The 258,303-nt window shown below is 43.5% G+C and overlaps 5 protein-coding genes across 10 annotated transcripts; all 5 read right to left on the bottom strand.

The window, feature by feature from the left end:
* Window positions 1-18,968: 18,968 nt before the first annotated feature.
* Window positions 18,969-25,436, bottom strand: LOC311142853 (adapter molecule crk-like). The gene is made up of 3 exons (XM_084178551.1): window positions 24,946-25,436; window positions 23,113-23,720; window positions 18,969-19,990 (listed from the first exon to the last, which is right to left on the bottom strand). The coding sequence occupies exons 1-3, from the start codon at window positions 25,163-25,165 to the stop codon at window positions 19,856-19,858; spliced, it is 963 nt and encodes a 320-aa protein (XP_084034677.1). The 5' UTR covers window positions 25,166-25,436; the 3' UTR covers window positions 18,969-19,855.
* A 38,774-nt stretch (window positions 25,437-64,210) lies between these two features.
* On the bottom strand, window positions 64,211-113,569 carry LOC311142620 (leucine-rich repeat-containing protein 75A-like; the record flags this gene model as incomplete). The annotated part of the gene is made up of 5 exons (XM_084178281.1): window positions 113,447-113,569; window positions 111,689-111,817; window positions 76,754-76,866; window positions 65,099-65,258; window positions 64,211-64,675 (listed from the first exon to the last, which is right to left on the bottom strand). The coding sequence occupies exons 1-5, from the start codon at window positions 113,522-113,524 to the stop codon at window positions 64,211-64,213; spliced, it is 945 nt and encodes a 314-aa protein (XP_084034407.1). The 5' UTR covers window positions 113,525-113,569.
* Window positions 113,570-146,045: 32,476 nt separating this feature from the next.
* Window positions 146,046-176,865, bottom strand: LOC311143189 (polymerase delta-interacting protein 2-like; the record flags this gene model as incomplete). Of its 5 annotated transcripts, none has more annotated exons than XR_014614396.1 (12): window positions 147,310-147,396; window positions 158,652-160,006; window positions 168,531-168,610; window positions 168,884-169,009; window positions 169,503-169,529; window positions 170,272-170,408; window positions 170,553-170,660; window positions 170,752-170,827; window positions 171,446-171,548; window positions 171,848-171,945; window positions 172,189-172,264; window positions 176,677-176,846. XR_014614396.1 is itself a non-coding variant. In XM_084178973.1 (12 exons), the coding sequence occupies 11 exons, from the start codon at window positions 176,844-176,846 to the stop codon at window positions 159,892-159,894; spliced, it is 1,116 nt and encodes a 371-aa protein (XP_084035099.1). In that variant the 3' UTR covers window positions 147,340-147,396. The 5 variants fall into 5 exon arrangements, 4 of the variants coding, with proteins under 4 accessions (XP_084035101.1, XP_084035099.1, XP_084035100.1 ...); XM_084178973.1 differs by having other exon boundaries at window positions 147,340-147,396; window positions 159,892-160,006; XM_084178974.1 differs by lacking the exon at window positions 147,310-147,396 and having other exon boundaries at window positions 158,722-158,742; window positions 159,892-160,006.
* Window positions 176,866-201,399: 24,534 nt separating this feature from the next.
* On the bottom strand, window positions 201,400-213,941 carry LOC311142019 (smoothelin-like protein 2). 2 transcript variants are annotated; one of them, XM_084177564.1, is made up of 13 exons: window positions 213,723-213,926; window positions 212,756-213,619; window positions 206,545-206,620; window positions 206,207-206,383; window positions 205,859-206,053; window positions 205,627-205,698; window positions 204,914-205,273; window positions 204,707-204,772; window positions 203,866-203,911; window positions 203,492-203,722; window positions 202,920-203,034; window positions 202,450-202,601; window positions 201,400-202,275 (listed from the first exon to the last, which is right to left on the bottom strand). In XM_084177564.1, exons 2-13 carry the CDS (start codon window positions 213,296-213,298, stop codon window positions 202,149-202,151), a joined length of 2,160 nt encoding a protein of 719 aa, XP_084033690.1. In that variant the 5' UTR covers window positions 213,299-213,619; window positions 213,723-213,926; the 3' UTR covers window positions 201,400-202,148. The 2 variants fall into 2 exon arrangements, with proteins under 2 accessions (XP_084033690.1, XP_084033691.1); XM_084177565.1 differs by lacking the exon at window positions 204,914-205,273 and having other exon boundaries at window positions 213,723-213,941.
* A 14,183-nt stretch (window positions 213,942-228,124) lies between these two features.
* Window positions 228,125-250,514, bottom strand: LOC311142449 (ceramide synthase-like). The gene is made up of 5 exons (XM_084178097.1): window positions 249,981-250,514; window positions 237,734-237,820; window positions 232,893-233,112; window positions 231,009-231,104; window positions 228,125-229,192 (listed from the first exon to the last, which is right to left on the bottom strand). Exons 1-5 carry the CDS (start codon window positions 250,100-250,102, stop codon window positions 228,845-228,847), a joined length of 873 nt encoding a protein of 290 aa, XP_084034223.1. The 5' UTR covers window positions 250,103-250,514; the 3' UTR covers window positions 228,125-228,844.
* Between the last annotated feature and the right edge of the window lie 7,789 nt (window positions 250,515-258,303).

Raw genomic sequence — 258,303 nt, 5'->3', positions numbered from 1 at the left:
GTTATTATAATCAGATGATTTAAATCAGAGTCGGTCCAGACTACCTCAGACCCAACTCATCAGAATGCCCCCCCCCCCCCATGACCCAACTGGCAATTTAGATCAGTCTGATGTGGTCCTGATGGTGGCAAAAAAAAAGGGCAGTGTGTTCTTTTTTATATATACACTACCAGTCAAAAGTTTTAGAACACCTACTCATTCAAGGGTTTTTCTTTATTTTTAACTATTTTCTACATTGTAGAATAATAGTGAAGACATCATAATTATGAAATAACACATATGGAATCAAGTAGTAACCAAAAAAGTGTTAAACAAATCAAAATATATTTTATATTTGAGATTCTTCAAATAGCCACCCTTTGCCTTGATGACAGCTTTGCACATTCTTGGCATTCTGTCAACCAGCTTCACCTGGTCCTCTGTAGCTCAGCTGGTAGAGCACGGTGCTTGTAACGCCAAGGTAGTGGGTTCGATCCCCGGGACCACCCATACACAAAAAATGTATGCACGCATGACTGTAAGTCGCTTTGGATAAAAGCGTCTGCTAAATGGCATATTATTATTATTATATTACCTGAATTGCTTTTCCAACAGTCTTGAAGGAGTTCCCACATATGCTGTGAACTTGTTGGCTGGTTTTCCTTCACTCTGTGGTCCGACTCATCCCAAACCATCTCAATTTGGTTGAGGTTGGGGGATTGTGGAGGCCAGGTCATCTGATGCAGCACTCCATCACTCTCCTTCTTGGAAAAATAGCCCTTACACAGCCTGGAGGTGTGTTGGGTCATTGTCCTGTTGAAAAACAGATGATAGTCCCACTAAGCCCAAATCAGATGGGATGGCGTATCACTGCAGAAAGCTGTGGTAGCCATGCTGGTTAAGTGTGCCTTGAATTCGGAATAAATCACAGACAGTGTCCCAGCAAAGCACCCCCACACTATAACACCTCCTCCTCCATGCTTTACGGTGGGAACTACACATGCAGAGATCATCCATTCACCCACACCGCGTTTCACAAAGACATGGCGGTTGGAACCAGAAATCTCAAATTTGGACTCCAAACCAAAGGACATATTTCCAACGGTCTAATGTCCATTGATCGTGTTACTTGCCCCAAGCAAGTCTCTTCTTATTATTAGTGTCCTTTAGTAGTGGTTTCTTTGCAGCAATCCAACTATGAAGGCCTGATTCACACAGTCTCCTCTGAACAGTTGATGTTGAGATGTGTCCGTTACATTTATTTGGGCTGCAATTCCTGAGGCTGGTAACTCTAATGAACTTATCCTCTGCAGCAGAGGTAACTCTGGGTCTTCCATTCCTGTGGTGGTCCTCATGAGAGCCAGTTTCATCATAGCGCCTGATGGTTTTTGCGACTGCACTTTAAAAGTTCTTGAATTTGCTTATTTGAGCTGTTCTTGCCATAATATGGACTTGGTCTTTTACCAAATAGGGTTATCTTCTGTATACCACCCCTACCTTGTCACAACACAACTGATTGGCTCAAACACATTAAGAAGGAAAGAAATGCCACAAATTAACTTTTAAGAAAGCACACCTGTCAATTGAAATGCATTCCAGGTGACTACCTCATGAAGCTGGTTGAGAGAATGCCAAGAGTGTGCAAAGCTGTCATCAAGGCAAAGGGTGGCTATTTGAAGAATCTCAAATAGAAAATATATTTTGATTTGTTTAACACTTTTTTGGTTTGTGTTATTTCATACTTTTGATGTCTTCACTATTATTCTACAATGTAGAAAATAGTAAAAAAAAAAAAAAAAAAAAAACTTTAATGAGTAGGTGTTCTAAAACTTTTGACCGGTAGTGTATATATATATATATATATATATATATATATATATATATATATACAGTGAGGGAAAAAAGTATTTGATCCCCTGCTGATTTTGTACGTTTACCCACTGACAAAGACATGATCAGTCTATAATTTTAATGGTAGGTTTATTTGAACAGTGAGAGACAGAATAACAACAACAACATCCAGAAAAACGCATGTCAAAGATGTTATAAATTGATTTGCATTTTAATGAGGGAAATAAGTATTTGACCCCTCTGCAAAACATGACTTAGTACTTGGTGGCAAAACCCTTGTTGGCAATTACAGAGGTCAGACGTTTCTTGATTTTGTCCCACTCCTCTTAATGACTTCTCCAAGTCATTAAGGTTTCGAGGCTGACGTTTGGCAACTCAAACCTTCAGCTCCCTCCACAGATTTTCTATGGGATTAAGGTCTGGAGACTGGCTAGGCCACTCCAGGACCTTAATGTGCTTCTTCTTGAGCCACTCCTTTGTTGCCTTGGCCGTGTGTTTTGGGTCATTGTCATGCTGGAATACCATTCACGACCCATTTTCAATGCCCTGGCTGAGGGAAGGAGGTTCTCACACAAGATTTGATTGTCCTGTCCCTTCAGCAGAAAAACACCCCCAAAGCATAATGTTTCCACCTCCATGTTTGACGGTGGGGATGGTGTTCTTGGGGTCATAAGCAGCATTCCTCCTCCTCCAAACACGGCGAGTTGAGTTGATGCCAAAGAGCTCAATTTTGGTCTCATCTGACCACAACACTTCCACCCAGTTCTCCTCTGAATCATTCAGATGTTCATTGGCAAACTTCAGACGGGCATGTATATGTGCTTTCTTGAGCAGGGGGACCTTGCGGGCGCTGCAGGATTTCAGTCCTTCACGGCGTAATGTGTTACCAATTGTTTTCTTGGTGACTATGGTCCCAGCTGCCTTGAGATCATTGACAAGATCCTCCCGTGTAGTTCTGGGCTGATTCCTCACCGTTTTCATGATCATTGCAACTCCACAAGTTGAGATCTTGCATGGAGCCCCAAGCCGAGGGAGATTGACAGTTATTTTGTGTATCTTCCATTTGCGAATAATCGCACCAACTGTTGTCACCTTCTCACCAAGCTGCTTGGCGATGGTCTTGTAGCCCATTCCAGCCTTGTGTAGGTCTACAATCTTGTCCCTGACATCCTTGGAGAGCTCTTTGGTCTTGGCCATGGTGGAGAGTTTGGAATCTGATTGATTGATTGCTTCTGTGGACAGGTGTCTTTTATACAGGTAACAAACTGAGATTAGGAGCATTCCCTTTAAGAGTGCGTTTTTCTGGATTTTTTTGTTTTTATTCGGTCTCTCACTGTTCAAATAAACCTACCATTAAAATTATAGACTGATCATTTCTTTGTCAGTGGGCAAACGTACAAAATCAGCAGGGGATCAAATAATTTTTTCCCTCACTGTATATATATATATATATATGAAACAAAAATAGAACTGTTTGGCCATAATGACCATTGTTATGTTTGGAGGAAAAAGGGGGTTGCTTGCAAGCCGAAGAACACCATCCCAACCGTGAAGCACGGGGGTGTAAGCATCATGCTGTGGGGGTCCTTTGCTGCAGGAGGGACTGGTGCACTTCACAAAATAGATGGCATCATGTGGAAGGAAAATTATGTGGATATATTGAAGCAACATCTCAAGACATCAGTCAGGAAGTTAAAGCTTGGTCGCAAATGGGTCTTCCAAACGGACAATGACCCCAAGCATACTTCCAAAGTTGTGGCAAAATGGCTTAAGGACAACAAAGTCAAGGTATTGGAGTGGCCATCACAAAGCCCTGACTTCAATCCTATAGAACAGTTATGGGCAGAACTGAAAAAGCGTGTGCAAGGAGGCCTACAAACCTGACTCAGTTACACCAGCTCTGTCAGGAGGAATGGGCCAAAATTCACCCAACTTATTGTGGGAAGCTTGTGGAAGGCTACCCGAAACGCTTAACCCAAGTTTAACAATTTAAAGGCAATGCTACCAAATACTAATTGAGTGTATGTAAACTTCTGACCCACTGGGAATGTGATTAAATAAATAAAAGCTGAAATAAATAATTCTCTCTATTATTCTGACATTTCACATTCTTAAAATTAAGTGGTGTTCCTAACTGACCTAAGACAGGGAATTTGTACTAGGATTAAATGTCAGGAATTGTGAAAAACTGAGTTTACATGTATTTGGCTAAGGTGTATGTAAACTTCCGACTTCAACTGTAGGTGGGAGCAAGTCCATGTAATGGTTTTTAGGTTAGCAGTAAAACCTTGAAATCAGCCCTAGCCTTAACAGGAAGCCAGTGTAAAAAGGCTAGCACTAGAGTAATGTGATAGAATTTTGGGGTTCTAGTCAAGATTCTAGCAGATGTATTCAGCACTAGGTGAAGTTTATTTAGTGTCTTACCCCAGGTAGCCGGAGAGTAGTGCATTGCAGTTGTTTTCGGACAAAACGTTTTTATAGTATAATTTTTGCAATGTGACGAAGATGGAAAAAAGCTGCTGGTGAAATATGTTTGATATGTTCGTCAAAAGAGAGATCAGGGTCCACAGTAACACCGAGGTCCTTCACAGTTTTACTTGAAATGAATGTATGACCATCAAGATTCCTTGTCAGATCCGACAGCAGATCTCTTTGTTTCTTGGGACGTAGAACTAACTCTGTTTTGTCTGGGTTTAAAAGTAAAACATTTGCCGCCATCCACTTCCTTATGTCTGAAACACAGGCTTCCAGGGTAGGCAATTTCGGGGCTTAAAATGTTTAATCGAAATGTAGAGCTGTGTGTCGTCTGCATTGCAGTGAAAGTTGACATTGTGTTTCCAAATGACATCACCAAGAGGTAGCATATACTGTATAGTGAAAACAATAGTGGTCCTAGAACAGAACCTTGAGGAACACCGAAACTTACCATTGATTTGTCTAGGAGGACAAACCATCCACAGAGATTAACTGATATCTTTCCAACAGAGAAGATCTAAACCAGGTGAGAACTTGTCTGCATAGACCAGTTAGGGTTTCCAATCTCTCCAAAAGAATGTGGCGCTAGATGGTGATGAAAGTGGCACTAAGGTCTAGGAGCACAAGGACAGACACAGAGCCTTGGTCTGACGCCATTAAAAGGTCATTTACCACCTTCACGAGTGCGGTCTCAGTACTATGATGGGGTCTAAAACCAGACTGTAGCGTTTCATAAACATTATTTGTCTTCAGGAAGGCTTTTTCAAAAAATGTTGAGAGGAATGGGAGATTCGATATAGGCAGATAGTAGAAAATAAAAAATAATTGGGGTTTGGCTTTTTCAGGAGAGGCTTTATTACTGCCACTTTTAATGAGTTTGGTACACATCCGGAGGATAGGGAGACGTTTATTATGGGCAACATAGGAGGGAAGCAGCTCTTTCAGTAGTTTAGTTGGAATAGGGTCCAGTAGACAGCTGGAAGGTTTAGAGGCCATTACTATTTTCGTGAATGTGTCGAAAGATACAGGATAAAATATGTTTTGTGTCTCCATTGATTCGAGGTCCGGTGCAGACTCAGGACAACAGAGTTTTGGAGAAATATGCATATTCAAAGAGGAGTCCGTAATTTGTTTTCTAATGATGATGATCTTTACGTCAAAGAATTTCATGAATTCATCACTGCTGAAGTGAAGGCCATCCTCACTTGGGGAATGCTGTTTTTAGTTAGCTTTGCGACAGTATCCCACATTTTTTGTGGGGGATTGTTTTTATTCTCCTCAATCAGGTTGGAAAAGTATGCTGATCGAGCAGCAGTGAGGGCTTTCGATATTGCACGGTACGGTCTTTCCAAGCTAGTCGGAAGACTTCCAATTTGGTGGAGTGCCATTTCCGTTCCAATTTCCTGGAAGCTTGCTTCAGGGCTCGGGTATTCTTTCTGTATACCAGGGAGCTAGTTTCTTGTGAAAAATGTGTTTTGTTAGTAGAGGTGCGACTGCATCACAGGAGGTTGGTGGCACCTTAATTGGGGAGGATGGGCTTGTGGTAATGGCTGGAGCGGAATTAGTGGAATGGTATTAAATACATCAAACACGTGTTTGATGCCATTCCATTTGCTCCGTTCCGGCCTTTATTATGAGCCGTCCTCCCCTCAGCAGCCTCCACTGGACTGCATCTAGGGTATTACGCAAGATTACGTTTAGATCCTCGGTTAGGTGGTTAACACATTTTTGTACCCCAACGTCCTTGTGTAGGTGGAGGGAGTCTGGAAGGGCATCTAGGAATCTTTAGGTTGTCCGAGAATTTATAGCGCTGCTTTTGATAATCCTTGGTTGGGGTCTAAGCAAATTATTTGTTGCGATTGCAAACGTAATAAAATGGTGGTCCAATAGTCCAGGATTAGGAGGAAAAACATTTAGATCCACAATATCTATTCTATGGGACAAAATATCCAGGATATGATTGTGGCAATGCGTAGGTCCCGAGACATGTTGGGCACAACCCACTGAGTTGATGATGGCTCCGAAAGCCCAGAAGGCCTGTAAACAGTAGCTATAAATAGTGATTGATAAGGCTGCAAAGATTTCATGACTACAACCTCAAAAGATGAAAAGGCAGTCATAATTTTTTGGGGAAATGTACATTTGCTGTCATAAATGTTAGCAACACCTCTGCCTTTGCGGGATGCACAGGGGATATGGTCACTAGTGTAACCAGGATGAGAGGCCTCATTTAACACAGTAAATCAATCAGGCTTAAGCCATGTTTCAGTCAGGCCAATCACATCAAGTTTATGATCCGTGATTAGTTCATTGACTATGGCTGCCTTGGAAGTGAAGGATCTAACATTAAACACTGCATCTAAGTACTGAGTAAAGGGTCTGAATACTTATGTAAATGTTTTATTTCAGTTATTTATTTTTTATACATTAGCAAAAATAAATAAAAACCAGTTTTTGCTTTGTCATTATGGGGTATTGTGTGTAGATTGATGAGGGGAAAAAACCTATTTAATCCATTTTAGAATAAGGCTGTAACCTAACAAAATGTGCAAAACCTCAAGGGGTCTGAATACTTTCCGAATATAGGCCAGACCTACTGCATTGAATTTACATGTCACAGTGCAAGAAGTTATCAGATCATGAAATGGCAGGTGCGCTCCAAGTCCCTGGGCACGCAGCTCGGAAATCTCCCAATTGATTAGCCTACATTTTTAGGGACAATACAATTGTCCTACATAAGCTACAAAAACACAATGCAATGAAGAATTGTATTATTGTTTTATTATTGTTTTCAAAACTCTAGTCTAGACTAAACTAAAGTGAATATGTCTTGAACACTCAAAAGTTCTGTGTTTTGAATACATGTTTGTTTCATTCTGAAAACACTGCATCTAGCCTAGACCTGATTAGGCAACCTTTTGAATCAGTTATTGAATCAGCAACCTTTTGAAGTAGTTATGGGTCTACTCCAATGGTTTATATATACACTAGATGACTAATAGGGGGCACTGTGTTGAAGCCACCGTGCCTCCATCTTGGCACTCCCTCACCGTTGTAAAAAAAATATTTTGGAAGCTATAGAAATGCATTTATTAATGTCTACATTCGTTTTTGCTACATTTATTCTATTACAGACACCTTAATGCATACTTTTAAATTATGTTATGTGAGCTTTAATACCTTAAACTATCATTTTTAAACATTACTAATGTTACTGTCCCAACTAAAACAAACAAAAATACTTAAATACATGGAATTTTGTCGTTGAAACATTATTATTATTTGAAATACTGTAGAATTCCATTAATTCCTATGAAGGACTGCTCCTACTGGGGCGTGCCAATATGGCCAACCAGTAGCTTCAAAGGCTCTCAATGGCCAATACATAGCATCAGCAATCCAGGGTTTATATAGATAAACAGTATGAAAAAAATGTATGCACTCACTAACTGTAAGTCGCTCTGGATAAGAGCGTCTGCTAAATGACTGAAATGTAAATGTAAATGTCTACTCTCGACAGTTTACAAGGTCCAGAAATGCAATTTGACTGAAATTGAGGGAACGACTAAGAGAGAGCCCACTGATTTAAAGCAACAATATTACTGTAGCCTATAGGCTATGCAGACTATGCTGCAGCAAATGTACCTGTCACAAGAAAAAGGTTACCAGCTGATGATGATACATGCACAGTGACTTGCGTAAGGAGCGATTTCAGTGGCAACAGAAATTGTATTTTAATTTGTACAGTATTATGATATTGAATTTGAATGTAATATTTTTGAATTTGTAATGCACAAATTGAACAATTGAATTCATTAATTGAACTTGTATTTCATTATTTGAAACTGAATTGAATGAATATTGAATTCAGTTTTAAAATTCTATTTCAATTGAATTTAATATTCAAGTTTAAATATTTATATATTCAGTTTCAATATGGTAGATATTGCATTCATTGTCTGTTTATCAAGTTTACAAACTGTCATTTCAAGTTGATCAAAGTTTCATATATTCAACTTCTGAGATTGTTTTAAAATTCAGATTCAAAACCAGACACAACATCCTGGTACTTTGCCAACCAGGAAAAACAGAGGTAAACAGCCTTTCCAATCCCTATTTAATCTTGCTCTTATGACTGACTATGTTCGAACCAGGTCTCCTTAATGTCACAAGACTGTGTTAGCCCACTTAGCTACAGCCCATAGGGATGAGTTCAGGAAGCTAACGGAAGTCTTCAGGTCTCCAGCAAGATTACTCATCAAAGGAGCGTGGTTCATCAAACCACCTCAGTTACATTTCACCCCCCCTTTGACCTCATACTCAGAGATCATGGCACCAATATAACTGACTGGGTTCGAAATCAGGCCTACTGAACAACAACACCTTCTGAGGCAAACAGAAGCAGAAGGATCTGTGCATCCCATTTAATGAGTGTGCAACAGATGTAATTTGGTGATCCATGCATGTGATGAGCAACCTTGCCTGAGACCTGAAGACGTGTTAGTTTGACTGATGGGGTTCTAACCATAGATATGAAACAGTGATATCTCTATGGTTTTAACCCAGGTCTCCTGTGCACCAGACAATGCAACTTTTCAGGTCTCAGACAAGTTACTCATAACACGAGTGTGGTCACCGAACCACCTGTGTTACACTTCACCCCCGCCACCCCTTTGACCTCCTCCTTGAAGAGAACCATCCAAGTCACAGCACCAATGCCTAGGCTTTAGCTCAACAGGCTAAGACAGTCTTAACCCAATCAGTCACATGTTAACCTTACATGTAGTGTACAAAACATTAAGAACGTCTGCTCTTTCCATGACATTGACTGACTAGATGAATCCAGGTGAAAGCTATGATCCCTTATTCATGTCACTTGTTAATCCACTTCAATCAGTGTAGATGAATGGGAGGAGACAGGTTAAAGAAGGACTTTTAAGCCTTGAGACAACTGAGACATGGATTGTGTGTGTGTGCCATTCAGAGGGTGAATGGGCAAGACAAAAGACTGATGTGCCTTTGTTTCAGGAGGGCAGTCACGTGTCTTTGCGAGACAGAGGTTCTCAATTCGAGTCTTGGTCTGAGCTGAATCAGGGGAAGCGGTACTCGTTAAGCAAGCAGCGTATCGTCCTTTACATGAATTTCCTGAACTTATCCCTATAGGCTTTAGCTAAGTGGGCTAACACAGTCTTGTGACATGCATAGTCTAGCTTCAAGCAGGGGTGGGCTGATCCACTTTTAGCCAAGTGGGCCTGTCTAACTTCGTTTTTTGCTCAAAATTATCATTATCTTGCTAATAATGGGGGCCTCAAGGAAAACAATGGGCCAGTGTGGTGGCCTGGAGGAAAGGAATGGGCTGGTGTGTTCAAAATGCCAGGGCCAATTTTTTGTCTTAGTCCGCCCCTGGTTTCAAATCTCCCGCAAGGGTAGTCATTATAAGGTTAACATGTGACTGACTGGGTTAAGACTGTTTTAGCCTGTTGAGCTAAAGCCTAGGCATTGGTCCTGTGACTTGGATGGGTCTCTTTAAGGAGGAGGTCAAAGGGGGATTAAGTGTAACACAGGTGGTTTGGTGACCACGCTCGTTATGAGTAACCACGCTCTTGTTATGAGTTGCATTGTCTGGTGCACAGTAGGCCTGGGTTAGAACCCCATCAGTCAAACTAACACATCTTCATGTCTCAGCCAAGGTTGCTCATCACATAGTCTCGCGAGTGACCTGATCCCGCGAGCTTACATGAATGGTTCGCTACACGCATTAATCAGTCTGGTAATTACAAGGCTACTCATCACATGGATGGATCACCAAACCACCTCTGTGCACTCTCACTAAATGGGATGCACAGATCCTTCTGCTTGCCACAGAAAGTGTTGTTGTTGTGCAGTAGGCCTGATATCGAACCCAGTCAGTTATATTGGTGCCGTGATCTCTGAGTATGAGGTCAAAGGGGGGTGAAATGTAACGGAGTTGGTTCGATGAACCACACTCCTTTGATGAGTAACCTTGCTGGAGACCTGAAGAATTCCGTTAGATTCCTGAACTAATCCCAATGGGCTTCATCTAAGTGGGCTAACACAGTCTTGTGTCATGCAGAAGACCTGGTTCTAACACAGTCAGTCACAAGAGCAAGATGAAATAGGGAGTGGAATGGCTATCCTTAGAAGGGCTATGACAGGGCTATTCGACTATATTCTTATGGGGCCAAATTGCAGTTTTTGTGACACTCCCTTTTAACACAGCCTGTGATCATCATAGAGGGGAATAGAGAGCACATCCATGCGCCAGAGTGTCTTGGCCTTCAGTAATGAGGTCATATTACCTTATAGCCAAAGCGGTTCAAATGCTAGAGCCAAATTCACAGGAGGAAAATAAATTCAACATGCCACATTGGCTTCAGAAACCACCAGAAACTTCTGTTTACCACAGAGAGTGTATGATTCTATCTGTTCTCCTCTACCTTTCCTGGCAAAGAACCATTATGTTGTCTCTGGCTTTGAATTGTAATTTAGAGAACTGAATTTGAAAAGCTAAATATATGAAATTTGATTAACTTGAAATTATGGTTTGTAAACTTGATACACAGACAATGTATGCAATATCTAACATATTGAAACTGAATATATAAATATTGAATTTGAATATTCAATTAAATTGAATTTTATTTTTTAACTGACTGCAATATTAATTCAATTATATTTCAAAACATGAAATACAACTTACATTTATGAATTAAATGATTACATTTGTGCATTGAACAATTAAAATTAAAATCGCTCCATACCTGCGCTCCAACATATGCTTTGGGAACACCCCCACACTCTGTGGTGATTGGCTCGTGATTTGCTAGTGTCAAAGGATGCTTACCGACGAGACCATCAGATTCCCCAGGAGAATTTGAATCAACGGCCTCCCAACCCACTCCCGACATGCACATTTTAATTCACATATAAGCGAAGGTACTTAACTTTTCAGAATTGGCTTAATCCAAATTCAACATTAAGCTTGCAAAAACAAGAGTGCTTTTTTTCACCTCTTGCATGTGAACCATGGGTGGTCAATCTATAATCTATACCATAATCTCAGGTTAACTGTATGCATTCAGTGTGCATTTTACAACTTCACATTTGATTTGTGACCGTCAGCAGAGACATAGATGTTTCCAAAAATACCTGTGAGGTGTTGGATGGAGACAAATAAACAAATGAAGATATCAAATTGTGTCCATTGCTAATAGGTTTTTATTTACTAAGAATATTAACACATTACATGCTACAGAAAATAAAAGGTACAATTTGAATTTCAAATAAAATAGTGTTATAGCACAATTTAAAATCAATATAAATCAGTCATCTGTATTTTCACCTGCTCCGGTCCTCTTCTAACCAATAGGGAAGGCACAAAAGGAAACTCGTGATTGGTGTACGAAAATACAGGACAATGAACACCGTTTGGCATGATTGATGAGGCATTGTAAAAATAAAACATAAAATGATGGCTAACGGGGCCAACATAGCAGATAAGGTGCATAAAGGGGATTCAACGTTGAGGAACTTTAGTGAAAGGACACCATATGGGCGAAAGTTGCTTTACCTGTCTGGCCTATAATCCTCTAGACTAATCAGTAATCATATAATCATGGCCCTCTATGAAATAGAGACAGTCTCTTCTCTTCAAGGAAAGCATGAAAGGGAGTTGGATGACAGACCGGGGTCACTGGATGCAACATGCAAGGACGACAGACACGTGGGGTCAATACTTGCGAACATTTAAAACTTTTTCTCCTTATCAAAATCCGCATCACCCAATTAAAATTGTCAACGTAATAAAACTCTACATTAGCTGTTTCCATTACATAACTTGGCACATTTAGCCCTATGCTAACCTGACCAGGTGGCAGTGATTATTTCCTGTAACAGATTCTGAATCAGCCTATCAAAGATCTTAGACTTTATATCCACCAACCAATAGATGGGTTAGCTTACATCACGAAAAAGATGCACGCGCTTCAGTGGGGCAGAAGGCCCTGTGTTGTTGTGATTCTGGATGGCCAGATAGCTAGCAACAATGACAAGAAACTGCCATGTGGAGAATCGTAAGTGGCTCATTTCATCTGGTTCTTGATACCATGGCTTGTTTTGAGGTGTGTTGACTGATTTAATGTCAATGCTAATATGGCTCAAATTCACTAGCTAGCTAACCAAGAAATATAACAATGTAAGCATTTCACGGTAATGTCTACACCTGTTGTATTCGGCGCATGTGGCAAATAAAATTTGATTTGATGTATTTGAGAGACAAGTGCTCATTGTGCAAATGTATTTATATTTTCAATAAACATTGGAGACTAAACAATCTACGCCAACCCTGTCTGTTTTGCCCCATAGTTGCGCACGCGTCAATTTTGTTGCTAAACAACCATCCCATCTATGGCATTTCTTAAAATATGTCAACTTGGACACTTTTAAATCTCCAAATTCAAGGTTGACTTTTATCCACTTTGTCTGTAAAGTGTGGCGTCCCAATATTGCACGACGCATCTTTGACTAGGCTACTAGCTACTAATGTTAGACAAAATAACAAAGCATGTTTTCGCATGACAAAATCGTTTTGATCCTTTTCACACATACGTGTGCTTTTACTGGGAAAAGATAAAGGTCTAGACAACATTTAAGTTTATCGTACATTGTAAAAAAACTAAAGTTGTTGAGTGTCATGGTCTTGTTAAATAGCTGTCATGTACCCCCATTACAATCGCTGCCAGGTGGCATACACCTCTAAACCGGTTAACTGTGAATTTGCGGAGCACAGTAACAGTGGATTTGAGGCCCCCTCGCATGAAGATATTTTGTTAAGGGAAAAAAAGTTTACTGTTGGTCCTCGATGCTTGATTCAAATAACGCAAAATCACATATGTGATGAAGTGGATTATTCTAATAATGCATATAAAACGTTGTACATTTAAGTGTAGGCCTACATGGCAATGTAACATATGTAGGCCTAATAAACTTGATTATTAGCAGTGTGCTTGTGAATAAAGATGCATCTCATTAAATGTAGGCAATTCTTAATCTTAATTTTCAATGTGTTGGCTGCACTTCCCTTCGCAACACACTAACACAAATGTAATTCTGTTTGAAAGGAAAACTCTCACCTGTGATTCCAACTTGCCACAAAAATGACCAGGAGCCAGGCTCGCTACACTGTGAACTATTTGTCCAGTTGAAATGTAGTGTGTTTTACTAACTTTGATTAGTAAATGGTGCCATTTGACTTCTGTTAAGGACACTCATGGAAAAGTGTTCGATCACATCCTACCAAGTCGACATTTGTAATTGGCTGATGCAGAATTTGTTACCGGACATAAATCACTGCCACCTGGTCAAGTTAGCATAGGGCTAAATGTGCCAGGTTATGTAATGGGAACGGCTAACGTGTATTATCACGTGCAACTACGTCAATTATTTTAATTGGCTGATGCAAATTTTGAGACAGAGAAAAAGTTTAAACTTTCTCTAATGTTCGAAAGTATGGACCCATCAGGACCTGGCTCAACTGGCAACACATTGCATAATGGTGTTGGTGAGAGACGTTTGAGAACAATTGAGAAATGATAACCAAACAGAGTTTTCCCACTGGCAACACATTGCATAATGTTATTGACGGGAGACTTTCGAGAACATTTACGCAATGTTAACGAAACAAACAGTTTCCCCAATGTACAACGACTTCTTACAGTATGATCATATTGGTAAAAGACACCCATCAGCGCCATATCAGAGGGCAATATTAAAAGCAAAATCAACTGGAAAAACAAACAATATTGACAACACAGTTGAAGAAAACTAGAAGGAGAAAATGAAAGGTGCCGAGATCATACAGTGCATTCGGAAACTATTCAGAACCCTTGACTTTTTCCACATTTTGTTACGCCTTATTCCACAATGAATGAAATACATATTCCCATCATCAATCTACACACAATACCCCATAAAGACAAAGCGAAAACAGGTTTTTAGAAATGTTAGCAAATTTATCAAAATAAATTATATTTACATAAGTATTCAGACCCTTTGCTATGAGACTCAGAATCGAGCTCAGGTGCATCCTGTTTCCATTGATCATCCTTGAGATTTTTCTACAGCTTGATTGAAGTCCACCTGTGGTAAATTCAAATCGATTGGACATGATTTGGAAAGGTACACATCTGTCTATATAAGGTCCCACAGTTGACAGTGCATGTCAGAGCAAAAACCAAGCCATGAGGTTGAAGGAATTGCCCGTAGAGCTCCGAGACAGGATTGTGTCGAGGCACAGATCTGGGGAAGGGTACCAAAAAATGTCTGCAGCATTGAAGGTCCCCAAGAACACAGTGGCCTCCATCATTCTTAAAAATTGAATAAGTTTGGAACCACCAAGACTCTTCCTAGAGCTGGCCGCCCGGCCAAACTGAGCAATTGGGGGAGAAGGGCCTTGGTCAGCGAGGTAACCAAGAACCTGAGGAGATGGGTGAACCTTCCAGAAGGCCAACCATCTCTGCAGCACTCCACCAATCAGGCCTTTATGGTAGAGTGGCTAGACGGAAGCCACTCCTCAGCAAAAAGGCACATGACAGCCCGCTTGGAGTTTGCCAAAAGGCACCTAAAGGACTCTGACCATGAGAAACAAGATTCTCTGGTCTGATGAAACCAAGATTGAACTTTGGCCTGAATGCCAAGCGTCACGTCTAGAGGAAACTAGGCACTGCTCATCACCTGGCCAATACCATCCCTACGGTGAAGCATGGTGGTGGCAGCATTATGCTGTGGGGATGTTTTTCAGCAGAAGGACTGGAAGACTAGTCAGGATTGAGGGAAAGAGATCCAAAGTACAGTGATCCTTGATGAAAACCTGCTCCAGAGCGCTCAGGACCTCAGACTGGGGCAAAGGTTCACCTTCCAACAGGACAACGACCCTAAGCACACAGCCAAGACAATGCAGGAGTGGCTTCGGGACAAGTCTCTGAATGTCCTTGAGTGGCCCAGCCAGAGCCCGGACTTGAACACGATAGAAACATCTCGAGAGACCTGAAAATAGCTGTGCAGCAATGCTCCCCATCTAACCTGACAGAGCTTGAGAGGATCTGCAGAGAAGAATGGGAGAAACTCCCCAAATACAGGTGTGCCAAGCTTGTAGGGTCATACCCAAGAAGCCTGAAATCGCTGCCAAAGGTGCTTCAACAAAGTACTGAGTAAAGGGTCTGAACACTTGTATGTAAATGTGATATTTCATTTTCATTTTTTATATATTCGCAAAACAATTTAACCTGTTTTTACTTTATTATGGGGTATTGTGTGTAGATTGATGAGGGGGGAAAAACAATTTAAACAATTTTAGAATAAGGCTGTAACAAAATTAGGAAAAAGTGAAGAGGTCTGAATACTTTCCAAATGCACTGTAAGTCTACAGCACCCTTCCCAATGAAAGTATTGACTTTTAAAAAAAGTAAAAGTTGTGCAATGGGGAACTCTGTCAGGTAGTTTAATGTCACATTTTCAGTTTGAGTTTCAGTCATTCATTTGTGCAAGTCTTTCTTGGTCATTGCTAATTACAGATTGCATAATTTTAAATTCACAAAACACTGCGAAATATTCTTACACGGGCGACAAGGGTTGTTGGGTCTAGCAGTGACCCTGGTCTTGCTCAGTAGGGAGAAAACATTAAAACAGAGTGAAACTAGGAGGTACTACCTGGACTTGACCAATAAGGACACCGATATTTTTTTTCTCTCCCCCCGTTGCAAAACATTTTGCCACATTGTACCCTACTGAACACAACACTGGTGCTTTCTGTAGTAAGTCATAGTTCAATCATCCTCTTGCCGTACTACTCCTAATGTCACGGAACTCATTTTATCACAAACAGAGCATAAAACATTTAAAAATACACATTTTACTGTTCATTGTCTCAAACACAATGCTGCTGCAGTCAACGCAAGTTATGCAGGTTGCCCTCAGTGTTGCTTTCAATAGAGCAACCGTAATGTCTTTGTAAACTTTAACATAGAAAACATCTACACAGGGCTTGTCGTTAATAGTCTCACTCTTACTTAGTGTTATTAAAAAGCCTTGCAGCTTCATTAGACCTGGAAGGAATGGGGGTTCTTACACTCTGGTGAAACTTGTGCATCTAGTAGGCTAATTCCCAGTACATATTTACACAATACCACAGGATATACAGTGGGGGAAAAAAGTATTTAGTCAGCCACCAATTGTGCAAGTTCTCCCACTTAAAAAGATGAGAGAGGCCTGTAATTTTCATCATAGGTACACGTCAACTATGACAGACAAATTGAGAAGAAAAAAATCCAGAAAATCACATTGTAGGATTTTTTATGAATTTATTTGCAAATTATGGTGGAAAATAAGTATTTGGTCACCTACAAACAAGCAAGATTTCTGGCTCTCACAGACCTGTAACTTCTTCTTTAAGAGGCTCCTCTGTCCTCCACTCGTTACCTGTATTAATGGCACCTGTTTGAACTTGTTATCAGTATAAAAGACACCTGTCCACAACCTCAAACAGTCCCACTCCAAACTCCACTATGGCCAAGACCAAAGAGCTGTCAAAGGACACCAGAAACAAAATTGTAGACCTGCACCAGGCTGGGAAGACTGAATCTGCAATAGGTAAGCAGCTTGGTTTGAAGAAATCAACTGTGGGAGCAATTATTAGGAAATGGAAGACATACAAGACCACTGATAATCTCCCTCGATCTGGGGCTCCATGCAAGATCTCACCCCGTGGGGTCAAAATGATCACAAGAACGGTGAGCAAAAATCCCAGAACCACACGGGGGGACCTAGTGAATGACCTGCAGAGAGCTGGGACCAAAGTAACAAAGCCTACCATCAGTAACACACTACGCCGCCAGGGACTCAAATCCTGCAGTGCAAGACGTGTCCCCCTGCTTAAGCCAGTACATGTCCAGGCCCGTCTGAAGTTTGCTAGAGTGCATTTGGATGATCCAGAAGAGGATTGGGAGAATGTCATATGGTCAGATGAAACCAAAATAGAACTTTTTGGTAAAAACTCAACTCGTCGTGTTTGGAGGACAAAGAATGCTGAGTTGCATCCAAAGAACACCATACCTACTGTGAAGCATGGGGGTGGAAACATCATGCTTTGGGGCTGTTTTTCTGCAAAGGGACCAGGACGACTGATTCGTGTAAAGGAAAGAATGAATGGGGCCATGTATCGTGAGATTGAGTGAAAACCTCCTTCCATCAGCAAGGGCATTGAAGATGAAACGTGGCTGGGTCTTTCAGCATGACAATGATCCCAAACACACCGCCCGGGCAACGAAGGAGTGGCTTCGTAAGAAGCATTTCAAGGTCCTGGAGTGGCCTAGCCAGTCTCCAGATCTCAACCTCATAGAAAATCTTTGGAGGGAGTTGAAAGTCCGTGTTGCCCAGCGACAGCCCCAAAACATCACTGCTCTAGAGGAGATCTGCATGGAGGAATGGGCCAAAATACCAGCAACAGTGTGTGAAAACCTTGTGAAGACTTACAGAAAACGTTTGACCTGTGTCATTGCCAACAAAGGGTATATAACAAAGTATTGAGAAACTTTTGTTATTGACCAAATACTTATTTTCCACCATAATTTGCAAATAAATTCATAAAAAATCCTACAATGTGATTTTCTCGATTTTTTTTTTCTCATTTTGTCTGTCATAGTTGACGTGTACCTATGATGAAAATTACAGGCCTCTCTCATCTTTTTAAGTGGGAGAACTTGCACAATTGGTGGCTGACTAAATACTTTTTTTCCCCCACTGTAGTTGAGTGAGTAAGGAAAGAGTGTTTTGCCTATAATTGCTTGTTGACAAAAAAAGAAAACGACATTTCCACAAAGATACTGATGCACTGAGCCTGGCACTTCAGATCAGTTATTTTCATATTTCTGAGAAGAAAAAATCTACATAAATTATAACAATTCAGACATGAGGTAGAGAGGCCAAATCAACAGGCTCTCCCCAAATGACAACGATTGGCCTAAAACGCTCCCATGTGCCTACGATTCGTCCACACACCCACCCATGTTAATATGATTGGCGAGTGACTATGTACGTGCCTTTCACCCACAGTCCTTTAGCAATGTAGTGTAAACAGCATATGAGGACGTTTAGCATCCTGCGGTGTATCTGGCATGTTAGTGGCTTTATGTGTCATAGCTGAGCCCAGAGGGTAGGTACTGGGTGAGAGGCTGACAGATTGGCACCAAGGGAGAGAGTCACCAAGGGAAATGACTAAGGTTGTGTTCAGTCGGGAGGAGAGAGACATTTTGAAACGGTGTGGTACTACCTGAACCTGTCCAATAAGAAATGTTCATTATTGTTTTCTGTTGCTAACATTTTTAAAACACTTCTGACACTGTGCCCTACCAAACACAACCCAGACCTAACTCGGAGCTCCCAGTTGAAACGACGCGAGCAGATATGGCCAAAAAGCCCTTTGTATACGCAAACACATACTGTACTCAGCAGGTGCATCTAGTGTCTTTGGCACGGGGGAGGACCAGGAGGAAATGAATCGGACTATGTTATAAATGAATGAGAGAGGAGGAGGATGGGAGAAGAGGGGACCAGGGCAGACCAAAGTAAGAGGAGAGAGCGTTCAAATATATTCACTTGGTATATTTATATTGTTCTGTCTTTGTCTGGCCATTGTATATCTCACAACAATGAGGTGGACTGGACAAAGGCCCCATACTTTACAGTCCTAAGGAATGTCTCCACTTACTCCCCAGACAAGACACAGTCATCATAGCATTTCGGAAAGACACATATCAGTGATCACACAGGGCGGCGAGGGTCTGATCATGCACAGGGCAAAAAATTACAAAAAAACATTTAACATAATATTTAGCATGTAATGGTGTCATAGTTTCACTACATAAAGAGGACTTGGGGGTTTGTAGTGTGGGGTTTGTAGCAGAGAGGGGCTGGGTAAGGGTCCCTGTGGTGGGTGTCCTGTGGTAGCGCCTATCTGTGGAGTGCAGCAATGGTCGTTTCAGTCGCAGTGAGCGTCTTTCTCCACAAGAGGGAGTCATAATCATGAGTCAGTATCGCCACTTCTCTTCTAGCTCCCAGGTTCACGGTCCTCTACTACAAAAGGGTGGTCCATGAGTCTGAGAAGCCACATATACACACGTGTCTGGTCTGTGTGCGGGCACGTGTGTGTGTGTGTGCGGGCAATTGCGGGTGTAAAGGAGGATTTCTTGAAAAACATGGGAGAGGGGGCGTAAACTCTGCTGTGTGTGTGTGTGTAGTGTATCAGGAAGTGGGGTGGAAGTGTAAACTCTATTCCGTGTTCGTGTGTGTGAGAACTTCATCTAAATAAATTCTCTCTCACACACATTGGCAACAACAGCGGGTGAGTTGCAACTCCTGACCACTGCAGTCCGTATATCATGTGTTCTTTCTATCATAGGTGAAAATCACAGAGGAGGAATGGATTGGACTTTTGTATAGTGAGGAGTGTGTCTGGAAGTGTGTGTGTGTGTGTGTCTCAGCTCTCGTCCTCGGAGTGTTGGTGGTCCAGCAGCCGGACATGCGTAAAGGGAAAGTGGCCACGCTTGCCCTTGCACTCGCCCTCCCACTGGCCGTTCACGTTGATCTTGGTCACTTTCACCATGTCTCCGACCTGCACAAACACACACACACACAAAGGTTAGACTATAGAGATAGATTGGATAGAAACAAGACCTTCAGGGGTCTGCAACGTGTGGCTTTGGAGCCCCTATGGGTCTCAATGATGTTCCATCAATAGTTTTATTAAGTAGCCTAATCAATCAACTATAATAGTAGAATGAATACATCAAATCAACTCTACTCACACTTGAACCACATGATAATTATTTAGCTGAATTAGTTGGCAACAGCCCTTAGCCTGACGACTCACATTAAATTATTCCGCTGCTCTGTCATTCACTACATACTTTAGTCGGCTACTGCAATCATTGGAGTCTTGTGGTGACAAGGGGCGTTGTACAAAACAAAGTAATCAGCAATTGGATTGTTTCTAACCAATCAGAGTATCAAAGCGTATGACTAATTTTTTAACCGCCGCTTTACCCACGTGTGTTCTGGCTCTGGCCCAACCCATCAGTTTCTGGACCAATCTAACGGCCCTGAATTTGTTCACATTTGGTGAAGGGTCGGGGAGGTACTCAGATCAAGACTCATTGTGGAGAAGAAACGAACGTCCGTGGGCATGGCGTAGCGATTGTCCGGAGCGAGGAGTCTGGATAGCCAGGCAATACAGCCCTTATTATTCAACACAATTCTGTTTTGTTTAGTTTTGAAATGCGCCCAGGTGCGCCAACATCTCAAGGTTTTTTGGGGTGGACATTTTGAAAATGTGTGGAAGCAAAGTCTCCTTTCATTTGAGTTCCCAACCCCAGCCTTACCTGACAAGTAGGGATGGGCATTTGAAATAATTTCACCATTCAAATAAAACAAAAATGTGGATATCCGGATAGTCTAAAAACGTGTTTTTATGTAACTTTGTTTGAACATGGACACTTGTTTGCTGCGCAGCTTGCGCGACTCGGAAGAGACAGTGCACGCTGCAGCAGGGTGGGGGGATGGGCAGGGGCCAGTGGTGTGTGAGACACGGGAGGGAGAAAGAGAAAGTAGCAACTGACTCGCACTAGTTGACAAACTTGTAAATGCCATAGGTTATCTCTCATCCCATCTGACAGTGCCTGTCTTTACTGTATTAAATCGATGTAAAGAAGCTAGCTAAGATCGCCAGATATTAGTTAGCTAGGCCAGTTGAGGCTATTTTGCTGCGCTGCCCGTCCAAACCAACTCCATTCAGATTAAACAACAGCCTACCTGTTGGTTGCTCGTTGTAACCTACTTCTCATTTAGCTAATTGAATTCCATAATTTTAATTTAGCATTGATTTGAGACCTCCCACTTCACGTTGCTACACATGGAGCCTCTGACTGTAGTGCCAACAACAAGCTATACAGGTGAAACCTGTGTAGGATATACAGTAAGTCTTTCTATTATGGGTCCCACGTCATAAAAACTACATTTAAAAGTTTGTTTTATTAAACTGAATTTCAAATGTCATGGTATATCTTTGTGTGTAGCAATGTCACAAATTATTTAATTTAATTGAGACAGACTTTTCATTGTTAAAATAGGCCTGTGATTTTCCCCCCCTCAAATGAATACTCTCGCAAGTATTCGAATACTAACGTGCCCATCCATACTGACAAGCACAGTAGCCAAACTCTTTATTTCGTTTCTCTAACCCAGGCCAGAGTCGGGGTCGCTTCCATTTCAAATACACTCAGTTCATGGACAGTTGCAATTGGAAATTGCACTACCGGTACGTCCACTGACTGAACAATATTGGTATGGAATTACCGGAACCCTGATTGACTCCCTAAGCCCTGATCTACACAGCAGCACAGTCCTACTAAGCCTTTACCCTGGGATACACACTGCACGCCCATTAATAATAATAATAATAATAATAATAATAATAAATTATTATTACTATATTATTATTATTATCATCCCACTATAATCTCCATGTTGCTTCATTTTCTGCAGTGCAAAAATGGTCCGAAATGGCACCCTGGCCTATTCCTTACATAGTGCACAACTTTTGACCAAAAGCAGTGCACTAAATAGGGAATAGGCTGTCAAAGGCAAAGGGTGGCTACTTTGAAGAATATAAAATATATTTTGATTTGTTTAACACTTTTTTGGTTACTACATGATTCCATATGTGTTATTTCATCGTTTTGATGTCTTTACTATTATTCTACAATGTAGAAAATAGTAACAATTAAGAAAAACCCTTGAATGAGTAGGTGTGTCCAAACTTTTGACTGGTACTGTACATAATTATGTGGAACTGAACTATACCTTTAATAGGTATTTAATAGGCGTCCGTTGTCTCATTTTGGCCGTTTGTTGCTCTATTTAACTATACAAGGGGAGTAGAAGAGCACGGAAAGCATATTATTTGGTACCTCAGAGAGGGATGAAGGTGAGAGAGAAATAGAAAGAGAGAGAGTGCACTTCTTCATCTCTAATCTGTATTTGATAACCAGGACCATGACCTCTCTGACTCCTGCCCGCCTCAGAGCAGCGGAGGGAGAGAGCGACTATTCTTGTGTATTTTATTCCTTGTGTTACTATTTATATTTTTTAACTGCATTGTTGGGAAGGGCTCGTAAGCAAGCATTTCACGGCCCGTTCTGCAGGTTGGGCAAGGGCATACTGGCCCGGCTCCCCTAGAGGCAGCTGGGGCACTGCTCCGTCCATAGTGTTGCCCCTACTATTTAAAAAAATAAATTTTACTCTGCATCGTTGGGAAGAGCTCGTAAGCAAGCATTTCACGGTTAAGTCTACACCTGTTGTATTCGGCACGTGACAAATAAAATGTTATTCGATTTTATATTTGATTTAAATGTTACATTCAAATGCACACAGGCCCTGACAGTGTAGAAAACCAGAGAGCCCCAGTACTAGCTCTCCTCTCGGTTTGATTTTCTCTATGCATGAACCCATTATGCACGTCATTGTGTGTGTGTGTGTAAGCATGCAAGTGTGTCTGCACATGTGTATGGATGGTCATATGTATACTTACAGGCAAGAGTAAGCAATTACAGCAGCACCCTGGCTCTCCGAGCAGAGAGAACATATAGGGCACATTACATGAAACAGAAAAGAGGGAGAGAGCGTGGGGGGGGGGGGCAGGTTAACAGAGGAAGGCGAAGAAAGGGGGTGAACCAATACCTCCAAGGCGAGGGCTGTCTTGTCATAGGCGTTGGGCACCCTTTTCTGAATGGTGTGAGCGTAGACAGGCCCGTTCTGCAGGTTGGGCAGGGGCGTGTTGACCATGGGCTGGGCATACTGGCCCGGCTCTCCCAGAGGCGGGGGCAGCTGGGGCACTGCTCCGTCCGTAGTGCTGCCCACAACACTGGCCGGTCCTCCCGCACCGCCGGGTCCCCCCGTCACCGAGGAGGTGGGCGAGGCAGGCCGGTACTTCTCCACATAGGGCACGGGGATCATGCCGGCGCGGCCCTCCTGGTTAGCCGCATTCCACCACTGCTCCTCTGGCTTCACCAGCACACGCAGCACGTCACCCTTGCGGAAGGGCAGGTCCTCCTCGTCATTGCCGGGGAAGTCAAAGAGGGCGCGAACAAACTCTGCCTCCTGCGGGGCGCTGCCCGACGCAGTGGGGGGGGCGGTGGCGGCACAGCTCACGAAGCCAGTGTGCTTGGCCTTGCTGATGGGCTCGATCAGCGTGGTGGTGTCCAGGTAGTGGATCTTGTAGAACTCCAGAAGGATGGGCAGGGCGTCAAACTCCTGGTCCCCGATGCGGAACCGCGGGGGGGGCAGACCTGGACGGCGAGAGGATGGAACTCTTTTTTATTTTATTTTACTCTCCTGGAACCCTGAAGCTACTGAAACTGAAAGTGCCTCACAGCTACACATTCTTCTGACAATCAAGACCTAACAAAACAATTAGGCTTAAGCCAAGGACTTAGCTGAAATAGTGTTTAAGCCTCCCATGGCTTCACATACAGCATGTATACGCTCTGTCACAACTTTGGAAGTTTATTAAGAAAAACAATATGTTCCAGAAGATATACTCATTCGATTCAATTCGACAGCTTAGCTAATGGTCACACAATTGCAGAGCCTGCAAGGTAGGACATGTATGGTGAAATTCCCAAAAGGAAGTAGCCTAAACCAATAAAAATAACTGAGCCTATGTGTGTGCGCGCGCGTAAGTAAAACAGGGCAGGACCACAGGCATTCCACACACACCATTCGGAACAGTCATCCTCCAATTGTGACAGCATGTCCATTCATTCACAGGATCAGCCCAATCCAACCCGCTCACTCACCGTCTACCTGGCTCTCAGTATGAAACAATTTATGCACTCACTAACTGTAAATCGCTCTGGATAAGAGCGTCTGCTAAATTACTAAAATGTAAAATGTATATTAAAGACAAAGTACCTAAAGCCTCCAGCTGACAAAACTAAACAAAGACCTTTGAAAACCCACCATTACTACACAGTTACAAAAACCACAGCCAGTTATGTGTGTAGCTAACTAAGCACACTACCAAATCCCTAACTAAATACTGTATTTGCAAATCTTCGTGACTGGTCAAATTTGAACTCATTAGCGTGCCAAGACCACCACCATAAGTTAATTGACACAATCTACATCATGACTGTCAAGTAACACAACTAGGTTGCTTGTCTCTGTGCATAGCTTTAATTTGCCTTCCGTTCCAACATAAGAATAACGTTAGCTTCAGGCCGACCTTAGCAAGCATCAGTAGCTAGCTATCATTCTTGTTAAGTGTTCATAGTGTAATAAAGTTTTCAAACGTAAACTCTCTTTTGTTTAGCAAGCCATCTAACATGACTTATGTCTGGTGTAACCATAGTATCTTTGGTGTAGCTAGTTTCCGGCCAACTAAGTTATCTTAAACGTAGCTAGGTACTGCTAGCTAGCTGGCCGCTAGCACTGGGTCAGTGGCGTTTTCCCACGTTAACTAGCTGGCTTCCTAGCTGCCTCGTTACTAACACGCTAGCTATCTAATCTTACCTGATCCAGATTGCCGGTTGTTGCTGATGCTGTTGATTATATAATGTGATACTTTTGAGTTCTCTGAGACGGATAGCACGTAGTCCCCGGGACTGGTAATAGAGTCCCTGACCAGGAACACGCCATGTCGCTGACCCTCCAAGAGGGAAACCGCCTCCTGTCGACTCAACCTTCCCCAGTACCAGCTATCACGGTCCTCCGCATCAAAATTCCCGGCCATGGCTGCAAATCCACTCCAAGGTTCCAAGGCCTTCCCCTTGCCTCTCCCTGACCACAACTAGGATTCAACTCATACAACTTTGGTTCACTGTAGAACACGCTCCGGGAAAAAAACACGCCATCGATACCGCTTTAAACCGTTAGATTTATATAAATTTACTTAAGAATGAATTGTTGTAACCAGTAATATATAATGTTTTTATCAAGGCGTTTTAAAATAAATCTCTGAAGTCATTTGCAACATGAAACTCAGGGGCTGAAATGGCGGATCTAGGGGTAAAGGTTGACTTCATCCCCCGGATTTAACCGGGCGTAGCTAGCTAGTCATGATGGGGCATGTCCGCTGGAGGCTGCCACTGAGGAATGGAATGTCATGATGGGCATCACATCCATCAATTTTGAGAAGGTCGAGAAATGTTGCTAAGTCAAAGGTTCACCTGCTCTCACTTCAAACTCATCTGGTTGCTTCTTAAATATTACACTACCAGGTTATTTCGCCTGGACCGCAACATTTTGTTCTTGATAAGTAAAAAAAAAAGTGTATGCAGTTTCAACAACTTGACACTAGATGTCACTCAAATGTCACTCCTGAACTCCAAGGCAGGCGTGGTGAGATAACTCCAAGGCAGGTGTGGTGAGATAACTCAGTCCAGTGGAATACGAAGAGCGCTCCGTAAACCACGCCCCAGTGGGCAGAGCTAGGCATGTTGTACTGGGACACGCTTTAATTCAATAAAAAGCCTCTAATTTCACCGTGGGTCCGCCATGGTTCTGTGTAGCTTAGTTATGCTAATATATTTGCAGTTAATTTCGTCTTTGACTTAATAAGTAAATCAGGGAAATAACAACGATCGAGTCCCAGACAGTTCGCAATAGAACATACCAAAGGAGGGCATCGTTTACTACCTAAATTATTGCCATCTAAAGCTCATTTCCTAAATTTCTACACAATCCAATATGTCGTGTCTATTTAGAACAGCAAAAAGTAAGCAAAATTGTCCACAGTCATCAAGCTAGGTATAAGATCATTATTAAATATGTTTAAGTGATTGATAAGACTGAACTAGATCAAAGGTAATTAATAATCACGCCCGACCCCCACCAGTCTAGTACAGAACTCAACTCTCTCCCAACACAATTTCCTTCCCAAGGGAAAGGTTTGGGGGGAAAACTAACAAAAAACGTAATACACCACAAATATACATTAACACACAGAAACAGCAAATCATCCATATACACTGAACAAAAATACAAATGCAACATGTAAGGTGTTGGTCTCATGTTTCATGAGCTGAAATAAGACCCCAGAAATTTAGCATATGCACAGAAAGCGTATTTCTCTAAAATTTTGTGCACAAATTTGTATACATCCCTGTATACATCCTTTTCTATTTTATCCTTTGTCAGGATAATCTATCCACCTGAAAGGTGTGGCATATCAAGAAGCTGATTAAGATCTACTGGATCTCTTGAGCTCAGGAATCTGACCCTGAATGACAGTGGAGAATACGTAGTTAATATTATTACTGCTGCAGATGTATCACCTGAAAAAAACTACTAGACTGAAAGTATTTGCCTTTACGGCTGGGACCGCAAGTTTGTGTCCCAGATTCCTGGTTACCAACAACGACGAGACGACCTACAGAGAGGAGCAAGCTGAAAGTTGGATGTCTCTCATGGCTTCGCTCACCCCTGGAGCGTGGTACACCTGCCAGTACCTGAGCCAGAGAGTCGCTGAGCTGGAGGGGAGAGTATCGGTCTTGCGCCAGATCAAGGAGGACGAGGAACTCCTGGACTCCATGGTTGCACAAACCACCTCCAAAATCGACGACGTCACCTGCCCCTGGCTCGGCACCTCCACTTCTGGGGAGCCTGTAACGGAGAAACTCCATTCGGTTCCCTTAAATGAGCCATGGCCCAGGCTAGGAGCTAAACCGAAGGGCCCGGTCTGTTCCACCCCTTCTGCTCCGCCTCAGGATGCCTGGATTGCTGTCCGGGGAGTAAAGCACTCCAGGAAACGGAATCCATCAAATGTTTCGGAAGTGCTACAATTGGTGAGGAGATTCAAGGTCCTGGAAGACCTGGAAGTGCATTCCAATCATACTGTACAGGGTCCCTCCGCTACATCTCTACTGCTGCCGTCTCACTCTCAGGTGGAAGTGCCCAAGCACACTCATCTGCGCTCCTTGCCTACCGCTAGGTCGTCAGTCTCAGCTGCTAGCCCCCCTCAACCTGCTAGGAGGCAGATCACCCAGGAGAGGCCCCGTCATTTACCCAATAAACCCATCGGTAGTCCTTCCGTTCTCGTGGTGGGTTCATCCATGGTCCGAAACTTTTCAATCCGGAAAGCTGAGACTTTCTGCTACCCTGGCGCTAGGATCCCTGACCTAAATTCCATGCTACCGCTACTTATTAGCAAGCACTCCGCCACTTCAACTATCATTGTCCATGTTGGGTCAAATGACATTAAACTCCAGCAGTCAGAGAAATTGAGAGACGATTTTAAAACATTGATAAATACGCTGCTGGAATCTGGGAAGCAGTGTGTTGTTTCCGGTCCTTTTCCATCCCCACGCTACACGGATATGGTTTTTAGTCGTATACGCCAATTACACACCTGGCTTAAGGGATACTGCTGCACGATGGGAATTCCTTTTGTGGATAACTTTGCAGCTTTTACAGACCGACCAGATCTATTTCTTCGGGACAATTTACATCTTAACAGGTATGGCTCCAGCATCCTCTCCACCAACATGTCTCTTACTCTTGCCTCATGTAGAGCCTTTGATACCTGACGTTGTGTATTTTCGGGGGTTGACTTTTGGGATTGTACGCTCCCCTATCAGACTATGTTCAATGCTCCTCTCCCAGTTTCATTAATTAGTCCCTCAATTGCAAATATGGAACAAACTTCAGCTAACAACCTTTCTGCAATTCCTAGATGATTGTCCAATCACCGTACTGCGAATACTACTTACATGCAGAGAGGTATTGTTAGTAGTAATCTTGTCCCCATAAAATTGAGCTCTGTCAATAGCCCGAAAATGGTTTATTGCTCATTCAGTGCAGCTTCAGGTGCTACCTTGGATACTCCATCTGATATGAATTCCCGTAGCAATGGCATTGGAATAATTCATTTGAATGCTAGAAGCCTGATCCAAAAGTTGGACTTTATTGAAATTGTGGTCTCACAATCAAATGTTGACGTACTGATTGTATCTGAATCGTGGCTGTGTGATTCTGTGCCTGATTCAGATGTTCAGTTGATTGGGTACAATATTTTTAGAGCTGATAGAGTTGGTAGAGGTGGTGGTATCGCAATTTTTGTAAAATGCTGCTTAAATGTTTGTGTCCATATCAACCTCTGTCCCAAAGCAATATGAATGTCTAGTTTTAAATGTAGTACTTGGTAATAATGCTCATTTAACTCTAGCAGGGGTATATCGCCCCCCCTCAGCTCCTCCTTGTACTCTATGCAAATAATCTGATATACTGTCTAACTATGCAAACTCTGAATTACTGATTTTGGGAGATTTTAACCTGGATTGGCTTTCACCAGTATCCGATAAATTAAAATATATTTGTACTGAGCTAAATCTAACTCAGCTGATAACTAAACCAACCCGTCCCAACTTTAAGAATCCAGTAAAATCTACTCTACTAGACATGATTCTAACAAATACCCCCCATAAATACACAGCCAGTGGGGTTTTTTCAAATGATATCAGTGACCACTGCTCTATTGCTTGTATTAGAGATACCAGGCTGAAACACTCTGATCCCTGTATAATCTCTAAGAGAAATTATAAATATTTCTCACAGCAAGCTTTTATCCTTGACTTATATCACGCTGAGCTTTTATCCACTTGCTGCTTTCTGGACCCGGTTTTAGCCCTTGCTTTTTTCTCTTCTATTGTTACCTCTATGTCTGATAAACATGCCCCGCTTAAGAATCACAGAGTAAGAAACCGAACCAGTTCTTGGTTCTCTCCTGAATTGTCAGGTCTTTTTCTGCAAAAGAATCGGGCCTGGGCCTTGGCGAGGAAAACAGGTACTCCAGCTGATTGGCTGTTTTTTAGGCAATTGAGAAATAAATGTACTGCAGCTGTCAAAAAGGCAAAATCAAATTACTTCCTTAATGCTATGACAGATTCTGCAGGAGATCCTGCAAAATTCTGGAAAACCGTTAATTCACTGAAACGGGGGAATTCTGCTGTTTCTCTTCCTAAGCAAATTATCTCAGACTCCTGTATTCTAAGTGAAAAAAATTATATTTGCTTTCAATAAGCATTTAATCTCTGCTGGTTTTTTATTTGAAAAGAAAAGTGGTACTGGCCAGTTAGTTGATTTTCCGTCTTGCTTTTCAACTGTTACTCTGAAAAATGGTAATCCTGTTTTTAGTTTCCAGAAAATAACTGAAGCAGAGGTTCTAGCTGCCCTGTGTGCCATTGATACTAAGAAATCCTTAGGCGCTGACAATTTAGACCCGTACTTACTTAAGTGTGCTGCACCTATCATTGCTGGTTCAGTGACACACATTTTTAATCTAACATTAAGCACAGGAAATATCCCTAAGGTGTGGAAAGCAGCTTTTGTTCTGCCATTACATAAGGGAGGTGACGGTAGTGATTTGGAAAACTATCGACCCATCTCTAGGCTCCCTTGTCTGGCAAAGATCCTAGAATCTATAGTCAACAAACAGTTACAATCTTTTCTTTCTGTTAACAGTATTTTTAGCCCCAATCAATCTGGTTTTAGATCTAAACACAGTACCACATCGGCCACTATGCTTGTTGTAAATGATATTGCAAATGCCTTAGATGATAGAAAGCACTGTGCTTCGTTGTTTGTAGATTTGTCAAAAGCTTTTGACACTGTAGACCATGCTATCCTTTTGAGTAAGCTGTCATCTATAGGACTGGGCACTGATGCCTGTCGATGGTTTTATGACTATCTTAAAGATAGAACTCAGGCCGTCATGGTCGACGGGGTCAAGTCTGACCCCTTACAGTTACTTAAAGGGGTCCCTCAGGGTTCAATAATTGGCCCACTATTGTTCTCACTTTATATAAACAACATTGGTGATGATGTCAGATATTGTAAATTCCATTTATATGCAGATGACACAGTGATGTACTCTATTGCTCCAACAGCGGACCAAGCTTTAATGCAGTTGGAGTCTGATTTTAGGATACTACAGGGGTCTCTTTTACAGCTTAAACTTGTTTTAAACGCTAAGAAAACAAATGTCATGTTTTTTTCTAGGTCTAAACTCTCAATTAGAAACACTTTTGTAATCACTAGCTTGGATGGTACTCAAATCAAACAGGTCTCTGCATATAAATACTTAGGGGTATGGTTAGATGATAGGCTTTCTTTTAAAAAACATGTTACTGAATTGGGAAAAAAAGCTCAAATTCAAGATAGGGTTCCTTTACAGAAACAGGGCTAGTCTGTCCTCCGTAAATAGAAAACAAATTGTGCAGGCTACTTTTATGTCCATTTTAGATTATGGTGATATTATCTATATGCATGCATCGGCAAACACATTAAAACCACTGGATGCTATTTACCATTGTGCACTCAGGTTTATCACGGGTGATAGTTACAAAACTCATCACTGTATCCTATATCAACATGTGGGTTGGGCTTCTCTATCTGTGAGGCGAGAGCAACATGCTCTCTTGTTTATTTATAAAGCACTTCTTTTAAAACTACCTCCATATATATCATCATTAATTTCCACTAGATATACTAATTTTAAAACCAGATCACAGATGTGGATTACATTAGAGACTTCTGTGGTCTTCACAGAGTTGGGTAGGACTGCCTTCAGTTCCTTTGCACCTTATTTATGGAACAAACTGCAGATCCAACTTAAGTTAGACACTCTGGTGTCCCTTGCCCATTTTAAAAATGTTATGGAGGATCAATATGATGTTGTCTGTGATTGTTTCTGTTGAATTGTGTTTTTGTTTTGTATGTTTGAAATGTTCTTGTCTGTATGTCTAAAACTGTACATGTCAACATGTTTACACAGGGCACAGCCGTAAAAGAGATCCAGGTCTCAGTCTGTTTTTCCCTGTTAAAATAAATATTTAAAAAGGCGCGCCTTGTGCTGGGATCAATAAAAGGCCACTCTAAAATGTGCAGTTTTGTCACACAACATAATGCCACAGATGTCTCAAGTTTTGAGGGAGCGTGCAACTGTCATGATGACTGGCAGTACGTCCAACCGGCCTCACAACAGCAGACCACGTGTATCCACGCCAGCTGCCCAGTTTATCCTTAATCTTGTAATAAATCAAATCTAGTGATAAATAACTTGACATTTCTGCCATCCACTGTGACATTGTGGGAGGATAACCAACCTTCCAATTAATGGCAATGAATTTCTTAGCCGCTATAAATGCTTGGTTACACAGTTTCTTCTGATAACAGTCTCCAGTATCAACATTTCCAAGCAAACAAAAACAGGAAGAAGGGAGAATCTGTAGGCATGCTGAGATAAAAGAACATACTCTTTGTCAGAATTCAGCCAGCCTTCACAAGACCATAACATAGGCAAATATGTCCCCTTTTGTGTTTTACACCTCCAGCAGAGGAATTACATTTCTGAGTGCATGTAATTCAGTTTCACTGACATATAGTACGTTCTATGGATGGTCTTAAACTGCAGTAATTTACGTCTGAGATTTTATGAACATGACTGGGCATTCAAACATACAGTATCTGTATCCATTCATCATCAATAGCTTCTACCAGCTCTTCCTCACATTTTTCTTTGACATGTTTTGTGTCATCGGGAAAAGCCTCTATCAACCCTTGATACAGTTTGGAAATCAACTTTGGAGGTTTGTCAGACTGCCTTAAAATAGTTTCAATCTTTGAAGCGTCTGGATCCATCACAGACTGGTCTTCCCTGGCTGCCTGACCCTGCTGAGACCCCTGTCACCATCTGATCCTCCTAAGATGAGGCATGACAAATAATTACCTTGGTGTACATTTATACATTATATTATCCAAGAATAGAATCAATGGTTCAATAATTGAAATAACCATTATTCCAAGATCCCAGACTGTAGCTTTAAATTTAAGCTGCTGTCCGGTAGCTACTGTAGGTCTACCCATCAACTCAAGATGGAACTTTGTATCATTCACTGATATTGTTAATATACTGCAAAAGTCACCTGAGCTCCATAGACTGGTCTTCCTTGGCTGTCTGTCCCTGCTGGGACACCTGTCACCATCTGATCCTGCTGAGACATGATGAGCATAGTGTTGTGTACTGACTGTGCACCATGACAGTGAAGCCTGTAGATATGTTTATTACTGTGTTTGTGTGAAAATTAGGGAATTAGCTAGGGAAACTGACAGATCAATAACGTTACATTGCTATATTGACTAATAAAAATTCACATTGCACTGAAAAAACGTCAGAATATCGGTCTTCAATCATTTGGCTGCTGGTTTCATCGTTTGATTCAGGACTAGTGTGATTGAGGCAAAAAAAATGATAGCTAATGTGAGCGAACTTTTGTCCAGCTCTCTCTCTAACGGTACATCAACTGGCGAAAGCTAGCCAAGTTAATTTACATCTGTTGAAACAGCACAAAACAAAGGCTAAAAAACATTTCCATACAAACAACAGATTTTAGATAGTAATAATAACCACATATCGCTATCTGACATATAGCTAGAGGCTAGAGCTGAACTGGCTGTGGTAAGTTAGCTACTAGCTAGCTCATTTATTCACCTCAGTTGAGAGGGGATGAAACATTAGCTAACGTTACATGTTAGTTACACTAGCTAATAGTTCAGCACTGGAAATAAACACTAGTTTCGTTTTTTTCTGTTAAGTTAAACAGAAGTTACCTTGCCAGCTACATCACTGATGATCACTCTGGATAAGAGCGTCTGCTAAATGACTTAAATGTAAATGTTAAATGATGATCAGTCAACTAAAGAGTAGCCAATTTCTGCTCTGCTTGCTTTTACAACTCAGAGAAAGTGCACAACACACTGACAGCAGCTGCCTTTGTTTAATTCTCCTGTGCTGGTCCAGCCAGCCTTCCAGAAGCTTTGCCTTTCACACAGCCTGTCCGTCCACGCTGCGGTGTCCGCATGGTCCTAAATCCAGCCGGTTGAAAACTATAAACAGCCTACCCGACCGCTTTGAGGCATCGGAATGGTCCTAAAGCACAACCCAGTGTCGCTTTTTGTATCACATTGCAATGATAAAACTGGGAGGGACAAAAGTGCAATTTCATAATGTGGGGGGGACATGACCCCCCCCATCCCCAGTGAAAGTTGCGCCCCTGTTATATCATAAGGCTATTATTCTTATGCTTAAGACATGCAAATGTACAGAAAATATTAACATTCCAGATGTTTTCAGATATAGTTGGTCTGTTACGCCAGCAATGACCATTCTTGTAAAACTACATGAGATCCCACTGAATCAGGAGAACTTGACCTCATAAGAATCAGACTTTCTGGGCTAGAGATACTGAAACTAATTCAATGGGGTAAAATGTACAAGCAGACCAATACGATAGTCACAGATTCTTAACAAATGAACTGTGAATATCGATGCAAACTGACTATTAAATTATACATACTTAAATGGAATAAAAATATTGGTAGTTACATTTGGCATTATGTTTATGCTTAAGCCATGCATCAGCCTATAAACAAGCAAAGCATATGTTCCATTATTTTGGTCAAACTTCGGCATTAGCAAACAAAATTACCTTTCTCAGACAGTGTAGATCCCCTCTACCTGGACGGAAAGACACTTGCAGACAGTGCATTCGGAAAGTATTCAGACCACCTTCCTTTTCCATATTTTGTTATGTTACAGCCTTATTCTAAAATGGATTTAAAAAATAGTAATCTCAATCTACACACATACCCCATAATGACAAAACAGGTTTTTAGAGTTTTTTTCAAATTGATATAAAAAAGAAAAAACAGATATACCTTATTTACATAAGTATTCAGACCCTTTGCTATGATACTCGAAATTGAGCTCAGGTGCATCCTGTTTCCATTGACCAGCTCCGAGACAGAATTGTGTCGAGGCACAGATCTGGGGAAGGGTACCAAAAAATGTCTGCAAAGTACTGAGGAAAGGGTCTGAATACTTATATAAATATGAGGTTTCAGTTTGTTATTTGTAATACATTTGCAAAAAATTCTAAAAACCTTTTTTTGCTTTGTCATTATGGGATATTGTGTGTAAATTGATGAGGGACAAAAAACGATTTAATCAATTTTAGAATAAGGCTGTAACATAACAAAATGTGGAAAAAGTCAAGAGGTCTGAATACTTTCTGAATGCAGTTTATGTAAAAAAAATATATATGTATGTATGTATATATATAAAAGCTGTTCTTCCCCAGCCTCATCAATCGTTAAAATAAACAAAAAATGCTATTCCCCAGCCACATAAAAATAAAATGCTGCTTGTCATGAAGCCAAGTGAAATCAAAAGTCAAAAAAATTACGCACCCTCCTCCATGGGTTGCCTGAAGCACAGATTCAGGATTGTGGCTTCATTAATTACGCATTAAAATAACAATCAGTGCACAACAAAGAGTACTCAGGGCTCACGCAGAAACACAAAACATATTCTGAACAAAAATATTGTCACGACCGTCGGATACAGAGGACCAAGGCGCAGCGTTGAAAGTGAACATACTTATATTTATTAGAGTAATCACACGAACAAAATAACAACTCGATACGTGACGTCCTTAGTGCAAAACACAAACCTACACAGGAACAAGATCCCACAAACACTGTAGAAAAACAGACTGTTTAAATATGGTTCCCAATCAGAGACAACCAGCAACAGCTGACACTCGTTGCCTCTGATTGAGAACCACTCTGGCCAACATAGAAACACAATAACTAGAACTACACCCTAGAAACACAAAACTAGAACAACACAAAGAACACTCACACCCTGGCTCAACATACAAGCGTCCCCAGAGCCAGGGCGTGACAAATATAAACGCAACATGCAAACAATTTCAAAGATTGTACTGAGTTACAGTTGAAAGAAGGAAATCAGTCAATTGAAATAAATTCATTAGGCCCTAATCTATGGATTTCACATGACTGGGCAGGGGTGCAGCCATGGGTGTGCCTGTGAGGGCATAGGCACACCTACTTGGGAGCCAGGCCCAGCCAATCAGAATACGTTTTTCCCCACAAAAGGGCTTTATTACAGACAGAAATAGTCCTGTTGCGTTTATATTTTAATTCAGTATAGATAATGGGACACTGAAGGCCAATCCACACTTGCACTGTGGAACCATCGGTGGCAGCTATCACAGTCATTCTAGAAAAAAGGGGCTATAGAAGAAACTCAGTGTACCCAAGTCATATTTTCACATCTTTATAGGAGACTATAGTGTTACTGAAATATGTTGCTTTAATGTAATCTTACCCATATAGTTAATATTGTTCTACCAGGTGTGGTTCTTTCCCCACACACCCTGCACAGTATGTAGATTTTCTCTGTGGATTGAGGCATATTTACAGTGAGGGAAAAAAGTATTTGATCCCCTGCTGATTATGTACGTTTGCCCACTGACAAAGAAATTATCAGTCTATAATTTTTAATGGTAGGTTTATTTGAACAGTGAGAGACAGAATAACAACAAAAAAATCCAGAAAAACGCATGTAAAAAATGTTATAAATTGATTTGAATTTTAATGAGGGAAATAAGTATTTGACCCCCTCTCAATCAGAAAGATTTCTGGCTCCCAGGTGTCTTTTATACAGGTAACGAACTGAGATTAGGAGCACACTCTTAAAGGGAGTGCTCCTAATCTCAGCGTGTTACTTGTATAAAAGACACCTGTCCACAAAAGCAATCAATCAATCAGATTCCATACTCTCCACCATGGCCAAGACCAAAGAGCTCTCCAAGGATGTCAGGGACAAGATTGTAGACCTACACAAGGCTGGAATGGGCTACAAGACCATCGCCAAGCAGCTTGGTGAGAAGGTGACAACAGTTGGTGCGATTATTCGCAAATGGAAGAAACACAAAATAACTGTCAATCTCCCTTGGCCTGGGGCTCCATGCAAGATCTCACCTCGTGGAGTTGCAATGATCATGAGAACGGTGAGGAATCAGCCCAGAACTACACAGGAGGATCTTGTTAATGATCTCAAGGCAGCTGGGATCATAGTCACCAAGAAAACAATTGGTAACACACTACGCCGTGAAAGACTGAAATCCTGCAGTGCCCGCAAGGTCCCCCTGCTCAAGAAAGCACATATACAGGCCCGTCTGAAGTTTGCCAATGAACATCTGAATGATTCAGAGGAGAACTGGGTGAAAGTGTTGTGGTCAGATGAGACCAAAATCGAGCTCTTTGGCATCAACTCAACTCGCCGTGTTTGGAGGAGGAGGAATGCTGCCTATGACCCCAAGAACACCATCCCCACATCAAACATGGAGGTGGAAACATTATGCTTTGGGGGTGTTTTTCTGTTAAGGGGACAGGACAACTTCACTGCATCAAAGGGACGATGGACGGGGCCATGTACCGTCAAATCTTGGGTGAGAACCTCCTTCCCTCAGCCAGGGCATTGAAAATGGGTCGTGGATGGTATTCCAGCATGACAATGACCCAAAACACACGGCCAAGGCAACAAAGGAGTGGCTCAAGAAGAAGCACATTAAGGTCCTGGAGTGGCCTAGCCAGTCTCCAGACCTTAAACCCATAGAAAATCTGTGGAGGGAGGTGAAGGTTCGAGTTGCCAAACGTCAGCCTCGAAACCTTAATGACTTGGAGAAGATCTGCAAAGAGGAGTGGGACAAAATCCCTCCTGAGATGTGTACAAACCTGGTGGCCAACTACAAGAAACGTCTGACCTCTGTAATTGCAAACAAGGGTTTTGCCACCAAGTACTAAGTCATGTTTTGCAGAGGGGGTCAAATACTTATTTCCCTCATTAAAATGCAAATCAATTTATAACATTTTTGACATGCGTTTTTCTGGATTTTGTTGTTGTTATTCTGTCTCTCACTGTTCAAATAAACCTACCATTAAAATTATAGACTGATCAAGTCTTTGTCAGTGGGCAAACATACAAAATCAGCAGGGGATCAAATACTTTTTTCCCTCACTGTACTGTCACGGTTTCGGCCGAGGCTGCCTCTCTCCCTTGTTCGGGCAGGCTTCGGCGTTCGTTGTCTCCGGAATACTAGCTGCCACCGTTGTATGTTTCATGTTCGTTTGCTTTTGTCTGTTTGTTGTCACACCTGTTCTCGGTTAGCGTAATTAGTGTCCTATAAGTTTCTCGTTGTGTTTGTCTAGTGTTGTGTGTTATTCATTTTGGTCTGTCGTGTGTAGGGCTTCATTTTGTAATTTCGCTCGGTTGAGCTTCCCTCCACTGCGTTGGAGTGTTACGCACCTGTTTTGTGCGCTTTCGTTTTGTTCGCCTTCGCGCGTAATTTCGCCTTCGGGCAAGAGTTGTCTTATTTCCTTGTTGGAGATTACTAAAGTCTGTTGGACTATACTTCGGTGTCCTGCGTTTGATTCCACCACTGCACCCACCTACAGCACGCGTGACAGAATAACACACCTAAGAATGGAATCAGCAGGAGCCGCAGCAGCCCAGGCGACGCTGGAGGACAGGCCACGGCTAGGTGCTGGGGATGGCCTCCTAGGGGAGAGGACGACAGGTCCCGCACTGGGGATTCCTTCCAGGTGAGTAGGCGCCCCACTCACCCAGAGCTCTCTGTTGCACATTTCTGTATGCCTGTGAGTTTTCCACAGGTAGCACCTCATTCCCAGCATAAGGCGCTGGTAGATTCAGGCGCAGCTGGGAATTTTATTGATAAGAAGTTTTGTTTAGCTTTAGGGATTCCCCTTCTTCCTGTTGATGTCCCTTTCCCCGTTCATGCCCTAGATAGCCGTCCGTTGGGTGCGGGCTTGATCAGGGAGGTCACTGCGCCACTTAGGATGTGTGCGCAGGGGGGTCATCAGGAGATGATTCAGCTATTTCTGATTGACTCTCCTGCGTATCCGGTGGTGCTGGGCATGCCCTGGTTGAGTACCCATAACCCATCTATTTCGTGGCAGGAGAGGGCTCTGATGGAGTGGTCTGCCCAGTGTGTGGGTAGATGTTTAGGCGTTTCCGTAGGGGCTACCTCGGTGGAGAGTCCAAACCAGGTGCCCGCATTGCACGTTCCCCCTGAGTATGGGGATTTGGCTATTGCGTTTAGTAAGTCGAGGGCGACGCAGTTGCCGCCCCATAGGCAGGGAGATTGTGCGATAGACCTCCAGGCAGGAGCTGCACTCCCACGGAGCCATGTGCATCCTCTGTCTCAGGAGGAGAAGAAAGCTATGGAGACTTACATAGACGAATCTCTGAGACAAGGATACATACGGCCTTCCACTTCCCCTGCGCCCTCGAGTTTCTTTTTTGTGAAGAAGAAGGATGGTGGTTTGCGCCCGTGCATCGATTACCGTGGTCTCAATCAGATCACGGTGAAGTACAGTTATCCACTCCCGCTGATTGCGACCATGACTGAGTCCTTGCATGGGGCGCGTTTCTTCACTAAATTAGATCTCAGGAGCGCGTACAACTTGTTGCGCATCAGGGAGGCGATGAATGGAAGACAGCCTTTAGTACCACCTCGGGCCATTACGAGTATCTTGTCATGCCATACGGGTTGATGAATGCTCCGTCAGTTTTCCAATCATTCGTGGATGAGATCTTCAGGGACATGCAGGGGCAGGGGGTCGTGGTGTACATAGATGACATTCTCGTGTACTCGCCTACCCGTGTCGAGCATGTGGCCCTGGTGCGCAGAGTGTTGCGGAGGCTGGTGGAGCACGACCTGTATGTTAAGGCAGAGAAGTGTCTGTTTTTCCAGGAGTCGGTCTCCTTTTTGGGGTATCAGTTGTCTGCGTCAGGGGTGAAGATGGAGGTAGACCGGGTGTCAGCCGTGCGTAATTGGCAAACACCAACCACTGTGAAGGAGGTGCAGCAGTTTTTGGGGTTTGCGAATTACTACCGGAGGTTTATCCGGGGTTTTGGACAGGTGGCAGCTCCCATCACGTCTCTCTTGAAGGGGGGCCCGGTGCGTCTGCAGTGGTCTGCCGAGGCGGACAGGGCGTTTGGGAGGCTGAAGGACCTGTTTACCTCGGCTCCAGTGCTGGCGCATCCGGATCCCTCTTTACCATTTCAGGTAGAGGTGGACGCGTCTGAGGCCGGTATTGGAGCCGTGCTTTCACAACGGTCAGGCGCGCCACCTAAACTCCGCCCCTGTGCCTTCTATTCCAAGAAGCTCAGTCCGGCGGAGCGAAACTATGACGTAGGGGACAGGGAGCTGTTAGCCGTGGTACAGGCCCTAAAGGTGTGGAGGCACTGGCTTGAGGGGGCTCAACACCCTTTCCTCATTTTGACGGACCACCGTAACCTGGAGTACATCCGGGCAGCGAGGAGGCTAAACCCTCGGCAGGCTAGATGGAACATGTTTTTGACCCGGTTTACATTTAAGATCACGTACATCCCTGGGTCACAGAACGGTAAGGCAGATGCGCTGTCTCGGCGGTATGACACGGAGGAGAGGTCCGTGGAGCCCACTCCCATACTGCCGGAGTCGTGTCTGGTGGCACCGGTAGTGTGGGAGGTCGATGCTGAGCTCGAGCGGGCCTTACGCACCGACCCTAGTCCACCACAATGCCCGGAGGGTCGGAAGTATGTTCCGCTCGAGGTTCGGGATCGATTGATCTATTGGGCTCACACGTCACCCTTCTCTGGACACCCGGGTATCGGCCGGACAGTGCACTGTCTTAGTGCCAAGTACTGGTGGCCCACGTTGGCAAGGGATGTGAGGGTTTATGTTTCCTCCTGCTCGGTGTGTGCCCAGTGTAAGGCGCCTAGACATCTGCCTAGGGGTAAGTTACTACCCCTGCCCGTTCCACAACGACCATGGTCCCACCTCTCGGTGGATTTCCTTACTGACCTTCCTCCTTCACAGGGGAATACCACTATACTGGTCGTTGTGGACCGGTTTTCTAAGGCCTGTCGTTTGCTCCCCATGCCGGGCCTTCCTACCGCCCTGCAAACTGCCGAAGCCCTATTCACCCATGTGTTCCGGCACTACGGGGTACCCGAGGATATTGTGTCTGATCGAGGTCCCCAATTTACCTCCAGAGTCTGGAGAGCTTTTATGGAGCGGTTGGGGGTCTCGGTGAGCCTCACCTCGGGTTATCACCCGGAGAGTAATGGGCAGGTGGAACGTGTGAACCAGGATGTGGGTAGGTTTCTTAGAACATACTGCCAGGACCGGCCGGAGGAGTGGGCAAGGTACGTTCCCTGGGCCGAAATGGCCCAGAATTCCCTACGCCATTCCTCCACTAACCTAACCCCTTTCCAATGTGTGTTAGGGTACCAGCCGGTTCTGGCACCTTGGCAGCAGAGCCAGATCGAGGCTCCTGCGGTGGATGAGTGGGCGCGGCGCTCGGAGGAGACATGGAACGCTGCACACGTCCACCTGCAGCGGGCCCTCCGACGTCATAAGGCGAGCGCCGATCTCCACCGCAGTGAGGGACCGGTGTACGCACCTGGTGATCGAGTCTGGCTCTCTACCAGAAACCTGCCCCTCCGCCTGCCCTGTCGGAAACTGGGTCGGCGGTTTGTAGGGCCATTTAAAGTCCTGGGAAGGTTGAACGAGGTGTGTTACAAATTACAACTACCTGTTGAATATAAATGTATTAACCCCTCGTTCCATGTGTCCCTTCTCAGGCCGGTGGTAGCTGGCCCACTCCAAGAAAGTGAGATCAGGGAGACTCCTCCGCCCCCATTGGACATCGAGGGGGCACCGGCGTACTCCGTGAGGTCCATCTTGGATTCGAGACGTCGGATGGGGGGTCTCCAGTATCTAGTGGAGTGGGAGGGGTACGGTCCGGAGGAGCGGTGCTGGGTGCCGAGGAGAGACATTTTGGACCCGTCTCTCCTGACGGAATTCCATCGTGGGCACCCGACGCACCCTGCTCCGCGTCCTCCGGGTCGTCCCCGAGGCCGGAGTCGGCGCACGTCTGGAGCCGCGCGTCAAGGGGGGGGTACTGTCACGGTTTCGGCCGAGGCTGCCTCTCTCCCTTGTTCGGGCAGGCTTCGGCGTTCGTTGTCTCCGGAATACTAGCTGCCACCGTTGTATGTTTCATGTTCGTTTACTTTTGTCTGTTTGTTGTCACACCTGTTCTCGGTTAGCGTAATTAGTGTCCTATAAGTTTCTCGTTGTGTTTGTCTAGTGTTGTGTATTATTGATTTTGGTCTGTCGTGTGTAGGGCTTCATTTTGTAATTTCGCTCGGTTGAGCTTCCCTCCACTGCGTTGGAGTGTTACGCACCTGTTTTGTGCGCTTTCGTTTTGTTCGCCTTCGTGCGTAATTTCGCCTTCGGGCAAGAGTTGTCTTATTTCCTTGTTGGAGATTACTAAAGTCTGTTGGACTATACTTCGGTGTCCTGCGTTTGATTCCACCACTGCACCCACCTACAGCACGCGTGACATGTACTGCATTTATAAATGCATTCATCAATAGATAATATAACATACCTGATTCGAACATCAAGTGCAGGGCTATTTCACGGCGTATTTAGTCCAGGTGTTCCATATGTATAGAGAAATACATTTTATCCCCTCATAGAAAGTACTCTGCAAACTGACAATAACAGAAATCAGAAATGTGGCATTCAATAACAGTAACAGGGACCAGTCTAAAACACACGATTACAGGAACAGTAGCCTATACATGAGAATGATCAAAGTCATGTCTCCAATGTCCACCTACTTTGCACACAAACACTCCACATGAATGGTAATCTGGCTGATAGTGGTGTGGGACCTTGAAGGCTCTCCACCTAGGGACTTTGCAGCTTTGCATTTCCATGAACTGCCTAAAAACATAAGCACAGCATTTGCCATGGTTGTTGTTATGATGAGTTTCTGGTATTGAGAAGTTCAGAATGCAAGAGAGTATGTTACACAGAGGAATATTTGATTCAATCATTATTTAATGGTTATAATAATGGATTCACAAACAGTGACTACGTGCTTAGCCTCTTGTCATATGAATGATTTCCATGGAATATCTCTCAGTTTATATACTGTTCTTCCAACCTACTTTTATCTTATCCAGTTGCTAACCATTATTGATTGTCACTCATCTACGACCATATAATTCATTTCCTTGGTGTAGTGTGGCACCCTAGCCAGGCCATTCCATCACGCACCCATCCTAAGATTAGCACCAGTGGCCCCCAATCTATCTTGGCACACTGACCTTCTATTCCTCACTCGTGACACCACTAACACATGGTGTGTCCCTGTTCATTGTCACTCATTCAGCTTAGGAGTTTACACACATTAGTGAATATTGTATCATAAATCATCATATCAATTCCCCATTTTCTTTCTTTTTGTTGTTGCCAGAAGAATTCAATTTCTTAAATCAAACAATTCAAAACATACAAATGAATTCCTAAACTCCTGACATCATCCCATAAAATACATTGATTCATGACAATTTATATTTTACATGGAAATTATAATATATTCAAATGAATATATCCCAATAAAAATAACTTCAGTCTTCTTCATCAATGTTCACTCAGATGAACCCCAAGCTTTTCTTTGGTCACTTGGTGCGCTATCTGATCGACTGAGGTAGTCTTGTTCCACATCTTCAATCCTGTAAACCTTAAATTCCACATTATACAGTTCCAACTTAACATTCCACATTATCAATAAACTCTACACTGGAATAACATGACATAGATGAAGAATTAATACTCTTAATACCTTCCTGTATGTTTTACATTTGACATTTTAGTCATTTAGCAGACGCTCTTATCCAGAGGGACTTACAGTTAGTGAGTGCATACATTTTCATACTGGCCCCCCGTGGGAAAAGAAACCCATAACCCTGGCGTTGCAAGCGCCATGCTCTACCAACTGAGCTACAGTATGTCTCTAATATTTCCCATAGCTTTACTTAAATTCCCAATACCTTACTAATCCTGATGTCAAGCATGTACAACATGATTCTCCCCCTATAATCGCATACATTCCCCCTTATCTACTATAATAGCATCCAATGCTATGCGATTATCACTTGCATAGTTTCCAATGAGTGACATTTCAAACCCAATTGCTTGAAAACTCATGATAGTTACACTCTTCTGATAATATGCATGAGGAGAAATACACAGTATAACACTCTGTATCATTCCCTGTTAAATCAGTACATCCCTGAACTATTTATGATTGAGGAATTCAACCACAAGTCAGATCACATGAAAATAGCATAAACATTCCTATGTCTGAAATACTACAATTCCATGATAGGAACCACTTAAGTACTTGCCTATCAACATAGATATGTACCACGCTAAACATCCCTATCAATAACACCCAATACTTCAAATGTATATAGTAACTAATATGTGAATATGGTAACTAAATAATCAACATATTCCTGATTTCAGTCACAATCCTTACATTTAACTTACATGTTTCAAACAGTACGATTCAATAATGTCTATTCAAAATAAATCATATAAATGTATCCTAAGACATTACCATAATTTATCACTGTTTTAACCCAGAATATCTATATAAGACATTTATCTCAATTGTACAAGCAATACCCTTCATTCTGAAAATATTTATACTAATACATACTACTGATTTGCTTAAATCACTCAGTCATCTTATAAATTATGACCAAAACCAATGACAACTGTCTGCATAACTCACTGTTGTTTAAACAAACTATATAATTTAATAATAATAATGACCAATTATCAAAAAACTTTCCATATTCAACTATCTAGACATGTTCTTCATATCTTCCCAATGCTTCCTACATATGTCAATATAGCCCACTTATCACTACTTTAAACATTTTACCAGCGGAACCAAAAAATAGACTGTAATTTCCCGGACACTGCCCTTTCCTTTATGTCTGCAGTCGCAATGGTTATGGCCTGTTTTGTTACAGTATTTACACGGGGCCTCTCACTCTCTTGCAAAATGACCGGTTTTATCACAGTTGTAACACTTCCTCTCGTCACCTTTCCTATTCTGCCTCCTCACTTGGTAGCCTCCCTCTCTCTTCTTGGCTATCTCTCCCAATGTGGCCATCAAATACTCCGCTCCCTTCCGTTCTTTTCTTGCTAGTTCTCTAAGTTTTCTGACTAGATATAACCTTTCTGCCCTCTGCTATGGGGGAGGCACTGAGACATCAACCTCCACTTCTCTTACTCTCTTTAATAATCAATCTCTATCAACCAACCCATTCGTATTTCTAATTATTCTTTATTGCCACAAGTTAATGTAGTTCAAATTGGACCAACGTTAGTTACCTAGACCCTTCCCCCTCAGGTCATAAAATCCTCCCAGAATCTCACACTATTCTATGACAAGCAGTGTTTTTTACAAACCCCAAGATATCATTATATCAACCGTTTATTCTCCAAACTTCAGATTAATTAATTACACGACTTTAATATCACATTCACACGATGCTATTTCCCAACACACAATCAATATTAGTGCCGAAATTTGTAATGTTAATTCTATCAACATTTGACCTTCCTTATACGTTTTATCGTATATTCCTTCCTTGAAACAATTAATTATCGCGATTTTCGATGGATCATTAGGTCTTATTAGGCCTCACACGTATCCAACCTTATGATTATTAGTTAACACTACCGGTAACCTGGAGTTTGTAAGGCTCCAGTTTCATGAAACGGATAGAGTTATTGCCAATCTACAGTTGTTTATGACTCTCGACTTGTTTAATGTATCTATCACACATGATGATAATTATCTCCCTTCCTGTTTATATTGTAAAGACTGTATCTTGTACAATCTCAATATTAACTAGTTTATATTGGTATTGGCCTATTACCTTGAGTCATTACAGCCCCCCCCCCCCCCCCCCCCCTTTTTATATCCATCTAGAATACTGGCGCGTGGTTTTCTCTAGATAAACGTCTTAAAACGGGCTACCTTGATGTCAATCTTTTTGGATTATCGACGGATTACTACCCTCACTACAGCAGAATTAAACACCTTTTTTTTCTCCTACTGCAGTGTCAAGATATCCATTCCCCTCAAAATCATGAATAAAAATTACTGACCTTATTCTTGCAGCTGGGACTCAATTATTTTCAGATCTCGTCAATGTTTTTGTCGTTCATCAGTTTCATCACCGGCCTGTAATGAACAATAATAATAATGAACCTTAACGTCAAAGGCCAGGACTTAGTCTATACGGATGCTATCATCCGCCCGTGCACGGTTTTTGGTGTCCCCGGAACGACAAAGACGTATTTTGAGATCCGGCTCGAAGGACCAATTGTCACAAGAATTTCTATCTCTAATAGTTAAATTCAACTCAAGCTGTGAATAATTCCCAGAGGTTGTAATGCTCTAGTTAAATAATGAATTAAGCAAGCTCTCCAGTCTGCAAATGGGTCAGTTTATTTTCATCCAGAGAGCGCTCTGGCGCCAAAACCACACACAGCCCTCTTTATAGGCGTCCAAACAAAGGACTTAGCTCCGCCCACCTTTTGGCGGTCTGTAACATTCCACAGTATAGAATGTTTTTATTGCCTTCTAACTCTAACACAGTTCACACAGCTAAACAGTATCAGGGGGTGGAACATGTTTAGTCATTTATTCTACACACACACAAATTCCTCTATCAACATATGCCCTGTTCTATCTCACATCAATAATCGCTTGTTTTCATCTAATTCCTCATAACTACTCCAGAAGAAGATTACATATATTCTTTCAAAAGATTAAAACCTCTCAAATTTCTTTGATTTTACAATGAGTGTTTTTAAATGATTACTCTTTAAACCCCATTCTCTGTATTCTCACAATGAATATTCAACCCCAAAATGTGCTCCGTTTGATCCCATTTCAAATAATCATGGTATCATTAGTGGATGACTTACCCCTTAGATTGTTCCTGTCCCCCTCAAAGTGTGATATTAGAAACTTTCACAAATATAATCACTTACTACGCTTAAAGAATCAATGATATACCAAGCGTCTATTAAAAAGTTTTTTGAGACGTGATCTCCTACGTCTTCCTTCACATTGTCACGCCCTGGCTCTGGGGACTCTAGTATGTTGAGCCAGGGTGTGAGTTTTCATTTGTTTATGTTCTAGTTGTTGTATATCTATGTTGGCCAGGGTGGCTCCCAATCAGAGACGGCTGTAGCTCGTTGTCTCTGATTGGGAGTCATACTTAGGTAGCCGTTAGGCATTCATTATTTGTGGTTTCTTGTTTGTATTTTGGTTTGTGTATGACCATTGACTGTCACGTCATCGTTTTGTTGTTTTGATCGTGTGATCATCAAATTAAATAAATATGTTCACATTCAACGCTGCGCCTTGGTCCTCATCTCTCACCGACGATCGTGACAGAAGAAACCACCATAACAGGACCAAGCAGCGTGAAGAAGAGAGAGGATGGACTTGGGAGCAGTGGAGTAAGAGTCTCGACTGGGCCAAGCCAAGCGAAGAGGAGAGAGGTTGGACTTTGGAGCAGTGGGGTGAGAGTCTGGCGAGAGACATGGAGGCCTGGTCCACGGGGAGAGACGCCCAGAATTTTTTTAGGGGGGGGGCTAACGCCGTGGACGACGGGCCAGCAGGAGACCGCGGCAGAGCGGCCCAGCGGGTTGGCAGAGGAGGCCGCCAGGTTACGGGGGCCACTGGTCGAAGAGGGGGTGGAAGGTGTAGAGGCACGGCGAGAGGTACTGGGGTGTGTTACCAGTCCGGTCCGGCCCATTCCAGATCCCGGCGTAGGACCAGTGGTGTGTGTCCCCAGTACGGTCCGGCCTGTTCCTGCTCCCCGCACCAGGTCAGTGGTGCGCTTCGTCAGCCCGGCTCGGCCCGTTCCTGCTCCCCGCACCAAGTCAGTGGTGCGCTTCGTCAGCCCGGCTCGGCCCGTTCCTGCTCCCCGCACCAAGTCAGTGGTGCGCTTCGTCAGCCCGGCTCGGCCCGTTCCTGCTCCCCGCACCAAGTCAGTGGTGCGCTTCGTCAGCCCGGCTCGGCCCGTTCCTGCTCCCCGCACCAAGTCAGTGGTGCGCTTCGTCAGCCCGGCTCGGCCCGTTCCTGCTCCCCGCACCAAGTCAGTGGTGCGCGTCGTCAGCCCGGCTCGGCCCGTTCCTGCTCCCCGCACCAAGTCAGGGGTGCGCTTCGACAGCCCGGCTCGGCCCGCTCCTGCTCCCCACACCAAGCCAGTGGTGTGCGTCGTCAGTTCGGCACGGCCCGTGCCTGTTCCACCGGTGGCTGGTCCGGCACCGGTCAGATGCTTCACGCCGGAGCTAGAGCAATCCGCTCCACCAGTGTGCAGTCCAGCTCCGGCCAGCGGGGCCAGACCGGACCAGGGGTACCTTGGGGGGTTGGAGAGCGAGTGGGGATCATGCCCGGAGCCGGATCCGCCGCCAAGGCGGAGTGCCCACCCGGTCCCTCCCCTGTGGTATTTGGTTGGCGCGGTCGGAGTCCGCGCCTTTAGGGGGGGGTACTGTCACGCCCTGGCTCTGGGGACTCTAGTATGTTGAGCCAGGGTGTGAGTTTTCATTTGTTTATGTTCTAGTTGTTGTATATCTATGTTGGCCAGGGTGGCTCCCAATCAGAGACGGCTGTAGCTCGTTGTCTCTGATTGGGAGGCATACTTAGGTAGCCGTTAGGCATTCATTATTTGTGGTTTCTTGTTCGTATTTTGGTTTGTGTATGACCATTGACTGTCACGTCATCGTTTTGTTGTTTTGATCGTGTGATCATCAAATTAAATAAATATGTTCACATTCAACGCTGCGCCTTGGTCCTCATCTCTCACCGACGATCATGACACACATACCACGTTTCATTGAGTTGACTACACCTACTCTCTAAACCTATAACCCCTTTTTGGTAATTTAATCATCTCCACTTGTTGCATTGATGTATTCAAACATAAACCTATTGTTTAATAAATACAGAACTTACAAAAAATGTTTTACTATTCCATCAGCCTAATAGTACCAACAACATCCCATTGTTCTACGTACCATAAACATAATATCGTTTTTAGAATTAATGAACTGTCTGCATAACTCACTGTTGTCTAAACAAACTATAGAAATTCATAATAATAATAATAAAAATGGCCAAAGAACGTTCCATATTCAACTATATAGACATGTGCTTCACATCACCCTCTGTGTCCTAAATATTCTGATAAATATAACCCAACTATCACTGCTTACTTTCACCCTCTTACTAAAATCATGGCATTAGTCAATTCTATCCACAAACCACTACTACTTAATAACATATTTTCATAGACCTTACTAGAAAGCATTATGTTAATACCCGTCTACTTAAAACAATCCAATTCAACATCTCACATCTCCCAATAAACCTACTTCCCTTCTTCAATACAGAAAACCCTCTACTATCTCTATTATCCACTACCTCTGACCTTCCATCTAACGGTACTTTAACATATGACAAATTATTCTGAAGTTATAGTCAAAACAAACTAAAACATATATTCACAGTGATGCAACTTTAATTACTATGTTATCCTTTTCCTATAATGTTATCAATTCACCTCGTGATCTAGGTCAAAAGCTTTGCTTCCGTCCCTACCTGGGCTTGAACCAGGGACCCTCTGCACATATCGTCAACATTTACCCTCGAAACACCGTTACTCTTCGCTCCACAAAATCTGCGGTCCTTGCAAATGAAGTTAAACAACTACCTCCATGTCGCAGAGCAAGTTACGTCATCACTAAACGCTACTAGTTTGCACCACCAACTAGCTAGCCATATCCCACCGGTGACACTCATCACCCATTTACTTCCTCCTTTTCCACAGCAACCAGTGATCCGGTTACACCACATGTATCCCATCATGACACTTACAGCTCTCACGTTTCAGCGTGCCCCAGCTGCTAACACCCACAGATCAACACCTAGAAACTCTCCAGACAACAAGTAAAAACCATTCTCAAACAGCGTTCTCCCTTTACCTCTATCGTAGGGTTAAAAACTAATTTAACAACATTAACAATCCTAAATATTTTATCTGTTACAATATTGTGTAAGCAATATTTATGTAGTGACCTCATCTACAAGTTCCTATATTTCTCCTGTTATTAATTATCCATATTATCAATATCCTATCTATGGATTGACATTACGTCACCTCAATCGTTTAATCTATCAAACCCTTAGGTAACGTAAAAAAAAAGGACTACCACGAAATCGTCTCCCTATTTCTGCTAAATAAGTGAGTCTTTCTATTTGAACCAAAACATGCTACGAGCCTTCCATTCTACATCACCCAACCAAATACTTTTGTCATCTCTGTCTAAGCAACATATACCAACAGTTGAATTACACTCAGAAACCCAGATTTGTTTACTCTTTGCCATTACCCCAATGCTATTAAAATGACAGACATCCCACAAATAGCACAATTACAATGGTTTGTCTTCTTACCCTTTGATACAAAATGAAGTTCCTTCAGTTCACCACCTTAGCTCCACAATGATAATTAGTTTAATGGAAACCCTAAATTGGCTTTGTACAATATTATAACTTACGTCTATAAATTCCACTCCTTATGGGCAGTTAATTTCTTAAATCTTATCTCTATCAAAGGATCTAACAACGTCTCAAACTCAGGACACTGACTTTCCTGTCACTGGACCCTCGCCGGTTTTCTAACCTTCAGGAAACCCTGTCAAAGTCAAACCTCTCATTAAAACATATACTTCACCATTACACTCTAAAATAACCTCACGTTCTCCATAGCACTCCTAGATATCATATGATGGGCATTGCTGTACGGAACCACAATATAATGTTCTATCAAAGCTTATTATCCAAACACATCAATTTATCATACACATTCATATAATTGATTATGCACACTTTCAAATTAAAATTACTTTCTGCTCTTTGTTCATAAAATAGCCTGTTGTTCCATATACCTCAATGCCATCTGGTGAACAAAAAATGGTTGCATCGAGTTCACTTAAAAGGTTTCTTCCCATGAATGCCATAGTAGTTGTAGCATTTACTATAAATTAATGTTTAAAATTAATATCCTCCTAATCAATTTGTAATGGGAGAGAGGTATATATATAGGACCAATTTGCGGAGTTCCACTAATTCCGATAGACTTAACCTTCTGATTTTGTAAAGGACACCTTCCATCTTGTTGAATAGATCCCCCGGCTTCTCCTCTCTAGGGTTACTCTGGGAATTAGGGTGCAGTTGGGCAGGAGTCCAATTTCCTCTCTCTATCTCCCCCGATTATTACCATTCCCTTGCTTCAAATAAATATTCCATAATTGTATTTGCTAATCTATTGTTTAAATCGACACTTTGGTTTTGTTTGATTATTGTAAATATCATTTTATATTCCTTTCCCATACGCTCTCTAGTAGATCAAATTTGTTCAATGTTTATTCGTCCTGTATGACCTCTAAACTTCCTTTCTGCCGTATCAAAAGCTCTACTAAACCTTTGTAACCACAATGCCCTGCATTCCTCGCGCCACCGTTTGATCTCAAAATTATCTATTTTAACTATAGGAATAGCCCATGTGGACTGACACTCGTCATTAAGTATATTATGTTGCTCCATTACCAAATTACGTAATATCATACAGTGGGGGGAAAAAGTATTTAGTCAGCCACCAATTGTGCAAGTTCTCCCACTTAAAAAGATGAGAGAGGCCTGTAATTTTCATCATAGGTACACGTCAACTATGACAGACAAAATGAGAAAAAAAAATCCAGAAAATCACATTGTAGGATTTTTAATGAATTTATTTGCAAATTATGGTGGAAAATAAGTATTTGGTCACCTACAAACAAGCAAGATTTCTGGCTCTCACAGACCTGTAACTTCTTCTTTAAGAGGCTCCTCTGTCCTCCACTCGTTACCTGTATTAATGGCACCTGTTTGAACTTGTTATCAGTATAAAAGACACATGTCCACAACCTCAAACAGTCACATTCCAAACTCCACTATGGCCAAGACCAAAGAGCTGTCAAAGGACACCAGAAACAAAATTGTAGACCTGCACCAGGCTGGGAAGACTGAATCTGCAATAGGTAAGCAGCTTGGTTTGAAGAAATCAACTGTGGGAGCAATTATTAGGAAATGGAAGACATACAAGACCACTGATAATCTCCCTTGATCTGGGGCTCCACGCAAGATCTCACCCCGTGGGGTCAAAATGATCACAAGAACGGTGAGCAAAAATCCCAGAACCACACAGGGGGACCTAGTGAATGACCTGCAGAGAGCTGGGACCAAAGTAACAAAGCCTACTATCAGTAACACACTACGCCGCCAGGGACTCAAATCCTGCAGTGACAGATGTGTCCCCCTGCTTAAGCCAGTACATGTCCAGGCCCATCTGAAGTTTGCTAGAGTGCATTTGGATGATCCAGAAAAAGGATTGGGAGAATGTCATATGGTCAGATGAAACCAAAATATAACTTTTTGGTAAAAACTCAACTCGTCGTGTTTGGAGGACAAAGAATGCTGAGTTACATCCAAAGAACACCATACCTACTGTGAAGCATGGGGGTGGAAACATCATGCTTTGGGGCTGTTTTTCTGCAAAGGGACCAGGACGACTGATCCGTGTAAAGGAAAGACTGAATGGGGCCATGTATCGTGAGATTTTGAGTGAAAACCTCCTTCCATCAGCAAGGGCATTGAAGATGAAACGTGGCTGGGTCTTTCAGCATGACAATGGTCCCAAACACACCGCCCGGGCAACGAAGGAGTGGCTTCGTAAGAAGCATTTCAAGGTCCTGGAGTGGCCTAGCCAGTCTCCAGATCTCAACCCCATAGAAAATCTTTGGAGGGAGTTGAAAGTCTGTGTTACCCAGCAACAGCCCCAAAACATCACTGCTCTAGAGGAGATCTGCATGGAGGAATGGGCCAAAATACCAGCAACAGTGTGTGAAAACCTTGTGAAGACTTACAGAAAACATTTGACCTGTGTCATTGCCAACAAAGGGTATATAACAAAGTATTGAGAAACTTTCGTTATTGACCAAATACTTATTTTCCACCATCATTTGCAAACAAATTCATTCAAAATCCTACAATGTGATTTTCTGGATTTTTTTTTCTCATTTTGTCTGTCATAGTTGACATGTACCTATGACGAAAATTACAGGCCTCTCTCATCTTTTTAAGTGGGAGAACTTGCACAATTGGTGGCTGACTAAATACTTTTTTTCCCCACTGTAAATGACTTTTCCTCCGTCCTAATTATATTTACCAGACATTGTGCACACATTAAATTCCATGCTTTATACACCTCTTTCATATAATCTAAATCCCATTTCGGGTTGCATATGGCTGTATTATTAATTATATACTTTCATGCTACTTGTAATTTATCCCTCTTAAAACTATCGTCTTGAAGATAGTCATTATCTGTCCATGCTGATAAATCACCACGATATTGTCCCACATAGAAAAATCCTAATTCACTTAACATCCATTTGCACATTATTTGATTTATATTACTGTTACAAGAGACTTGTTCTAAATACAGATTTGCCTGTAATAATTTTGTCACTTCCTGTCTCTCTCTTCGAGTTAAATGAAGCTCTGATTTACTCTTAATGGTGACCGTTTTTCTCAGATACCGGTCTACTAGTTGGCCATTCATTACTGTTATGAGTTCATGCAATATTAGTAATTAAATACTTAAATAAAATCCTCATTCTGTATTAAAATGTCGTTTGCCAATTTTTTAGACTTTTTTAGACTTTTTTGGTGCTATGATTCCATATGTTACATTGCATTGGCTCCATTTCCTGGCCGTTTTGAGTAATTACCTAGGCACTAAATCTCTCTTCTGTTTATGACAATTTATTACGTCAAAGGTCCGTAACCTGTTCCTTTATACCCAATCTCTTTTATAATGTAATTTTACGTTAATGGAATAATATCCACTCTCTTTATGATGTACTATTACATCAAAGATGCCTTGCGCCCACTCGTTTGTCCTCTGTTGCCTTTACTCAGTACTTTGAACACACCATATTTTGAAACATAGCACCATGTCATTATCTATTTGATATTCTCCTTACAACCCCCTAAATAACTCAATACCACTCATCGTCCCCCTCCAAAATATAGAATTTTAAAAGTTCGTTACAGCTCAGCTTCACCACAGATAAGCAAAATTTGACATAATCAAAAAAATGAAAGTCTGCTTACCTGTTAGTTCGGCTGTAAACTGCATCCTGTTCGTTTAGACGGCAATCTGTTATGATGAGTTTCTGGTATTGAATGCCAGAGAGTATGTTACACAGAGGGATATTTGATTCAATCATTATTTAATGGTTATAATAATGGATTCACAAACAGTGACTACGTGCTTAGCCTCTTGTCATATGAATGATTTCCATGGAATATCTCTCAGTTTATATACTGCTCTTCCAACCTACTTTTATCTTATCCAGTTGCTAACCATTATTGATTGTCACTCATCTATGACCATATCATTCCTTTCCTTGGTGTAGTGTGGCACCCTAGCCAGGCCATTCCTTCATGCACCCATCCTAAGATTAGCACCAGTGGCCCCCAATCTATCTTGGCACACTGACCTTCTATTCCTCACTCGTGACACCACTAACACATGGTGTGTCCCTGTTCATTGTCACTCATTCAGCTTAGGAGTTTACACACATTAATGAATATTGTATCATAAATCATCATATCAGTTGCCTAATGAAGTTGACCATGACCCATAGCTTTGTAAGAACAGCTAAAGACTACTTTGACATACTTTGTTTTGGCTGTCCATGCTTTGCTTTCCCTCTGCTCCCCCCCACGCATAGAGTTTAGGTAGGTTACCTTCTGCTCTTTTGGATACATAACCTTTTCAAACAATATACACAGGTTACTTCAAGAACAAAAGAAAGTGTTAGACATTTTTACAGTAGGATACTTACCACCAACTGCCAGTGGTTACTGTAGCAGATAGGCCCCAACAGGAGATCATTCTCCATGGGCTCCAGCTGTAAAATATACAAATAAATTGTGATTGGTTTCATTTCGATCCAAAGAATTACATTTACCTTACTCGTCCTCATTAGATTTCCCTCCAGATCCTCCCCATCTGGAAGCTGTCTATAAGAGCAGCCTTCCCCGCTCCAGATTGGTTGTACACTCTGAGTAATGTAAACATGTACAGTGGCTTGCGAAAGTATTCACCCCCCTTGGCATTTTTCCTATTTTGTTGCCTTACAACCTGGAATTTAAATGGATTTTTTTGGGGGGGTTGTATCATTTGATTTACACAACATGCCTACCACTTTGAAGATGCAATAAATAAGACAGAAAAACAGAAATAGAGCGTGCATAACTATTCACCCACCCAAAGTCAATACTTTGTAGAGCCACCTTTTGCAGCAATTACAGCTGCAAGTCTCTTGGGGTTTGTCTCTATAAGCTTGGCACATCTAGACACTGGGATTTTTTCCCATTCTTCAAGGCAAAATTGCTACAGCTCCTTCAAGTTGGATGGGTTCCACTGGTGTACAGCAATCTTCAAGTCATACCACAGATTCTCAATTGGATTGAGGTCTGGGCTTTGACTAGGCCATTCCAAGACATTTAAATGTTTCCCCTTAAACCACTCAAGTGTTGCTTTAGCAGTATGCTTAGGGTCATTGTCCTGCTGGAAGGTGAACCTCCGTCCCAGTCTCAAATCTCTGGAGACTGAAACAGGTTTCCTTCAAGAATTTCCCTGTATTTAGCGCCATCCATCATTCCTTAAATTCTGACTAGTTTCCCAGTCCCTGCTGATGAAAAACATCCCCACAGCATGATGCTGCTTCACTGTGGGGATGGTGTTCTCGGGGTGATGAGAAGTGTTGGGTTTGCACCAGACATACCGTTTTCCTTGATGGCCAAAAAGCTCAATTTTAGTCTCATCTGACCAGAGTACCTTCTTCCATATGTTTGGGGAGTCTCCCACGTGCCTTTTGGCGAACACCAAACGTGTTTGCTGATTTTTTTCTTTAAGCAATGGCTTTTTCTGGCCACTCTGTGGAGTGTACGGCTTAAAGTGGTCCTATGGACAGATACTCCAATCTCCGCTGTGGAGCTTTGCAGCTCCTTCAGGGTTATATTTGGTGTCTTTGTTGCATCTCTGATTAATGCCCTCTTTGCCTGGTCCGTGAGTTTTGGTGGGCGGCCCTCTCTTGGCAGGTTTGTTGTGTTGCCATATTCTTTCAATTTTTTAACAATGGATTTAATGGTGCTCCGTGGGATGTTCAAAGTTTCTGGTATTTTTTTATAACCCAACCCTGATCTGTACTTCTCCACAACTTTGTCCCTGACCTGTTTGGAGAGCTCCTTAGTCTTCATGGTGCCGCTTGCTTAGTGGTGTTGCAGACTCTGGGGCCTTTCAGAACAGGTGTATATATACTGAGATCATGTGACAGATCATGTGACATTTAGATTGCACACAGGTGGACTTTATTTAACTAATTATGTGACTTCTGAAGGTAATTGGTTGCACCAGATCTTATTTAGGGGCTTCATAGCAAAGGGTGAATACATATGCACGCACCACTTTTCTGTTATTTATTTTTTAGAATTTTTTGAAACAAGTTATTTTTTTCATTTCACTTCAACAATTTGGACTATTTTGTGTAAGTCCATCTGTCACGATCGTCGTAGGGAATAGACCAAGGCGCAGCGTGATGAACGAACATGGTTAACTTTATTATCTTTAGTGATAATAGACACCAATAAACAAAACAAGAAACGACTCGTGAAGTCCACGGTAAAAATGACCAACACGGAACAAGAACCCACAAACACAAAGGGAAAACAGACAGTTTAAATATGGCTCCCAATCAGAGACAACCAATGACAGCTGACCCTCGTTGCCTCTGATTGGGAGTCACTCTGGCCAACATAGAAATAAACACAACAGAAAGAACACACCCTGGCTCAACATATAGAGTCCCAGAGCCAGGGTGTGACAGTACCCCCCCCTAAAGGCGCGGACTGCGACCGCGCCTCAACTTGAACAAAACAGGGGAGGGCTGGGTGGGCATTCCTCCTCGGCGGTGGTTCTGGCTCCGGCCTTGCCCACCACCCTCCAATAAACCCCCCATAGCGCCCCTGGTCCAGTCTGGCCCCGCTGGCTGGAGCTGAACTGGACGTAGCAGGAGCGGTTAGCTTCAGCTCCGTAGTGGAGCAGTTGACCGGTACCTTACCAGGCACCGGTGACCCAGGCACGGGTTGTGCTGGACTGACGACGCGCAACCCTGGCTTGGTGCGTGGAGGAGGAACGGGCCTTACCAGGCTGACGACGCGCACCCCTGGCTTGGTGCGTGGAGGAGGAACGGGCCTTACCAGGCTGACGACTCGCACCCCTGGCTTAGTGCGAGTAGCAGGAACAGGCCGGGCCGGGCTGGCGACGCGCACCGTAGGCTTGGTGCGTGGAGCAGCAACGGGCCTTACCAGGCTGACGTCTCGCACCCCTGGCTTAGTGCGAGTAGCAGGAACAGGCCGGACCGGGCTGGCGACGCACACCGTAGGCTTGGTGCGAGGAGCAGGGACAGGCCGGACCGGGCTGGCGACGCACACCGTAGGCTTGGTGCGAGGAGCAGGGACAGGCCGGACTGGGCTGGCGACGCACACCGTAGGCTTGGTGCGTGGAGCAGGGACAGGCCGGACTGGGCTGGCGACGCACACCGTAGGCTTGGTGCGTGGAGCAGGGACAGGCCGGACTGGGCTGGCGACGCACACCGTAGGCTTGGTGCGTGGAGCAGGGACAGGCCGGACTGGGCTGGCGACGCACACCGTAGACTTGGTGCGAGGAGCAGGGACAGGCCGGACCGGGCTGGCGACGCACACCGTAGGCTTGGTGCGAGGAGCAGGGACAGGCCGGACCGGGCTGGCGACGCACACCATAGGCTTGGTGCGTGGAGCAGGGACAGGCCGGACCGGGCTGGCGACGCACACCGTAGGCTTGGTGCGAGGAGCAGGGACAGGCCGGACCGGGCTGGCGACGCGCACCGTACACTTGGTGCGAGGGGCCGGAACAGGCCGGACCGTACTGGGGACACACACCACTGGCTCTACCTCGGGATCTGGAACGGGCCGGACCGGACTGGTAACACACCCCAGTACCTCTCGCCGTGCCACTACACCTTCCTTCCCTGCTTTGACCAGTGGCCCCCGTAACCTGGTGGCCTTCTGAATCCGCCCCTTTTCTGCCTCCGTCAGCCCCGTCGTCCATGCCGTGTGACCCCCCCTAAAAAATTTCTGGGGTTGCCTCTCGCCTGTCCGACGTTGACACTGCTGACGCCGCTGCTCCTCTTTCGCCAGGGCCTTAATCCTCGCCCATGGCCCTTTTCCCCCGAGCATGTCCTCCCAGGACCACACTTTGCCCACCTGGGCCATCGCCAACCTCTCCATCTCCTTTCCCGGCGCTTCCTCCCATGTCCAGTCCAAGTTCTTCCCCGGGACACGCTGCTTGGTCCTATCTTGGTGGGTTCTTCTGTCACGATCGTCGTAGGGAATAGACCAAGGCGCAGCGTGATGAACGAACATGGTTAACTTTATTATCTTTAGTGATAATAGACACCAATAAACAAAACAAGAAACGACTCGTGAAGTCCACGGTAACAATGACCAACACGGAACAAGAACCCACAAACACAAAGGGAAAACAGACAGTTTAAATATGGCTCCCAATCAGAGACAACCAATGACAGCTGACCCTCGTTGCCTCTGATTGGTAGTCACTCTGGCCAACATAGAAATAAACACAACAGAAAGAACACACCCTGGCTCAACATATAGAGTCCCAGAGCCAGGGTGTGACACCATCGCATGAAATCCAAATAAAAATCAATTTAAATTACAGGTTGTAATGAAACAAAATAGGAAAAATGCCAAGGGGGATGAATACTTTTGCAAGGCACTGTAAGCATTGATGACCTATACATGAGAGCAGAATCACTTATATATGGTAAAGCAGCTTTCTTCACACTCACATATTGCAGCAAATTGATATCACAGTTATAAGGGGAATCTATCGTGAAGACAGTGACTGGTGGGGCAGTGGAGACAGGAGGGCCGGAGGAGACAGGAGGGCCGGGAGGAAGAGGAGGGCCAGGAGGGAGAAGAGGGACGGGGGAGAGAGGAGGGCTGGTGGGGAGAGGAGGGCCGGTGGGGAGAGGAGGGCGGTTGGGGAGAGGAGGGGCGGTGGAGACATGAGGGCCTGTAGAGACAGGAGGGCCTGTGGAGACAGGAGGGCCAGAGGGGAGAGGAGGTACTGATGAGACAGGAGGTCCAGAGGGGAGAGGAGTCCCAGGAGGTGGACCAGCAGAGGGCAGGAAGCGACGGAGTTTACGAGGGTTCCTCTCCTTTTCCACCTGAAAAGGCACTAGATGGTCCAGGTTTATCTTGGGGAAGAGCTGCCCATCCCTATCCCTCCTGATGTCAACACCGCAGAACCTTGTCGCCGACCTTAAAAATAACATGGTTCCCGTCGGCTAGTTTTCGCTTCCTCGTCATTGGCCAAATTTCTAAGAACAATTGCATTAATCTCCTCCTGCCTCTTCAGGCCTTCAAAGACTGTCTCCTCAGTCAGGATGTCTTCCACCCTGACGCTCACCTATAAAGCAAGGAAAAGTCAAAACAGGCAACAGAAAGGTTTATAGACACTAACAGAAATAGCTGAAATAGGAGTTCAAGATCACTGACTTCCTGAAATGTGCAAGGGACCTCGGTTGGGTACCTCGCCTCTTTCCCAAAGAAGAGGAGGAAGGGATAGTACCCAGTTGTCATCTGCTTCTTGGTCCTCAGCCCAAACATTACGGACTCTAAAATTCAGGCCACCTTTCAGGCTGGTCATCCCCCAGTTTGCAGAGGGTCCTGAAAATACAAGTACAATTGTTGGACATCTGACAGACATGGTAGAGGCCAGATTGTACACCTCAATACTTAAAATGTCTAGCAGTTAGTCACTGTATCCAGTCTTAGTACCTACCTTTGAATGGTTCCATTCAGGCGCTCCATCAACCCATTAGTGTGAGGGTGATATGGCGCACATAAGCTCCGTTGGATGCCAAGTTTGGCACACAATGCATTTTCAGAGAAAGTACAACTATAAAATATATAACATTATTATAACACTCATTCACGTCCCCACCATCTCTTGTCCTTTCCCAAAATAATCATATTTTCATAATCATATCTTAAATTACATGCATGCAGTAATCATGTGATATTCTGAAACGTACGTTATTGGCAGATTCGCGCCCCTGATCCGTAAGGATCCACACTGGAGCACCGAATTTATGAAAGCAGGGGACAATGCACCCTGACACCTCTTCTGCAGACTTCCTTGTCACGGGGAATACCTCACTCCACCTGGTCAAGTAATCCATCATCGTACAGATGTAGGTCTAGTCACCACTGTTGGGTACAAGCGGCCCCACCAGGTCCATTCCCACCAACTCCCAAGGTTCTGAGGTCTGAAAAATACTTTGCCTTTGTTGAGATTTATCACCTTTAAAATTATTGACATTGGGATGATTCATAGACAACTCAAATCATTCTAACTGTGCCTTTAAAAAAAAAAAGACTTTAAAAAGATTTTCACAGATTTATAATTCACTTCCTGAATGGCACAGCCAGAACTGGCCACCACTCAGAGCCTGGTTCCTCTCTTGGTTTCTTCCTAGTTTTCTGCCTTCTAGGCATTCACTCTGCTTCTGCATTGCTTTATCTTAGAGGTTTTAGGCCATGTATCGTGAAAGCATTTTGTGACAACTGCTGATGTAAAAAGGCCTTTGAAACATAGATTTGAATGGAAACCATTGACTTAGGGATTTGTCCTCCATATCCACCAGAGACATTTCCACCTGTACATTAAATGCTATGAGTATTATTATAATCACCCAGTTAAAAAGCACTTTTTGTTTGAGTGATTATCAAGTGTAATGCCATATAAAAGGTTTTGTATCAATGGCTCATACGTTTGGGTAAAAAAAAAAAAGGAAAACTGTCAGAACCAGTCAGTGGTGACCCACTGGGCAGCTGGGGCACTTTTAATTTGAAACCTATGAAACATAGCAAAGTCCCCCTCTGACCTGACCGTTCAAGTACATGACATTGCTGAGTAAGACTTACTGTTATTGGAGTGTAGTCTGCCTTCTGTTTAAGAATACATATTTTCCCCTGGCAGTTAGGACATTGGGCTACCTTAAGAGAAGATGCATACAAGACGTGTGAGAAAATCTGAGAATGTTCATGTGACATTGTTGAAGCCTCCACATTCTCTGTAAGGGCACATCAAAAAAAAAAAAAAAATGCACTTCATAGACCATGAATAACAATTAAAAAGCAGAGTTTCAATGATCATAGAAGTGGGAATAACACCTAACCATTGTGCAACATCTATGGACATCCCTGGCCAGTAGAATCTGTCCCCAATGGCCCTCTGGGTCTTGTGGACTACACAATGAACCCTATGTGGGCTGCTGTGGAAATCCACAAATATTGAATTCACCTCCTCAGGTGTTCTGACCACTTTGGCCAGGTGTGGAGAGTCCTTGACCCGGGTGCACTTATATTGTAGTTCACCATCTGTTGAAATTAGACAATTGATAAGTTGACTTAACACCAGAGGGTAATTTCCACACAAAGTATGTTTATGGGTATTATTGAGCATTGTCACGTTGCTGTGGATTGGTGTGGTGTAGAATCAGGCGCAGGAAGCAGAGGATAAGTCCAACAAGACTTTACTAGAGCACACAAAAATAATCCAAACAGCCCGGAGGCAAAGGGACGCACACAGGCGTAAATAAGCGAGCGCACACACAGGTGCGAAAATACTCTCCTAAACACAAGGAGGAAGCTATGAAAATAGCGTACCGACACGGGTAGCGCAACAACACGACACGAACAATTACACACAACACTAAACTAACAACAAGGAAACTAAATAGGGTGCTAAATGAGACATAACACAAAACAGGTGTGACTAACAGACAAAACCAATCAAACAAGAAACATAGAGCGGTGGCAGCTAGTACTCCGGAGACGACGACCGGCGAAACCTGCCCGAACAAGGAGGAGGAGCTGCCTCGGCCGAAACCGTGACAAGCATGGGTAATAGGGATGCAATTAATCTTATCCTTCATCTCAAAGGTTTTATCCCTCCATGTAATGGCAAACCGTTCTGTTTTAGTTTAATTGTCTGGGTATCTGCCATGGACTTTAAAGTCCATAATTAAGCTATACAGCTCTGGATCCATTGTCTTACCTACTACTGCAACAACTATTAGCCCTTTTATATAATAACCTTTTTTACTAATGACTCAAAGGTGTGTGACTATTAACATAGGCTGCATATCCATTCAATCAATCAATCAATCAATTTTATTTTATATAGCCCTTCTTACATCAGCTAATATCTCGAAGTGCTGTACAGAAACCCAGCCTAAAACCCCAAACAGCTAGTAATGCAGGTGTAGAAGCACGGTGGCTAGGAAAAACTCCCTAGAAAGGCGAAAACCTAGGAAGAAACCTAGAGAGGAACCAGGCTATGAGGGGTGGCCAGTCCTCTTCTGGCTGTGCCGGGTGGAGATTATAACAGAACCATGCCAAGATGTTCAAAAATGTTCATAAGTGACAAGCATGGTCAAATAATAATCAGGAATAAATCTCAGTTGGCTTTTCATAGCCGATCATTAAGAGTTGAAAACAGCAGGTCTGGGACAGGTAGGGGTTCCATAACCGCAGGCAGAACAGTTGAAACTGGAATAGCAGCAAGGCCAGGCGGACTGGGGACAGCAAGGAGTCACCACGGCCGGTAGTCCCGACGTATGGTCCTAGGGCTCAGGTCTCTCAGTTGGCTTTTCATAGCCGATCATTAAGAGTTGAAAACAGCAGGTCTGGGACAGGTAGGGGTTTCGTAGCCGCAGGCAGAACAGTTGAAACTGGAATAGCAGCAAGGCCAGGCGGACTGGGGACAGCAAGGTGTCATCATGCCCGGTAGTCCTGACGTATGGTCCTAGGGCTCAGGTTCTCAGAGAGAAAGAGAGAACGAGAGAATTAGAGAGAGCATACTTAAATTCACACAGGACACTGGATAAGACAGGAGAAGTACTCCAGGTATAACCAACTAACCCCAGCCCCCCGACACATAAACTACTGCAGCATAAATACTGGAGGCTGAGACAGGAGCGGTCCGGAGACACTGTGGCCCCATCCGAAGAAACCCCCGGACAGGGCCAAACAGGAAGGATATAACCCCACCCACTCCGCCAAAGCACAGCCCCCGCACCACTAGAGGGATATCCCCAACCACCAACTTACAATCCTGAGACAAGGCCGAGTATAGCCCACAGAGGTCTCCACCACAGCACAAACCAAGGGGGGGGCGCCAACCCAGACAGGAAGATCACGTCAGTAACTCAACCCACTCAAGTGACGCACCCCTCCCAGGGACGCACCCCTCCCTTCTCCCAAAGTGTGGACTTGCACATGTCTTCTAGTCTCAGGGATTTAACAATGGTGTAAAGTAGCTCAAACCAATGTTTACTGTCACGTTCGTTGATTGAAGGCTCGGACCAAGGTGCAGCGTGGTAGGCAAACATATTAATTTATTAAATGAAACACAGACAAAACAACAAAATACAAACGAACGTAAAGTTCTGCAGGCTACAATGCAACCATACAAAAACAAGATCCCACAAACTAAGGTGGGAAAAAGGCTGCCTAAGTATGATCCCCAATCAGAGACAACGATAGACAGCTGTCTTTGATTGGGAAACATACCCGGCCAACAAAGAAATATAAAAACTAGAATGCCCACCCAAATCACACCCTGACCTAACCAAAATGACAAAAATTTTAAAATGTAAAATGTATGCAGCCATTGATTTCAGGTGGCCTCATCCACACATGGAATGTGTTCCAAATGCCACCCTATTTCCTATACATAGTGCACTAATTTTGACCAGGGCCCATACGGCTCTGGTAAAAAGTAGTGCATTATACAGGGCAAAGATATAGGGAATAAGGTGCACTTTGGGAAACATTCAGCCTGTTGAGCCCCATCCTGCCTTTTGTAAATCATTTCTCCATCCCATTCCTCCAGTTGAGCCCCACCCTGCCTTTTGTAAATCATTTCTCCATCCCATTCCCCCAGTTAAGCAAATGAAGGGGAAAGGCTGTGTATAACTGTAGTAAATTACTTTTCCTGTCAATAACTTTATTTGATCAACTTCCTTTGTGTAGGTGTGTGTCCCTTTTGAAGGATTAATAAAACATTCATTCAGCCAAGAAATCCATCTGTTCATTGATGGAATATTCAATAGACTGAACAGTCATGTACTAATGAGATTAATTAGTTGCATTGCAGTTATGTGTGGTGTTGTTGCCATTCAGCCTCATCTAGCCTTGGTAAGGAATAACTGATAACTGACAAAATACCTCAGCCTTAGGAAATCATTAGGGAAAGAAGTCACACTTCCAGTTTGCACTAATCTTTATTTGACTTGCTGTAACTTTACCAAAATTCCGAAGTTCATTCCCTCCTGATTCCGGGAATCTTCCAACCTGGAAAACCTGGGAATTTTGGAAAAGTTACCAGAATATTGCAATTCTAGAGGTGTTAATAGTACCCATGTACAGGGGGCCTGTTCAGAAGAGCACAATGTTACAGATAGTAATGCATTGTGTAGAAATGATTGTCTGTCATGCAGAATAGGGAATGGTGTCAGCTCTATTCATGACATTTCTATCTGCAACTTTCTGAATGTTTCACCTCACTCAATACGCAGCCCCAAAAAAAATTTCAGGTCTGATTGGTTGACTGAGGGGACCCGTGATCATCAATCTCCCCGCCACTGGGCGCAACGCTCTTTAAATCATTTTGTCCTCTGTCTCCATTAATTGGATCTCTCTTTCACTTACTCTTCGTTGCACTCTTTTCAATCTTGTGCATCCTCATGTTACAGTCCCATAGCTCACCCTCTAACTCCTCTTCCTCAGTCTCGTCCAGTGTCCTCCATCCCTGCCACTCACCAGAGGCCCCAGCTCTAGCCCTGCTTTCCCCTTCGGGTGGCCTGCCGTTATGGTCTTCTCCCTGGGCATGGCCCCCCTGTCCCTGGGCCTCTCCCTGTTCCTGGATGGTGGGCAGCTTGCCCTGCTTGGGGCAGCGCTTCCTCAGGCCCATGAGGAAGGGCTGGGGGAGGGAGAAGATGTCCACGTTGTTGCCCAGGTCCATCCAGGTGAGGGTGGGGAAGCAGCGCGGGTCCTTGAGGGCGTCGGTGAGCTGGCGGAGGACGATGCGCGTCAGCCGGTTGCCGTTGAGCGCCAGCGTCTGGAGGCAGGGCAGCGTGGCCAGCGTGGGCAGCAGCAATAGCAGTGCCTGTGTAACAGAGGGAGTAGGGTGAAGTTGCCCTTAGTCACTGATGCATTTCCCCCACTAATTTTAAGTGTAAGATTGGGGGAGGGGAAACTGATACTGGATCTGCACCTAGTGGAAACTTCCCCCTGGAGCATAACAGAGTTGAAAATGCATCCCTTGTATATTGTGACATTCACCAAAATATACATGGTTATTTGGAGACAACTGGCGACTGCGTCTGTGCATTACTAATAGGGTGTAACTTCCTTTCTCTGGAGATATTCCATGTTGTGCTGGGGATGGGTTACACAAGCTCTTGCTCAGTATAGAATTTTTGTTTTAGAACGTGAAATACTATGATTTTTGGTTGAAATGACAATGTGTCGTAGTTATTTAATATATTATACAAGCTGTATTCGTAATGTTGAGCGGTTTTCGTAATACCTGGTCTGTGAGCTCGGTAAAGCCCAACTCAAGGCTTCGCACACGGGCGGCGTGCAGGCAGAGGTGGGCAGCCAGGTGCTCCGTGTCCAGTACACCCAGTGGCACACCAGAGACGTCCACGGTACCGCACACGGGAGGGGAAGAGAGGGCGGCTTTCAGACTGGGAAGAGGAGAGGAGAGACATTAACACTGTATATCAGGGGGAAAATAAGAAGTAAAGGCCTTGTGCACAGCAGACAGTCTTGTTCCAGGCATGCGTCCAAAATGGCACCCTGTTCCCTATATGGTGCACTACTTTTGACCAGAGCCCATATAGTAGTAAAATACTGTGTCTTCTGAGTGAAAATGATTAATGTGTATGAATGTGCTTTACAGCCCAGTTAATGTGTATTTGAATAAGTATTTTAGTTCGCTTCAGAACATGGCTATGGGGTTAGAATGTTTTTCGGGGTTGGAATGTTTTTCAGGGTCTGCCTGACTACAAGTGCTACTCCTACCTGAGTCAAAGGTCAGAGCGACTTAAAGCTGGTTTTATTAGCTGAGAGAAAGGCAATAACTCTATTCCTATGTCTGTAACACGCACATGCACACTATATACACATACACACAGACACACTTGTAAAGTACCCCGAAAATGAGGGTCAAATGACACTGAAAGGGTATCTTGTCAGGCCAGTGATCAATGCTAAGCCAATTTGGATAGATCTCCCACTGACTGTGAGGCCACTGACCCTCTGGAGAAGATTAATGGGACTGGGGATCATACACAAGCACGCACACACAGAGACGCAGACACACACACACACACACACAGACACACATACGTATGCACACAGACACGCATACATGCACGCACACACACACACACACACACAGGCTTTCAGTGACTCATTGCCAGCCCACAAATGGCAAAGTCATATAGGCACAAAGATAGAAATTCAATATGTGGTCCAATAGAGGATCTGGCCAGGATGCATTCATCCACTCTGGGTGGGCTTTGACCGAATCTCGTCAAGCTGATTTCTAATGGGAAATGTTCAAATGCTTGGCAAACGGCCAATTGGGGAAAGGAGATGTAATATGAGACACAAATGACTGCCTGCAAACACACCAATACTCTAAACACACACTGTCACTGTCAGTAATGACCTGGCTGCTAAATGAACGCCTGCTCTCAGGTGAGCTCACTGATTCAACTGGATTAGGACACAGCCCTTGGTTGGCTTCTGAGGTAAGGGCTACTAAAAATAAACGTTCCTTTCCTTAATGACCACCGATAGGTGAAAAGACTGGTTTCTACATAATTGGTTTCTACCATATGATGACAGGTGAGATGAGGGCAGTGGGAAGGTAGGCCCCTAAATGGCAGGTAATCCAAGAAAGAAGAAGAGCAGGCGGCCAGTACATTGCAATAAACTTCAGTGAACTATTAACAGAAAATAGTTACAAAAGAATACATACAGGAGCAGCTCAGCATAGTACATCCGGACGCACAACTGCAACGCATTTCGACTACTAGAGTCTTCCTTAGGCAGCGTGAATATGTATTATTTTGTAAATATTTTCTGTTTACATTTGAGTCATTTAGCAGACACTCTTTTCCAGAGCAGGGTTAAGTGCCTTGCTCAAGGGCACATTGACAGGTTTTTCACCTAGTCGGCTCGGGATTCGAACCAGCAACCTTTCGGTTCCTGGCACAACGCTCTTAACCACTAGTCTACCTGCCGCTGTTAATAGTTTACTAAAGTTTATTGCAATGTACTGGCCACCTACTCTTCTATCATATGATGACTCATTCTCTACCATTCTTTATCAATTAAAGGGAAGGACAGGGAGCAATTTAGGATACATAGATCACATTGTCATCTCACAACCCAGTGTGTTCCCAGACAAAGAGATGTGAGGGGTAAAACTGATAGAAATTAATATTTATCTTTATCTCGATGATCAGAGGTACCAAGAACTGGAGACGGTCCAAAAAGGGACCACTCCCCTCCCATCCTCTCCTATCTCTTTCTCTGTCTCGGCACTAATAGCCTCTTAACGAGGGGGAGGGCACTTAGTTTAACGAGGCTTAGTGATGGAAAACAACACTTTACTCAATTAATGCCTCATCATCTCCAACAGATATAAATGGGTAGAGGATCGCTTCCTGTTCCTGTATTCCAGATTGTAAAAGTTGCCTCTAACTGCTGATCCAGAGTCAGATACAGTGCCTTCAGAAAGTATTCATACCCCTTGACTTATTCCACATGTTGTTGTATTACAGCCTGAATTCAAAATTGATTAAATAAAAACTCATCCATGTACACGCAATACCTCATAATGACAAATTGAAACATGTTTTTAAAAAGTTTTGCAAATGTATTGAAAATGAAATACAGAAATTTTGAATTTACTTAAGTATTCACACCCCTGAGTCAATACTTTGTAGAAGTTGTGAGTCTACAGCTGTGAGTCTTTCTGGGTAAGTCTCTAAGAGCTTTCCACACCTGGATTGTGCAAAGTTTGCCCATTATTCTTTTCAAAATTCTTCAAACTCTGTCAAATTAGTTGTTGATCATTGCTAGACTACCATTTTCAGGTCTTGCCATAGATTTTCAAGTAGATTTAAGTCAAAACTGTCACTCTGCCCCTCAGGAACATTCACTGTCTTCTTGGTAAGCAACTCCAGTGTAGATTTGGACTTGTGTTTTAGGTTATTGTCCTGGTGAAAGGTGAATTAATCTCCCAGTGTCTGGTGGAAAGCAGACTGAACCAGGTTGTCCTCTAGGACTTTGCCTGCGCTTAGCTCCATTCCGTTTATTTTTTATCCTGAAAAACTCGCCCGTCCTCAAGGACTACAAGCACACCCATAACATGATGCAGCCACCACTATTGTCAAGGCGTGCTGAAGGTGGGTGTGGTGTAGGAATCATGCGCAGGACGCAGAGGCTCAGTCCAAAGGCTTTAGTGCAATATATATTATATATATATAACAGAAGCACAATAAGCCCGAAGGCTGTGCAAACAACCCTCTCCAAGACACTTGAGGGAAAATGTAGCTCCAAACACGAAACAGAAGCGCAATCACACACAACGACAAGCACACACAACGAGAACTAAATAGGACACTAACGAGGACTAACAAGACACAGGTGTACAACATCCAGACAAAACCAAACGAACATGAAACATAGATCGGTGGCAGCTAGTACTCCGGGGACGACGACCGCCGAAGCCTGCCCGAACCAGGAGGAGGAGCAGTCTCGGCCGAAACCGTGACAGTACCCCCCCCTTGACGCGCGGCTCCAGCCGTGCGCCGACCCCGGCCTCGGGGACGACCAGGAGGACGCGGAGCAGGGCGCGCGGTATGGTCCCGGTGGAACTCCGACAGGAGAGATGGGTCTAGGATGTCCCTCCGCGGCACCCAGCACCGCTCCTCCGGGCCGTACCCCTCCCACTCCACGAGATACTGGAGACCCCCCATCTGGCGTCTAGAGTCCAAGATGGACCGAACGGTGTACGCCGGAGCCCCCTCGATGTCCAGTGGGGGCGGAGGAGTCTCCCCTATCTCATTGTCCTGGAGTGGACCAGCTACCACCGGCCTGAGAAGAGACACATGGAACGAGGGGTTAATATTCTTATACTCAACAGGTAGATGTAATCTATAACATACCTCGTTCAATCTTCTCAGGACTTTAAAGGGCCCCACAAACCGCCGACCCAGCTTCCGGCAGGGCAGGCGGAGGGGTAGGTTTCTGGTAGAGAGCCAGACTCGATCTCCGGGTGCGTACACCGGCCCCTCACTGCGGTGGAGATCGGCGCTCGCCTTGTGACGAAGGACGGCCCGCTGCAGGTGGACGTGGGCAGCGTTCCACGTCTCTTCCGAGCGCCTCATCCAATCATCCACCGCAGGGGCCTCGATCTGGCTCTGCTGCCAAGGTGCCAGAACCGGCTGGTAACCTAACACACATTGGAAGGGGGTTAGGTTAGTAGAGGAGTGGCGGAGAGAGTTCTGGGCCATCTCGGCCCAGGGAATGTACCGTGCCCACTCCTCCGGCTGGTCCTGGCAATACGACCTCAGAAACCTACCCACATCCTGGTTGACACGTTCTACCTGCCCGTTACTCTCCGGGTGGTACCCTGAGGTAAGGCTAACCGAGACCCCCAAACGCTCCATGAACGCTCTCCAAACACGAGAGGTAAACTGGGGACCTCGATCAGACACTATATCCTCGGGTACCCCGTAATGCCGGAAGACATGGGTAAATAGGGCCTCAGCGGTCTGTAGGGCAGTAGGAAGACCCGACATAGGGAGAAGACGACAGGCCTTAGAGAACCGGTCCACAACGACCAGGATGGTGGTATTCCCCTGCGAGAGGGGAAGGTCTGTCACAAAATCCACCGAGAGGTGGGACCATGGTCGTTGTGGAACGGGCAGGGGTTGTAACTTACCCCTGGGCAGATGTCGGGGCGCCTTACACTGGGCACACACCGAGCAGGAGGAGACATAAACCCTCACATCCCTAGCCAAAGTGGGCCACCAGTATTTAGTGCTAAGGCAATGCACCGTCCGGCCGATACCCGGATGTCCAGAGGAGGGTGACGTGTGAGCCCAGTAAATGAGGCGATCCCGAATCTCGCACGGAACGTACTTCCGACCCTCAGGACACTGTGGAGGGCTGGGGTCGGTACGCAACGCTCGCTCGATCTCGGCATCGACCTCCCACACCACCGGTGCCACAAGGCAAGACTCCGGTAGTATGGGAGTGGGCTCAACGGACCTCTCCTCCGTGTCATACCGCCGGGACAGCGCATCTGCCTTACCATTCTGGGACCCAGGGATGTACGTGATTTTAAATACGAACCTGGTGAGAAACATACTCCATCGAGCCTGGCGAGGGTTCAGTCTCCTCGCTGCCCGGATGTACTCCAGGTTCCGATGGTCAGTCAAAATGAGGAAAGGGTGTTGAGCCCCCTCAGGCCAATGCCTCCACACCTTAAGGGCTTGAACTAGAGCTAACAGCTCCCTGTCCCCAACGTCATAGTTACGCTCCGCCGGGCTGAGCTTCTTAGAGTAAAAGGCACAGGGGCGGAGTTTAGGTGGCGTGCCGGACCGTTGAGAGAGGACGGCCCCTATACCAGCCTCAGACGCGTCTACCTCGACCTGAAAAAGTAATGCGGGATCCGGATGCGCTAGCACCGGAGCCGACGTAAACAGGTCCTTCAGTCTCCTAAAGGCCCTGTCCGCATCGGCTGACCACTGCAGGCGCACCGGACCCCCCTTCAGAAGGGACGTGATGGGAGCTGCCACCTGTCCAAAACCCCGGATAAACCTCCGGTAGTAATTCGCAAAGCCCAAAAACTGCTGCACCTCTTTTACAGTAGTTGGGGTTTGCCAATTACGCACAGCGGACACACGATCCACCTCCATTCTCACCCCTGACGCGGACAACCGATAACCCAAAAAGGAGACCGACTCCTGGAAAAACAGACATTTCTCTGCCTTGACATATAGGTCGTGCTCCAACAGCCTCCTCAATACACGACGCACCAGGGTTATATGCTCGGCTCGGGTTGACGAGTACACCAGAATGTCATCAATGTACACGACCACCCCTTGTCCCTGCATATCCCAGAAAATGTTATCTACGAAGGATTGGAAGACTGATGGAGCATTCATCAACCCATATGGCATGACGAGATATTCGAAATGACCTGACGTGGTACTAAACGATGTCTTCCATTCGTCACCCTCCCTAATGTGCACCAAGTTATACGCGCTCCTGAGATCCAGTTTTGTGAAAAACCGCGCTCCATGCAATGACTCCGTCATGGTCGCAATCAGAGGGAGTGGATAACTGTATTTCACAGTAATCTGATTGAGACCACGGTAATCAATGCACGGGCGCAACCCTCCATCTTTCTTTTTCACAAAAAAGAAGCTCGAGGAGGCGGGAGAAATGGAGGGCCGAATGTATCCTTGTCTCAAAGATTCGGCTATATAAGTCTCCATAGCTTTTCTCTCCTCTTGAGACAAAGGATACACATGGCTCCGTGGGAGCGCTGCTCCTGCCTGGAGATCAATCGCACAATCCCCCTGTCTATGAGGAGGCAACTGCGTCGCCCTAGTTTTGCTAAACACGAGTGCTAAATCCCCATATTCAGGCGGAATGTGCAGTGCGGGCACTTGGTTTGGACTTTCCACCGAAGTCGCCCCCACGGAAACACCCAGACATCGCCCCTCGCACTGAGCAGACCACCCATCGAGAGCCCTCTGTTGCCACGAAATAGCAGGGTTATGGGTGCTTAACCAGGGAATCCCCAGCACCACTGGGTACGCAGGAGAGTCGATCAGATACAACTGTATAGTCTCCTCATGACCCCCCTGCGCACACATCCGAAGTGGCGCTGTGATCTCCCTGATCAACCCCGACCCCAACGGGCGGCTGTCTAAGGCATGAACGGGAAAAGGTTTGTCAACAGGTAGGAGAGGGATCCCTAACTCAAAACAAAACTTACGATCAACAAAATTCCCAGCTGCGCCTGAATCTACTAGCGCCTTATGCTGGGAATGAGGTGCAACCTGTGGAAAACAAACAGGTATACAAAAGTGTGCAACAGAAAGCTCTGGGTAAGTGGGATGTCTACTCACCTGGGAGGCCCCCCCAGTGCGTGGCCTGTTGTCGTTACTCCCGGAGAACCCTCCCCAGCACCTGGCCGTAGTGTGCCCTCCACGACCGCACTTGGTGCAGGAGACAGGCCCCCTCGGGCTCTTCCTACTCCGTTCTCTAGCGCCGGCACCCCCGAGCTCCATAGGGCTCGGCTCGGAGGTGCCGGAGGGCGGAATGGACGGACTCCCCTCGGGACGTCCACGGGTGGCCAGCAGGGTGTCCAGACGGATGGACATATCGACCAACTGGTCGAAGGTAAGATGGGTATCCCTGCAGGCCAACTCACGTTGAACGTCCTCTCGTAGGCTACATCGAAAATGGTAGATGAGAGCCCGTTCACTCCACCCTGCATCCGCCGCTAGAGTCCGGTACTCTAGAGCGAACACCTGAGCGCTCCTCCTCCCCTGTCTCAAATGGACTAGACGCTCCCCCGCCGCTTTGCCCTCAGGTGGATGGTCGAACACGGCCTTGAAGCGGCGGGAGAACTCGGCGTAGGTGATGGTGTTGGCGTCCATCTTCCTCCACTCGGCGTTAGCCCACTCCAACGCCTTGCCCGTGAGACAGGAGATGAGGGCGGAAACGGGTGTACAGTGGCCAGGTAGAGCTCCACCTGCAGGAGGAACCCCTGACACCCGGCAGCTGTTCCGTCATACGCCCTCGGGAGCGAGAGCCGAATCCCCCTGGGTTCCAAACCTGGGACTGGTGGACCGACCGATGGGATGGACAGGGTAGGTGGAGGTGTGGGTACCCTGCTGGCCTCCCATCGGTGCATGATGTTGATTACCTCCTGTAGAGCGGTCTCCAGTTGTCGGATCTGGTCCTCTTGCCCACGGAGATGCTCCTCGAGCGACACAGGCGTCACTGCCGATCCTGCTGATTCCATTATGGTGTGTGATTCTGTCAAGGCGTGCTGAAGGTGGGTGTGGTGTAGGAATCATGCGCAGGACGCAGAGGCTCAGTCCAAAGGCTTTAGTGCAATATATATTATATATATATAACAGAAGCACAATAAGCCCGAAGGCAAAATACACGACGCACACCGGCGACAAAACAAATGACGCACAAACATGTGCAAACAACCCTCTCCAAGACACTGGAGGGAAAATGTAGCTCCAAACACGAAACAGAAGCGCAATCACACACAACGACAAGCACACACAACGAGAACTAAATAGGACACTAACGAGGACTAACAAGACACAGGTGTACAACATCCAGACAAAACCAAACGAACATGAAACATAGATCGGTGGCAGCTAGTACTCCGGGGACGACGACCGCCGAAGCCTGCCCGAACCAGGAGGAGGAGCAGTCTCGGCCGAAACCGTGACAACTATGCTTGAAAATATGGAGAGGGGTATTCAGTAATGTGTTGCACTAGATTTGCCCCAAACATAACAATTTGTATTCATGACAAAAATTAATTGCTTTGCCATATTTTTGCAGTAGTACTTTAGTACCTTATTGCAAACAGGATGCATGTTTTGGAATATTTTTATTCTGTACAGGCTTCCTTCTTTTCACTCTGTCAATTAGGTTAGTATTGTGGAGTAACTACAATGTTGTTGATCCATCCTGTTTTCTCCAATCGCAGCCATTAAACTCTGTAACTGTTTTAAATTCACCATTGGCCTCATGGTGAAATCCCTGAGCGGTTTCCTTCCTCTCCGGCAACTGAGTTAGGAAGGACGCCTGTATCTTTTTAGTGACTGGGTGTATTGATACACCGTCCAAAGTGTAAAGAATAACTTCACCATGCTCAAAGGGATATTCAATGTCTGCTGTTTTTTCATGTTTACCCATCGAACAATAGGTTCCCTTCTTTGCGAAGCATTGGAAAACCTCCCTGGTCTTTGTGGTTGAATTTGTGTTCGAAATTCACTGCTCGACTGAGGGACCTTACAAATAATTGTATGTGAGAGGTACAGAGATGAGGTAGTCATTAAAAAGTCATGTTAAACACTATTATTGCATACAGAGTCCATGCAACTTATTATGTGACTTGTTAAACACATTTTTACTTCTGAACTTATTTAGACTTTCCATAACAAAGGGGTTGAGTACTTATTGACTGAAGACATTTTCTTTTTTTCTCATTTAGTTAATTTGTAAAATGTTCTATAAACATAATTCCACTTTGACATTATGGGGTATTATGTGCAGTAGGCCAGTGACACAAAATCTCAATTTAATCCATTTTAAATTCAGGCTGTAACACAACAAAATGTGGAAAAAGTCAAGCGGTGTGAATACTTTCTGAAGTATCATCCTAATGGTTATGGGTAGGATTAGTAGTAGGATAATCTGATCCTAGATATGAGGTTAGGGCCAACTTTTACAGTATTTCAAGCAGAAAGGTAGTGATTTGTCTGAATTTGCATTGGGTCCAGTGTCAATGAGCACGGTTACATGCACACAATAATACGATTATTGTGGATAGTCAGATTATTATAATAGTTTGTTTTAAAACGTTTACATGCTTTTCAAGAATAATGATTTCCCTAATAATCCGGTTTACATGGACACATCTGAAATCAGGCTACCTGATGAGACTTTTGTTAATGCAGAAAATCGGCAATCAAAATAAACCACAGTGACAATGTTATTTTTGCAAAGACTACTTGATTCTGAGTTCGGACGTACAGTATAAAGTGAAAACGATTTGAAAGATGCATACTTTCAGATTTTCCGAACTCACTTCACTCTCGCATAAGAGGGAGGCTTGTGCTGCTGGTGCTAGCACATGCGCAGATCAAATACACAGCTGGAATGCCGATTAAGGTGTTTACATGTCCTAATCATTAGAAAGATTGCTCAGAAAACCAGGTGTTTTAATTGGTGTATGCTTACTTCGATTTTGACATTACGCCGATTAGGTTAAGCAGAGTAAGATGTTTACATTACTTTTTCCATACTCTGCCTACTGCCATAATCAGTTTAATATCAAGTTATTAGTGTGCATGTAAACGTTCTGACTGTAGTTGAAAGTTTGTATCATCCTAACGCAGTACTATGCATTTGTAAGTGTAACAGAGGTGGTTCTGAACCACGATTTGTGATAAGTAACATTGCCTGAGACTTGAAACGTGTTAACTTCCCAAGTGAATGCCTAGGCTTTAGCTCAACGGTCTAACACAGTTTTGTGGCACATAGAAGACTACAGGCATATGAGAGAATTGTGGCATACACTGACAGTACAAATCCCTCCATAAGAGCCCTCTTTGCTGCACAAAAGGTACGGTAAAAAGTTGCTGCTGGCATCTGGAATCCCTTTGAGTATATCAAGCGCTACCATTAGCACAACAAGAGAGTATCTCCCAGTTGCAGAGGTATCCAAACAATGCGACGGCTGCACTAAGCCTGGTGTTAAGCGCTAGTGCCATGCGCTGGGGAAGAGGGAGACCGGCGCAAACACAAACACACAGCAGCAGCCAGGGGAGAGAAAGCCGCATTGAAGCTAATCGCATTAATCTCTCAGTCTCTCAAATTCCTTCCTTCTTATTATCCCGTAGAAATAGCAGAGAATGAGAGAAATGCTTAGGGGGGGGGGGGTGGATGTAGAGACAGAGAGGAAGAGAGAGGGAGAAAGAAAGATGAAGAGAGTGTGTTCCAGAACATGTAGGTCTCTGACCTCCTCGTGCCCTGAGCATGGCCCAAGAGATGCCAGAGAGAGGCAAGATATACGTCGACTACATTTCACAGTAAGAAAAATGTACAGAGGGCTTGGAAAATACACAGGGAGCTGACCTCAACTTTATGCAGGATCCCTGAAGACATTGTGGATATCAAGCATGTGTTTGTTTCTTTGGGTCAGCCTCAGTCAATTCAAGCAAAGGTCCATTTGTCCAAATCAACAGTTTCAGCATGGAGTTAAAGTGTGTAAATGGGTATCTGTATCTGATATGGAGAGCAATTCTAGTTTATCAAGATCTATGTTGGAAAATGGATGGAATACAAAATGGATGGGAGGTTCTCTCCGTGACCTGCTCCTCTCTTTCCCAGTAAAGCACAGGGCAGCCAGAGTGAGACAGAGAGAGAGAGTGAGACAGAGAGACAGAGACAGAGACAGAGACAGAGACAGAGACAGAGACAGACAGAGAGAGAGAGAGACACAGAGAGAGACAGAGACACAGAGAGAGAGAGACACAGAGAGAGAGAGAGAGATAGAGAGATAGAGAGATAGAGAGAGAGAGAGAGAGAGAGAGAGAGAGAGAGAGAGAGAGAGAGAGAGAGAGAGAGAGATAGATAGAGAGAGAGAGAGAGAGTGAGAGAGAGAGAGAGAGACAGATTTCACTGTCCCACTGATACAACTACTCTCTACTGCTGCACCGACCAATGGACTACCCACTGTCTGCCTCTGGTACTGGCTATAAAAAGGCTGCATCTTTGCCATAAAACATACACTTACACATGCATGTACTCAGGGACACACACAAACACACACTCAGGGGGCAAGCACACACACACAGGCACATTCCCACAGACACACAACATGCTCTTACAGCTTATCAGTCACAAATCAAACAAACAGTACACAGTCACACACCCCTTTCTCTGTTGTGCAGGCACACTCTAAAGCTAGAGACCTCAAGGCTCTTCTTCTTCATATCAAGCTAACTGCCCTGGTGAAAAGTAGTGCACTATGTAGGGAACAGGGTGCCATTTGAAATGCACATATGTGTTTGAGTGGGTAGATGTCTTAGTGTGTGTGTTGCCAGCCTGTGTGGTGGGGCGGCTGCAGAGGTAAAGTGATGATCCAATAACTGGTGAAGAGCAATTGTCTTATCGGTCTCTAAGCTCTCCACTGGGAGATGGGATCAATTGAGGCCATGCCTATAACCAGACTGAGCCAGTCAGTTAAACAGGAGTGTGTATGCATGTGCGTGCGTGTGTGTGTGTGTGTGAATTAGCAAATGAGTGCATGCATGTGTGTGCATGAGTGCAGGTGTCCTGTCGTCGGCCAGTGTCCTGTCCTGACTAGCCTCCCACTGGGACTCACCTGGGCTGAGGCTTGCTCTTCAGGAGCCCCTGCCTGCGCCACTGGGAGTGAGGGCTCAAGTGGTACATCAACTGACGACACACCTTCTCCATAGCACCCAGGGAATCCTGTTCCTGAGAAGAGAGTGAAAGAGAAGCAGAAGAGAAAAAATGTAGAAGTGAATGGGAGTGAATGAGAGAAGTAAGGCGAGCGAATGATGTTGTTGGACCTTCCTTTTTCATAACAGCCTTGACTTGACTTGTAGCCCAGTATGCTTTATTTCCCTGACAGATATTGACTAGGGCTAGTATCGATCCCTGAGGCACCCCAGCCGGCCGCGACCGGGAGACTCATGGGCGGCGCACAATTGGCCCAGCGTCGTCCAGGGTAGGGGAGGGAATGGCCGGCAGGGATGTAGCTCAGTTGATAGAGCATGGTGTTTGCAACGCCAGGGTTGTGGGTTCGTTTCCCATGGGGGGCCAGTATAAAAAAATATGTATTCACTAACTGTAAGTCGCTCTGGATAAGAGCGTCTGCTAAATGACTAAAATGTAAATGTCTTGACCGATTCTGAGGAGGATTCACACACAGTGGACAGTCTGGACAGGGGAAGAGGTCTTTGACCAATAACATCCACATATAGAGGCCAAACGTGATGGCAACAGGCTACCAAATTATATTCAGTATGCATGGAAGGTGCGTCACAATCACTTAATGTAAACACAATTGGAGACAGTAATTTTTGGAGACAGGTGTTTGACACGACAGTGCTACGGTAGTAAGCATAAGAGTGTCGTAGTGGTTGCTAACTGTAAACAACCTTAGCTAGCTAGCTCTACTTTCCAAGCGTATTCAATTCAAATAAATGTATTTAAATAACTTTAAAAGCCCCCGGATGGGTGAGCATAATACACAAGGAATCTCTTAAAGCTGCTAATGAGAACCTTGACGACCTCGTACCTAGCCAGTGGGAATTCCGGTGGAGTAACTCCACCCAGGTAGTGGCAGTGCTGGCAACACTAGATGCAGTAACCCATGGGGAGGGGGTCACACTCAGACAATCAGTGAGGGGGGAATTATTGTGTCCCTGGCGGCACAAAATTATCTAATGGTCTGACTGCACAGAGCTGCTTGGGAAAATAGTCACAACGGGGGACCAGCGTGTGTGTGTTTCGGGAGAAAAGGGTGTATCCGATCTCCATCAGCTAGGACTAGACATTGGTTAATCAAATCTCCCCATTCCTGCTTAATTTGGCATGCCTTCTCAAACAGCTGCAACTGTATATGCATTCACACATCAAGTATTCTCTTGAGTTGGGCTTGGGGTTGGAACAACTGTTGAACATCTGAGCTTGTGGTTGTTTTGGGGGAGGGGTGGGGAGTGTGTGTGTGTGTATGTATCCCACATCTGTTGCTATGGGGTAATGATGTTAGGGAAAGTATAGGATGAATCACAATAATTGTTTGCTTGCAGAGGATGTATTTTGTCTGTTTGTGGGATAATAAGATTTTTTTGTAATGTCAGTGTCACGGTTTCGGCCGAGACTGCTCCTCCTCCTGGTTCGGGCAGGCTTCGGCGTTCGCCGTCCCCGGAGTACTAGCTGCCACCGTTGTATGTTTCGTGGTGTGATTGCTTTAGTCTGTCTTGTACACCTGTGTCTGTTTGTGTTCTGATTACGTGTCCTATAAGTTCCCTGTTTTATATTAGTTAGATTGTGTGTTGTTGTTTGCCTGTCGTGCGGAGCTGCGTGTTTGCGCTCTGTTAGTTTTGTTTATTGTTTTACGCATGTTGCGTAATTCCCTCGCCTCCATTTGTTTTCGAGGTCGTGTATTGTTTTGTTGCACTTTGGACTAGTAAAGTCTTTTGGACGAAGCCTCTGTGTCCTGCGCCTGACTCCTCCACCACATCTACATCGGTTCTTCTGACAGAACAACACACCAACTATGGAGTCAGCAGGAGCAGAGGCGGCACCCAAGTCGCTGGAAGAACGGATCAGCTATCAAGACACCATGATCCGGCAACTTGGGGCCGCCATGGACGAGGTGTCCAACACTCTGCGCCGGTTGGTGACTGGAGAGGTGCCCACGCCTTCTTACTCCGTCCCATCACCAACGGCCAGTCCTCCTCTCTCAGCACCGGAACCCAGTGGCATTCGGCTCTCGCTCCCGAGGGCATATGACGGTTCTGCAGCCGGGTGTCAGGGGTTCCTCCTGCAGGTGGAACTCTACCTGGCTACCATACACCCAGCGCCCTCGGGATACGAGAGCGTCTCCGCCCTCATCTCCTGTCTATCCGGCAAGGCGTTGGAGTGGGCCAACGCCGAATGGAGGGGAATAGACGCCGCTACCATCACCTACGCGGAGTTCTCCCGCCGCTTCAGGGCTGTCTTCGATCACCCACCTGAATCCGTTGTAAATGGCAGTGTAGGTCGTGTTTTTCTCTAGCTGGAGGTAAGCAGGAGGTATGCTTCTCATATGGTGTTGAGTAAAGCTTAACCATGTATTAGATCGTAGGTAGGTAGTTAGCTGTAGTTAGGTATTGTATTTATTATAGGTTAGTAATGTTGTTATTGTAGGTTTCCGTAGGTAATTGTAGGTTAGTATCGAAGCACGAGGCTAGCTAGCTAGCGGGTAGCTACTGGTAACGATTAGCAACGCTGGAGAGCTGGTTCCAATGTTAATGTAGTGCTAGCCAACGTTTAATTTTTTGCTTAACCATGTATTAGATCGTAGGTAGGTAGTTAGCCGTAGTTAGGTATTGTATTTATTATAGGTTAGTAATGTTGTTATTGTAGGTTTCCGTAGGTAATTGTAGGTTAGTATCGAAGCACGAGGCTAGCTAGCTAGCGGGTAGCTACTGGTAACGATTAGCAACGCTGGAGAGCTGGTTCCAATGTTAATGTGCTGCTAGCCAACGTTTAATTTTTTGCTGCGTTATGCGTTATGAAAGGAACTAGACACGGACTTGAATTATCTGTTTAGTGTGCTAACACACTCTTGGCAGTTTGTTGTAACCAAGTATTGATGCTAAATTGTGTGTTAATGGATGCTAGCTTGCAAGTTAGCTACGGCGTCATAGCTAGGCATCGTGGGTTGTTGTGTGTAGTTACTGTGTCTTGGCAGTGCCGGCTGTAGCACGAAGCGAGCTACCTAGCCGTTTTTTCGAACAGAGTCAGAGTCAACACAATAGCCATTGTGTGCCGGGTGTAGCACGAAGCTAGCTAGCTAGCCGTTCTTCAAACAAAGTCAACACAGTGGCCATTGCTAGCTACCCAACACGACCAGCTAACTGTACGGTAGTAGCTAAATACAATATACTTGTCCTAGCTAGCCAACGTCTAATCATTGCTGCGTCATGAAAGGAACTTGACACAGACACGAATGATCTGTTTAGTGTGTTATCACACTATTGGTGGTTTGTTGTGACCAAGTGTTGGTGCTAAACGGTGTGTTATTGTTATTGGATGCTAGCTTGCTAGTTAGCTATGGTGTCATAGTTGGCTAGCTGAATAAAGTGGGTTGAGTCTATTCCTTTAAACATTGAACCGCTGTGGTTCACAACAATTCTGATTTCTAAAGGCGGAAGTTGGGAGAGTTTTTGTTCGGGTGGTTCAGTGAAACAATTTTAGTTTCTGAGGTAGAAGTTTTTGGTGAGGGAGGCCCTGCTCTCTCCGCTCCCAGATGCTTAGCTCATTTCATTCCGATCTCCTCTGCATTTTTGTAGCCATTTGCTACAGCCTGTCAACTATGCCTCTGCCTATCCCTGTTCTCTCCTCTCTGCACAGGCTACACAAACGCAACACACCGCGTGGCTGCTGCCTCTCTAACCTGGTGGTCCCTGCACGCACCACCCACGTGGAGTTCCAGGTCGCAGGCAGCCTCTGGAACTGCCGTTCTGCTGCCAACAAAGCTGACTTCATCCCAGCCTATTCCAACCTCCAGTCCCTCGACTTCCTGGCGCTGACGGAAACATGGATCACCACTGAAAACACTGCTACTCCTACTGCTCTCTCCTCGTCTGACCATGTGTTCTCGCATACCCCGAGAGCATCTGGTCAGAGGGGTGGTGGTACAGGAATCCTCATCTCTCTCAAGTGGACATTCTCAATTTTTCCCCTAACCCATCTGTCTATCTCCTCATTTTAATTCCATGCTGTCACAGTCACTAGCCCATTTAAGCTTAATATCCTTGTCATCTATCGCCCTCCAGGTTCCCTTGGAGAGTTCATCAATGAGCTTGACGCCTTGATAAGTTCCTTCCCTGAGGATGGCTCACCCCTCACAGTTTTGGGGGATTTCAACCTCCCTATGTCCACATTTGACTCATTTCTCTCTGCCTCCTTCTTTCCACTCCTCTCCTCTTTCGACCTCACCCTCTCACCGTCCCCCCCTACTCACAAGGCAGGCAATACGCTTGACCTCATCTTCACTAGATGCTGCTCCTCTACTAATCTCACTGCAACTCCCCTCCATGTCTCCGACCACTACTTTGTTTCCTTTTCTCTCTCGCTCTCCTCCCACACTACTCACTCTGCCCCTACACAGATGGTAATGCGCCGCCGCAACCTTCGCTCTCTCTCTCCCACTACTCTCTCCTCTTCCATCCTATCATCTCTTCCCTCTGCTCAATCCTTCTCCCTCCAATCTCCTGATTCTGCCTCCTCAACCCTCCTCTCCTCCCTTTCTGCATCCTTTGACTCTCTGTGTCCCCTATCCTCCCGGCCGGCTCGGTCCTCCCCTCCAGCTCCGTGGCTTGATGACTCATTGCGAGCTCACAGAACAGAGCTCCGGGCAGCGGAGTGGAAATGGAAGAAAACTAAACTCCCTGCCGACCTGGCATATTTTCACTCCCTCCTCTCTACATTTTCTTCATCTGTTTCTGCTGCTAAGGCCACCTTCTACCACTCTAAATTCCAAGCATCTGCCTCTAACCCTAGGAAGCTCTTTGCCACATTTTCCTCCCTCCTGAATCCTCCCCCCCCCCCCCCCCCCCCCTCCTCTCTCTCTGTGGATGACTTCGTCAACCACTTTGAAAAGAAGGTTGACGACATCCGATCCTCGTTTGTTAAGTCTAATGACACTGCTGGTCCTGCTCACACTGCCCTACCCTATGCTTTGACTTCTTTCTCCCCTCTCTCTCCAGATAAAATCCTGCGACTTGTGACTGCAGGCCGCCCAACAACCTGCCCGCTTGACCCCATCCCCTCCTCCCTTCTCCAGACCATCTCCGGTGACCTTCTCCCCTACCTCACCTCGCTGATCAACTCATCCTTGACCGCTGGCCATGTCCCTTCCGTCTTCAAGAGAGCGAGAGTTGCTCCCCTTCTCAAAAAACAAACACTCGACCCCACTGATGTCAACAACTACAGACCAGTATCCCTTCTTTCTTTTCTTTCCAAAACTATTGAGCGTGCCGTCTTTAGCCAACTCTCTTGCTATCTCTCTCAGAATGACCTTCTTGATCCAAACCAATCAGGTTTCAGGACTGGTCATTCAACTGAGACTGCTCTTCTCTGTGTCACGGAGACTCTCCGCACTGCTAAAGCTAACTCTCTCTCCTCTGCTCTTGTCCTTCTAGACCTGTCTGCTGCCTTTGATACTGTGAACCATCAGATCCTCCTCTCCACCCTCTCCGAGCTGGGCATCTCCGGCGCGGCTCACTCCTGGATTGCGTCCTACCTGACCGGTCGCTCCTACCAAGTGGCGTGGCGAGAAGCTGTCTCCGCACCACGTGCTCTCACCACTGGTGTCCCCCAGGGCTCAGTTCTAGGCCCTCTCCTTTTCTCCCTATACACCAAGTCACTTGGCTCTGTCATATCCTCACATGGCCTTTCCTATCATTGCTACGCTGACGATACACAACTAATCTTCTCCTTTCCCCCTTCTGATAACCAGGTGGCGAATCGCATCTCTGCATGTCTGGCAGACATATCAGTATGGATGACGGATCACCACCTCAAGCTGAACCCTGGCAAGACGGAGCTGCTCTTCCTCCCGGGGAAGGACTGCCCGTTCCATGATCTCGCCATCACGGTTGACAACTCCGCTGTGTCCTCCTCCCAGAGTGCGAAGAGCCTAGGCGTGACCCTGGACAACACCCTGTCGTTCTCCGCCAACATCAAGGCGGTGACCCGCTCCTGCAGGTTCATGCTCTACAACATTCGGAGAGTACGACCCTGCCTTACACAGGAAGCGGCACAGGTCCTAATCCAGGCACTTGTCATCTCCCGTCTGGACTACTGCAACTCGCTGTTGGCTGGCCTCCCTGCCTGTGCCATTAAACCCCTACAACTCATCCAGAATGCCGCAGCCCGTCTGGTGTTCAACCTTCCCAAGTTCTCTCACGTCACCCCCCTCCTCCGCACACTCCACTGGCTTCCAGTTGAAGCTCGCATCCGCTACAAGACCATGGTGCTTGCCTATGGAGCAGTGAGGGGAACGGCACCTCTGTACCTTCAGGCTCTGATCAGTCCCTACACCCAAACGAGGGCATTGCGTTCATCCACCTCTGGCCTGCTGGCTCCCCTTCCTCTGCGGAAGCATAGCTCCCGCTCAGCCCAGTCAAAACTGTTCGCTGCTCTGGCACCCCAATGGTGGAACAAGCTCCCTCACGACGCCAGGACAGCGGAGACACTCACCACCTTCCGGAGACATTTGAAACCCCACCTCTTTAAGGAATACCTGGGATAGGATAAAGTATTCCTTCTAACCCCCCCCCCCCCCCCCCCCGCGCCCCAAATTGTAAAGTGGTTATCCCACTGGCTATAGGGTGAACGCACCAATTTGTGAGTCGCTCTGGCTAAGAGCGTCTGCTAAATGACGTTAATGTGCCCTTGAGCAAGGCACTTAACCCTAATTGCTCCTGTAAGTCGCTCTGGATAAGAGCGTCTGCTAAATGACTAAAATGTAATGTAAATGGAAAAGCGGCGGGGGAGCGTCTGTTCCACCTCCGACAGGGGAAGAGGAGCGCACAGGAGTTCGCACTGGAGTTCCGGACGCTAGCGGCGGATGCGGGGTGGAATGAGAGGGCCCTCATCGACCATTACCGGTGCAGCCTACGAGAGGACGTTCGTCGTGAGCTGGCCTGCAGGGACACCAACCTATCATTCGACCAGTTGGTGGACATCTCCATACGTCTCGACACCCTGCTGGCTACCCGCGGACGTCCCGAGTGGGGGCCGACCATTCCACCCTCCAGCACCTCTGAGCCGATTCCCATGGAGCTCGGGGGTGCTGGCGCTAGAGAGAGGAGGAGAGAGAACCCGAGGGGGGCCGTCCCCTGCACAGTGGCGGCTCCTGAAAAAATTCTCAGGAGGGGCAATTTTTCTGATGATTTAGGTGACCTACACACATTTTAAAAAAGATATGTCCAGCAACAACATGAAGACAGGGGCAGCATATAAGTCAATACCAGAAGCATTTATTGACTGATCTGGGGAGATGGATTCCAGTTTCTGTGACAGATTATAAATAATCTCTGATGCCTTTGTTATATTAGCTTTTGGTTGAATGTACTGTCGTAGTAAATATATAATGTTATAGCTTGGTCTGACTAAAATCTTGTGCATGACCCATTTTGTGTTGGGCGTTTGTTTTCAATCAATGCTGTTCCTATCCTATAACAATGGACAAAAGAGTCCTATCTTGTCAGCCTTGTCAGCAGGTGGCCAAGGACAACACCCACGCCATAGGTCTCTCAGTTCTTCCAACTCACGAGTTCTTGCTCTGAGGACACACACACACACACACACACACACACACATCATCACTGATAACACACACACACACACATCATCACTGTTAAACACACACACACACACAAAAATCCCCTCTCTTTAGGCTGAACATTTGAAGACAGAGAACCCGACTCAGAGCCAATGCAATAGTGGAGGGGACCTCGCCCAACTCATCAGGACCAATCAGAAGATCAGAACTACTAGATTCAACCTACATCATTTATTGTATAAAATGTCTGCACACAATGTTTTCGGGGCTCTCTTCTCCCTAAGAGTTTGACGAACGAGTCCGTGCACGCGATTCCAGATATCTTTACCTCTGAATAAACTGCCTTTATTATACCATATCCACCCTGTCCAAAGTCTCTACTTGGTCTCAGTTCTCCAGTAAACTTGTGATTATCAACAGTACACAACGGTAACAAACAATCCCCCCCCCCCCCGCGCCCCAAATTGTAAAGTGGTTATCCCACTGGCTATAGGGTGAACGCACCAATTTGTGAGTCGCTCTGGCTAAGAGCGTCTGCTAAATGACGTTAATGTGCCCTTGAGCAAGGCACTTAACCCTAATTGCTCCTGTAAGTCGCTCTGGATAAGAGCGTCTGCTAAATGACTAAAATGTAATGTAAATGGAAAAGCGGCGGGGGAGCGTCTGTTCCACCTCCGACAGGGGAAGAGGAGCGCACAGGAGTTCGCACTGGAGTTCCGGACGCTAGCGGCGGATGCGGGGTGGAATGAGAGGGCCCTCATCGACCATTACCGGTGCAGCCTACGAGAGGACGTTCGTCGTGAGCTGGCCTGCAGGGACACCAACCTATCATTCGACCAGTTGGTGGACATCTCCATACGTCTCGACACCCTGCTGGCTACCCGCGGACGTCCCGAGTGGGGGCCGACCATTCCACCCTCCAGCACCTCTGAGCCGATTCCCATGGAGCTCGGGGGTGCTGGCGCTAGAGAGAGGAGGAGAGAGAACCCGAGGGGGGCCGTCCCCTGCACAGTGGCGGCTCCTGAAAAAATTCTCAGGAGGGGCAATTTTTCTGATGATTTAGGTGACCTACACACATTTTAAAAAAGATATGTCCAGCAACAACATGAAGACAGGGGCAGCATATAAGTCAATACCAGAAGCATTTATTGACTGATCTGGGGAGATGGATTCCAGTTTCTGTGACAGATTATAAATAATCTCTGATGCCTTTGTTATATTAGCTTTTGGTTGAATGTACTGTCGTAGTAAATATATAATGTTATAGCTTGGTCTGACTAAAATCTTGTGCATGACCCATTTTGTGTTGGGCGTTTGTTTTCAATCAATGCTGTTCCTATCCTATAACAATGGACAAAAGAGTCCTATCTTGTCAGCCTTGTCAGCAGGTGGCCAAGGACAACACCCACGCCATAGGTCTCTCAGTTCTTCCAACTCACGAGTTCTTGCTCTGAGGACACACACACACACACACACACACACACACATCATCACTGATAACACACACACACACACATCATCACTGTTAAACACACACACACACACAAAAATCCCCTCTCTTTAGGCTGAACATTTGAAGACAGAGAACCCGACTCAGAGCCAATGCAATAGTGGAGGGGACCTCGCCCAACTCATCAGGACCAATCAGAAGATCAGAACTACTAGATTCAACCTACATCATTTATTGTATAAAATGTCTGCACACAATGTTTTCGGGGCTCTCTTCTCCCTAAGAGTTTGACGAACGAGTCCGTGCACGCGATTCCAGATATCTTTACCTCTGAATAAACTGCCTTTATTATACCATATCCACCCTGTCCAAAGTCTCTACTTGGTCTCAGTTCTCCAGTAAACTTGTGATTATCAACAGTACACAACGGTAACAAACAATTGGGGGAACTCACGGGGCAGATAGTAAGGTCGCAATGACACAGAAAGCAGTTCAATGTCGGGGTACAGAGTCGCTCTCTTACCAGGATCGCGGTCCGCTCTGACCAGGGTGAAGCCGGCCGGCTCCACTTCTCTGTCCGGGACTCTGTCATCCAGCCAAGTCTCCCAGCTGTATTGGGATTCCGCTGCCAGCAGCGTTTTCATTATTTAGTCCGTTCGTAGCGGGTATGTACACGATCAACAAGATCAGTCCAAAACCAACCACTGGAAATCCATGGTTGGCAGAATGTTTGTAAACTAAGTCTACAAATTAAAAACATAAAATAACGCCACACTGCAGGTCGCAACAGAGACGCTGCTAGCCGCTATTGTCTTAGTTACGTTCATGGTTACGTCACGTATGACGAAAGCGCGTAAGTGCAAGCCCACAGACACCCATAGAGAATGTATTGAAAGCTTTGAAATTTGAAAAAAATAGATTTTACATGACAGGCTATGAGAGACTTCTGGGCGATTTTCAACTTGACTGAAATCGCCCCAAAAACGGGCGGGGCCATTTGAAGCACGACTTTAGCCTGATTTGACATTTAGTGGCTGGCAGATCAGACGTGAACACTGATAACTACTGTTGCCATGATATAATTGATTAGAAAAAAAATCCCTTCCTTTTCCCGTTTGGCAGTGCGTCGCCCATATCGCCCTATTGAACAGGCCGTCCCTGCCCCTGCACCAACTGTGGCCGTGGAGGACACACCGCGGCCAGGTGCTGGGGAGGGTCTCCTGGGAGAGGGGACAACAGGTCACGCACTGGGGAGTCATTTCAGGTGAGTAGGCGCCCCACTTACCCAGAGCTTTCTGTTGGTCACATGAGTATTCCTGTGAGATTTCCACAGGTGGCACCTCATTCCCAGCATAAGGCGCTAGTAGATTCAGGCGCAGCTGGGAATTTTATTGATCGGGCATTTTGTTATAGGTTTGGAATTCCCCTTCGGCCGGTAGAAGCCCCCTTTCCTGTCCACGCCTTAGACAGCCGGCCGTTGGGGTCGGGGCTGATCAGAGAAGTCACAGCACCACTTACTATGACGACGCAGGGGGGTCATGAGGAGATCATTCAGTTTTATCTGATTGACTCTCCTGCGTACCCCGTGGTGTTGGGGCTTCCCTGGTTAAGCACCCATGATCCTACCATTGCGTGGCAACAGAGGGCTCTTATGGAGTGGTCTGCCCAGTGTGTAGGGAGATGTCTAGGTGTTTCCTTAGGGGCGACCTCGGTTGAGAGTCCGAACCAAGTGCCCGCAATGCGCATTCCCCCCGAGTATGAGGACTTAGCACTCGTGTTCAGCAAAGCGAGGGCAACACGGCTACCACCTCATAGACAGGGGGACTGTGCGATAAATCTCCAAACAGGAGCGGCTCTTCCGCGGAGCCGTGTGTATCCCCTGTCTCAAGAGGAGACAGCGGCTATGGAGACTTACATAGCCGAGTCCTTGGCACAGGGATACATACGGTCCTCCACTTCCCCGGTTTCCTCGAGTTTCTTCTTTGTGAAGAAGAAGGACGGGGGTTTGCGCCCGTGTATTGATTACCGTAGTCTCAATCAGATCACGGTTAAGTACAGTTACCCTCTTCCACTGATTGCGACTATGACGGAGTCATTACGCGGAGCGCAGTTCTTCACAAAGTTGGATCTCAGGAGCGCGTACAATCTGGTGCGCATTAGGGAGGGGGATGAATGGAAAACGGCATTTAGCACCACTTCGGGTCATTACGAGTATCTCGTCATGCCATACGGGCTAATGAATGCTCCTTCAGTCTTCCAATCCTTTGTTGACGAGATTTTCCGGGACATGCATGGGCAGGGTGTGGTAGTGTACATCGACGACATCCTAGTGTACTCTTCTACACGAGCCGAGCATGTAGCCCTGGTGCGCCGAGTGTTGAGAAGACTGTTGGAGCATGACTTGTATGTCAAGGCAGAGAAATGCCTGTTCTTCCAGGAGTCCGTCTCCTTTTTGGGTTATCGGTTGTCCGCGTCTGGTGTGGAGATAGAGGTAGACCGTGTGTCGGCCGTGCGTAATTGGCAAACTCCAACCACTGTAAAAGAGGTGCAGCAGTTCTTGGGTTTTGCTAATTACTACCGGAGGTTTATCCGGGGCTTTGGACAGGTTGCAGCTCCCATTACGTCCCTTCTAAAGGGGGGTCCGGTTCGTTTGCAGTGGTCAGCTGAGGCGGACAGGGCATTTGTCAAACTGAAGAACCTGTTCACCTCGGCCCCGGTGCTGGCGCATCCGGATCCCTCTTTACCATTCCAAGTAGTGGTAGACGCGTCCGAGACCGGTATTGGGGCAGTCCTGTCACAACGGTCCGGCACGCCACCTAAGCTCCGCCCCTGTGCGTTCTACTCCAAGAAGCTCAGCTCGGCGGAGCGCAATTATGACGTTGGGGACAGGGAGCTGTTAGCTGTAGTCCAGGCCCTAAAGGTGTGGAGGCATTGGCTTGAGGGGGCTCAACACCCTTTCCTCATTCTGACTGATCACCGTAACCTGGAGTACATCCGGGCAGCTAGGAGATTGAACCCTCGTCAGGCTAGGTGGAACATGTTCCTGACCCGGTTTTGTTTTTAAGATCACATACATCCCAGGGTCCCAGAACGGTAAGGCGGACGCCCTGTCCCGGCGGTATGACACAGAGGAGAGGTCCATTGAGCGTACTTCCATACTGCCGGAGTCTTGTCTGGTGGCTCCGGTGGTATGGGAGGTCGATGCGGAAATCGAGCGGGCACTGCGTACCGACCCTACTCCCCCCGAGTGTCCTGTGGGGCGGACGTACGTTCCGCTCGAGGTTCGTGATCGTCTTATTTATTGGGCTCATACATCACCCTCCTCTGGACATCCAGGTATTGGCCGGACAGTGCACTGCCTTAGCGTGAAATACTGGTGGCCAACGTTAAATAGGGATGTGAGGGTTTATGTCTCCTCCTGCTCAGTGTGCGCCCAGTGTAAGGCGCCTAGACATTTGCCCAGGGGTAAGTTACATCCCCTGCCCGTTCCACAACGACCATGGTCCCACCTCTCGGTGGATTTTGTGACCGACCTACCCCCTTCCCAGGGGAATATCACCATTTTGGTCGTTGTGGATCGGTTTTCCAAGGCCTGTCGTCTCCTCCCAATGCCGGGTCTCCCTACTGCCCTACAAATCGCTGAGGCCCTATTTACCCACGTGTTCCGGCACTATGGGGTCCCCGAGGATATGGTGTCTGACCGAGGTCCCCAGTTCACCTCCAGAGTCTGGGGGGCGTTCATGGAACGCTTGGGGGTCTCGGTGAGCCTTACCTCGGGGTACCACCCAGAGAGCAATGGGCAGGTTGAACGAGTCAACCAGGATGTGGGTAGGTTTTTGAGGTCCTATTGCCGGGACCGGCCGGAGGAGTGGTCCAGGTATATCCCCTGGGCAGAGATGGCCCAGAACTCTCTCCGCCACTCCTCCACTGGTTTAACACCTTTCCAGTGTGTTTTAGGGTATCAGCCGGTCCTGGCACCGTGGCACGAGAGCCAGATCGAGGCCCCTGCGGTGGACGAGTGGATTCGGTGCTCGGAGGAGACGTGGGACGCTGCCCATGTCCATCTGCAGCGGGCCATCCGTCAACAAAAGGCGAGCGCCGATCGCCACCGCAGTGAGGGACCGGTGTACGCACCGGGAGATCGAGTCTGGCTCTCGACTCGAAACCTGCCCCTCCGCCTGCCCTGCCGGAAGCTGGGTCGGCGGTTTGTGGGGCCCTTCAAAGTCCTGAGAAGATTGAACGAGGTGTGTTACAGGTTACAACTGCCTATTGAGTACAAAAATATTAACCCCTCGTTCCATGTGTCTCTTCTCAGGCCGGTGGTAGCTGGCCCACTCCAAGAAGATGAGATAGGAGAGACCCCTCCGCCCCCTTTGGACATCGAGGGGGCCCCGGCGTACAGGGTCCGGACCATCTTGGACTCGAGGCGCCGGATGAGTGGTCTCCAGTATCTCGTGGAGTGGGAGGGGTACGGTCCGGAGGAACGGTGCTGGGTGCCTAGGAGGGACATTCTCGATCCATCCCTCCTGACTGAGTTCCACCGTGGGCATCCCACGCGCCCGGGTCCGCGTCCTCCTGGCCGTCCCCGAGGCCGGGGTCGGCGCACGGCTGGAGCCGCGCGTCAAGGGGGGGGTACTGTCACGGTTTCGGCCGAGACTGCTCCTCCTCCTGGTTCGGGCAGGCTTCGGCGTTCGCCGTCCCCGGAGTACTAGCTGCCACCGTTGTATGTTTCGTGGTGTGATTGCTTTAGTCTGTCTTGTACACCTGTGTCTGTTTGTGTTCTGATTACGTGTCCTATATGTTCCCTGTTTTGTATTAGTTAGATTGTGTGTTGTTGTTTGCCTGTCGTGCGGAGCTGCGTGTTTGCGCTCTGTTAGTTTTGTTTATTGTTTTACGCATGTTGCGTAATTCCCTCGCCTCCATTTGTTTTCGAGGTCGTGTATTGTTTTGTTGCACTTTGGACTAGTAAAGTCTTTTGGACGAAGCCTCTGTGTCCTGCGCCTGACTCCTCCACCACATCTACATCGGTTCTTCTGACAGTCAGTCCGGTTATACGTAATACTCCTTCGTAGGAAGTGCCTACATTATTACGCATATTATTTGTTAATTGTGGAAATAAATGAAGGGATGCAAGAATTTTTTCATAAATACATTTTTTTTAAATTTTTATAGCTGTATACAGTATAATCGAGGTGGGGGCGTTGGAAGTGCTTTTGGCTGTTGACCTGCTTCTGTTCTGTAGGTAGCACTGTGTACTCTTTTCAAAGGATGAGTCCCAATCTCTCAAAGGGCCTAGGATCCAGGTGGACAGGGGTGGTCTGCCAGTCACTGGGGCGACAACCCAATTTGGGATGGGGGGAGGTTTTAGCGTGTAGTGGAGAACAATTGGAGGTTTACTCAGTAACAGTGCAAATATCATGTTACAGCTATTTGGAAACTCAATCATCGTGGTACTTTTTAATGGTAAGTTTACAAACATATATTATGTATCTCATTATGATAAATGGTGAAATAAGTATAGCCAGTTGTAATTGTAATGGTTTAGCAGATGAGAAAAGACTATCAGTATTTACCTGGCTGAAAGAGAAGGAATATAATATCTATTGTTTACAGGAAACTCATTCAACAATTTTGAAGTTGTGTGGAAAAAGGATGGGGGGGGGGGGATATGCTTCTCCCATGGGCAAATAACCTCAAAAGAGGTGATGATATTAATTAACAATAATTTTGATCCGAATGTGCAAACTGTCCAAACAGATCTGCAAGGTAGATGGATTATTTTAAATGTTATTGGACCATAAACAGATTTGGCTCATTAACCTATATGGTCCAAATAACAAGCAATACAAGACTCTATTATTATGGTGGGAGATTATAATACGGTTTTAAATACCTAAATGGACCGTAAAGAAAATCACACTACAAACTATCACCCTCATGCGCTTAAGGAAATCACAAATATCATGGATATATTGGAATTAGTGGATACTGTATATGGAGGTTTAAATAACCTGACCTAGGGAGATGTACATGGCGGAGGCTCAATCAAGCTAGTCGTCTTGACTACTTTCTTATGTAATTCTCGCTGGCACCAAAAGTTTAAAAAGTGTTGATAGGAGACAGAATGTGGTCGGACCATCAAATAATTGGCATATATATTACTCTTACAGAAATTCCATGTAGGTGAGGATATTGGAAATGTAATCAAAGCCTATTGGATGACAACTTGTTTTTAATCAAGACAGAATAATTTATAACAGACTTTTTCCGAAATAAGTCAAGCAGATTCCTTTATTGTATGGGACACTTTTAAATATGGCTTTAGAGGCCATGCAATTCAATACCCATCTTTAATTTAGGTCAAATGAGTTAAAATCAACAAAGGAAATATAGGGACTAAAAGTACAGCTAGATAGCAATAAAAATAGAGGCACAGAATAAGTTAGAAGAAAGCCAAAAAGAACTGGAGGAACCTATTCAAGAAAGATCAAGTGTAATGTATTAGAAAAAAGAAAGTGAACTGGATGGAATATGGGGAAAAATGCACCAAATCACCCATGATTCACCAAACAATATTTTGAAAGAGGAAGCACTTTAAGCATATGTTTTCGTTTGTCTCCTCCATCTCCACTAACCGAAGTTAATTGTAAAGAATGTTATATTATTAATATAAAAAAATAACAGCTGTACAGAAAGACTCATGTGAAGGCCAAATTACAGAGGAGGAACTTCTAGATGCAATTAAAGCCTTTAAGTCCGGGAAAACTCCAGGGCTGGATGGCATACCAGTTGAGGTATATCAAACCTTTTTTTGATGTACTCAGAGGACCGTTATTAGCATGTTTTAACCTCTTCATCACTAGGCACCTGGCTAAAGTGCCTGCCTCGAAAATGCATGCCCAAATTGAATAGAGTATATCTCCAAAACGACAAGGGCTATCAACATAATCTTGGTAGCAAAAGAAAGGTAACACATGGGAGATGTATCTTTAAGTGAAATAATTAATGTGGGTATTACTGTGTCAGAGTACATGAAGCTAGAACACAGCATAAATTGGGAGGTTTTGATTCCGCCTGAAAGTAACTTCAGGTTTTATAGGGAATAATTTATTGGACTTATGCAGCTGCAGCCCCTAAACACTATGGGACCATAGCCCAATATCTGACGAGTACTTATGTGAAGTTTGATGCCAATAAAGTAAAGTAAACCAAAGTTGTAGGGGTTTTAGTTGAAGTATGTTTAGGTGGATTACCAAATGGAGACATTTGGGTAGATTTGGGCACCATCAGTGCCATTTGACTTTTATCAGGTACCAGACAGCAAAAGGCATTTAATTTCACTAACATATCACTATATGTGTACATTCCATCAAAATACAACTGTTTTGATGTTGTTTCCCATGTTCTCCCAGACCTCTATACGTGTTCCCATTGAAATAAACCATACAATGGGAAAGTTTGACTCTAACTGAGCATATTTATTAGAAACTATAAACAAACAACAAATTTAAAAACAAAAATTACACACATCCCAAAACTATAAACAATGATATGGTGTCCTTGGGTGGGTTGTCACACAAAATGTAGACCCTTTTTTCTCTTCTCTATTATGCCACCTATCTTCTTCTTCCTCTTCTTCCTCCCCGACTCTTGGAGTGGCAGGCCTACCTCCACCACGCTGACTTGGATGCGCTGACTTTGAGAAAGCTTTTCCTTTTCTTTTGGGTTGAGGGCTCTTTACAGGGGACTCAGTGTCCGATGAAGACCGTGGCCGAGGGAGGGGAGCAGAAGTGCGTTGTCTAGACAAGCGGCCAGGCTGAGGAAGAGGAGGCTCTGCCTGAGGAAGGGGAAGCTGTGGCTGAGGAGGCAGATGCTCTGGCTGTGGCTCATACCCCTATAATCATCTTCACTGTACAAACAAGACAAAAGAGAAAAGAAAATCATGACTAAAACACACTTGTATTCATTCATTGACAAATCTGACTCAAAACAGTCAGATATATAAAATAAATAGTTAGAACTATGAGAATGTTGACTTAAGTGATAATTCAGTGACAATAAATAATACACATAGCGTTCTATTGTAAGTCAATTTGCGCGTGGGCCTCTAGGCTAAGCTAGCTAGCGCTAACTTACGTTGAGCTTCAGTTACTCAAATAGATATTTTAGAATGTATGTTTTGTACTCATACAATAAATTAGTAATAGTAGTATTAGAAGTAATAAATAACAATGGGATTACATACTCTTCTGATGCTTGAGTAGGGCCCTGGACACGATAACCTTCGTTCTCGTCGTTGGGGTCTGGTTCGTCCGGTCTAAGCAGGTCCTCATCGTCTGATTCAGAGTCAATGGGGATACATGGAGTCCAACTTTCATCTGTTACAATTAATTACGCCTCTGTGACTGTATATTTGTTACTAGAGCCTGCCATATTTGAATAAACTTTGCGTTTTACCTCCGAAATTCTAGTGTTGGATAGTAAACTAATATGAGACAATGAGGTGCGCACCTGGATATTTCAACAACCGGTTGGTCGATTTTGACATGTGACCCCTCTATCGAAAGCTCTGGATCTGTAGAATTAAATGAGAACAATGACAAACCACGAGGATTGCATCATATATCCAGAAGATGGCGACAAAACAGTGCCTGTTGTGATTGAACCAAACTACTGACTTCATCTTCAAACACATTGTTGGCCATGTAAAACGATGGAAACTAATTGAAATCGACTCGGAATGAGAGAGAGACCCTAGAGTATCTTTTCAAGTGGTTTTATTCGATCAGACACTACTTTTGGTAACAGAAACAACAAAGGTAAGACACAGTTTGTTGTTGTGATAAAAAAAAATGAAGTTTGTTATTGACGTTCTTTGATTAATAGTTTAGTGAGTGTTGGGCATAGAGGAACACGGCTATCACTGTTGGAATCTGTGAGCTAGCAGCTTTTGAATGGTGTATCGTTTGTGTAGATAGGTTGAGAAAAATACGTTATCTGTCTACGAATATACGGGCATGCACGGTTTCAAAATACAGTACTGGTTTTGCTATATGCTTATATATTTGCTTGGAGTCGGAATATTATTTAATTTGGGTAACAACAGTTTAGCTAGATTCACAGTTGAGACGCTTCTCGTTCCAGTAGTGTATAACATTCAGGTATTCACACATGTTTAAAAACCGTACTATGCCATTGTTTGAGATTGCGGGAGGAGTACCCCGGATATGGGGAACCTCCTGATGAAGAGGTTTTAACCACTCCTATAAAAATGGTAGCCTATCTGATATTCAACAAGAAGGTCTGATTTCACTATGACTGAAACAGCACCCAGGTGATAAATATAAAGATCCAGTCCATTAAAAAAATTGGAGGCCCCTTACACTTCAATGTTGTTATGCAAAAATTCTAGCAAAATGTATAGCGCATAGAATTAAAAAGGTATTGTCAGACATTATTCATCCTAATCAGACAGCTTTTTACATGGATGATACATTGGAGATAATATAAGGCAAGTATTGGAAACAATAGAACACTATAAAAAATTCTGGGAAACCAGGCCTGGTATTCATAGCAGACTTTGAAAAGGCTTTTGATAAAGTACCACTGGAATTTATATATAAATGCCTGGAATATTGACATTTTGGAGAATCTCTTCTACAATAGGTTAAAGTTATTTACAAAAAAATAAAAATCACCCTGATTAACTCTTTAGTCATATCCCAGTTTACCTATTGGCCCTGCCTACACCTAATGACTTGTTTTTATAAATTATATGAACAAAACATTTTCTATTTTATTTGGAATGGCAAGTTAAACAGGCCTATTTATATAATGAATATGAATTCAGAGGGCACAAATGATTAAATATTGAAGCATTATAACCTCTTACTGTCGGTTATTTGAAAATGAAATCAACTCCAAAATATTGCTATTTTTAAAACAAGCCATAGAAATTTGGTAGAAATTTCAGTCTAATCCACCAGAAAAGACAGAACAAATATTACAACAAATATTATTGCTAAACTCAAATATACGAATTGATAAAAAAAATATTTATATTTTGGACAAAAATGTTTTAACTGTATAATCTTAGTACATTTGATCATAAATAGGACTGGTGGAGTTATGTCACAAATGCAGCTAACAAAAATATATGGAAATGTCTGCTCTACCTAAAATTACAACCAACTAATTGCAGCATTTCCGCAAAAAATAGAAGAGGCAAGTGGAAGGGGGAGCAGGAAAGGAACTTGTCTATTGGCCCTGCATTAAAGACCAAAACTGGTTAAAGAAAATTGTGATCAATAAAAAAGTATACCAGTTTCATTTAAGGAACAAAAAATGTACAGCTGTGCCATTCGGGTTGCAAAATAGTTGGGAAGAGATTTTTGATGTACCGATTCCATGGCACATGGTTTATGAATTGATACACAAAACAACACCGGTTTCAATTTAAATTATTATACAAAATTCTTGCAACTAATATAATTTTATATATATGGGGGATACAACCATCCCAGCTCTGCAAATTTTGCTGCGAAGAGACAATCATTAGATCACTTGTTTTGGTACTGCCCATATGTAGCTTGTTTTTGGTCGCAGGTTCAGGAATGGCTGAAGAACTGCAACATTTACCTGAAGCTAACTCTGCAAATAGCACTGCTGGGTGATTTGAAAAGTCATAGTCAATCGATCAATAATATAATAATACTCTTAGCAAAAAATATATATATTTAATTTACAATCTGTAGAAACTACGAGAATAGAAAGGTTCAGAACTTTTGTGAAACATCACAGCACAGTTGAAATATATATGGCAAATAGAAATCAACACTTGTTGGTGTTCAGCGATAGATGGGAAGGGTTAAGGGGAGCTGAAGGGTGGGACTAAAAATAAAAAAAATTACAAGATAACTAATGCAAAATATAATGTGTCTGTAAAATGTATATAGTATGTACAATATGGAAGTATAAGCCTAAGTATTGTTGTCCATTAGTTTACTCCATTTAGGGGAGGGGTGATTTTATATATTTACCAAACATATATGGGGGATTGGAAATTATGCAGATTGATAGAAGCCAATCTATCTGCAGTAGTAAAGCTGATCTAATCCCTAAAAAATATATAACTTTATTTTCCTGTGAGAGGAAAACTTATTTTAAGGAGTGGTTCATACAACAAAACAAATATTATCAAAAAACAATAATATACAATAAAGGTGAGTTCATCTCTAGTGATTGATTTCTTAGTTATTGCAGATAGAACACTGTCAGAGGTTGTTTGAATGAGCGTGCTGCCTCTATTGAAGTGCTTCCATCCCATTCCACTATCTCTCTACCTCTGTCTGTCTAAGCTATTCTCAGCCCTGACCTTTCTGATTAAGAAGGGAGAGGAATCTGCCATTCTGCTACAACTACACACATACAAAGTATTTTATAGTGTGTGTGTGTCTCTCTCTCTGTGTGTGTGTGTGTGTGTGTGTGTGTGTGTGTGTGTGTGTGTGTGTGTGTGTGTGTGTGTGTGTGTGTGTGTGTGTGTGTGTGTGTGTGTGTGGAAGGTTCATTAGCTCCAGCATCAACAACAGCCTTGCTAGTCCAGTTAAGGAGCTAGTGGAAATGACACATCTCGCTTGGATGGAGGTTAGCTTGCTCCGTCTGTCTGTCTGTGTGTGTGTGTGTGTGTGTGTGTGTGTGTGTGTGTGTGTGTGTGTGTGTGTGTGTGTGTGTGTGTGTGTGTGTGTGTGTGTGTGTGTAAGGTTCATTAGCTCCAGCATCAACAACAGCCTTGCTAGTCCAGTTAAGGAGCAAGTGGAAATGACACATCTCGCTTGGATGGAGGTTAGCTTGCTCCGTCTGTCTGTGTGTGTGTGTGTGTGTGTGTGTGTGTGTGTGTGTGTGTGTGTGTGTGTGTGTGTGTGTGTGTGTGTGTGTGTGTGTGTGTGTGTGTTTGCGCGCATGTGTGTGCATCAGTGTTTCCGTTAGCCGGCTTTTGTCCAATTTATTTTATTTTATAAATAATGAAATAAAATTGGAGCAGGTCAATTGTCCGGGAGAAGAAAATAAATGGCATTGCGATATAATGCATTTTAGCCAATTCATTGATTGAAGTACATGTCAATGTACTGTAGCGCAAGATATGTTGGTACAGCGCTTTACCAAGCCCAATCATTGCGCAACAATTCTAAAGGCAATGGCATGTACAACACCCTGTCGTTCTCCGCTAACATCAAGGCGGTGACCCGATCCTGTATGTTCATGCTCTACAACATTCGGAGAGTACGACCCTGCCTTACACAGGAAGCGGCACAGGTCCTAATCCAGGCACTTGTAATCTCCCGTCTGGATTACTGCAACTCGCTGTTGGCTGGGCTCCCTGCCTGTGCCATTAAACCCCTACAACTCATCCAGAATGCCGCAGCCCGTCTGGTGTTCAACCTTCCCAAGTTCTTTCACGTCACCCCGCTCCTCCGCACACTCCGCACACTCCACTGGCTTCCAGTTGAAGCTCGCATCTGCTACAAGACCATGGTGCTTGCCTACGGAGCTGTGAGGGGAACAGCAACTCCGTACCTTCAGGCTCTGATCAGTCCCTACACCCAAACGAGGGCATTGCGTTCATCCACCTCTGGCCTGCTGGCCCCCCTACCTCTGCGGAAGCACAGTTCCCGCTCAGCCCAGTCAAAACTGTTCGCTGCTCTGGCACCCCAATGGTGGAACAAGCTCCCTCACGACGCCAGGACAGCGGAGTCACTCAACACCTTCCGGAGACACTTGAAACCCCACCTCTTTAAGGAATACCTGGGATAGGATAAAGTAATCCTTCTATCCCCCCTTACCCCACCTCCCCCCCCCCCCCCAAAATAAAAAAAATACATATTGTAAAGTGGTTATCCCACTGGCTATAAGGTGAATGCAGCAATTTGTAAGTCGCTCTGGATAAGAGTGTCTGCTAAATGACGTAAATGTAAATGTTAAAAAAATAGAAAATTATACAAATGGACACGATCTACTATATATTTTTTCTCAACTGGTAAATTGAAGCGCGCTTCCCATTCGCCATTCATTTTTTCATACCATTCAAGTGCATAGGCAACTAGGCAGGCTTCAACTTGTCACACACCACTTTGCAATGGGCGGGAGATGTTACATACGAGCTGAAGAGACATATCCTGAACGTTTTACATGTTATGAGGCATGTCTTACCTTGCTTCAAAATAGCCTAGCCAAAATCTAACCAAACCTGCAGGCAATTCTTTTTATAAAGACTTCCATATGCCATTGAAACAAGTAGCCATTTTCTCTCGTATTCTATTGTTTTTCAAATCAACTTTCTTTCATTGTCTAGTAGCCAAAGGCACAATCCTAGTCATATTAGAAACCCATGCTAGTTATTGCATATTTTGATATTCCGTCTTTCTAAATTTCGAAAGGATATTTTAATCTCTGTCACATGAAACCACTCACAATGGTGTTTTCCCGCTAATTGCATTATGGAGCAAACATTCATTCGTAGCCTTCTGCGCATCGTTGCGCTTATTATGTGAATAAATAATAGTTTATCAACATTTTAAGCTAAGCGTTCTGATCTGCTGCATGAGCCTAATTGCTTTTTAAAGTTTTCTGCATGTAGCCTATAGGCCTGCTGGTTGGATGGATTTGGGATCTATCGTCCCACAACTGTCCCAGAGTCTGTTTGGAATAGGCTATTTCATACTCGCACAGAACGACAAGCTGACCAATAGAACAGATACACTTTTCTACTATGGGGTATAGTAGATTGACATAGGCTAGTGATTTTTCTGTTCGTTTCTCGTCTTGTTGGCTGAGGAAAATACATGTGGACAGTTATTCTGTGGGTTTCAGGTTTGGGAAAGCTACAGTATTTTCACTGTAAAAATGCACCTTTATAATAAAGGTGCATCCTCGCATTTGCAGACTTATGTAAGATAGCCTACTATTCCTAATATGATGATTAGATTGGTTAGGTATAATTTAGGCTAATAATATAACTCAATCGCTGTTCGTAAAAAAAAAACGACTGTTCAATGCAGCGCGTAGTGACGCAGAGTAGGCCTAGGCTATATCACAGGAAAATGTTGGCCTTTCATAAACACATTTCATGCAATTCTACTACATTTTATATGACTGGAGACATAAGCAGGATATTTTTTAATATGACAAAAATTACAGGGTAGCCTACTCGGGCCTACAAAAAAGTGGATACAAAACAAGCAAAAGTGGCACTGACCCAATGACAATGAATATGCACACTCACCGAGGATATGGCCGATGTTCATTGCTGGTGCCAATTAAGTTGAGAATTTTGATAATTAAAAGACAGATTGGAGTCTTTTCACTGTCTTCTATTTAGGCCTACAGCAATAGCCATTTTGCTTTCCAAACAGTTTTTCCGTGATTGTATTTTTAAATATTGCGATATGCCTGGCTGGCTGGGTTTCTCTGTTTTTCACTGACAGTCATAACTCAACAATAATCTATTTGGCATTTGCCTCTCGCTCTGCTCAAATTGCGGGCCCTTCTGACTGTAGGCTATGCGATTTAAAACAATCATGCTTTCAGGTGTAGTAGCCTATTTTGAATGATTTTATTTATTTAGGTATAGACAGGAGTAAGCTATTTAGGCTATATAATTTTGGTAATTCAATTTACTTTAGGGAGAGCTTAGCTTCCCCTAGCCTTATGCACGTGCCGCCTATGTATTCTAACATCTTCAAATTGCTCATCGGAATTCGGTAAGAATGACGCACGTCGGGGTTGCATGTTCTGTTAAGATTAATTACCCTAAACGAAATGTGACTTCTGGCATTCTGAGCACGGTGGGTGGACGCCCTAATCATGTTGCGCAATCAATGCATATGGATCCGATACATTTCTTAAATGTCCGGTAAATGAAAATGCTTCCGGTCAAATGTCCAGCGCCACATTTTCCTTACAGTAACCCTGGTGTATTTGTGTGTGTGTGTGTGTGCACATCAGTGCAACAGATGTTAGTACCAAGGCGCCATCTCTGCAGCAATATCAAACCCAGCCCTCTCTCCCTGCTCCATTCACATGGCGATTATCAGACCAAACCAATGAAAGCAATTATCAGAGCAAACCAATGAAAGCAAAACCACAGCAGTTGTCATGTAAAATAAATGTGTACAGCGATACATCTCAACACAAAGACGTGAGTGACCTTGTCCGTCAACAGCTGCAATGAAAGGTACCACACAAATATACAAAATGAACGTTGTCAACCAATGCTATTTCAATCATAAGAAAGCAATTTCCTTCCCTTCCTATGTGCTTGTGTGACTGCATTTGAGAGAGAGCGAAAGACAGACAGAGAGCGAGAGAGAGAAACAGAGAAAGAGTGTTCCTCAGGCAGTGGGTCTCTACACTGAGTGTACAAAACATTCAGAACATCTTCCTAATATTGAGTTGCAAACCAATGAAAGCGTTCCACAGGGATGCTAGCCCATGTTGACTCCAATGCTTCCCACAGTTGTGTCAAGTTGGCTAGATGTCCTTTGGATGGTGGACCATTCTGAAACTGTTGAACGTGAAAAACCCAGCAGTGTTGCAGTTCTTCACAAAAACTGGTGCGCCTGGCACCTACTACCTGTTCAAAGGCACTTAAATATTTTGTCTTGCCCATTCACCCTTTTTTAAAAACCTGTCTCCTCCCATTCATCTACACTGATTGAAGTGGATTTAACAAGTGACATCAATAAGGAACCCATGCTTGTTCAATTAACCATAAACAATTAATGAACATGCACCTGTGGAACGGTTTTAAGACACTAACAGCTTACAGACGGTAGGCAATTAAGGTCACAGTTATGAAAACTTAGGACACTAAAGAGGCCTTTCTACTGACTCTGAAAAACACCAAAAGAAAGATACTCATCTGCGTGAACGTGCCTTAGGCATGCTGCAAGGAGGCATGAGGACATGCAGATGTGGCCAGGGCAATAAATTGCAATGTCCGTACTGTGAGACGCCTAAGACAGCGCTACAGGGAGACAGGACGGACAGTTGATCGTCCTCGCAGTGGCAGACCACGTGTAACAACACCTGCACAGGATTGGTACATCCGAACGTCACACCTGCGGGACAGGTACAGGATGGCAACAACAACTGCCCGAGTTACACCAGGAACGCCCTTCCCTCCATCAGTGCTCAGACTGTCCGCAATAGGCTGAGAGAGGCTGGACTGAGGGCTTGTAGGCCTGTTGTAAGGCAGGTCCTTACCAGACATCACCGGCAAAAACGTTGCCTATAGGCACAAACCCACCGTCGCTGGACCAGACAGGACTGCCAAAAAGTGCTCTTCACTGACGAGTCGTGGTTTTGTCTCACCAGGGATGATGGTCGGATTCACGTTTATCGTCTAAGGAATGAGCGTTACACCGAGGCCTGTACTCTGGAGCGGCATCGATTTGGAGGTGGAGGGTCCGTCATGGTCTGGGGCGGTGTGTCACAGATCATCGGACTGAGCTTGTTGTCATTGCAGGCAATCTCAACGCTGTGCGTTACAGGGAAGACATCCTCCTCCCTCATGTGGTACCCTTCCTGCAGGCTCATTCTGACATGACCCTCCAGCATGACAATGCCACCAGCCATACTGCTCGTTCTGTGCGTGATTTCCTGCAAGACAGGAATGTCAGTGTTCTGCCATGGCCAGCGAAGAGGCCGGATCTCAATCCCATTGAGCACTTCTGGGACCTGTTGGATCGGAGGGTGAGGGCTAGGACCATTCCCCCCAGAAATGTCCGGGAACTTGCAGGTTCCTTGGTGGAAGAGTGGGGTAACATCTCACAGCAAGAACTGGCAAATCTGGTGCAGTCCATGAGGAGGAGATGCTCTGCAGTACTTAATGCAGCTGGTGGCCACACCAGATACTGACTGTTACTTTTGATTTTGACCTCCCTTTGTTCAGGGACACATTATAAAATTTCTGTTAGTCACATGTCTGTGGAACTTGTTCAGTTTATGTCTCAGTTGTTGAATCTTGTTATGTTCATACCAATATTTACACATGTTAAGTTTGCTGAAAATAAACGCAGTTGACAGTGAGAGGATGTTTCTTTTTTTGCTGAGTTTATATAGTTCAGTCTCTGCGAGCATGTGTGTCTGACCCCAACCCTCTATGGCTTGTCATCTTGTTATATTAACAACCAGAGATTGGAGGCCATTTTCTAAATGGCTCACGTGACCACTCTTAGAACACTAAAACATTCTCAGCAATTTTTGTGAAGTAACTATCGTATCTGAAGATTATGCCTTTGTTAAATGTTTTTCATGACGAAATGGAATGTTGGTTGTTCAGGCCAAAGGGGGGATGTTTTATGATGTTATTTGAAATGTGCCGCTTGGAGGGTGACGCCCGAGGGGAGACTGGTGATTGGCCAGAAGAGGAGTAGCCCCTCCCTTTGCATTGTTTATAAATAGGAGTTAAACGATGAGACGACAGAACGGCCATAACAATCTGGGAGGCGTTCTCCAGGCAACGCGTGTCTGTGAATTTATGCTGTAACCTCGTGGTATGAATAAAAACTTCTGACACGATGCAGCATAACAGACTTTTTGTTCATCAGCAATATTACCACCATTCATCATATACGACATAATGGCGCCCAACGTGGGGCATGGGTTTGCGTCTCCTCTTTGTTTCAGTCAACCGCCGGCCTAACTCTCTCTGAAGCATGGCCGAAAAAGGGTGAGTGTGTTCTTACCGCTTCGGAGTTTGTTAGATTGGATATGACTTGTGTACATTGAGGGGATGTTCCATATGACCTGGCCTCAGGTGGTGTTTGTTGCTGGTCGACTGAAGTCTGCTAAATTTATTTCATCGGAAACGACAGTTAATTGGAATTTAGAGCATTAAACGGTAGGATTTAAGTATTGAACGTGTATAATTCATTGGTAACGGGTGACAATGGATTGGTAGAGAATAAAGGTTGGAAGACGTCTGCATAATTAGGGCACCGTGAATCTGGAAAAGACCTCGAGGAGGCGATTCTTTATGAATGGGCTACAAATCCAGACTTAGTTAGTATTGGGTCAGGTTGATTTCTTAAGCGGGAATTATGAAGTGAATGGTTGTAGCTATGTTATACTCCTCCTCTGGTCGACGGGAAATTGGTTTGGGGATAACCGCTTGATATGAGATTCATCTTTCAAGGCAACAAAAAGTTAGAAGGAGATTATTGATGATCATGGAAAATGATTGGGCCGCGGTGCGGGGTGTTCATTGGTATAGCTAGTAGGCCACAGTTGGCTAGAGGCTGAAGCTAAGGCTTGATTGTTTCAGGCCACGTGGTACATCGTTGTTCAGGCTAATCTTTGTAAGGCTAAAGTGTGAATCATGCTATGGTGTACCTTAGGCTAAGCTAAAGGCTAATGCTACAGGTTAATTGTGTTGTGTGCTACATGCTAACGGATATCCTTAGAGATTCCATTGCGATGGATTAAAGTCTCTTAAATTTGTCACTGTCTGTAAGTCAGGTTGTATGTTTTGTGAGCGCTGTTAAATGTTGTTTGACTATAAGGGGGAAATGGGAAGTTACAGCTGGCTGTTATTCTTTCTGTTTGGGGAGAGAGAAGAGAGAATCTTTCTTCCACGGTGAAAAGTATTTTTGAATGGTTATGCGCATGCGTTTAATTTTGCGACACTACACTATAGAAAGGGGAGTTTATGACACGAGATTAGGACACGGTTTGGTTTACGGCCCTAAATCTACGACATGCGGTTGACGAAACAAAATGGTGGCGTAAGGTCATATGTTTGTTTGGGGTTTCTTTTTCAGGGGTTTAAGGGCTACCGGAAGAGAGAGGTGAACACGACTCTTTTAAAATCGTTAAAGTAACTGTTATGTGAACGTTAAACTATTTGGCGAGATGTAGTACATTTATAGATCGAATATATGTTGACGGAGTATAATTAATTAAAATAAGACGATTAAAATTAAATGAAATGGTTTGGAGCGATCTATTTAGTAAATGATATTTGCGTATGCGTGGGATTTTGCAAAACAACACATTGGTTAAACTGCAGGGGGAGACAGAGGAACCCAGACGACGGAACAAATAGGCCCAGGGAGAGTTTAACACGAATCTTATAAGTTTATAAACGGCGGTGGGTTAAGATGAAACTTGTTTTGGGACCTATTAAATTTATAAATTAAATATATGTTGACGAAGTATAATGCATTGAATGTGGATAACTTGATTAATTGCATAAACTGCTGAAATCTTGTGTGTTTCGATGTTTTTTGAAATATGAGAGGAACATGGAATGGCGAGACGAGAGAGAGGAGGGGTGACGTCACATGACGTGACATCACATGATGCAGGAGAGGATCGGATCAGGCTAGTACACAAAATCATCCTAACCAGATATGTGATGTTATGACAATTTTACATCGGCTTGGCAAATACTATTTCATTAAAAATTGCATTTTGGAGGCTATGTGCATCACTGGGGTTTAATTACAGATGTGTTGGGAATCCAGGATGGATTGAGGATTCTTCTGTAAATTTATGATAATTAGAGCTAATGGAGCAAGGGGTTATGGGAATTGGAGTATTGTAGTATTGAAGGTTAGGCTTTGTTTATGGGTATTTTAGTCTGAAGATTACTAACTTGCATTTACTTGCATTTGATGGGTTGTGGTAATATACTCAACACTAATTGATAAATTGGTGATATAGGAATAAAAAATTGGTTTTAAATTATTCATAATTTTTAATTGAGTTTTTAATGGGTTTTTATTTTTAATTAAAGGGTTTTTGAATAAGGCATTTAATTGAATGTTTTTAATATTCATATTTTATTTTATTTAATTTTTTTGGGAGGAGAAAAAAAAAAAAAAAAAATTTTATTTTTTTTATTTTTTTTGAAGGTTGTTAGGGTTATATTAATAATTTAAGGGGGGAAGCCTATATAACTTATACAGTCTAGAATAAGATAGTTCACAATAAAGGAATATAAAAGGGTGTTACAATGGGGAAAAAGATATCAGGACTATGAGAGTCATTTCACGGGTGGAAATAGGGGTAATCCTTTAATTAAAGTGTTGCTAGGTTATCCGGCAAGTGAAACAAAAGTTGCCCTTCATTCTCAAACAAAAATTGATAAAATATGTCAGCGATAAGATAGGTTTAAAAAGTAGAGCTTAGGGATGTTTATTCTCAGCTTACAATGATCATCTAGCAGGGTGATTATGGCATCAGAGATGAAGATGAATACGAGCAGAAACAACGATGAAGATGAATTCAGAAGACTGAAGAAAATGGGATGTCTGGGAACTTAAGGAGATGAGGAGGATGAAGATGAGTGATTGAGAGAGGTCATGGGTGGATATGACTCTGATCAGAAGGAAGTGGCAAGAGAGGAAAGAAGGATACTGGAGACTTGATCTCTGATGAAAGTTGAACGAAGGAGACAAGAGATTCGAGTTCTGATGAAGAAAGTGATGAAGATTTGGAGATTAAAGGTGTTGTATGTTCAAGAGGATTTTATCCTACAATGACTGGCAAAGAAGAAATAGGAGATATAGACCGAGGCGTATCAGGCCTGGAGGAAGAGACGACTTTGGGAGAGGTAAGGGAGCTAGAGGAACAGCTCGAGACGCTGAAGATATAGAAGAGACAAGGAGAAAACCTGCGGAGAACATTTTTAATCCCAAGAATTGAAGAAGAACACATTGAGGTCAAGAAGAGCCCACTAGTAAGAAGATGATGGAAGATGATATTTCGAGGACAGAACTTGGAACTAAGGTTGAAGAATACTGATATGTCAACGATGAGAAGAACCGGACGAAGAAAACTCAAGCAAATACAACTTATAACTGGTGGTGGAGAAGAAGAAAAGAAGTGTTGGTTATGAAGAATCAGAGTGAATCAAATCAACAATCACTGTTACAGCTTTAACTGAACAATATCAAAGGCAATTGTACCAACCAAGGGGGGACCAGATGTTCCATATCGACTGTCAGTTTCTGGACAGACACAGAATTGGAGAAGAAGAAACAGAGGAAGATCAACGAGCAAGTGAAGATCACCGGTGCTTCAGGTGAACACTAAATATTCTAGAGTGCCGAGAATATCCGGAAGGGGTGCACTGCTGAGAGCATCGATTAGAGAAGAAGAGGAAATAGTTAACAATTGAAGTAAAAACAACCGACCATTAGAAGTGATAGTGAATAGGGGAAAACTTATCTGGGTTCAGTCTAAAGAGGTTAAACATATCACTCTGTAAAATAAACTAATTAGGTTAGGATAGGGATTTGAGGTAGTAAAACAGTTTAAATACTCTTAGGGAATCAATTGAGCTCTGCTATAGAAGTCAAATAGGAATTAAAAGAGACAATATAACAATGACATTGTGGGAAGAGATGCATGGTGTAAATTGAAGTATTCAATCAGAGGTACACTAGACGACTGACTGTCTGGGAGACTATTTTAAGAAGTAGGGTTTTTGGGGAGTCATTTGCTTAAAAGATAAATATCATAGGAAGGATGATAATGTATTAGATTGCCTGTTAGACAATCTGTCTGGGAAAAAACTTAATACGGGTGACTGTTTATTCTGGGTTACATTCTTACACTAAGAGATTTGAGGTTAGGCTAAAAGGTGTTTAGTCGGTTTTGCCAAGTCTGTGTGTAATGAGTCAGAAGCAGGTGGGGAACTTTCCCAATCACATATTCTAAAAATTTGGTGGTAAGAGATTTTGTCAATAAGTCAGGGGAAAAGGTTTTAAATGTTATGAGAGAAAAGATTAGATTAAAATAGGTTAGGAGAACTAGGGGTGAAGGAACTTTGAGACAGTAAGCTAAGTTTTAAAGTTAGTAGTGAGAGAGAACAGTAATGAATGACACTGTCCAGTAGGGAGATCAAGGTCATTATAGGTGTATTTTGTTATAATCAGGAGGTTTAAAGTTTAGAGGTAGAACTGAAAAGGGGAAAAAGTGACACTAGTGGGGATGGATGGAAGTACAAGGAAGGAGTTCAAAGTCTTATGGGAAAACTAGGAGTAAATAAGGACATTAACACTTCAGTCTATTAGAACAACAGGGAGAAGCAATTTAACTCTTTCAACATTGATAGGTATTAAAGTCATAAACATATTGCATTTGATTATAAGGGAACCAATACAGCACCAATTTTAGGGGGAAAAATACTTATTAGGGTTTAAGATGGGGACGTTTCTCTCATATGGAGAGATAATTATGGAGAATAAGTATTGTTATCAGGACCAGGAGTAAAAGGAGGTATAGTTTAGAAGAGGGTTAGGAGGGACTGTTCACTGATGTTGCGTAATGTTACCGAGAAAGGTTAGGGAGAATATATGTGTACTTATCTAGTGCAAGCATTAGAAGTTGTTCTGGTTAAGAATTATTGGTTAAAGGGCTATGTAATTTGTAGGGTGATGCTTATAACGGAAGATTTGAAGTCTGTAAAACTTTCCACAGTCACAGAGGGAGTTAAGGATAAGTTTAGTACAGTAGTCACTCCAACAGGGAATAATCGAATAGGATGTTGGTAGTTTCCCACTAGAGGGAATTAAGGGTTTTAATTCATCAACTAAATCAACGACGTTAATGGTAACTTTGGAAGGGATTAATGATACGATGGTAATAGCAAATGTAGGAAGGATGACAACAACTTTTTTGAAATTAAAGGAGGCAGCAAGAGAGACTCAGGGGTTTAGGTTATTACGAATAGGATTAAAATAGAGCAGATAGAAACAATATAGATTAATCTGAAATGGAGAATAGAGATTCATCATGGAAGCTGCAGTATGGGGTCTTTTGATTTTGATGACAGAGGGGGGGGGCATCTGATCAGTGCTGCTCGTTCCTCTGTTGTGGAAATTAGAGATAGATTAACTCATTCTGTAAAGTCAGTGGGGAATCTTGAGGGTCCATGTCTGTTGGGAATTCCATCCCGAACCTGTTAGACGGTTGCGCAGCCTCTGTCAGGTGTGGATCAGTTTTGAGCTTTGTCATAGCTGTGGAATTGGCAACAGTCATTGACAGATAAAATAATGTAGTTGTCAAAACAGTAGGGTTTAAGTGTTCTTGGGTGAAAAGATTACCCTATGAGCATTGGTTAGAGAGAAAGTAAAATCAGGTAATTGCAAACTCTGAAGTATTCAGGTGAAATATTGAGGGCTAAAAGTTGTGTTTGTTCTAATAAAACATATGAGGTAAGGGGTATGTTTATGGAAAGATCAGATTGGGATGTTAGATGATAACTTTGGATAAGCATGACCTTAAGGGTAGTAATGACAAATAATAGGTTACTTTTTATATATCAGGTAGTAAGAAGAGCAGGACTTTGATGGTTAAAAGATTAGCTTTTGACTGACAATGTGACTATGGGAATTTTAGAGGATAAGGGGAAATTATGATAGAGTATATTCTTACCCTATGGGGATAGGATGTTGTTACAGGTCAACGTTGAAGCTTCCATATGAGGTTTTACCATTATAAGAGGGATAGCATTGGACACAGCTAAATCTAGGGTTGGAAGGGTGACATTGCATTTACATTTTAGTCATTTAGCAGACACATGGCGACATGTCATAGTCTTCAAGCCTATCATTGAAGAATAAGTTTAAGGGAGAAGGGGGGACTTCATTCATGGTATGGTGTAACATTTGGGAAGATAATATTGATAAATATTAGTGTATTACTGTGAGTCCAGATAGTTCAGATAATATCACTGGGGTTATGGATGCATTGTAAGGGATGCATTTGAAAGGATTTGGTTGCAAGATCAATTAGGCCAGTAGGGGCAGTGATGGGTCAGATTCTAGTAGTTTAAGCTTTGATAACACTGTGTGATGTTTGTACTGACTTTTGAGAAAGTTATGAGATTGAGATAGGTTGGAGAAGTGGTGCCTGGAGACAACACTCAGATGCCGGTGTGGACTGTTCCTGATCTGGATAAAGATGGACAAGTGGAACTGAGGGATAAATATCATTTTGGATTATTTGATGATTTTTCAAATTGTTTTTTCAATATTAGTATAATTTTTAGTATGATTTATGAATCAAAGGGGGGAATGGATAATGTGATTCATGCATCATTTATGTATCATTTTTTGAATTTTTAAATTCTTAGGTGAAATGGAGGTTTAATTTGAAAGTGTTTTTTGGGAAAGATACTGTTTGGTCGTTTATTTTCTTGTCATTCCAGAAGCATGTGGGAGAAGCATGTGGAGATTGGAATACTCAAACAAAGACAATATGACTGGAGGAGAGGAAACAAGGATGGTGTGGCTGATTCCATCATCAACAAGTCCATTGGAAGAGGACACTACAGGAAGAGGAAGTGTAGTGGACTACATTCCAGTGTCTGCAATGAAATATAGACATATTTGATGTGTAATACATAATTGTGTCATATTCTTAGGTATTGATTTTAGTAGAATTATGTTTGATGTTATTGAATGCAGATGAGGATCGTAGATGCTTTTGTTTATTTCGATGGGGTTAGGGACAGAATGTTTAAGCAGGGAGAGATTCCCTTTCAGGTCCTATGGGTTGACCAGCCTGAGAGTGGATATTTATGGATAGGATTTTGTTTACATGGGTATTTAATTACATCATAGTTTCAAATGCATTTACATGAGTTATGAGGTTATCTGGAGTACCGACGGTGGTTGCCTGGGGCAGAGGGACGGTGAGAGAATTTTACTGTCTTGATTGATATGGATGGATGGCTGCTGGACAGTTTTTCGCTCTCACACTCCATAGAGATTTATTCATAATTCATAGTAATGTGTTCATACTTCATAAACAGTTGTTCATATGTCATAGTAATGTATTTATACTCCATAGAGATTTCTTCATGGGTCATAGTAATGTATTCACACTTCATAAACAGGTATTTCATAGAAAGGTATTTACACTCTAGAGGAGAATGTTTTTGGGTTTAAGGTTAAGAATATTCAATGAGATAAATGGTTAATAGTCATAATCTTATTCTGTTTGTTTTCGAGACGTTTATTTCGTCTCGAAAGGGGGGAATATCGTATCTGAAGATTATGCCTTTGTTAAATGTTTTTCATGACGAAATGGAATGTTGGTTGTTCAGGCCAAAGGGGGGATGTTTTATGATGTTATTTGAAATGTGCCGCTTGGAGGGTGACGCCCGAGGGGAGACTGGTGATTGGCCAGAAGAGGAGTAGCCCCTCCCTTTGCATTGTTTATAAATAGGAGTTAAACGATGAGACGACAGAACGGCCATAACAATCTGGGAGGCGTTCTCCAGGCAACGCGTGTCTGTGAATTTATGCTGTAACCTCGTGGTATGAATAAAAACTTCTGACACGATGCAGCATAACGGACTTTTTGTTCATCAGCAATATTACCACCATTCATCATATACGACATAACAAATCAAGAAAAAAAAATTGTGAGTAAGTCAGTGATGTCAGTGACAGAGCCCTCAAGAATTGCGGCGAGCACATTTCAATCTCTGCTCCAGCCATATCCAATTTAAAGTTGATAAATTGGAGTTGACTGCCGATGGGAACTTCCCCTATTGCTTGTATCCTAAAACACACGCACGTGCGCACACACTCGATGGATGCACAATCACACACACATTATTCATTCAGGCTATATAAACACACTCATCCAAATGTAATTTTGCTGACAGACTTTAGCAAACATCAGTTATACACCGTGTGTGTGTGTGTGTGTGTGTGTGTGAGGGAGGGAGAGATTGTGAGAGAGGGAGAGAAAGATGGTCCCACCGTCTTAGGGCAGGTCACGTATTTGGCCAAGCGGATGATGAGGTCGTGGGTGATAGGATCTACCAGGTTCCTGAAGCTGGCGTAGCGGTACAGCACATTGTCCAGAGACGTGGACTCCATGCCTAGATCCTACAGCCAGTGGAAAAAGGATTGACTGATTATATTGAATTCACTTGGTGGCGAATCCTAACTTCCACTTAAAGACGCACTCTCTAACTTTTGTATAATTTCAGCCAGTAGTTTTTAAAGTGGTACACGCAAGTCAAAAGTGGTCCACGTTTTATGTGTACTACGTCATCAAATTGTGTACTACTTCATCCATTTCATACAATATGCTATATCCTGCAAAAAATAAAATTAATTTTATATTTTTTTGCAATTCTGATGATATTTTGCTAATCCAATTTGTACTATATGTTATGAATTTGTTGTGTTTAAGATCCTGGAGTGCATTTTTAAGTTTTCACTTAGTCATACATTGATGTCAATGGGAGACTACAGGAAAATGTGACTTAAATGGAAGTCAAGATTCGCCACTTGATTAAAAACACAATAGAATGAGGACGTTTTAATACAGTGTAGTTAAAAGATGGAGTCCACTGCCCTTCTGACTTGCATTTCTCCTACCTTTACACGTCTGCCCTCACTGTCCTATTTGTTCAATAAAACTACAGAAAATAAAACTAAATCAAGAGATGTGTCTAAATGTAGCCTACATATTTACTTTCCCTGGGAGAGAACATCTACAAGCAAAATTACTGTCCATCTCCAACTGAAAATGCGTCCCAAATGGCACCCCATTTCCTATATAGTGTAGTACTTTTGACCATGGCCCATTGGGATGCAGATGTTGTCTCCCAGGGAAAGTAAATCAGTAGGCTACATTGAGGGCCAGATTCCTGGACACGGATTAAGCGTAGTCGTGGACTAAGAAACACTTTTAATGGATAATCTGCATTGAGCACGTTTTTTAGGCCATGACTAGCCTTAATCTGTGTCTGGGAAACCGGCCCATGAACGTGTCTTGAAGGGATGCAGAGTTGAGTGATTAGCAATGCGCACGTGCACAGGGATGTCCCCGGAGACAAGCAGCATTCACGTCATAATGGATTCTCCATTTGAAAGGGAACAACGCCTCTGCTCTACAGCTGGCCTGCTAATATTAGCATGAAAATGCACCAGACATCATGGGACACAAAGCGAAGGAAAACATGACGCAGTAGATACTTGTAGGTCTACTTAGAGGGAGTTAACCCTGTAAATGAGCTAAACAGGATTTATGAAAAATGCATACATTCAATAATACTCTCTGGGACCTATTGAATTGTAGCTATGCAGAGGAGAGGGGGAGGCATGGTATATCAATGGGCTCGACATCAGGGTCATATTCATTAGTGCAAAACGTAGCAAAACATTTTGCAAATAAAAACAAAAAAACAAGCCTGTTATTGGAAAGTTCAGGCAGTCCCTCCCCGTTGTGGTCGGTTTTCTTCCGTTTGCCTTCTAGTCAAGTGAATACGAACCAGATATGTGGGGGGTTGAAGAGATGAAGCACCTTCCACTAATTTCAAGTTTACAATCCAAGTAGTAACACCCTCCCAGGGGTCCCAGCTGAGTCAGTAATGGACTTACCTCATACAGATTTCCACGAAATCAAGCACCTACAGCAATGTCACAAACATCCTGTGTGTGTTCACATGGAACTTGTTTTTGATATAATTGGTTCTGACATGATTTTTGATGTCACACACAACTCACTTGTCGGAGTGTCTTCAGCAGCTCTGTGGCGTCCTCTTGTCTTGTCTCCCTAGCCAACACCAACACCTCCTGGATCATACTGATGCGTCTCTGGTAGGGAGGAGGAGCCCCGCCGCGTCCCTGCCGATCACACGACGACCGCTGCCTGAACGAGCTCTGCGTCCGTCTCCAAGCGCTGAGCAATGAGCAAGAGCCGCCGGAGTCCGACGCGGCTCCCTTCGTGTGTTTAGTTCCCATTGTGCATCGTAAACAGAGTTGGAAAATTGTGAATAGGACACCGATTCATCTGCTAACTTGCTACTCACTCAACCTCCCGTAGCATGAGTGGCGAGGCAACTCATAATTATGATAGAAATCTAAAAACAACACATTTGAAGGAGTGAAGAACCCATGCACAAAAAAGTTAGCCTGCGCAAAGCCAACATGGCTCAAGATGGAAAAATAAAGATGCCGAATGCGAGTATCCGGTCCATATAGGCTACTGTATAAAAAATAACCAGGCAGACGAAGCTCCACAACCTCTGTACACAAATCGCAGTGAGCCAGAGAATATAGGCTACTGAACCACTTGAACCGTAAAAATAAAGAGTTCGCTTGATTTCCTCGAGCGGTTCCACAGATTCAAGCACACGCAATTAATACAGAGAACAGCCAAATGGGGAAAAACTTCTAGCCAGACCTGATGCAAATCGAAAAGGCCATCAAAGCCCATATGCAAAACCAAATTGAATTAATCTCATCCAGGCAGGTTGTGGGAGAAAAGAGAGAGAGAGGGGGAGTGATTTTAAGATGATCAGACTGTAGCCTTCATACAAGCCTTGACAATTCAATTTAGGCTATACCCCTTCACATTGTTCCAAAAGTGGTTTATCTATTTTATTTGCTATGAACAACTACACCTTTGTAGGTTTTGGGAATTGCTATAGGCAGCATGGATTTCTTCTACAAAGCAGGATCAATGAGCTAACTTTGAAGTAACTATTGATTTTCTGGTTCATTAAGAAAGCTAAACTTGTTTTTTTGGTTGTTGAGTCAATTAGGCCCATAAACAGCTCAAACATAGAACATCTAAGAATGAACTATAGCCATTGAATTCTACCTTTGCAAATATACCGTGCATTATAGGGAATTATAAACTGGGTGGTTCAAGCCCTGAATGCTGATTGGCTGACAGCCGTGGTATATCAGACCGTATACCACAGGTATCACAAAACATTTATTTTTGCTGCTCTAATTACGTTGATAACCAGTTTATAATAGCAATAAGGCACCTCGGGGGTTTGCGGTATATGGCCAATATACCACGGCTAAGGGCTGTATCCAGGCACTCCGCGTTGCGTCATGCATAAGAACAGCCCTTAGCCGTGGTATATTTTTGTATATTGGCCTTATACCACACCCCCTCGTGCCTTAATGCTTAATTATACAACAGGTGGGTCTAATCCTGAATGCTGATTGGTTAAAAGTGCTTTCCTGCCAGTGTCTATTCCACAAGTTACCACCGGCTAAATCTATGACGTTAAAATGCCTATTTACTCTGTCCCATCTGACTTTGCAATCAACTGTCTCATCAGCCCAGCCAGGCACTTTATAAACTTGATCTCCACTATAAAAATCATCTAGACATGATCTCACATTTCTTTTAGACATCTTTTAACATTTAGTTTTCAACAGCGGAGATAAGTATAAGCCTTGCTGTCTGTCTCTCCGACATTTGCAACATTGTTTCAATATTCAAATTCGATCTCCAGCTGTCCCATAGTAATGAACGTGTAGGGTTCGGGAGTCGAGATGAGACAGACAGGCAGGCAGCGTTTCTCAGCCAGTCGAAATCATGAATCAGCTGGCATCATTTTTATGGATGTATACAAAGAAATGTAAATTGAAAAAAGGTCAAACAAAATGAAGTGCAGCTAGTTTGCAGTCTTTCCAGCTTCAGTTTGAAGTGATTGTGTTAGCTGTGTTGTTGGCTAGCTCCTCTGAACAACAGTGTCCTGACGAGAGAGACATTTTCTATGCCAGGTGAAATCGCGCCTCATTAGCTTATTGTTATGGATGTATCCAAGTAAATGTCACTATTAAACAGCTTAAACAAATGCAAATGCAGCTACTGTTGTTATTCTGCCTGCACTGTTTGATGTGACTAAGTTAGCCGTAGTTGGCTAGCTAGCAAGCAAGGGATAAGAACATTGCCAGCCAGTATGGCAAGGGAACATTTAGAACGAACGACTGGGTCGCGTCCATAGAAAGTTAGAACAGCCAGCTTGGCTAGCAACCCTAGATTTGTGTTGGGACTATATCTTGTGGAAGGATGAAATAGTATGAATAAAAGCATAAAAATAACGTTTTTAATGAAAACATGTCAATCATTATTTCAATATGTTGGTAACCCGTTGTATAAAAGTGATAATGCCCTCGACTTCAAGGAGGGGCTATGGTTTCTATGGAAAATAATGAATGATGTGGAAGGTGTGTTCCATGACGCACAAAGAGCTTATTTCTCTCAAATTATGTGCACAAATTGTCGAGACCAGCTGGCCAACCGGATCCAGCCACATACACCCCAGCACACAGAGGGATCCAGATATCCTGGCTACCGGCGTTTGATGGGACGGCAGCGCGCTGTAAAGGATTCCTTCTCCTACTGGAGCTGTATTTCTCCAGCATCAGGCCAGTTCCACAACGACCATGGTCTCATCTAAGTATTGATTTTCTTACTGATCTTCCCCTCTCCCAAAGTAACACCACCATCCTGGTCGTTGTGGACCGCTTTTCGAAGTCCTGCCGCCTCCTTCCTCTGCCCTCTGTCTCCCCACGGCCCTACAAACTGCGGAGGCCCTGTTTACTCACGTCTTCCGGCAGTACGGGGTACCAGAGGATATAGTGTCCGACCGAGGTCCCCAGTTCACGTCTAGGGTCTGGAAGGCGTTCATGGAACGTCTGGGGGTCTCGGTTAGCCTGACCTCTGGATTCCACCCCGAGAGTAATGGGCAGGTGGAAAGGGTTAATCAAGATGTGGGTAGGTTCCTGCGGACCTACTGCCAGGACCGGCCGGGGGAGTGGTCGGTGTTCTTGCCATGGGCAGAATATGCCCAGAACTCTCTCCGCCACTCCTCCACTAACCTAACGCCCTTCCAATGTGTTTTAGGTTACCAACCGGTTATGGCACCGTGGCACCAGAGCCAGATCGAGGCTCCTGCGGTGGATGACTGGTTTCGGCGCGCGGAGGAGACTTGGGACGCTGCCCACGTTCACTTCCAGCGCACTGTGCGTCGTCAGAAGGCCAACGCTGACCGCCACCGCAGGGAGGCCCCGGTCTTCGTACTGGGGGATCGGGTCTGGCTCTCGACCCGGAATCTGCCCCTCCGCCTGCCCTGCCGGAAGCTGAGCCCGCAGTTTGTGGGGCCGTTTAAAGTCCTGAGGAGGATAAACGAAGTCACATACAGGTTATTACTTCCCCCTGATTACCGTATTAACCCCTCATTTCATGTGTCTCCCCAGGCCGGTGGTGGTTGGTCCGCTCCAGGAGTCTGAGGTGCGGGAGGTCCCTCCACCTCCTCTGGACATCGAGGGGGCCCTGGCGTACTCGGTCCGTTCCATCCTGGATTCGAGGGGTCGGGTGGGGGGCCTTCAGTACCTCGTGGAGTGGGAGGGGTATGGTCCGGAGGAACGGTGCTGGGTCCCGGAGAGGGACATCCTCGATCCCTCCCTGTTGCAGGATTTCCACCATCGCCATTCGGGGCGCCCTGCTCCGCGTCCTCCTGGCCGTCCCCGAGTCCGGGGTCGGCACGCTGCTGGAGCTGCGCGTAAAGTGGGGTACTGTCACAACTTCCGCCGAGGCTGCCTCCCCTCCTTGTTCGGGCAGGTTTCGGCGTTCGTCGTCACCGGCTTACTAGCTACTGCTGCTCCCATTCTCATCACTCCACTTGTCTTGTCTTGTCAATCACACACACCTGGTGCTCATCCCCTAATTAGTCTGTGTATAAGTGTTCCCTTTGTCCCCTTGTCTTTGTGAGTGATTGTTCTATGTGGGAGGAGAGTAGCTCGGTTGAGATACTCTCTCATTTATTTTGCCAGGGTTGATTTTCCCCTGTGTCATTACATTTATCACAAAATTTCATCAGCTGGTGATTGTCAAGCGAATAACTGTCGGTCTCACGGTAATTGACCGTTAATTAACATAAACACATTTAGCATCTCCAGCCACTGATGCAGACCTTTGGAACATTACATTTAAAAAAAAGTCTAATAAATCCATGTAATATAGCCTACAGGTCTAAAGAAGCAGGTCTAAAGAAGAACAGAATACCATACTCTGAGTTGTCCTGATCTGGCTATGCCAAATGGCTTTGGGCTACACTAGTTCATTTAGCAGACAAGATTTGCTTAGAATTCCGTGGCATTATTTTATATTATTTTATAGTATGAAGAATACAATTGAACAAAGCTGAATAAAATAGAAAGGATATTTTCTCCAAACCATTTGAGGGAGTGCGCACATGCGGCTATTCTGTGTTGAGCAGTTAACAAAGAAATAGGTCCTCCTATATGCTTAATTTATAGTTATTAATGTAACTTTAGTTGTTCTACAAACATTGGACTATATGTTTTGATTTGTAATACATTGTTAGGCTGCATGATGCGACTTGCGAGTTGCTTGAAAGGCATGAGCTCTGCTTAGTTTTTTGCGCAGGCTGTACACACTCAGTCTCTCATTCACAATTTGACAAGCACTTGATAATCCCCTTTGTGTGGCCGTAATGCACCCTAAAAAAATCCATGCCTTTTGCAGCCAGTGGCCATTGTGCCCTTGGCCCAGAGTGCTGCATTGTGCCCTTCTACCTGAGTGCTGCGAGCTCCGAAGCACCTCTCACTCACATGGCTCTCCATCACATGATCGGGTCTTTCTCACAGGCTACAAGTGAAGACAGACACATCAGGGACACAACTGCGCGCGTCCTTATCCAATTCCGAGGTGCATATTGAAGATATTGGAAGAACTGTCCACATTTACTTTTCGTCAGCCAACAAGATGAGTAGGCCTAACAAACAGCAAAAGCACTAGCCTATGTCAATCTACTATCCCCCATAGTACAAAAGGCAACCTCTTCTATTCTGTGTGAGAAATAAATATTCTAAACATAGTCTCGGACAGTTGTGGGATGCGATCCCAAATTAATACAACCACTAGCATCAAAAAACCTTTTTTACACAATGTGGCTGATGCAACAGATCAGAACGTTTAGCTTAAAATGTTTATAAACTATTAGGCTATTTCTTCACATTGTAAGCACAGAAATGTGCACATGGCAGTAGGCTATAAGCACGAATGTTCCATTATCAAAAGTGACCGCAAATACGATTATGCATGTAATGCTTTTATTATAAAAGTACATTTTTATGTTGAAAGTTATCTTCCCCAAACTTGAAACTCACGTGCTGCTTATGTATGCCAGTTAGGCTCTACACCCCTTGTAAAGCGGATTAATGTGCTTAAATTTTAAGAAGGTATTTGGCCACTTTAGTTGTGATACAAACCTTATCAAAACATATACACCTATGGGCTAGGCTACATGAGGTGTGTGACTATGATTCGAAAAAGTTGCAAAACAAAAGGCATTGTTTCTTATGCTGGGCATCATTCACAAGTGATAATATATCATTCACAAGTGATAGGCTAATATTGTCACCCATCAGACTATTCTTGATTTAATCTTGTCTTTACATATGTGTGAAATTTGTTTTGATTTAGAATGGACCATTATCATGCACCTGTCTCGAAACAGGGGCAGCGGGAAAAATACATGTAATCTATGCACTTAAATAGCGAATGGAGGACGCTTTTCCCGTGATTCATTTTCATGCCAGCCAGGTAGGCTATACTCCTGTTGTAAAGATAAGCAATGTGCTTAATATTAGGAACGTTGAGAAATAAATATAGTAGACCTAGCCTATAGAAAGGTGATGGGATCCTCGTCCTTTTAGTAGAGGTCATCACCCTGTTTTCTCGTGCATTTGCATAGCCTGAAGAAATGTTGCGCAACATGAGCTCATGGGGTCTCATTAAGTGTTTGATTCGATTTTTGATTACATTTGCATTGATGTCAGACTGATTAGAGGGACAATAGAGTACCAGGCAGTAAGCAAGTTTGGTATGCTACTAATGACCATCAGCAGCATCAGAGCTTGGAGAAGCTTAATTACCGTGACTAAACTGTGGTATTTGACTGCCTTCATGACTCGTGACCACTGGTGTGGCAGTAATATGGTCCCTGCAACAGCCCTAGCCTCACCCTAATAATTTGGTCCCTTTTCCCCTCATAATTTAGCCTACTGTTCTGACTTGGTGGTGCACATGTAGCCTATAGCCTGTTTAAGATAAATGTCATCATCAAATGTTGTAAGAGCTTTCATTGTCTGCTTATATGCCCCCTTTATTTATCCTACGGTTCTGACTTGGTGTACAGGGAGAATACTGTAAGAACGGCCCATGTTCTGAATTCTGTCGCTGTACATTTCAAGAGTGCTGAACAAATACACTGTGTGCACAATTATTAGGCAAGTTGTATGTTTGAGGATACATTTTATTATTGAACAACTACAGTGCTCTCGGTCAATCCAAAATGTTAATAAACCTCAAACCTGAACATTTAAGAAAGTAAAAGTGAGGTTTTGGCTTTCTTTGGAGAATATCTATGTGTGCACAATTATTGGGCAACTATTAGTGTGCAGAAGTATTATCCAACTAAATGAAAACGAAAAGTTCCCCATCTCACTTGTTTATTTTCATCTGTTCAAGTGAGGATAATAAACAAACTCAAAATTTACAAATAAACATTTCAAAAAACAAATCTGTGACCAATATAGCCACCCTTCTTTTCAATAACAGTCATAAGCCTTCCATCCATGGAGTCTCAGTTTCTTGATCTGTTGACGATCAACTTTTTGTGCAGCAGCAACCACAGCCTCCCAGACACTGGTCAGAGAGGTGTACTGTTTTCCTTCACCGTAAATCGACCGTTTAAGAAGGGACCACAAGTTCTCAATAGGGTTTAGGTCAGGTGAGGAAGGGGGCCATGTCATTATTCTTTCATCTTTAAGGCCTTTACTGGCTAGCCACGCAGTGCAGTACTTCGATGCATGCGATGGAGCAGTGTCCTGCATAAAAATCATGGTCTTCTTGAAAGATGCAGACTTTTTCCTGTACCACTGCTTGAAGAAAGTGTCTTCTAAAAACTGGCAATAGGTTTGGGAGTTGAGTTTGAATCCATCTTCAACCGAAAAGGTCCAACTAGCTCATCTTTAATAATATCAGCCCATACCAGTACCCCACCTCCACCTTGCTGGCGTCTGAGTCGAAGTGGAGCTCCGTGCCCGTTACTGATCCAGCCAGATATTTCTTGGCCCAGTCTTGACGTTTCAACTTATGTGTCTTGTTCAGTGGTGGTCGGGTTTCAGCCTTCCTTACCTTGGCCATGTCTCTGAGCACTGAACACCTTGTACTTCTGGGCACTCCAGGTAGGTTGCAGTTCTGGAATATGACAGCACTGGAGGATAATGGGTTCCTGGTAGCTTCACGTTTGATTCTTCTCAAATCTTTGGCAGTTAATTTGAGTCTTTTTTTCTCAACACGGTTCTTGCGACCCAGTTGACTATTTGTAACAAAATGTTTGATGGTTCTGTGATCACGCCCCAATATCTTAGCAATTTCAAGAGTGCTGCATCCTTCTGAAATACAATTTTTGACTTTTCAGAGTCAGTTAAATCTATTTTATGGCCCATTTTGCCTGAGGAAAAGAAGCTCCCTAATAATTATACACACCTTGATATAGGGTGTTGATCTCCTTAGGCCACACCCTCCCTCATTACACAAATACACATCACCTGATATGCTTAAATCCAATAAGCATTCCAGTTTATACAGCTTGGAGTTGGGAAATATGCATAATAATGATGATATGGTCAAAATACTGACTTGCCTAATAATTGTGCACACAGTGTAGTTATATTGACTACGTCCGTCCTAGCTCGCTCATTAATGTCTTAATCGAAATTACGGATTGCCTCTTATCTGCTTGTCGTCCCCTTATGCCATAGTTTGTATATCTCAATTGTCAGTAGAAACCACATTTGTTTAAGCAAGTCAGCCATATCAGCTATGTTTTTTAAAAAGGCAGTAAATGAGGCTGAATGAACTGTTTAGCTGCCAGACAAGGCTCCGCTGATAGCCATCTGTAGCGGTGGTAAGGTGTTGGGACAGTTTTATGTTGGCCCTAACAGTTTGTGGGCACCGTTTGTCACCGTTATAGTGCAATTAATGTATTGTTTAGTGTTGTGGCTTTGCTGGCATGTATCAAAAAAGTTTTGGGGAGTTTGCCCCACCAAGATTTACATGCTAAAATCGCCACTGCACACATTCAATGAAACTAGTTAGGGACCATCAATAAAGTGCATGATCACAATATTCAAATTTCAATAGCTCTTCAACTATGTGACTTAGCAACCACATTTCAACTGTCCATTGTTCCTTATATAGAGAGGCATTTTGCACGGATGATCTCTGCATGTGTGATTCCCACCATGAAGCATGGAGGAGGAGGTGTGATGGTGCTTTGCTGGTGACACTGTCTGTGATTCATTTAGAATTCAAGGCACACTTAACCAGCATGGCTACCACAGCATTCTGCAGCGATACGCCATCCCATTTGGTTTGCGCTTAGTGGGACTATCATTTGTTTTTCAGCAGGACAATGACCCAACACACCTCCAGGCTGTGTAAGGGCTATTTGACCAAGAAGGAGAGGGATGGAGTGCTGCATCAGATGACCTGGCCTCCACAATCACCCGACCTCAACCCAATTGAGATGGTTTGGGATGAGTTGGACCGCAGAGTGAAGGAAAAGCAGCCAACAAATGCTCAGCATTTGTGGGAACTCCTTCAAGACCGTTGGAAAAGCATTCCAGGTGAAGCTGGCTGAGAGAATGCCAAGAGTGTGCAAAGCTGTCATCAAGGCAAAGGGTGGCTACTGTTGGGATCTGTTTTCTTATAATTAGATGTGATGCCTAGCTTAAAAAGAATACATTAATGATTAAACATAATAGGTTTGTGCTGTACTGATATAGATTGTTTAACATAACAAGCTGTGACTAATGTGAGGAACCGTTAGGGGGGAGGCTGAGATAGACTTGTGACACACACACACACACTACCTCTTTGTTAAACCGCTCAAGGACATGTGTACTGCAACAATGAAGAAGAGGAAACTATGTCTGAGGGTTGCTGACTCTCGAGACAAGTTGCAAAAAACAACTAATGCCCGGCAACAGTGAAGCGCCAAGGGGCTGGGACCTGCCTGTACGCCAACGATAGGCTGAGTAAGTTTAAACCACGCTCAGCCTCTACTCTGACGATAGGCTGAGTAAGTTTAAACCACGCTCAGCCTCTACTCTGACAGAGATAGTTCCCCAGCGGGAACTATCTCTGTCAGAGTATTAAAATAATAACTTTGGGTTGGGACAGTTAGTTCTTTGTTTTGCCCTGTGAGGTGTTACAGTGAACCCGTATATACGAAGATTGCATTTACCATTTATTCGCTTGACTAATTATGTTAATAAAAAAGCTGAGAATATATTCAGTGACTTAGTGTTAAATTCTGTTCTGATACCAGATTCGAATTACGCAACTTAACACTACTTTGAAGAATCTAAAATCTAAAATATATTTTGATTTGTTTAACACTTTTTTGGTTACTACATGGTTTCAAATGTGTTATTTCATAGTTTTGATGTCTTCACTATTATTCTACAATGTAGATAATAGTAAAAATAAAGAAAAACCTTTGAATGAGTAGGTGTTCTAAAACTTTTGACTGGTAGTGTATGTCTTTATACAAAATCACTACAAATTAAATAGCTCCTTGATCATGACCTAGGCACCTTAAACCAACTTTGTATTGTTCACAGGGTAGGGACACACATTGTACACTCTTTGGTTTTCCCATGAAGCATAACCTTAGAGCCCCAACTCTCTGACTTCCTCAGTTTCACACAACAATAAGACTTTCTGCTCTGCAAAGTTGGACCGCCAGGTTTTGGGCATTCTGAATAGTATTGTATTGAACAGTTTGTCAGATTGTCACCTCTTACCTGGACTACTGCAATGCTCATCTCTATAGACTCTCTGTCAACCCTGTCAACCCTCTATAGACTCTCTGTCAACCATTTTGGTGTTACCATTATGGCTCAATCTGTTTGCTGGCATTCTGATGGGCTGGCAGGGGGAGGGAAAATGATAGTGTTCTCCATCCTCTGGGTACTTATCTGATGTTATGGTATAAAGTAAGTTATTTAAGATACTTATTGAAGAGGTAGGGTTTCTGATGTTTTTGGAAGATGGGCAGGGACTCTGCTGTCCTAGCTTCAGGTGGAAGCTGGTTCCACCATTGGGGTGCCAGGACAGAGAAGAGCTCTGAGCGAGTGCTGCCGTCCCGTAGGGGTGGCAGGGCCAAGAGACCAGAGGTGGCAGAACGTAGTACTCAGGTTGGGGTGTAGGGTTTGAGCATAACCTGAATGTAGGGAGGGGCAGTTCCTCTTGCTGCTCCGTAGACAAGTACCATGGTCTTGTGGTGGATGCGAGCTTCGACTGGAAGCCAGTGGAGGGCTGCGGCGTTCTGGATAACTTGTAGGGGTTTGATGGCACAAGCGGGGAGCCCAGCCAACAGTGAGTTGCAGTAGTACAGATGGGAGATGACAAGTGCCTGGATTAGGATCTGCGCCGCTTCCTGTGTGAGGTAGGATCGTACACTACGGATGTTGTAGAGCAGAGCATGAACCTGCAGGAGCGAGTCACTGCTTTGATGTTTGCACAGAACGACAGGGTATTGTCCAGGCTCATGCCAAGGTTCCTTGCACTCTGGGAGGGGGACACCATGGAGTTACCAACCGTGATGGAGAGGTCTTAGAGCTGGTAGGCCTAACCCAGGAGGAAGAGCAGCTCTGTCTTGTCGAGGTTGAGCTTGAGGTGGTGGGCCGACATCCAAGCTGAGATATATGCCAGACATGCAGAGATGCGTGTCCACACCTGGGTGTCAGAAGGGGGGAAGGAGAAAAGTAGTTGAGTGTAATCCGCATAGCAATGATAGGAGAGACCATGTGAGGAAATGACGGAACTGAGTGACAGTGTATAGAGAGAAGAGGGCCTAGAACCAAGCCCTGGGGGACACCAGTAGTGAGTGTACGTGGTGCAGACACAGATCCTCTCTGTGCGGAGAGCCTCCATGACACAGAGGAGAGCAGTGTCGGTTGAGTGACCCGTCTTGAAGCCTGACTGGTTGGAGGGATGTAGCTCAGTTGGTAGAGCATGGCATTTGCAACGCCAGGGTTGTGGGTTCGATTCCCACGGGGGGCCAGAATGAAAAATAAAAAAATTATGGATGCACTCACTAACTGTAAGTCGCTCTGAATAAGAGCGTCTGCTAAATGACTAAAATGTAAAATGTAAGAAAATCGTTCTGAGAGAGATAGCGAGAGAGTTGGTCAGAGACAGCATGTTCAAGTGTTTTGGTATAGAGGTCTGTAGTTTTGAAATCAGAGGGGTTGAGTGTTGGTTTCTTGAAGAGGGGAGCGATTCTGGCCATTTTGAAGTCAGAGGGGTCAGGGATGTGGTCAGGGACGAGTTGATGAGGGAAGTGGGGAATGGGAGAAGGTCTCCAGAGATGGTCTGGAGAAGGTAGGAGAGGAGGTCAAAGCGTAAGGTAGTTCTGTGTGCGTGGGACCAGTGGACTCAATTAGCTGAGTGAATGAGGAGCGGATGTCGTCAACCTTCTTTTCAAAGTGGTTGACAAAGTTGTCTGCCGAGAGGGAGGTGGTGGAGGATTTTAAGTTTAATTGTCACGTGCACAAGTACAGTGAAATGCAATTCTTGCAAGCTCCCAATCCAACAATGCAGTAATCAATATCAATGTAGAACTAAAAATAACAAAAGGTAGAACAAAAACGCATGAGAAATAAAAATAAGAAGAACACGAGAAAGTTCGAAGCTATATACAGGGTCAGTTCCAATACCATATTTAAAATTTGCAGGGATACTGGTGATAGAGGTAGATATGTATAAGGGTAAGGTGACTAGGCATCAGGATATATGATATACAGAGTAGCAGCAGCGTAAATGATGATTGTATGTCAGTGTGTGTGCGTGTGTGTAGAGTCAGTATAAATGTGTGTGCGTGTTATGTGTGTGTTGGAGTGTCAGTGTGTGTGAGTGTGTAGAGTGACAATGCAAAAATAAGAGTAAACTCAGATAGTCTGTGTAGCCATTCTATTAGCTATTTAGTAGTCTTATGGTTTGGGGATAGAAGCTGTTCAGAAGCCTGTTGGTGTCAGGCTTGATGCACCGGGACTACTTGCCGTGCAGAAGCAGAGACAACAGTCTATGGCTTTGGTGGCTGGAGGGAGGAGAAGGTGGAAAAATAGTTGTGTAGGGTTGGAGGCAGAAGTTAGAAATGTAGAGTGATATAAAGTGGCTTTAACAGCGGATACAGAGGAAGAGAAGGTAGAGAGGAGTGTGTGAAAGGATGATCGGTCCTCCTTGCAAGTTTTCCTCAATTTTCACTCAGCTGCCCTCAGCCTTGTTCTATTAGAAGGATTGCAGCCCAGGAGTGGGGAGCGTCTGTAAAGCCTACCGTGAGAGGAGCGAACAGGTATACAAAATACACACATAGTTGACAAAGCTACAAAAGAGCAAAATGAGATCTGAAAATAACTAGCTAAGATATTTAAGTGAGAGTGGTGTGGAGCCTGCCCTCTGGTCTGAGATACATTACATACACCAGAATTAATTAACATCTGAGGCAGGGGCAGCTTCATTCCTACTGCAATCCGGCTGCTCAATTAGATCAAGGAGCTATTGAAATTAAGTCAAAAATGTTACTAATAAATTAAGGTAAAAAACCATTCATCCACTTTTCAGAAAACCAACGGGTGTGTTATGTGTCCCTACCATGTGAACATTCCAAAGTTAATTTGGGGTGTTTAGGTCATATGGTCAGGGAGCTATTGAATTGTAAGTTATTTTTTATAAATGTTTATATGCAATCGGAAAGTATTCAGACCCCTTGACTTTCTCCACATTTTGTTACATTACAGCCTTATTCTAAAATTCATTAAATCGTTTTTTCCCCCTCATCAATCTACACACAATACCCCATAATGACAAAGAAAACACACGTTTTTAGACATTTTTGCCAATGTATATATAAAAAACAACTGAAATATCTCATTTACATGTATTCAGACCCTTTACTCAGTCCTTTGTTAAAGCACCTTTGGCAGCGATTACAGCCTAGAGTCTTCTTGGGCATGATGCTACAAGCTTGGCACACCTGTATTTGGGGAGTTTCTCCCATTCTTCTCTGCAGATCCTCTCAAGCTCTGTCAGCTTGGATGGGGAGCATCACTGCACAGCAATTTTCAGGTCTCTCCAGAGTTGTTCGATCGGTATCAAGTCCGGGCTCTGGCTGGGCCACTCAAGGGCATTCAGAGACTTGTCCCGAAGCCACTCCTGCGTTGTCTTGGCTGTGTGCTTAGGGTCGTTATCCTGTTGGAAGGCGAACCTTCGCGCTAGTCTGAGGTCCTGCGCGCTCTGGAGCGGGTTTTCAACAAGGATCTATCTGTACTTTGTACTTATATATACAGCTGCGGTAAAAATTAAGAGACCACTGCAAAATTATCAGTTTCTCTGGTTTACTATTTATAGGTATGTGTTTGGGTAAAAATAAATTTTTTGTTTTATTCTATAAACTACTGACAACATTTCTCCCGAATTCCAAACATAAATATTGTCATTTAGAGCCTTTATTTGCAGAAAATGACAACTGGTCAAAATAACAAAAAAGATGCAGTGTTGTCAGAATAATGCAAAGAAAATAAGTTCATGTTCATTTTTAAACAACACTAGGAAAGGGAGAACCCATTTCTGTTGTATGAGACTGTCAGGAATTGTCAAGATTACATTGTGGGGATAAATTCCTCCGTAGAGTATGAGATAATTCTGGGGGACTAGTCAAGACTACCTATACAGGAAGGGGTGATTCCAGGTTGTGTGAAGCCGTTTTTGAATTACTTGTTATATAGAAGAGGTGGCTAGAAGAGGGAGAACCCATTTCTGTTGTATGAGACTGTCAGGAATTGTCAAGATTACATTTGAGGAGATAGATTCCTCTGTAACGGTATGAGATAATTCTGGGGGACTAGTCAAGACTACCTATACAGGAAGGGGTGATTCCAGGTGGTTGTATAGAGAGGAGGGAGAACCCATTTCTGTTGTATGAGACTGTCAGGAATTGTCAAGATTACATTTGAGGGGATACATTCCTCTGTAACGGTATGAGATAATTCTGGGGGACTAGTCAAGACTACCTATACAGAAAGGGGTGATTCCAGGTGTTGTGTGAAACTGTTCATAGGAGGCAAATCCTCACAAGAGGTCCCAGAATTAACTGGGGACGAGAAATGTATGGAAATGCGAGACAAACGGAATGTGTATTATGGACCTAATTGGAGAAAGAAATATGGATTTATTGGGCGTCTTGATGTTATTAAACTGGAATCCATGATTAAACAAGTGCATGTAAATTGTGGTACTGATCTAAAGAAACAGAAAAGAGAGGGCTTAGATACAGCCAGGATATGGCTAGCAGAAGCTAGAAAGCGGGAAGAAGGCAGCAAGAAAAGAGAAGGGGGTGAGAAGAGCATTGAAGAAGAGTTTAAGACCTTGCCAGACCCTTTAAAAGCTAAGCAAGAAAGGTTATATCCAAACTTGGCAGACCAGGCATGGAGAGAAAATACAGATGATGAGGACGTAGTGAGGAGAAGGAGAGTGCAGGGGAACAACGTTGCCCCCCCACCGGCCCCACCTCCCTATGAGGAAGGAGGGGCTGGAGGAGGAAGGGAAGGCGAAGGTGAGGAAGAGCAAAAGGTAGAGGAGTACAGGACAAGGGCAGAGAAAGTCAGACAGGAGTTGAAAAGAGAGAAAGATGAGACAAGGAGAAAGCTAGAGAGGTACATGGCTGAGGCCAAGAGAAAGGGAGAAGAGGAGACAGAAGGGGAAGAGTCAGATGGGGCTGGCAGCGGTAAGGGTAAAACGGAGCAATCCTATCCCTTAATAGCCCTGCCAAACCCAGAGCAGGAGAGTTGAACCAGCCTGATATCTTACAAGTATACAGAGCATGGACTCAGAGAGATGTAGTGAGAGCAGTGGAAGGGATACCCCACCCTAAAACGGGGGTACACCAGTTCAGAAGAGATATGGTAGGGCTGACCGCCAGCTTTAAGCTGAATACAGGGGAACTAGAGAGGGCAGTCAGACAGATAGTGTTGAAGGACTGGGCGGCAGTAAGGGGAAACTGGGTTCCCGGAGATGGGAACGCGCCGGTGTTAGAGTGGGAAGAGGGAGGGGCTTATGGAGATAAATTGGCACAACTCTGTGATAATCTGAGAGAATATTATCACAGACATGCCGACTTCTCCAAAGTCCACGAGTGTAAGCAGGGAGACAATGAGACTATTAGTCAATACCTAGAGAGACTGAGAGATGTGTTCAATGCAAACAGTGGGCTAATAGATCCAGGACCAGGGGCGGCACAAGAGGGTCCGTATCATCAACAATTAAAAATAGCCTTTTTAAGCAGAATGAGGTCTGACATTTCTCAAACAATAAAAAAGACCCTGATTGGCTGGGGCAAAGCAACACTCATTGAGGTTAAAAGGTATGCTGTTCACCATGAGCAGAACGGAGAGAAAAGAGTCATGCCAACTCTCGGGGAGATAGGAGGCCAGAACAAATGGACAGTGTCCTGGAAATCACAGTCTGTGTTTTTTGTCAGTTCTGCTGGGAGTATATTTGATGAAGGGGATTTGTGTTGAATGGGAGGCTAGAGATTTCATAAAATAATAATTGGAATAATAATTATATATTAACTTGCTCACCCAAACGTAGACATACGTCATGGGTGAGACATAATTAATATGGGTTTTCGGAATAAACTGACCAGAAGTAATGTGGTTAAAGACAAGTTATAATATTGTACAAAGCCAATGTAGGATTTCCATTAAGGAACGTCATTTTGTATCAGATGGTAAGACGACAGACCATTGTGATAGTAGTGGGATATATTTGTCATTTTAATCACATAGAGTGAATAAATCTGTCTTTATGAGTGTAAATTATCTGCTGGTATGTGTTACTGGAACGGATACTGCAGAGTATCTGGTTTGGGGATGTATAAGCGACGGTTTGAAACGTTTGCGTGGTAGTCATTTATTTATTTGTTTCTTTCGTTGCCTAAGGGTTTGCTAGAGTAATGTCTATAAATAAATTGGATATTGATAATATGGACATGAATTCAATATATGATGGTAAAATACAGCAAGTGTTCGGTGTTACTTGTAGCCTACTTAGAAAGGACAGTTGCCTAGATCTGCTGTATTCTAAACAATGACAGATTGGGGTTTTCATAAGAGATGGCTTTAATTTTAGTTGGAAAAAAAAAGGTAATAGAAATTGGGTGATGAGAAATGTTGAATAGGGAGGGGTTTATGGACATAAATTGGCACAACTCTGTCCACGAGTGTAAGCAGGGAGACTGAGGAAAATCCCCTACAGTATATGTTAAGGGACAGTAGGAGACAACATATCAAACATTTTTTTAAATAGATGCCTGGAATAAAATATCACTGCTTACTTATACGAAGTAAGGGATTATATTGGCAAATGAGTGAAATATGACATTAAGAATGTCATATTTCTTAATGTCATATTAAGAAATAGGAACAATATACGGGGAAACAGATATTTCCTATGTTCTTGATTACATTTTGCATTTTGGCCATTTGGCAGACGCTCTTATCCGGAGCGACTTACAGTTGGTGAGTGCATACATTTTCATACTGTAAAGAAAGGGGCAATCCTACGAGATAATGTCTGGCATAAGGATAAATTATTAAATTTATTAAAGTCAATGTTTTGATATGTGGAAATATTGACACATGGGTAAAGAAATGTGTCAATAGGGGGGATGGTAGATCAGGTTAGGAAACACTTTGTGGCCTATGGTATAACAAATTACTAAATAAAATAGTATAAAATATATTTTTGGGTTCCAAGGTAGAGAGGGCAAAATATCCAGTCCAGCAATTGGAAATTGATTTTATAGAGTTATCACGAAGTGAAAGGAAGAAATTGGGTACAATGTCTGCCAATCGTACTAATGACTATCCGAATAACGCCAGATAAGAATGGATTGTCCCCCTTTGAGAAAGTGTTTGGAAGACCTTACAGAATGCCACAGTTGGCAGGACCAGAACAGGCAGACATAGAACTAGAGAATACACTAGCAGAACACATGAGAAAATTGTTCGTTAACCATACCCGTATGTCTAAGAATTTGTGTCCTACAGGAGAATTAAAGGAGAAGGTGACTCATAGTATACAACCTGGAGACTGGGTGTGGATCCAATCGTTGAGGAAAAAGGATTGAAAGCAGTCACGCTGGGAGGGACCATACCAAGTCCTATTGGTAACTGCCTTCGCTATAAGAATAGCTGGGTCCACGTTACCCACTGCAAAAAGGTAGGCCCACATACCAACACCGTTGAACACACACAGAGTTAAAGAGAAGAACTGAGGCACTAGGGTTCGGGGGTAAACTCTGTTAACGAAGAAACCCTACCCTGACCTTTCATCACTGTGGGGTGTTCCTAGAGGTGTGGGTATGGGGAAGTACCAGGCAGGTGGGTCAGGGACAGGATTGGTATGGCGGTTTTTGGGATTTTGGGGGACTCTGAGCTGCATCATCGTGTTAACCATATTATGGATTAATCCAGGTCAACCTAAACAGGGAAATTATGAACAAAATAATACTAAGGCACTGATTCGATCTCGTAGAAATACTGAAACCAAGAAAGACTATGGGGGGAATTATTATTTTATAGTTAAAGTCAGTTTAGGACAAGATGGGGGATTCAAGATACCATTCGACTTCTCCCATGAAGAGATAGGAGGTTTTGGGGGCTTTGGTAAGAAAGGGGCGTGTACAAGAAAGTTAGGTCCTAGAAGGTATGGTAAATAGATTTGCACTGGGGAACGCTCATGTCCTTGGGCAAAGGTGTTTAAACATACCTGGGGAACATACTAAGAGAATGGGATCAAATCAAATCAAATCAAATCAATTTTTATTGGTCACATGCGCCGAATACAACAGGTGCAGACATTACAGTGAAATGCTTACTTACAGCCCTTAACCAACAGTGCATTTATTTTTAACAAAAAAAGTAAAAATAAAACAACAACAAAAAAAGTGTTGAGAAAAAAAAGAGCAGAAGTAAAATAAAGTGACAGTAGGGAGGCTATATATACAGGGGGGTACCGTTGCAGAGTCAATGTGCGGGGGCACCGGCTAGTTGAGGTAGTTGAGGTAATATGTACATGTGGGTAGAGTTAAAGTTACTATGCATAAATAATTAACAGAGTAGCAGCAGCGTAAAAAGGATGGGGTGGGGGGGCAGTGCAAATAGTCCGGGTAGCCATGATTAGCTGTTCAGGAGTCTTATGGCTTGGGGGTAGAAGCTGTTGAGAAGTCTTTTGGACCTAGACTTGGCACTCCGGTACCGCTTGCCGTGTGGTAGCAGAGAGAACAGTCTATGACTAGGGTGGCTGGAGTCTTTGACAATTTTGAGGGCCTTCCTCTGACACCGCCTGGTATAGAGGTCCTGGATGGCAGGAAGCTTGGCCCCAGTGATGTACTGGGCCGTACGCACTACCCTCTGTAGTGCCTTGCGGTCGGAGGCCAAGTAGTTGCCATACCAGGCGGTGATGCAACCAGTCAGGATGCTCTCGATGGTGCAGCTGTAGAATTTTTTGAGGATCTGAGGACCCATGCCAAATCTTTTCAGTCTCCTGAGGGGGAATAGACTTTGTCGTGCCCTCTTCACGACTGTCTTGGTGTGTTTGGACCATGATAGTTCGTTGGTGATGTGGACACCAAGGAACTTGAAGCTCTCAACCTGTTCCACTACAGCCCCGTTGATGAGAATGGGGGCGTGCTCAGTCCTCTTTTTTTTCCTGTAGTCCACAATCATCTCCTTTGTCTTGGTCACGTTGAGGGAGAGGTTGTTGTCCTGGCACCACACGGATGGACGCAGTACACCGATGGGGAATTAAACAAACCCATGATAAATGTAAAACGGAACTGGTGATAACGGTGACATAGCAAGGAACTATTGGGCCTGTGTTGATGAGCACGGGGCAGATACATGTGTGAGGTTAATTTTTCAGGAGAGAAATGAATCTTCCACCTCCGAGACAGAACAGCAGGTAGATCCAATGTTATCACCAGAGGTATCAAAAAATTGTCTAATACCCCTTGGAAGGCCCTCAGAAGGAATCCTAAATAGCACTAAACCACCAAGGGTAGAAGATTTCCTCATGCAGGAAATGAACCAAGGAGAAGTAGAAGGAATTTCAAATGAGAACTTCTGGGAAAGGTGGATGAACTACACAGCTAGGGCGTTGGGTCAAACTAATTGTTATACCTGGTCAACAGGTAGGCCAACCCTTCTAACTGCACCTATGCCTCAGACCATGTTCTCTTGTGTGATAGATTTGGGATCAAACCAAACCTCACCTAATTGTTCTGATATTAAAATAACCACTCTTAAAAAGGATAATACTAAGGCACCCCAATTCACCATGAACCCCGGAGATTATCAATGTTATAGACACCAAAGTAATGCGAATCGCAGATCAAATTGGAGAAGGGTTTACAACAACGTTTTTCTGGTGGGTTACAATTAATAAAAATGTTGACTGGATTAATTACATCTACAAAGGTTTGTTAATTAGACAAGGGATGCAGTAAAGGGAATCTCAGACCAACTATCCGCCACCTCACTCATGACCTGGCAGAATAGGTTGGCTCTCGATATGCTTTTAGCAGAGAAGGGCGGAATTTGCAAGATGGTGGGAGGTCATTGTTGTACGTTTATCCCCAACAATACAGCCCCAGATGGTACAGTAACTACAGCACTGGCCGGTCTCACGGCATTAAGTGAAGAATGGGCTGAGAACTGGGGGGTGAATACATCAATGACTGGATGGTTTGATGAAATGTTTGGTAAATGGAAAACTATTGTTGCAACTATTCTGGGTGCAGCTATAGCTTGTATGGGTATGCTTGTTCTTTGTGGATGTTGTCTTGTTCCCTGTGTCCAAGGGTTGGTGAGCTAGGCATTGGAGAAAGCAGTGACCTATGGGCCCATTCCCTACTCAGACCGATGGAACGACGACCTATATCCTCCCGCTCTAGTGGACAATGCAGAAAATTTCAATCCTGATGAACCTGTATTAAATGAGACAATTTTTGATGTTTAGTATACTATCTTTTCAATGAAAGTTATAGTGAAAATCCTAACAAGGAGAGTGAGTTATGGTTGGAAGTCAAATTTGGTAGCATGCCAGGCAAATTGTGTTATTATAGTGTGTTTTGTACTAGTGATTCATTTTATATGCAAATCAACTTATATGCTTCAATGTGTGTGATTCATTTCTATAACAACATATATTTTGTGAGTATGTGTGTAATATTTAGTCAAAGGGTGGATTGATAGAAGAATTTGGTAATGACTAATTATTACACCCTGAAACTGTGTGAAAAGTGTTAGAATCATAAGACTATAATCTGATAATATGTGTAGCTTAGTTAGAAGTACAATGAGGCAGTCAGAATATTGTGAGAACAGCGATAACTAAAAAATGCAGCCTGCCCGAGCAAGGAGTAGATTATGATAAGAATATGTGTGTGTGTGTGACCTGATGGTCAGGAGAGCAGAGGAAAACATGAGCTAAACCCATGTACAGCCCGCCTAAAGCGGGGTGGGATTTTTGTATGACGTGTGTGTATAAAAGATGGACTCTGAAATTGTGATAACAGAATTCTCTGGGCAGAATTCTCTGAATAAAGACCTGGCTATTGCACTGAGGCTCTGTCCGTTTCTTGAACCAAAGTCTTACAAACTTTGGGAAACACACAGAGACATTGAAATAGTTAGTTAATACATTCTCTTAACAGGTTGTTGAGTGACATTCAAATGAGTTGGCGGTCATCCCGGTCAGTAGAGAGTCATATTCACCCTCTGCCGGTCTGTAGCTTTGTTGTCCCCAATGTCTGCTGCTTAACCTTGTTCTTATGAACCGCCGTCTTTGAAATTTTAAGGATGGAAGCAACCTGACGCTCACTGTATCCCTCTGCCAAATATTTATATAAAATTGTGTAATTGGTTTATGGGAAAACCAAAAGGTGTGCAATGTGTTCCCCTACATTGTGAACAAGACAATGTTGGTTTCAGGTGTTTGTGCATGTGATAAAGTAGCTATTGAAATTCTAAGTCAAACATTTTACTAATAAATTAAGGTTATATACAGTTGAAGTCGGAAGTTTACATACACTTAGGTTGGAGTCATTAAAACTCGTTTTTCAACCACCACAAATTTCAGGAATTGTGAAAAACTGAGTTTAAATGTATTTGGCTAAGGTGTATGTAAACTTCCGACTTCATATATATATACAGTGAGGGAAAAAAGTATTTGATCTCCTGCTGATTTTGTACGTTTGCCCACTGACAAAGAAATGATCAGTCTATAATTTTAATGGTAGGTTTATTTGAACAGTGAGAGACAGAATAACAACAAAAAAATCCAGAAAAACGCATGTCAAAAATGTTATAAATTGATTTGCATTTTAATGAGGGAAATAAGTATTTGACCCCCTATCAATCAGAAAGATTTCTGGCTCCCAGGTGTCTTTTATACAGGTAACGAGCTGAGATTAGGAGCACACTCTTAAAGGGAGTGCTCCTAATCTCAGTGTGTTACCTGTATAAAAGACACCTGTCCACAGAAGCAATCAATCAATCAGATTCCAAACTCTCCACCATGGCCAAGACCAAAGAGCTCTCCAAGGATGTCAGGGACAAGATTGTAGACCTACACAAGGCTGGAATGGGCTACAAGACCATCGACAAGCAGCTTGGTGAGAAGGTGACAACAGTTGGTGCGATTATTCGCAAATGGAAGAAACACAAAAGACTGTCAATCTCCATCGGCCTGGGGCTCCATGCAAGATCTCACCTTGTGGAGTTGCAATGATCATGAGAACGGTGAGGAATCAGCCCAGAACTACACGGGAGGATCTTGTCAATGATCTCAAGGCAGCTGGGACCATAGTCACCAAGAAAACAATTGGTAACACACTACGCCGTGAAGGACTGAAATCCTGCAGCGCCCGCAAGGTCCCCCTGCTCAAGAAAGCACATATACAGGCCAGTCTGAAGTTTGCCAATGAACATCTGAATGATTCAGAGAAGAACTGGGTGAAAGTGTTGTGGTCAGATGAGACCAAAATCGAGCTCTTTGGCATCAACTCAACTCGCCGTGTTTGGAGGAGGAGGAATGCTGCCTATGACCCCAAGAACACCATCCCCACCGTCAAACATGGAGGTGGAAACATTATGCTTTAGGGGTGTTTTTCTGCTAAGGGGACAGGACAACTTCACCGCATTAAAGGGATGATGGACGGAGCCATTTACTGTCAAATCTTGGGTGATAACCTCCTTCCCTCAGCCAGGGCATTGAAAATGGGTCGTGGATGGGTATTCCAGCATGACAATGACCCAAAACACACGGCCAAGGCAACAAAGGAGTGGCTCAAGAAGAAGCACATTAAGGTCCTGGAGTGGCCTAGCCAATCTCCAGACCTTAATCCCATAGAAAATCTGTGGAGGGAGCTGAAGGTTCGAGTTGCCAAACGTCAGCCTCGAAACCTTAATGACTTGGAGAAGATCTGCAAAGAGGAGTGGGACAAAATCCCTCCTGAGATGTGTGCAAACCTGGTGGCCAACTACAAGAAAACGTCTGACCTCTGTGATTGCTAACAAGGGTTTTGCCACCAAGTACAAAGTCATGTTTTGCAGAGGGGTCAAATACTTATTTCCCTCATTAAAATGCAAATCAATTTATAACATCCTTGACATGCGTTTTTCTGGATTTTTTTTCTGTTATTCTGTCTCTCACTGTTCAAATAAACCTACCATTAAAATTATAGACTGATCATGTCTTTGTCAGTGGGCAAATGTACAAAATCAGCAGGGGATCAAATACTTTTTTCCCTCACTGTACATATACAGTACCATTCAAAAGTTTGGACACACCTACTCATTCAAGGGTTTTTCTTTATTTTTACTATTTTCTACATTGTAGAATAATAGTGAAGACATCAAAACGATGAAATAACACATATGAAACCATGTAGTAACCAAAAATGTGTTAAACAAATCAAAAGAGATTCTTCAAATAGCCACCCTTTGCCTTGATGACAGCTTTGCACACTCTTGGCATTCTGTCAACCAGCTTTTTTTTTTTTTTTTTTTTGTCATTTAGCAGATGCTCTTATCCAGAGCAACTTACAGGAGCAATTAGCGTTAAGTGCATTGCTCAAGGGCACATCGACAGATTTTTCACCTAGTCGGCTCGGGGATTAAAACCAGCGACCTTTCGGTTACTGGCACAACGCTCTTAACCACTAAGCTACCTGCCACCCCAGCTCACCTGGAATGCTTTTCCAACAGTCTTGAAGGAGTTCCCACATATGCTGAGCACTTGTTGGCTACTTTTCCTTCACTCTGCGGTCCAACTCATCCCAACCCATCTCAATTTGGTTGAGGGCGGGGGATTGTAAAATAGCCCTTACACCACCTGGTGGTATGTTGGGTCATTGTCCTGTTGAAAAACAAGTGATAGTCCCACTAAACCCAAACCAGATGGGATGGCGTATCACTGCAGAATGCTGTGGTAGCCATGCTGGTTAAGTGTGCCTTGAATTCTAAATAAATCACAGACAGTGTCACCAGCAAAGCACCCCCACACCATAACACCTCCTCCTCCATGCTTTACCGTGGGAACTACACATGCAGAGATCATCCGTTCACCCACACCGCGTCTCACAAAGACACGTCAGTTGGAACCAAAAATCTCCAATTTGGACTCCAGACTAAAGGACACATTTCCACCGGTCTAATGTCCATTGCTCGTGTTTATTGGCCCAAGCAGGTCTCTTCTTCTTATTGGTGTCCTTTAGTAGTGGTTTCTTTGCAGCAATTCGACCATGAAGGCCTGATTCACACAGTCCCCTCTGAACAGTTGATGTTGAGATGTGTCTGTGACTTGAACTCTGTGAAGCATTTATTTGGGCTGCAATTTCTGAGGCTGGTAACTCTAATGAACTTATCCTCTGCAGCAGAGGTAACTCTGGGTCTTCCATTCCTGTGGTGGTTCTCATGTCTTAAAGTAATGATGGACTGTCGTTTCTCTTTGCTTTTTTGAGCTGTTCTTGCCATAATATGGACTTGGTCTTTTATCAAATAGGGCTATCTTCTTTATACCCCCCCTACCTTGTCACAACACAACTGATTGGCTCAAACGCATTAGGAAGGAAAGAAATTCCACAAATTAACTTTTAAGAAGGCACACCTGTTAATTGAAATGAATTCCAGGTGACTACCTCATGAAGCTGGTTGAGAGAATGCCAAGAGTTTGCAAAGCTGTCAAGGTAAAGGGTGGCTATTTGAAGAACCTCCAATATAAAATATATTTTAATTTGTTTAACACGTTTTTGGTTACTACATATGTGTTATTTCATAGTTTTGATGTCTTCACTATTATTCTACAATGTAAAAATAGTAAAATTAAAGAAAAACCCTTGAATGAGTAGGTGTCCAAACTTTTGACTGGTACTGTATATTTTTTAGAAAACCAAAGGGTGTGCGATCAGTGGCATGTATTCATGGATGCCAAGGGAAGCCAGGCTTCCCCAAAACATTTACCAAGAAAAGATTTACAAAAGAAAAAAAACGTATCTTTCGTCTCTTTGTTTCATAATTTTCCTTCAATTTGCAAGAGACTGAATGTATCTCACTTGAGAAAGCATCCGGGCGTGCGAAACAGCGCCCCCCTCTGTCTGTGTATGTGTAGCCCATCTATCTGATGCTGTCTGGTCAAAAAGAATATGATATTGTTGCCGCCCGTAGCATTAAATGCAAGGGAAGCCAGCCAAAGAGCATTTGGCCTCCCTTGATGATTTTCTAAATACAATAATAGCCAATCAGCATTGAGCTAAACTGAGCGAGCTCAACTGTGAATGGTCCTGGCGCACCAAAATAAAGTGTCAAGGGAAGGCAGTTTGGATATTGATTCACACCAATCACATGAAAAGCCAAACGTCATTGATAGAAAAAACTTGAATTGTTGCATCTTGTTGTGTTGTTGTCCTCCGGTGGCTGGCTAGCTAGATAAAAATGTCAATTTCCTAAATTAGCCATGGATGGAGATAGGGATTTGGACTTGTGGTTTTACTTAATTCTCTGTACTGGCCAATGATTACAACGGCGATTCTGATCCAACCATAAATTCATACATTGTGCCTCTGGCCTGAGAGGATGGAAGTTCAATATGTAGCTAGATGTAGAAGGTTAATGTTAACTAGCTGGCTAATCGTTGCCCATGAAAGGAAGTTAGGCTAGCGAGCAAGCATTTTAGCCAGGTAACCTAGGACAACAAAAACTAAAAGCGTGTACTGTATGAGTCCATAGACCATTTCAGCAACATGAAAGAGATGAGGATGGCATTGGAGTTTCTCTACAAATAGGGTCACAATGTTTTTCTACTTACGCACACACACACTATGGACAGCCACATGATATTTAGCGTACATTGATTGGACTAAACTGTTTTTGGAATATTTTAGTTGTCACTGTATTAGACTAAGCATGGGTGATTTGATGATGTTGAAATGTTTAAGTTGAAATGGTGCTGGAATAGTGGAGGCAGCTCAAGTTTTCTTTGCAACTTCTGATAACTCTCTGTTGTTCTATATCAATAGTTGTTTAGTAGTCCGAAAATGTCGGAAACATTAACTTGATTGACTATGCTGTAGGTCATGTAACAGTTTGTTACATGCAACTTGCTTTGTGGACTCCACCAGACAGATGTTGCTCTCCGGTTTTCTGATGAAACAAAGGTGTGGTTGAATTTATTCTGCAACTGTGTATTCTTATTGTCTCGGCTTTAGGCCTATATACAGTGCATAAGTATTCAGACCCTTTGCTATGAGACTCGAAATTGAGCACAGGTGCATCCTGTTTCCATTGATCATCCTTGATGTTTCTACAACTTGATTGGAGTCCACTTGTGGTAAATTCAATTGATTGGACATGATTTGGAAAGGCACACACCTGTCTATATAAAGGTCCCACAGTTGCCAGTGCATGTCAGAGCAAAAACCAAGCCATGAGGTCGAATAAATTGTCCGTAGAGCTCAGAGACAGGATTGTGTCGAGGCACAGATCTGGGGAAGTGTACCCAAAAAATTCTGCAGCATTGAAGGTTTCCAAGAACACAGTGGTCTCCATCATTCTTAAATGGAAGAAGTTTGGAACCACCAAGACTCTTCCTAGAGCTGGCTGCCCGGCCAAACTGAGCAATCGGGGGAGAAGGGCCTTGGTCAGGGAGGTGATCAAGAACCCGATGGTCACTCTGACAGAGCTTCAGAGTTCCTCTGTGGAGATGGGAGAACCTTCCAGAAGGACAACCATCTCTGCAGCAATCCACCAAACAGGCCTATATGGTAGAGTGGCCAGATGGAAGCCACTCCTCAGTAAAAGGCACATGTCAGCCCGCTTGGAGTTTGCCAAAAGGCACCTAAAGACTCTCAGACCATGAGAAACAAGATTCTCTGGTCTAATGAAACCAAGATTGAACTCTTTGGCCTGAATGCCAAGCGTCACATCTGGAGGAAACCTGGCACCATCCCTACGGTGAAGCATGGTGGTGGCAGCATCATGCTGTGGGGATGTTTTTCAGTGGCAGTAACTGGGAGACTAGTCAGGATCGAGGGAAAGATGAACGGAGCAAAGTACAGAGAGATCCTTGATGAAAACCTGCTCCAGAGTGCTCAGGACCTCAGACTGGGGCGAAGGTTCACCTTCCAACAGGACAACGACCATAAGCACACAGCCAAGACAACACAGGAGTGGCTTCGGGACAAGTCTCTGAATTCCCTTGGGTGGCCCAGCCAGAGCCCGGACCAGAACCCGATCTAACATCTCTTGAGAGACCTGAAAACAACGCTCCCCATCCAACCTGACAGAGCTCAAGAGGATCTGCAGAGAAGAATGGGAGAAACTCCCCCAAAAAAGGTGTGCCAAGCTTGTAGCGTCATACCCAAGAAGACTTGAGGCTGTAATCGCTGCCAAAGGTGCTTCAACAAAGTACTGAGTGAAGGGTCTGAATACTTACGTAAATGTAATATTTCCGTTTTAAAAAACAGTTTTTGCATTGTAATTATGGGGTATTGTGTCTAGATTGATGAGGAAAAAAAACAATTTAATCCATTTTAGAATAAGGCTGTAATGTATCAAAATGTGGAAAAAGTCAAGGGGTCTGAATAGTTTCCGAATGCACTGTATCACAGTGACAAGGCATATGAACTAACAGGTTATAGAGCAAACAATACAATTACCACAACACAGGTTGTCATATGGCTTTTTTCCTGGCTTGGCTTCCCCAGTGATCTTATACATGCCCCGCTACTGTGTGCGATGTGTGTCCTTACCCTCTGAACATTCTAAAGTTGGTTTGCGGTGTCTAGGTCACATGGTCAAGGAGCTATTGCATTTTAAGTGATTTTGTATAAATATATACATAATTTATGGGGGGGGAATCATTTTATTAGAAAACTAAAGGGTGTGCAACATGCCTCTCTTTATAAGGAATAATGGACAGTTGAAATGAGGTTGCTAAGTCACGTGGTGTAAGAGGTATTGACATTTGAATATTGTGATCATACACTTTGTTGACGGTCCCCAACTACTTGCATCAATGTTGTGCCATGCTACCTACACCATTGGAATGTGGTTTTGAAACTAGGGTCGGAATCTGGAAAATAAGACCTGCGCAATGTTGTACACATTTGATCATTCATAAAAGAGCCTAACCTGAGTTATATTCACTCCAGAGAACACGTTTCCACTGCTCCAGAGTCCAATGGCGGCGAGCTTTACACCACTCCAGCCGACGCTTGGCATTGCGCATGGTGATCTTAGGCTTTTGTGTGGCCGCTTAGCAATGGAAACCCATTTCATGAAGCTCACGATGAACAGTTATTGTGCTACGCGCTTCAGCACTCGGTGGTCCCGTTCTGTGAACTTATGTGGCCTACCACTTCGCGGCTGAGCCGTTGTTGTTCCTTGACGTTTCCACTTCACAATAACAGCACTTAGTGATTTTAATAGTGAGAACATTACATTTTTTTAGAAAAACATACATTTCACACAGGGCGCCTTTACTTTGCCGGGCGGACCGTTTAGGATTTTCTTTGGCAAAATGACAGTATGCCCACATCTCCAGGCACCACCACATCACTGCAACCCCCAGCAGTTGGAAACCAAATAGTAGCATGGGAAAATAATGTGTAGAAACTTTTTTCCAGAGGTAGATTAAGTTTATGAATTTGATGCCTGGGCTGTGGGACAGTGGAATTATGACATAAACACATCATGATATTTTGCAGGAGTTGTTGTCCCACAACTCCCGCATATCAACCAATCAGAATCCAGGATCCAAACAAACCATTTTATAATTCAGAATATTTAGGCAAGTTAGTTGGCTACTCATTGATCCTGCTTTGTAGTATACCCCTCAGTAGTAGGGGGAAGTGGGGCAGATTCAAACATTTTCATTTGAAATTGTTTTAACTAGTTTCAGTCTGTCCTCCATTAGTAATGAGGTGGATAGTAAAAGAGTAATAGGGTGGACCATAAAAGGAACAGGGTGGAAAGTAACAGGGCTGACATTTTCAGGTTTAAATCAGCCATAACTTCTAATGTGACTGTAGGCACATTGGGGCTGATTCAGATTTAGGAAATGTAAGTCTTCCCTAGGCAAGCCTTTCCTGTGCACTCCTCAGTATTTGGTATTCAGACTTACCTTATTCAGTCACGTAACGGGCTCTGCAGGTGTGGCTACCTTGCGCGCTCTGAATAAATGTCATTCAACAGCTGAAAACCCTCTCACTTGCTGGCCAATATATTTTATTGTGGAGTTTTCTTTCATTTACATTTACGTCATTTAGCAGACGCTCTTATCCAGAGCGACTTACAAATAGGTGCATTCACCTTATAGCCAGTGGGATAACCACTTTACAGTGTTTTTTATTTTTTTTGGGGGGGGGGGGGGGGGGGTAGAAGGATTACTTTATCCTATCCCAGGTATTTCTTAAAGAGGTGGGGTTTCAAATGTCTCCGGAAGGTGGTGAGTGACTCCGCTGTCCTGGCGTCGTGAGGGAGCTTGTTCCACCATTGGGGTGCCAGAGCAGCGAACAGTTTTGACTGGGCTGAGCGGGAACTATGCTTCCGCAGAGGTAGGGGAGCCAGCAGGCCAGAGGTGGATGAACGCAGTGCCCTCAATAGAGTTTTCAGTACATTTATCTTAAGCCATCCCTTTAGATATGGTGTACATTTCAGTTAGAATTTGGTCAACAGACTCACTAGAATATATCAACAGAACGGGTTCAGAATATTAGGGATCAATGAAAGAAAGCTATTCTAAATATATGCATATTCGTCTCCGTTTCAGCACCAATTGGTAGATTTAAAAATACTCTGATCTTGTAGATTATTTAGGTTTAGGAAAGTATTTATGAATCATAAACTGTTTTGGAGAGCCATTATGCACGAAATAAAGAAAAGTGGTTTGATTAATTCTGAAAATTGCCACATTCAGTTCTTCAACCCATCGTAATGTTGGAAGATTAGTGTACATATAATTATAATAGGGAGAATAGTGTACAATAGTAGGCTATACCCTCATCTATTACCTGCACTAACCATGGAACTGTGTGATGACACGGCCAAGTATTGCACCAAACTGTTATGTCTTGGTCTGCGGTCCATAACGATTTAATTAGCCTACATATCTTATTTAAACATATATATATTATCAACTGTTACTAATGATCCTCAGCAACAACCACACGGCCATGACGGCGTTTACAGAGGAAGCAAATTAAGTCATGATTCATAAATTATGTCATGATAATGTAGGCTATACCAACTGAAGGGAACTAACAGTTAAATATGTTTGGTTATTAGGCCTACTGACGGTCGATACTGATAGTGGCTAATATTTTACATGATAGAAATAGGAAACAGAGAAAGTCAGGGTAGCCTATAATTAAGACATGAGTGCCCATCCCTGCAAGTTAAAAGGCTGTACAATTAAAATCCTTTACTGGGGGAAACTTTACTGGGGGAAGTTGATATGCTTCAGTTTGCTGCCATATGACTGGTTTCACATTTGTCTCCAGCGACTATAAAGTAAAATAGATCTAAAACAAGTAATTTATATTTACAATTCCCTTATCCAAACGGATTATTCATTTACCTAGCTCTTATCAAGTTGTACATTACAGTGCATGGAGAATGGTGTTAGAGCATAGAAATAGATGTTGAGAGTCTGTTGTCCTGTCCTACATAGCAGTCTCAGAGACGTTACGGACAAAGCCTCTTAGTCCATTCCACTGTCCATCAGTCATATCAGTCGTTTTCCACTGAGGTCACAAGGTGACGCTATGACCTTTCCTTTTTTGGAACAGTAAGGATTAAATTATTTACCCAGATAAGCGCCCAGTCCAGAGAAATAGTGCCGGCACATCTAAGTTCTACTGGGTCACATAGCGTTTGTTTGTGCTAACATATCCCATGATACGGTTCAACTCTATTGAAGAGGTGTTCTGTAAAGGGCTTCATTGATAGAATTTCAGAAGCCCAATATAACCGAAAGGTTGCGAGTTTGAATCTCATCATGGACAACTTTAGCATTTTAGCAACTTTTCAACTACCACTACTTTTTAGCTACTTTGCAACAACTTAGCATGTAGCTAAAACGTCCCTAACCATAACCCTTTAACTTAACCCAAACCTTAACACCTAGCTAACGTTAGCCAGATATAGAAATCGTAACATATCGTACATTTTGCAAATTCGTAATATAATACGAATTGTAATTCGTAACATATCAAACAAAATGGGTGATGGACATACACAAATTAATACATACCATACGAAACGTAACATATCATACTAAACTGTCAGAGATTTACATACAGAATAATACGAAATGCTCTGAGACCAGGTTGCCAATACAGTTGAGGCAAGGAGTTAGGATGTGCTGAATCCCATAAAAATGTATAAGATTGCCAGATATTTGAATGGATGTAAGTGGAAACACTGACCGGCAGATGGTGATATAGTGCTTCCGTATGGAACCAGAAGACTTCAATCTGGGAAACTCAAGTGGCTGGAGGAAATCTCCAGGAGGTGGTCAAAAATGATTAAAACCACCTCGATAAATACTGTACATACACACAATTAATGAAGATAAGGTGCAAATATGTTTAGCACCACCAAATAGATTGACTAGGCCTATACTATGAACAATCATACACAATAATGACACACATAGATCCAGTCAACAGAAAGACAATGCAATTAATTCACACATACGGTTACAGCTGAAGGATATCTTGCTGATTAAAACAAATATTTAACTCTATCACATCAACATCTATACTGAACAAAAATATAAACGCAACAACTTCAAAGATTTTATTGAGTTACAGTTCATATGGAAATCAGTAAATTGAAAAATGAATTAGGCCATAATCTATGGATTTCACATGACTGGGAATACAGATATGCATCTGTTGGTCACAGATACCTTATAAAAAATTTGAATCTCGTCACAGTATCTTTGTGTATTGAAATTGGCATCGATAAAATGCAACTGTGTTCGTTGTCCGTAGCTTATGCCTGCCCATACCATAACCCCAGCGCCACCATGGGGCACTCTGTTCACAATGTTGACATCAGCAAACCGCTCACCCACACGATGCCATACACGTGGTCTGCGGTTGTGAGGCAAGTTGGACGTACTGCCAAATTCTCCAAAACGACGTTGGAGGTGGCTTATGGTAGAGAAATGAACATTAAATTCCCTAGCAACAGCTCTGGTGGACATTCCAGCAGTCAGCATGCCGATTGCATGCTCCCCTCAGAACTTGAGACATCTGTGGGATTGTGTTGTGTGACAAAACTGCACATTTTAGTGGCCTCTTATTGTCCCCAGCACAAGGTGCACATGTGTAATGATCAGGCTGTTTAATCAGCTTCTTGATATGCCACACCTGTCAAGTGGATGGATTATCTTGGAAAAGGAGAAATGCTCACTAACAGGGACGTAAACAAATCTGTGCACAAAATTAGAGCGATAAGCTTTATGTGCCTATGGAACATTTCTGGGATCTTTTATTTCAGCTCATGAAACACGGGACCAACACTTTACATGTTGCGTTTATATTTTTGCTCAGTGTATTTCCTATCCAAACAAGTCTAAATACCATTAGTATGATTCCTTGGAGAACTAAACAGCAGATGAGGATGCCTTTTAAAAATAATATATAATCTTTATTCATGTTCTTTAGAGTCTGTGTACAAAATGCCAACAACACAAATGGATTCGCAGTAACACTCATTGCCGTACGAAGAGCATGAGAACAGGAGGAGAACCTTGACTGTCATTATGGCTGTCTGTCGTACTCTCAGAATTCACACATTTCCCAGGGAAATCACCTTTCCTTTTTTGGAATACTAAGGACTAAATGATTTTACCCAACCAGATAAGCACCCCATTCCAGAGAAGCCTTTTTTTGTAGCGCCAGCAGATCTACATTTTACTGGCCTCCCAAAGCGTTTGTGCTAAAATAACCCATGATACGGTTCAACTATATAGAAGAGGCGTTCTGTAAAGGGCTCCACTGATAGACTTTAAGAAGCCCAATAGAACCGAATGGGGAAGAAACGTTGAGAGAGAGATACCCAGAGACGACAGTAAGGGATTCATATCTGGGTCAATTTGTAATCTTCAACTCTAGGGTGAAAATTCTTTATAAACATTTTATGACAATGGTGAATTTCATAAACAGATTATAATGATTGACAACATTTGACTTTTCAGCAATCCCATACATTTCTTTGTTTTGCACAACACACTATTACAAAGCAGAGTGGGCCGCTCTCGGTCATTTCGACTACATTTCAGTTGTTGCACTATTTGCAGCAATATGATGCAATTCAAAATTCATTTCGACCCTGAAACCTTGTTACCTTCATCCATGCCTTTTAAAAATGTAGGCTAATGTTTACCCTTTGCTTGAAAGCGTGACAAAAGGTGAAGGCTATTCTACTTTATCTTCATGAAACACGTTCCTGTGATAAAAACAACTTTGAAGTTAACCATTTATACAGCTATTGATACAGATTAGATATTGATTATCCTTTCTTTATCAAATAATACACCTAATTCTAGACAGTGCAATTTGTGTCCATCCCAACCAAAACTAGCACAACTACTGTTTACAATATGGCCTCCTGCTTAAAGTATACCTTACATTGACATTTCAATCACCAGTGCATGCTCTTTAGTCTCCAAAGCCCTTTTTTTGCCGTCTTTATTAACCACATGGGAAATGGCTGAATCCTAACACTTGCTACACCAGATAAATAATAACATTGAAGTGAAAAGAAACCTGAACAAGACTGTGACTAAAGAGCTGGCTGTAACTATATGTGGAGGGTGGGTGTGTGTGTGTGTCGGGGCTGGGAGCGCAGCACTATTCTACCAGGTGTAGCCTGCAGGAGGGGCCCTGTCGTCCTTGTTACTCTCCAGGGAGAAGGGGGGGATGCGCACGTCAAAGTGGGAGCCATCCGTTCTCTCGATTTGGAACGTCCCCCTGCACAAACAAAAAGTCTTTATAGAAGACAGGATGCAAATACTGTACATACATATTTTATAGAATTGATATCACCACATGTAATGCATTGAATTGGATGCACAGATCAATACATTCAATACACCCTCACTGCGGCTTTAACAGACAGGTTATATAGATGTATTGTCCTGTGCTATAGACAATAAGTAAGTAAACATCTGCTATTATGACTAGGTAGGATCCTTGAAGTCTCAACACTTCAGTATTTCTGCAATACGGTCTGTTTGCAGGTGCCGCCTCATTGTACTTCAAATAAAACTCAAACACTTAAACGCATAGTTAAATGTATTTGATCAAACACAACCAAAACTTATACACAATTACTATGACAGGCCATTGAACAAATTCTTCAGTAATTGGCTATCACAGTTGTATGTCGAGACTTATGGACAAAAGGGCAACCAGATATGAATAAATCACTTTGACATGTTTATTAGTTACAGAATGACTATAAATCCCATTCAGAACTATCCTGTATATAGCGTGAAGGAGAAATAGGGCCAACGTTTTACATGCCAATGTCGTCTGTTCACGATATGAAAATATTAATTACATAATTAAATTTTTAAAAGGCATCTAATATTTGTCTGTGTTACTGCAGTGTACAACAGTTACCAGATGTTTCAACTGTACCGGGCAGATGGCAGGAAGCGTGTATGGTGTGGGCGAGCGGTTTGCTGATGTCAACGTTGTGAACAGAGTGCCCCATGTTGGCGGTGGGGTTGGTATGGGCAGGCATAAGCTACGGACAACTAACACAATAGCATTTTGAATGCAGAGATACCGTGACCAGATCCTGAGGCCCATTGTCGTGCCAGTCATCTGTCGCCATCACCTCATGTTTCAGCATGATAATGCACGGCCCAATGTCGCAAGGATCTGTACACAATTTCTGGAAGCTGAAAATGTCCCAGTTCTTTCATGGCCTGCATACTCACCAGACATGTTAGCCATTGAGCATGTTTGGGACGCTCTGGATCGACGTGTACGACAGCGTTGCAGTTCCCGCCAATATCCAGCAACTTCGCACAGCCATTGAAGAGGAGTGGGACAACATTCCACAGGCCACAATCAACAGCCTGATCAACTGGGGGTCATACCAGATACGGACTGGTTTTCTGATCCACAACCTTACCTTTTCTTTAAGGCAGATCCATATCTGTATTCCCAGTCATGTGAAATCCATAGATTAGGGCCTAATGCATTAATTTCAATTGACGGATTTCCTTTTATGAACTATAACTTGGACGGTGTATCAATACACCAAGTCACTACAAAAGATAAAGGCGTCCTTCCCAACTCAGTTGCCGGAGAGGAAGGAAACCACTCAGGGATTTCACCATGAGGCCAATGGTGATTTTAAAACAGTTACAGAGTTTAATGGCTGTGATGGGAGATAACTGAGGATGGATCAACAACATTGTAGTTACTCCAGAATACAAAAATAAATAATGGCGTTTAAAGGAGGAAGCCTGTACAGAATAACAATTATTCAGAAACATGCATCCGGTTTGCAATAAGGCACTAAAGTCCTGAATACAAAGCGTTATGTTTGGGGAAAATCCCCAAAAACATCACTGAGTACCACTAAATATTTTCAAGCATGGTGGTGGCTGGATAATATTATGCGTGTCATCAGCAAGGACTAGGGAGTTCTTTTAGGATTTTTAAAAAAACGGAACAGAGCTAAGCACAGGAAAATTTTTACAGGAAAACTTGGTTCAGTCTGCATTCCAACAGACACTGGGAGACAAATTCACCTTTTAGCAGGACAATTGCCCCCCCCAAAAAAGGCCAAATATACACTGGAGTTGCTTACCAAGATGACATCGAATGGTCCTGAGTGGCCTACTTACAGTTTTTACTTGAAGATCTATGGATAGACATGAAAATGGCTGTCTAGCTATGGTCAACAACCAACTTGACAGAGCTTGAAAACATTTTTTAAGAACGGGCAAATATTGTACAATCCAGGTGTGCAAAGCTGTTAGAGACTTACCCAGAAAGAGTTACAGATGTAATTCTAACATGTATTGACTCAGGGGGTTGAGTACTTATCTAATCAAGATACAGTATATTAGTGTTTTATTTTCCATTATTTAATGTTAGAATTTTTCTTCCACTTTGACAGAGTGTTTTGTGTAGATTGTTGCCAAAAAAATGACAAATTTTAATCCCACTTTGTAACAACAACATTTGGAAAAAGTAAAGGGGTGTGAATACTTTCTGAAGGCACTGTATGTGCACCACGTCTTTGCTCTCTCGCTCGCTCTGCTATGTGTGCATCTTTGATAGATTAATTTGTATTTTAAAAATAATGACTAAAAGATTTCACCCCAAATACAGTATAAATGTGTGAATGGTGTTAGAGTTATAATGTAGTGTCAACCCACTAACAGAGGGGGAGGGGAGTTAGAAACTGCTGAGACAACATTCCAATTATACAGACCGCCTAAAGGTGGGCGGAGCAAAGTGCCTTTGTGTTAAGGGGTATAAAAGCTGTATATGTGTTTTTTGGCGGCAGAGCTCTCCATGATTAAACATACAGATCATTCTTGCCGGTTGTGGACCTTTGTTTAATTCATGATTAAACCAGAGCCTTACACCCTCTGGGAATTATTCAGAGCATTAAGTTTGATTAATTAGAGATAGAAATTCTCGTGACAAATGGTCCTTCGAGCGGAGCTCAAAATACGTCTTTATCGTTCTGAGGACACCGAAAACCGTGCATGGGTGGATGATAGCATCCGTATAGAATAGACCTGGCCTTTGACGTTAAGGTTATAAACAGGCCGGTGATTAATCTTATGAACGATAAAGACGTTGACGAGATCTGAAAAAGCTTTTAAATTCCAACTGCAAGGAGGAGGTCAGTAATTTTTATTCATGGCTTTTGGTGAAATGATTTGAACTTGTGTGAAGGGCAGAGAATAGTTACCAAAATCTCATAAGGGTATAAAGGAAAAAAGGGGGGTCCGAAAATGACTAGGTAATAGGCCTATACCAAAATAAACTAGTTAATATTGAGATTGTATCTTGTACAGTCTTTACAATATAAACAGGAAGGGAGATAATTATCATTGTGTGAGATAGATACATTAAACAAGTCAAGAGTCATAAACAACTGGGGATTTGCTCTAACTCTGTCTATTTCATAAAACTAGAGCAGTTACGACCTCTGGGTTACGGATAGTGTTATCGTATAAGGCAAAAAATCGTATAAGGTTGTATACGTGTGAGACCTAATGATCCATCGAAATACGTGATAATTGTTTCAAGGAAGGGACTAAAATAGGTTGCGTGAGAAAAAAAAATGGTTGTCCCATCTGTGTCATGAAACTGGGGTCTTAAACTCTGGGTTACGGGTTGAATAATTTAAATGGTTGATTACAAAAGCAGATCATAACATTTGCTCAAAAGTCGCACCAAATAATAAATCCCAAAGAAAATTATTTTTGATTGAATTATTACTAAAATGGGGGGATTTCTTATTTTTCTATATGGGAAATAAATATTGTAAAGAGGTCCGAGAATTAACGGGGGATGAAAGATATATGTTAGGAAGGGATCAAATAAATATGTATTATGGATCCATTTGGGAGAAGAGGTATGGATTTATTGGGCATCTCGATGTAGAGAAATTAGAGGCTATGATTAGGCAGATGCATGTAAACTGTGGAACGGATTTGAAGAAACAGCGAGGGGAGGGGCTAGAGACAGCGAGAGTATGGCTTTTGGAGGCTCGAAAGAGAGAGGAAGGACAGAAAAGAAAAAAAATAGTTATGCAGAGAGAAAATGAAGTAAAAGTTGGCACTGAGGGCAGAAAGGTTATATCCAGTTTTAGTAGAGCAGGCTTGGAAAGAAAGCCCAGATGATAACGTTGTCATGTGTAGGAGAAAATTAGGATTGGTCCCCGCCCCTCCCCCACCATATGATGGCCAAGCCGGAATGTTGGAAGAGGGGGAAGAAGGGGGGGAGGGTAGGGAGGCCAATAAAGATAAGAAAGAGGGGGAAGTTTTACAGAAAGAACTTACAGAACTCAGGGAGAGTAGAAAGGAAATAGGCAGGCTAAGAGAAGAACTGTATAGAGAGAAAGAGTCAGGAAGGGCTAGAGAACAAAAACATAGAGAATTTAAACACAGAGTGTTGAAGAGATTAGAAGACTATAATAAGCCAGGGAAGAGAGAGTGGTTAGATGATGAGGAAGGAGATGACCAGTACCCTTTGATAGCCTTGCCGAACCCAAGGGCTGGGGAGGAGCATGCACCAGACACACTGGATGTGTATAGGGCGTGGACACAGCGAGATGTAGTAAGAGCTATAGAGGGTGTAGTGCACCCTAAGACAGGAATAGAGGGGTTCACGAGGGACTTGGAGAGTCTAGCAGCAAGCTTTAAGCTAAACACAGGGGAAATTGAGAGGGCAGTCAGAACGCTAGTTGGGAAAGATTGGGCAGCTGTTCGCGGGCAGTGGGTTTCAGGGGATGCCAATGGAGCAGTCCTGCCATGGGCAGATGATGGGCAATATGTTGGGAAAATAACTGAGTTGTGTAATAATTTAAGGGAACATTACCATCGACATGCTGACTTCTCCAAAGTACATGAATGTAAACAGGAAGACAGTGAGACCATCAGCCAATACTTAGAAAGACTGAGAAATGTATTTAACGCAAAGTGGCATATCTGAGCCTCCCCAGGGGCAGGGAAATTATACTCAGTACCATCAGCAGCTGAAAATAGCATTCCTCAGTGGAATGAGACCAGAAATAAGCAGGAATATTAAAAGGACTTTAGTGGGATGGGGAACTACTTCGTTAGCCGAGGTCAAGAGATATGCAATCCATCATGAGCAAAATAGTAGACAGGACAGAGTAAGAAAAGAACAGAAGGGAGCAGAGTATTTAATGACCACTCTAGGGGAAATAGCTGGTAGAGGTAGAACTCCAGAAGAGAGGGAAGAAAGCCCTCACTCTTTCCTGCCCTATGGGGGAGGAAGTAAGTGCTTTAACTGTAACAAGGGAGGGCACTTTGCCAGAGAGTGTAAGGCCCTGTGTAAATACTGTAACAAGACAGGCCATAACCATCGCGACTGCAGACATAAAGGAAAGAGTAAGCGAGATAATCGGGGTAGAGAAGGAGAAAGGACCTACAGACACCCATCGCCCAGTTCCGGTAAGGAGGAAGAGGAAGATAAAGCATGACTAGAACAAGGGGAAGATAGTAGTACAGATAGTGGAGGAGAGGGGTCAGAGGAACACATTGATACGGGGTGTGAAGTGTTTGAATTGGCAACGATTGAATTGGCTCTGCAGCAAGAACAGAAACCATACCTCACCTTAACAGTACTGGGAAAAAATATTAAATTATTGTGTGACACAGGGGCATGTCGCACAGCGATCTGTGCAGCCGACAAGCCCGAAGGAATTAGAATTAATGGGGAAAAAAATCATGGTACGCTCGGCCTCGGGCCATCAATTTATAGAGCGATTATCGGCCCCTGTGACTTTACAACATGAAGATTCAGGGGGAAAGGTATGCATACCTGTACTTGTATCAAGCCTGTGTCCAGTCAATTTACTAGGAAGAGATGCCATGACTCAGTTGAACGTAGCTGTGAAGCCGACTCTGAGGGGTATGAAGGCATATGTAGTAAGGGATAATATGGTAGTGAGCGGGGAGGGAGAACCATGCTATTGGTATAGCCAGGATCTGCTAAGAGGGGGACTTACAGACATACCAAAATCACTAATAGACCTAGCAAATGATTTAGTGATTGGATCAACCAATATGACAGTAGATGACTTACACTGTACATTATGGTGTAATGAGCACCCAGGCCCTAACCCAGATTATGAGGAAGAATTGTTAAAAACCACAGAAAGAACAATTGGGTTAAAATGGGTTCACTATGATAAAAAACGTGCAGCTGTAGAGGTGGAGTTGGGACCACAGAGCCAGAGACTGTACAGAGAAAAGTGGAGCCCCCATGTTTCCCTAGTGAAAGAACCTTCAGAGGAATGGTTATCACTAGGTAAATGGGTAAAACAGCGGAAAAACATCACTGACTGGCAGAACACACCAAATGGGGATCAGTATAGCCACTCCACTGGGAGATACAGAAGAAAGTTGAATTGGAGAGCAAAAACCCAGCCCGGGGTCCACCTGGAGACAAGTTTTGACGAATGACAGGAAGATATTTTCTTAACTCAGGAACAGGAGGATGAGTTAGCAGGAATTCCGTTCAAATTATGGTCACAAGGACCTGCCGATGTGGGACTAATTAAGGGGGTAGCTCCAGTACAAGTGGTTCCTCGATCCGATCACAGGCCATACCAAAAGCAATATCCTATGAAGCCAGAAGCAAAAAGGGATAACACCTACATTTGAGCATTTACTTAAGGGAGGGGTGATAATTCCTGGAGATGAGGCACAATGCAACTCTCCAGTATTTCCTGTTAAAAAGGCGGCACCTAGCACCGACTGGAGGATGGTCGTGGACTTGCAGGGGTTTAATAAAAATATAATTCCCAGAGCTACCTTGTGTACCAGATCCACATACATTGCTGAACCAATTGAAACCAGAGAACTCCTATTTTACGGTGATTGATTTAGCTAATGCTTTCTTTAGTATCCCAGTTCATCCAGATAGTCAGGGGTGGTTTGGCTTTACATTCCAGGGAAGGAAATGGACTTACGCTAGGATGCCACAAGGCTACTCGGAAAGTCCTACAATCTTTGCCCAGGCTATAACTAGGAATGTGGGAAAGCTTGAACCTCAGGAAGGAAGCCAAATGTTGGTTTATGTAGATGATATTCTATTAGCTAATCCCACTCAGGAGGGATGTAAGAGGGATACAATCCAATTGTTAACCTTCCTGGCAGAACAGGGACACAAAGTGAGCAAAAAGAAACTTCAACTTTGGCAGAGCGAAGTGATTTACTTAGGACACACCATAACTCAGGAGGGGCGAATGTTAAACTCATCCAGAAAAACTGCTATACTTTGAGCGCCAAAACCGTTAAACAAAAAACAAATGATGAGCTTTTTGGGGATGATAAACTACTGTAGAGCGTGGGTACCACATTATGCACTGCATACTGGGAAGTTAAGTGATCTTATCTATAGGAAGGCAATGGCAGCCCATGATAAAATCATTTGGAACTCAGAGGCGGAGGAACAATTTATAGAGATAAAAAAGTTGCTCACTTCCCAAACAGCTTTAGCTTTTCCTAGATATGACAGGCCTTTTACCCAAACGGTGGACTGTAGGGAAGGATATATGACATCGGTCTTGACTCAAAAACATGGGGATAAGAACAAACCCATTGCATATTATTCATCTAAATTAGCACAAGCAATGCCGCTATGTTTACAGTCTGTGGTAGCTGCAGCTCAGGCGGTGCAAGATTCGGCATCAATAGTTTTGTACCACGATTTAACCCTAAGGGTTCCGCATGCAGTATCCATACTGTTGTTGGAGCATAAGATGGCCTATATGTCACCCGCTAGACATTTATCTTGTATGATAATCCTGTTAAATCCTGTTGCCTAATTTGACCATAGAACGGTGTACAACTCTAAACCCCTCTACTCTGGTTCCTATTGCAATAGATGGCAGCCCACATGATTGTATAACTGAAACTGAGAAACTTGTGTTGCCAAGACCTGACTTGAAAGACCTAGCCTTAGTAGATGGGGAAGTGACTATGTCTGTTGATGGTTCATCTAGAAAAAACCCTGATGGTACGAATGCTACAGGATATGCAGTTGTAACAGAGACAGACGTCTTGGAAGCTGAATCATTACCTAGAAATTAATTCTGCACAACAGGCCGAGATAGTGGCTCTCACTCGGGCATGTCATTTGGGTAAAGGGAAAAAGATTACTATTTACACCGATAGTGCCTATGCATTTAATACAGTACACGTATTTGCTGCACAATGGAGAAACGGGGGAATGGTAACCACTTCTGGCAAAACCATTACACATGCCCAGTTAATTTTGAATCTTTTAGATGCTGTACTCCTACCAGAAAAGTTAGCTATCTGTAAATGTGATGCTCATACTAAAGGTGTAGATAGCATAAGCAAAGGCAACAGAAAGGCAGATGAGGAAGCGAAGAAGGCAGGTCTCAAACCACAAGCACCCACATACTTACATCTGAAAGAAGAGGTGAACATTGATAAAACATTACTGATGGAGAGCCAGTTGAGAGCACCAATGAAGGAAGTGACCAGATGGGAGAAAATGGGAGCAGTCAAGAAGGGGGAAATTTGGCATCAGGGTAATTTACCTATATTACCAAAATCTCTGTTTAGATATGCAACAATTTTGATACATGGAAATAATTAGAAAGCACTTTGTAGCGTACGGAATAACAAATTACTTTAAAATGTTTTGTTCTAGGTGTGTTATATGTGCACAAAGTAATCATCAAGGAAAGCAGAGAGCACCAAAAGGGGAATTTCCCCAGGCCAGATATCCATTCCAACAGTTGGAAATGGATTTGATAGAACTTACAAGTGAAGGAAAGAAATGGTGTTTGACTGTAATAGACAAGTATACCAAATGGGTAGAAGTCTTTCCAACCTCCTCCGCTGATGCATTAACAGTAGCTAAAGCTTTATGTCAGGAAATAATCCCTAGATTTGGATTGCCAGAAACGATCTATTCCGACAATGGGTCTCACTTCGCCAACCAGGTGATAGATAATATTGGACAGAAGTTACATATTAATATGAAGAAACATTGTTCATATCCTCCGGAATCAGTGGGTTTGATTGAACGCACTAATTCGACGATTAAATCACGTCTGAGAAAAACGCACGAGTACAGGAAGAAATTGGGTACAATGTCTCCCAATAGTATTAATGACGATTAGGGTAACACCAGATAAAGATGGGTTAACCCCTTTTGAAAAAGTGTTTGGGAGACCATATAGAATGCCCGAGTTAGGCAGACTAGAGCAGGCAGACATAGAAGTAGAAGGGACATTGGCAGGACATATGAGAAGACTGTTCATTAACCAAACACGCATGTCAAAGATTTTGTGCCCCACAGGAGAACTAAAGGAGAGGGTAACCCACTCTATCCAACCAGGTGATTGGGTGTGGATACAATCCCTAAAGAAGAAAGACTGGAAGCAGCCCCGTTGGGAAGGCCCCTATCAGGTTTTATTGGTCACCGCCTTTGCCATTAGAATAGCAGAAAGAGCAACCTGGGTCCACGTTACCCACTGCAAAAAGGTAAGAACACATACAAGCACCACTGAACACACACAGAGTTAGAGAGAAGAACTGGACCAATAGGGTCCGGGGAACACCTCTGTTAACGAAGATCTCCTACCCCGACCTATCATCACTGTAGTGTGTTCTTAGGGTGTGAGTATGGGGTGGTACCAAGCAGAAGGACTAAGGGCAGGAGAGGTTTGGCGGTTTTTGGGAATATGGGTGACCCTGAGCTGCATCATAGTCTCGGCAATAGTCTTGATATGTCAAGATCCAACACCACCCCGCACCAATTACGCTATGCCCTTACCATTATTAAGAAATAAAAGGGAAGCGACCCGACATACTGACCGTCAAGGACGAGTGACCTACAAAATAGGGGTCAGAGAAAGGTGGGTTCAAAATTAGGATTAGGGATCTTATCAGGGCGGGTAAGTAAGCAACGTGGGATTATAAAATCCCATTGTATTTATGTTAAGCTCCCTCGGCGGATTGTTCCTGGGCTCAGGTGTTTAGACATACTGGGAGACGGAGATATGAGACGGGGGGGGGGGGGGGGCTGGACGTCCAGATGGAGGATAATAAGGTATAACGACATCCCCACGGAGATGGTAGTAACAATAGTAAAGGTCACTAAAGAGGACATTAAAATAACTTACTGGGCTTGCGCGGACGACTACGGACGGGATACCTGTCTACGATTACATTTGGTGGAGTCGAAAGAGATGGAGGGCCCAGGTCCTGTCATTAATCCATGAATAGCACTAAACCGAGTAGTCAAGGTATGACGGAGTCAATTCGACTAACCCGTCTACTATGAAAGATTTTCTCCTCCACGAATGGAACCAAGGGGAAGTAGAGGGAATCCCTGATGAAAAGCTCTGGTTAAAGTGGATGAAGTACACCGCTAGGGCCTTGGGGGAGACTGACTGTTATGCATGCTCCATTGGGCGACCGACAATGTTGACCGCCCCAATGCCAGAGGCAATGTTTCCCTGTGTATTAGACCTGGGGTCCAATCAAAAACAACCCAATTGCACAGGGATTGGGCTAGCAAAGTTGACTTACTCGGCCAACCCACCTAGGTTCACTTTAACTCCTGGCGAATACCAGTGTTACAGACATAGAAATGGCACCCGTAACTTGGGTGATTTTGATGGCTGTAAGGAGATAATTAATGTGACTGATTTAGATAGGGAAGGGGGAAAAAAATGTATGAACCTTACCATCCCTCTGACTGATGTGTGGTGGGCATGTACTAACAAAGGGAGCATTCGACAGACATTACCAGAAGGATGGGTGGGTACTTGTGCCCCAGTATTGTTGGTCCAACCTGTAAGAATTAGTCATCAAAGACCAGTAACAGGAAGAATAATCAGGAGGAGAAGAAATATAGGTCAGGAAGGAAATAGCCCAATTTGGATTGATGGTATAGGCATCCCCAGGGGTGTTCCAGACGAATACAAAGCTATGAATCAAATATGGGAGGGTTTTACCACAGCATTTTTCTGGTGGGTGACAATAAACAAGAATGTGGATTGGATTAATTATATCTATTACAACCAACAACGATTTATTAACCAGACTAGAGATGCAGTAAAGGGGATCTCCGAACAATTATCCGCCACCTCACTCATGACTTGGGAAAATCGGTTGGCTCTGGGTATGTTGCTGGCAGAAAGGGGCGGAGTCTGTAAAATGGTGGGGGGCCATTGTTGCACATTTATCACTAACACCGCACCGGAGGGGATGGTCACCAGAGCTCTTGCAGGATTAACTGCTCCAAGTGAAGAATGGGCTGAAAACTCAGGAGTTAGTACATCTTGGACAGGGTGGTTTGATACCATGTTTGGTAAATGGAAAACCATAGCAGCCACCATCTTAGGGGCAGTCAGCGTTTGTATGGGTATTCTTGTATTATGTGGTTGTTGTTTTGTTCCCTGTGTCCGAGGATTGGTGAGCAAGGCGTTGGTGAATGCAGTATCTCACCAAATGATGAGAGATGGACCGACTCCGGACTCTGACCAGGAGAGTGGGAAATACGATCCTCCAGGCTTGGTGGATAACGAGGACTTTGACCCTGAAAGACCGCAATTGGATGAAACGTTTATTGGTTCTGACGTATGAAGGTCATAGGGAAAATCTTAAAAAGAAGACCTATGATTGGAAGTAGATAAATGGAACTAATCTCTGAAATTAATCATGCTTGTAAATACATTTATCCTGAGTGTGAAAACATTTAGTCAAAGGGTGGATTGATAGATTAATTTGTATTTTAAAAATAATGACTAAAAGATTCCACCCCAAATACAGTATAAATGTGTGAACGGTGTTAGAGTTATAATGTAGTGTCAACCCACTAACAGAGGGGGGGGGAGTTGGACACTGCTGAGACAACATTCCAGGAGGAAGGAGACTTGGAAGTATTTAAACATTCTGTACTGTGGAATTATACAGACCGCCTAAAGGTGGGGGGAGCAAAGTGCCTTTGTGTTAAGGGGTATAAAAGCTGTATATGTGTTTTTTGGCGGCAGAGCTCTCCATAATTAAACATACAGATCATTCTTGCCGGTTGTGGACCTTTGTTTAATTCATGATTAAACCAGAGCCTTACACCCTCTGGGAATTATTCAGAGCATTAAGTTTGATTAATTAGAGATAGAAATTCTCGTGACAATCTTGCTAGCCATCATCCAAATGGCAACACTGGCGAGGGGCTGAAGCTCGTTGGCTAGAACTTGAATTGCTAGTGGGCTGGCCTACGTGGGGGAAAATGTAGGGAAAATGGCGCAGCATAGCTTCCAGAAAAACAGTATCTTTCAAACTCGGGATTTCGTGGCTAATTGAGGTAAGATAGTAATCATGTGCAGATTACGCATGTATGAACTACACATTGACACATCCAGCCCAAAGCACAAGGTTTAAAAAATACTTAGTCGCCAATGTGCCGGCGCATGTCTTTAATCGCTTTACACAACCTCAGTGAGATGTGTGTAATGTGTAACTTATATGTCTAATATCTGACCTCTGGTTGCGTGCATAAAGGATTGCCTTAAAGGTGAAAGGGTAAATAAAGTCCCTGAGGACTGGGAAAACAAGTGTGTGTGGGGTGGGGGTGGGTGGGAATAACGCTGAGCCTGGATCCATTTCCCCCATAAAGAAGAGGAGCCAGTAGCGGCAGCCTCTGTAGCAGTCAGTCTCTCCTGGCCCAGCAGACAGTCTCTCTCACTCAGAAGAGGAAGGAGTAGGGGCTGTCCCTATGGCCGTGGCTGTCCAGGGAGAACGAGGGGATGGCCACTTCGAACATGGCGCCGCCATTAGCCCGCTGGCAGGTAAAAGTCCCCCTGCGGAAGGCGAAAAATACCAATCAGCAGCAGCCGCAGAAAAAATTTTCAAAAAATAATTACATTCAACAAGGATATGGTGGAGCATTCTATGCTTTCTCCCTCCCTCTCACTCACTCACTCATTCATTCTGGGGAGATGCCTTCAGTCCCCGTGCTATGAAAAGTTTCACTGAGGTACTACAGATGGTAGTAGCCTGTCCCACTGTTGCTGTCTGCCACAGAGATACAGTATCTAGCACAGCCACAGCATGTGGCTAGTCTTTCACAGACTGAGACAGTAAAGTCTCACCGAAAAGGTATCTATTCTGCCAGTGCCAACAAAGCATGTTTCCATGTGTGAATCCTGAGTCAAAATTGCTATGTTGATCAAATAAAATAAAATTGTATTTGCCACATGCGCCGAATACAACAGGTGTAGACATTACAGTGAAATGCGTACTTACAAGCCCTTAAATCAACAACACAGATTTTTGTTAGGTAAAAATACATAAGTAAAAAAAGAAAAGAAAATAACTAAAGAGCAGCAGTAAAATAAAATAACAGTAGGGAGGCTATATACAGGGGGGTACCGGTACAGAGTCAATGTGCAGGGGCACCGGCTAGTCAAGGTAATTGAGGTAATATGTACATGTGGGTAGAGTTAAAGTGACTATGCATAAATAATAAACAGAGTAGCAGCAGCATAAAAGAGGGGGATGGGGTGGGGTGGCGGGGCAATGCAAATAGTCTGGGTAGCCATGATTAGCTGTTCAGGAGTCTTATGGCTTGGGGGTAGAAGCTGTTAAGAAGCCTTTTTTTTTTACATTTACATTTTTAGTCATTTAGCAGACGCTCTTATCCAGAGCGACTTACAGTTAGTGAGTGCATACATATTTTTATTTTTTTCATACTGGCCCCCCGTGGGAATCGAACCCACAACCCTGGCGTTGCAAACGCCATGCTCTACCAACTGAGCTACATCCCTGCTGGCCATTCCCTCCCCTACCCTGGACGACGCTGGGCCAATTGTGCGCCGCCCCATGGGTCTCCCGGTCACGGCCAGCTACGACAGAGCCTGGATTCGAACCAGGATCTCTAGTGGCACAGCTAGCACTGCGATGCAGTGCCTTAGACCACTGCGCTTTTTGACCTAGACTTGGCGCTCCGGTACCGCTTGTGTGGTGAATTATTATTAATGAACTGTAGAGTTTAATGGACTATGAGGTAGAACTGGGTTAATCAAGAGCATAAAGTTAGAATTCTTTGTTACTGGGCCAGGAATTGTATTGGGTCATTTAATTTCACTGTGTGGGTGAGTAGAGAGGGAATCTGCCCTAGGGTCAAATTGCTTGCTCTTACTTAAATCCATCCATCTGATGAGAGACTGAAACTAGCTTGTGGTCTTTTGTCTCTCTCTTCAAACACCGTGAAGGGAGCGGCACCAGGGTTCAATGGAGTTTGGGCTAGACCTTTGTCTCCTTGGTATCTTCTTGATTGATTACAGCATGATGGGGTGAGGTTTGTGTATGTTAGGGCCTTGTCATGTTTAAACTAAACATGAGTGTGTGTGCAAGACAGGGGAGTGAGTGATTGGTTGGAGTATTATGTGCATAATGAAAGTCGAGTTTAGCCGCCCTCAGAGACAAAGGATGTGGGCGTGGAGTGATAAAGAGCGGGAAACTGAAGAGGGAGGGATTTAGAGCTAGAAGAGTTGGGGATGATGGTATATAATGTGACGTGAGAGAGAACGGGGTGCCACTCTGCAGACTGGTATCGGCTTTGTTGAAACTTTAATAAAGTCAATTCTTGATGCAACAAAAACTCTAAGACCTTATTTGTAATAAAGTATAGTGGTTATTTTCCACAACACTTGCCGTGCAGTAGCAGAGAGAACAGTCTATGACTAGGTTGGCTGGAGTCTTTGACCATTTTTAGGGCCTTCCTCTGACACCGCCTGGTATAGAGGTCCTGGATGGCAGGAAGCTTGGCCCCAGTGATGTACTGGGCCATACGCACTACCCTCTGTAGTGCCTTGCGGTCGGAGGCCGAGCAGTTGCCATACCAGGCGGTGATGCAACCAGTCAGGATGCTCTCGATGGTGCAGCTGTATAACTTTGAGGATCAGAGAACCCATGCCAAATCTTTTCAGTCTCCTGAGGGGGAATAGGCTTTGTCGTGCCATCTTCACGACTGTCTTGGTGTGTTTGGACCATGATAGTTTGTTGGTGATGAGGACACCAAGGAACTTGAAGCTCTCAACCTGTTCCACTACAGCCCCGTCGACGAGAATGGGGGCGTGCTCGGTCCTCTTTTTTTTTTTCCTGTAGTCCACAATCATCTCCTTTGTCTTGATCACGTTGAGGTAGTGGTTGTTATCCTGGCACCACACTGCCAGGTCTCTGACCTCCTCCCTATAGGCTGTCTCATCGTTGTCGGTAATCAGGCCTACCACTGTTGTGTCGTCAGCAAACTTAATGATGGTGTTGGAGTCGTGCCTGGCCATGCAGTCATGGGTGAACAGGGAGTACAGGAGGGGACTGAGCACGCACCCCTGAGGGGCCCCAGTGTTGAGGATCAGCGTGGCAGATGTGTTGTTACCTACCCTTACCACCTGGGGGCGGCCCGTCAGGAAGTCCAGGATCCAGTTGCAGAGGGAGGTGTTTAGTCCCAGGGTCCTTAGCTTAGTGATGAGCTTTGAGCGCACTATGGTGTTGAACGCTGAGCTGTAGTCAATGAATAGCATTCTCACTTAGGTGTTCCTCTTGTCCAGGTGGGAAAGGGCAGTGTGGAGTGCAATAGAGATTGCGTCATCTGTGGATCTGTTGGGGCGGTATGCAAATTGCAGTGGGTCTAGGGTTTCTGGGATAATGGTGTTGATGTGAGCCATGACCAGTCTTTCAAAGCACGTCATGGCTACAGACGTGAGTGCTACGGGTCGATAGTCATTTAGTCAGGTTATCTTAGTGTCCTTGGGCACAGGGACTATGGTGGTCTGCTTGAAACATGTTGGTATTACAGACTCAGTCAGGGACATGTTGAAAATGTCAGTGAAGACACTTGCCAGTTGGTCAGCGCATGCTCGGAGTACACATCTTGGTAATCCGTCTGGCCCTGCGGCCTTGTGAATGTTGACCTGCTTAAAAGTCTTACTCACATCGGCTACGGAGAGCGTGATCACAGTCATCCGGAACAGCTGATGCTCTCATGCATGCTTTAGTGTTGCTTGCCTCGAAGCGAGCATAGAAGTGATTTAGCTTGTCTGGTAGGCTTGTGTCACTGGGCAGCTCGCGGCTGTGCTTCCATTTGTAGTCTGTAATAGTTTTCAAGCCCTGCCACATCCGACGAGTCAGAGCCGGTGTAGTACGATTCAATCTTAGTCCTGTATTGACTCTTTGCCTGTTTGATGGTTCGTCGGAGGGCATAGCGGGATTTCTTATAAGCGTCCGGGTTAGAGTCCCGCTCCTTGAAAGCGGCAGCTCTACCCTTTAGCTCAGTGCAGATGTTGCCTGTAATCCATGGCTTCTGGATTGGGTATGTACTTACGGTCACTGTGGGGACGACGTCATTGATGCACTTATTGATGAAGCCAGTGACTGATGTGTACTCCTCAATGCTATCGAAAGAATCACGGAACATATTCTTGTCTGTGCTAGCAAAACAGTCCTGTAGCTTAGCATCTGGTTAATAAAAAAGTGGTCAGATGATGCAGTCACTGGTGCTTCCTGCTTTAGTTTTTTATTATAAGCAGGAATTAGGTGGATAGAGTTATGGTCAGATCTGCCAAATGGAGGGCGAGGGAGAGCTTTGTACGCGTCTCTGTGTGTGGAGTAAAGGTGGTCTAGAGTTTTTTTTCTCCTCTGGTTGCACATTTAACATGCTGGTAGAAATTAGGTAGAACGGATTTAAGTTTCCCTGCATTAAAGTCCCTGGCCACTAGGAGCACTGCCTTTGGATGAGCGTTTTCCTGTTTTCTTATGGCCTTATACAGTTCATTGAGTGCAATCTTAGTGCCAGCATCGGTTTGTGGTGGTAAATAGACAGCTACAAAAAATATAGATAAACTCTTGGTAAATAGTGTGGTCTACAGCTTATCATGAGATACTCTACCTCAGGCGAGCAAAACTTCCTTAGTATTAGATTATATGCACCAGCTGTTGTTTACAAATATACACAGACCGCCACCATTTGTCTTACCGGAGTCAGCCGTTCTATCCTGCCGATGTAGCGTATATCCTGCCAGCTGTATGTTATCCATGTCGTCGTTCAGCAACGACTCGGTGAAACATAAGATATTACAGTTTACAATGTCCCATTGGTAGGATAACCTTAATCTTAGGTCATCCAATTTGTTTTCAAATGATTGTACGTTGGCTAATAGGATTGATGGAAGAGGCACTTTACTTGCTCGCCGTCGGATCCTTACAAGGAACCCCGACCTACGTCCACGATATCTCGTCTCTTTCTCATGCAAATGACGGGGATTTGGGCCTTGTCGGGTGTCTGTAGGATATCCTTCGCGTCCGACTCGTTGAAGAAAAAAATCTTTGTCCAATAAGAGGTGAGTAATCGCTGTCCTGATATCCAGAAGCTCTTTTTGGTCATAAGAGACAGTGGCAGAAACATTATGTACAGAATAAATTACAAATAACGCGAAAAAACACACATAAGAATACAATTGGTTAGAGGGCTGTAAAACGGCAGCCATCTTTTTCGACACCATAATGCAATATAAAAACAATAATTATAAAGTTGTGTTATCATCTCGGTTTTGGCCACAGTGCCATCCTCACATCAGGACCTGCTAGTGGATGTAATACAGAACAAATTAAAGACTAGACACAAAAGTGAGCAGGTCTAAATTAATGAATTTTTGCACAGAAAGATCATTTGGCTGCTGTCCCTTTTCAGACATGGGCTCCAAATGGCCAATCAATCAAAATGGGCCGCAATAAAATAAATGGGACTATCAGAAATGCCCGATTTCTGGTCCCATTCCACCCCTAATGCATGCAGATTAAAATGGGAGTACACTAAGATAGTGATAGACGGAACAATTTTAGTGATTAACAGAAGTGTTTATTTAGGATTCCCAAACTGAAGTACACAAATCCATACACTGATCCATTTAACCAGTTACATTCACATTAACAAATTGTACATTTCCATTCAAATGTAAAACATGCAGGGACTAACAAAAAGCCTCAGTGTCATTTCAGCGACATTAATTCTATAAAAGATTGATTCCTTCACATAAAGTAATTATGTATAATATATTATATATCCAATATTCATAATAAAGTATAAATTAACATTAACAAATATACAGGCCCGACCTCGGTTGAGGTCACTGTGTGGCAGTGCCTTGCCTTTCCTGGAGATACAGGAATGTGCCAAAAATACGAGCATGAATACTTAAAAATCACCATGAAATTACTAGATATACAGTAACACTTCAGTCCTACATTGACAACTTCAAATGTCTGCCATTGATTGAACAATCTAGTAATTGCGCGTCTATGATTGTTTATTGGCTATTTGATCAGCAGTGAATCAGCTGTGATCATATCATAGCAGAACAACTTAAAGCCGGAATTCTTAATGGTGAAACTGCCACGTCCGTTCGGATATTACACCCCAAAAAAGTTACTGCAAACGAACAAACTGTTTATTCCCTCGGACATCATTGCACGCACGACAGAACAGCAAAATATGTACCAATTTATTTTTTACCACACTGCTCGACGCACCTCACCTCCGTTTCGTCCACAAAACAAAAACAATAACAAAAGGTGCTTGGGCAGACAGTGGGCTGTTACCCCTAATGCGGATTCCATCTTTAAAGGGAATGTACAATATTTTACAACTTAATGTTAGACCTTGGAAGTAGTCTCTGGCCCAGGATAAACTATAATCCCTGGTTCAGTTTTCTTTAAACAGCCAACACAAACTTCAGCTAGCTTTAGCCACTGCTAGCTAAAAAAACCGATGGGAGTGATAGGGGCATGCAGCACATACTTTCAGGGTGAGGAACCATTTAACATTACGTTGTAAAATACTGACCTTCCCCTTTAACAACTTGTGTGATAAATAAAGCAGCATGATTATAACTAAGTCGTGTACTACGCCACAGCTTTGCTGCCTCTGTGTTAAAGAGGGTTGAGGTACAATATGTCCTGATAAGTACAGCACTGATAGCGGGTAGGAATCAAGGCCCTCGGTTCTTTTTGGGAGTAGGTCTACTATGAGCGTTGGTTAGGAAGTGCTCTAAACTCATGTTAAGCAACAGTCTATCTACAGTATATTATAATAGGTGCTATGTGGTTCAAATAAAACACACAAAAAAACACTATACTCATGTCCCTCATGTCAAACACCCAGTCAACTGCTCTTCTTCATTTGTGTACACACATACAGTATGTGGTTGACCGACATAAAACGTAATAGATAGTGTTAAATTCACAACAAGTTATACTTATCGCTTCACTATGGTTTAGCAAGAAATGGGCTTAAAATGTCTGGGGAAACATGTTAGATCCAAAAAAAAAAAAAACAGAACGATAGTCTCTCAGTAGGATACTGAATACCATATCCTACCATGTGTGTGTTCCTCTCAGCCTGAGCTTCTACTCGGTTTGTCCTTTTCACAGTCAAACATGCACTGGCCTAGTCACAAATAGTCTAACAGTATTAGGCCTAACGGTCTCAAGAGTCTAAAAGTCTTAAATGTCTTATCAGTCTGGAATAGATGAAAAGGTCAGAATAGTCTGTGATAGTTTCCTTTCCTCATCCACTGCTGAGCCTGCCCTGCATGATATGACTGGTGAAAAACAAGATGGCAGAAACCTTTCCAGCCATAGGAGTTGTACTGAAGGGCAGGAGACTGGAGAGGAGAAAAGGAAGCAATTTAAGAGTATTGACTCGTCTAGCCGGCTGACTAAATGTTGGGTAGACTACTTTTCATTAGAAGAGAACCACAGACAGCACCTGTCTTGACACAACACCGCCATGTGCTACCAGAGCAAAGGTCGTTATTGAAGTGCCACACATAATCCTACTAGTGGTACTGTACATGTAGTGCAGACAAGGTTGTCGCCGGTCATGTGCACCATGCTTAGCTCTACAGGGCTCTCTGCAAGGTTTGGCGTAGAGTCACATTCACACTTCCCATTGACTTAGTCTTGACATCGATCCAAGATCCTAGTGCCTTTGTATTGGCAGAAGGGGCTACAGTTGATGATTAGGTGGTACAGCCTATGTGAAGAGGAGAATGAGTGGTGAACAGGACAGGGGCAGGCTTTAGGCAGGGTTTGAAGAGGGTGATATGAGTGTGTGGGTGTAGCAGAGGGGCACTTTGGAGGATGGCATGGATCGACTCAGGCCAGTGAGGTGAAAGGGCCGGGCAGGAAGCCGTTGGGTGTATCGTCTTTCTTGCTTTCGAGGGAAAAGGGCGGAATGCGGACGTCGAAGAAGGTGCCGTTGGGCCTCTCGAGCCGATAGGAACCCCTGCAGGGGGCGAGAGACAACGACAGGCACCGTCAGAGTCCGATCCCCTTCTGCCCTGCCCAGCCACTGCCCAGTCCAGAGTCCTACTGCTACGACTTGTTTTCTACTACTAGCTTCCCATTTCTACTACTATTTTCTTATTTCTACTACAAGTATTTTACTTCAACTACTACTGCTCCAACAAATTAGCCTACTTCTGCTACGACTTCGGTAATTTTACTACTACTGTTTCCACTGACAATATTGATGCTTCTACAGTATGCTACACAAACATACCAATTTACTTAAATATATACACATTTCACACAAAGACACGACAGAAGTCCCTCATCGACTAATACAATAGACCTGGCACAGAGTGGGCAAACCTGGCCAAATCAGGCAAATAAATTACCCAATAGCTAGATACCGCAAGTCAGAGAACTCCTGAGGGAGTTTGCAGAGCCTATTAACCCCAAACAAAGTGTGTTTCTGTTCATTGGGGCTCAGACCCAGACTTTCCATATTAGGATGATTGAAAAGAGAGAGATGGCTCACACACACACACAAAGCAGTAGCCAATGTCAGTCTCCATAAAGACAAGAGTCCGAACTGCGTCCTGCTAAAGCAAACTAGTCTCTACTAGGTTTGCAAAATTCTGGTAACTTTTCAAAAAAATTCCCAGGTTTTCCAGAAACCCTGTTTGGGGGAATCTGGAAATGCATAGTCCAGATAGTACCTCAACTCTCTCACCATTTCAGTACATTTTTCTTCTGTTTGGCGCCTAATGAACCGTTTTACAATTCTGCCTGATGTTTGCTATATGGCATTTTTTGTATATTATATGATATTATGTTGATTAGGCTAGTATTCATTTTAGGGTGGAAACTAACCCTGCCATCATAGTACGTTGCTTGGACCAGGAGGAACAAAAAAATTGTCAATTCTTGTGACATTCTGCCATCCGTGTTCTGCTGGTACAAAGTCTACTTTTTGACAACAGTGGGCAGGCAGTCTGCTGTTTCACGGTGCGTGTGTGTGCGTTGCTTGGCAAGACTCACCACATGTGCCCGCTGGGTGCCTGCAGTGAGACGTGACTGCTGTACTGGAAGGCAGGCTGCTCTTTGGACAACACTGGCTCCTACACAGACACACACAAACACAGGGTGAGAGGGTATAATTAGGTAGACACACAAGTCTTATTTACCACACTAAACTGGATCACTGTAAAAAATAAAAAAGTTGAGTTTTCAATGTATCTTTCTGTGATTCCTCGCATCCCATCTCCTCCTTCTCAAATGTATTGAAGAGGGTCCAAGGTCCCTCTCCTCTGACCTTCTCCAATAGGTTTTGAAAAGGAGGAGATGATGTGAGGAACCAGGAAAGATTAATTGAAAAATAGCCCGAGACTCACCCGTCCCACCACTCCTCTGCCCCGGACCGTCTCCAGGGTGCCTGAGAGGCTGAAGATCCTCCAGTGTCTCTCCCTTAGTTGCACCACCTCCTCCCCCATGTTCTCCAGACGGATACAGTACCGCCACTGACACACACACAGACCGAGCAGTGAGCCTATGGAAACCACTCTGGGTGTCTGAAATGGCACCCTATTCCCTATGTAGTGCACTACTTTCTACCAGGGCCCATATGGCTCTGGTCAAAAGTAGTGCACTTCGAAAGGAATAGGGTGGCATTTTGGATGCACACTGACTACAGTAGTATGCAGGTACGCCGGCACAATCAGCGGTTTCTATGGGAACGGGGAGCTAGATAGTATGGCTAAAACTGTAGCTAGATTCAGAGGTTCTAAAAAGAATGACAGCAACACCCAAACATCACCGCAACAAAAACCTAAAGTGTGTTTTTTGTTTTTAGCCCAAAGAGCACCATGAAATAGACTGAAGTGAATATATCGCTGTTGCAGTGATCTTTGGGTGTGGCTATCGTTTTTCCTCATCTCTCTGACAGTTTGCTAGCAGTCAGTAACAACAATCGCTAGGCTACAGTTACGGTCAGAGGCAGCTTCTTTCACTTACCCAATATACGTGGGAATTCTGGGCTTCCTGACAGAGAAAATGACACACATAAGCATTAGCATCAATACAAACAGGTTGTAATCATGAAAATACGACTGGGGCACATTCAGCAGGGCAGAGTTGTGGAATGTTCAGATAGCAATACATTTTGGGGTATTTTCATCCATAACGGGTGAACCATTTAGAAATTACAGCACTTTTTGTACATGATCCCCTAAAATGGGGGGACTATTACAGATATTCCTGAATGAATCGTGAATAATGATGAGAGAAAGTTAGATGCACAAATATCATAACCCCAAGACATGCTAACCTCTCACAATTACAATAACAGGAGAGGTTAGCATTTTGGGGGGGTTAAATGAGATTTGTGCATTTAACTTTCTCACTCATCATTCAGGATTATCCGTAATCATGGTAGCATCCACATTAATGTAGAAGTGTTTAGAATTATTGTATTCTTATTTACAATAAAAGTGACTCCAATGACAATACATTATTTATCAATCATTTCTTATGGGAACAAAATTATCTGAAACACCCAAAAGAAACAGCAAATGCATCCAATAAATGTGTTGTCATAAGATTGATGTAGTCATTGCGTGCTATGAATATGGGACCAAATACTGAACTTTTTACTACATGCCTCTGACATGTAGAAAAGGAATCATGTCAGCTCTATTCATGACATTTCTTCCACAATGTTGTGCTGAATGTGACCCTGATTCTTTATTCCCTTTAGAGTTTAGAGAAGTGGTGTGGGGCATACCCTCATGCCCATGTAGAAGGGGATAACGGTGACGCGGATGTTCTCAGTGGTCTCACGGTGCACGTCCGACAGCTCCAGCCACGGGTGGTTCTTTTCCTGCCACGCCTGCAGCGTGTCCCGCGGGACAAACGGGGGAACTGGAGAACGGGTTACAGTGCAAAGGTCATATTTGAAACTTTGGGATTTACCTGACAACAAGTTATTTCTTTATTCAGACGTATGCATTACGTTTACTGGCAAACTGACTGAACACACTCAAAAAGCCCTTTGGTGAGTAGTACCTTTGGAGGCATTGAACTGGAGGAAACGCTCAAACAGCTCATGTTGAATGGGGACCTGGTCTGTGGAGTTGTAGGGCAAGATATCTTCATGACTCACATAGTCCAGCCCTGAGAGTGTGAGAGAGAGAACAAGAGTTAGCTAAGTGCATTAACTCCTTTGTGTGACAGTAACTATGTATTAGCGTTGCATCCAACTCACCTGGAATGGCATAAAGTGCCCTGCTGTCATCGTGATTGGCCAGAAACGTCACCGCCTCAGTCTGTGATCTCTGAGACTGACAGACACATACCATTTGTAACGAGACGATTAGGGTTGCAAAATTGGAAGAACCAGGGTTTGTGGAAAACCTAGGAATTTTGGGAAACTTACCATGATTTTGCTCTGTGATACAGACTACAGTAATGGGGGGGGGGGAATACATAGTTACATATCGCATTATTATTTTTGGACGATATTATATCGATATTTGAGACTCCAAGTATGTATAAGAAAAAAGAAAAACATATATATAGATTGTTCTGCTACTGTAGGTAGAGTTATGTTTTACCACACCGCAGTATTATGTTTGCGCTAGTCGGCTGTACCTGTGCCAAAACTCAGGTATTTTTTTATTTTATAGCTTGTTCTCCATCTTCTTAAATAGTGGGCCAACATGTTTACAGCACTTTTATTTCCATGACTGATCAAAACTCGTTTTCTCATGCTCCCTCGTCTCTCTGCATGTAGTGAGCAATATGTTTGGAACACCAAATCACGATATCGAATCACAATACATATAGAATGATGATACCGTATCGCAAGGTCCCTGGCAATTCCCAGTCCTAACAGACAACACAGAAACAAGTCACAGTACCAGTGGAGGTAGTTGACAGACTTTGGGTCAGATACTCACAATGTGGGGACAGTCCCTGGTGTCTATCAGAACCTGATAGTATGTGTGAGTTTTCCCCTTCACCTCTTTGGACCTGTGCGCCCCAGGGGGTTCTGTAGGCTTACTGGGGACAGAAAGCAAGCAGAGGAAAGGTATCAACAAAGAATAACCAGTCAACGAGAGCTAGACCACTTCCAAACAAAGACATAACTCCATTCAATCCATTTCCATTACAAACTGCCTGTGACATGTTTGGATCTTATGGCTACATCTGATATAGCACCCTATTCAATATATAGGCCTAGTGTCCTACAAAAGTAGTGCTCTATATAGGGAATAGGGTGCCATTCCAGACAGTGAAAAGCATGCTGAGCAGACAGGTGTTGCGGAGCCGTGGGCGACAGTGCGATGTGGTGTCCTTACCTCTCCGTCGCAGTAGGAGTGACGTCACGGTCGTAGAGGCGGGCGTGCCAGGGGAAGAGCACGATCCCTCTGTAGCCAAACACACTGTGCAAGAATAACTGGGGAGAGAGGCAGACAAACGTAAGGCTGTGTGTGGAATAGCTTGGTAGCGAATATCAACAGTAGAGTTAATGGATACAACCCTGCCAGGTTGGTACAGTATTTAGCTCATCATAGAAATTTAATTAGCTATATAATTAGTCATTCTATGGTCTTAAGACAGATCCCTGGGGAACCCCCATGTAAAATTGTTAGTCTCTAATGCAGAGTAAATATGGAGTTGTGGTTGGAGACCTTCTCACCTGTCCTGTTTCATATTTCCCCTGCTGTTTGGGAGCTTCAAACACTCCTACTGTCTCCAGCACCTTCCCCTCTGCCCTGTAGGACAAAGAAAACAAAGACATTAGGAGAAGAGCAAGTAATAAAACAGACACTGACTTATGTTATGACTTGCCCTTCCAAAGTTATCCATGTAACTCCTCAGCCAATTAGTGACCAAGTTGTTGACCGTCAGTCTTAATTGCTGGTGTGATTTTTTCAGTGCACGGTGGATCATGTCACTAAAACCAACAGACACTGTCACTATCATATACCTAGTTGGAGCAGTGGAGAACAATAAAATAAGTAGACCTAAGTAGGGCTGCGGCAGACATTACATTTTGTCAGCCGGTTATTGTCATGCAAAAGACTGCCGGTCTCACAGTAATTGACCGTTAATTAACAAACACGTTTAGCATCTCCAGGCCCCCACACCTACTCGCTGCATACAAAAAATGTATAATAAATCAATTTAATATACACCATCACAATAAATCCATTATGATATGAAGAAAACATATATTTTCAGAAGAACAGAATATGAGTCGGCCTACTGTATGTTATCTGGCTATGCTCCATGCCATAGAATTTAGGCTTGTTCAATTAGCTGACAAGATATGCTTATAAGTCTGTGCAATTATTTTATATTATATGATTTTATAGTAAGAAGAATATAGTTGAAATTAGCTGAATAAAATAGAAAGGATATTTTCCCCATTCCGGAGCAAGTGTGCATATGAAGGGCATAAAAGTGATCATTTGTAACATGTCCTATGCGCTAGATTAAGTTATTTGGCAACTTCAGTTGTGAATGATCCAAACCTTAGAATGTCTTAGATATCAAAACATATGGGCTGCATGATGCGACTATAGGCTATTGATAGCTTGCGATCTGTTCCTTGCCTCAGGCTGCACTGTTGTTCTCTTATCAAGACTATACACCCTTAAATCATGACTCTGTTTCATTACACAGTCATTGGACGAAGGCGTCTTCCGTAAGGGGGAGTTTTGTTAAAAGCCCTGAAGCTTGGTCTGACCATTAACAAGCATCACTTGCGGTACGGTTTTGGAAGCATAAGGACCTTTCATATCAGCGAGAAATAATTTTCTAAAAACCTTTAAAGGGTTAGTGTTCCCATACGGCCATATCTCCATGTTACAGCGTGTGTTTACGGAAGAAAAGGAACCACCTGTGCTAATTCGCTATCTAGCATGCTCCGAACATTTGCTAAATTGCATGTTAAATTATTTTGATGTGATATGAATTAAAGGGCTTTATGGTTCTAGAACCGTATCGCAATTTAGAATCGATTCACGTTTACATGGAGTATTTGGCTGTATCTTGGGATAGCCTAAGCCATGTTGTCCAGTGCTGGAGCGTCAAAAGTGTTCTGTTATGTGAAAGCTGTAGGCTCCATGTAAGCCAAGGCAACGAAGCCAAACACAAAGCAAGTCTATAATGTGCCCTCCCCTAAAACGACACTGAATAAAAATATAAAAACGCAACATTTTTCATAGATTTTACTGAGTCAATCAGTTAATTGAAATAAATTCATTAGGCCCTAATCTACGGATTTCACACGACTGGGAATACAGATATTAATCCGTTGGTCACATATACCTTTTTTTTTTTAATGGTAGGGGTGTGGATCAGAAAACCAGTCAGTATCTGGTGTAACCACCGTTTGTCTCATGCTCAGCTCAGGCTGTTGATTGTGGCCTGTGGAATATTATCCCACTCCTCTTCAATGGCTGAGTGAAGTTGCTGGATATTGGCAGGAACATGCTGCCGTACACGTTGATCCAGAACATCCCAAACATGCTCAATGGGTGACATGTCTGGTGAGTATTCAGGGCATGAAGAACAGAAATGTTCAGCTTCCAGGAATTATGTAAAGATCCTTGCGACATGGGGCCGTGCATTATCATGCTGTAACATGAGGTGATGGCGGCAAATGAATGGCACGACAATGGGCCTCAGGATGTCGTCACGGTATCTCTGTACATTCAAATTGCAATCGATAAAATGCAATTGTGTTTGTTGTTCGTAGCTTATGCCTGCCCATACCATAACCCCACCGCCACCATGGGGCACTCTGTTCACAACGTTGACATCAGCAAACCACCCACACGACGCCATACACGTGGACTGCGGTTGTGAAGCCGGTTGGAGGTACTGCCAAATTCTTTAAAACTAAGTTGAGGCGGCTTATGGTAGAGAAATGAACATTAAATTATCTGGCAACAGCTCTGTTGGACATTTCTGCAGTCAGCATGCCAACTGCACGCTCCCTCAAAACTTGAGACATCTGTGGCATTGTGTGTTGTGAGAAAACTGCACATTTTAGAATGGCCTTTTATTGTCCCCAGCACAAGGTGCACCTGTGTAACGATCATGCTGTTTAATCAGCTTCTTGATATGCCATACCTGTCAGGTGGATGGATTGTATTGGCAAAGGAGAAATGCTCACTAACAGGGATAACACATTTCTGGGATCTTTTATTTCAGCTCATGAAACCAACATTTTACAGTTGCGTTCATATTTTTGTTATTTGTAGTTATGTAAGCCTGAAGACTAAAGGTGACTAGGGATAGTGTGTGTATGTATTGCTGCCCTGACATGCTGAGCCAAGAAAAAACAGCTTGGTTTTTCAATACCATCAAAACAATTTCTTTGAAGTTTTTCAATAGATTTGAATATTTGTAACTACTTTCTAAGGTAATACCTGCAGTCAACTTGTGCAATACATTAGGAGATAAAGCTGATTGCGTTCTTCATTTTACCTGTCACATTATGAAGCTTACCGTAGTTCCCCAGAACAGTTGAGCCAGACACGTGCTTGTTTGTAAATTGCACAACGGGAGAAGAGAGAGCTAGTGAGTCCATAGCGTTCTATATCGACGAGTCTGTTGTGCGGCGCACATGAGGTGATGAAGTTACACTTGTATGCAATTCACTACTAAATGTTTGCCATTAGATATCTAATAACGGCTTCCTGCCAGAAGTCAAAGAGCTCTGGATGAGTTCTGTACAGTTGCCATTTTTTTCCTGTGCTTAGTACTAGCAGGGGGGGGTTTCTCCTACATTCTTCTCCCCTCTGCTCCATGTACACATGCTGCTCTTCCTTCAGAAAAGGATCAATCACAACTTTATTCATTTTCACAATTTCCCTCGTTCACTTTTGTTTGTAAAAAGTCCACACTCAGTGAAAAATGACATTTGGTAGCTACTAGCTATGCTTGTATAACTTTGAGCTGGATTTGCCTGCCTTTGCAATTCGTTTGTTTTCGCTCGTTACCAGAGTCTGATTTCGCTATTAGTTTGTGCTAATTTTGTTAGCATTCTGGTAATAGGAGGCCCAATGGGCTTTTCTTGCGTTTTAAGCAACCCCTTGTGTGCTATGCCATTAATACCGTAAATCCCGGGATGAAAGAAAGACGGTATGACGATAAGAAAATCTGGAGACTGCCCAAGCCTAATGCATACGTTCGATAAATCCAACACAACGCACTGCAACTGCCTTTGCAACACAATACTGCAAGGCAAACGCAGCATTCCATTGGAAATGAACATACTTCTGGTGTACCAAAATGCAAGAAGCTGTAGGTGTGACCGAGGCGTTATGCTTCCAAAACCGTACAGCAGGCGATGCGTGTTAATGTTCAGACCCAGCATCGGGGCTCTTAACAAAACTCCCAGCACAGATGACTTATGTGCAATGGAAATGAACGTCATGATAAAGGACTAACAGTTAGATAGCTAGCTGTTACTTAATTAACTTGCCTGGAAATCCAATGTAGACATTGGCAGAATTATATATTTAATGGTTCTTTGCATGCTTCAGGTGAAATAAATCGGAATACACTACCAGCGCTTTGAAAAGTTCATTTAATTCTACTTAATTATATATTTTCTCACATTCCTACCGCCAAAAGGACCAACCGCACGGACAAACGGTAAAGTTCAAATATAATTGTATTCAACATTCTGGCTTGTAGAGGTCGTGAGAGTTAACTTTCCTGATTCAAACGCTCATTTCTGCCGAAGTAGAAATCAATGCAATTCAAAGTCGGGTTTCCAGGCAAGTAATTAACTAGTACGATTCAATGGATGCAATGACAGTAACGTTAATTGGGAATTTGACCTTGCCGTGTAGTAGATTCTGAGTTGCGATTACTCAACTGCAGTCAAAACAACCTGCGTTTGCTAACCAACTAACGTAGCTAGCTAGTTGACCTATCTAACGTTAGTTAGCTAAAAACAAGTAACTAGCTAGCTAACAAGGCTATTAATGAAGGGGTCCTCTAATCGGCTTTTGGTGGTATTGTTTTAGCGCAGACGCAGGGCAATAACTGTTTTAGCTAACTGCTAGTTGGTCAGGCTAAATTATCTAGCTAGCAAAAGTGAACTAGCCAGCTTACGCGTGAGCTAACCGGCCGTAGCGAGTTAGCTAGCTAATATCAAACTTACCTTGACGACATAAACCGTTTCTGTTGGACGTTGAACAGGCTACATGATAAACGTGTCCTATTCGGATTTTGTCTACTGTTTAAATCGACATTTAGTACACGGATGGCGTGTTTCCTATTATATTTACTAACAGTGGACAGCAAGGTTCGACGAATTACACAGGCCGCCATCTTTGTTTAGATTAGCAGTTGTTGCGCATTCGCGTGGACGCCATTCTTCTTCGATGAGATTTAACCAAGGTTGGCAACCAATAAATGTTGCATTACCGCCACCTACTAGACTGGAGTACAGCTCCCTTATACTTCGCTTAAAAAATAAAAATGAAAAAACTATTTAAATAATAATAATAATAAAATAACACCACCCTACTCCACTATTTAAATCTATTTAGTCCTACCTCAGGCCAACAACCTGAAAGGATGGGACACCACCACTTAACACACCCTGTAACTCTTCTGATGTCAAGTCTCGCACACCCAAATACCTCTCTGCAGCTGCCAACACAACCTAAATTTTCTGCGTCTTACGTTCCATCCCTGCAGTACAGTTGATAACCATTGCTATAAATCCTAAAAATCCAATCTTACTGAAACATATCACTTGTTGGCCTATCCCTCTGTACTGGTACAGATCTACAACTCACAAATCAAATTCAATTTTATTTGCCACATGCGCCGAATACAACAGTGACCTCCACAAGTCTGGTTCATCCTTGGGAGCAATTTCCAAATGCCTGAAGGTACCACGTTCATCTGTACAAACAATAGTATGCAAGTATAAACACCATGGGACCACGCAGCCGTCATACCACTCAGGAAGGAGACGAGTTCTGTCTCCTAGAGATTAACGTACTTTGGGGCGAAAAGTGCAAATCAATCCCAGAACAACAGCAAAGGACCTTGTGAAGATGCTGGAGGAAACAAGTGCTGGAGGTACAAAAGTATCTATATCCACAGTAAAACGAGTCCAATATTGACATAACCTGAAAGGCCACTCAGCAAGGAAGAAGCCACTGCTCCAAAACCGCCATAAAAAAGCCAGACTACGGTTTGCAACTGCACATGGGGACAAAGATCGTACTTTTTGGAGAAATGTCCTCTGGTCTGATGAAACAAAATTAGAACTGTTTCCCATAATGACCATCGTTATGTTTGGAGGAAAAAGGGGGATGCTTGCAAGCCGAAGAACACCATCCCAACCGTGAAGCACAGGGGTGGCAGCATCATGCTGTGGGGGTGCTTTGCTGCAGGAGGGACTGGTGCACTTCACAAAATAGATGGCATCATGAGGAAGGAACATTATGTGGATATATTGAAGCAACATCTCAAGACATCAGTCAGGAAGTTAAAGCTTGGTCGCAAATGGGTCTTCCAAATGGACAATGACCCCAAGCATACTTCCAAAGTTGTGCCAAAATGGCTTAAGGACAACAAAGTCAAGGTATTGGAGTGGCCATCACAAAGCCCTGACCTCAATCGTATAGAAAATGTGTGGACAGAACTGAAAAAGTGTGTGCGAGCAAGGAGGCCTACAAACCTGACTCAGTTATACCAGCTCTGTCAGGAGGAATGGGCCAAAATTCACCCAACTTATTGTGGGAAGCTTGTGGAAGGCTACCCAAAACGTTTGACCCAAGTTAAACAATTTAAATGCAATGCTACCAAATACTAATTGAGTGTATGTAAACTTCTGACCTACTGGGAATGTGATGAAATAAATAAAAGCTGAAATAAATCATTCTCTATACTATTATTCTGACATTTAATAAACAGGATAGCAGCAGCGTAAAAGAGGGGATGGGGTGGGGTGGGGTGGGGGGGGACAATGCAAATAGTCTGGGTAGCCATGATTAGCTGTTCATGAGTCTAATGGCTTGGGGATAGAAGCTGTTAAGAAGCCTTTTGGACCTAGACTTGGTGCTCCAGTACCACTTGCCGTGCTGTAGCAGAGATGAAGTCCAGAATCCAGTTGCAGAGGGAGGTGTTTAGTCCCAGGGTCCTTAGCTTAGTGATGAGCTTTGAGGGCACTATGGTGTTGAACGCTGAGCTGTAGTCAATGAATAGCATTCTCACTTAGGTGTTCCTCTTGTCCAGGTGAGAAAGGGCAGTGTGGAGTGCAATAGAGATTGCATCATCTGTCGATCTGTTGGGGCGGTATGTAAATTGGAATGTGTCTAGGGTTTCTGGGATAATGGTGTTGATGTGAGCCATGACCAGCCTTTCAAAGGACTTCATTGCTACAGACATGAGTGCTACGGGTCGATAGTCATTTAGGCAGGTTATCTTAGTGTCCTTGGGCACAGGGACTATGGTGGTCTGCTTGAAACATGTTGGTATTACAGACTCAGCCAGGGACATGTTGAAAATGTCAGTGAAGACACTTGCCAGTTGGTCAGCGCATGCTCGGAGTACATGTCCTGGTAATCCGTCTGGCCCTGCGGCCTTGTGAATGTTGACCTGCTTAAAAGTCTTACTCACATCGGCTATGGAGAGCGTGATCCCATAGTCATCCGGAACAGCTGATGCTCTCATGCATGCTTTAGTGTTGCTTGCCTCGAAGCGAGCATAGAAGTGATTTAGCTAGTCTGATAGGCTTGTGTCACTGGGCAGCTCGCAGCTGTGCTTCCCTTTGTAGTCTGTAATAGTTTGCAAGCCCTGCCATATCTGACGATCTTCGGAGCCGGTGTAGTACGATTCAATCAGTCCTGTATTGACTCTTTGCCTGTTTGATGGTTCGTCGGGGGGCATAGCGGGATTTCTTATAAGCGTCCGGGTTAGAGTCACGCTCCTTGAAAGCGGAAGCTCTACCCTTTAGCTCAGTGCGGATGTTGCCTGTAATCCATGGCTTCTGGTTGGGTTATGTACGTACGGTCACTGTGGGGACGACGTCATCGATGCAGTTATTGATGAAGCCAGTGACTGATGTGGTGTACTCCTCAATTCCATCGGAAGAATCCCGGAACATATTCCAGTCTGTGCTAGCAAAACAGTCCTGTAGCTTAGCATCTGCGTCATCTGACCACTTCCTTATTAGCCGAGTCACTGGTGCTTCTTGCTTTAGTTTTTGCTTATAAGCAGGAATCAGGAGGATATAATTATGGTCAGATTTGCAAATAGGGGGAGGGAGAGCTTTGTACGCGTCTCTGTGTGTGGAGTAAAGGTGGTTTAGGTTTTTTTTCCCTCTGGTTGCACATTTAACATGCTGGTAGAAATTTGGTAGAACGGATTTAAGTTTCCCTGCATTAAAGTCCCCAGCCACTAGGAGCACTGCCTATGGATGAGCATTTTCTGTTTGCTTATGGCCTTCTACAGCTCATTGAGTGCAATCTTAGTGCAAGCATCGGTTTGTGGTGGCAAATAGACAGCTATGAAAAATATAGATGAAAACTCTCTTGGTAAATAGTGTGGTCTACAGCTTATCATGAGATACTCTACCTCAGGCGAGCAAAACTTCCTTAGTATTAGATTTTATGCACCAGCTGTTGTTTACAAATATACACAGACCGCCACCCCTTGTCTTACTGGAGTCAGCCGTTCTATCCTGCCGATGTAGCATATATCCCGCCAGCTGTATGTTATCCATGTCGTCGTTCAGCCACGACTCGGTGAAACATAAGATATTACAGTTTTTAATGTCCCGTTGGTAGGATAACCTTAATCTTAGGTCGTCCATTTTTCTTTCAAATGATTGTACGTTGGCTAATAGGATTGATGGAAGAGGCACTTTACTCGCTCGCCGTCGGATCCTTACAAGGCACCCCGACCTACGTTCACGATATCTCTGTCTCTTTCTCATGCGAATGACAGGGATTTGGGCCTTGTCGGGTGTCTGTAGAATATCCTTCGCATCCGACTTGTTGAAGAAGAAATCTTCGTCCAATAAGAGGTGAGTAATCGCTGTCCTGATATCCAGAAGCTCTTTTTGGTCATAAGAGACGGTGGCAGAAACATTATGTACAGAATAAATAACAAATAACGTGAAAAAACACACATAATAGCACAATTGGTTAGAGGGCCGTAAAACGGCAGCCATCTCCTCCGGCGCCATCTTGTCCGTAAAACGACGCCACTCCTCTCAGGATCCCTCCCCTTTGATTCATCTTCCTCTATTTTCTTCACTGCCTCGGCCTATGACAACTTCTGCACTACTCTAACCCTGGAAACCTCAACCTGCCTCTCTCACACGGGACATTTCTGATCCCCAGCCCCATGGGCACCCCTACAATGAACACATACCACTACTTTCACCAATGCTACACATTCCTTTGTCTCATGCCCTTCTGCACACTTCTCACACCTAGGAACCTCCCTCCTACACACTGCTGCCACATGTCCATAAGCTTGACACCTGTAGCAACGTAATGTATTCGGCACAAAAGCTCTTACAGGATAACTTATATATCCTAACATCACTTTGTCGGGCAAAGACTCAACCACAAAACTCAAAAGAACAAACAATGACTCTTCTGTTTCACCACTCAAGCCACCCTGTCTGCGTTGCACCAAACGACGAGCATCACAAACACTGGGAATCTTCCCCTTCAGTTGATCAACTTTTACATTTACTGCTACCCCAGTAATCACTCCTTTCAATGGCGCCCTTTTCTTGAGCACAAAACAATTCACATCTCTTGCCCCCATTCGTTTAACGCGGAGCGCCTGCTCCCTCTGACAAGCAGAAACCCAAACAATTATCACAAGACCCTCACCAATTCCACAGCACCAAACTCTGTTTTCACCCACCCTGAAACCACAAATGGATCAGCCAAAAGACAAGGTTCTACTTTTTCCAAAAACTTCACTCCTACTGTCACAGACTCATCTTTATCCTGACCCTCGGTGCAATCCTCAGGCTCCAAGAACTTCACCACACCTACCACCTCCGATACTTCGTCCTCATTCACTTCCATTTATCCTCCTGTCTTCAGCTCACTCTGCTTATACTTTCTACCATTCTTCTTTAACAAACCATCTCCCTTTTTTCTGCAATTTTTTCCAGACTCAATCTCACCCTCTTCCTCCCTCTCTCTCTTAGACCTCCTCTGCCTCTCGTTTTTCCATCCATTCCTGTGGGAGTAATGATCCCCACCACAATTGCAACACCGTCATCCTTCTACACACCGTTCTTCAGTGTACTCTGTTCGTATGCACACACTTGAAACATGGCCAAATCCTTTACAATTCTTACACTGCAGTGGTTTGGGGACAAAAGCTCTTACGGCATACCTTACATAACCAAGTTTCACATGCGTAGGTAATTGCTCTTTATAAAAATAAAAAAAACAGGACACAGGCAATACGAAAGCTTTATCAGTTTCTGTTTACTATGGTGAGAGAGTTTTGGGCCAGGGTGTATCCAAACACACTCTCACTTTGCATGGTGGACACTGTTACTGCAGCATTTTGGCTGGCCCGCTGGCTATTGCCTTTTTCTGTGGTGGGGCCTTACCTGGACGATTGACTAGTCTGTGCCCCATCCAGGGAAAAGGCCACAATGGACACGAGGACCCTCTTGAACCACATTCAAGGTCTGGGCCTCGCCTTAAACGAGGAGAAGAGTCACCTGACCCCCTCACAGAAGGTGATCTACCTCGGGATGTCCATAGACTCGACTCTCATGAGGGCACATCTCCCTCAGGTGAGAGTAACAAAATTATATCCTACCTCAATCGTTTCCGGCTCGGTTGAACAGTGTCGGTGTTAGAGTGCCAACAGCTTCTCTGCCTACTGATGGCGGCTTCACTGTTGGTTCCGCTGGGAATTCTTCATCTCAGGCAACTCCAGCGATGGTTCAACTCCAACTGCCGGCAACCAAAACAACACGTACATTGTCAACTATTGGTGACGAGTTTGAGGACCTATCGAAGTGACTATCCCACTCCTTCCTGTTAAAGGGAGTGAGCCTGATCAGAGTCCACTGCAGAGAGCTGGTGTGCACTGACGCCTCACTAACGGGTTAAGGTGCAATGTTCAGAGGCATTTGTGGCCAACGGCCGCTGTAGCCCCCCATGGAGTGGTCAACACATCAATGTGCTGGAGCTTAGGGTGGTTTGCCTAGCACTCCAACAGTTCCAGCCTGAAGGTAGAACAGCATGTCCTGGTCCGATCGGACAACACCACAGTAGTGGCGTAGGTCAATCACCAGGGAGGACTGTAATTGTGGCGCCTCCACAAGATGGCTCGGGAGCGCTTGCCGTGGGTTCAGACCCGCTTGGCATCGCTGCGAGCAGCACATATCCCCGAGGTCCTGAACAATGCAGCGGAAATGCTCGCTCTCCCGCCGGAGGGGGACTAGAGTCTACACCCTCAGGTGGTGCTACAGCTTTGGGGCAGGTTCGGGAGAGCACATGTTGACCTGTTTGTATTTCAGGAGAACACTCATTGCCCCAGCTGGTTCTCAATGCCGGACCCTCCAGGCCCTGTGGGTCTGGATGCCCTCGCTTACAATTGACTGGCAATAACGCTTTACGCGTTCCCACCATTTCCCCTGATCACAGCTACGCTAGACAGGGTCAGGGTCGTAGACCACCATGGTTCAGCCTCCTGTTGTCCCTCCTCTTAGGGACCCATGGCAGCTGCCACTGAGGCCCGACCTGCTCTCTCAGGCTTAGGGGACTCTGTGGCATCCGGACCTGCACCGCCTCCAGCTTTGGGCTTGGCCTCTGAGAGGCATTAGTGGACTAGCGTAGGCCTTCAGGACAATGTGGTGAACACGTTGCAGAGCGCCAGGGAGTCCTCCACCAATGTGTCATATCAAAGACGGTGGGGCATATTCTGTACCTGAAGTGAGGGTCATATGTGCAAACTGTTTTCCGGTTTTCACAGTCACTGCTTGAAGTATGCCGAGCGGCATCCACATTAAGACTGTATCTATTCCCTTTCTCGGACAGGAATATCTCATTTTGTGACAATTTTGACTTGCTGTGGGAGTAACCAACACTCTTTAAAAGAGACAGGATTCACCCTAACCGCATGGGTTCCAGGATTATCTCCATCAACATAGCAAACTGCTTAAGAGACGGACAGTCTGGCTTTGGTAGCGCTCCAGTCCTCACTGTCATAATAAGCAATAGAGGACATGGAAATGGTATTATATCCTTGAGAAATAGAAGTGCAGTCAATGTAACTAACTTAATCTATGTTCCTTTAACTGTTAGCTCTGAGGGTATTGTCAGCAATAATCATATGCCCATACAATTGAATTCCACGGTTTGAATGGAAACTGTCTTCCTTAGGATGAAGCCTACTGTGGGAAGCCCACTCAGTACCATTGGCTCAAATGTCACTGAGATGTCTACCTCGGATTAGCCTGTCAGAATATCACTAAAAACAAACAAGCAACCCAGAAAAGGACAAGAAATTGCCCATATTAATATACAGTACGTAGCCTGAGAAACAAGGTTCATGAAATTGAAAACAGAAAACATTCATATTCTGGCCATCTCTGAAACACACTTAGATACTTATTTTGATGATGCAGTAGTAGCTATACATGGTTATAGCATATACAGGAAAGATAGGAATGCAAATGGAGGAGGTGTTTGCCTATTGAAATCACTGGCCACTTTAAGAAATGGAACACTAGTCACTTTAATAATGTTTACATATCTTGCACTACTCATCTCATATGTATATACTGTATTCTATTCTATTCTATAATATTCTACTGTATCTTAGTCCATGCCGCTCTGTCATTGCTTGTCCATATATGTATATATTCTTAAATTCCATTCCTTACTAGATTTGTGTGTATTGGGTAAATGTTGTGAAATTGTTAGATATTACTTGTTAGATATTACTGCACTGTCGGCACTAGAAGCACAAGCATTTCACTAAACCCGCAATAACATCTGCTAAACACGTGTATGTGACAAATACAATTTGATTTGATTTGATTTGTTTCTATAATGCACTAGAAGTATATGGACACCCTTCAAATTAGTGGATTCGGCTATTTCAGTCACACCTGTTGCTGAAAAGTGTATAAAATCGAGCACACAGCCATGCAATCTCTTTGGAAACATTGGCGGTAGAATGACCCATACTGAAGAGCTCAGTGACTTTCAACGTGGCACCATCATAGGATGCCACCTTTCCAACAAGTCAGTTTGTCAGATTTCTGCCCTGCTAGAGCTGCCCCGGTCAACTGTAAGTGCTGTTATTGTGAAGTGGAAAAGTCCAGGAGCAACAACGGCTCAGCCGCGAAGTGGTAAGGCACACAAGCTCACAGAACGTGACCGCTGAATACTAAAGCGCGTAGCGTGTACAAATCGTCTGTCCTCGGTTGCAACACTCACTACTGTGTTCCAAACTGCCTCTGGAAGCAACGTCATCACAAGAACAGTTAATCGGGAGCTTCATGAAATGGGTTTCCATGGCGAGCAGCCGCACACAAGCCTAAGATCACCATACGCAATGCCAAGCGTCAGCTGGAGTGGTGTAAAGCTCGCTGCCATTGGACTCTGGAGCAGTGGAAATGCGTTCTCTGGAGGGATGAATCACGCTTCACCATCTGGCAGTCCGACAGATGAATCTGTGTTTGGTGGATGCCAGGAGAACGCTACCTTCCCCAATGCATAGTGCCAACTGTAAAGTCTGGTGGAGGAGGAATAATGGTCTGGGGCTGTTTTTCATGGTTCGGACTATGCCCCTTAGTTCCAGTGAAGGGAAATCTTAACACTACAGCATACAATGACATTCTAGACGATTCTGTGCTTCCAACTTTGTGGCAAAAGTTTGGGGAAGGCCCTTTCCTGTTTCAGCATGACAATGCCCCCATGCACAAAGCGAGGTCCATAGAGAAAAGGTTTGTCGAGATCATTGTGGAAGAACTTGACTGGCCTGCACATTGCTCTGACCTCAACCCCATCAAACACCTTTGGGATAAATTGGAACGCCGACTGTGAGCCAAGCCTAATCGCCCAACACCAGTGCCCGACCTCACTAATGCTCTTTTGGCTGAATGGAAGCAAGTCCCCGCAGCAATGTTCCAACATCAAGTGGAAAGCCTTCCCAGAAAAGTGGAGGCTGTTATTGCAGCAAAGGGAGGCCAACTCCAAATTAATGCCCATGATTTTGGAATGAGATGTTCGATGAGCAGGTGTCCACATACCCTTGTCCACAGCCATATTCCTGTTAGGCTGAGAGAGGGTCGCATGTCAGATGATGTGGAAGTAATATGGCTACAGGTTAATCTGCCTCACCTAAAGCCTATTCTTGTAGGAAGTTGCTATAGACCACCGAGTGCTAAAAGTCAATATTTGGACTGTGTGTTAAATGCTCGATAATGTATATAATATGAACAGAGAGGTATATTTTCTGGGTGACCTAAATATTGACTGGTTGTCATCAAGCTGTCCACGCAAAAATAAGCTTAGAGCTGTAACCGATGCCTGCAATCTTTTTCAGGTTATCAGTAAACCTACCATGGTATTTACAAACAGAACAGGAACTAAATCATCCATTAGTATTGAACACATCTTTACTAATGATAGATGATGAACTCATAAAAACTGTATGGCTGAGAGGAATGAGGCAAAGGGAATAGCAAATATGTCTGGCAACACAGCATATTGGCAAATTTCTGGCAGTGAAACGAGGCTACTCAGGCGAGGAAAAAAACATCACCCAAATGTATAGCCCCGTTGGAAAATCTAAATGGACTGTTTGAAAATGTGAATCACAGCATTGCACGTACCCCTAGGGGAATAGCCGCTATAGACAAAATACTCACCAAATATGATTATATCTTTCAACTAAAGGAGACTACATTAACAAGTCTCGAAGGTGAAGTGTCTACGCATTAAAAACTGCAAAGGACTACACCGACATCCCAGAACTTCAGAGAGCAGTGTTGAGAAGACTGGGCTCTCAATTGGGGCTACCAAGGAACATGATCCAGAGATCAGATTACCCAAGCAAGACTCCCTGAAGTGCCACCACCAACAATGGTTGAGCAGCTACAACCTCAAGGAGACGTCACCACGCAACACAGGGTGCAGTAAGCACACCTTTGAGCTGGGAATGAACGGAGCATTCCCGGTTGTCAGACTTGGTGGTTCCCGGGAACTGTGAACCTACGGGGTACTCAGGGGAAAGAGGTAGGCCTACAACCAAACATATCAATCATAGGGAAGTTTGTGTGGGCAGAAATAAACTTGTGTGAGAAACAATACGTGCACATTTTTAATCCAACAGTCATCATTATTGTACTTTTGGAATGGTTTTACAATGATTTACTAAACTGTTCTCTTTTCCTCGATATCTATGCTCTTGAAGGTTTACACTTCAAATTAGCAGACCTACAGGTGGGTAGATATCCAGAAAGACAGATGGACTACCCTGGTGTAAATAAGGTATAAAAAAAGTTGGCCCGATTACACAGATCAGTTCAAATGGTTTTATTATGGAGATAAACAAGAATACTTCCTCAAAATAACAAAAACACATTGTAAGGGAAACATTCTGTTAAAAGACTGATATCACCCAGACCAAGGGAATATAAAAAAAAAAAAACGACAAATGAAGAACAAAGTACAGTGTAGTTGTGGAAACCTGTTATGTAAACATTGAATATTGCAGTGGAGAAATGGCAGCAGTTGTGTGTTGTAAGGTGCAAGAGTCTCCCTGCAATTCATGCAGGTGCACCAGCGAGGTTGTCCGGAGACCCTGGGATAGTTCAAATGGTTTTATTATGGAGATAAACAAGAATACTTCCTCAAAATAACAAAAACACATTGTAAGGGAAACATTCTGTTAAAAGACTGATATCACCCAGACCAAGGGAATATAAAAAAAAAAAAAACGACAAATGAAGAACAAAGTACAGTGTAGTTGTGGAAACCTGTTATGTAAACATTGAATATTGCAGTGGAGAAATGGCAGCAGTTGTGTGTTGTAAGGTGCAAGAGTCTCCCTGCAATTCATGCAGGTGCACCAGCGAGGTTGTCCGGAGACCCTGGGATAGCTCTACAGTACTCCATGATGTCAGAAATCACTCCAGGTAGACGGGAAGAGGCCAGCTCCAGCACCCATCTTTCATTTCTTAAAAGGACAGCTCTTGCAATTTAGCCTGTAATGATAAGAAAAAAAGCAACATGAAATTACAGGATGCAGCCAAATGTGTGATATGATTATAATGTTGTGAAACGAGTAAACAATACCACAGGTGAAAGAGTTTTACTAAACTTAATCTCGGCCAGCCTCTCTTCTTGCAGTCGGGCAGCCCTTCAAGGTCTTCCTGTCCAATTCTTTCTGCAGCCCTGCCAGTGCCCCTGATGGTCTGCGGCTCTTCAAAACTGGAATCCTACAGAAAAAAACATATACAGTATACAACACTTATTAGGATTGTATTGTAATGTTCACTACATGGTCTTTATGTATAACCAATAAGGATTTTCATGCAGGAGAGTTGAGTATAACACTTCTACAATGCATACACAACATCTTCATAGCCATAGCTTTCGATAATCATAGGGCCATCCCAGTAATATTATTAGCTTGCTAGTATAGCTAGGAGTCAGAAGGGCAAAGGATTGAATGCATGCCAAAGCCACGGTTATTTTCCATGAACGCATAGTCAAAATGCATTATTTAACACTGCTTTTTTATGCAAATTAGATAACTAATGTACCAAAGCTATCAACATATTGCTATCTTGTACCAGGCAGGGAAATAAAAGGTAGCTATTATCAACCATGTTAGCTAGCTAGCTACCTTGAAATTGCCAACGTTATCTACCTTTCTGGCAGACAACGTGAATATTATAACATGTATAAAATAAAATAAATTGTACCTGTTGTGAAGACATTGTTGCTCAAATGGAGTTTCCAATCTTGTCTGTAACTGTTATCGCATCAGCATCCACAGTCTCAAATTTCCCGACTCTGTTGTGTTGTCACTAGTTACCCACAGCCACAAAGTCAAAATTGGCTACATTACATTGGGTTTCCACTAGCTAACACAGCCACAAAGTCTCAGAGTGGATTTTGATGCCACGTAATCCCAACCGCGATTGAAATGAGACCTGTGATTTCGGGGATATTGTGTTCAAATCTCGAAGAAATACTGCATTCTTGACAGAGGGGTCTCCAAAAACACCTGTACAGTGTTATAGATTTACATCCTCTGATTTAGATGATAGATTTACATCCCCTACCTATTTAATAGAACACAGAGGGGTTTTCTTTAATGGAAGCCTCTATAATGCAAATTCGGTTGAGTGTGGTGTACCGCAGGGCACCTGGCTTGGGCCATTGTTTTCTGTTTTTACTAATGACCTTCCACTTTCCTTGAATAAAGCCTGTGTGCTTATGTAAGCTGATGACTCAACAGTATACACGTTGGCTATGACAGTAAAATAAATAACTGACACACATAGAGCTCCAGTCAGTTTTAGAATGGTTAACTACCAATAGGCTGGTGCTAAATATTAAAAAAAAAAACTAAAAGCATTGTTTTTGGGACAAATCACTCAGTCAACCCTAAACCTCATCTAGATCTATTATTGAATAATGTGGCGATTGAGCAAGTTGAGGAGACTAAACTGCTGGGTGTAACCCTAGATAGCAAGCTGTCATGGTCAAAACATATAGACTCAATTGTTGCTAAAATGGGAAGGGGTCTGTCCATGATAAGGTGTTGCTCTGCTTTCTTGACTTCTCAGTCAACCAGACAGGTCCTACACGCCTTAGTTTTGTCACACCTGGACTACTGCCCAGTTGTGTGGTCAGGTGCGACAAAGAAGGACATAGGAAAATTGCAGCATGTGTTCCACTTAGATGTACACAGAGGGCGAATGTCAGTAACATGCATGTCAATGTCTCCTGGCTCAAAGTTGAGGAGAGATTGACTGAATCACTATTGGTCTTTGTGCGAGGTGTTGATGCGTTGAAGGTACCAAACTGTCTGTTCAAGCAGTTGGCACACATTTTGGACACTCATCGGTACCAGAGGTCTCTTCGTCTCAGAACAGAGGCTGTGAAACGTACAGTATTAAATAGAGCCATGACTACATTAAACTCTCTGCCACCCCAGGTAACTCAAGCTAGCAATAAAATCAGATACAAATATATTTTTAAAAGAACACCTTACGGCATGACGGGGACTGTGAAGACACACAAAAATGTTTAGGTATTTTGTATTGTATTATGTAGTGATATGTGATGCATGGTTGTCTCGTTTGGCAATCTTGAGATTAATGCACTAGCTGTGGGTCACTCTGGATGGGAGCATCTGCTAAATAACTAAATTGTGATGTAAGTGTAGGCTATGTACTGTATATTATGTATTTTATTTGTTGTGTTTTGATTTCTGTTTGGACCCCAGGAAGAGTAGCCGCTGCCTTGGCAGCAGCTAATTGGGGATCCTAATAAATAAATATTACTAATACTACTACGACAGTCTGATCGGTTATTTGTTTGCTATGGTGAGAGAGTTCTGGGCCAGAGCCTAGCGATACAAAGACTATCACATTGGATTGTGGACACTATTACTACAGCATATCGGCTGGCCAGCCGGCCTCTGCCAGCTGCTGTAGTGGCGCATTCTTCTAAAGGAGTAGCTACATCGTGGGCCCTGCTTCAATTACATATGCGCCTTGTTGACGGCTGTGCTGGGTGTTGCCTCCGCTTCCCTGAGTGAGGACAGAGGGACACAGCAACTATGGCTGCCCTGAGCTTAGTCCTACGGGACTCTGTCTGGTCCAGATCTAGTTCACAGATTCATCTGGTATTATTACGTATGTAACCACGATTATGGGAGCTATTGGATCACTCCAATGCTCATTGTCTGTGATCTACTGCACCTCGAAAAAGGACATGAGGTGGAAGTAGTGCGGCAGCAGCTATTTAAGGGGGTCAGCCGCAGCTGCAGCACTACCCGGTACACGGGACCAATCTGAAAATCCTTACTTGCAATGTATCCTGCTGCGCAGAAGGATACCATACTGGAGTGATCCAATAGCTCACATAACCGTGGTTACATACTTAACCTTCATTTTTACTGCCATCTACACAACATGCTCCATGTAACTGCATGTTCACTCCATCTTAACTCCTCCTTCACATTTACTGGTTTGGTTGAACAGTGCAGAAGAGAACCTCCCCCAACAGTTTTTTTTATTCTTGTCAAGACCAGAATGTGGGGTATCTAGGCATTTCTTTTACGCCTGTTACGCTAGGTTACACTGCATAGACATAAAAGGGATACATCTTTTTGTATGGTATTTATAATGTAACATGAGCAACCAACACATTCTGGGGATATACTGAACAAAAATATAAATGCAACATGCAACAATTTCAAAGATTTTACTAAGTTACAGTTGATATAAGGAAATAAGTCAATTGAAATACATTCATTAGGCCCTAATCTATGGATTTCACATGACTGGGAATACAGATATACACAAAATGCAGTTGTGTTCATTGTCCGTAGCTTATGGCTGCCCATACCACAACGTTGACATCAGCAAACCGCTCACCCACATGACGCCATACACGTAGTCTGCGGTTGTGAGGCCAGTTGGACATACTGCCAAAATCTCTAAAACGACATTGGAGACGGATTATGGTAGAGAAATGAACATTCAATTCTCTGGCAACAGCTCTGGTGGACATTCCTGCAGTCAGCATGCCAATTGTACGCTCTCTCAAAATTTGAGACATCTGTGGCATTGTGTTGTGTGACAAAACTGCAGATTTTAGAGTGGCCTTTTATTGTCCCTAGCACAAGGTGCACCTGTGTAATGATCATGCTGTTTAATCAGCTTCTTGATATGCCACACCTGTCAGGTGGATGGATTACCTTGGCAAAGCACAAATGCTCACTAACAGGGATGTAAACAAAAACCTCTACCTATATATGTACATAGGAAGGATCAATGTAATTCCCACCACCATCTACACACAACACACAATAGTAGTAGTCACCAACTCACCCTGGTACCTATTTGGCATCTCTGGCCTCTGTTCGCATTGGGGTGTGACGTGTGTGTATCAATGACTATATTTGAGAGGATTTCAACGAGATTCCATAGCTACAAAGTCAAAATTGGCTATATACAATACCAGCCAAAAGTTGACACACCTACTCATTCAAGGGTTTTTCTTTATTTTTACTATTTTCTACATTGTAGAATAATAGTGAAGACATCAAAACTATGAAATCATGTACAGTGGCTTGCGAAAGTATTCACCCCCTTGGCATTTTTCCTATTTTGTTGCCTCACAACCTGGAATTAAAATGGATTTTTGGGGGGGTTGTATCATTTGATTTACACAACATGTGTCACGACTTCCTCCGAAGCTGCCGCCTCTCCTTGTTCGGGCAGGCTTCGGCGTTCGTCGTCACCGGCCTTCTAGCCACTGCCGCTCCTCATCTCATCATTCCATTTGTTTTGTCTTGTTTATTACACACACCTGGTTTCAATTCCCCTCATCAGCACCTGTATAAGTGTTCCCTCTGCCCCCTTGTCTTTGTGTGTGATTGTTTATTGTGGAGGTTATATGAGCTCGGTGGAGCTCCTTGTACTTTGTATCGACCTATATACGGAAAAAATCTTTATTCTGTGATTTACCCTCCTGCGCCTGACTCCGTCCAAATCACACGCCACAACATGCCTACCACTTAGAACATGTAAAATATTTTTTATTGTGAAACAAACAAGAAATAAGACAAAAAAAACAGAACTTGAGCGTGCATAACTATTCACCCCCCCAAAGTCAATACTATGTAGAGCCACCTTTTGCAGCAATTACAACTGCAAGTATCTTGGGGTATGTCTCTATAAGCTTGGCACATCTAGCCACTGGGATTTTTGCCCATTCTTCATGACAAAACTGCTCCAGCTCCTTCAAGTTGGATGGGTTCCGCTGGTGTACAGCAATCTTCAAGTCATACCACAGATTCTCAATTGGATTGAGGTCTGGGCTTTGACTAGGCCATTCCAAGACATTTAAATGTTTTCCCCTTAAACCACTCGAGTGTTGCTTTAGCAGTATGCTTAGGGTCATTTTCCTGCTGGAAGGTGAACCTCTGTCCCAGTCTCAAATCTCTGGAAGACTGAAACTGGATTCCCTCAAGAATTTCCCTGTATTTAGTGCCACCCATCATTCCTTCAATTCTGACCAGTTTCCCAGTTCCTGCCGATGAAAAACATCCCACAGCATGATGCTGCCACCACCATGCTTCACTGTGGGGATGTTGTTCTCGGGGTGATGAGAGGTGTTGGGTTTGCGCCAGACATAGCGTTTTCCTTGATGGCCAAAAAGCTCAATATTAGACTCATCTGACCAGAGTACCTTCTTCCATATGTTTGGGGAGTCTACCACATGCATTTTGGCAAACACCAAACGTGTTTGCTTATTTTTTTCTTTAAGCAATGGCTTTTTTCTGCCCAGTCTTCCGTAAAGCCCAGGTCTGTGGAGTGTACGGCTTAAAGTGGTCCTATGGACAGATACTCCAATCTCTGCTGTGGAGCCTTGCAACTCCTTCAGGGTTATCTTTGGTCTCTTTGTTGCCTCTCTGATTAATGCCATCCTTGCCTGGTCTGTGAGTTTTGGTGGGCGGCCCTCTATTGGCAGGTTTGTTGTGGTGCCATATTCTTTCAATTTTTTTTATAATGGATTTAATGGTGCTCCGTGGGATGTTCAAAGTCTCTGATATTTTTTTATAACCCAACCCTGATCTGTACTTCTCCACAACTTTGTCCCTGACCTGTTTGGAGAGCTCCTTGGTCTTCATGGTGCCGCTTGCTTGGTGGTGCCCCTTGCTAAGTGGTGTTGCGGACTCTGGGGCCTTTCAGAACAGGTGTATATATATACTGAGATCATGTGACAGATCATGTGACACTTACATTGCACACAGGTGGACTTTATTTAACTAATTATGTGACTTCTGAAGGTAATTGGTTGCACCAGATCTTATTTAGGGGCTTCATAGTAAAGGGGGTGAATACATATGCACGCACCACTTTTCTGTAATTTATTTTTTAGAATATTTTAAAACAAGTTATTTTTTTCATTTCACTTCAAGTGTTAAACAAATCCAAATATATTTTATATTTGAGATTCTTCAAAGTAGCCACCCTTTGCCTTGATGACAGCTTTGCACACTCTTGGCATTCTCTCAACCAGCTTCATGAGTTAGTCTCCTGGAATGCGTTTCAATTAACAGGTGTGCCTCATTAAAAGTTAATTTGTGGAATTTCTTTCCTTCTTAATGCGTTTGAGCCAGTCAGTTGTGTTGTGACAAGGTAGGGTTGGTATACAGAAGGTAGCCCTATTTGGTAAAAGACCAAGTCCATATTATGGCAAGAACAGCTCAAATAAGCATTACTTTAAGACATGAAGGTCAGTCAATACGGAACATTTCGATAACTTTTAAAGTTTCCTCAACTGCAGTCGCAAAAACCATCAAGCGCTATGATGAAACTGGCTCTCATGAACACTGCCACAGGAAAGGAAGACCCAGAGTTACCTCTACTGCAGAGGTTAAGTTCATTAGAGGTAACTGCACCTCAGATTGCAGCTCAAATAAATGCTTCACAGAGTTCAAGTAACAGACACATCTCAACATCAACTGTTCAGAGGAGACTGCGTGAATCAGGCCTTCATGGTCGAATTGCTGAAAAGAAAGCACTACTAAAGGACACCAATAAGAAGAATAGACTTGCTTGGGCCAAGAAATGCAAGCAATGGACATTAGACCGGTGGAAATCTGTTCTTTGGTCTGATGATTCCAAATTTTAGATTTGTGGTTCCAACCGCCGTGTCTTTGTGAGACACAGAGTAGGTGAACGGATGATCGCCGCGTGTGTGGTTCCCACTGGGAAGCATGGAGGAGGAGGTGTGATGGTGTGGGGGTGCTTTGCTGGTGACACTGTTGTGATTTATTTAGAGTTCAAGGCACACTTAACCAGCATGGCTACCACAGCATTCTGCAGCAATACACCATCCCATCTGGTTTGCGCTTTGTGGGACTATCATTTGTTTTTCAAAAGGACAATGACCCAAAACACACCTCCAGGCTGTGTAAGGGCTATTTGACCAAGGAGAGTGATGGAGTGCTGCATCAGATGACCTGGCCTCCACAATCACCCGACCTCAACCTAATTGAGATGGTTTGGGATGAGTTGGACCGCAGAGTGAAGGACAAGCAGCCAACAAGTCCTCAGTATATGTGAGAACTCCTTCAAGACTGTTGGAAAAGCATTCCTCATGAAGCTGGTTGAGAGAATGCCAAGAGGGTGCAAAGTTGTCATCATGGCAAAGGGTGGCTACTTTGAAGAATCTGAAATATAAAATATATTTTGATTTGTTTAACATTTTTTTCTACATGATTCCATATGTGTTATTTCATAGTTTTGATGTCTTCACTATTATTCTACAGTGTAGAAAGTAGTATAAATAAAGAAAAACCCTTGAATGAGTAGGTGTGTCCAAACTTTTGACTGGTACTGTATATCATAAAAGTACACGAAAAAAAAGTGTTTTTTGGTCTTAATTAGGGTTAGGCATATGGTTAGCAGTGTGGTTAGGTTTAGGTTTAGGATTAAGGTTTAAAATCACATTTTAAGAAGATCAATTGTAGAAATAGGCAGGGTTTATGCCTTTGTGTCTGTGGTAACTAGTGACGACCCCTTGAAAGGTGTAGGCTATGCCAAGAGGTCTGATGCCAGAGGAGATAGTGTGCCTGTGTAGTGTATTAAGATTATGACTTTGATAAGGTTTTAAGTGGAACCTGAGAGGATGTTTATTTAGCAGAAAGGGAGCCATTTTGTAGTGACACCCCTGTTCGTTGGAGACAGGTAATTGGACAGTAGAGGGAGCCACCCATATTTTTGTATATCTTATAAGTATAGGCTAGAGACAAAAATGGCAGAGCAGACATTGCAATTTGGGAACCACTGCTCTCCGGGTGATCTGGACACCTGTACACTTATGCTGAAATCTTGTGATATGAATAAAACTTATGATCAAAGTTCAGTATAAGCGGACTCCTTTGTTACAGCATAACTAGCAACATTTAACTCGACACTACAAAATGGCATCACGAAAAGGGACGGTCTGCGTCTCTCCTTTGTTCCATTCATGGTCGCCGAGCTGACTCTCGTTCCAAAGTCATGGCCAGATAAGGGTGAGTTTTTCTCACCACTTTGGGCATTGGTTAGTTCGGAGGCTATTTGAGTGTGCGCTGGGGAGATGTACCGTTGGGGACCGATGTGTGCTTTGTGTTGCTTTTATTGCTGTTGACTATAAGGGGTCTGGCCTAACCATTATAAATTTATTTGCACTGGTAGACAGCGCAAAAGGGGGGAGAGTATCTATAGTGTCTATAGAGATATTTTGCTTGAATAAGAGTTCAAGAACAATCGATTAAGTGGAATAAGGAATGAGGCCTAGGCAGAGATGTATGTAACTTAGAGCCGCTGTGGATCATGTACAAGCCCTGGTAGACAGGCGACCTCTTTAAGGTGGGCCGAAAATCCTGATAACGCGTTAGATGTGTTTTAGGTGAGTCCTGAGGACTGGAGACCGTGGTATATCGATAATGTATGTTGCCCCTCAGCTGGCGGTTGACGAATGGCTTGTTTGATGTAATCTCTCGTATCGATTCCACAGTTCTCGTGGTAGCACAAATTTAGCTAACAAATGGAATTTTACGGCACGGCGGAGGGAGAAATGCTAACGTGGCCTGCTAATTATGCTTCATGCTACATGCTAATGCTAATGCTAATGCTAATGCTAATTCATGCTATATGCCAATTTTTGATGCGGGGTTATGATTAATATTTGTTCCTTGGTGGTCCATTGGAATGGGACGAGCCACCAGAAATGTGTTTAGTTAGCTTGGGCTTGGTGCCTGGTGTCTTGTGAACTGTTAAGTGTTATTGTTTGTCTATAAGGGGTAAAAGAGAGGAGCTATAGCAGAATGCTAACGTTCTGTTGTCTGGAGCTGCTTCCACGGTGAAATTGTAGTGATGAATGTACTGCGCATGCGTGTGATTTTACGACACTAGATTACGACACGTGTGATTTCACGACACTAGAGTGACGTAGGGGTAAATAGGTCACTCCTCTGTTACACTGTGCTGCGGGGAGACAGACGAAGGAACAAAGACAGAGACATTTAGAGTCTAATGGTGTATTCTGGTTGTTACATAGGCTGTTGTTTGAAGATGAAACTGTTTTCTTGAGACCTATTGAATTGATAAATGAGAGAGAGATGTTGACGGATTAAAAATAAAAATAATTAAGTAAATAAATAAAATAAAAATTTTATTGAGCTATTTATGCGATTCCTGAGTTAATTCTTAGAGCGAATGTGACTGGAGGAATATTGAATGGTTGAAGTGGATCAGTGATTGCATAAACTACTAAATTCTTGTCTGTTTCTTTGTTCTTTTGTCATATGAGAGGAAATAGGAACGATAGGAGGAAAGAGGAGAGAGAGGAAGTGCTGACGTGTACATCACGTGACAGGGTGTGACGCGACAGAGTCTGCTGCGACAGGATCGAGTCAAATATCAGGCTAGTGCTGTTCTGTTTACAAAGTCTTCCCTACAGGATATTTGATGTTATGACAATTTGACAAAGACTTGGCAAAAGACTGATTAAAATAAAAATTGCATTTTGGAGTTTCTGTGAATGAGTGGGTTTGTTTAGAGTTGTGTTGGGAATCGAGTACTGACATTATTCTGTAAAATTAAGATAATTGGATGCTTATTAAGCAATGGGGTTTATGAGTACTGTAGTGTTGCTGGATTATAGGTATTATACATACTTTTCCTGATTGAAGGTGGTAAGATAGCCACTAATTGATAAATTAGTCAAATAGGAAATAGAAATAAAAAAAATATTTTTGAATATTCATATTTTTATTGATTAATTTTTATTATTTAGGAAAAAAAAAAGTTTTTTTTAGTTTATATTAAAAATTAAAGGGAGGACACTATAGGCTATATATTCTAAAATAATAAAAAATAATTCACATTAAAGGAATATAAAAGAGTTGTTACAATGGGGAAAAAGGACATAAGGACTATGAAGGTAATTACACCTGTTGATATAGTACAAAATAGTTATCCTTTAACTAAAGTATTGCAAGGTTATCCGGCAAATGGAACAAATGTTGGCCTGACATTGAACAACCATAGCTAGTAGAGGGAATCTTAACCCTGACGTCATCAACATGATGAAAGTGGTTGAATAATAGAGAGAGGAGAAGCAGAGACGACCAGAAAGATGAATCCAAAACTCCAGAAGTAAGAAAAAACCGAGATGTCTGGAAACTAAGAGAAGAATGAGGTTCGGAAAGATGAAGACAAAGATGAAGACTTGGAGATTAAAGGTGCTTCATATTCAAGAGGATTTTACCCAACAATGATTAATACAGAAGAAGAAACTGCTGAGAAAAGGATCCCAAGAATTGGAGGAGAAGAATACATTGAGGCCAAGGAAAGAGAGAAAAGTAAGAAGATGATGGAAGATGATATTTCGAGGACAGAACTTAGAATATAACCTTTTGAAGAATACTGATATGTCAACAACAAGAAAGAGCAGGACCAAGAAACTCTCAGAAAACTCAATCAAATACAACTGGTGGAGAATAAGAAGGAGAAGAGAAGCTTTGGTTATGAAGAATCAGAGTGAACCAAATCAACAATCACTGCCACAGCTTCAACTGAACAAGGTCAAATGCAATTGTACCAGCCACAACAAGTGGTATAAGTTGTTCCATATCCATAGATAGTTCCTGGAAAGAGGAAATTTCTGAGGAAGATAAAGGAGCAAGTGAAGATCACCTGTCCTCCAGGTGAACCCTTAAAGGAGCAAGGATTCTAGAGTGCCTAGAAGATCCGAAGGGGGGTGTCAGCTGATAGCACCGATTAGGGAGAAAAAATATCTAACAATTGAAGTGAAAACAAAGGACGAGGAGAGGTGAATAGAGGAAAAGCTTTTATCTGTGTTGAGCCTAAAGAGGTTAAACATCTCACTATGTAAAATTAACTAATTAGGATAGGGATTTGAGGGAGTAAAACAGTTGATTACTCTTAAGGAACCAATTGAGCTCTGCTATAAAAATCAAAGAGAAATTAAAATACACATACTGGTATTAGAACATATAGAGATTGCATTGTTGGGAAGAGATGCATTGTGTAAATTGAACTGTACAATAAGATGTGCACTAGACGGCTGTCTGGTAGAATATTTTAAAAGAGTAGGGTTTTGGGGAATCTATTGGACTGCCTATTAGACAATCTGTCTGAAAAATAAAGTTAAAAGAGGTGCAAGAGATTTCAAACTAGGCTACAAGATGTTCGATCGTTTGCCAAGTCTGTGTGTAAAGAAGTCTAGACAGGGGATTACCCAATCACATATTCTAAAAATTGGTGGTAAAGGCTTTTGTGAATAAATCAGTGGAAAGAGGTTTTTAAAGGTTAGGAGAAAAGATTAGATTAAAAAAGTTAGGAGAACTAGGGTTGAAGGAACTCTAGGACAGTAAGCTAATTTTCAATGTTAGTAGGAAGAGAGAGTGACACTAGTGGTGATAGATGGAAATACAAGTAAGGAGTTCAAAGTCTTAGGGAGAATGGATGAAGTAACAACAAGGACATCAACACTTCAGTCTATTATAACAACAGTGAGAAGCAATTTAACTCTTTCAACATTGATAGTTATTAAAGCCATAAATATATTGCATTTGATTACAAGGGAGCAGATAGCTCCAGCACCAATTTTAGAGGAATTTCATAGTCTGGGAAGCCTATCATTGGAGGATAAGTCTAAGAGAGAAGTGGGGATTTTTCCATGGTATGGTGTAAAATTTGGGAAGATCATATTGATAATATTAGCTATACTTTGATTCCAGATAGTTCAGATAATATCACTAGTGTTATAGATGCATTGAAGAATATAAGGGATGCATTTGGTAGATCTGAAGGAGCTGGGTGGTCAGCGAAGTCTTGGTTGCAAGATTAGTTAGGCCCAGTGGGAGCAGTGATGGTTCAGATTTTAATAGCAGCTTTGATGGCACTGGGTGTGATGTTTTTCTTTTGTAATTTGTTACTGACCTGTGCGAAAGCTATGATATTGAGATGGGTTGGAGTAGTGATGCCTGGAGACAACACTCAGATGCCGTTGTTGACTGTTCCTGATCTGGATGAAGATGGACAAGTGGGACTGGATGGAGTATTGATGGATAAATATCCATTTTGATTATCTTATCATTTTTTAAATATTTTTCAATATTAGTGTGATTTTAGTATGTTGTTATGAATCAAAGGGGGGGAAATAGGATAATGTGATTCATATATCATTTTATATCATTTTTTATATTCTTAGTTGATATTGATGTTTTAATTTGAAAGTGTTGTTTTGCAAAAGATACTGTTTGGTCTTTTCTTTTCTTCCAGAAGCATTTGGAGGAATATGTAAAGATTGAAATACTCAAACAAGGACAATATGAAGGGACAATATGAAAGGACAATATGAAGGGACTGGAGGAGATGAAGTGTAGTGGACTACATTCCAGTGTCTGCAATGAAATATAGACATATTTGCATGTGTAATACATAATTTGTGTCATATTCTTTCTGTATTAATTTTGTAGAATGATATTTGATGTTATTGAATACATGTGGGGATCTTAGTTAGATGTTTTTGTTTGTTTCGTGGAAGCTTAGGGACATGGAGTCTAGGCAGGGATAGAGATAATCCACCGTAGGGTCCGATGGGTCGACCAGCCTTAGTGTGGATATTTTTTGGATAGTATTTTGTTTGCAGGGGCTTTCATGTGTATTTAATTGCATCATAGTTTCAAATGCATTGATAAAGATTTATGAATTGATCTGGAGTACCTAGGTGGTTGCCTGGGGCAGAGGGGCCGTGAGAGAAATTTACTGTCTTGATTGATGGATGGATATTTGGAAAGAAGGCTGCCAGACAGGTTTTTCGCTCTCACACTTCATAAAGATTTGTTCATATTTCATAGAAAGGTATTTACACTCCAGAGAAAAGTGTTTTGGGTTTATTGTTAAAGATACTCAATAAGAGAAATTGTTACTTGTCATAATCCTATTGTTTTTGTTTTCGAGACTTTTAGTTAGTCTCGAAGGGGGGAAATATGTAGTGTATTAAGATTATGACTTTGATAAGGTTTTAAGTGGAACCTGAGAGGATGTTTATTTAGCAGAAAGGGAGCCATTTTGTAGTGACACCCCTGTTCGTTGGAGACAGGTGATTGGACAGTAGAGGGAGCCACCCATATTTTTGTATATCTTATAAGTTTAGGCTAGAGAAAAAAACAGCAGAGCAGACATTGCAATTTGGGAACCACTGCTCTCCGGGTGATCTGGACACCTGTACACTTATGCTGAAATCTTGTGATATGAATAAAACTTATGATCAAAGTTCAGTATAAGCGGACTCCTTTGTTACAGCATAACTAGCAACATTTAACTCGACACTACAACTGTAACCAAATGGTTGCTGGTTTAATGCTGTGTTCCCGTGTTAGTCTGAACTAGGAATCTCAGACATTTCCGACTTGCTAACTGGTTGTAGTTATACCACTGAGTTATATACGTGCCGTGTTCAACCAGTTAGCAATTTGGTAATTTCTGTGTTTCCTAGTTCAGACTAGTACGTGAACGCGAGATAAGCCCCACTCTGGCTGGTTTCATTCCCAATATATAATAACAACATACACATTACCTAATTCAGACAGTGATAAAAATAGTGTACATCACTATTATTTTAATACAGTTGAAATAAACACTCAGCCATTACATTTGATTGACATTGAATACAAATTGTAGATACAGCTATTTATTTGTAACACTGACAATCTGGACTTTTTATTACATAGAAATGCCTTTTAAACATCAACATACCTGTAAATATCATGATCTCACTGCAAGACATTCCTTTGAAAATGCCTTGAGTCCCTTGGCATCAGCAGAAGGCCCAACTGATTCTAGACCAGTGCGTACAACTAACAAGTTGCTCCTGCCACCTTTCTTTGCATTTACACTTCTTTCATTTTCACTTTCTTCCCACTTTCTTTGCAACTTGATTTTTAAATTATGTCTTTCAGATGTTTTGCTAGCTTCATGCTTGAAAAACACTATTTTATAGATCTTGTTTAATTTATTTTATGATCTACATTGTATCCTAATTACACCACTAGAAATTAACCAGCAGGTGGCTCTCTGAGTTAAAAAATATATTTGTAAAACTACAATCTTTTCCCAAATTCACTACCTCTATTTTCTAAAGGAGGCAAAATAAGAGCCCCAAACCATATGCACAGCACATTATTACATGACAAGACAAATTCAAATAGAATTGTACAAGCACAATCGTCATATACAGTTATCAAGAGTTGAACCAAGTAGCGAGTAGTGCTTTGCTTCGCTGACGACGTGTCAGTGTGGCTGGTGATAGGGGTGGTCGCCTCTGCACGGGAGTGTCACTCAAACTTCTTGAGGTGGTTGTAGAGTGACTGGATGTAGGTGAAGATACACATGGGGTCTGGTTTGTTACCCATCACCATCATATCCTCTACCTCTATGAGACGCACACAGTCAGCTTGCTCCCTAAGAGAGACAGAAGGAGAGAGAGAAAATAAAAGATATAACCCACAATATTTAAAGATAAGGTTTCCAATACATCTATATTATAATACCGTATGCCACAGACTTGTCCCAGGATCTCCTCCTTGAGGTATTACCCCCCCCCCCCCCCCCCCCCACACACACACACATACTTACTCTGCTGTGGTGAAGGCCACTTCAAAGTTGTGTTTGCGATTGGCAGAGTTCAGTGTGTTGTAGTCAAACTCCAGGGGGAAGAAGGAGTGGACCAGCGCAGCGAAGGCCATCCCATCACACCAGCTGGATGAGAAGTTCTGGATGTCTATGTTCTGGTGGAGGAGAGAATGGTAGGAGCCAAATTGCAGTGTTATTTCCATAGAAGACCAGTTAAAAACATAAGTAATCCTATACATTGACTAACTTTAAGGGAAATATTTGCTGGTAAATCTCTCATTAACATAACACACATGGTCCAGTTATGAACAAAAGTTAATGGTATCATAATATGGAGCCTCTTATGCTGTCTAAAGCCCTGGGAAGAACTGGGATAGACAAATTGCTGGAAACCAGAATCAAATCTCAAGTGTGCTAGCTAACATTTATCACATTGTGAACAGTCTGTCACAAGGGACTAGGGCTGGACTCACCTGGTAGCCAAAAGTTTTGGAGCGGCACCACTCCAGGAGCGTTGCCTTAATGCTGCTGGCGCTATTAAAACTCTGAGAGCGCTGCAGTTTGGGCTTGGAGCCTGCAGCCTTGGACCTGCTTAGTGGAACATAGAGGTGGTCAGTTGTTTGTGGCTGTATAGTTCACTTGGTAAGAACATGGTGCTAGAAACACCAAGGTAATGGGTTAAATTCCCAAAGGGATTCTTTACACACACACTAAAAATGTATGCACACACTATCCTTTAAGTCACTTTGGATAACAGTGTTTGCTAAGTGGCATATAAACAGGACCCAACTGTCTGACATATCACACAATGATAGTGATAATATACATGTAATAAAGGGTTGGGGAACATGTCAAATGTGATACTAAGGACCTGTTGGTTTTTATTGACGCTCAACACAAAATACTGGGTTGATAGGAGTAGGGTTGTGGTTTCATAACCACAAAACCTAGGCTTTAGCAATTACTCAATAGGGAGTAATAGCTAGCTAAGTCAGGCAAGAGAGACAATGGGTGAAGTCAGGGTGACTGACTGTGCCTTCTATACCTGTCACACTCGGAGGCCAAACTCTCAAACAGAGACCGTTTGCCCTGCATCCCGAGGTTGCGAGGCAGCGTTTGTGATCTCTGCAGCTTCCGCTCCCCACCGCCCCCAAACTTGTCCAGACCTCCAAGCCTGTCCGGACCGCCTAACTTGTCCGGACCGCCAAACTTGTTCGGACCACCAAATTTATTTGGACCACCAAACTTGTCCGGACCGCCAAACTTGTCCAGGCTCCTAAAGATTATGTAAACATTTACATAATTAGGATTCTGAATAAATACTAAAATGGCGGGTTTACATGGTTGTGATTTACATGTATTTGAATAGTGTCTAATTTTAGATGTTTTATAGTATGCTTTATGTTTTATAGGACTGACCTGTCTGTGCCAGAGGGAGGCACTTTTCTGGGGGGTAGGAGTTTTTCTGCACATCACACAGAGAGAGTGAAAGAAACAGACATACAGAGAGGGGGAGGGGGAGAGAGCGAGCGAGCGACAGAGAGAGAGAGGACAATGTTAACCTGACAATGAACAAAATACTAAGAGAGGCAAAGGCAGACAGCACAACACACAATGAACAAAGATTCACAAAACACTTTACACAAAAACTTAAGAAGCTTTTTAAGAAAAAAATAAGAAGTTCATAAGATAGTTTGTAAGTGCAATTCCTCAAACATTTCTTAAGAATTCATTATTTTTCTTACAAACTTCTCAAATATCTTCTTATGAACATCTTAACTATCTTCTTAAGATGATTTTTGCTAGGCATCCGGTCTAGCTAGCAATCTAGCTAGCAATGGCAATCATGCTAGCATACTTATTACTGAGATGTTCTTGGGTTTAAAATAACTGAAATAATTTAATAATACTGAAACTTTCAGTTGAAGTTTGTGAGTGAATTAAACATGTTCAATTGCTTTCATTAGCTTATTGTCTCACTGCCCTGAGTTTTTAAGACCAGGGTTTAGCTATCTTGGAATTAAGAACATTTCCAAGAAGAAATCCGATAACTTTATTTTCAATAATCTAATTTATTCGGAACTTTTTGCTTAAGGAGAAGCATAAGAAATAATGTAAGCACATTTCCTAGAACCTTCTTGAGGATTAGGAACTTTGCAAAACTTTCTTCATACATTTATAGTTAAGGAAAAAATGACAATTAAGAAGAACATTCTTCTTCAGAAGGTTTTGCAAATCCGGGCCCAGTTCCTAGTTTTACCTGTGGTTGCTGGGAAGCTCATGCTACGCGTTAGACTCGGGCTCGCTGCCTTAACTGCAGGTGCTACTGTAAAAGAACGAAAGAAGAGAAAGAAACTGAAATAGAACTGGAGGTCAGACAAAGAAATGGGAAAGAACAAAGTCATAAACGGAAAAGAGAAAATAGATAGTACAGAGAGAGGAGTCCTTGTGTCCCTGTGGTACTAACCACGTTCACCACGTTTGAAAGGAAATTCTCCCGATGCTTTGGGTGTGGTCTTCTCAAATACTGGTTGACTAGGTGTTTTGGGTGCAGGGGAAGGAGATGGACGGGCTACAGGAGACTGAGTTGGGGCTGCAGAAGACTGAGTTGGGGTGGTAGGGGACTGAGTTGCGGCAGAAGGAGACCAAGATGGGGTGGCAGAGGACTGATTTGGGGCATGTGCAGTTGGTGACTCTGGGCTAGTTCTGCTCAAGGCACTGACAGGGGTATGGGGCGGGGCCAGAGATACAGGGGTGGTGTTCTCCTTCTGCACTGCAAGACTGCTGACTGGTGACCTCACTTGCGTTTGTTGTCCAGAAAAACTCTCTGATTGGGTGAGAATAGACAGAAGAAGAGAAAAGGTTAGCTGGTAAGGTTTAGCTTGTATGCAAGGTGTGATTTGGACTAGAGGGTGACATCAGGTCAGATGGATTGTGTCAACCAGACCTGAGTTCACTTGATTGAGCTTGCCTGGCGCAATGGAACCAATGGAAACCTTGTACATTTGGCACTCCAGGCAGGCTTAAATCAACAAGTATTTGTATTTGAAAGAAAACAAGTACTATTTGAACCTGGCCAGATGTCAATGAGCGTAGATGACAGGCATACAAAGATTCCCATTCTGGCAGAAAAGACTACATGTTACAGTCTAGGCCATCGAAAGCAAAAATATGATGTACCTGATCCTTGTGATAGGCCTGGAAGGTTAAATGTACGCATTGATACAGGGGTCTCTCTCTTCAATGCTGGTGCTGAAACAACCAAGACAAGTCAACAAAGTCAGCCATGGATATGTTCCTTAATTTACCTTTATTAATAATAAAGGTAGATACTTTAGAGCACATCTTAAAGGGATAGTTCACCCCAAAATTACTAGACTTTTGCACTAAATCCAATCCATTTTCTACTCACCAGGACTAAACAGAGCATCAAGTGCTGTTTTGGGAGTGGTGATGTCAGCTATTGGGTAGGTCGGAGACTTTGGTGTTGGAGCAGGAGACTTTCGGGCCAAAGAAGGAGATTGTGCTGGCGGTTTGGGGCCAGTTGGGGAGTCTGTTTTGGTCATGGCAGTGCAGGGAAGATGTGGCTCGCCGAATGATGAGTCATCTGATTTGTTAGGAGTGTACATACAATAAGAGGAGGAAAGATTAGAGTTAAACAAAGAATGACTTACAAAAATATCCATAGCCTGCTTTCAAGGTAAGTAAACAAATATGTAACATATAGCTAGCTATACGATATTACAGTTATTTTACTCACCAGATTTAAACAAAACATCTGGTCTTGCTTTGGTTGAGGTGACACATGCTAATAAATGACCAGCAGACTTGAGCTCCACTGAGGCTCGTCTGGGGCCAGCTGGTGACTCGGGACAAGTCCTGGTCATGGCACTGACTGGGAGATGAGGCTTGTGCTTCTCTGCTGCCTGACCACTGACTGAATGGGAGGTAGCAGACATGCATGAGGAAAGAGGTGTGTGTGTCAATTCAGTTTCAATTCAATTCCATTATCGAAAATTGCCCATTGTTTTCTAAAATCTTGAATAATAACTTAGATTTTTCAACTGAATTGACCCCAACCCTGGTGTGTGTCTAAACCTTGCTCTTTGTGATGTCCATTCTCCAACACAGCAGCAACATTTTTGTCTTCCATTTTGTCAACACCTTTGTGACCCTATATATAAGAGAAACAGAACACACTTAACTACGGCCACATTACTACACAAGAGGCACAATCTAAAAGAGCACACAATAACATAACCTGTAAAACAAATGTAAGTTAAATCAGAAACAATAAATGATGTGGGTATGGCTCATGGCCCTGTTAAGAAATGTTATTATGATTTTTGCTTATGCATTCGAATGGCCAACACGCTTCCCGTGGTTACTTTATTTATTGACATCGCTGTGAAAAGCAGGTGGAGGACCTTTGAATGCGCGTGCCCATGTTTAACTCTGAATTGATGGGACTTCTCCGCTGAGAAGGGTCTGGTGCGAGTATCCAGGACGTAGCCTACTGAGGCGGGGCTCACTCAAGACAGAGAGGGAATGCTGGTTGATAACAAGTGTGAATGAAAGCTTTATTAACTGGTCCGGTGAACTCGGCAGATGTTGCCGGGCCAGCAGGCAGCCCTGATTTTCGAGCCCTGCAGTCTCTTTAGCTAATCCACTCCCTGTACTCCATTTCATGTGCAAAATAAAAACGCCACCTGCTCTCTTTTCGCCTCCCTCTCTCACGTTTCAGTTAATTACTATAGCTCCCGCCTTGGGCCAATCAGTGTCATTTTGTAAATGCTGGATCTCTATGGCAAGATGCATCATTCACACAAGTTTTGTCAAAATCTGTCCAGTGCTGTCTGAGATATGGCGTGTGACTAACGGACGGACGGTCCCCTCCCCGATTTCATCGTGGGGGACAACAAACTGGAATTTGCTACAGGCCCAAAATGGCACCAGGAGCGTAGCCTTAGAATCTAGCATAGCCTTAAATGGCCAGATTAGCAAATTGAAAACATGGTCCACCTTGTGGATACAAACGAAAGTACAGCTTTAGGTCTTCTTTACCCCCACCCACCAAGAAAAAAAACCAGAGCCATTTTGACCCCCCCTTGACAATTACAACATTGGACATTTGATCTGGGAATGGTATTATTCCTATTGGTCTCTGGGTCTCCATAAGTCCCAATTGTAATTGTAGTCTTTGGTGGGTCTGAGGCTCAGCGCGTCGGTCTAACTGAGAGGTGTGGAGAGACAAGGCTTAAGTCCTAGAGCTATTTTGGAGTTGTAATCAGTCACCCCAATGTCCCCCACTCCTCTTACATCCTAATATAGCCCCAAACAGGGCCTTTTGAGATCAGGGAGTTAGTAGTAGCACAGCCAAACAGTTCCAATGCTATCATTCAGTGCCAGAACTCAGTACTTCAGAGCCCGCTGGATAGCTCCCGCTATCCCCCTATGGCTGCGACTGCCAGCGATAGAGCCACGATGAGAGCCCGGTCAAGTCATCATAGCAGAGGCTAGGGACAGCAGAGGCTAAGGATTAGCAGTAGTGATGATCTGTGTGCACGGCTCACATACCTACCGTATCATTGTTGCTCTCTATCTGTCTCACCCTGTCTGCTTCTCCATTTATCTATTTTTCCTGCTCACTCTCTTTCTGAATCTCTTTTACTTTTAGTCGATCTCTCCCTTTTTCCTCAGAAACACGCAAACACACATACAGATACAAACACACAGAGTCAAACAAACAGTCAAACACACACATTTGCAGGAAATACAGGGTTAGAGTTACAAGGGGTACACACACACATTTTAAGATGTTATTTAGATCTACTTTTAACTATAAAGATGCTTTTTTATTTAATTCCATTGTCCTCCAAGAGTTGCTGAATCTCCTCTCTACTTCAGTTTGCTCCTCAATTCATGCACCTTGGTTGGAAAGCGAGGTAGCAGCTGTGATCCCTTTCATTTAGATCTACAAGGAATTACAAGGGACACACACGTACAGATGTAGGATCTTAATTTGATCACTCTTTTGTTGCTGATGATTTTTCTGCAGTTGAGCTTTGTGATTTACATAAATTCACGGAAAACCTGCACTAAAACACGGTTATATTAACAGTATTGCATATTTCATGTAGCCTACTTTTGACCAGCTAATCTGTAGGAGCAAATTTCTGACGTAGTCGGGGTTGATGGGGGAGCAGCCAGGTGACATCAGTGCTGTGGAATGTTGGCAGGGTGTGTGTTTCGAGAGGGGAACAGCTGGCAATTCAGCTCAGGGGAATATTGACAGGGAGACGGAATTCTACTTTCGGAATTCTACTTTCCGTCTCGTCAGGAGGCTCAGCTCAGGACTGGGATTGGTTGGACGAAGCACTCCTTCATGTGCTGCTCTGAAGTGAAGAGATATGGAGACCCAGAATAGTTCCTTAAGGGCCTCCACCTGGTACTTGCTGCCCCGAGATAAGTGTGTGTGTACCACTTGTAAGCCTAACCCTTTATTTCATTGTAGATCCAAATAACAAATTCAAGTGTGTGTGTGTTTGTGTATGTGTGTGTGGGTGTGTTCAGATACGTTAGGGGTGGAAGTCAAATAAGAACAACAACAATTCATGTCAGACTATCACCTACCACCTATCATCTTCCTATCATAATCCTACCAACCACTAATCCTATCATCTTTCTAACAACCAACCCCTTCTCATTCCCCAAGAGCAGTTGATATGAAACACAAAAAATACTGACCTGTAACCAGCAACAATCTAAAATAGCTTTCCAGCTAGTACATAACATTCTGAGAACCATAGTTTTCTTAGAGCTTGGTGAGAGCATGGTTGTCCTATTGTTATTTTGCATACAACCTTCCCACAACTTTCTGGGAATGGTGCAAGATAGTTGGTTGGCTTTGGAACATTCTGAGCACATTTAAAGGCATACTTCGGGATTTTGGCAGTGAGGCCCTTTATAAACTTCCCCAGAGACAGATGCTTGTGGATACCATTTTTATGTCACTTCGTGCAGTTTGAAGGAAGTTGCTAACTAGCACTAGCGCAATTGCTAACTAGCACTAGCGCAATGACTGGAACTAGCAGATACCCATAGACTTCCAGTCATTCCGCTAACGCTAGTTAGCATTGGCTTTCGAAACTACCTCTAACTTCCTTCATATTGGACACAGAGACATAAAAATGGTATCCACAAGTTCATCTGACTCAGGGGAAGTAGATAAAGGGCCTCACTGCCAAACTCCCGAAGTATCCCTTTAAGAAACTTGACAAAAAAAATCTTGGTACTTCATTAATTTAACTGAAAGTTTCCTAAAAGTTCAAACATGGTTACATTTAATTTAAATGTTGGTAGTGTTCTAGGAACCTTCTCCTACTGGTTTGATATTGGGAATTTTCTCAAATAGTTCAGGGAATGGTGAGAAACAATGTTCTTCAGCATAATGTTTTCTGCAGGTTTCCGTATGGTTCTATTTAAAATCATGTTCTCAAATTGTTTCAAGAACGTTAAGAAAACGTTCCATAAAAACCATAAGAAAATTGTAATAATGTTCAGAGAACATTTTAAGAATGTTATTTAAAAACATATACATTCCATTCTCACCATCAACAAAACTCTATCCTCTATCTTAAGTGTGTTCAGGTGTGTTGGCCGCACCCACTAATTGGCCACACCTAATCTTAATGAGTGCTTGTTTCCTTTGAAATAGGGTCTGTTTGAATAGACTAAAATTAACAGCTTTGTATGCTTAAAAAACATGGCATGCTAGCTCCATAGAGAGAGAACAGAAGATTATAAGTTTGAATCTCACTGATGCCGTGTCACAATAAAAAAGAAATGTGTTCGCATGATTAAAGCCTAAGGAAATGCATTTTCATGTGTCCTATCTGTGCTTGGAGTTTAAAAAAGTTATCCCAAAATAAGTTAGCAGTGTTGTTAAACGTCTTATTGAAACATTCAGTGAAAGTTTTAAGGAAGTTATTCAAAAACCTCCAAATAACCTTATTTCTCAGAGCGTTAATAAAACCTCCCAGGAACTCTTTTAAGGAACCAGAGTAAAATGTTCTCCGAACCTCTCTGCAACCTAAAAATAAATGTTCCCAGAACAGGCAACATTTTCACTTCTGTTCTCAGAATGTTTAAATAACGTTCAGTTTTACCGGTCAGGAAACATATGGCTTCGTTCCCACAACCAATGTGAAACCAAAAACATACGTTCCCACATCTTCCAAAGAACCAAATGTGCTAGCTGGGCTCTTATCTTCATACTACCAGATACACGCTGACCTCTCAGCAAACCCATACATAGTACCTGTATGTAATGTCAATCTCAGAACTAATTATCTTGCCCAATTACCACTATGCCCCTCTCACATTCTTAGCATTGACCTTCACCTCCATCCAACCATGACAAAATTACACAGGTGACTAAGGTGAGGTAATTTCCAAAAAGTTACAACTTTATTAACCCGTAACAGGGGTGACGTAAACATTCATCACCCTCACTATATGAGTATTATGGGAAAGATGTGGAGAGCGATGAGGGTGCTGGGAAAGGTGGAGTGGGTTGCTGCTATGTCCGTCTCCTCTTCCAGCCTTTCTCTCTGTTTCTATACATCTAGAGTTGCAACATGACGTCAGTTATGGGAAGTTATGTTAGCTAGGACTTTGTGGTGCTATTAAAATATATCCTGAACCAAGACTGGAAAATATACTTTCAGGTGAAACACACACACACACAGCTGAGGACTCAAGCTGGCTTGGGGGCGGCTATAAAAAGGCCTGTTTTAAAATGCGATGTGAGGTTTAAAATGACCCCGGTGAACCTCTAAAATCCCCCTTAACAAGCTCCACACGGACCAGGGGGGGTACAGAGCGGCCCTAAAGAGCTCCAACCCAAATGTCCAGGACCAGGGCCATCAATCAGGCCTGCCCTGCCAAAAATACATGTGCCCTTTTGGGGGGACGGAAGGAGCGGACAGAGGGGGATAGAGGACCAGATAGCACTGACTGGCCTCTTGGCTTAACTGAAAAACACACAGACAGACAGAAATCTTTGGATTCATTGAGAGATTAGAAGTAGTGTACGAGCGTCCAGTTAGTTTAAGGTGCACTACAGGGTACAAAAAGTACACTTAAAAATAGCAATGAAAGAAAAATAGATACCCTTACACAGTCTGAATAAATAATAAAACTGTGGGAGCATTCATGTGTGTACAAGTACAGGATCTTCTTTCAATGGGAGGTACCTAATGACAGACAGGCAGACAGTAAGAGGTCCTCTGGAGGTCATGCTCATGGTCCCACTGGAGAAACCCCCAGCGGAGATGCTACATTGAATGTGTAGAGTTTGGGTGTCTGCAAAAATGTGTGTGTGTGTCTGTGTGTTATTTGTTATTTAAATACTTATACTCTGTGTATTTGAGAATTTTCAAATAATGTGGCCCGAATCAACTACTCCTATTGGAAGTATTTGAAAGTATTTTTCAAATAATTTCCTATAAATAGCCTACTATTTGAAAGTAGTTTCAAATACATTATTTCAAAACACTGAAACCACCCGGGTTAAATGCATGGGAGTGTATTTGAGTCAGTGTATTTGAATATTTTCAAATACATGCCAATACTTTCCAAGTGTATTTCCAAGTACATTCCACTATTTTCTGGTGTGTGTGTGTGTGTGTGTGTATTCATGAATGTGTGTGTACACCACAGGAGGTTGGTGGCACCTTAATTGGGGAGGACGGGCTCGTGGTAATGGATGGAGCGGAATTTGTGGAATGGTATCAAATACATCCAACACATGGTTTGATGCCATTCCATTTGCTCCATTCCAGCCATTATTATGAGCTGTCCTCCCCATAGCAGCCTCCTGTGGTGTACACATAGACGCTTTAATTCGTTTTTTGTAGTGTCTCCAAATGCAGAAAGTGACATGTTTAAAGAAGGTCATTCGGGTGGAGGATGGACAGCTTGCTCTTGTCCCATTACTGCCTACTGTAGATAGACACAGCTTCACACTGTTTAATTTATTAGTACTACACTAAGCCAGGAGTTTAAAGTGAATGACCAGGGGAAACACAGCACTTTCCCCACTGAGAGAGACAACAGATTTACAACTTAGCACTGTCTCAATCTCTCTTTCTCGCTTTCTCTCTCTCTCTCTCACACACACACACACACACACACACACACGCACAACCATGAAAGGCTTTCACTTCTCCCAGATGACATTCCCTTGCATTCGACTAAATGATACTAAATGGGACAATATCTTCTCCAGTAACAAGGCAATACTCACATTAACCATGCTGCTGTCCTCAATGGGCTCTCTGCTGGAGAGATGGGCTGATGTGGAACTAGAGGCAACAGAACCAAAAGAACCAGAACCAAGACCAGAAGAACCAGACTCTGATGGTCCAGTGGGGACCATGGTGGAGGGACTCCCCTGGCTCCTGTTCATCATCCCCTGGGACGAAGTCATGGGGATCTGTCCCCTACTGTCCCTCTCCTCCAGGGCGCTCCTGTCCACCCCTCTCCCTGTCAGACCCTCCATCAGGCGGGCCAGCACCTCCAGCTGACTCCGGAGCTGCAGGTTCTCCTGCGTCAGCCGTTGCATCGCCTCGGCCAGGGGCTTCTGGGCTTGGCACGCCTCGTCCACCCGCTGCTCCACTCCCCGCTTGAAGGCACTCACGTCCACGTGCACCTCGCGCACTGCCGCCGCCAGCGTGGCCTCGAAGCGACCCAGCGCCTCGCACACCGTCTCGTCGCACGCGGCGTCCCCAGCGTCCATGTCCCCACTAGTGACAGTCACCCCCAGCTTAGAGGAAATGAAGTGGTGCATATGTTTAATGGACGACTGTTCTTTCCTCCTCTTCTCCTCCTCTCCCCGTTTCTCCTGCCTGCGCTGCTGAGAGGAGGTGATGAAAGGAGGGATTGATCTTTCTCTAATACCACAGAGAGGTCTTAGAAGGGGGGAGTTTTAGAAGGTGTTCTATAACCGTTTCCCAGTACAGTTAAAATAGTTTTAAAGGAGGACTGTGCTGGAAGATAGATTGCTAAGCAGCCAAGTCAATAAACTCCACAGAGGTCTTTCAGTCTCGACACAGTCAGACTCGCTCACTTCCACAGAGGACAAGAGCTGTTATTTCTAGGCTCTGTGGTTCTGTTCAAAAAGAGAGATGCAAAATTATACCCTTCAAAATCAAGTTAACTATCAAACTGCCGAGGTCATGGAAAATGTGTGGAGGTAGACATATCAAACAAACCTTTTGGAGAGTCCTGCAGAGGGAGAGGTCCAGTAGTGGAGTAGTCCAGTCCCCACGTGTGTATGTTTATAGCAGTGTGTTCATGTGTGTATGTGTCTGTTTGTTTGTTTGTTTGTTTGTGTGGAGTGCATCCACACACCTCTAAAGTAATGTCATGAGAATTGCTTTATTGTGTGTGTTCTGTATGCTGTGCAGCTCTGCTTTAACCACCAGCCTTGTGAGCAGGTTCATCTCTGTATTAGGGGAATAAGGGGGAGGAGGGAGTAAAAGGGGAGGGTAGCACTCCTCCCTCCCACTCTGCTGTGGGCCCAACTTGTGCTGGAGTTGAAAGTAAGTGTGTGTGTGTGTGTGTGTGTGTCAGTGGAGGCTGGTGGGAGGAGCTATAGGATGACAGGCTCATTGTAATGGCTGGAATGGAATCAATGGAACGGTATCAAGTGGTTTCAAACCACGTTTGGCTCCGTTCCATTAATTCCATTCCAGCCATTACAATGAGCCCATCCTCCTATGGCTCCTCCCACCAGCCTCCACTGGTGTGTGTGTGTGTGTGTGTGTGTGTGTGTGTGTGTGTGTGTGTGTAGGAGAGAGAAGTTTACATCACCTAAATGTGCCCGATATAAGATAAGGGAATGCATTGAGAGATTAGAGAATGACAAGCCTGAACCAGTGATTTCACATGGTCAAAAGTTTTGAGAATGACACAAATATAAATTTTCACCAAGTCTGCTGCCTCAGTTTTTATGATGCCAATTTGCATATACTCCAAAATGTTATGAAGAGTGATCAGATGAATTGCAATTAATTGCAAAGTCCCTCTTTGCCATGAAAATGAACTTAATCCCCCAAAAAACATTTCCACTGCATTTCAGCCCTGCCACAAAAGGACCAGGTGCCATCATGTCAGTGATTCTCTCGTTAACACAGTGAGAGTGTTGACGAGGACAAGGCTGGAGATCACTCTGTCATGCTGATTGAGTTAGAATAACAGACTGGAAGCTTTAAAAGGAGGGTGGTGCTTGAAATCATTGTTCTTCCTCTGTTAACCATGGTTACCTGCAAGGAAACACGTGCCATCATCATTGCTTTGCACAAAAAGGGCTTCACAGGCAAGGATATTGCTGCTAGTAAGATTGCACCTAAATCAACCATTTATCGGATCATCAAGAACTTCAAGGAGAGAGGTTCAATTGTTGTGAAGAAGGATTCAGGGCACCCAAGAAAGTCCAGCAAGTGCCAGGACCGTCTCCTAAAGTTGATTCAGCTGCGGGATCGGGGCACCACCATTGCAGAGCTTGCTCAGGAATGGTAGCAGGCAGGTGTGAGTGCATCTGCACGCACAGTGAGGCGAAGACTTTTGGAGGATGGCCTGGTGTCAAGAAGGGCAGCGAGGAAACCACTTCTCTCCAGGAAAAACATCAGGGACAGACTGATATTCTGCAAAAGGTACAGGGATTGGACTGCTGAGGACTGGGGTAAAGTCATTTTCTCTGATGAATCCCCTTTCCGATTGTTTGGGGCATCCGGAAAAAAGCTTGTCTGGAGAAGACAAGGTGAGCGCTACCATCAGTCCTGTGTCATGCCAACAGTAAAGCATCCTGAGACCATTCATGTGTGGGGTTGCTTCTCAGCCAAGGGAGTGGGCTCACAATTTTGCCTAAGAACACAGCCATGAATAAAGAATGGTACCAACACATACTCCGAGAGCAACTTCTCCCAACCATCCAAGAACAGTTTAGTGACGAACATTGCCTTTTCCAGCATGATGGAGCACCTTGCCATAAGGCAAAAGTGATAACTTTGGGTCCATGGCCAGGAAACTCCCCAACCCTTAATCCCATTGAGAACTTGTGGTCAATCCTCAAGAGGCGGGTGGACAAACAAAAACCCACAAATTCGGACAAACTCCAAGCATTGATTATGCAAGAGTGGGCTGCCATCAGTCAGGATGTGGCCCAGAAGTTAATTGACAGCATGCCAGGGCGGATTGCAGAGGTCTTGAAAAAGAAGGGTCAACACTGCAAATATTGACTCTTTGCATAAACTTAATGTAATTGTCAATAAAAGCCTTTGACACTTATGGAACGCTTGTAATTATACTTCAGTATACCACAGTAACATCTGACAAAAATATCTAAAAACACTGAAGCAGCAAAGCATTGTACTGTAGTTAACTGTGCCGTACTGTACTGTGACGTTCAAACTTGTGAAACATAGCCTAGACGTTTATGATTCGTTCAGATTTGGATCTGGTCCGCACCGACCACATTTTTACTTGTTTGGGGGCGGAGCTCATTAGTATAATACTCAGCATGCTTTGCTAGTGTTTGCTTTTACATTGACATTTTGGTCTTATCCAGAGTGATTTACAGTCAGTGCATTCAATTAAGGTAGATAAACAACAACATATCACATAAATAGCAAGATAAGAAAAATCTGTAACCGTTACTCAGAATGTTATTGTAGTTGAACTGGCCTGTTGGTATATTTTTCGTTATGTTGGACTATTTGAACATCATCACTGCTAGCTTTAAAGCTATTGAAAAAGCTAAACATAAGTGTACGTGCTAGATGGGAGCAATAATACATATTTTGTTGCAATCTTCAGATGGCTCCTCTTTTCTATTGAGGCATGAAAAATTATTGAGATATAATGCATCCTTAATTGAAATAAATTTGGCCATAGATTCAATGAATGAAAAATGACATATTTTCAACGTCCATAAAATACATATTTTTACCTTTCATTTAGCACCTAAAATGCACCTGATTTCAATGTCCGTATAAGATGCATTTTCGACGTCCGGAAAATACATCTTCTAACATTTCATTCAGCACCTGAAATGCACGTGATGTCAACATCTGGAAAAGACGTTTAAAATACGTATTTTCAACGTCATTTTGGTTACTGGGGTCTAACGCTTCATATAGCCTTGATTTCTACCCACCACACTATGTCAAGTTCACATAAGATACAAACAGACGCCTGTATAGACATATCCCACGGGTGCTATAGAGAAAAACGTACACAAACAGTTAGCTAGACACACTGCTTCCTTCTATGAACTGCTATAAAACATATATCGATGACGGATTGATGTCGGTGTCTGTTCTGTCTAGGCCATGACATCACGGTTGCTATGAGAACTGGCATTTTAGAACCAAACCAAACAAAACATTGTGCCAACATTATGATATCATGGTTCTTTGAAAGGAAACACACCTTATCAGGCAGGAAGGGAGGGTAGAGAGGGCAGTAAAAGTGATTTATTATTGGAGGTAATACAAGGTATTGTTCATGTCGCTGGTGGTGTTTCTTCAAGTGTGGAGTGATTTGGCCCTTGGTCCAACAAAAACATTACAGGCTACATTGAAAAGCACGCAAGGACACTCACCTGTTTGCCTTAGGGCCATGGCCTCCCATGCAGTACTAGTAGTATGAAGAAAGATTGGACTTTAGAGTCTTTCAAAGAGCTTCAGCTCTCTCTTTCTGAATCTTTCTGAAATCCAAATGGAGCCCTACGGCTTACAGAAACAGGCGTACTGTAGATCTCAAAGGATTAGATGGGTATTAGCTGTATTACCTCCACCTTACCATGTTCGGTGTCATTATTGCTGTTTTGCCGGCACCATTCAATCCCTCTAGATCTAGAAAGGTTCCTAGTGGGTAGGCGGTAGTGGCCATTTTGGAATTGGGACACTATGGGGTTCTCATTTGGGCAAAAGTACCGTCTTCCGTCCTCTCTCCTCCGTGACCCAGTAACCGATAAGTGGTCGAGGACATTAGTTAGTAGGCAAACGAAAGACGGTCATCCCCTCCTCAATAGCCTCCTTTTGGCGAGGAAGCACAAGTGTATCCTACCGGAGGCCTTCGCCCAATATGTAACTTTTTGGGCGACCTTACCAACTTCATATAGAAATGTGAGTTATAGATATGTTATTCTCATTGAAAGCAAGTCTAAGAAGCAGTAGATCTATTCTATATGCGCTATTTCTATGCTTCCCGTTCTCAAGTTTAATTCTTGCTTCTTTTACTTTCGGTTTTGTACACCAGCTACAAACAGCAGAAAATACAATATTTTTGGTTATGGAAAATATATTTCACAGCGGTTTAGATGGTACAATGATTCTCTACACTACAGTTGCTTTTTTTGTCACATAAACAGAAATCAGGCAAACTATTAGAATTTTAGCAACCAGGGAATGGCGGACTGATTTCTGCATAGTGCATCTTTAAATCTGCCACACCCCCTTTGAATCAACTATATTTTTCTCCAAGGAGAAAAGAATGCAAACATTTAAAAACGATATGCTACTTATCCTTTTATCTATAAAATGTATTGCACAACTAGCTAAATTAGTTTGTATCACTTTATACATTTATTTTGGAAATCCACCCTGTAAATGTAATTTGCCTAATGAAGCACGGTTGTAGGAGAGTCCCATTTCATACAAGCGCATTTTCGCCCACTTTCCCTCTCCTCGCCGCCTCTCCTCGATTACCTTTGAGCTTTTTCAAAAGGAGGCCAGAGAGGATGGAGCAGAGATGACGCAGGAGTTGAGGAAATCAAATTGACCCTGTGACCGGTCCTGTGCATCTGTGCCACCACAGCCTGACCCTACTCTTTGAACTTTAACACACAGACTGACACGGACCGAGACATACGGGCATAAACATGATATAGTTTAATCTGACTCTGTGAGAACGAACAGAGCCAGTTCCAAATCGCTCCTCCCCAGCCCTTCAATGTTTGCTGCTCTGTCAGGTGGGAGCAATATGGTGGAAGTTTCAACACTACACTGCTGATACATATCCAGACCCTTCCGACATGCTAAGATCAAGGGGTTAGGGCCAAGGGGGAGGGATAAGGAGCAATTTCGGACTGGCTGATACGACAGACAGGTAATTTGTTTAACCCTCCCGTTGTCCTAGGGTCTCACTGCCTCACTGCCTCCTTCTCACAAATGATCCCAAAAATATAAAAATTAAATAAAGTTGGTTCAACACAGTGGCGGGTCATTTTGACCCTAGGACAACGGGAGGGTAGGACAATGTTTTCTCTTTATAAGGGAAAGCTGCTAAGTGGCATTTTAATGGCTCAACTAGATAAGTATCAATCCAGTAGCCATCAAACTAATAGCATCAGACATTTCAGATCAAACTGAGATAGACAAGTGACATGAGATAACTCTCTACAGTGGCACAGGATAACAAGAGCTTCTGGCCCAAATAGAGCTGCTTTATAAGCTTCATCTGCTCCCCCAACTGTACAGTACAGGGAAATAGCCTGTCCTATTGCATGGGTAATAAAGTTCTGCTCTAAAAAACACCAACACTCGCCCCATGAAACCTAGTTTGACTGACGAGCCATGCGCGAATCATGTAAATCATCCATTGATGGCAACTGGAGACCTGCGAGAAAATTTGAGTTAGGTGTCGAGATTTGAAGGTGCCTTATTGTGTTGCGTGTGATTGCCCTCTGCTGGTCTTTGAGAGAACATCAGCCTTTCATTTTCTAAAGGAATGTGGCAGCCTGGTCCCAGATCGGTTTGTGTGGTCTTTGTTCTCTAGCGCAGGGATTAACTAGATGCAGCCGCGGGACGATTTTTTCTTGAGCTGATGGTCAGGGGGCCAGAACATAATTACAAATAATTCGCGAACTGCAAATTAACCGCAAGAAGCCCAAACAAGATATAATATTTGACCAAAATATACTAATTTCAAACCTTGCTTACGTTTGTATACGTTCACATATATCTCTCTATTATGTGTGGGAATACTTTGGCACATATTTTCTAAATTAAAATCACTTGGAGCTGATTTGCTGGTGTTTTTACAATGTTTTATGTCCAACAATAAAAAACTTGGGGGGCCAAATAAAATGACCTCTTGGGGAACCATGCTCTAGTGGTTATGTGACTATAGGAGTTGGCTATTTGCACTAACAGATCTTGGACCGGGCTAGGAACGTGGGAGGAAAGAAACAGAAGGTGTATCTCAATAACTGAAGTTGCATCCTCTACTACTCTCCATCTGTACTGATCTGAAAAGACAAGCTAGGTGGAAGACATATGGCAAATGATGCCTGCTTTCACCTATCCAGTTCTTTCTGATTAGTTACGTCAAATGACTAGAGTGGAAGACACCGCAGACTTTGGAGATACAACCAAAGTGAAACAGAGACCAGGGGTGCGTTCAGTTCGGTTCAACGTTTTCTACGTTGTGTGACGGTTTGTACTGAACGACATGTTTCCCTAAAACTGTGCGCACTGTTCTTCAACAGCCTTTGAAGTAGGCTACATTTGGTGGGTGTGACGAGGAGTAGCCTGATCAATATGGGCGTTAGAAATCACAAAACTCATGCAGCCAACCATACACAATCGCCCTCTGCGCCACCATAATCATACCGTTGTTCAACTGGTCTTTCAGTACCTTTCCTTTTCCATTAAATTAAACATTGAACACTGTTCTGTCGTACCAAACACACCCCTGGGTGGTGTCCATTGGGTCCCACCATAGCAAAACGGAAAACGTTAATGTTTCTTCTTGGACAACTTCAGATAGTACCTCCCTGTTTCACTCCGTTTCAGAGTGTTTTCTTCAATTGTGTGCCTACTGAAGAAACCCCAGAGTTCTCTGTAAAAATTGAGGAAGAGGCATGTACAGCAAATAACACAGACTCTGGTTTAAAATAAGTCATCAAATCAGTTTTATTCGTCTTTAAGGGGTGTCTGATTTCACAAGTTGCAACAAAATAATTCCTCTCAATCAATGCTTAGTTTATTTAATTAAAGAGCCCATTCTCTTCTCAGATAATAAATTCCTCAAAAAGGGCACACTACAAACAAAAAAACATATATGTATATATCAAATCAGATATATAAATATATATGAAAAAATCTGATAATGTTATCAAAAATAACAGGAGGCAGGGAGTGTTGAAGGTTGTGAATAAGCTGCATATGGTAAATTACACAGCCAAGATGGGATATGAGATGACAGACACTATTGTGAGGATGGAAGTCCGATTCGGGACAGAAAACCTTAACATACACTGTGTACTGTCACACGAGAGAGCGATAGAGCGAAAGATAGATAGATAGAAATCTGACTCCAAAAACAACGAAGCACAACAAACTAATTCTGAACTGGAGTATATAATTTTTTTAAACAAAATCGTGACGATGGAAGAGAGAAACACACATCGGAAGACTCCCGGAGGAGTCGACAAACACCTTTGTCTTAAGAAAATTAATATAAAAGTATGGAGGCTTTTTGAACAGGAGACGTGTACAGTATTATTGTACTAAGAGGACAAGAGGAGTGCATGCAACTGTTAAAACTGGCGCCTCCTCTTTTGATAATGCCCAAAGGGTTTGCTTTAATTTTCGTTTTTTTCCCGAAAGTTGGAGTTGACCCAGAAAGAAATACAGCCACAACTTATAAATGCTGCCTGCCGACTCTGGGTTATCGCGCCGAGCTTGTGGGTATCACAGATCTCTCACAAGGCACTGGATACCAATTTGGTACACTATATCCAGAGTTCCAAATCAATCTGGACCACACATTTGCCCAAAAGTTCTAATCCAATTTGTTTTTTTCTTGATTGTTGTTGATTTTTTAAATATGCATTTCATCAGCCCAGTTCTAGAAATATAACTCCCTTTCCTCTTGTTTTTTTACAACCCGATTCAGTCTTTAACTTAAATCCACTGGCCAGCCAAGTCAGTGGGCCATACCCTCAACACCTTCCAGACCCGTGAGTCTCTTGATAGGAGGGACCGGCCCTGTATGGATGTGTGAAATCAAAGCAGCAAAAATACTGGAAAGGTAAGCCTGCCACCTCTACACAGCCATTAATCCTGATCACACTGGCCATGCACACCTCACAGTCCACCCCGCCGATGTTCCTACAAAGACTGGATGTGGATGGATGGTGACCTGGGGTAAAGGTTGTGTTAGTGGGGGAGTGGAGACACTGCCATGCAGTCTGGTTGGTAAGGCATGCACTCCCAGTCCTCGTTCCTCCCTGGCCGGGTGGGGGGTTCAGTCTACAGTAAGCCCAGGAGGGTAAGCCCTCCTGAATAGTGGAGAATCCCCCCTGGAGGACCAGGCTGGAGGAAGGAGGAGGATGAGAGCGTGAGATGAGATGACATACTGAGAGTGGCAGGGGGGATCTAGATCTGTGCTACAACAGTGATTTGGAGATTAATGTTATTTTTTCTCGTCATGTTTCTATGATAACATGGTTGACTAAAGTGCCTGACAATCTTTGGTCTACCAACCCTACAGGTTGCAATACCGCAAGCCATGCCAGAACGCATTTGGAAGAAAGCAAAGAAGAAAACAACAGAACAAGCAGGATAAGACAGCACACCATTCCAGGTATTTTCATATTTCAGAATCCATCGTTTTCATCTTAACTCTTGTTTCACTCACAGTTTCACCATTTTAAAAATAAATCTAAGTTATACAGATATATGTTAACATCTTCTTCATCAAACCCTGAGCAAAGAGAGGAACCTCCAAGGAGGCCGAACATAAGACTTCATATATTATTGTAAAAGAAAAATCTATCTGTCCGGAATGAGAATGAAAATAAAGACAATTATCAGGATATGTGTTTTGAATGCTGACCCTTGAACCGCAGGATTCAAAGGCTCTGGATTGGATGTCAGGGTAGGGAGTGGGGGATTTCACTTTAGCGACACATTGAGGTGCCCTAAGTCTCAAAGTGTACGAGACTACTGGCTCTCTATACTCCACCCCAAACCTCACAACAACGACATTGAGCTAGCAAGAGACAAAGGGATATTTAAAACGTTTACCATAAAAATCCCTAAAGCCATTATCAATGTCACCCTCACCATATCAGGCCACACCACATATGTCATGGGCTTAAACATGAAATCAATCAATAGCAACCCACAGGAGAACAACTGACCACTTCAAGATGGGGGCAAATGTCGATTTAAACCATAGAAGGTTCCCCACAGTGGTTGTCCTGTATTGTGAGGACATTGGTTGTGGCTGTGCTGCATTGTGAGGACATTAGTGGCGTCGACTTGTGAGGGCACGCGGATTCTGCTCTGGTCCCATAGGGCTCTGGCCGAAAGTAGTGCACTATATAGGGAATAGGGTGCCAGTTGGGATGGAACCCATGTGTACAGATGGTGAGTCTGGCCTTCAGGCGTCTCACTGTGGGCTGTGGACTAACTCAGGAGAGCTGCAGACTACAGTAAGCAGCACATCCAGAGAGCCTTTGTAACGCCATGAAGGCCTGATTGGCCACATTAAGAAAGGGCTCGTAGCCCAATTAACCCTGTGTTACCTGGACTCTGAGCTGCTGAGTGGAGAGACTAGAGAGCGCACAATAAGAAGGCCTGGGATGTTTCTAGAAGGAATGCCGTGGTCGCCTCAGACAGACAGACAGAAGACATGAGTAGAGGCACATTGATAGAGCTGGACTGAGCTGCACCACCTCGCCACTCTCTGCCTCTGGGTCCGGGCCAAACCAGACAAACAAGCCTATCATTTAGCAGCAGCATTCAGCTTCCCTCCCCTCCTTTCCCAGCCTACTGCCTGCGCTCGCTCCAGCGCTTACAGAACAAGCCGTCTGCTAACTGTCTGCCAGCCGGCCCGCAGCGCACTCATCACTTTCACACAGGACCGCCCCCGGAAGCAGGGTCCAACATTAACTTATTTTTTTACAGAATTTCTACTGGCCCAGACATGGGGTAGTTTATAAATGCATTAGAGAACAGCAGTCCCCACAATGCAACTGTCCCCTATAAAGGAAAGTAGTCCGCACAGGAGAGCAGTCCCCACAATGCAGTAGTGTCCTACAGAGAGCAGAGTCCCCAAAATGCAGTAGTGTCCTACAGAGAAGAGCAGAGTCCCCACAATGCAGTAGTCTCCTACAGAGAGCAGAGTCCCCACAATGCAGTAGTCTCCTACAGAGAGCAGAGTCCCCACAATGCAAGCTTAAAGTTGCAGACAGAACTTCAGGGGACAGGGCCACGTTGACATAACTGATGCAAAGGTGAAGAACGAGGGTCTGTGCATAGATCACCTTTGTTGGGTGTGCCACAGATAACGCATCCTGACCAGGGACCACTACTAATAGCCTCCAAGACCTGATAATGTTAATTAAAATCATTATGATTAACTCAAGCTAAAATGTAGTCGACGCATGTAGGTTTGAAGCAAAGTTGTTGTTTTTGTCCCCACACACCCTCCATTTTCAAATGTATCCAAATGCCTAGGTCAGCCTTTTATGTCCTGTCAGCGTTAAAACTAGAATAATGTGTTGAGTTTGAGCAGAAATACAGTGTGTGTGTGTGTGTACGTGATATAAATGTACCTCTCAAGTGCAGTTTGATAGCTTCAGACTTTTCAAAGTGCCAACAGAATCTACAGAAGCTTCTAATCATCAAGGCTGTCATCATAAAAAACTAGCGTTCATATGGTAATGTTTTCTCTAAAAACATATTTAGTTATTATTATCCTGTATTTACAGCCCTATGATTGGTGCTCCACGCTAGCAGCGCTGATGCCAACACAAGCGTCATTTCTTCGTTGCCACAATAAACACGCCATGGATGGGCACTCTGGTTAAAATCACCAGCACTTACATTTTGCTGTAAATTTGTAATAATTATCTACACGTTAACATTATTTAATTAATTTATACCGAATTATTGCCTTCAGATTTGAAGGCTAAGGAGGAATATTTTTAAGAAAATAACATAAAACTCGAGGCCGTATGGGTTTTGTGGCCAATATGATGAGGTGTATCACATTTAAAAATTGTGCGTTGTATAAGTATGACTGGGGTCGTTTCCCGCCTGGCTTACCTTTCCTAAGGAGCCAACCATGTCAGGGAAAACTCAAAATTCATCCCCACAACAGGCAATCATGAGAGAAAGTAGAATACATGAAATGAGTGTATTGCCACCACCAAGACTTTCTCCTTCTTCTATTCGACAATCTTAGTGAAAATAAATAATTTTGGAGCAGGGCCGCATGCAGCTGTGTAGTCATCCTGCTCCAGCATCATGCTAGGAACTTTCCCCATTGTTTCTTTATCTAAACATCAGGTTAACCTCTCCTACGTGGGGTTTTACATTGTCCTCGCCGTTTTCAACCTCGCCCGTTTTATTGCTCTAACTCAGTGGTTCCCAACTCGTCCTCGACAGTCCACGCCAGCACACATTTTGGTTGTAGCCACAGACAAACATATCTAATCAACTCATTGAGGGCCTGATGATTAGTTGACAAGTTGAATCAGGTGTGCTTCTCCGGGACTACAATAAAAATGTGTACTGTTGGGGGTACTCGAGAACCTGAGTTGGGAACCACTGCTCTAACTGAGGCCTTGTGGGCAGTCCCTGGCGGGCACCATGTGATGTTAAAGAGGAACTGACAGCGTTTTAGCACCATTAAATCTCATTAAAATATGCCGCATTTCTTTACAAGTGAGCACATAGATATGGTCATTTCACATTTTCATACATTCATAGAATGTTTGGGAATGACGTCGAGTCGGGTATTTGTGAAAATTCTATAGTAATATGAGTGGGAAAGCGGCTGTGCGTCTGGGCATTAAATAAAACGAATAAAAACTTGTCAGTATTGACCCGGATCAGAATCTTCACAGACCGGTACGCCTTACCTAATCAGAGCTACAGTCAGCCTATATGCAAATAAACCATTGCCATATGGGGATAATCCCATTCACTTTGAACTGTGTTTACAGGCAGCTACAACAGCATGACATTAGGTCATAGAAAGCACTCGCAAAACACATCTGAATGGTTTTCTTTAAAGGGGCAGTGCAGTCAAAAACATGATTTCCATATAAAAAAAAAAAAAGATATTCCCAAACTATAAGGTCAAAATAACACTCTGAAAATTATGATAATGCCCTTTTAGTAAGAGCTTTGAGAAAAGAAAAAAAAAAAACACTTGGAATTTCAGCCTGTTCAGGTGGGATGGAGTTTTTGGCCCACAGCATGACATCACAATCTGATCGGATTATTCTGACCAATGTATCTTTTATTTGCATATGTTTCCTCCTACTTTGAAGGGGTAAGCGGGGTAGGCTCTAGACCAGGGGTGGGCAAACTATTTCGCTCGAGGCCCACATCAGGATTTAGAAATTCAACATAGATTTTTGTTTGTCAAAATCTATTTGCGGGCCAGAAAAAGTGCAGTTATTTGAAAATATATAGGTCCATTATAATTTCTACATACCTTCTATCTAGTTTTAGACATTCAAGAGTGGCCTGGAGTGTTTTTTTAACCCATAATAATCCCCGCCGGCCAGATTCAATGGGTTTGCCCGAGGGCCGTAGTTTGCCTACCCTTGCTCTAAACTAGAGTCTCGAGACGATCCTATCCACCAATCAGGGCTGTGTATGTAAATATATTTACATTTGTATCAACACACCCACACAATCAGACTGAGCATTTCAATGGCAAAAGAAGGCTTGGGTAAATAAATGATATAAAAAAAAAGTTATTTTCATGAAATAAACACACAGTGATTTATTAGACATACATCGATGATTAAAAAATAAAAAGACTGTATGGGGGCTTTAAATATGTAAATACCAGAGGAGTTAAATCTAGCGAGGGATAAACTCTGTCAAACTTTTTCAGCGTGTAGTTGCACTGATACAATGGGGAATAGCCTGCTTGCTCGCCCTGCTGCAGCCTGCCGTCTGTCCCATAACCCATGTTTTTGAAAACTGAATGGGATTTACCAGCTTGCTTACCTGCACATTTGATCGATGCCAAATACATTTGATTGACAACTACGAGATATACTAACTGTCATTTCTTGTTAGCTAGTGAACCAAATAACAACTTAGCTAAAATCGTTTTTGGGTAAAAAAGTCTGTCACTTACTCACTCATCTAAGCGATGACATTAAACCCTCCCAGCAGCTAGCTAGCTACAACAAGGTAATGTATTTTTAGCTTGCCAAAAAATACATAAATAGATCAGATAGCCTATTAGCCACATTGACTTGTGATCATTGCCCTTGCTAGTTTTGTTGAAAATATTGATCGAGTGAAACTTAAACAGTTCATCACTCGAATGGCTGCAGGCAGCAAACAATGTAAATCACAGCTCATACAACCTGATAGCAATATTTTTTAGACTACCAAGCAACATATTGGTGAAATATATTAATCATGCATTGACTGCATCCATCTATTCTGCCAACAATACCAGACTATATGTCATGGTATTTTGAGTAAAATCTAACATACATACATATATATAACCTCTTATAAAGTTGGTTTTGAGGGATAAACTGTGAATTGGATATTTTGGACTGATATTATGATTGTCTGTTTCATATCTGCAAAGTAGTTAAAACGGTGTCAGTTCCACTTTAAAGGGACGCCCAGTGGTATACAAGTGCCTCCCATGTGGCCCCCAGACCCCTTTGCTGGGGGGCAGCATTGACCTAACAGAAGCACCCCCAACACCTTTTGCCGGAGGGCAAAATGTACCTAACAGAAGCACCCCATCACCCCCACCCGGCAAACTTGACCTCGAGTGACCGTAAAGTCTTGTGTCTCCACCCATTAAAAGCAACTTCTGCTGTCGCTGTGGCAACCGAGCCGAACCCAGGACTAACTGACCTACCCCATTCCTTCTAATGCCGCTGCAGCGCTCCCAGAGAAGTCCGTAGATGGTGGATAAATGAAGATAGTTCACACAGGCCGTTTAACATATTTTTTAAAATGCAGTTCCGGTCTACTTAAGGGGGTGGCTGTCCCATAGACACCAATGTAATAGCAGCTGGGTCTGGTCTACCTAGTTTATGGACTTCCATTGAGGACATAGCACATAATATAAAGGCTCCTCCCTCTCTCTGGGGAGGGGTGGAGCTTGTGATGCCCCACCCCCTGTGTGACACTGAGGGGTGGGGCTTATAGACTTAGCGTAAACAGACGCAGCAGTGCAGCAGTGCAGGACACAGAACTCTGTTGGGCCGTAAACAATAAAGGAGGAAGACGGGAGCGCTGCAGGCGCACCGATTGTCCAGCGGCAGTGGCCATAGAGACAGGCAAATGAGGAAACAGGACAATGGGAGGTGCCGAAGTAGATAAAGGAGAGTGGAGTTCCACAATCCAATCACATTAAATGGGTTTTTGTATAGCTATGCTGGTGCAAAGAGCTTGGAGCAAACATTTCTACTTCATTGTCTCCTTCAAATGTGGATGAGGTGACACCTGTACCTAGCTTAGTTTGTAAATACCCCTCCCATCCCATCCCTCCAACCCACCCCTTGTCCCACCACCCAGCCTTGTCCCACCACCCAGCCTTGTGATTATTTATATCTGCAAGCCTAGCCCCCTTCTCCTCCTCTCCTCCTAGCCCCCTTCTCCTCCTCTCCTCCTAGCCCCCTTCTCCTCCTCTCCTCCTCTCCCTCCAGCGGTCTTTTAAAGATGAGGACTGGATGGGTGGACAAACACTTCATAAAATGAGGATCTTCAAAACTTCACACTTAAAAATCATTGACACCAAACAGAACAAATCAACAAATTCTACAGAAACATTAATCTACACTGTAACATATCCTCCAATCAGCAGATCTAGTAATAGAGAGGGGCAGGGGGCGAGGCCGGGGGAGTGTCTCAACACTGCACAGGTCACGTGATATGGGGGAAGAAGCATGACCCCCCCCCCCCTACGAAAAAAGACAGGAGTTCCATTCTCTTAGGGAAACTCCACTGTAGCACTCCAAATATGACCCCTATCCAGTCCCTATAATCCAAGGAGGGGGAGTGGGGGGTAGGAACCCAAAAAAAGATCTAAGGAGGGAAGTCAAAAATCATCATCATAATCATCAGTAGCGCTTGGACTGGGCATGGGGGTGGAAGAGCAGTACTAGTGTAATCATAGTAGTAACGATAGAAGTAGTAATAGTAGTAGTAGTAGTTGTTTTGGGGAGACTGTGGTAAGTAGCCGTAGTGCCTTTGCAGTAGTAGTAGTAGTAAGTAGTAAATAGTAGTCGATGGTGGTTCGTTTTTGTGTGACTCGAGTAGAGAGAACCAAGAAAGATCAGAGAGAGCGCAATGGTGACGGAGTGAGCTCTCCAGCTCTAATGGTCTCCCTTGGGTTGGTTGTCCGTGAGGGAGGAGGGGCTAGGTGGGGGCAGGGGGGAGGAGTCCTGGCTGCCGGTAGCAGCGGTGGAGCGACGCTGGCGCTGGTAGAGCCGCCAGCCCTTGCGGCAAAGCAGCACGAACCAGTAGACCTGCGGCGCCAGGATGCATAGGTTACCCAGGTTGACCGACAGTGTCAGGTGGAACGGCACACCGTAGACGGGGATACCGTAGTGGCGGCCGTACACCCAGTACATGTAGGGAAAGAGGGCGATTCGACACAGGAAGAAGCTGAGCAGCACCATGCCCCCGTTGGCCTTGTGGACCCAGCAGTCCTGCAGACCCAGCTGTGAGAAACAAGAGGAGAGAAGGGAGGGAGGGATGTGTTGGGAAAATATTCAAAAGAGACAAAGAGAGAGAAAATAGGTCATTATATGTTCAAACAGTCTTGAAATTCTAAGTGAGGAGAACATAAAGTGGGCTGGAATCCCTGGGCCTGTTCAAATACTTTGAAAATGCATTCTTCCTTCCTTCCTCCTTTCCATGATGAAATCACTAATCTAACGCGACTGAACTGGTGAAAGATATGATGTGGTACCCAAGCATAATGGTAGATCAGTTGATCCACCATTACAGGAAGGGAAGGAGGCATTCTAACAGGGTCCATATGTGGTGTTGTGTGGTGTGACAGTGGCTCTGCAGTACCCAATCAGTCCATCAGAGGGAGCTGTGAGTAAAGACAGAGAGCGGCCCTCCTGAATGAAGAGCCAAATGTCAGCAGAAAGTGAGCTGGAGGCCAAGAGGGCTGCCTGCTCACTGCTCTTTGCTTTTATGTGATACACACATACACCAGGAGTGTGCATTTAGTAGGTGGCTGTATGAATACAAGTACATACACGACATAACCAAAAGTATATGGACACCTGCTTGTCGAACATCTCATTCCAAAATCATGGGCATTAATAAGGAGTTGGTCCCCCCTTTGCTGCTATAACAGCCTCCACTCTTTTGGGAAGGCTTTCCACTAGATGTTGGAACATTGCTGCGGGGACTTGCTTCCGTTCAGCCACAAGAGCATTAGTGAGGTCGGGCACTGGTGTTGGGCGATTAGGCCTGGCTCGCATTCGGCGTTCCAATTCATCCCAAAGATGTTTGATGGGGTTGAGGTCAGGGCTCTGTGCAGGCAAGTCAAGTTCTTCCACAACTAACTCGACAAACCATTTCTGTATGGGCCTCATTTTGTGCATGGTGGCATTGTCCTGCTGAAACAGGAAAGGGCCTTCTGCAAACTGTTGCCACAAAGTTGGAAGCACAGAATCATCTCCAATGTAATTGTATGCTCTAGCGTTAAGATTTCCTTTCACTGGAACTAAGTGGCCTAGCCCCAACCATGAAAAACAGCCCCAGAACATTATTCCTCCTCCACCAAACTTCAAATAAAATAAAATTGTATTTGTCACATACACGTGTTTAGCAGATGTTATTGCAGGTGTAGCGAAATGCTTACTTCACAGTTGGCACTATGCATTCGGGCAGGTAGTTTTCTCCTAGCATCCGCCAAACCCAGATTCATCCATCGGACTGCCAGATGGTGAAGCGTGATTCCTCACTCCAGGAAACACGTTTCCACTGCTCCAGAGTCCAATGGCGGTGAGCTTTACACCACTCCAGCCGACGCTTGGCATTGCGCATGGGGATCTTAGGCTTGCGTGCGGCTGCTCGGCTATGGAAACCCATTTCATGAAGCTCCCTTCAACAGTTATTGTGCTGACGTTGCTTCCAGAGGCAGTTTGGAAGTCGGTAGTGAGTGTTGCAACCGAGGACAGACGATCTTTACGCGCTACGCGCTTCAACACTTGGTGGTCCTGTTCTGTGAGCTTGTGTGGCCTACCACTTTGCGGCTGAGCCGTTGTTGCTCCTAGACATTTCCACTTCACAATAACAGCACTTACAGTTGACCGGGGCAGCTCTAGCAAAGCAGAAATTTGACAAACTGACTTGTTGGAAAGGTGGCATCCTATGACGGTGCCACGTTGAAAGTCACTGAGCTCTTCAGTAAGGTCATTCTACTGCCAATGTTTCTCTATGTCCACATACTTTTGTTTATATAGTGTATATATACACATTGTTAGGTGGTGATATTGGTGTGTGTGTGTGTGTCACCTGGATGAGGATCTTCCCTAAGGAGACGAAGGGCGTACTGAGCTCTGTGAGGAACAGGCAGCCGATGAAGTAGTCGCCCTGGTCCTTCCTGAAGAACTGAAGAGGCACAGGGAGGGAGATGACACACAGTTACTACAGTCTGATACAAGACCACACACACACACACACAGACAGTCACACACACCCAAAACCACCCCCAGTACTTTAGAACAGAAAGGCCTTGTAGGAGAATGGATTGTCCCTACGGCTGCACATACAAAAACAGGAGTCAGGACCCAGCTCAATAACACCAACTTGGCCAACAGAGAAGAGAAACCAGGCCCAAAAACGTGAGGAACTACCTGGACGGTCCAATAAGAAACACTCGTATTTCGTTGCAAAAGGTTTCTGTTGAGTGCATCAATGAATACGAGCCAGACTTGTGCCATGAGCCCAGTCAGTAAGTGAAGAGAATGGATTACTATGAGTAAATGTAAGGAGTATTGATGGAAGCTGCAGACAGGGATGCCAAACAGAGAGGGCTCTCTGTGTGTGTGTGTGTGTGTGTATTAGATATGCATGTGTGTGCGTGTGATGTGATGATGAATAAACCAGTAGCGTGCGAGTGTGAGGGCCAGACACAAGTTCTGCCATCTGCCCAATGGAAGAATGACCTGCAGCACACACTGCTGCTATGTAACACTACACCTACCTACCCACTGCACCTTCCTGCTGGACCAGGCCTCTGTGTGTGTGTGTAATATGTGTCAGTGTGTGGGAGGGGAACAAATCAGGGAGCGAGGGAAGAGGAGGAGGAGGAGAAGGGGAGGATTACAGCAGCTGGAGCCTGAATAATGGAGGGGTGGGGTAAGGTGATCTCATATCACCATTGACAGCCACTGCAAACACATGGGCCAGGTTTCCAATGCACCTGGCCTCCTCGCTACAAGAAATAGATGCTAACACGACCTGTGTGTGTGTGTGTGTGTGTGTGTGTGTGTGTGGTGTGTGTGTGTAGGTGGGTTCGCTGTCGATTACTGTATTATACACTCATTTGTCGTTATGCTGCTATTAGCTAGCATTCTTGACTGAAAATGCAGTCGAGGGGAAGACCGAAGACCGAAAACTAATAGGAGGAAAATATCAGCTAGTATCTACCTCTTGTATCATTGTCAAAGCACTTGTCAAATAGGGTTAGTGTCATCTCTCTCTTTCCCTCTTAGCCTCTCCCTCCCTCTTTATCATTCACTCCCCACTCATCCTTTTTCTTTCCCCTCTTTTTCCCCTTCCTCCATCCCTCCCTCTCATCAATGTCAGGAAGCAGAATGGCATCTCTATCAACCCCCCTCCCCCTCCCTCTCTCTCTCCCCCCCCCCCCCCCTCCCTCTCTCTCCCCCCCTCCCTCTCTCCCCCCCCCCTCCCTCTCTCCTCCCCCTCCCTCTCTCTCTCTCTCCCCCCCCCCCCCCCTCCCTCTCTCTCTCTCTCTCCCTCCCTCTCTGTTCTCTCTCACCAGAGTGATGAGCAGCACAATGGTCAGAAGGCCCATGTCACTTTATCACCTCACCTCCCCTCCCCTCCCCTCCCCCTCCTCCTCCTCCTCCTCCTCCTCCTCCTCCTCCTCCTCTCTCATCAGTGGCAGGCAGCAGAATGTTCAGCAGGGCATTCAAAACCTCCCCATTTTCCTGGTCAAAAGTAGTGTTGCCATTTTGGGCGCAGGCCAAGGTTGTGTGTGTGTGTTGCTACTGACCAGGGTGATGGGCAGAGACAGGGACAAGAGAGGCATGAGACTGAGGCCAGAGAGAGTCTCTGTCTGTCTGTCTGTGTGTCTGTGTGTGTGTGTGTGTGTGTGTGTGTGTGTGTGTGTGTGTGTGTGTGTGTGTGTGTGTGTGTGTGTGTGTTACTGACCAGGGTGACGGGCAGCAAGATGGTGAGCAGGGCGATGTGGTGGAGCACCAGTAGGAACTCGCGGCGGACAAACGAGTTGATCGTGGTCAGCGAGTGCTCCTTGTACTCCTCGTGGCCCTTGACCCGGAAGCGGTAGTAGTGGCTTAGGTACATGGCATAGATATCGTATGTCATGTAGGGCACGCCGTACCAGATGACAAAGTAGGTGGCCAGCCAGTACCTGAGCGAGAGGGAGGGAAACAAACGTTTCTTATTGGACAAGTTCAGGTTAGTCCCTCCCCATTTTGGCTGTTTGCTTGTGTTTGGTTCCTAGTGAATACACCCCAAGGTCATGTTCATTAGTGACTTCAGATTGTCCCTCCACATTATGGCCCGTTTTCTTCCGTACATTCCTAGTGATTATGACCTAGTGTGGGTGTGTTCAGTGAGGTGAAAAGTTCAGAGTTTTGTAAAATGGATAGAATAGAAGGAATAGCGCTGATCTGGCATACAATATTAATAATAACACAATACATTTCTATCTGAATGTTCTGTAACGTTGTATCCTCCAAAACAGGCCCCAGGTAGCCTAGCGGTTAAGAGTGTTGGGCCAGTGACCGAAAGGTCGCTGGTTTGATTCCCGAGCCGGAAGGTGGAAAGTTCTGCCCTTGAGCAAGGCAGTTCGTTAACTAGGCTTGGGCGGTAAACCGTATAAAGGGGTATTTGGAAAAAGCCATGGGATGGTTTTTCAATACTGTCAAAACTATGTATTTGAAGGATTAGAATATTTGTAACTACTTTTTAAGTTAATACCTGCAGTCAACTTGTGCTATATGTTAGGAGATAAAGCAGATTGCGTTCTTAATTTCACCTGTTTATTTTACATTATGAAGCTTACCGTAGTTCCCCAGAACAGTTGAGCCAGTCACGTATTTGTTTGTAAATAGCACAACAGGAGAAAGTGGGAGCTGGTAAATCCATAGCGTTCTATATCTACCGGCGATCTCTATTCTGCTGCACACATAAGGTGATGAAGTTACACTTGTATGCAATTCACTACTAAATGTTTGCCATTAGATATCTAATAACGGCTTCCTGCCAGAAGTCAAAGAGCTCTGGATGAGTTCTGTACAGTTGCCATTTTTTTCCTGTGCTTAGTACTAGCAGGGGGGGTTTTCTCCTACATTCTTCTCCCCTCTGCTCCATGTACACATGCTGCTCTTCCTTCAGAAAAGCATCAATCACAACTTTATTCATTAGCACAACTTCTCATTTACTTTAGCTTGTAAATGCCCACACTCACCGAAAATGACATTCGTAGCTACGCTTGTATAACTTAATGAGCTGGATTTGCCTGTCTTTGCAATTAGTTTGTTTGTTTTCGCTTGTTAGCATTTAGCTAACAACGTCTATGTGATTTCGCTACTAGTTTGTGCAATTTTCTTCAGCATTCTGGTAATAGAGGCCCAATGGGATAAATTTGCTTTTTTAGCGCCCCCTTGTGTGCTATGCCAGTATTACCGTAAATTCCGGGATGAGAGAAGGACGGTATGACGATATGAAAATCTGGATAACGCCCAAGCTTACAGTTAACCCCCAACAACAACTGCTCCCCGGGTGCCGATGATGTGGACGTCGATTAAGGCAGCCCCCCGCACCTCTCCGATTCAGAGGGGTTGGGTTAAATGCGGAAGACACATTTCGGTTGAATGCATTCAGTTGTGCAACTGACTAGGTATCGCCTTTCCATTTCCCAAGTTCTTTCCGTGTGTATGGGGAGTGAGAAGTCTGGACGAAGTTTCATCCTGTGGTTGAGTTGATACAGCATTACAGATTTTTCGGTGAAACTCATGAGCGAGCATGCGCTCTCAGACAGGCGTGATCACGTACACAGAAACAGGGCTTTACAGGCAGCTAAGCTTATGGTGCAACTGTAATAAAGAAATGAAGAGCTTGGGAGTGAGCAGCACAGGAGCAGACTGCCCCTAATAAAAGCAGATTGCTACTGGTTCATTATCATGAGCAGCCAGAACAGCGCTGGTGACCTCTGACCCCCTCAATAGATTCAACCTTCACCCTGTATTACAAGGTCACCAGACAGCCATGATGGCTCAACAGACCAGGAAGTGCTTAGGGCAAGCTGTCGGTGTCAGCTTTTTTGGGTAGTAAAGCTAGTGAGTTTCTCTCTTGGTCCCTGTGTGGTTCAGTTGGTAAGAGAAGTGAGTAGCCAAGTGGGCAAACAGGTTGTGGGTTCAATTCCCACAGGGATCACATACATATACAACATATTTATACAGTGCATTCACTGTACTGTAAGTTTCTTTGGATAAAAGTGTCTGTGTAGTGTTTGTGGCAAAAATTATTTTATAACATTAACTCTAGCTAAATGTGGGAATGTAGAAATGTATCGGCTGAAACACGACACGCACCGGCACACACACACACCCACACACACCCACACACACCCACACACACCCACACACACCCACACACACCCACACTCACACCCACCTAGACCAATTAGCTCAGTTGATTAGAGCACATTAGTTGTTGTCACTAACCCCCTGCTGGTCCTGCCCATGACGGCAGTGAGTCTATTGGTTACACCTGACCTTACAGTCAGTTACTGTACACTCAGTTGAAGAAGAGTGTGTCTGCCTAAGCTAAATGACAAGGATAACACAAACAGTTTATCCTCCTTGCCCTGTGGCTGTGTATATAACCTACATGCCTGTGTGTGTGTGTGTGTTGCAATGTTACAGGCTGGCGAGTGGTGACTCGTGCGCTCCTGCTCTGCACTGTGCTGTGGGGGTATTAAGCCCTGGGGGGGATTAGCAGAGCACTGATGCTGGGTTAGGTCAGAAGGTAGCCAGGGCATTGCACTGACTGAGGCTGGGCCAGGGTCAGAGGCGTCCCGGGCCTGGCAACTGACTGGCTGGATTACACTGACTATTAGCATTAGCAGTAGCGTTAGTATTAGTCAAGCAGCACTGGCCAAGACAAGATAGAGATACAGGGATAGAGATAAGGATCCTAAGCTACGCTAGGTTATACTAGGCTAAGTTACGCTAGGCTAACCCACACAGCAGCCTGCTACTGGCAGACTGAGCATATGGCCATCTGACAGATTTACAGTATTAGCATTAGCATCAGCCAGGTAGCACTGGCCAGGACAAGGATAGGGATGCTAAGCTAAAGCTATGCTGTTAACCACACAGAAGACTCCTACTGGCTGACTGAGCAGGTGGCCATCTGACTGGGGATAGAGGGGATCAGGGCCTAAATTAACTTTTTGGTCAACCAGCCACTGTGGCAGGTAAAAATCTACAAGCCACTGAGATGTTTTACCAGCCAAAGTATTTTTGCGCCATAATAACATCAAAAACACAAACAGATGACCATGCTTCGTAATGTTTCTAAAACAAGAAATGTATTAGTAAGAAGTGATGTGGTATATTGCTCAATTTCCATACTTTTTCTGTGACCTGAGAATTTTAATGAAAATATCAAATATTTATTTTTAAGCTGCCCCTTTAAGGGCGGGATGTTACCATGGTAACGGTACCACTCATGCGTGTCTGTGTGTGTGAGATTTGGGATCTGACTAGGGCGTCTCTTCGCTATCAGTTGAAGCAGCAGACTCAAACTAATGCTGAAAAACATCCAAGCTTGTGAAAAAAACTATGTAAATGGCCAAGAAACATGAGGACAGTCTCACTTTGTAGACTTTGAGTAAATTAGACTAACTTTTATGCCTGTGCGCAGCGCCTCCAAAAATGAATCTATCAGCACTTCACTCATTGCGCACAGCTCCCCTGCCAGGCAATGTTTCTGCCCGAGGTGGGATATAGGATTTATGTTTATTTGTGCAATTAGCAGCTATAAAACAAAACAGCAGAAATACTAATGTGCTCATACTTGACTTTTGACTATTTTTATTCGCAAACGTAATGCTCTCACTGTAGAGCCCTGCAAATTGACCACCTGCCAACGTGGCTGGTGAAATAGACATTCTTACCCGCCAATACCTAAATCTACCCGCATTTGGTGGGTGGCGGTTGTTAATTTTATGCCCTGGAGGGGATGCTATTAGCATTAGCCAAGCAGCACTGGCCTGAGGACAGGGAAAGGGATATTACTAGCAAAGTGATAAGGATGCTAAGCTGTGCTAGGCTAACACCACACAGCGGCCTGGTACCGGACTGACTGAGCAGGTGGCCATGGTGACTGGGGATAAGGATGGGACGTGGGTCTGGGACGGGACCCAGAAGAGCTGTCCAACTGGGGCTAGAGCTGACAGACCGACGGGTAAGCTGGCTGTCCTTAAAGAACAGGACCCAGGGTCAACAGCTGTGGCATGGGAATGGGATGCTAGCCACTAGCCTGTATCTGGACACTGGATACTATCACAGTCCAGCTAGCTAGACAGACAGGTGTGCCCTGTACTTTCCCTCACTAACCGGGTTGGTATGGATCTTTGGGCAGGTGGCAGTGGGTTTGCCTCAAGTCAAGGTAGAGACTGTGTGTGTTCACTCAGCAGCTGATAGGTTGCGGCAATTAAGCCCACTTTACTCTCTTTGGGAAACCGAGGTGATTGGTTCAGACCGTGTCATTAGGTAAGAGGAAGTGGCCGGGTGACAAGCGAGGGAGGTCAGGGTTGTGTTCATTAGGCATCAAAACGGAAGACAACAGACTAACAGGGAGGGACCACTGCTTTTGTGGTCCTAAAACGGCTTGCATGAAGCATTGCCGTGTATCGTTAAAAATACTATGCCAACAGAAAGAAAACAGTTCTTCGGCTGCACTGATTGGGCTACCCGGGTTAAGGCGCTTGTCCCCTTGTCTGTGAGTGGCTGTCCTACCTGTCAGTCATGACGTTACCGCTGCACGCCGACACAACGATGACTCCCGCCGTGGTGGCCATGATGGCGTGGATGGAGGACACCAGCCTGAGAAAGAGAAGGAGAGAAATGTTTCAAACACGCAATTAAAGACAACTAGAAATGTGAAGTTTCAGGGGAAACCGTCGGTTCAGTACTATAATTACCAGCTTGTTGCATTAATAATACCAGTTACCAGAATGTCAATAAGCAGAGAAGAGACAAGCAAATCATAGGGAGAGCAGAACTAGACAGCATCATCATACTCTCCGTTTTCTAAAGGAAGTTGCAAATAGACTGAGTATCATTTTTCTTCAGGCAAATTAAGGATGTAAGCATTTTACCCAGGGTAGCTTAGTCCATATCCTGTCTCACAAGCAATTATTATGGCAGGCTAATAGAAAGCCCATTTCATCAGTTTGCTGTTCCATTTGGTCTTGGTCTGCAAACTTTTATTAACTACATTATTGATTGGGATGCGATTCACATGTAGCATGATGGAAAACTCTGTTTCATTGTAGTTTCACTTCTCCCTTTCCTTCTGGGCCTGCCTTCATTGAAACAGTTTGCAGCCCATGTCTGTAATGTGGGATGTCATGCAAATTGTCAGCGATTGGATCACATTCACAGAGGTTGCAATAATGCATAATTCTGCGCTTTTCACACAGAAAAAAAAGAAAGCAGAAAAATGTCTCGTTTTGTAGACGCAGATCAAAAATTATTATTATTGTATTTTCTGCTCAGCTTCACTCACGGTTCGCTCCATATCTATATATTTTTTAAAATAATAAACTGCAAAGGAGAAGCTATTTATTTCAAACGTTTTTCAATTTTAGAATTATACATTCAAATCACTTCCTGAATTGGGTGACCTCAATTCGAATTGACCCCAACCTTGCAAATCTTTTGACCCAATCTTTTGACCAAAGCTAAACTAGACCATCATTTCTTAGACACCAATTGGACCGGCTACTTTCTATACCTGGGGGTCTGCAAAGGTACTGCAGGGGGTCTGCGGCCAGATCAGTACATTCGGAAAGTATTTAGACCCCTTGACTTTTTCCACCTTTTGTTAAGTTGCAGCCTTGTTCTAAAATTGATTAAATTGTTTATTTTCCTCATCAATCTACACACAATACCCCATAATGACAAAGCAAAAACAGGTTTTTAGATCTTTATGCAAATGTTGTAATACATTTACATAAGTATTCAGAGCCTTTACTCAGTACTTTGTTGAAGCACCTTTGGCAGAGATTACAGCCTTGCGTCTTCTTGGGTATGACGCTACAAGCTTGGCACAGCTGTATTTGGGGAGTTTATCCCAATCTTCACTGCAGATCCTCTCAAGCTGTCAGGTTGGATGGGGAGCGTCGCTGCACAGCTATTTTCAGGTCTCTACAGAGCTGTTAGATCGGGTTCAAGTCCGGGCTCTGGCTGGGCCACTCAAGGACATTCAGAGACTTGTCCCGAAGGCACTCCTGCGTTGTCTTGGCTGTGTGCTTAGGGTTGTTGTCCTGTTGAAAGGTGAACCTTGCCCCAGAGGTCCAGAGCGCTCTGGAGCAGGTTTTCATTAAGGATCTCTGTACTTTGCTCCGTTGATTTTTCCCTCTATCCTGACTAGACTCCCTGCTGCTGAAAAACATCCCCACAGCATGATGCTGCCAAAACCATCCTTCACCGTAGGGATGGTGCCAGGTTTCCTCCAGACTTGACACTTGGCATTCAGGTCAAAGAGTTCAATCTTGGTTTCTCATGGTCTGAGAGTCCTTTAGGTGCCTTTTGGCAAACTCCAAGCGGGTTGTCATGTACCTTTTACTGAGGAGTGGCTTCCGTCTGGCCACTCTACCATAAAGGCCTGATTGGTGGAGTCCTGCAGAGATGGTTGTCCTTCTGGAAGGTTCTCCCATCTCCACAGAGGAACTCTGGAGTTCTATCAGAGTGACCATCGGGTTCTTGGTCACCTCCCTGACCAAGGCTGTTCTCCCCCGATTGCTCAGTTTGGCTGGGCGGCCAGCTCTAGGAAAAGTCTTGGTGGTTCCAAACTTCTTCCATTTAAGAATGATGGAAGCCCCTGTGTTCTTGGGGACCTTCAATGCTGCAGATCTGTGCCTCGACACAATCCTGTCTCGGAGCTCTACGGACAATTCCTTCGACCTCATTGCTTGGTTTTTGCTCTGATATGCACTGTCAACTGATAGACAGGTGTGTGCCTTTCCAAATCATGTCCAATCAATTGAATTTACCACAGGTGGACTACAATCAAGTTGTAGAAACATCTCAAGGATGATCAATGGAAACAGGATGCACCAGAGCTCAATTTTGAGTCTCATAGCAAAGGGTCTGAATACTTATGTAAATAAGGTATTTCAGTTTCTTTTCAGTTGTTTTTTTCATTTGCAAACATAAAAACCTGTTTTCACTTTGTCATTATGGGGTATTGTGTCTAGATTGATGAGGAATTTTTTTTATTTAATCAATTTTAGAATAAGGCTGTAACATAACAAGATGTGGGAAAAGGGAAGGGGTCTGAATACTTTCCGAATGCACTGTATACAGTACAAGTCAAAAGTTTGGACACCTACTCATTCCAGGGTTTTTCTTTATTTTTACTATTTTCTACATTGTAGAATAATAGTGAAGACATCAAAACTATGAAATAACACATATGGAATTTGGTAATAACCAAAAAAGTGTTAAACAAATCCAAATATATTTTATATTTGAGATTCTTCAAATAGCCACCCTTTGCCTTGATGACAGCTTTGTACACTCGTCATTCTCTCAACCAGCTTCATGAGGTAGTCACCTGGAATGCATTTCAATTAACAGTTGTGCCTTCTTAAAAGTTAATTTGTGGAATTTCTTTCCTTCTTAAATGTGTTTGAGCCAATCAGTTGCGTTGTGACAAGGTAGGGGGGTATACAGAAGACAGCCCTATTTGGTAAAAGACCAAGTCCATATTATGGCAAGCACAGCTCAAATAAACAAAGAGAAATGACAGTCCATCATTACTTTAAGACATGAAGATCAGTCAATACGGAAAATGTCAAGAACTTTGAAAGTTTCTTCAAGTGCAGTCGCAAAAACCATTAAGCGCTATGATGAAACTGGCTCTCATGAGGACCACCACAGGAATGGAAGACCCAGAGTTACCTCTGCTGCAGAGGATAAGTTCATTAGAGTTACCAGCCTCAGAAATTGCAGCCCAAATAAATTCTTCACAGAGTTCAAGTAACAGACACATCTCAACATCAACTGTTCAGAGGAGACTGTGTGAATCAGGCCTTCATGGTCGAATTGCTGCAAAGAAAGCACTACTAAAGGACACCAATAATAAGAAGAGACCTGCTTGGGCCAAGAAACACAAGCAATGGACATTAGACAGGTGGAAATGTGTCCTTTGGTCTGGAGTCCAAATTGGAGATTTTTGGTTCCAACCGCTGTGTCTTTGTGAGACGCGGTGTGGGTGTACAGATGATCTCCTTCTGTGTATTTTCCACCGTAAAGCATGGAGTAGGAGGTGTTATGGTGTGGGGGTGCTTTGCTGGTGACACTGTCTGTGATTTATTTAGAATTCAAGGCATACTTAACCAGCATGGCTACCACAGCATTCTGCAGCGATACGCCATCCCATCTGGTTTGGGCTTAGTGGGACTATCATTTGTTTTTCAACAGGACAATGACCCAACACCTCCAGGCTGTGTAAGTGCTATTTTACCAAGAAGAAGAGTGATGGAGTGCTGCATCAGATGACATGGGCTCCACAATCCCCTGACCTCAACCCAATTGAGATGGTTTGGGATGAGTTTTTTTTTATTTTTTTTAAGGAATATTACTAGCAACAAAATATGAAAGACATTTTGGCAAAGCGATCCGTGGAATAAGTTTAGAGGGTGTAAGCTAATACAATACAATGGAATATTATTCATCTACAATTGATGTCCTAACCTTGGGTAACATGGGCCTGGGAGGCTCACAGGGATATTGGTATCTACTCAATACTCCTTGTATTTCCCCCAAAATATAGTTAAAAAAAATAAAAGTAATTTAAGCTTTAAAACTGCAAAGTTTACACCCTGCCTCATGGCAAAATGTGTAGAATTACAGGATATTAGCTTTAAAGCTGCAACAACAAAAAATATCTCTGCCCCATGACCAAATGTGTGGAACTGCAAAAAAAAGGCTCCCCAGACCCAACATTTTTCAGAACCCCTGTTCTAGACTGACCAGAGCCCCTCTATTGGATCAGCTCTAGACTGAATTCTTGAAGTGAAGGAAATAATAAGCTAGTAAAACAGAGTGACATTCAGTTTGGACTCCAGGCTAAGTCACATGGGGACATAACAGACGTGTGATTGACAGGCACTGCAGTGTCTTGTCCACTTGATATGGGTCGTCGTTCAGGGACCAAAACACCTAATAATTGTATTTCACATGGGCTGCGTCCAAAGTGGCACAACTAGTGGCCCTGGTCAAAAGTAGTACACTATAGAGAATAGCATGCCATTTCAGACACAGCAATGGAGTTCCCCTTTAAAATGTGGACGAAGGGCTTGTTCAACCAGGCACTTCCACCTCCCGGCTTAGTTTGACAGATCTTGGCAACTCTGGCAATAAGCAGCTCTGAAATATTACGGAAATCTAATTCATTCGCCCTTACCACAGCCACTCACTATTTACGCCTTTTATGCATCGCACGATTTCCAAATGATTAAAGGGGTGATTCTATTTAGCAGTACAATAGTCTCTCACTCCAGGCTAGGTCAGAGGGACAGAGAGAGAAGGCACACACACAGAGCCGTTTCCTCCGGAGGCCCGCCACCCTTCTCCCCGGGAACGCAGGCCGTCGTGATGACGCCATGACTCGGCATGGCAACAGTGGTCATGTGACCCTGCCAGCACCGTAGCCTGAGCTGGATAAGACTACCAACCTACCCACCTCCCTTTCACCACCCCCCCTCGTTTTTACCTCCACGCCTCACTGCCTCCTCGGGCCACACACTCGGTCACGAGACCTAGATTTTCACAATCCACTCATTGTGTCCCCCCTTTAAAGGACTTGAGGGAGGAAGAGAGGTGGGTTGCCATGTTTTGTCATGTTTCCCTTTGTTCCCTGTGTCGTAGCAGAGAGGATAACCTTGGTTTCCTTTTCCCAGAACAGAGTCGGTCTTCCTTCTTTATGGCTACTGTGTGTGGCAGGGCCACGTTTTGAAGATCTCTCTCTGTGTGTGTGTTTTTTTTTCTTTCTCCTACGGTTAATGGGGTGTGTAATTTAGAGCAGCACAGTGCACTGGTGCCCGGTCGGGGAAAGAGTGCAGAGTGAGAGGAAAAGAGCAAATCGCGCAACACTCATTAAAGCCACAGACAGTAGAGTCCAGCAGCCCTGCTCTCTTTCTGTCCCTCCCCCTTTCTCTCTCAATCCCTCATACACAGATGAAGCCTGTAGTGCTCAATTCGTTCATCCCCTAAACTGGACACTGCAATAACTGGTTGGACGGTTTTGACAAAAAAAAAATGAGTCTACTGGTTTGCCTCTCCCAACACAACCAAAATCATCACAACTAGCTGTTTCCTGGCTTTAGTAAGATGAGAAGACCCTGATGCCTGTTCTGAAGCGATGGAGTGATGTAGACTAATCCACATGGTTACTCAGTATTGGGTCATGTTCATGTAGGCACCAAACAAAAGAACACGGACTGAAACCGGGAAGGACTCACTTTTGTTTTCCGTTGCAATGCCCTAATGAACACTGCCCTAATGAACACTGCCCTGATGAACACTGCCCTGATGAACAATGATTCATGCAGTGGTGCTTTGGTTCATTATATTGTACTCTATAGTCTATCCACCACTTTTTTGTTAACAATGAATAGCCTTTGAAATTAATAGGCCTATAATATCTTCCCTAAGGACAAAAAAGTCTCTAATATCTATCTATACATCTACAGTATCTAGTAGCCTATCTAGTATCTAGTGTCTATCAATCTATCCATCTAGTATCTAGGCCAGGGCTCTCCAACCCTGTTCCTGGAGAGCTACCCTTCTGTAGGTTTTTGCTCCAACCCCAGTTGTAACTAACCTGATTCATCTTCTCAAGCAGCTAATTATTTGTCAGATGTGCTAGATTAGGGTTGGAGCGAAAACCTATAGGATGGTAGCTCTCCAGGAACAGGGTTGGAGAGCCCTGATCTAGGCCATCTAGTATCTATCCATCTAGTATCTATCTACAGTGCATTCGGAAAGTATTCAAACCCCTTGATTTTTCCCCACATTTTGTTACGTTACAGCCTTATTCTAAAATGGATGAAAACAATTTTTTCCCTCATCACTCCACACACAATGACAAAGCCAAAACAGGTTTAGACATTTTTGCACATTTATTAACAATTAAAAACTGAAATACCTTATTTACATAAGTATACAGACGCTTTGCTATGAGACTCAGAATTGAGCTCCGGTGCATCCTGTTTCCATTGATCATCCTTGAGATGTTTCTACAACTTGATTGTAGTCCACCTGTGGTAAATTCAATTGATTGGACATGATTTGGAAAGGCACACACCTGTCTATCAGTTGACAGTGCATATCAGAGCAAAAACCAAGCAATGAGGTTGAAGGAATTGTCCGTAGAGCTCCGAGACAGGATTGTGTCGAGGCACAGATCTGCAGCATTGAAGGTCCCCAAGAACACAGGGGCTTCCATCATTCTTAAATGGAAGAAGTTTGGAACCACCAAGACTTTTCCTAGAGCTGGCCGCCCAGCCAAACTGAGCAATCGGGGGAGAAGGGCCTTGATCAGGGAGGTGACCAAGAACCTGATGGTCACTCTGACAGAGCTACAGAGTTTCTCTGTGGAGATGGGAGAACCTTCCTGAAGGACAACCTTCTCTGCAGCACTCCACCAATCAGGCCTTTATGGTAGAGTGGCCAGATGGAAGCCACTCCTCAGTAAAAAGGCACATGACAGCACGCTTGGAGTTTGCCAAAAGGCACCTAAAGGACTCTGACCATGAGAAACAAGATTCTCTGGTCTGACGAAACCAAGATTGAACTCTTTGGCCTGAATGCCAAGCATCACATCTGGAGGAAACCTGGCACCATCCCTACGGTGAAGCATGGTGGTGGCAGCATCATGCTGTGGGGATGTTTTTCAGCGGCAGGGACAGGAAGACTAGTCAGGATCGAGGGAAAGATGTACAGAGAGATCCTTGATGAAAACCTGCTCCAGAGCGCTCAGGACCTCAGACTGGGGCGAAGGTTCACCTTCCAACAGGACAACAACCCTAAGCACACAGCCAAGACAACGCAGGAGTGGCTTCGGGACATGTCTCTGAATGTCCTTGAGTGGCCCAGCCAGAGCCCGGACTTGAACCCGATCGAACATCTCTGGACAGACCTGAAAATAGTTGTGCAGCGACGCTCCCCATCCAACCTGACAGAGCTTGAGTGGATCTGCAGAGAAGAATGGGAGAAACTCCCCAAATAAAGGTGTGTCAAGCTTGTAGCGTCATAGCCAAGAAGACTCAAGGCTGTAATTGCTGCCAAAGGTGCTTCAACAAAGTATTGAGTAAAGGGTCTGAATACTTATGCAAAATTTCATTTTTTTTCTTCTATATATTTGCTAACATTTCAATAAAAAAAACTGTTTTTGCATTGTCATTATGGGGTAGTGTGTGTAGATTGATGAGGGGGAAAAAAATATTTAATCAATTTTAGAATAAGGCTGTAATGTAACAAAATGTGGAGAAAGTCAAGGGGCCCGAATAGTATCTATCCATCTAGTTTCTATCTAGTGTCTAAATATCTCAGGGGTGTCAAACTCATTCCACGGAGGGTCGAGTGTCTGCAGGTTTTTGTTTTTTCCTTTTAATTAAGACCTAGACAACCAGGTGAGGGGAGTTCCTTCCTAAGTAGTGACCTTAATTCATCAATCAAGTATAAGGGTGAAGCGAAAACCTGCAGATACTCAGCCCTCCATGGAATGAGTTTGACACGTGATATATCTAGCATCTATCCATCTAGTATCTATCCATCTATCAAGAATCATATTTTCATCCCTAAGGACAGTAAAGTGTACATATCTACCCATCCATCTATTCTGCATCAGGATTAGAGGAGAAGTAGCATATTGGAACAGTTCTCTCTGTAGACACACAGCTTTAGTTTATTAGGATCCCCACATGCACCAGCTACTCTTCCTGGGGTCCACATAAAACGGACAAATACATGAAAGTACAGAACAGTTAGACAAAAACATAAGATAATACATTAAATTCAAAATAAAAACAAGTGGATGGCTCCAGCTGATATTTCCCTGGGAGGGCCACTGGGTGCAGGAAAGCCACGTTTGCACAGCATCAAGAGGTTTGGGTATCACCTATACAGCACTGTTCAGCACTTTAATGACAGTTGGAATCGGGAAAAGGCGTGCGAATGCGTTCTTGGTGGTTTTTGGGGATGTTTAAAAGATCCAGTATATTAGAGGTCACATTTTTTAAAGGTCCAATGCAGTCGTTTTTATCGCAATATCAAATCATTTCTGGGTAAAAATTAAGTACCTTACTGTAATTGTTTTCAGTTAAAATGGTCAAAAAAGACACAAAAATAGCTTCTTAACAAAGAGCAATTTCTCAAGCAAGAATTTTACTGGGACTGTCTGGGAGTGGTCTGAGTGGGGAGGGGAAAACTGAAAACTAGTTGTTATTGGTAGAGGGGTTTGGAACTCTCTTTCTTATTGGTCTATTAACCAATTTACCGCATGCTGATGTCACCAGGCAGGCCAAAACTCCATCCCATCAAAACAGGCTGAAATTTCAGGCCGTCTTTTCAAACAGCTCTTACACTAAAAAGGGAATTATCATCATTTTCACAATATTATTCCAACCTCAGTGTGGAAATATATATAAAACACAGAAAAATCACATATTTGGCTGCACTGGGCCTTAATACCTATCTGTTTCCCATGTGGCTGGGTCCTGTGTGGCTCAGTTGGTAGAGCATGGCGCTTGCAATGCCAGGGTTGTGGGTTCAATTCCCATGTGGGACCAGTATGAAAATGTGTGCACTCACTACTGTAAGTCGCTCTCTGGATAAGAGCGTCTGTCTGAAGTCGGTGGCTATGCATGCTGCTTAATATAGAGCTGTCATGCATCCCAATTCTCTAGCCTTCTGTCCCAAGTGTGCACTTGCTCACTTCCCTCCATGGAAATGACTGGTACAATAAAAATATGGTGGAAACTCCCTCTAGCATAGAATCATGCTTTAATTGTAAGGGGAGTACACAAGTCAAGTGCACACTTCAGGAGAATTTGGGATGCAGCCACACATTGAAAACTGCCATTCACATAATAGCAGAAATGGTGCAGCTGGACCTTCTGGTGCAACGCTGTGACCATGGCTCTCTCTGTCACTGTGTAGGAAACTATTCCCCAATCCCGATAAACTCAGTGCTTTTTAAACTGGGGCAAGGTCATGCCTTGAATATAGGTACCCTGGTGCTGTTGCGTCATTGTGCCAAAAAATATAATCAAATGTGTAAATGGCCCCATAGAGCGTCATTTTCTGTTGGTTCGAGGAGCATGGGCATCGAAATAGCTGAGCTGTGGGTTTGATTTAGGTATTGTATTAGCCATATATAACCTAATGAATACATTTCCTAACGGTATGTTTCATTGGATTTGCCTGTTGACAAAATGACCATATTATTAGGCCTATATTATTCCTGTATTGGCCAATAGCCACATACAATGACTACAGTAGGATATAGACACTGAGTGTACAAAACATTAGGAACACCTTCCTAATATTGAGTTGCACCCCCTTTTGCCCTCAGAACAGCCTAAATTTGTCAGGTCTTTTTTTTTTTTTACATTTACATTTTTTGTCATTTAGCAGACACTCTTTTCCAGAGCGACTTACAGTAAGTGAGTGCATACAATTTCATACATGGACTCTACAAGGTGTCGAAAGCATTCCACAGAGACGCTGGCCATGTTGACTCCAATGTTTCCCACAGTTGTGTCAAGTTGGCTGGATGTCCTTTGGGTGGTGGACCATTCTTGATACACACGGGAAACTGTTGAGCGTGGAAAACCCAGCAGCGTTGCAGTTCTTGGCACAAACCGGTGCGCCCGGCACCTACTACCATTCCCCGTTCCAAGGCACTTAAATATTGTGTCTTGCCCATTCATGCTCTGAATGGCACACATACACAATCCATGTCTCAAGGCTTAAAAATCTTTCTTTAACATGTCTCCTCCCCTTCATCTACACTGATTGAAGTGGATTTAACAAGTGACATAAAAGGGATCATAGCTTTCACCTGGATTCACCTGGTCAGTCTATGTCATGGAAAGAGCAGGTGTTATATAAAGCAAGCAGACAGGCATCGAGGCATTCAGTTGCTGTTCGATTGAACGCTAGAATGGGAAAAACTAGTGACCTAAGCGACTTTGAGCATGATATGATCGTCTGTGCCAGGTGCGCCAGATCCAGTATCTCAGAAACGGCCGCCCTCCTGAGCTTTTCACGCATGACAGTGTCTAAGGTTTACCGAGAATGGTGCGACAAACAAAAAACATCCAGTCAGCGGCAATCCTGTGGGTAAAAACAGCTAATTGATGAAGGAGAATGGCAAGAATCATGACTACCTCATGATGCTGGTTGAGAGAATGCCAAGAGTGTGCAAAGCTGTCATCAAGGCAAAGGGTGGCTATTTGAAGAATTTCAAATATAAAATATATTTTGATTTGTTTAACACTTTTTTGTTTACTACATGATTCCATGTGTGTTATTTCATAGTTTTGATGTCTTCACTATTATTCTACAATGTAAAAAATAGTCAAAAATAAATAAAAACCCTTGGATGAGTAGGTGTGTCCAAACTTTTGACTGGTAGTGTATATCTTTAAATGTATGTTTCATTGGATAAGCGTGCTGACAAAATTAGCATATTATAATTAATATCAGGCCTATATTATTACATAACGAATGGCTTCGAACAGTGTGGCTACATGGGAATGAATGATCTGATGTTCTGTCATGATGGTGGGCCTTGAACCCACCAATAGGAGGCCTTCACAACAGCCCCACGCGCACGGTGCAGCTGCAGAGTGGAGATAACACGTACCACTTTACCCACGCGAAACAAACACCCAACGACTACTGTTCACAACAGTTGAGGCCAATGAGAGTAAAAATTCGTTAAACGCTCGTTACAAGGTCAATACCGTTCTCCAATGTTAAGAGTGAATTTATGGGGCAGAAAGGGTCTAATCTTGTAATATAACCTGTAAAACATGTCACTGCCTAAAATACCGCCAGAGATAGAAAAACTCAAGCATCACATCCTGCAGCTTATTCAGACGCTCACTGACCCACTGGTACTTCTAACAGGCAGGTAAAATAAATACAACACATACAGTAGTAGGACAATAGATCGTAAAACAAGCGTATGAATGAACTATTCATTATGTTGCTGATGGGCATTCTTATCAGTAACCTATCCTATAGCCGTTATTGCAGCCAGATAATGTCATATTTATTCGTAAAGAAAACAACAACACACGGGCTATGTGACATTGTTGCAAACTGGAGAGGCATTCAAGGCTGTGTTTACAGGCTACTGAGCTATGTAGCCCCTGAGGCATCAACACGTGTCCAAGAAAGGCTTTTTTCCGTTAGATGAGCATTATCTGCGAATTAATAAGAGCGTTAAGGCCAAGCGATCGGCTCAGTATAGTTCAGCACTTTACATTGCATAACTCAGTAGCCACCACAGCGCTCGAGGTTGGAGGGGGATTATCAACTGGAGTGACAGGGTTCAAATGAGCATCGAACTGACCCTTACGCATGTGAGCGTGTCATTTTGACCAAGATGGAGCAATATTCCCATGGTGTTATTATGTTGTAATTCACTGGGCTAGCCACCGTTATGATAACGCAGCCTACAATAAGATTATCGGGAACGACATGTAATGACCATTATGACAAATCAAATGTACAAACAAATAATTTCTAATCTAATAATATATTTTAGCGCAGTTTGAAAGAGCAAACGTGGCTAATTCGGTTAAAGCCCCTGCTGCCAAACTCAAGACAATTTGTTTTATCAGCTTGCACGACCGTGCTAGCCAGCCAGCTAGCTAGCTAGCTAGCATAGCCTTAGGGCCAGCTACTGCTTGACCAGGGTTAAACGTATACCATATGAAGAAAGGAAATTAAGAATTACCTCTCGCTGACCAGTACAACATCGGCATCGGTCCACTGTTTGAAAATGGACGGGAGTACTCTCCGAAAGACGAAGAAGAGACCGGGAAAAACTACGACGCCGCAAGCCAACACTTGCAACATCCTTGCGTTGCACTTGTCCTGCTATTAAGCTAGCGACCTATATATTATTATAATCTGGTTCAAGGGTTGCAAAATGTATTTTACACACCGTGTTTTACACCGGTGACTGGGATTCGCCGTGTTTTCTAGACTGCATTAGTGCTCACGCCACAAGATCCAGTCACCGGTGACCGCTGCGTTTTTTCCCTTGCCTCAGCAGCACCACACTGTACCGTTACACAAAAACTGGCGGTGAAGCTACCCGGTGATTGATTGGTCTTCACTCCTGGCGCAAAGCCGGTAACGTTAGCCACCACGCTAACTACATGCCGCGGGATACACTTTAATTACGAGGTTTGAGACTATTCAACCAGCAAAAACATGCGCCCGGTTGTCCACGATGAATATCATAAAAAGTGGAAAGGCAAGGTTCGACCTATGCTTCTTCGAGATGGGGTGCTATGCTGCTAACCATCAACGACTCGACAAGCGCTTTTATTCCTGACTGTGCAGAGACCCTATACATATACACAGTGGACTGCAAGGTGCATTCCGCAAGACAGCGCCATCTAGGCAGCAGCGGACCTGTGCTGCATACCGTTATAGAACCCTGATTATTCTGAATTTTCCGTTTTAGTAGCCTACTCTTACTAGTCTCCACCAGAACACTGAATTAGACTATGCATTATTGCAAAATCATGCATTTTTGCAAAAACACTATATTTACATGTATCACAAAAGAGAAGTAGAAATATAAATATTCACATACTTTTTATGTATTTTCTGCTTATGTATTGATGTAATGTGCATGCTATTTCTAATCACGTTAGACACTGTATAAAACATATTATAAGTATCAAAAGAGCTCTGTCAATTTTTATATTAGCTCCACATCATGTATATGTATGTCAATGGATGCGATGGGGCGCAACAGTGAGTAAAGGTTTGCATGCTGAGGGGGGATTGGTGAGGTGGGAAAAGGGCAGTGTGGCATCAGTGGCGCTCCGGCTGTGGTGCCCACTGAGTGGTGGAGGGCTCATGGTGAGGGCTTAGTGACCCACGGGTCACCCAGTGCTGCTGAGTCCACACAGGAGCCCCTTTGTTCTCCAGTCTGCCCATCACAGCCCCTAATCCTGGCCATCACAGCCCCTAATCCTGTTTCAGATTCAGATATACTTTATTAGCATGAATGACAAGGCCACTGTTGCTAAAGCGAAGTGAGATAATTACATAAACAAGAACAGTAAAAAATAAATAGTAATGGTGATTAGAGAAATAGTTTTATTTTTATTGCTTTGGTACTATTTTCACAAGTATGTGGTAAAATGTCAAAACTCTTAGTACAAAACTCAAAACAGATAATCAACAATGCTGTTTTTCAAAACTTTAAGCACATTTTCAATTGACTAAGTAAAACACACAAAATCACACAATAACCTTTTCACCAACCCTAATCAGTGTTTCATCTAGAAATACCTTTCATATAAAGTAATTGCCTTTCACAATGGAATGTTCACATTACTTTTCATATGATTTTCTTCTCATTTGTTTAAATACATTTGACCATCACTTAATCCAACTGTGCTTAATGGTTAATCACTTAATCGTTTGGTAAACCTACAGATTTTAAACAGGTTTGTCTACTATATATGGATTTTGAGAACTACAGAAATAAAATGTGTGTTTGTAAAGTATAAACATCTAAATTGCATATATGATACATGATGACTACTCGTTATTGCTAATTGGTTTAACATAGTGGTAACCACAATTGGTCACAATATAACGAAAAATACGTTATAGACCAACTACTTTACAATTTATATACATTTACATGTATTGTGTGTGTGCTTCTATCAGTTACACATACATGTCATTACATACACACAACAAGTAGGTCACATGGGGGAGAGGCGTTGTGCCGCGGGGTGTTTATTTAAAAAAAAAACAGGTTTGCTGTTCACTTGCGCTAAATAAGATGGAAGGGAGTTCCATGCACTCATGGCTCTGTATAATACTGTACGTTTCATTGAATTTGTTCTAGACCTGGGGACTGTGAAAAGACCCCTGGTGGCATGTCTGGTGGGGTAAATTGACTATGCAAACAATTTGGAATTTCCAACACATTAATGTTTCTTATAAAAACAAGAAGTGACACAGTCAGTCTTTCCTTAACTCTTAGCCAAGATAGACTGGCATGCATAGTATTAATATCAGCCCTCTGATTACAATGAAGAGCAAGACGTACCGCTCTGTTCTGCAGCTTAACTAGGTCTTGCTTTGCAGCACTTGACCATATGACTGGAACATAATCAAGATAAGACTAAACTAGAGCCTGCAGGACTTGCTTTGTGGAGTGTGGTGTCAGAAAAATCAGAGCATCTCTTTATTACGGCCAGACCTCTCCCCATCTTTACAACCATTGAATCTATATGTTTTGACCATGACCGTTTACAATCTAAAGGTGACACCAAGTAATTTAGTCTCCTCAACTTGTTCAACTGCCACATCATTCATTACCAGATTCAGCTGTCTAGAACTTAGGGAATGATTTGTACCAAATACAATGCTCCTAGTTTTAGAGATGTTCAGGACCAGTTTATTATTGGCAAGCCATTCCAAAACAGACTGCAACTCTTTGTTAAGGGTTTCAGTGACTTCATTAGCTGTGGTTGCTGATGCGTATATGGCTGAATCATCAGCATACATGGACACACATGCTTTGTTTAATGCCAGTGGCAGGTCATTGGTAAAAATAGGTAGAGTAGAGGGCCTAGAGAGCTGCCCTGCGGTACACCACACTTTACATGTTTGACATTAGAGAAGCTTCCATTAAAGAAAACCCTTTGAGTTCTATTAGATAAATAGCTCTGAACCCACGAAATGGCAGAGGTTGAGAATCCATAACACATACATTTTTTCAACAACAGGTTATGGTCAATAATATCAAAGGCTGCACTGAAATCTAACGGTACAGCTCCCACAATCTTCTTATTACCAATTTCTTTCAACCAATAATCAGTCATTTGTGTCAGTGCAGAACATGTTGAGTGCCCTTCTCTATATCATGCTGAAAGTCTGTTGTTCATTTGTTTACAGAGAAGTAGCATTGTATTTGGTCAAACACAATTTTTTCCAACAGTTTGCTAAGAGCTGGCAGCAAGCTGTTAGAACCAGTAAAGGCCACTTTACCACTTTTGGGTAGCGGAATGACTTTGGCTTCCCTCCCGGCCTCTAGGCTCAGATTAAAGATATGACAGATAGGAGTGGCTATAGAGTCAGCTACCATCCTCAGTAGCTTTCCATCTAAGTTGTCAATGCCAGGAGGTTTGTCATTATTGATCGATAACAATAATTTTTCCACCTCTCCCACACTAACTTTACAAAATTCAAACTTGCAATGCTTTTCTTTCATTATTTGTTTTTTTTATACATGAGTATGATGGCTCACTGTTCGCGTTGTTGGCGTTTCCTGCTTAAGTTTGCCCACTTTGCCAATGAAGTAATCATTAACTGGTAGAGCACGGTGCTTGTAACGCCAAGGTAGTGGGTTCGATCCCCGGGACCACCCATTCACAAAAATGTATGCACGCATGACTGTAAGTCGCTTTGGATAAAAGCGTCTGCTAAATGGCATATTATTATTATTATTATTAAAATAATTGCCAACATCAAATGGTTTTGTAATGGATAAGCAATCTCATTCGATGAAAGTTGGAGTTGAATTTGTCTTTCTACCTGTACTCCCTAAAGTACTCCAAACTTTCTATCATTGATCTTGGCTTCATAATACCGTTTCTTCTTCTTTTTGTTGAGTTTAGTCACATAATTTCTCAATTTGCAGTAAGTCAGCCAGTCAGATGTGCAGCCAGAATTATTAGCCACTCCTTTTGCCCCATCTCTTTCAACCATACAGTTTTTTAATTCCTCATCAATCCATAGAGCCTTAACTGTTATAACAGTCAGTTTCTTAACAGGTGCATGTTTATCAATAATTGGAAGAAGCAATTTCATAAATGCATCAAGTGCAGTGTCTGGATGCTCCTTATTAATCACATCAGACCAACAAATATGTTTTATAATGAAAACATTCACTGTGATGAGAAGAGGACTGGCCACCCCTCATAGCCTGGTTCCTCTCTAGGTTTCTTCCTAGGTTTTGCCTTTCTAGGGAGTTTTTCCTAGCCACCGTGCTTCTACACCTGCATTACTAGCTGTTTGGGGTTTTAGGCTGGGTTTCTGTACAGCACTTCGAGATATTAGCTGATGTAAGAAGGGCTATATAAAATAAAATTGATTGATTGATTGATGTGGATGAGAATTTATGGCCAAATGCTCAAGACAGGCTTGATGGAAATGAATGCGTGCAAAACGTCATGTTTTATTTTCATCCATTTAATTAATTAAATTTAATATCTTACATTTGATTACAGACAGTACACCTATGTTGCAATTATATCTGAAAAATACAATGTTTTTTTTGCATGAATGATTGTAGAGGATGTCTTCATTGATCACACCTTTGATTACACATTGGATAGATATTATGGAAATGATAGATTCTGTCAATTTTGTTGGACATTGTAAGTGTATTACCTAATGTGAAAACTGTGTAATCTACTGCAATTTACAGTACTGTAGCATATTACTTTCAGCACTTCTAAGGGCGATTTGAAACACGTATATTGCATGGTTTGCAATTGGATTAACTGGTAGTTAAAAGAACTAAATTGAAAAAATATCATTATGTTGTGGTTTGGTGATTAAACCAGTGTTCTCATTACATTTCACAATAAACTTATGTTTTGAATCCATGGTTGTGTGGTGAGAGATGTTTACAATCCAAATGAATGCACAATGACAGATTTGAATGAAAGACTGGCTGCGTTACAAGTGTGATCAGTGAGTTTTGTACTAAGTTGTTATGAAAATGTACCACATACTTGTGAAAATAGTACCAAAGCGATAAAAATTTTTTATAAATACAAATAGTAACGAGATAATCTAAAAAGCACTTTGCTTTGATAACTAAACAAAAAAATTAAAAAGAAGATGTATATCGGTACAATGAGGTCATGCAGTGTATACCTGTAAAAACATTGAATCGGTACAATGAGATCATCTATGGAATGTAGGTGTGAATGCATGTGTCAGTAGTGTGTGTGTGTGTGTGTGCGCGTTCGTACGCACACACACACAAGCACACACCAATTTGTGCATATGGCTTTGCATGGATGTGTGTGGATAAGTATATGAGTGTATTATAACACAATGCTATTCACAGAGCAGTATATATTTTATTGACACATGTTAATTTTACTGGGCCTATTCAGAGGCTGCGGCCCAAATGGCAACCTACAGTGAGGGAGAAAAGTATTTGATCCCCTGCTGATTTTGTACGTTTGCCCACTGACAAAGACATGATCAGTCTATCATTTTAATGGTAGGTTTATTTGAACAGTGAGAGACAGAATAACAACAACAAAATCCAGAAAAACGCATGTCAAAAATGTTATAAATTGATTAGCATTTTAATGAGGGAAATAAGTATTTGACCCATCTGCAAAACATGACTTAGTACTTGGTGGCAAAACCCAATCACAGAGGTCAGACGTTTCTTGTAGTTGGCCATCAGGTTTGCACACATCTCAGGAGGGATTTTGTCCCACTCCTCTTTGCAGATCTTCTCCAAGTCATTAAGGTTTCGAGGCTGACGTTTGGCAACTCAAACCTTCAGCTCCCTCCACAGATTATCTATGGGATTAAGATCTGGAGACTGGCTAGGCCACTCCAGGACCTTAATGTGCTTCTTCTTGAGCCACTCCTTTGTTGCCTTGGCCATGTGTTTTGGGTCATTGTCATGCTGGAATACCCATCTACGACCCATTTTCAATGCCCTGGCTGAGGGAAGGAGGTTCTCATCCAAGATTTGACGGTACATGGCCCCGTCCATCGTCCCTTTGATGCGGTGAAGTTGTCCTGTCCCCTTAGCAGAAAAACACCCCCAAAGCATAATGTTTCCACCTCCATGTTTGACGGTGGGGATGGTGTTCTTGGGGTCATAGGCAGCATTCCTCCTCCTCCAAACACGGCGAGTTGAGTTGATGCCAAAGAGCTCGATTTTGGTCTCATCTGACCACAACACTTTCCCCCAGTTCTCCTCTGAATCATTCAGATGTTCATTGGCAAACTTCAGACGGGCATGTATATGTGCTTTCTTGAGCAGGGGGACCTTGCAGGCGCTGCAGGATTTCAGTCCTTCACGGCGTAGTGTGTTACCAATTGTTTTCTTGGTGACTATGGTCCCAGCTGCCTTGAGATCATTGACAAGATCCTCCCGTGTAGTTCTGGCCTGATTCCTCACCGTTCTCATGATCATTGCAACTCCACGAGGTGAGATCTTGCATGGAGCCCCAGGCCGAGGGAGATTGACAGTTATTTTGTGTTTCTTCCATTTGCGAATAATCGCACCAACTGTTGTCACCTTCTCACCAAGCTGCTTGGCGATGGTCTTGTAGCCCATTCCAGCCTTGTGTAGGTCTACAATCTTGTCCCTGACATCCTTGGAGAGCTCTTTGGTCTTGGCCATGGTGGAGAGTTTGGAATCTGATTGATTGATTGCTTCTGTGGACAGGTGTCTTTTATACAGGTAACAAGCTGAGATTAGGAGCACTCCCTTTAAGAGTGTGCTCCTAATCTCAGCTCATTACCTGTATAAAAGACACCTGGGAGCCAGAAATACTTATTTCCCTCATTAAAATGCAAATCAATTTATAACATTTTTTACATGCGTTTTTCTGGATTTTTTTGTTATTCTGTCTCTCACTGTTCAAATAAACCTACCATTAAAATTATATACTGATAATTTCTTTTTCAGTGGGCAAACATACAAAATCAGCAGGGGATCAAATACTTTTTTTCCCTCACTGTATGTAGTGCACTATGTAGGGAATAGTGTGACAATTGGGACACGTAGATGAAGAAGCCCACTGTCCATTGACACCAATGGAAAATGTGTGACCGCTTGGCTCCAACCACTCAGGCCCCTACGTGAAAACATTACCATAATGACAGACAGACTGTATTTCCATTAGCAGTTCAAGAGGAAGGAAATAACCTCTAGTTATCAGTCATCACCTATTGGGCACACACTGGTTGAGTCAATGTTGTTTCCACGTAATTTCAATGAAACTATGTTGTATGTATACCAATGTGGAATAGATGTTGAATTGATGTTTGTGCCCAGTGGGCAGTATCTCCCATATTCCTTAAATCCTTATATTACATAGTATCTCTATTTTATCCAATCACCTTGGCTTTTACCACCTGGATCAGTTAAGGAACTGATTCTGATGATAATGGCCATTTTTGAAGAAGGGTTTACTTGCAATAACTGATATGTTTTTGTTTTTTTCTACTTAGTTGAATGCACTGACTGTAGGTTGCAATGTATAAGAACGTGTGCTAAATGACAAAGACTTTAATGAAGGACCCCTTGAATATATAGATTCTGATAATCATCATCTTCTCCTTTGATAGCCTATTTAATAAGATACGGCTTAGTACCATTTTAGAGCATGTTTCCCAGGTAGACTGGAAGTCTAGACCTATCTTCTGTCTTTCCTCTTAGCCCTGAAGTCAGATGAGAGGTTGACAGCAAACTGATACTGCAATATACTTTTACAGCTCTCCTGGCCATAAATTGCCAATGTGAATAGGCATTAGGCAAATTTCAGGAGGATGGACGTCTGTTTATTAAGTAAAAAATAAAAAGCTTCTATGGTGATGTGGATATGATGACGTGACAGATACAGTTAGGTATAAAAGCTGATGTAACTGGGTGAAGAGAAGAAGAGGAGAAGAGAAAAAGGGGAACACCAGTTGCTGTCATTCCAGGTTAGTGTGGCTTACGTGGTATACTGTATGTGCTACCAAATGTAATGTCATTCGTTATGCAAACAATATGATAAAAGTGACCTTTGGGTCAACATTTGAATTGTCAGAGTAAGTATGTATATATGAATAGTATTTATCTTTTGTATTTAAGTATTTTGTTGTATAAAGCAGTGGTTCCCAACCTTTTTTTAACCATGGCACACTTTGATGGAATATAAAATTCTGTGGCACACCTACAATTTCTTAATGAATTTATTTAGTGGTAATGCCCTCCATCTGATCTGATCCATACTGCAAATCATCTATTTTCTGTGACAAACATTTTT

This window comes from Coregonus lavaretus (genome assembly GCF_964263955.1).
Source record: "Coregonus lavaretus genome assembly, chromosome: 15".
Taxonomy (NCBI): domain Eukaryota; kingdom Metazoa; phylum Chordata; class Actinopteri; order Salmoniformes; family Salmonidae; genus Coregonus; species Coregonus lavaretus.
Note: the sequence above shows the minus strand (reverse complement) of the source record. Positions and strands in the feature narration are given on the sequence as shown.

What these genes read in the sequence shown, in the direction of transcription:
- LOC311142853 (XM_084178551.1), bottom strand. Translation starts at nt 25,165, where the DNA reads ATGGCCGGGAATTTTGATGCGGAGGACCGTGATAGCTGGTACTGGGGA. An exon ending in CAACCGGCAATCTGGATCAG is followed by an intron (nt 23,721 to 24,945) that starts GTAAGATTAGAT and finishes CTCGCCGTCCAG; the next exon opens with GTCTGCCCCCCCCGCGGTTC. An exon ending in AGACAGCCCTCGCCTTGGAG is followed by an intron (nt 19,991 to 23,112) that starts GTATTGGTTCAC and finishes GTGTTTGTGCAG; the next exon opens with GTCGGAGACATGGTGAAAGT.
- LOC311142019 (XM_084177564.1), bottom strand. Translation starts at nt 213,298, where the DNA reads ATGCACCACTTCATTTCCTCTAAGCTGGGGGTGACTGTCACTAGTGGG. An exon ending in GAGCTTCCCAGCAACCACAG is followed by an intron (nt 203,912 to 204,706) that starts GTAAAACTAGGA and finishes TGTGATGTGCAG; the next exon opens with AAAAACTCCTACCCCCCAGA. An exon ending in GTGGCCTTCACCACAGCAGA is followed by an intron (nt 202,276 to 202,449) that starts GTAAGTATGTGT and finishes TGTCTCTCTTAG; the next exon opens with GGAGCAAGCTGACTGTGTGC.
- LOC311142449 (XM_084178097.1), bottom strand. Translation starts at nt 250,102, where the DNA reads ATGTTGCAAGTGTTGGCTTGCGGCGTCGTAGTTTTTCCCGGTCTCTTC. An exon ending in GTTGTACTGGTCAGCGAGAG is followed by an intron (nt 237,821 to 249,980) that starts GTAATTCTTAAT and finishes TCTCTTTCTCAG; the next exon opens with GCTGGTGTCCTCCATCCACG. An exon ending in TAGGGAAGATCCTCATCCAG is followed by an intron (nt 229,193 to 231,008) that starts GTGACACACACA and finishes TGTTTCTCACAG; the next exon opens with CTGGGTCTGCAGGACTGCTG.